General features: G+C 41.1%; 1 protein-coding gene and 1 non-coding gene across 2 annotated transcripts; both read right to left on the reverse strand.

Moving 5' to 3' along the window:
• Window positions 1–823: 823 nt before the first annotated feature.
• On the reverse strand, window positions 824–151,240 carry LOC124720213 (leucine-rich repeat serine/threonine-protein kinase 1). Its single transcript, XM_047245563.1, has 43 exons — window positions 151,138–151,240; window positions 149,775–149,934; window positions 146,265–146,409; window positions 135,555–135,691; window positions 126,266–126,419; window positions 120,285–120,417; window positions 117,555–117,727; window positions 117,277–117,471; window positions 115,486–115,665; window positions 113,694–113,839; window positions 110,716–110,866; window positions 108,635–108,811; window positions 108,365–108,552; window positions 107,410–107,610; window positions 107,017–107,186; window positions 106,616–106,788; window positions 101,776–101,926; window positions 100,740–101,017; window positions 99,288–99,433; window positions 99,034–99,178; window positions 98,811–98,920; window positions 98,585–98,724; window positions 82,197–82,421; window positions 80,054–80,176; window positions 76,689–76,888; window positions 69,363–69,519; window positions 68,982–69,187; window positions 68,716–68,876; window positions 62,875–63,119; window positions 62,591–62,757; window positions 59,747–59,859; window positions 54,410–54,599; window positions 54,110–54,316; window positions 44,755–45,006; window positions 40,353–40,494; window positions 40,119–40,228; window positions 31,649–31,771; window positions 26,632–26,827; window positions 16,143–16,329; window positions 5,735–5,989; window positions 5,400–5,599; window positions 4,795–4,928; window positions 824–4,401 (listed from the first exon to the last, which is right to left on the reverse strand). The coding sequence occupies exons 1-43, from the start codon at window positions 151,238–151,240 to the stop codon at window positions 4,024–4,026; spliced, it is 7,527 nt and encodes a 2,508-aa protein (XP_047101519.1). The 3' UTR covers window positions 824–4,023.
• A 105,272-nt stretch (window positions 151,241–256,512) lies between these two features.
• Window positions 256,513–256,587, reverse strand: Trnas-cga. Its single transcript has one exon. It is a non-coding gene; the product is annotated as a tRNA-Ser (tRNA).
• Between the last annotated feature and the right edge of the window lie 31,771 nt (window positions 256,588–288,358).

Below are 288,358 nucleotides of genomic sequence, written 5' to 3' on the forward strand. Positions count from 1 at the left end.
GGTTGGTTTTTCGTTCAATCACCTACTTTGCCTCTGTGGACACTTTCTAATCATTGAAGTTAACACGCATTTCGAATTTTTAAATGAAACTTCTTTGCAAATGGTGCAATGGTGTCCATATCTTGTGCATTTGATCTCCAAAAAATGATTTCATAGTTAAGGATTGAATTATGGAATTTTCTGATGATGTTTCTGCTTGATTAATACTGTACTGTTATTCCTGCTGTTGTACTATCCTGTATTTGCTTTACCAACCATCCCATCCTATTCTCTACCAAGCTATCAACCTTCCATCCCACAGTTCAGTTCTGCAGTCAGCACATATGGTATGGTTCATTCAATCATTCAGACATCATCATCTATAAATCGCATAACGAAGGAATGTGGATAAAGTTAAGTTATATGTTAATAGGCAAAGCAGCTGCTGCAGGCTACTGCTATAAAATATACTAACAACAAACACTGATAATTATTGGAATTACTTCTGCATTGAAACTTTCTGGCAGATCAAAACTTATGGTGAACCAAGAGTCGAACCTGTGACTTTTCCCCTTCATGGACAAGTGCTCTACAGAATAAACTATCCAAGAATGACTCATGATCCGCTCTCACAGTTTTACTTCCCCCAGTACCTCTCTATGTCTGCATTACTTTATATCTGTAGATTTATATTAGGAGAGGAAGTGTTACTCAGGAAAGGTCACTGCTACTTCAAAAATATTAGTGAAAATTTTTCTTCAATAAAGATTATGTTGACAGGTAAACAACAGTTGGAAACATGAACAATTTATTGCTTACTATAAGCACAAACAATATGTACATCATTATTTACATTAATTAACAACAGTTTACAACAGGTAAAATAATGAGATCACTTTACATCAACAACAAAGGAACCACTTTCTCAAAAATTGCTTCCTCATTTTTTTCTGTAAACAATTCATATAAAATTATTTCCTCTTATCTGATACAGTTTTCTGAAGTATTACAAACAGATGTGCAATCACTATGCCATGAAAATATGTTCCATTCAAACATATATTTGGATGTCAGTGCTGCTTTTAATACTTTACATTTACGGGATTCACTGAGTAACTGAAATGACTAGAAATACAGACTTTAGAAATTCTTCAGTAATTTGCACAACCATATACAGACTTACAAATGTTACAGCAGGATTACTGTCAACAACAACAGTACTGCTTCAAGCTTCTCTTATAAATTAAGTCTATAACATAAATACAAAATGTTCAAATTGTTACAAACACAGTAATCATCGCACCACAAGAATCTAAAAAAAGCTGTGAAGTCAACTTTTCTAGTATATTTCATTGGACTGAAGTTTTGGGCCAACATATTTTTTTTTACAGCTGTATAGGTATCACAGCATTTAAAGAAAATATTAATACTTTTAACACACATAAAAATTGCTACAAATGGACAGTAAAAATCCTCTGCTGAGGTAAACAGCACGTGGTGAGTCTTTAGAAATGCTTGCATTGAAATCTGTTCTGAGGGGGAAGCTTTTCATTTAAATGCTCTCAAAATATTTTCCCCATTCAAGATAAAGGAACCTAGTGTTAAGAAATTATGCATTGGTACTTGATTCAAATACTACTGCTAAGCCTTAATTATAAATGAGCTATCATGAACAAAAAATTGTATGAATACAGTAACAATATAATTAAAGCTCTACAAATAAGAATGTATTTTTGTTGTAAACAGTTTAAATGTCAGTGGCAATAAACTCAAGTAATTCCCTACCAAAAAAAATTCTACAGATGCATCGTAATGAGAGAGAGAGAGAGTGTTATTTTATGGTAGCTACTTTCAAACTGTAGATTTAGGAAGTCAGTAACAAAATAACATTACCTTTCAGAATGTGCTACTGAAACTATTAAGCTGTGATTTCTGAAATCTTATTTCAAAATGTGCTAAATTAACAACTAAAGTGTCACCCATTTTAATGAGTGCAGATTGTTGGGATATTTAATGCACTCTGTGTGCGTCTATTCCTTATCACATTTTGTAGTAATTATGAAACTGCCTGACGAGTGTTAAATGTCTGTTACATATGCCTTCAGTTTTGTATTTACTTCATATGTGCTTCATAAGAAATTTAATTAAAACATACGCAAAAAGATGGCAAACAGTACTTATTATTGAAAATTAGCATATGAAAAAGAGGGGAGCATATGTAATGCAGTAGGCAAGTGAGCTGAGATAATGAGAAAGCCACATTGTTTTTTGTTTGCTTACAGTAGCCATTCAAAATGAGGATTTCAAGCTCATTTTTATAACTGAACATCTTGTCAAATAAGAAATTTGATTCTTAGTAACAAAAAATCTGAAAGCTGCTGATATTTATTGCAAAATTTGTGCCGTAAGTGGACTGAATATGATGAAACAGGTGATGATGACGATGACAATGGAAGTGACTGTCCACTTGTAAGCAACAACAAACTGGTACAAAAAAACTGACAAAAATTTGTGAACAAATTTCACAATTTCCGAAATGTTAAAGCACTTTCCACAGAGTTCTTGAAGTGTTTTACATGAAGTTGTGCTAAATATTTCGGGTACTGCAAGTTCTGTACTTGTTCTGTTCCAGAAATCTTAAGTGAAAGAATTTTATGCACAGAAGATGAAGTTTACAAGATTTTTCTACTAAATTTGCTTTAGCTAAGCCATTATTTTATTTATAGCCTAACAGAAGTTACTTTCCAGGAAGTCCTCACCAAAGTCAGAAGATTCCTGCTTTAAAAAGCATACAACCTGTTTCAAATGTGCAGAGGATGTTGCAGAAGGCATATATAAATTTTAATAACTGATCTCACAACAAAAGTAAAAACCAGAATTATACAACTGTGGGAAATTGTTGCAGACAGATGTTCACGTCATGTACCAATCTGCACTATCCCCACCTTCCTTTTCAATGACCGTATTAATTTTTAATTTACATTTACATTATCTGCTTGTCAGAAAACAGGAAGACTGCAATCATTATGTTTCATCGTAACAGTTCCACCATTCTGGGGCGGTCGAAGGATATAATCAGATGATAAACGGTATATAGAGTATCACAAGTAGTGTACCAAATAGTATGGCTTTGCAGTTTTCTGCAATGTTAAAATATGCTTTGTGTTAAAAGCATGAATGAACTGAATGTTATAAAAGAAATTTAACTGACAGTTTGATGAGATTCCTGCAATTCTGCATTACATTCTGAGAAAAGTTAAAAAAATAATTTTTTAATATTTACACATATGTATACTACTCATTTGTTCAAGCAGAACAGAATAAGATATATAACTTTTTTTTTTAAAAAAAAAGCTTATAAAGTTTCACACTTTTTAAGATATAGTCAGTTTTCATACATTTGTATATGCATGGCAATTTTCAGACAAGTACACTAGAAACAAAGTAAGACTCATATTGTTAAATGCTTGTGTTCCAGAACAAGCTGAAACTGTTGCTGAATTATTTCATAAGTGAAAAATATGCAGTTATGAAAATATATTCAAATACCTGGAGAAGTATTACAATAAGTATACTGAACCCAGAAAATGGTGAGCAGTGAGAAAACTTCCCATTTCTCCTTTCTATGCACTGACAACCAATTAGTTGCGGTACCTGACAAGTATTAATGCTGCAAAGCAGCAGAACTTAAATACAAGGAATCCGCATCTGAATATTTAAACAAACAAAAATAAATGAACTTTTCACACCATTACTACATTTTTTTCCTCAAAACATCGCAAGTATAAGGCAAGCAGTCAAGCGAGGCACTGGCACAATAATATCAACTGAAGATTTCAGTGCACAATCATTTCTTATTAATAAATCCATTTATTTTTACTGATAAGAATAAGAAAAGAAACTCAATGTCTGCGTGTCAATAAATTTCACTATATGATTACTTCAAGATCACTTGATTTTTCACTCTGAGCAGGTGAGGTCGTTAATTTGTGCTATAGTTATGAGGTAATTGAAATATACCCCAAGAAATGACAATAAGAGATTCTAAGCAGCTGCCCAATTTTCTGTTCGCCACAGAATTATATACATATTTTGGTTACGTGCATCGGCGGGTACACTTGTAGGACTCTGTATTGAAGGTGTGACAACAGTATCAGTGTATCGCGAAATTAAGCTGCGGTAACCTTTTCCTACAGAAGCAACCAGTGGATATGAAATTTTTCCAGTATTGCAGTCCTCTGTTGTATTTCTGAAACCAGTAATATCAGCAGAAAGTCTCACTAAAGGTATGATGGCTCTCACTTCTTCCTCATAAGGCCGAAACACGGTAATTGGGCGCATTGTTGACAGTTCTGCGACAACAATACATCCCCATGTTGTACCAATGTACAACTCACTGTTTAATATGGCTAAACTTGTTACCTGTAACAAATAAAGTTCATAACATACATAAACACCTATCCTATGTCTGAAAAAGTTAAGTAACAAAAACAGGATCTTTCTTTCAGAAGTCAAGAGAGGACAAATATTAATATTGAAGCAATAAGCTAACAACAAATGCCTAGAAAAACTCATTATAGCATGTGACAAGAAGGCTAACTATGAAGACAATTGAAAGTAGTGGACAGGAAAATGCAGCCCTGCTTATGAAATGAGACTGGAGGATTCTTCTTCTTCTTCTTCTTCTTCTCCTCCTCCTCCTCCTCCTCCTCCTAATGCTGCTTGATGACTCAATGTGATAACATTTTCTGATCTCTTTCACTATCGTCCTGGGAAGTTCTGATTAATATATTTTGAAATATTAAAATAATTTACCTGACACTTTCCTGGGCTCAGGTGTTCCTCAATACTGATAGATTTCAAACTTTCGGAGCAAGGAACCAGCTTAGAACAGTCCAGTTTATTGACAATGGTGTGAGATGCTGTTTCCCATTGATATACAACACACCCTAAGTTACAGAAGAATACATAAAATTGTTAATTATGGATTTTAAGTTAGTAACTTATATGTGCTGAGATAATACAAAATCATAAAATCATGCCTGTAATCAGATACATAAAAATCTACTCACCAAGTGGTGGCAGGAAAACACATAAAAGAAGGTTATACAACTGCAAGCTTTCTGAGTCCGAAACATTCTCTCTTATCCCATCTGGTATGTCTCCCCTGACCAGCAGTTCTACATAACTTTTCTGAAATTACCCCTTTTCCTAAATCTCTCCAGTCCTTCTCCTTCATCCGTCTTCCTACCCCTTCAACCATTCTGCCAGAAGAAGGAGCCACTGGCTCCGAAGGTTGCAATAGTATAATCTCCTTTTATGTGTGTGTTTTCCTGCTGCTGCTTGGTGAGTAGATTTTTATCTACCCGAATACATTATACTGTCAAAAATTGATTATTTTCATTTTTATATAGTCATACCTGGGTACACGTAAGAGCAAACAACAACTTCTTCATTGTCATAATATATTGGAACATGGGTAGAAATAAGATTTAATACATTAACATTTTCAATCACAGGTTCATAATGGTTTATAATTTTGTGGGCCATTACAATATTGTCTCGGATTGTGTATATTGAAATACTTCCTTGAGATTCTCCACACCACAGTTCACACTCTCTGAAAGAAAACCAGTATGGGACATTACTTTTCATGGTTACAAAATACAGCAAACTGATTCATAATCACAGTAATATTATCAGTTAAAGTGAAAATGTGTCATTATATGTGATTAGTTAGAAAGCTAGTACTTACATGCCATTATCCCTAAAAACAGCAGTAACTGAATGTAATGCTGTGCTGCTTCCCAACTCAGTCATAACAAAGCTTCCTTCTCCCATAGTGGGAGATGTAGGCAACATATCACTGCGAACCAGAAATAGCCTGCCATTGCTAAGTCCAATAGCGACCCTTTGGAGTTCTGGAAGAGGTACCAGGCTGCAGACAGCTGCAGGTTTTGGTGCATCTGGGTCAAGTGCATAACTGAAGAGCTTGCAACAGTCACTCCCCCTAAATTGGTTGTAACAAAATAAATAGAATCAAGACTTGTCTCCTGGAGCTACATGCACAATACAAAAGAACAACATGAAGTGACATTCCATTACTTTAAAACAACATTATTTTTGTACACTTGGGCATGTAGGTGCTGTTTCTTTGTTACAGAATCTCCAGTTTAATTACACTAACATTTCTGAAAAATGTAACATGAATATATATGCAACTGAAATGTACTTTTATCTCACAGGTTTTGAGGGTACTGGTGTGTGGTATCTGTAAGTGGTTGTTCTTTGGAGGGCGACAGTACCCAGTGGCACAGAGAGTTGCAAGTAGAAGCAGTTGTTGAGAGGCTGTGGAAGGTGTAGGCTGCGTGAGCCAAAGGTGGTTGCGTAGCAAAGGATTTATCTCTGTGTTTAATAGTAGTGGCACACAGTTTGAATAATAGTGTGTTTATGTTCGTGCAATGTGATAAAGGAAATAAGTTAAATTTTATCAGTTCTTAATGCAGCTCCATCAGTTAGTACCACACCATGGAATTTCATTACATTTAACAATGAACGAAGTCTCGATATACACAGTCAACTACAACAAAAGGATTGTAACATAATAATCATTAATTAACCCATATAATCTCCCAAGAACAAGGGAGCTTATAAGGTTGTATAAATGATTGACACAAATGAATTACAAAATTGTACATGATCTCTGACTTTGCAAATTAGAGGGTCTGGATATGTCCTAGAGGACTCTTTCTCTCTCTGATTTATATGTGAGCTCACACAGTATGAGCAGTGGCAGTTTGAAGATGGTAAGAAATAAATTGTCAATGAATCATGTACCAGAGATTTTTGATGGGTGACACATCATACAAACACACACTGCCTGGGAAGCAGTGGTACTCATTCATTAAAGATAGTTCAACCATTATTCACCATATGTAGTCAAGGATAGTTTTCCTGAAATATAGGATGTTGAGTTCTTTGAAGGAGGGATAGAATTTTGAGCTCCAAAATTTTGTCAGTGCAGTGATTTTTGTTCAGAATCCCCTTAGTGCATTGAAGTAAAAATTATACAAGGGGTTTTCAATATGCAATGCAACAGCTTTTTCCTAGGCCAATTTACGATGAAAAAATGTTGAATTTGTTCCGGGGACATTGTGGAATATTCCTGCTTCAGCCCCCAAAGTTTCATGAAGTTCTCAGATGTGGCAGCACTATATGTAGCCTTCAAAATGGCATCTATAACAGAGGTGTGTTCCCATCAGAGAGCTATCATTGAGTTTCTTTTGGTGGAAAACCACAGCGTCATAGACCTTTGCAGGTGCCTGAAGAACATCTACAAAGACCTGGCAGTGAACAAAAGCACGGCAAGTCATTGGACGCTGTGACCATCGCAACAAAGTGTGCGAACCTGTCCAATCTCCCACATGGCATCTGGTTGCACGCAACTGTGACTCCATCACAAAAATGCAAACAATCCTGTTCTTCTCCATAACAATGCAAGGACTCTCAAGTCTGTGCACCTGAAAAGAACTCACAAAACTTCACGGGACTGTTCTTCCTCATGCACCCTACAGCCCGGATCTCACACCTTCCAACTTCCATCTTTGTGATACATATTGAAGAGCAAGACACCTCACATAACTAGCAAGGCGCTAACATTGTTCATTTTGCTTCACAGTTCCTCAGTGACTTAGCTTAGCATAGCATTGAATTTTCCATAAACACAAAAGAAGGTACTCTTGGGTTTATCCCACCAGTCAGTTCATTTCATTACAGACAGCACTCTGAATCACTTATCACTGTGAACTGTTCTATATATTCTTCAAAGCAGGATTCATTAGGACCATTCTTTCTACACACTGCACTTGAGACAAATATTATGGCTAGTCCAGTGGTAGCATCATCAAGAATAAAATAATACAAATGATTTTGTGCCTTTTGATAGTCATCACAGAATCTGAAAAATGCAGCAGTGTTACTAAATATTGTGGTAGGAACACTGTAGGAATAAAAATTACATCCAGTGGTCTTAATTTAATCTTAGTCAGGCACAAGAGAGGCAAAAAACAAATTGAGCTCATGCAAAACTGAGCTTGCCCTTTTCTCGCATAATATTATGGAAACCATGGATGTAGGGCAACAGGCAGATTTCATATTTCTACATTTCTGGCAAACATTTGACACAGTGCCCCACTGCAGCCTGTTACCTAAGGTATCAGAATATTGGATAAGTTCTCAGGTATGCAAGTGGCTTTAAGACTTTTTAAGTAATGCAATCCATTACACCATTACACTGTCCTGGGTGGCGAGTGTTAATCAGAGACACAGGTATTGCCAAAAGTGGCCTATGAAAGTGTTCATCATCACAAAAATACAAACATACCTTCTCTTTCCCACAACAATGCAAGGACTCACAGAAGTCTGTGCACCTGAGAGGAGCTGGTCATGTTACCTATTATGGTAGGTGAGTCTGCTGCTAAGCAGCTGGCAAGTGTGCCACTGTCAGACAACACTATTAAATCAAATACTCAATATGACTGATGACATTAATGATCCATTGGTTGAAAACCTCAAATGTAATGGTGATTCCATTATTCAGCTGAATGAAGACACAATAATGCCTATCTAATCTGTTACATGGTGGATGAAACAAGACAATAAATTTCACAAAGATCAAAGATCTTCTTTTTTGCATGAATATAACTCGTGGAACAAATGCAACAGGCCTCTTTGAAATATCACACACTTTTGTGGACCACAATACATAAATTAGGAAAATTGTGTACGTATGAGTACAGATGGAGGTCACAGCATGGGAGGCCGTTATATCAGATTGCAAGCACTCATCAGTAACAAGACTCCTCATGCCATCTGTACACACTGTTTTATTCACGAAGAAGTAGTGATGTCGAAGTGCATGAGCCCTTGACGTTCATCCTACAATCAGTGAATTAACTTCATTAAATGTCAGCCACTTAAGTTGAGATGTTTTCATCAGATGTGTGTCGCCCATTTCCTTAATTTATTAATTGGCTTTCACATAAGAATATTTTGAAAAGCAAGTATGAACTCAGGAATGACTTTTATCTTTGTCTTGTTCAAGAGGAACTCTTGCATACTAAGAAGTTAGTAGAATGGTGACTACATTTTGTTGCTGGTGTACCTTTGAGAAACCACCGAAAATCCATTCATTGACTGTATCTCTTCAAGGTAGTAAGACCAACATTCTGCAACTATCAGACCAATTCACAGCCTTCAGAAAGAAACAAGTATTGTGAAAAGAAAGAAACAAGTATTGTGAAACAGGAAATTGAATGATTAATATACAAAGGATGATTTCATTACAAATCGTCAAAGATGATTGAGCAGGGTAAATATATCAGTTTGAGATAAGGGATCCTGGTCCAGAAATGACAGAGTTGTAAGTTATAAGCAAAAATCAATCTGAGATCTCTAACAATGGAACTCCTCTACTCCAAGCTCTTTGCTTTCCAAATTTTGGGAGTACTTAGTATGGGCTGTAACAGGAAAAATGCCCAGTAATATGGGTAACTTCTTCAGTAGAAGAGATATGTTGCACAGTAGCAAAGATGAACAAATCTCATAGCTTTTAAGGTCCAGTAGAAGAGATGCATTTCACAGCAGCAAAGACGGGCAAGTTCTCACAGCAGTTAAAGGTATGCAGTTAAAAGTCAGACTCTTACAACTTCCACCCCTGTAGTTTCTGAACCAGGATCCTTTACCTCAAACTGATAAGTTTTCTCTCCTCTTCACACAGTTTTAGAAGACAGTGGGAAGAATTGAAGCCTGTGTTTGTGGATAATTTAATTGAACTGTGTGATTACTATCTGAAGCACTTCCCAAAACAAGATTAGCACAACTTGATCAAAGACCCTTTCAGTACAGAACTTCCACCAACACTTAGCATTGGAGAACAAGAGCAATTTATTGATATCTCTTGAGAATCCACTCTGAAATCACTCACTTCCTCATCAATGAATGAGTTTTGGAGCTTGGTGAAGTAGGAGTACCAGCAAACCAGTAACAAGGCCTTTAGAGTTTTTAGATCTTTTGCAATATCTTACTTATGCGAGATAGGTTTCTCATCATTGATAGTCGTAAATGCAAGAAATTGGTTGAAATGAATGTGGAGATGCGAGTAGTAATTCCCAGTCTTGGGCTGACATTTGAAGAACTGATGATGATGAAGCAAGCTCATCCTTACCTTTGATTTAATTGTGAGGATAAGATAGAATAACACTAAAAGTTGATTAAAATGTGTTATGCCAACACTTATAAAGAAATAACTACCTTCATTCATTCATTTTTTTTCAAAACTTAAGTTTATTTACCCCGCACTTCAAGTAAGACATCAAACTGAAAAATGAGCGGTGCATTTTTATGTTCAATTCAAGACAGCTGTCGATCCAAAAAGTTTGAAAAGTATGATATAAATGATTTGACAGATATGGCGAGCAGCAATTTGCAACTGTTTGCTGATGACACACTTGTGTACAGGATAGTCATCATTGAGTGACTTTCTTGCCTTCATCCAATAAAGAATGACTTAGAATTCCTGTTTGATGTATTGAAAAACAGACTGCTCTAAGTGTTAAAGAATGTAAGCTATTGCAGATGAGTAGGAAAATAAATCATGTAAGGTTCGAAAACAGTATTAATGGTTTCCTGCTTGATGCAGTCATGTCGATTAAATACCTAGGCGTAATGTTGCAAATCAACATGAAATGGAATGAGCATATAAGGTTGGTTGTAGGGAAGGCAAATGCTCAACTTCAATTTATTGGGAAAATTGTATGAAAATGTAGCTGATATATAACAGAGACCAAATACAGAACACTTGTGTGACACATTCTTTTGTCCTGCTCAACTGCTTGCTATTCCCACCAGGTCAGATTAAAGGAAGACAGCAAAGCAATTCTGAACTGTGCTGCTAGATTTTTGACCAATAGATCTGATCAATATGCGAATTTACAGAAATGCTTTGTGAAGTCAAATGGGAATCCCTGCAGATAAAACGATGTTCTTCTCACAAAATACTACTAAGAAAGTTTGGAAAACATGTGTGGCTGACTGCAGAAGGATTCTACTGCCACCAACATAATCTTGTGTAACGACTATTAAGATAAGGTGAGAGAAATTAGGGCTCTAACAGAGGCTTAGCAACAGTTTTTCTTCCCTCACTTCATCTGCAAGAGGGACAAGAATGAATAACAGTGGTTCAATGGATCCTCCACCATGCATCGCATGGTGGCCTGTGGAGTATGTGTGTATGTTTGTAGATGCAATCATGAAAATTTATGACCCCTTATCACTAATCACTAGTTTATTGCTTAGGACTACTACTATTTTACAAATGAATTTTACTGAACTTTAATATACAAGAAGGACACTATGAAAGTTTTGAGACGTTTACTTAATCATCATCTTTTAAACCTCGTCCCAATACATCTTTTCAAAGTATGCTGATTTTCCATGCATCACTGCATCTGTTCAAACCAATGCATGGAGGCTTCAATTATGAGGTCCACAGATACACTTGGGTGGCTCCTTTTGGTGATTCAAATTGATGACCACAAATGGTTTCTTTTGCTTTGGAGAACAAGAGGAAAATGCTTGGACCTGGATCAGGGCTATACAATGGATGAACAAGTGTCTATAATTGAGCCTCCTTATGGAGAGCTATTGTTATTTTCCACGAGGTGAGCTAGTGATTTGTCAAGATGCAACACGATCCAGGTCAGAACGAAATTCTGACATTTTGCCTTTATGCATATGAAGAGTTTGACATACAGAATCCAGGACACCAAACTGAAGTTACTCTATTGCCTTCATTCTCAATAAAGGTAGCAACGTGGCTACCTTTTGCATAGAATATGCAGATCAATATTTTTCCCACACTTGTGAAAAGGAAAGTTGCTACTCACCATATAGCAGAGATGCTGCGTCACAGATAGGCACAACAAAAGGACTGTCACAAATATAGCTTTCAGTCAGTAAGGCTTTTGTCAAAATTAGATGACAAACACACACATACACACTCATGCAAACGCAACTCACACACATGACAGCAATCTGAGACGACATTGGGAGCAGCAGCACCAATGCATGAAGGGAGTGGCGACTGGGTGGGTTTAAGGAGAAGGCAGGAGTGGGGAGGGGGAGGAATGGTAGGGTAGGTGTAGCGGACAGAGAAGTGCTGTTGGGGAGCGCGCAGGGACGAGGTGGAAAGAGGGTAGGGCAGCTGTGTGCAGTTGGGAGGTTAGACGGAGGGCAGCAGAGAGGTGGTGAGGTGGGGGTGGGGGATGAGATAGCGGAAAAGGACAGAAGTAAAAAGACTGGGTGAGATGGAAGAATGAGGGTTGTGTAGCGCTGGAATGGGAACAGAGAAGGAGCTGGATGGCAGAGGACAATGACTAATGAAGGTTGAGGCCAGGAGGGTTATGGGAATATAGGGTACATTGCAGAGAAAGTTCCTACCTGCGCAATTCAGAAAAACTGGTGTTGGTGGGAAGGATCCATATGGCATAGGCTATGCAGCAGTCACAGAAATGAAGGACATCATATTTGGCAGCGTGTGCAGCAACAGGGTGGTCCATTTGTTTCTTGGCCACTGTTTGTCGGTGGCCATTCATTTGGACAGACAGCTTGTTGGTTGTCATGCCCACACAGAATGCAGCATTCTGTTGCTGAGCATGCTGTCAAACATGACATCCTTCATTTCAATGACTGTTACACAGCCTGTGTCATATGGATCCTTCCCACCAACACCAGCTTTTCTGAATTGCGCAGGTGGGAACTTTCCCTGCAATATATCCTATGTTCCCATAACCCTCCTGCCCTCAGCCTCAGTCATTGTCCTCTCCCATCCAGCCCCTTCTCTGTTCCCACTCCAGCACTAGACAGCCCTCATCCCTCCATCGCACCCGTCTTTATACTTCTCTGTTTTTCTGCTATCCCCCCTCCCCACCTCTCCGTTGCCCTCCCGACTGCTCATAGCTGCCCTACCCTCTTTCCACCACATCCCTGCGTGCTCCCCACAGCACGCCACTGTTCGCCACCACTACCCTACTGTCCCTCCCCACCCCAGCCTCCTCCTTGCCCCCCCCCCCCCCCTCCCAGTCATCACTCCCATCATGCACTGGTGCTGTTGCTCGCAGTATTGCCTCAGACTGCAGTCATGTGTCTGAGTTGCATTTGCATGAGTGTGTATATGTGTGTTTTTTTGTCTAATTTTGACGAAGGCCTTACTGGTCGAAAGCTATATTTGTGACAGTCTTTTTGTTGTGCCTATCTGTGACTCAGTATCTCTGCTACATGGTGATTAGCAACTTTCCATTTCACAATACTGTTACATACTAATCTGGATTTTCCATTGTTAGGATTTTCCCACACTTCACACACTTTTTCACTTTTAACAGGTCCCAAAAATGTGAGTGCTGTTTTATTTAAGAGTAAAAGTAGAAGTAGTAGAGCCATGTTACATCACCAGTTATAACATTAAACACAGCTATTTATTGCATAGAACTGATTTTTTGTAGGATTTTGTAGCTGAAGTCAGCAAGCACTTTAATTTTTTTGTTCAGGGTGTCTGAAGAGGACACATTCAATGAGTGCAGTTATTTTCAACCTGAAGTTTTTCATGCAGGATCTTATAAACCTTTGCCATTGTTCCTTCAGTAGTGACTGTCATTGGTTGCTATGAAGAATTTGCTGCAATGATACAGTTAAGAATTCAAAATACTCAACATAAATTGCTGAGATTTTTGTCAAATGAACAGAGAGGTACATTTTAGAATAATGAAATATGGACAGTAGCTCCAAAGGTAGGTGTGTGTGTGTGTGTGTGTGTGTGTGTGTGTGTGTGTGTGTGTGTGTGAGAGAGAGAGAGAGAGAGAGAGAGAGAGAGAGAGAGAGAGAGAGAGAGAGAGAGAGAATACTTAATAGGATTTAAATTGATATAACAATAAAACAAGAAGTAATTAGACTTCTTATGTATAAGACTGACTTTATTCTTGTTGAACATAAGTGGCAGTGACATCTTGTGTCATCGGGTGTTCAGCCGGATATCAGCATTGTGCAAGTATGATGGTGATCTCTGCCAGAACACCTGACAACCCAAGCTGGGAGAGCCTGAGAGTTACATAAGTGGAAGTATTTAGATATAGTTTCTATATCTAGAACTTTACTCGAATCAATGTCAATTACTGGTGTAATAACAACGAGAGATTTGTGCCTCTTGTTCATCCAGGTCCCATCTACAAAAACATAGAGATCCAAAGTATTTTCAAGAGATGCACTATCATGGTATCTTCCCCAATATCTATTTCCTTTTGATTAATTTTCACTGATTATTCTACTGATTTCTTCTTTGCAAATTTGGCAATATCACATACAGAACCTGAAACTTCTTTATTTATTTTGTCCAGTCTTACACATGGTGGAGGCATGTTCAGGAAAGTAGACAATAAATTATCTCCTTCCCTACCCTTTCCAAGGCATCTCGGACCATACGATGGCCTAAAATTGGTTTCATACTTAACAGTGTCAGTTGCTTTTCTTCCCCTCCCCCACCGCAATTTTTGACGCTGAATTAGAAAGGTTATGTTCTTTATTTCTAGCTGCGTTCTCTACTTTCTTGGTACACTGATTTCCACAAACCCATATTTCTTATAAACACAATTTTGCTGTCTCTCATTATGTATTTTTGTTCACTTTAACATGGCAGTTTGGAAAATTCATTCACCACATACTAAACTGCATTCATAACATAAATATACTGCTTTTAGCTGAAATGTAGGGTCATGCAGCAAAACTGTCAATTAAAGATATCAGATGAAAAGAGCCTTGACATTAACTCAAATTCTGCAATGGGCACCAGTTACCCAAACATCTGGAAAGAAAGTATGACATCAGGTGCAGAGTTAAACATTTTAATAGTTGTAATGCATTTACAATGCTACTATCATGACAAAATTTATAGACTACACAAATCATACTCTGTAGATTACAAAATGTATTTTTGAAAAATTGATTTTTAGAAGCTAAATCCATCACACACATTCCTAACTCACATTCAATATTGGTTCTGTAATAAAGCATGCAAACTTTTTCTCTCTCACTTCATATGCAGAACTGACAGTGTTTATGTACAGTCATTAATCCATTTAAAGGGACCTACTCATTTACAAAAACTGTTCCAGAAAATTCATATACTACAGATTTAGGTTCGAAATGGGAATATGTTGCTTCACAATACAACAGCCGCTTTACTTCACAGGTCATTAATGTTATGACCATTTACTGAAAAATTAAGTATTTATCATTCTGCTATTGACAGATTCCAATGCAAGTATCTCACAATCGATATTTTTCTTTTCCATGAATCCATAATATTTGTGATTTCTAGAATACCTAGATCACGATCTTCCTTTCAGTTAAATTTTGCGACCAGTATCATTTTATGAAAATCTGTTGATGAAAAACTAAAAAAGTGTGTAAGTTAATTACATACTACTGCATCTAATTTTCAAACACCGTTCTGGGGTTTTAAAGGAGACATGTATTGTATCACTGAGTCTCAAAGCAGATTACATGATATTTCTGCAGCACCTGCTAGGATAAACAATAAAGTGGAGCAGTTTCAAATCCCGTGAATTAATTGTTGCTTTAGCATGCTCCCATTTTCAATAGAGTTGCGATTATCATGTGTGCCATTTTTTCAGGGCAATGCTCTATTACTCATCCTGAAATATGATTGTTGTTGCTTAGACTGATTTATAACAGAATGGCCATTAGTTCCTAGCTGAATCACAATCAGGAGCTTCCAATGCAATGCATGCATAAATAACACACTCTTTAAATGTGATGATGACTGCTTTGTCAGAAAAGTATACTGTGTTTAGAAGATGCCTGCATTTAAATAAGAAGTCCATTACATTGTACACATTTTGAGGTATTAAACGGAGCAACTGACTTGCATATATCTCAACAATTATCAATGAACTATAGTATTTCAAATAACAGATGTTTTGATTTTAGCTTTAGTATTGAAATAAAAACTGCATAGCTCTTTAACATCAAAGTATACAAATTTGGTTAAATACAGCTATGAAACAATTTTTCTTACAGAAACATGTACTCACACATATGCATGTATTTGGCCAATGCTATCACCAAGCCAAACATTGCCATTAACTGTGCATGCTGCTGTTGGCTTTTTAGGCAGAGAAAGGCTGCAGTACTGCAGCCAGCCACGGCTACTAGCCAGCAGTAGATCCACCCTGGCATTGGAGCATGCCAACCACAGTTCAGAACCATTGACAGTTCCTTCTGAAACAAAAAAATCTATGTTCTACTCATGATTTATAAGATGATGGAGGTCAACGGCTGGGATAATTTTGGCACTCGCTTGTAAGAGTGGCTGCAATTAAGAGTTATGGCACTATATATGGGCAGAGAGAGAGAGAGAGAGAGAGAGAGAGAGAGTTAGGAGGAGTGGCAAACTAAGTTAGTTATACTAGTAACTAGAAGCACAATACTCACAAAGGAGCAACTATATAGAAACATTCCTTTCATGGTGACGAGTGCCAACAATTCTAATTAATCATGAGCAAAAAACAAATATAACTAACCACATACGAGATTCGTGAACGAAGAACCGCACTAAATTCTCATCCTAGAACTCTGCAGTATTTGTTTATTAACTTGACCAAGTAGAGGAAGTCTCCATCACACCATCAGAGTCAATTCATTACTAGGGATGTGACATTCACATATATCAAGGCTGTAGGGAAAAGTAATACTGGAGTCTGAGATGTGACAATTGTTGAAGTGTTGACTCTGTGGTGGTTGGCTGAATTGTCATGAAAGTATCAATGTGCTGATGTTCAGGAAAATGGCTCTGGTGAAGGGATGGGACAGGGGAAGCAGATTTAGTTACAGGAACCAAGATTAGGAAGAAACAGAGTGACCTTTTCAAGCATCTGGAAACAAAGATGCTGTTACTTACCAAACGAGAAAGTGCTGGTAGACAGACACAATAAAAAAACACAAACACAAATTTCAAGCTTTCGCAACCCACGGTTGCTTCATCAGGAAAGAGGGAAATACGAAAGGATGTGGGTTTTAAGGGAAAGGGTAAGGAGTCAATCCAATCCCAGGAGCAGAAAGACTTACCTTAGGGGGAAAAAGGGGCAGGTATACACTCGTACACACACATATCCATCCGCACATATACAGACACAAGCACACATATCAATTTTTTAATATATTTTTCCCATGTGGAATGTTTCTTTATAAGCTGCCATATTTTATTTTCTCAGGCTTGTCCGACATTTGGCATTACCCCCAAAGGCCTCAAACTTAAAGTTCCCAACTCTGGCTGTAACCCTTCTTTCCATCAGTCCCTATACCAGTTTCAAACTGAACAATCCATTCCCCTCACCCACCTACTCCTTCACCTACACATCAACTCAGCCAATGAACACACCCGTCAACTCCTATCCTTAATAAAAGTCCTCAATCTTTCCTCTCCCACATCCACACCGGCCGTTCAGAGCATCCTCCTACAGGCCAACCGCAAATTAGAACAGCATGCCACCCTCCACCTCAAAAAACTATCCAATCTCCTGGTTTCCCAGCTCCGGAAAGGCAACTCACTCACCCTTCACAACCTTTCCAGCAAACCTCAACCTCCTCTCATTGCACACAGACTCAGTCTCTCCCATCTACTCAATCTCCCTCTTCCAGCTCCACATCCCTCAAAACCTCAAAATTCCAATCAACACAATCTGGAACCACTACACCCTAATTCAGTAGTTAACCTTTCCTCCAAACCTCTCTCCCATTCCGAAACCTCTGTCTATCCAAAGGCCTCACCTTCAGCCCCACTCCCAGATTCAACCAAACAGCCCTCGTCAAAGATTTACTGTCCTACACTCGTACTCTCTGCTGGAAATATCACTTTGCCACAAAGAAAAATGATCCTAATCCTACTCCTAATGATCCAACTCCCCAAGACACTATCCAAATAGAACTCTGCCTGGAACAGTTCCGTCCTCCGTCACAGCGGGACCCACCTCCTCTTCCTCAAAATCACCCTCTCCAAACCTTCCAGCAATTTCTGACTTCCAGCATTGCCTCTCAATCCTTCTTAAAAAACCTTAATCCTACTACCAACATCACCACTGCTGAAGCCCACGCTATCCGTGATCTGAAGGCTGACCGATCCATCGTCATTCTTCCGGCGGACAAGGGTTCCACGACCGTGGTACTTCATCGTCGGGTGTATGTGGCTGAGGGACTGCGTCAGCTTTCAGACAACACTACATACAAAGTTTGCCCATTCCTGATGTCCAGGGAGAGCTTCAAGAAATCCTCAGAACCTTAGGCCCCCTACAAAACCTTTCACCTGACTCCATCAACCTCCTGACTCCACCGACACCCCGCACCCCTACCGTCTTCCTAAAATTCACAAACCCAATCATCCTGGCCGCCCCATTGTAGCTGGTTACCAAGCCTCCACAGAACATATATTTGCCTATGTAGATCAACACCTTTAACCCATTACATGCAGTCTCCCATCCTTCATCAAAGACACCAACCACTTTCTCAAACGCCTGGAATCCTACCCAATCTGTTACCCCCGGAAACCATCCTTGTAACCATTGATGCCACTTCCTTATACACAAATATTCTGCACGTCCAGGGCCTCACTGCGATGGAGCACTTCCTTTCACGCCGATCACCTGCCACCCTACCTAAAACCTCTTTCCTCATTACCTTAGCCAGCTTCACCCCGACCCACAACTTCTTCACTTTCGAAGGCCAGACATACCAACAATTAAAGGGAACTGCCATGAGTACCAGGATGGCCCCCTCGTATGCCAACCTATTTATGGGTCGCTTAGAGGAAGCCTTCTTGGTTACCCAGGCCTGCCAACCGAAAGTTTGGTACAGATTTATTGATGACATCTTCGTGATCTGGACTCACAGTGAAGAAGAACTCCAGAATTTCCTCTCCAACCTCAACTCCTTTGGTTCCATCAGATTCACCTGGTCCTACTCCAAATCCCATGCCACTTTCCTTGATGTTGACCTCCACCTGTCAAATGGCCAGCTTCACACGTCCGTCCACATCAAACCCACCAACAAGCAACAGTACCTCCATTATGACAGCTGCCACCCATTCCACATCAAACGGTCCCTTCCCTACAGCCTAGGTCTTCGTGGCAAACGAATCTGCTCCAGTCCGGAATCCCTGAACCATTACACCAACAACCTGACAACAGCTTTCGCATCCCGCAACTACCCTCCCGACCTGGTACAGAAGCAAATAACCAGAGCCACTTCCTCATCCTCTCAAACCCAGAACCTCCCACAGAAGAAACACAAAAGTGCCCCACTTTTGACAGGATACTTTCTGGGACTGGATGAGACTCTGAATGTGGCTCTCCAGCAGGTATACGACTTCCTCAAATCCTGCCCTGAAATGAGATCCATCCTTCATGAAATCCTCCCCACTCCACCAAGAGTGTCTTTCCGCCGTCCACCTAACCTTCGTAACCTCTTAGTTCATCCCTATGAAATTCCCAAACCATCTTCCCTACCCTCTGGCTCCTACCCTTGTAACCGCCCCCGGTGTAAAACCTGTCCCATGCACCATCCCACCACCACCTACTCCAGTCCTGTAACCCGGAAGGTGTACACGATCAAAGGCAGAGCCACGGGTGAAAGCACCCATGTGATTTACCAACTGACCTGCCCACACTGTGAAGCTTTCTATGTGGGAATGACCAGCAACAAACTGTCCATTCGCATGAATGGACACAGTCAGACAGTGTTTGTTGGTAATGAGGATCACCCTGTGGCTAAACATGCCTTGGTGCACGGCCAGCACATCTTGGCACAGTGTTACACCGTCCAGGTTATCTGGATACTTCCCACTAACACCAACCTGTCAGAACTCCGGAGATGGGAACTTTCCCTTAAGTATATCCTCTCTTCTCGTTATCCGCCACACATAGACAGACACAAGCAGACATATGTAAAGGCAAAGAGTTTCGGCAGAGATGTCAGTCGAGGTGGAAGTAAGAGGCAAAGATGTTGTTGAATGACAGGTGAGTTATGAGTGGCGGCAACTTGAAATTAGCGGAGGTTGAGGTCTGGTGGGTAACGGTAAGAGAGGATATATTGAAGGGAAAGTTCCCATCTCCGGAGTTCTGATAGGTTGGTGTTAGTGGGAAGTATCCAGATAACCGGACGGTGTAACACTGTGCTAACATGTGCTGGCCGTGCACCAAGGCATGTTTAGCCACAGGGTGATCCTCATTACCAACAAACACTGTCTGCCTGTGTCCATTCATGCGAATGGACAGTTCTCGTTGCTGGTCATTCCCACATAGACAGCTTCACAGTGTGGGCAGGTCAGTTGGTAAGTCACATGGGTGCTTTCACACGTGGCTCTGCCTTTGATCGTGTTCACCTTCTGGGTTACATGACTGGAGTAGGTGGTGGTGGGATGGTGCATGGGACAGGTTTTACACCGGGGCGGTTACAAGGGTAGGAGCCAGAGGGTAGGGAAGGTGGTTTGTGGATTTCATAGCAATTCCTACCTTCAATGAATATCTCCTTCAGTAGCAGTAAAAGTTTGCAAACAGTAAATGGCTATGACTAAATTCCCAACCAGTCCAAGAATCTGGAGTTATTCCTTGTAGTTTCAAACAAGTCTGCTTTCATTGATGAAGCACCAAGATACTAGCAAGTTCCATATTTAGCTTTTTTTGTTTCTTTCCGTAGTTTAATTGCTCCATCCTTTGTGTGTTTGCATAGTTTAATTCTTAAATTCAATGCATATTTTTGTATTTGAGAGGTACAGTATCGCATTTCAGTAATGGTAACATGTACATTTATGCAGTCTGTGGCACAGTAGACTTCTGTTTGTTTGTTTTGGCTGGTCAAGCACTAGCAGATTAGTTAGTCACCTATTTAGGTCTTTGATCTGTTTTCACAGTTCAATTCTTAAATTCTTTGCATGTTTTTGTATGCTTGAACAGATTAATTATTAAATTTATTGTCTATTTTTATATTTGAGAGCTATTACATTGTGTTTTAGTAAAGGTAACATATTCATTTGCAGAGTCCGTAGAACAGTATCATTTGTTTGGTTGTCTTTTTTTGAATGATCAGTAACCACAGCCCAGTCAGCCAGCAAAGAAACTGGCACATTGCACGGCGGACATCAGAAGTTGCTTGTTTAGCACATGGGTTCTGCTGCTGACACTCGTTCCAGCAAACCCGATGTGGGGAATCTGCAATAACTGCAGGGTGAGTGGTGGATTATTAAATGGTTGCGTTGCTCGAGATGGAGAGTCAGTGTGGAAGCTGGTTGTTTGGCCTTCCCCATTCTCTTTGTAAGTGGGCATGTGGCAGAAGTGCTGGCATCATGCCCAGAGGCAATTGAGTCATTTGTCTGGGAGCTGAGTGGACGGTCCCAACCAGAGGCTCTGCTGATTCCGCAATGGCCATGGCTGCAGATTTCTGGACCTGTGTTAAAGGGTGGAGAACTGTGGGACTCGCACTGATAAGTCAGGGGAGCACTACACAAAGGAAGGAGCTAGTGGGCAGCACAGTACTTGTGAACATGGGGCTTTTTTAGGCTAGGCGGTAGTTTGAGACCCTCTGATGAAAGATTGCCAGTTGATAAACAGAGTGTGAAATCATATCACATACAAAGTAGAGACACTTCAACAGACATAATTTTAACAGTAAATTGTCAAAGTACTCGTAACAAAGTACCTGAACTTAACTGATCTCTAGGAAAATTGTTATGATCCAATTATTCTCAGACCGATGAGCTAGCTATTAACTGAAGTAGAAAAAACTGAAACATTTAGCAAGGGATGGAACATATATTAAAATACAGATTAGACACCACAGGAGGGGGACTGTTCATTGCCAATGACAAAAATATTATGTCTGTAGAGGACGAAATGCAGTCTGACTGTGAAGTTATCTGGACACAAATAGCAGGTCTAGGTGAACTCAAGTTAGGTGTCGGATTTTATACTGGCCATATGATTCAACCGTAAGAGTTGCAGAATCATTCAAGGAAAGTATCTGCTCAATAGCACAGAAATATGTAGGTAGTGCAGTATTAGTTGGAGGTGACTTTAATCTACTGACTATAGACTGCGACATCTGTGGATTCACTGAGGCGGTACAGACAGACAGTCTTATGAAGTATTTGTGAATATGTCATCTAAAAACTGCCTTGAACAACTAGTTACACAACCAATGCATAATGGAAATATTTTAGACCTTCTAGCTACAAACAGGCATGCTTTAACGTTAATGAAGTCTTCAAGATGGCTAAGAGAGTATAAGTAGATAAGCAGTTGATAGCATCCCACTTTGACAATGAATGGCCATCATTTAGATCCAATATGACTGACTTACGGGCAAAGTTTAACCTGCTTGTAAATTGTGCTCTGGAGACTATGTACCATGTAAATGGATTAAGAATGGAAGAGACTATTGCACACTCAGTCCAAAAACAAACACAGAAATATCGACTCGGAAAAGTTATTAGAAGTTTGTACATCTGTAAGAAGTTCAACGTTCATAGCTTACAACAACTTCCACCATCATACCTTACTGAAAGATCTTGCTGAGAAACCAGGAAAATTCTGGTCGTATATAAAATCAATAAGCAGGTTGAAGGCTTCTATCCAGTCACTCATCCAGCAGTATGGGATGACAATAGAAGACAGCAAAAGGGAAGTTGAAGTCTTAAATTTCACATTTAAGCAACTATTCACACAGGAGGTTTGCACAAACATATCGCTATTTGAGTGTCGCACACACTTCAGTACGGAGTCGTAGAAATAGGCACCCCTGATGTAGAGAAACAACTGAAAGAGTTGAAAACAAATAACTCGCAAGGTCCAGAACGAATCCCAATTCTGTTTTACAGAGAATACTCTGCGGCATTGTCCACTTACTCAACTTACATTTATTGCGTTAGCTTTCATTTATCACGAATCTCTTAATCAGCGCAATGTCTCAAGTCACTGGAGAAAGTGCAGGCGAGTCCTGCACATAAGGAAGGTATAAGAACAGACCCCCTATAATTACAGAAGAATATCCTCAAAGCCAGTATCCTCCAAAATTCTTGAAGATATTCCAAGTTCAAACATTATAAATTCCATTTATCACATACTTGGGTGCCAACAGAATAACTAAAAAAGGGTTTTACTGTATTACCCAATTAATCCATACTAATATTATACATGTGAAAGAAACTCCGTCTGTTACACTTTCATGACTAATGTGCTGAACAGATTGATTGATTGATTGATTTCTTTATTAATCCATGTAACAATTTACATTGTGTGGATTTCATCAGCAAAATCATATACAATACAATATACCTACAATTATACACATAAAATTAGTATTTACACACATTTTTGAGGTATCTTAAATTAGTTTTATATCCTTGTGTAATTTGTAATTTTCTTATAGTACTGTACAATTTTTGATTACATATCATAATTATTTCCTCATGTATTACAATGCAGGCTACTTTAATTACACTACATGTTTTAATTCAGATAGTCCGTTACTGCGTAATAACTTTTATTTAATAAAAAAAATTTTAGTTTTGTTTTGAACTGTCCGATTGTGTCAATATCTTTTGTTTTTTGAGGTAATTTATTATATAATTTAACAGCATTGTACAACAAGCTCTGCTGAATTTTAACTTTATTTTTCCTCTCTAGATGCAGATTGAATTGGTTTCTAGTTTCATAGCTGTGTACTAATGAATTTTTCATATAGCAGTCAATATTTTTTTTACATACATAACACTTTGAAAAATGTATTCACAGGGGACAGTTAGGATTTCCAGCTTTTGGAAATGTTCAAGGCAGTGAGCCCTACTGCCACTCTTGGTTATTATACGAATTGATCTTTTTTGTAATTTGAAAACTATTTGAATATTTTTACTGTTGACTCCCCAAAATATTATTCCATAGGTAATAACAGAGTGGATATAAGAAAAATATACAGATCTGACACATGTAGTATCACAAACTGCAGTCAGAATTCTCAGAGCATAGCATGCTGTAGCGATTCTGTTACTAAGTATTTTAATATGTTCTTCCCACTTTAACTGACTGTCAACATGCATACCAAGAAATTTTGTGTAGTCTACACATTCTATAGTTTCATTGTTTAACTTAAAGTTGTTAAAGTGTGGTTTTTTGCAGACATAGAAGTTAACAGCATTTGTTTTTTTAAGATTTAGTGTTAGTTTATTATTGGATGCCCACTCTCGTACACTTAGTGTTTGTTCGGCTTTTTCTTTTAGTGCATCTGGTGATTTGTCACTGATTAGAACATTTGAGTCATCTGCAAACAATATTGTTTGTCCATGCTTGATGCTCTGTGGGAAGTCGTTTATGTAAATGAAGAATAGTACTGGGCCAAGGACATTACCCTGTGGGACACCTATATTTACATAATTTGGGTCTGAAGTATACTTTACAATATAGTCTGAGCAACTTGAAATATGTGAGATTTCAGTTATCTGTCTTCTATTTTTTAGATATGACTGGAACCACTTTTCACAAGTCCCCTAATTCCAAGTTCATCTAACTTATTTAACAATATGTTGTGGTCTACTGTATCAAACGCTTTAGTTAGATCAAGAAATATACCTGTTGTGTAGTTCCCTTTATCTAATGCTTCTAGAATGTGTTTTGTGAGGTGTGCTGTTGCTGATTCTGTGCTTTTCCCTGATCGAAATCCAAACTGGTCAACAGACAGTAAGTTGTATTTATTTAAATAATTGATTAGCCTATCTTTCATAATAGTTTCTAATATTTTTGCAAAGCATGATAGTAGAGAAATTGGCCTATAATTTTCAATTATTCCTGCATCACCCTTTTTGAAGAAAGGTAGTAATTTCGCATATTTTAAATAGTCTGGAAAGTAGCCCTGCTTGAAAGACTGATTTATAATATCAACTAAAGGTGGAAGCAGGCTCTTGATACAGTCCTTAATTATAAAAATGGGGACTTCATCCAGACCAGCTGAGTTTTTGTTTTTCAGTTTGCTGACTGCTTTATAGACTTCTTCCTGTGTTGTAGCGAATAACACCATTGAGTGTGATACACCATTATTTGGCTTTTTGACCTGAGGGGCTGTTAGAAAATTTTCCTGTAATTTTATTCCTATGCTACTAAAATAATCATTTATATAGTTTGCCAAATATATTGGGTCCTTTATTAGAGTCCCTTCCTCTTTGATTTTCAAGTTTGACAGATTCATTTTCCTGATACCAGTTTCCTGCTTCACAATCTTCCATACTGCCTTATTTTTGTTTTCAGCGGAGTGCACTATTTTGGAGTTATGAGCTCTCTTTGCTGCAAACAATATTTTCCTATATGTTTTCCTATATCTTTTATAAAAGAGTGAGAAAGCAGGAATTTTGATAAAATTTGATATTGAACTCTGAGGAAGAATATTGGCTACTTTAGAAAGTGTGTAGTACAACATATTTACTGATGTGAAGAATATAATGTGAAATGAGGAACAATAATAACTCTTTGAAAATTCTATTTACTCTTTCAATTTTATCATATTTGAGAAAATGTTTTTGTTTTTCAATATGTTCTACATAATACAATTCAACGTATTGATTGCAATGTTTCTATACTCCTATAAGTGTCTAATCCATACTTTCATACTAACATCAATCACAAGTCTGTCACATTTTTACTGCTGTGTGTCTCGTGTTACTTACAAGTTCTTTGTTGTGTTCAACTTTGCATGAACAGCATGTGATCATGCGGTTAGTGTTGCTATTTCTTGGTTATGAGTTCCTGGGTTCAATTCTAGCTTGGTCCCCCCCCCCCTTTTCCCACAGCCCCTGCTCAAATCTGGATGTGTGTGTTGTCATCATCATTTTATCATCATTGACTTGCAAGTCATCAAAATGGGCACAAATAAAAAGCCCTGCACCAAGATCCCAAACATCCCAACCAGGGTCTCCGGGCCAATAAAGCCATACACACATTCCATTTCATTTTATTGGTATGTGAGTGCAGTCATGGGTAACAGCTAGAATACAATGCGTATACAATCCTCAACATGTTTAATCCATGGCAGTCGAACTCAGAATTCCGACCCAAGATACTGGTGTTGGCAATTGTGTGTGTGAGTTGTGCTTGCATGTGTGTGTGAATTTTGTGTGTGTGTGTTTTTTTACTGATGAAAGCTATGGCCAAAAGCTTTATGTAAGTGTCTTTTATTTGTGCTGTTTGCAACTTGACATATCTTCCTTATGATAAGTAGCAATCAGTCTTTTCCAACGGTGTTGGTATTCCTACCTGGAGTCTCCACTGTTTGATTGTAATTTAAAAATGATTTTTTTTCTTCTCAGCATAGTAGGCCTTAAGTATAAGTCTTAGTTTGTGAGCTACTGAACAATGAAAAGTGAAACAGTTTTCAAATTATAAATTTTTTCTTTAATTATCAAGGTCAGAATCTGACCAATGAATCCTCATGTACCATACAAGAAATGCTAAGATGGATTACAGAAAAATAAAAATCAGTAAAGTCATTTACCTGCAGACTGTGGCATGTTGACAACTGTTGTGGCAACAACTGGAGCAGTGTGATTTAGGGACACAGTATCTCCAAGGTGTGTGAATTCAGGTGCAGATGCTATTGACACAATCTGGCTAGCAGATGGTCTATCTCTTGGAGACTGAGACCAACAAAGCACCATCAGATCAAGTATAAAGCTTGGATAAAGTGTTTCCTGCAATGAAACTCGTATATTAGTTCACAAATTAGTTAAATAAAATATTAGTGTGTTATGATACTGTATCTTTTTAAGGAAAAGAAGTAATTCGCTAATGTGTGCTGGTGTGTGTAGTGGTATAATAAAAACAACATAAGAGTTTATAACAAACTTCATTAAGCTGTGTTGATAATAGCACAGTAACACAGACAGAATCCACTGTTCATCTATTTTAACTTACTTAACAAAACTGTGAACATTCTGTAAAGCTTATTCATTCATCCATTTTGGTGTCCTCCATCCAACGATCGTCGTGTTGGGTCCGATATGGTACTCCCCAATTACACAGAGAACCAGACCTGTATATGTACCGTTATTATGATGAAGTCACAAGTTCCAAACACATTTTAAAGTTGCTGCTAGCTCACCCCTGCCCCTCACCATCCCAAAGAGGAACCCATTTACACGTCCTATCTGTGTCTAGTGTATAACATAGATTAAATGTGACATCATGTTTCAAGGTGTTCACGCATCACATAACCAAGGCAGAACTTGGGAACCAGTCCAGTATTTACAAAAGTGGGTATTCTGTAACTTTTCTGGTATCCAGCCTTTTAACTCCTATTGAAAATGGAAATGAAAATCACCACAAGCTCAGAGATCTGAATTAATGAGACTTATAAAACGAAACTAAAATACCTCCTGTGGTCACACGCTCCTTTCTCTGTCATAACATCACATATTTTAGCTGTCATACTTGGTAAACAAATATAGTGTCTGGAAACTACTAGGTGCAAAGAACATACAGCAAAACAGAAACATTATCTCGAAGTACTAAGAATATTTATCACAACAACATCACTATTATTTCAGAATAAGTTTTAAAGGTTTGGGAGATCTTTGTTTGAGTTGCTGAATACATGTGTTGGAATAAATATTTTAAGTGGTATACAAATCCTTTCCTGTCAAGTTTATATAGACTAAATTTTATACTCGTTTACATCAGGTGACATGTTGCAAATTTTAAGCACAATAATTACATTTCTAACAGTGGTAAAATTACACATAAATAATAATTTTGCTGGGATTCAGAGATAGGGAGGAAAGAATGGAGGCAGAAACGGAGAGGGAGAGGGAGAGAGAGAGAGAGAGAGATATCAGGGGCAGGGTGATGGAAGAGATTCAGATACAGAGGGTGAAAGGAGTGATGGAGCAGAGCAAACTTTTCTTTATCAGTGGGTTCTTAAGTCTATATCTGTTCACACAATAACTACGTAAAGGGTGGAGTAATACATTGGTTATGCTTTAAAAACATGCAGATAGATATACAATTTATGCTGTTAGTTGATGTACATATATTCCACAGCCGACAGGAGAAATAAGCCGTTGGTGTGATGGTATATTTGTAAATGAGACCACTCCATTGCTGTTGTGAGGTAATGTCCGTGCAATCTTGTTGTCGGTGGTGAATGATATGTTTATGCTTTTCATTTGAGGACATTGGCAATCTGATATGAAGTACTACCCACAAATGGGATTTTATGGACATTATTATTATTATTATTATTATTATTATTATTTGTGATGTGAATGCTTTGGCACTATTGAGTGTTTCTGGGGTGTCTATTAAGGAGCTGTTATAGCCATTTGCAAGAGCTGTTTGTTTTATTATTTCAATTTCTTGTTTACATTTACCTTCAGAGAGCTTATTTAGATCCCCAGAATTAAAAACTTCTGTAGTAATTCCTGTGCATGTAGACAACTTCATCATTACGTACAATGTGGGATGTGTGAAAGACTGAGGAGACAAGTTCAATTGTGTATAACAACAAATAGAGTAATGGATGGAATATTTACAGTTGTAGATAAAAAAACATTAGGAACAGTTTCGGGAACTTATGTATGGGGCTTGAGTGTCAGATGATATTTCACGTAAACAATAGCGTATGATTAGCAGCACAGAAAAAACAAAAATATGTCTAATCAATAGAGTTTATGATTTTCACATCTGACTTTATATCATCACAGTAATTCATTAGCATGTCTTATTAGGTGTATAACGGCTATAACATATTGAGAAAAATAAGGAAACCAATCGTAGGACACAGTAATGTTTCAGCTTAGGAGATGAAGAGATTAGATAGGGTTAGATTCAGTTTTCGTTCCATACACCCAAAAAATGAAATGACTCTCATGGGTGTGGAACATGTCGGAAAGTATAACATAAAAACATAAAACTTTTGAATATAATACTTACTACCCTGATCATATGTCAGGAGACTGTCAAAATAGGTGAATATAACACAGTAAACTGGAACAGCTAATATTTACAGAATTAATACACTGTCAAAATGAAACATTGTTATGCACCAGTGATAAATTTATCACATACAAAATACCTAATCTTGACTGTTGTGACCAACTGCTGTCAAAACTGAAATCCAACAGACATTTTTACTTAAGCTGGCCTAACAGTCTCTGTTATGATATTCATCTACAGAGTAGGAGTTGCCTGTCTAAAAGTCTTTCAGACTCTGTTTAAACTGTTCTTTATCTTAAATCAAATTTTAATGGTTGTGGCAATTTACTGAAAATGTGTGTTCCTGAATATCGGACCCCTTTTTGGACCAAAGTAAGTGATTTTAGGTCTTTATGTAGATTGCTCTTATTCCTAATATTGATACTATGTATTAAGTTATTGGTTGGAAATAGAGATATATTACTCGAAACAAATTTCATCAAGGAATAAATATACTGAGAAGCAGTGGTTAGAATACAAAGTTCCTTGTACAGGTTTCTACAAGATGTTCTTGAATTTACACCACAAATGATTCTTATTACACACTTTTGCAAGCTAAAAACTTTTGCTCGGTTTGATGAGTTACCCCAGAATATGATCCCGTATGACATAACAGAATGAAAGTAACAAAAGTATGCGATATTTTTTTAAACTTATATCTCCTTTTTGGCCCCAACTGTCTCTGTCTTCACAATATTCCATACAGTTTTTATTTTGTTGCCTGATGTAGTTATCTTTTTCTCATAATAAAGCTGCTTTGTTTTCTGGATTACTTGCTTTAATATTTTGTAGTATTCTTTGTAACGCATTACAATGCTAACATCACAGCTGTTCCTAGATAATAGATACAGTTACCTTTTTGTCCCACATATCTCTATATTCCTTGTGTAATCCATGGTTTATTTTTTGACTTCTGTGTGATTTGAGTTACCTTTAGGTGAAAAAAATTTTTAAAAGTTAAGGTAACTTTATTAATGAATGCTTCGTATTTTCCATTTGAGTCAGGAGTATTGTAAACATCTATCCAGTTCATGTCTTTGAGCAGTTTCCTGAATTTCTCAAGCTTTGACTTATTTATTACCCTCCTGTACTCCGATTTAAGAGACTTTTTATCCCGACAAATTTCAACATTTAACACAAGATGCTGCATGCCATGATCAGATACCCTATTTACTACTGAATTTGTGATACGACTTTTTTCCCTACATTTGTCTACAAAGATATTATCAACAGCAGTCTCAAAGCATTTACATATCCTAATTGCAAAGTTCATAGAAGGAACTAAATTGAATGAAAGTGTTACTGACTGCAATAATTGTTCACTGACAGAGTTTTTCAATGAATTCACATTAACATCATCAGCAACCACTATTTTCATTAACTTGGTTGGGTTGTTTGGGGGAAGAGACCAAACAGTGAGGTCAAAGGTCTCATAGGGAAGGATGGGGAAGGAAGTCGGCTGTGTCCTTTTAAAGGAACAATTCCAGCATTTGCTTGGAGCAATTTAGGGAAATCACAGAAAACCTAAATCAGGATGGCCGGACGTGGGATTGAACCATCGTCCTTCCGAATGCGAGTCCAGTGTGCTAACAGAACCTCGCTCGGTAACCTCTATTTCCTTATATTTTACTGTGACATGGGACAATAGGGTTGCCAGATTTTTTATGAAGAGGTTAAAATTCCCTGAAGGTGATCTGTATATACCTACTACTATAAAGGACTTATCATGAAATACTACTTCTGTTGCACAAGCTTCTAAGTGCTGCTCTGAGCAAAATTTATTAATATCAATATTATTGAAATCAAAACAGTTTCTGACAAATGGGGCAACTCCTCCTTTCTCCATATTTTCTCTACAGAAGTAAGAAGCTAATTTGGGTCCTGTAACATTTAACATATCTATACCAGCAGCCACATGATGTTCAGAGAGGCAGAATATATCAATTGGTTTTCTCAACTGTAATTCTTCAACACAAATAAGCAAGTCATAAGCTTACTCCTTAGTCCTCGGATATTCTGATGCAATAAGGATACCTTGGTACTTTTATCACTTGTGACAGAGGCCCCCCTTAAATTATTTGCTATTAGCCCAGACAGTTTTTCTTCCCTTTACTGAAAACAGAGTTCATGGGAAAAAAGACACTCTGATCCTTAAGAAAAAAAAAAAAAAAAAAACAGAAACAGAAACACTACAGAAATTATGAGAATGCAGTGAAATGAAGGACAACCTGGAATGTAATGCCAAGAAAATCAGAGTAGACATCTGAAAAATAAAGAATGAAGCATGAGATGTAATTCAAATGACAACAAAACACTTCCAGTACTATGAAGTCAGTGTCTTGAACGTTCTCCACACTTCTGCTTCAATCCTGTCAACTACACGAGTTCTAGAAAGTTTTGGTTTAGAAGGTTCGGTCACATCCACATATTCAACTGCAGAGAAATTCATGCTTACTGAGAAAAGTCTTACTCATTTTTGCACATGTTTTTAACTTGCATAAAATGCAAAGTGATCTTGAAAAACCAAAAATAAACATTACCCTGTAAGTCAGTGGTGGTCTTCCTCCCTCTAGTATGCACTCTTTTACAGATTCATGTCCCTCAAAAGGCTGGTGAAGGGTCAACAGCTCATAAATAAACATTCCAAACGAAAAGCAGTCAACCTGAAGAAAAAAAAGAATATTTTCTTGAAGTTATCTGGAAGATGTTCCTTCAACTGTAAAATAAGAGAGAAAATTACAGCAGTGTAATGGGATAAGAAAATACAACACAAGATAAATGGTTCAGTAAAATCCAAAAATACTGTGCTTGTTGTTCAACACTGAAAGTAACGGGAAGTAATTATAAGAAAAAAACTGTGTAATACCAACACAATGAAAAGGATAGTTGATTTGACAAAGGTCTAGTAGGCCAAAAGCTAACTTACTGATAGCCTTTTTGTTGCACTTTCTGCAACTCAGCATCTCGGCTATGTGGTGAGTAGCAACTATTCTTTTAATTATATTTTATTATGTTCCATCCTGGATTTTCAAATGTTTGATCTTACCTAAATACCTGAATATAAGGTATTTCATATTACTTTCTCTCTTCAAATAACTATTAACTTATCTGAAAGATCAGTACTCTGTTTTTGTTACAACATTACTCCAAATCTCTCGAAAAATGATAGCAAATGTTTCCTTTAAGTGTCTTAGAACTGAGATGAGCAAAATTCTAGTTTTTTTGTTGTTTCCAAGATACAAGAGATGAAATCATGCCCACACCTTATATAACAGGACAATCTTGTGATGTCAGTTATTTGTGGTGGAAAGGCATGTGAAATACAGACCACTGGAGCGATTCCTCGTGCATTTCACTAGTGGGACACTCATATTACTTGCGTAGTCTATATTTCAAAAGTAAAAATAGTAAACTTTGAACTGGTGTGTGTCTTTTACTCTATAGATATTTGTCAGATCAAAGAAATAGCATGAAGGGTACCAGTAGAGCAGATTGAAGGGAGGAGCTGATGCTCAAAAATATGATATTTTGTGTTAGTGTATTGTATGTACTTTTACACTATGTATAGTTTCACTATTGTCCTATATTACTGCAAGTTCTCAGATAGTGCTAAGCAAGAGCACACATTGAGGGAACACATCCTGTACATGTGCAGTGCACAGCGTGTAAGGAGATGTTCATTCCCAATGTATGGTTGCTGTACACTGGGTCTGATTAGACCTGAAACAATGTTCTATGAGGAAGAGGGCACAGAGAGATGACATGGGCATCACCCTTTTCCCTATTTGCTGTTATGAAGAATATGAAGTGATCTGCTACTATTCAGTTCAGTGTCACACTCTCAACATACAAGATTGTGATGTGCTCACGTGAGCCACATACGCGCATTTACTTGAGGGGAGTTGGAAAGCCCTATCCTGACAATGTTAAATTTAGTGAGTTGGCTTCCCTGTATTTCAGGAACCACAGTAGCATTGACATGGAACTTTTACTGGACATTAAACTGTATGTTCTGAGTTTACTGAACTATAATAATTGCATTTCAGCCACTGCTTTAAGAAATACAATTTTTTAATTCCAACAAAAACATTTTTTGGTAAGCGAGTCCATATAAGATTATTGAATGACTCATTAGGATTTTGAGTCTGACCATGCAGACACTTCTTCAGTAATTCAGGATTTGCCAGATCTATGTAAATAGGTTTTCTGATATCCATGACTGCTGCTGGGATGTAATGTTTATGGCTGTATGAACTGTTTGAGTACTGGGCATTAAAGTAAATGGACCATGAACCAGGTCCAGGAGGGCAAAGGTAGTGTACTGGTTTTTCATCAGTTGACAGACTGTGGAAGATGGTAGCCCATACTGCCTGCTTCACTTTCAACAGATCCTCAATATTATTTCTAATGGGCATCCCATAATGCTGCTGTACTCATCAATCATTTTGTCTGTCAGCCTGTGTCTTATGGTTTTATCATCAAAAAGTGCCTTGTCTCTCAAACTTTGTTTCAACTTCCTCAACCTGGTGCCCACTCTCTTCTGGACATGACCAACACATTCCAGTTTTGTGATAATCTTCTCACCATAAGGTTGAGCAGCTACTACACTGTTATATGCTTTTGAGTCTCCATCACCTGAGAACTTAGTGTAACACACTCCCCTTTCATTCACTGATCGACTAAAAATTTCAATAGCTGCAGAGGCCTCCATACCACCACTTGTTCCTTCATAATTTCTGTCACAGATATACACCTCTTCATTTCCTGATCTACACTTTTAACAATGCTTGGTTAAAATCTGGAAATTTATAACCTTTCCAGTATCCACACTGGTCACCGTAGCAACAGAATGCCTATAACTGTAGCCGCTCTTCCGTCAAGTGCCATCAAAAGCTACTGGTATGTCAGTTATACCATCATTTATTCCTCAGCTTTGTTTACAGCACCCTTCATTGACTCACATGCAACAGATTCCACAGCAGCTACAATAAATCCTGCATACTTGTTGATTTTACAAGGTGGGCACGGTGTACGGTGTATTCATCACGGCACACATTGTTTCTGCTGCAGTGTGTCCTTTGCCAATAGCCCTCAATCCGTAAAATCACCTAACATTTACGTCAAAATAATTATCTTTACAGTTATCAAAATTCAAAAATGAATGAGTATATTTACAACTGGCACAATTAATGATAAGTTTCCTGGCTAGCCCATTTCATACCTCACTGTCTTCATGTAAAGTAATTGGCCCTCCACATATTTTGCAACACACACATTCACCTAACACCCTTGTTAGGATGTGTAAATCTATCGGAATATAACCTAGCCTACCAGTTACATCACTTTTGTTTTGAGAAAAGTGTGTATCACGACATTTTATTTTAATCTTCGAAGCACTAATGGGTGTCTCTCTAGATACTGATGAGTTTGCCTGTATTTCATTGTCTGTAACTTCACACACCACATGTTGAACACAATGTTTCCCTTTACTCAAAAATCTATTACTGTGAAACCCACATTTCTTAAAAACGCTTTGTTTTTTGAGAGATTTACCAATGTATTTGTCACTTTTCCTCAGAAAAATGTTAGCACTTTGACATACAATGTGTGTTTATACTATGGAATGATACGATACTGTTTTTTCCAGTGCTACCAATACAAACACATAATTCCTCCAGTCTGGAATCCCTGAACCATTACACCAACAACCTGACAACAGCTTTCGCATTCCCCAACTACCCTTCCGACCTGGTACAGAAGCAAATAACCAGAGCCACTTCCTCATCCCCTCAAACCCAGAATCCCCCACAGAAGAACCACAAAAGTGCCCCACTTGTGACAGGATACTTTCCGGGACTGGACCAGACTCTGAATGTGGCTCTCCAGCAGGGATACGACTTCCTCAAATCCTGCCCTGAAATGAGATCCATCCTTCATGAAATCCTCCCCACTCCACCAAGAGTGTCTTTCCACCGTCCACCTAACCTTCGTAACGTCTTAGTTCATCCCTATGAAATCCCCAAACCACCTTCCCTACCCTCTGGCTCCTATCCTTGTAACCGCCCCCGGTGTAAAACCTGTCCCATGCACCCTCCTACCACCACCTACCCCAGTCCTGTAACCCGGAAGGTGTACACGATCAAAGGCAGAGCCACATGTGAAAGCACCCACGTGATTTACCAACTGACCTGCCTACACTGTGATGTATTCTATGTGGGAATGACCAGCAACAAACTGTCCATTCGCTTCAATGGACACAGTCAGACAGTGTTTGTTGGTAATGAGGATCGCCCTGTGGCTAAACATGCCTTGGTGCACGGCCAGCACATCTTTGCACAGTGTTACACTGTCCAGGTTATCTGGATACTTCCCACCAACACCAACCTATCCAAACTCCGGAGATGGGAACTTGCTCTTCAATATAACCTCTCTTCCCGTTACCCAACAGGCCTCAATCTCCGCTAATTTCAAGTTGCTGCCACTCACACCTCATCTGTCATTCAACATCATCTTTGCCTCTGCACTTCCGCCTCGATTGACATCTCTGCCCAAACTCTTTGTCTTTAAATATGTCTGCTTGTGTCTGTATATGTGTGGATGGACATGTGTGTGTGTGCGCGAGTGTATACCCGTCCTTTTTTCCCCCTCAGGTAAGTCTTTCCGCTCCAGGGATTGGAATGACTCCTTACCCTCTCCCAAATTCTAGCTTTCGCAACCAATGGTTGCTTCGTCAGGAAAGAGGGAAGGAGAGGGAAAGACAAAAGGATGTGGGTTTTAAGGGAGAGGGTAAGGAGTCATTCCAATCCCGGGAGTGGAAAGACTTACCTTAGGGGGAAAAAAGGACGGGTATACACTCGCACACACACACATATCCATCCACACATATACAGACACAAGCAGACATATACAGAGGCAAAGAGTTTGGGCAGAGATGTCAGTCGTGGCGGAAGTGCAGGGCAAAGATGATGTTGAATGACAGGTGAGATATGAGTGGCGGCAACTTGAAATTAGCGGAGATTGAGGCCTGGTGGATAACGGGAAGAGAGGATATATTGAAGAGCAAGTTCCCATCTCCGGAGTTCGGATAGGTTGGTGTTAGTGGGAAGTATCCAGATAACCTGGACGGTGTAACACTGTGCTAAGATGTGCTGGCCGTGCACCAAGGCATGTTTAGCCACAGGGTGATCCTCATTACCAACAAACACTGTCTGACTGTGTCCATTCATGCGAATGGACAGTTTGTTGCTGGTCATTCCCACATAGAATGCGTCACAGTGTAGGCAGGTCAGTTGGTAAATCACATGGGTGCTTTCACATGTGGCTCTGCCTTTGATCGTGTACACCTTCCGGGTTACAGGACTGGAGTAGGTGGTGGTGGGAGGGTGCATGGGACAGGTTTTACACCGGGGGCGGTTACAAGGATAGGAGCCAGAGGGTAGGGAAGGTGGTTTGGGGATTTCATAGGGATGAACTAAGACGTTACGAAGGTTAGGTGGACGGCGGAAAGACACTCTTGGTGGAGTGGGGAGGATTTCATGAAGGATGGATCTCATTTCGGGGCAGGATTTGAGGAAGTCGTATCCCTGCTGGAGAGCCACATTCAGAGTCTCATCCAGTCCCGGAAAGCATCCTATCACAAGTGGGGCACTTTTGGGGTTCTTCTGTGGGAGGTTCTGGGTTTGAGAGGATGAGGAAGTGGCTCTGGTTATTTGCTTCTGTACCAGGTCGGGAGGGTAGTTGCGGGATGCGAAAGCTGTTGTCAGGTTGTTGGTGTAATGGTTCAGGGATTCCGGACTGGAGCAGATTCGTTTGCCACGAAGACCTAGGCTGTAGGGAAGGGACCGTTTGATGTGGAATGGGTGGCAGCTGTCATAATGGAGGTACTGTTGCTTGTTGGTGGGTTTGATGTGGACGGACGTGTGAAGCTGGCCATTTGACAGGTGGAGGTCAACATCAAGGAAAGTGGCATGGGATTTGGAGTAGGACCAGGTGAATCTGATGGAACCAAAGGAGTTGAGGTTGGAGAGGAAATTCTGAAGTTCTTCTTCACTGTGAGTCCAGATCATGAAGATGTCATCAATAAATCTGTACCAAACTTTGGGTTGGCAGGCCTGGGTAACCAAGAAGGCTTCCTCTAAGCGACCCATGAATAGGTTGGCGTACGAGGGGGCCATCCTGGTACCCATGGCTGTTCCCTTTAATTGTTGGTATGTCTGGCCTTCAAAAGTGAAGAAGTTGTGGGTCAGGATGAAGCTGGCTAAGGTAATGAGGAAAGAGGTTTTAGGTAGGGTGGCAGGTGATCGGCGTGAAAGAAGTGCTCCATCGCAGTGAGGCCCTGGACGTGCGGGATATTTGTGTATAAGGAAGTGGCGTCAATGGTTACAAGGATGGTTTCCGGGGGTAACAGATTGGGTAAGGATTCCAGGCATTCGAGAAAGTGGTTGGTGTCTTTGATGAAGGATGGGAGACTGCATGTAATGGGTTGAAGGTGTTGATCTACATAGGCAGATATATGTTCTGTGGAGGCTTGGTAACCAGCTACAATGGGGCGGCCAGGATGATTGGGTTTGTGAATTTTAGGAAGAAGGTAGAAGGTAGGGGTGCGGGGTGTCGGTGGGGTCTGGAGGTTGATGGAGTCAGGTGAAAGGTTTTGTAGGGGGCCTAAGGTTCTGAGGATTCCTTGAAGCTCCGCCTGGACATTAGGAATGGGATTACCTTGGCAAACTTTGTATGTGGTGTTGTCTGAAAGCTGACGCAGTCCCTCAGCCACATACTCCCGACGATGAAGTACCACGGTTGTGGAACCCTTGTCCGCCGGAAGGATGACGATGGATCGGTCAGCCTTCGGATCACGGATACCCTGGGCTTCAGTAGTGGTGATGTTGGGAGTAGGATTAAGGTTTTTTAAGAAGGATTGAGAGGCAAGGCTGGAAGTCAGAAATTGCTGGAAGGTTTGGAGAGGGTGATTTTGAGGAAGAGGAGGTGGGTTCCGCTGTGACTGAGGACGGAACTGTTCCAGGCGGAGTTCAATTTGGATAGTGTCGCACACATATCCATCCGCACACAGACACAAGCAGACATTTGTAAAGATCATATTTTTCCCGCGTGGAATGTTTCCCTATTTTTATATATATATATATATATATATATATATATGAATATAATAGAGGGAAACATTCCACGTGGGAAAAATATATCTAAAAAGAAAGATGATGAAACTTACCAAACAAAAGCGCTGGCAGGTCGATAGACACACAAGCAAACACAAACATACACACAAAATTCAAGCTTTCGCAACAAACTGTTGCCTCATCAGGAAAAAGGGAAGGAGAGGGGAAGACGAAAGGAAGTGGGTTTTTAGGGAGAGGGTAAGGAGTCATTCCAATCCCGGGAGCGGAAAGACTTACCTTAGGGGGAAAAAAGGACAGGTATACACTCGCACACACACACATATCCATCCACACATACACAGACACAAGCAGACATTTGTAAAGCCTTTACAAATGTCTGCTTGTGTCTGTGTATGTGTGGATGGATATGTGTGTGTGTGCGAGTGTATACCTGTCCTTTTTTCCCCCTAAGGTAAGTCTTTCCGCTCCCGGGATTGGAATGACTCCTTACCCTCTCCCTTAAAACCCACTTCCTTTCGTCTTCCCCTCTCCTTCCCTCTTTCCTGATGAGGCAACAGTTTGTTGCGAAAGCTTGAATTTTGTGTGTATGTTTGTGTTTGCTTGTGTGTCTATCGACCTGCCAGCGCTTTTGTTTGGTAAGTTTCATCATCTTTCTTTTTATATATATATAAAAAAACAAAGATGATGTGACTTACCAAACGAAAGAGCTGGCAGGTCGATAGACACACAAACAAACACAAACATACACACAAAATTCGCAACAAACTGTTGCCTCAATTACCAATTTTATTAGATCTTGAAGTAATGCTTATAAAAATTTTAACATTTTCAACCATTGTAGATTATACTTAAAAAATAAAATTGAATACTTCCCATGTGAGTTTATAAGTGATGTACGTATCATTTTATTTGGAAATTTGCAAATTTTATAATGAGATAAAAATCCAAAAATGTGAAAAAAAAAAAATTCTGTTCTAATTCACCTTAAAGAGCAGCTCGAGTGTGCTGTAACTTGAATGGAATAAATGAGGTTTAATTCTCAGCAGTTCATAAAAAGTTGCATTTGAATGTCTAGGAAAGACACATAATCTCAATAATCATACTACCGCATTTCTTTCTGAAGAGGACTGGATTTCATTTTAGTTGGGAAAAATGGATATTTCTATGATTTCAGTTTTTAACTGAATACATATTTGGTTCAATTAAAAGGACTCTCTTTCTAGCTGATGTTCAATATCACAAGTGTCTCCATATATGTCCTGTGTGATTGAACAATGAAAACTCTTTGCACCCACCTACCTGAAGTATCCAATAGTTATACATAAAGACTAAGCTTCAATTATAATTATTCATACTACCTACCTTACATCCCCCTTACCCTCACAGCAGGTGGCATCCTCTCAAACAATTGTCTTAGTGATCTGTGCCCCTTCCCTTCTGTTTACCAAATCCTATATTCTCATTAAGAAAGAAACACATAGTTCTAAAATGTCACCTAATCATCTTAGGGAGTTATTTAATTTTAGGATTACTATTTTGTACTTAATGTAACACCTCAATGATTCTACCACATGGTGAGTTGTTAAATTATTTACATTCCTACATACCTTTCCATTCCATATTAATTTTGTGCTTAAGTGTTTCTATTGGCTTTATTAGGAACGACACCTTCTAAAGTTAAGTACTGAACAACCATTCTGTCCCTTTGTAATTTAACATTATTTATACTCCATAATTTCAATTAAAGAAACTAGGTGATAAATTGAAATGAATCAGAAATATAAATTGCAAAAACGTTAATAGTCACTGCACGCATATGTGGAAAATAGAGGATTAAAATAAATACTACCAAGAACACAAGTGACAAACAAAAATTTACTTTTTCTGTATACTCTTCTTCACCATTATAACGCATAATTTCTGGAGCCATGAACCCTTCTGTTCCACCAAAACCTTTTGTTCCAGAGGGTAATGTCAACCGACTAATTCCTGAAATAGAGAATTTATTGTTGAGAATGTCAGGCTTAACTTCTAGTTCAAAGTGTCAGTGATATTTTTTTCCCCAAACAGTAACTGCATAAATTAATAAGCTAAGCTAAGAGATACAACATACCATAATCAGCTAGTTTTATATGAACACAGTTGTCAGCTTCGTCATGAAATGGTGGTGGCATTTCCCACACTAAAACATTCTCCGACTTCAAATCACGATAAATAATGTGCTGTTGATGGAGGTATTCTATTGCCTTTGCTGCCTGTGAATGAGAACATAATAATATATTTACAATGAATCTGTAATGAATATAAATGAATAACATGTGAAATTACAATGAAATCAGAAATATCAGGACAGGAGGTTTGGAACCATACAACTATTTTTCATATCAACATTTTGAAGGTGCAGCATAGGCTGTAAACAACGGAACACACTGGAAACAAACAAAGAGTATTTTAGTTTTTGAAACACGCAGAAAGAGGGAGAGTCTGAATATTACCACTTAACTGTTTTCTTTTAGGACAATTTCATTTCCCACCTTGACTATTATAAAATCATTATCTGCTTGCACCCCTTCGTCACTACCAAAATAAGTCCTCGAAGGTGACCTTTAAGTTTTAGAACAGATTAAAATCACATGGGGCCAAATTGTGACTGTACGGAGGCTGATCAATGACAGTGAACCAAAGGCATCAGATTGCTGCTGATCTCGCTGCACTAATGTGTAGTCTGGCATTGTCATACTGAAGGAGAGGGTGCTTCATGCGTGGCCAATCAGCCAAGATGGTAAATGGAATTGTCTTTCAATAACATTCAGTTACAGCATACTGTTTCTCACACACTGACACAGTTACATTACACAACACCATATGTCATTTTCAAGTGCTACTCCTGTCATAATAACTTTACACCATCACTCTGTATGAATGTGTACAGATGTGTGACTGTCATTTAAATATTGAACAACTGTTGTAGTTGGCTTGACTGAGAAAAACATTTTGGAATGCTCAAGTCCACTACAACAGTGGTTAAATATTTAAGTGACAGTTACATGTTTGTACACACTCACAAGGGGTGTAAAGTTACGATTGTAAGAGTAGCAGTCGAAAATGATATGTCACTGATATCAGCTAATTGTGCAATATAAATGACTGTGATTTTATAACAGCAAAGTGGAACTGTCTTTTAATAAATTCAAGGCTGTGACGTCTGGCGTGAAAAAACTTATACAGTCTTCCGTACAGGAGTTATTTACCATCTGTAGTAACATGTTATTCACATTTTGATTTTGCAGAGTAAGTGAGATAAGGTTGCAGAGTTAGGTATGGGAAGATAAAGTAGTGCAAACAGTTGAATGTGAGAATTGCCAGTCCCTTACACTACAGGGGTGGGCAGGTTGTTGATGGTTGCAAACACAACATCACTTTCAATGTATTCTATGGGAGTCACTTCATAGATGTTGACCATTCATGGTTTGTGTATACAATTGGATGATTGGGGGTCAACCACTCGGCATCAATTAAGGCATGAAGGTGGTTTACTGAGTCACAAAAACAGGCTGCAATATATTAAAATAACATCAAAATGATGGCTGCAGTTGTTTCATTTTTTTTCCTTACATATATTTGCATGTTTATGTATGGACAGGATTACTTATTTTGACAACGCTTTTTTAATAAGTAAGATGAAACTTGTAATAAAAATTTGAATACTTATTGGTCTAATGACCTACATGGGAAAAGGGTACCTGGAATAGACAACATTCTTTTCTGATTATTAACATCCTGTTATACTTGGTATGCAAGACATCTGAGAAAGTCACAACACGATAAGACTTCACCAAAGAAGGAAGGTGCTGTACAGTGCAAGAAGCACTGAACTATCAGTTTAATAAGACATGCTGCAAATCACTAACACAAGTTTTCTACAAAAGACTGAAACTGTCCTGGGAGAAGATCAGTTCAGGTTCTGGAGGTAGGTAGGAACGCAAGTGGCAATATTGACCCTATCTTACAAGACAGGTTGGAGAAAGACAAACCTACATTGTAGACTTGGAGATATCTTTTGATTGGAATAGATTCTTTGAAATTCTGAAGATAGAAGGGTAAAAATACAAGGAGTAAAAGGTTATCCACAATTTGTGCAGAAACTAGACTGCAGTTACAAGACTCGAAGGCATGAAAGGGAAGCAGCCGGTGGGAAGGGTGAGAGAGAGAGTTGTAGCATACCCCAATTTTGTTAAATGCGTACACTGATTAAATGGGAATAGCAACCAGAAACAAATACTTTGAGGTTTGCTGATTGCGTACTTCTGCCAGGGATGGCAAAGGACATAGAAGATCAGTGAAATGGAATGGGATAGCGCCTTGAAAAGAAGTTATGAGGTGAACATCAATAAAAGTTGAGTAATGTTAATGTAATGTAGTTGAATAAAATTAAGTGATGATGTGGCAATCTGATTATGAAATGAAACACTGAAAGAAGTAAATGAATTTTACTATTTGAGCAATAAAATAACTGATAGTTGCAGAAGTAAAGATGCTACAAAATGCAGACTGGAAATCAAAGGAAAACTGTTTCTGAAAAAGGTGTTAACATCTGATATAACAATGGAAAATCCAGGATGGAAAGTAACAAAATAATGAAAAGGAAAGTAGTTGCTACTCACCATACAGTGGAGATGCTGAGTCACAGATAGGCACAACAAAAAGACTGTCACAAAATAAGCTTTCGGCCAACAATGTCTTTGTCAAAAATAGACACACACACACACACACACACACACACACACACACACACACACACACACACACACACACACACACACAGGTACACGCACAAACACATATGACTGCAGTCTCTGGCAGCTGCGTGTCTGGAATTGCATATGCATGTGTGTGTGCGTGTGTGTGTGTGAGTGTGTGTGTGAGAGTGTGGGTGGGTGGGAGGGGGGTGGGGGTGGGGGGTCTATTTTTGACAAAGGCCTTGTTGGCTGAAAGCTTATTTTGTGACAATCTTTTTGTTGTGTCTATCTGTGACTCAGCATCTCCACTACATGGTGAGTAGTAACTTTCCTTTTCATAATATTGTAACCTCTAATATACGTTTATGTGTAAGGAAGTTTTCTCTGGAAGTATTAGTCTGGAGCGTAACTTAATATAGAAGTGTATAATTCACAACAGAAAGTACAGACAAAAAGAGGATAAAAGTGTTTGAAATATAGTGTTATAGAAGAACGATGCAGATCAAATGAGTGCATAAGATAACTAACAAAAAGGTACCAAACTGAATCAAGGAAAAACAACCATATGGGAAGAACATATTCTAAAGATATTGCTAGAGCAAGCATTGAGTCACACACGAGCAGTGTGAATACTAGAAATATTTCAGCTATCGAACAAAGTCCTTTAGAAGTAGAACTCTCACAGAATCACATAACAACTCACACACACAGTCACTCTCTCTGGGTACTAAGGGTCTTATTTCTAGTATCTTTTTCATTGTAACTGTCTGAAACTCCTCTATGAGATGAGTAGCTATCTGTCCTTTCCATACTGCTGAATCAAAGAAAAATTTATTTATGACACAAATTCCCTGGGATAGGATACTAATATGCATCCTGAGGCATCAAGGAATCACCTGTTTGATAATGGAGGGAACTGAGACTTGCACAAGAAAGTTAGCATGGAGTGCCATGCCAGACTAGCTTTCAGCCAGATGATGATGACGAAAACAACAACAACAACAGACGAGAAATATTTAAATAATAGTAATATACCATTCTATGAAATGAAATATGGCATCTTAAAATCAGAGTGACTAAATCCATACATGTGTGTCACATCCTACAATGTTTCCTCCCAAAAGAAGGGAGATCGGGGTTTAACATCCCTTTGACAATGAGGTTGTTACAGATAGAGCACACACTCAGGTTGGGGATCAATTGGGAAGGAAATTAGCTGTGCCCTTTCCAAGGAACCATCCCAGAATTTCCCTTAAATAATTTAAGAAAACCCAATGTCCAGATGGTGATTTGAATCATTGTCATCCCAATTGTGAATCCAGTGTCTTACCACTGAGTCATCACACTTGGTCTTTTTAATCCTACCAATAATGGAATGATACAAATCATGGCACTTGCAGTCTGTGTATTGCTAAGTCAGGAATCTACTGAAATTAACTTAAAAAGGTTAAAGGTAGGAGAAAGGAAAGTAGTTGAAGTATGTTTTTTCTTATTGGTTAGAGCCAGTGACTCATTGTGAGCACTTTTATTATTGACTGGGAGCTTTGAAAGCAAGAAAAACTGTATGATTTTTACAAAAATTATTCATGGTATGTAAAAAAATACAACTGCTATTCTGGGAACATGGTTATCTGTGAAGTACACAAATTTATTTTAAGTAATTTGTAACTTGTGGAACATCGTCAACAGAAAAAGCAATAAAATCTATACATAAACTTTACATTACACCACTTACTCAAAAATAATCAAAAAGAACATCTAAAGCAATGCAGCTACCTGCAAGATAATGGCCTGTAATGCATAAGCACCAATGCGAGCACCAGAGCGTCTGTAGTGTCTCAAGGTGGCATCCAGTGCTCCTTGGGGTGCAAGATCCAGCACAAGGGCGAGTGGTCGTGGGCAGACACCCACTAGTGGCACTATATTTGGATGCCGCAAATTCAGAAGAATGTTGAGCTCTTGACGTGCTGTACAGTATGCCTTACATGCATACTGTAAAGGATCGCGATCCCATTTTCCTTGGGCTGCCTATATCAACAAATGAAAACACAACTTCTTTAAACTGATTTGAAAGGGAGATAAAATTAATTTCTCACACACAGTACTATTTCATTACCATTTAACACAGTATATTTCTCAAGACAAATGTCAGATTTAACTGCACATGATAATCATACATTGTTAATATGTACATTTTAAAACATTGCAATGTTTAAACTTAGATGTGCACAAGGGAGGAAACTATATATAACAGATAATACACTACTGGCCATTAAAATTGCTACACCACAAAGATGATATGCTACAGACGTGAAATTTAACTGAAAGGAAGAAGATCTGTGATATGCAAATGATTATCTTTTCAGAGCATTCACACAAGGTTGGCACCAGTGGCAACACCTACAACGTGCTGACATGAGGAAAGTTTCCAACTGATTTCTCATACACAAACAGCAGTTGACCGGCATTGCCTGGTGAAACGTTGTTGTGATGCCTCATGTAAGGAGGAGAAATGTGTACCACCACGTTACTGACTTCGATAAAGATTGGATTGCAGCCTATCGCGATTGCAGTTTATCGTATTGCAACATTGCTGCTTGCGTTGGTCGAGATCCAATGACTGTTATCAGAGTATCGAATCGGTGGGTTCAGGAGGGTAATACGGAACGCCGTGCTGGATCCCAATGACCTCGTATCACTAGCAGTCGAGATGACAGGCATCTTATCTGCATGGCTGTAACAGATCGTGCAGCCACGTCTCGATCCCTGAGTCAAGAAAGGGGGATGTTTGCAAGACAACAACCACCTGCACGAACAGTTCGACGACATTTGCCGGAGCATGGACTATCAGCTCGGAGACCATGGCTGTGATTACCTTTGACGCTGCATCACAGACAGGAGCGCCTGCGATGGTGTACTCATCGACGAACCTGGGTGCAAGACTGGCAAAACGTCATTTTTTCAGATGAATCCAGGTTCTGTTTACAGCATCATGATGGTCACATCCGTGTTTGGTGACATCGCGGTGAATGCCCATTGGAAGCGTGTGTTCATCATCGCCATACTGGCGTATCACCCGGCGTGATGGTATCTGGTGCCATTGGTTATATGTCTCGGTCACCTCTTGTTCTCATTGACGGCACTTTGAATAGTGGACATTACATTTCAGATGTGTTATGAACCTTGGCTCTATCCTTCATTCGATCCCTGCGAAACCCTACATTTCAGCAGGATAATGCACGACCGCATGTTGCAGGTCCTGTACGGGCCTTTCTGGATGCAGAAAATATTCGACTGCTGCCCTGGCCAGCACATTCTCCAGATCTCTCACCAACTGGAAACCTCTGCTCAATGGTCGCAGAGCAACTGGCTCGTCACCACACGCCAGTCACTACTCTTGATGAACTGTGATATCGTGTTGAAGCTGCATGGGCAGCCGTACCTGTACACTCCATCCAAGCTCTGTTTGACTCAATGCCCAAGGCATATCAAGGCCTTTATTACAGCCAGAGGTGGTTGTTCTGGGTACTGATTTCTCAGAATCTATGCACCCAAATTGTGTGAAAATGTAATCACATGTCAGTACTAGTATAATATATTTGTCCAATGAATACCTGTTTATCATCTGAGGTTAGGTTAGGTTAGTTACTTGCGTTTATTCCTGCAAAGTAGCAGAAACTGAAATAATCACTGCATCTGTTTCAAAAATTCATTACAACATGTTAAAACCAACAGAACTGCTGTTCTGGGTAAAGGTTATCAATGCAGTGAACACACAAGATATCATACTTTGTAACTAGAATAATATTGACTATTTGAGCTTAATGACCCATCCTGGTAGGTGAGCATGTTACCGCAACTCCTTTAACAATGGGGAGGTATGCCGGCCCTGGATCAAATCTACCCAGATGATTAACAATGAGAGGTCAGTGGGGCAGCCAACCTGGATGTGGTTTTTAGGCAATTTTCCATTTCCCACTAGGCGATTAGTGGGCTGGTACCCATGTTCTGCCTCAGATAGCATACAACAAAAACAATTAGAACAGTTTCTTGCACTTGCATACAGAATTTATTCTGTACATAAACATATTGAGTACCCTCCTTTTGTCTTGGCAGATGAATAGAGACTTATGACCTCAGCTGTTTGGTCTCCTTAACCACTTACTCAGCATCTACAAGCTTAATGCTCAATCACGAATATTTCAAGAGTTGTAACTGAGGAATAAAGTACATAGCAACCCACGCAATTTTAAGGGAGCTGATCTCCTACGTTAAATCATTTAGCTACTGAAAGACGTAGGATATGGTCAAGTATCTCAGAAAAGGCATAAGCAATACTCCAGGATCATGTCAGCTTAGTTAATTAACAGTGTTATGATGGTAATGTCGCATTTCCTCAAAACTGAAAGCTTCATTTGATCTATAATGGAAGTTTTCACAACTGTGGCTGTGACATTTCTGTGATAAATGCAGGCTGCCTTCAGTCACAAAATACTCACATAATACAACAGAATGTTTCAGTTGTTACCTGTACCTGCAAATGGACCCACAGATTTTGAAATTCAGTAAGCAGCAACAGAAAAGTAAGTTTATGTTTGAAGATGGTATTTATTTATCATTAAATGGAGGTCGTTTGTTTGATGTCAATTAGTTATCCAGCACAGTTTCGTATCATGGCCCAAAAGCAGTTGATCAGAGACTATCAATACTGTCTTGGTTTTCAAATCTTACAGCTTTCTCCAACTTCTATCATGTAATAAAAAATGAAATAATCCTGGAAAGGACACTAAATGTATACCTGCACTGACTGTAGCAACTTGTGTGAACTGTTCTTTCAATAACTGCAGAAAATTCAGTGGTGTAAACCATTTCCTGATTAACCCACAGTAATTCATTGAAATGTCAGTTTATACTCTGACCTTACATTTTGTATGAAAATATATTTTGTGAACCATAATGAAGAGTGTGATTTGGTGTATTTCTTTCTTTTGTTTGAAGAAAAAATTAAGGAAGATGAGGTAATTATAAACAGAATAGTAATTGTATTCAATAAAGATGAACAAGGAAATTGGCCATGTATCTTCCAAAGGAAAATCTGTAGTAGGAACCTTAATGTAATCAAGGAAACTGTAGTAGAACCTAAATCTGGATGGCCAGACATGAATTGGTGGTCACTCCTCCCAAATAACAGTCCACTGTTCCAAGCATTGTACTACTTCATTTGGTTCTCCATGTTGTATTCAGAGATGAATAAATTATAAAACAAAAGGAATAATTGTTGTTGCTCCACAAAAACAACATTATTGCTTTCATTTTTTTATATCTTCATGGAAAATGTACATAGCAAGGAAAAAACTTTTGTCAGAACTCTCAAAAAATATGAATCCTCAGAAATCAGCTAGACTTTTCACCTTTCTTGTTCCTATGATTTCAGGTTACTGGGCATCTCTCTGGCTGAGCATATCTATTCCAAATAATGCTGATCACCTTGACTGCTTCAGACAGTCTAACTTTTATTGGCTTCTGTGCATATGAGCAACATTTCAGCATAGTCTGTATGACAATTCCATGAGGTATAATCTCTATGTTAATTATGCTCTCCTGGTGTGCATCCAATGTACCAGGAATAACAGACTTCTATTAATGTAAACATGATGATGATGATGATGATGATGATATGCGGTTTGTGGAGTGATCAACTGTATGGTTATCAGCACCCGTACAAATTACCAATCTCTTCACTGTCCAGTCTCGCCACTTCTCCGAGTGATGAAATGATGAGGACAATGCAAAAACCCAGCCCCAGATGAAGAAAATCTCCAACCCAGCCAGGAATCAAACTCATGGCCCTGTATTAATGTAAACAGAGAAAGATATTGTGTAAGAACTTGAGACCAGTTTTCTGCATTCAATTAGTGCTAGTAGAGATCTGTCTCTATTTGCAATGAAGTTTTCACACCCTGACACTTTCACAGTATGTCACAAAGCACAACAAGAACAAATCAACCACTGATCCCAAACATCAGCACCTGTGGCAGCTGGCATGTGAAATCTTGGACAAAGACAGCAGTCAGTGATCTAGACCACTCCATCAGCCACTTCACTGGAGGCAGAGCATCATCAAAAAATCCTGCACGAAAATGCACTTGACATACAGATCTCATTCTTTGATCAGATACTGAATCTGGTTTGGATGGTTGCAGCTGTGGTTGGGGCTGTGGCTGGTTTGCAGCATGAGTGTTGGCAACACTTCCGGAAATATGTTTGCAAATTTCTGTCTGTCAATTGAGACTGTAGTAGCCTTACCATTAAATAGTATGTCCAGAGTTTGTGCCCCTTTACTCATGACTCAATATGGCCCTGTGTATGAGGGTTGTAGCAATGGTTTGAAAATGTCTGTTCATAACGTGACATACGTGTATTTTTGCAAGTCACCACTGCATGTAGGCAGGTGTCCTTCCACATCTTGGCACTTGACGAGGGCAAATGCATGCAATATGTTACATAAGGCAACAAATGAAGTCTTATTGGTTGTGGTCAGGTAGTCATACAGAACTTGCATCTATAAACTCACCAAGCAGCCGGACTGCTTCATCGTACACTAGCTCTGCTGGTGATGAATTCAAGTCCAGTTTGTACACAGTGCAAAGACCAAGCAAGACCATGGGTAAGGCAGTTGTTCAACTGTCATGAGACATCAGTCCAGCCCTCTAAAGAATAGTGCCAGCATTTGATCACGACATTGCTTCCTGGATGGTTGCTGGTTGCCTGTGATAGTGTGTGGCACAGAATTTACTATGCTGTGTAAATGACTATGATTTGAATTGCCAGCTGTGGTCCATAGTTATGTGCACAAAGCACAATACCAAATTTGACACACAGGCAAAGGCTGGTGTTTCTGCCAATGTGCTGTCAACTGGCATACTTTCTGACCAATGAGTGAAACAGTCAACTGCAGTTAATACATAGCACTGACCATTTGATGGTGGAAGTGGTTCTACAATATTAATGGGTACATGCACAAAGTGTGTTGTCATACCTACAGAATCTCCAACTGGCACATGCAGGAAGACAGAATATCTTGCTCCAGTGATTCTGAAGACACACATGAGCCAACTTGTGACAACCACTTTGGATACCAGGGCACACAAAATGTATTAAAATAGGTGAGTTGATGACCTGATGCTAGGATGGCACAGCTGTGAAGGCTATTGAAAACATGTATGCAGAATGCATTGAGCAGGATAGGATGAGATCTTCTGCTTGAAATGTAGCAATATACACTGATAAGCCAAAACGTCATGACCACTACCCACCGCGACATTGGATGCCACCCAGTACACTTGTGGGCATGTGATGCACTGGCAAAAGTACATAAGTGGAGCAGACCCGGACGGGGATCACCCTAGTGAAGATATGGGCTGCAAATGGGGAAATCCATTGAGACAGGCGACCATGACAAAGGGTATATTATTATTAGACAGAACCCATGAACAAGTATCTCAAAAATGGCAAAGCTGGTTGAACGTTCATGTGCTATTGTCATGAGCGTCTACAGAAAGAGGTAGGAGGACAGTTGAACTACCAATAGATGCTAAATGGTTGGATGTTCATGACTCTTCGCGGAACGTGGGGTAAAGTATGATAGATGGTGATCTGTGGCATCTCTGCCAAAAGACCACAATGCTGGTGCATGCACAAGTGTTCTGGAGCACACCGGTCATCGTAAATTGTTGAACATGGAGCTCCACAGCAGACCGTCCCTGTGTGTTCACATGTTGACCCAATGACATTGTCAGTTATGATTGCAATGGGCATGGGACCATCAGGATTCAACTGTCAATCAGTGGAAATGTGTCAGCACTTCGTGTGAATCACATTTTTCCTACATTAGGTTAATGATTATCTCCACAAACACCATCTATGATGTGAACGGAGGACGAAATGTGTAGCATGCCATGGACACAGGCTGGTGGGAGCAATATTATACTATGGGGAGGCATTTTCCTGCACTTGCATGGGACCTGTGGTAGTAATCGAAGACACGCTGATAACTCAAACCACCTGCATCCCTTCATTCTTGATGTCTTCCCTGATGGCAATGTCATCTTTTAGCAGTACTTTGGAGCCAGAATTGTTGTTTGAGGAGCATTACAATGAACTCACACTGATGTCTCGGGGACCAAATTCACCTGATGTAAATACTATGGAACCCATCTGGGTCGCCATCAGCATGTACACAAATCAGTGGTCTATTATTTACACAAATTACATGACCTGTGCATGCACAGCTAATGCCACATACCTGCACAAACCCACCAACAAACTGTCGGATCCCTGATACGTGGAATCAGTGGTGTATATCTTTCCAAAGGCAGACAAACAAACTATTAAGCAGGTGGTCGTAATATTTTGGGCTAATCAGTGTGGCTTCATATCTGAGCCCAGAACACTGACCAACTGAAGAGTGGACGATGCGTCATTCAACAGTTTTCAAAGTCCCTGATCGGACTCTCGTGTCTTTGTAAGTTGGCCAATAACTATAACATTCGTTCACTGCTAACTTAAGACAAGTAGTTGGTAATCACATTGTCAATATTTGAAATATGGCAGATGTTGGTGCTGAACTGGGCAATGAATTTCAGACGGTTATACTGTCACAGTGAGCACTTGCTCTGTCTGAAGATGTAGACACATAGCTTGTAGTCTGTAAATATTGTGAACTCTTGACTTCCAACTGAGGATGAAAGGACTTGATTGATTAGTAGATAGCAAGAAGCTCATTATCACAAACACTCCATTTCTGTTGCAAAAAGGACAGCTTGTGTGGGAAGAAGGTGAGTGGTTATCAAGCACCATTGACTTGCTGTTGCAATGCTGCACCAATAACAGCCTGGCTAGCTTCCATCCTCAACCCAAAAGATACATCCAATGCGATGTGTGGTAGGAGTGCAGCATTTTCTATGCTTTGGTTTGCAGCCTCAAAAGCTGAGTGCACTGGGTCTGTTCACTGGACAGGTGAACTGCCCTTAGGCTACTTTCTTGAGTAACAGCAATGACCCTGCTGTCAAATTAGATGACCTAAGAAGGTAATCTATGGGTTACCAAAAACACACTTAACAGTATTTAATACTAAGTCGTGCTATTCTAAGTATTTGAAAACTTTAAACAAGTGTTGCTGGTACTCTTCTGCAATGGGTGAAAAGATGAGGATGTCATCTAGGTATCCTGAACAGAATGACAACCCTTGCAACATGGAGTCAATGAATCTTTGTCAAGAAAGCAGCATTGTGTAAACCAAATGTCATGATGAGACTCTCGAACCAGCTAAATGGTACGATTATGACTGTTTTCACATCCTTCATAAGTAGGTGGATGTGAACCCACAGGCTACACATGTGCATGTCTCACAATGGCAATTTACCCTTAATGTGTGGGCTGGCATTGTTGGAGACTGTTGAATTGGGCTGTACATTCTCCCAGACTGCCTTGATCATTGTTTGTATCTCACATTCCCCACAAGAGGTTTTCCCAAACATGCTGAATGACGTTCCCAAGCCTATTCATCATTGTATTTGATTTCAGCGTGATGGCACCTCAGGCATTTCAGCAGACAAGTGAGCACACGTCTGCAGGTAACATTTCCTGGCCACTGGATTGGTCATGGTGGATCAGTCGCATGGCCATCACGATCACCCAATCTGTCTCAAATCAATTTTTTCCTGTGGTAGTATCTGCTGGGCCTTGTGTATGAAAGACCTGTTATCTCACTAGAGGACCCAGTAGGCAGGATTGTTGTGGCAGTAGGTCGTCTTTGCGATACACCAGACATCTTTGAGAGGGTTTGCTGTTGAATGCAGCATCAGTATCATGCATGCCTTGATGCATCTGGACAAAACTTTGCGCATCTCGTGTAATGGGTGTCCATTTGTAGCATGTGACTAAATAACTGCAATGTCGTTTAGTAGCCCCAGATGGCCTCTGTAACATCCTGTTCGTATGTGATTACTGATCCTTGTTGTATGCCCGATGTCATGTCAGTTTGTAAAATATGTTTTTTTGAATCACCCTGTATTTTCTGAAAATTTCATTACAAGGTTCTTACTCGCTTATGACTGCTAACATTGATACTGCCTTTTTTGTGATCTAAAAGCCTGTCTCTATAGACTGCTAGTACCGCACCCCAGATCTCAATATCATATTGAAGATGAGGATTTTTCAACCCGAAATATATTTGCCTTTAGGTAACACAGTTCAGGAAGGCTGAGACGCATTTTAGTCAATACAAATTTCCACTGACTTCCTTACAAATATGATTCATATGTTCTTTACATGACAAACATTCATCTACAATCATACCCATAAATTTGTGCTTATCTATATAGAAGATTGCCATCGGAGGTGTAAATGGAGTAACATTTGTATTTAGATTACAGTTATGCAGGAATTAAATTGTCACTGTTTTCTCTTAATTTAGAACTAGTATATTTGTATTGAGGTAAGTTGACAGAATATTGTGACTCATTGAACTACTGTTGACAGTGGATTGCACATCACTGCCCCAGCTGACAAAGGATGTGCCAACTGCATAGGTTTCAATCTTCCAACTAAATTAAATTATTAGCATGAAAAAGGAACAGACAAGGCCCTAATATACTCCTCTGAGTCTTGCCTCACTGCCGTATGTTTTAAGCTGATTTATTTCTTAGCAACTTTTCATTCCTGTTATAAGTTACCTTAAAACATTGTTTCCTGTCTTTTAATTATTAGGTAAGTAATTTAAAGGATATTTCTCTCCTCTTGGATTCTTTTAATTTATGCAATAAAATGTTATGATTTACAGATTTACTCGTATCCACAAAATAGTCCACTAGAAGTAGTAGTAAGTATTTTACAACTATCTATTATAAGTAACATCTGGTCTCCACTAATCTTAATGTGTTTTCTTTGGTGAACATAATGAAATGAAACATCAGCCACTAAAGCACTAAACTCAGTTGGTAGGGGGGGTGGGTGGGGGGTGGGGGTTGAGGGGGGGGGGGGGGAGAAGAAAAAAAAAATGTTGACAAGAAACTGAAACACTGCACTCTCCAACTCATATATAAACTTCTCTGGGAAAAACGTGCATTACCTTGAAAGCAATTACTGCAGATTGCCTGGCATTTGGACCAGGCTGAACAGGCTGCAACATTTTCATGGCCACATCAATGTAATTGTTGGAACCTCGCACTTTGCATGATCCTCTGAATACAAAGCCAAATGCTCCTCTTCCCAATAAGCGACCTTTCTTGATGTTTCCTGGTCTTATAAGGTATCTTTCTCCTAAGTCTAAAAACACCTTTGGCAAAAAAGAATATCAATTCAATAAGTTGTATATACATTTGATTATGCGCACCATTTCTTCCTATAAACCACTACAAAATTAACTCACTGTGTCTGGTGCTACTTGGGCGAGAGGTATATCACCATGTGTGGGGCACGTCACACTTTTCTTGTCATATGCAGCTAAGATACATTCTTCAACTATCCAACTATACTGTGGTGGTGACTCAACTTCTTCTTGTAAATGTGAACTTTCTTCTCCACAAATTCCCGGGTGACCTTCAACAGATGGCTTGCGGCTGCACAAAATCAATGAAGGTAGATCAATACCAATGCAGCTAGAGATATAAGAGAAACAGAAAGCATTTGTGTAAAGAATAAATTAAAACAGAAACTGTAAATGACCTGCAGTGTCTTATAAAATTTACAAGGCCATTATCATACAATAACTTTGCAAAAGACATGACCACCGAAAGATATGTTGCAAAACCTTGCAGAGAAAAAGTTAACTTTGAAGTGTAATGATGGCACAGAAATAAAACTCATTCACTAGCAACCTGCTATCTTAGACAATGATAACCAGTTTTTTTTTCTCTCTTTTCTCAAATGTAACTATAAAATTATTCTAGCAAACAGTAGCAAAAGAAGTTATTAACATAAAAATGCCATTAAAATACCTTAATGTTGTTATTTTTACATACAGCTGATATAACTTTAAATCCAATCAGGACTTATTTCATTTTAACACAAAGGGATTACATCATAAAATGTACTTTCAGGCAAGAGTCATTGCCACAAGATACAGAAGCCGGACGTAGAAACTCTTCTGTCATTGATTATACGCTGCACTGCAAAACTTGAGGAGGAGATAGGTAAAGTAACACAACATATGAACAACTTGATATGATCAATTAAAGCAGCAGATAACTACTATACTGTGCAACAGATAAGGAGGGTTCACCAATTGCAACCACGCTTATTAAGGACGATAAGGTGTGCAATCTTGCATTCCACAAAGGCATGGTGACTGCGCAGAGACAGTGTCTTTACACAGTGCCCAGTAAGCTGTGTTCTGTAGACACCCACACACTGGCGACACCATTAGCAACAGCAACAAGAGCCTACAAACTGGACCAACGAGGAATGGGGTCACAAGCTCTTCTTGGATGAGAGCAGATTCAGTCTGACTAGTGATTCTGGACATACCCCCATATGGTGAGATGTTGGAACATTGATACACTCTTCTTGGTTGATCTGCTAAGTGGTGGCAGTGCCTTGTTGCAATCTTTCAATGAGTTTCATACTCATCATCTTCAGGCAAAGTGTCAGTAAGCTGTGTTCTGTGTATCTATGTAGCTGCTGGATGCTGACCTCTTCTGTAGTGGGTCAATCAAGTGCCTCCAGAAACCGGTGCCACACCTACGGTGGGCGAATGCAGCACAGTACCACTGATATGTCACCTGCTTCCTGAAACATGTACTGGCCCACCCACAGAAGGTCAGCAGTCCAGCAGCTATACAGGTATGCAGAACACAGCATCCTGACACTTTTCCTGAAGATGATGGGTATGAAACTCATTGAAATGTTGCAACAAGACAACACCACAATTCAGTTGATCACACAAGGCAGTTTTATCATTGCAATATGTGAGAAAGTGTGTAGTCACATATACCAGGAGCACTGTCAAACATGAACATTTTGGAGGTCAAACCAGGAACACTGTCAAACATGAACATTTTGGAGGTCAACATGTTATGGAGTGTGGAGGCAGAATGTTCCATGAACATACTGCCCTCCAAATCTATAAACATGGAACACTCATTGGACAACATTATTCTGATATTGTACTCCTTCTCCATGTGCATCTTTTCAGGGGTGCATTTGGTCCTGACTTAATTTTTACGGATGACAATGTGTGACTGCAATATACAGTGCGGGAGGAGCAGTTCTTGGAATGAGAGGATATTCAGGAAATGAACTGTCCTGCCCACTCCCTTGACTTTAATCCCACTGAGCATGTTTGGGATGCATTGGGGACATGTATTGCAGCACACCTACATGTGCCAATGACCATCCAGTAGTTGCCAAAGATGCTGCTGGAGAAATGAAACACTCTACCACAAAAACCGCTTAACAACCTTGTGACCAACATTTCTGTTTGTCTCACTGCATATCTCTTTTAATTACCTTCTGCACTATGCTGCAGCAATTCTTTTTATGTATGGGCAAAGTTTCATTAAGCTTTGTTAGTTGGCAGTGACACTTTCATCCTTAAGTTTTGCACACCTGCTTATAAAGAGCATTTTGAAATGCTTATTAAAGAGCAACTAAAAAATTTAATCAACACATTATCTCCAAGCTAGTGAGAATGCTTGATTAAAACTAACACATGTTTGGCATTAGAGCAAGGAGAATGGTGGGGCAAGCAATTGGAAAATCACTGCCACCACTCAGATTGTATCTCCTTGTTATGGGACCTCTTCTACCAAGATATTACTTAAACAAGTTTTCTTTGCTTCTCAGCAGCCTGTGACTGATGTGACAAAAATTACATAGTTTTGGATAAATGGCTGCTGGCGAACTGATCAATGAAACAATAGGCCAATCCCACAGGACTAGCTAAACACTGTTTTTCATCTGTTGTAATGAATCTTTAGTAGCCGCACAAAAGTTAATGACTCCCTTTTTGGTTCACCACAAACATCAGCCACAAATTCTCCCAGAAGTTAATTACAAATCTGCCCCTGCCCTCCAAGCGAGAGATCACGTTCACTCACCCCTTTTCCCTCAGGTGCCATCAGAATTGCAAATAAAAAGTGATATAAAAGACAGGTGATCTAAACGACGTGGCAGCATTAGTATACTGGAAATTGTCTTCCAACATTAGTTTCCATCACTCCAACATGTCAGTTATCAAGCTTTTTTAATTGCTCCAGATATTATTACAAGTAATAAGCCTCTACTTACAACTTACCCTTAAGCCTCATTTACACGACACTAGGTTGCAGGCAACTGCACCACTGGCCACTGCACATGCGCGATGCACGTTTGCGCAACTCATCGGTGAAACTAAACACATTTGGCGTGTTCCAACTTTGGCAACACTAGTTGCATGAGTTTTGAGGTTATATGTGTACGTAGAGTGTAGACAAACTTAAATATCGAATGAGGAATGGAGTATAATGCTCGCTTTTTGGATATCTATGCTTTGCATAGGTGTTTGTGAGATTTCAGTGATGTCGATTACAAAAATAAGCAATATATTGCTGCTCCTGAGAGCATCATGTCTGATCAGAACACAGATAGTTTGACAATTTTTTTTAACTTTTTAAGGAATATTGCTGATAGGAGGCAAGGCTACACAAATCAAGAAGCTGCATTCTTTATTCAATATTCATCTATTTGAAAGGTCACAGCAATGCTCTCCATTCACATATGTTTGAATTTTGAAATATTGCCACTGTACAGATTTCAAGAGAGTACTGCTGTTAATGTTAATAATTATTACTGTTAATGTAAATAATTATTGGTGTTAATGAAAAAGTGTCGTCACCAACTTAAACCGCATCATATGGCACGCCAAGTGTTCTCGATTGTAACACCTGACATGTGATATGTCATTTCAGTTCTGGCGGCAGTGCTTCATGCATTACAGTACCTTTATTTCTTATCACATAATGAACTCTATTTAGAAGAAACTTGAACAGTTCTGGTGACATTCTAAGGTAATTAAAAGAACTTCTTGGATCTTGCATTACAAATTATTTCAGAGCTTACATCTTTTCTTCATTCAGTCACGAATCGAAACACGTTTCTTATTTTTTTCTTATGCAGCGATCCCATGCAACAAGTTTTAACTCCATCACAACTCATGCGACGTGCAGCTGCCAAAACTTTCATTTCAGACACGATTAATGAACCTACAAAATGACAAAACTGAAGTGTATACTGGTTTCGCCATGTCTGCAGTCAAATATGAACTCATCTGCATGCAACTCATTCCACATAACGAGTGGTGCAATCCAATGTCATCATGTAAAATAGGCTTTATGTATAACCAAGTAAGACTTATTCTACACATTGTTATTTTAAGCTATGAATCTGCTCAAAGAACAGTATTTACACTGATCAGCCAGAAAATTATGATCACTGACCCACTATCAATATAAACCTGTACAGGCATTAGCAAGGTCACCTGGCAAGGAATGACTGCTAGTTAGACACACACACATGGTGCATGTAGTACCATTGAGCACACTGTCTGTGTGTAGAATAGGGAAGGCTTGTGATCTATTTGAGTCGGATCGAGAACAGATTGTGACTGGCCAGAGGCTCAGCACGAGCATTTTGGAAACTGCACAGCTTCTTTGGTGTTCGAGGAATGCTGTGGTGAGTGTCTTCAACACATGGTGAAACCGAGGTGAAACGATGTCCAGATGTCATGGGAATGGATGGCCACACCTCATTACAGATAAAAGGTCTCATAGGCTGGGCAGACTGGTAAAATAGGACAGGCAGCAAACTGTGGCAGAACTAACATCAGACTTTAGTGATGGGCAGAATACAAGTGTTTCTGAACACACAGTGCACTGAACACTCCTAACGATGCACCTCTACAGCCTCCTGTGCACATGCCAATGTTAACACCACATGACATCGGCAAGTACAACTGGAATGGGCATGTGACCATTGGCAGTGGACATTGACACAGAGGCAGTGCGTTGCATGATCTGATGCATCCCGATACCTTCATCATCACGCTGATGGGAGGGCATGAATCCGTCGTCTTCCAGGAGCGTAGCTTTTTTCTCAATATCTGTACTGTAAGATGGAGACAAGGTGGTGGGGGGGGATCTCCATTATGCTCTGGAAAACATTCACATGGGCGTCCATGGGTCCAGTGTGGCTCATGCAAGACAATGTGACAGTCAAGGAATATTGTACACTTGTTGCAGACCTCGTACACCCCTTCATGACAATCATGTTTCCTGACAGCCGTAGCATTTTTCAGCAGGATAGTGTGTCACGTCATAAGGCCAGGAATGTGATGGAATGTTTACAGAAACACAGGGGCGAGTTCTAATTGATGTGCTGGCCCCCCAACTGAAACTGATCGAATACACCTGGGATATGACTGAACGTGGTGTCAGAGCTCGTCATCTCCCCCCCCCCCCCCCCCCACCCCATATAGAATTTACATGAATTAGGTAACTTGCGTGTGAAAATGTGGTACCAGCTTCCTCCAGCAACCTACCATGACCTCACTGCTTCCATGCCACGATGCGTCACTGCTGTTATTTGTGCCAAAGTTGGACATACTGGCTATCAGGTAGTTGGTCATCATGTTCTGGCTGATCAGTGTATATTTTATCAGCTGCGTTAAAAGGAAAGAGAATATAATTAAAACTTCCTCACAGGATCACTGAAGTAACATCAGAAGTTATACCTGGAGCCAGTGCTATCAGGACCAACACCACTATCAACATCTGACGTGTAACTTTCTTGTGACTTCCGTACTTGTGGTCCATATTGGCGATCCCTCTCAGCCTGATGGAGTGCCTTTTCAACAAATCAAAATCAATATAGAATTCTCTTCATGTATCTGTACTTCACATTATCATTATAATAAGCAACAATTACTGTTTATCACTATTATTTTAATATTACTTTTTTTTTTAAATTTGACTTAATGTACATGATTTCCATACCCACTAGAAAAAAGGAGACACTGTAGTAAGGGTGCCACACACAATAAACAAATGTTAATTGTCACTGCTAAATCCATTATGAATAAAATATTGTGCTTTGCTTGGTTTCATTCATACCAGTGGCTTTTCACTTCTTCATGCATTTCCTTCTACTGTTTCTTCCCTCTTTCTTTATTGCTTTTTTCTCATCTTTCCAACCTCTGCAACTTAGGAACATGATTGCAAAATATTTCTTCATTTACGAACAACCAGTGCCAACGGACTATGCTGCCATCTTCAGGTCTTCAAAAATTTTTGTTATAAAATGTGTTCATTTTGAATTGGACCTCATGCCGAGCTGTCATACATATAAAATGTAGCACATTCTCCTCATGGGTCAGTACCATCCAGGACTGGAGCAACTAAACTACATTTTCCACCAGGGTTTCGACTACCTCTTGTCATGCCCTGAAATGAGAAATGTACTACCCACTACCCTTCCCACCCCTCCCACAGTGGTACACTGCCAACTGAACTTGTACAATATTCTTGGCCATCCCTACCTGCTCCCAGCCCCGTGCCTCATGTGGCTCATAACCCTATAATAGACCTAGATGCAACACCTCTCATCACCACCTACTCCAGTCTGATCACAAACATGACCTATCTCATCAAAGGCTTGGCTGCCTGTGAAACCACTCAAGTGATCTATAAGGTAAGCTGCTACCACTCTGCTGCTTTGTTCAAGGGAATGACAACCAAAGAGGTGTCCACATAAATAGCCACCGACAAACTGTGGGCAAGAAACAGCTGGACCACCAATCGCTGAGCCCACCACCCAACACAACGTTCTTCATTTGAATGACTGCATCACAGTCTGTACCACCTTGATTCTTCCCACCAACACTAGCTTTTCTGAGTTGCACAGGTGGGAACTCTCCCTGCAATATATCCTACTTTTTCGTAACTCTCCTGACCTCAAGACCTCAACCTTCTTTAGTTATTGTCCTTACCCATTTCGCCCTTTTCCTGTAGCCATTCCAGCACTACACAGCCCTCTATTCTACCAACTCACCCACAGTCTCTTTTGTTTCTCTCCTTTTCTATTGCCCCCCTCCCCCAGACTCTCCACCTAAACTCCCAATTGTACCTAGCTGCTCTACCCTCTCCCCCCCTCATACTTGCATGCTCCCACGAACAATACTTAACTGTCCCCTACCCCTACCCCTACTCTGCCATCTTTCTCCCTCCCCGCCCTAGTCTCCTCCTTAGCCCCATCACCCAGTTGCCTCTCCCAATTATGCGCTGCTGCTTGCAGTCTATCTTCAGCTGCCACAGACTGTGATCATGTGTGTGTAAGTTGCATTTGCATGAGTATGTGTGTGTATGTTGTATTTTCAATGAAGACCTTGTTGGTCGAAAGCTAACTTTCCGACAGCCTTTTTGTTGTGTCTATCTGTGACTCAGTATCTCTGCTATATGGTAAGTAGCAATTATCCTTTTCATAATATTGTTACATTCCTTCCTGGATTTTCCATTATTTACGACAAACCTTTATACAGAGTGATTCACAAAGATATGCAAATATTTTAATATGTTATTCTACAGGTAAAACTAAAGGAAAAAGTTCATTAAACATAGGTCCGCAAATGTTTAGTTATGAAGTTACAGTTAATAAAAGATTTTGCCTGAAATTTAGCAACTTCGCTAATACGAAGCCATCACGAAACTGTATGAGGTTAAAGTAAAGCATGATTTCCATTTATTTTGTTGTTATTGATCTGGTGAATCTAATAAAACATGTCCCAGATTTGTATCTGCAGTAGTTTTCCAGAGTATTTATGTGATCTTGGCTTTAGAAACTTTTTAGCACATAAAACAGATCACTCCCTTCTGATTTCTCAACATGAGAAAATTCAATCTAAGAACATTTTCTTTAGCTTCTAATTTTGCCTACAGTCACCTTTGTTACACTTGGGTCCCTTTGGTTCCACATATTGCAAATTCTCTCTGATCATGATTTCTAAAGGAGACGTACTATCTATTACAAACTGTCATTCCAATTCTTCTGGCTCTTCAAAATTCCTGAAGATTTTGTATTTAGTTTGAAATCACAAGACTCAATAGTTATCACAGTTAATTGGTTACATATAGTGTAATGTTTAAGTGGGAATGGAGGTGAAACCATCGATAATATTCTCAGTGTAAACATTTAGCACATTTGTCATCCTGTTTTTTCTTTTTAATCACAAACTTTGGCAACTTCATCATGTCAAAGTAGTTTTCCTATGTCAGTTGATAAAAATTGAAGAATTTTCACAATACAGTAAAAAACTTATCCCTTATTGTACTTTTACTTGCAAAACATCTTGTTCCAATATTTTGAATCATTCATGAAACACCAAGGATGTACCTGCTATATTGGACATTATAATTTATACAGTAATGAGTACCTCCAAAAATATGTACCCAGTTTAACATTTCTCTTTGTTACACAACAATTACCAATGATATAGCTATGTTACATTTTATTGCAATACACAACTAGAATACAGTGAAATTCTTTCTCTATGTCCAAAATGATCAGTATAATTTATTTTTACCTCTGCCAAGCTTCTTGGACCTACTCCTAAGTTATTAGGATCATGACTGTGCCAGCTCTCCATACGCTGCATAGGATCCATGTCTCCCAAAGATGCGAGACACCTCGGACAAGGTACTAGTCTTGTAACCAGGAATTTTCCTTCTGAGGTGTGCACAAACCTGGTTCCTGTCATTCATGACAAGTAACATAATTATTATTAGCTACAAATGATAACTGTGCTATTCACCAATGATAATGATAACACAAAGAGATATCTGATGGAATCAGACATTAGAGTATTACCGAGAGTAGGGTACCAGTCCTCTAGTAAGATATCAATATGATCCACAGCTAATGCTAGGAGTTTTGCAGTGCATTCTGGACTAGGGTCCAGAACAATTGCCTGATAACCTATAGGTTCTCCTTCAGCATATTCATCTGTGATAGGTCTCTTTATAACAATTGTATCTACAGGAAAATATATTTCAAGTATAGAAGAATTTATCAGATCAACATCAGTCCAAGCTTCCTCCTGTTTCAGACGAAACCTACAGAGAAAAGAAAAAAAATTAAAAAGTAATGTAAAATATACTTGTGACTACTGAACAATTCTTAGTAAATATGAACACTGTTAAAAAAGTGCAACAGTTTTAAATTTGATCTGAGCTGTGTGTGTGATATAAACATGGCATCTAGAGGATACCAATGTTAGCAAAAATCAAATACGGCAGACTGATTAAACAATCTACAAAGAAGAAAAATTAAAAAATATTTAAAATGTATTTATTTTATTTACTGCTTGATAATGTCTCTTGCAATGAGAAATTATCAGTGCAACAGGCTTATGTTTAGCAGCAAGAGGTAATGTAGGCATATGTTATAAAACATTTCTCTCTTTCACAAATGTTCATATCACAGAGCACAGAATATCATGAGAATAATTCTTCTAATGTTATCGGTTTAATTTACAAGATCTAGCTGATTGATACTTTGCATCCAGCCTCAAAATATAATGCCAGAAGAGTGAAAACTATTACATTTTGTACCAATTTTGACAATGTTCATTCTTTGGGAGAAGGAAAAAGGTTATGACTTAACTTCCCACCAATCACATGGTTGTTAGAGAGGGAACACATCACACACTTGGATTGGTAAACAATGGGTAAGAAATGGATAATGTCTTATTGAAATGAACCACCACAGCATTTGATGAGGGAAACAAAGAAAATCAAAATCTGGATGGCTGGACAGAGTTCTGAACAGCCATACTCCCAAATATGAATCCAGTGTCTTAACCAGTGTGCCATCTCACTGAGAAATTTTAATTACTGACTACACAAGGTCACCTTTGTAGCAAAATACTATTTCCAAAATAAGTTAGAAGTGCAGAACAGAAAGTTCTGATGAGCTCTTGTGTACAGACACCTCCTTGTCCAGTTGTTAATGGGAACTGAATGGAAATATGTTTTCGAACAAAGTTAAGAAAAACACATCGGAAAATTACTACAAAATATTTTCTTTACCAATGCATAAATGATAGTTTTCTCTCATCCTGTGGATGTATAATTCTGCTAGTTTTGATTTCACATCAGACTATAGAAAATATGTGTTTTTTACTACACAATGACAAAAAAGACAAATTTCTTAGCAAAGCAACAACAAATATAAACTGATAAAATCCCATCAAATAAAACTTGTAAGGTCATGTGCCAACACAGTATTGGCAGCCTTCTAAAACATGAAAATAAGTAACCTTTCTGGCTTGAAAGAAAACATAACGAAGTTTCCTTTTTTTCTACAGTTTCCGATATTAAATAAACTGTCTCAAATGTCTGCCTCCTCACTACTAGTGGTGCTGTTGCACTTCACACCTGTATCATCTTCCATAAAATGAAGGAAGCAACACGTTTGGAGCTTATAGGTGCTCAGTGACAAGGCTATCAGTGCCCTTGTCCATATTAAAAGGAAAAAAGATGGATAAAATGACAGTGAGGAGCAAACCTATAAAATAACTTATGCACTCATTCCCACCTCACTTGCATTAACCCACACAATCACTCTATCTTACAGGCCTTAATACAATGGAGGAGGGTGAAAGCTGCTATACAAGGGATTAAAACAGAAGTAAAACCACAGAAGAGCCAAAAGAAAGGCACAGGGAAATGTGACTGGCTGACCACTTACAAATGACATGGGGAGCCAGTCACCCTCTTAATACATTAAGAACCTTTCCCTAAAATCTAAGGAAACAAGTTAGACATATTACAAAACCTTAAAACTCAAACCACATTTGTTTCGTTCTCACTTAAAATAGAGGGTAGATCTGCCAGCAAATCTGCCACTGGCACTTGGTCTAGTAAAATGTGATGTACAGTGATCTGTATGTCGCAAGCACCACACAATGGAGGGTACTCTCGCCAGAGAAAGAATCCACGAGTTAGAGAACTGTGGCCTATGCAAAGACGAGTAAGGAGAACTTCATCCTGTCTGCACGGCTGGAAGGAGGTGCGCCATGGCCATGTAGTGGGCTTTACTAGACGCAGCTTATTATCAGTCACTTCCAGCCACTCATCTTCCCATCGACGCATAACTGTGTATCTCAACAGCGAGGTAGTAGGATGCAGAGGATAACACACTGACATAACTGATGATTGCTACATGCCTCCTTTTGCTCCCCAGGAGAAAGACAGCTCCTTCCCACTCGATGTAGTTGAAGGAGGGCATCCTGAATATTATGGACTACTTTATTTGCAGAGTACAAGCATTGTAGAGAGTGAACAGCACTCAAAGAATTGGAAGAGACAAAAATTTAACAAAGCATGCCTCATTTGCTTCAGTGCCTGCAAGAACTGCCTTTAAGACAGTAAAGTCTAGAGGCAATCAGGCTTTGAGGACATGATCAGGGAAAACAACAGAGTAACCAACAGAGTCCTCCCATTTCAACCCATCTGTAAAGACAGTTTTAGAGTTGTGGTGCTCAGTTAAAAAATCATTAAATAATGAATTAAAAACATATCCAGGAGTGCAATCTCTCTTGTATTGTACTAAATCTAAAATTATTCTGGGCTTCTGCAGTAATCATGGTGGCAGGCAGTTAAAACCCTGGATTTGGGGTTGTATGTGCTCCGTGCCAAGTGACTCCAGCACATGCTGCACACTGATACCAAACGACCTCGTTGCATTGGACAATCGCAGAAAAGGCATTCCAGAGGTGGATGAGCAACAGTATGGTATGCAGGTGAAGTTGGAGCTGTGATAAACTTAAATGCCTGACGCACTTTGAGAAGCTGCTGCTGGACGGTGAGTGGGAGTTCCCCAACCTCAGCATAGAGACTGGGTATGGGCCTTGTCCTCTATGCACCCCTGGCCAGCCATGGTGGGTAGCATCAATAATCTTCAGTTAGGAAAGCCTCGCTGAACCGTACACTGTGCTCCCACAGTCTAGCTGCAAGAAAGCCCTATAAAACTGGAGCAGATGTGTCCTGTCTGCTACTCAAGACCTGTGGCTAAGGCACTTTAAGATATACAGTGCCTTCTGAGTCCTGGCTTTTAAGTCTCTCAAGTATGGTAACCATTACAATCTGGACTCAAGAGACCTCACTGAGTCTTTAAAAGGTAGAATGATATCCCTCGTATGCAAGTCAGGTAAATTAAAAATATGATGCGAACATTTAAAATGAACACACACACACACACACAAACACACACTTATATGCAAAAACTGAAAACCTCTCTTTGCAGTCCACTCCTCTAACCTCCACACTGTAGGTTGTTAACTGACAGGTCGCTGTTGCAGTACAGGAGGAGGAACAGAAAACAGCAAAATCTAAAGAAAGAAATGCATCCACTTACTTTTCTACAGACCCATCCTATGTACACCATAACTTATTTGGGAGAACTATGAAAAACATGGGGATTTTACCCTCACTAATCCCAAATGCAAGACCAACTACATCAGCACTGTGACACCTCATTTGGTACAACACAACATTAGATTAATGGTATTACAATCCCTATTACAAGCTTCACATGCTTAATTCAGAGGGAAGAAAACATGTACCACTTTCTTTCTGAATTACACAAGTCTTACTTTTCTATGTTCCTCAAGGATATGTTTCATTGTTATTGAAATACCTCTCTTAACAGGACCAACAGATGGTGAAAAAGTTATTTTTAATTCACAATGAATACACCTATGACGGAACTGGAGTGTTAACAACTGTGAGAACTGTGGTCTATGCAAAGACGAGTAAGGAGAACTTCATCCTGTCTGCATGGCTGGAAGGAGGTGCACCATGGCCATGTAGTGGGCTTTACTAGACGCAGCTTATTATCAGTCACTTCCAGCCAAGTTAATGCACAGGTGATTACAAAATTTCTTATGAATCAACATGTCCATTATCTCACAGATACTGTGATGCATTATTTATTATGTTATGGAGAACAGATGGTAAGACACCCATCCACCAATTTCCAAAAATTATGCTTTGTTTCACTGTATAAGTAACTTGCAATAGCTGTTAAATATTTGAAGAAAACAATTTTTGTAGTCATCAGTCATATACATTCAAGTTCATTCTTAACCAGCTTTGGTTTTCACAACCATCAAACCATCATCACTGGAAGAAAAGTAGTACATCAGATAGATAAAAAATTTGTGCTACTCCAAACAACGGTTAGTAGTTTCTTACGCAAACTGTCTATGTGATTTATGACACTAGTTAAATTATGTAACTATGAAAACAATCAATTTTTGCTAGCATAATGCAATCGGATAGATAAAAAATCTACACACTAAATGGTGACAAAACACACACAAGAAAGAAGGTTATAATAAGGCAAGTTTTTGGAGCCAGTGGCTCCTTTTTCAGGGAGAAAGGTTGAAGGGGAAGGAAGAGGGGTCAAGGAAAAGGACTGGAGAGGTCTAGGAAAAGAAGCAAATTTCAGAAAAGTCACCCAGAACCTCAGGTCAGGGGAGACTTATCAGACAGGATGAGAAGGAAGACTGATTGTTGGGGACTGCACTCGAAGATATTTGACAACCTGTGAGCTTAAAGGTGGAAGATAGAGTAATATGCAAGACAGAGATGGCTGCTAAAACGTCATATACTAGTTAATAAGAGTCAAAAGCTATGTGCATTGTACATAACAGAGGTGGGAGTGGGACAACGAAAAATGGACACGTAAGGAAATGACAGATGTAGAAAACTAAAAGGAAGTGAAGAAATTAGTAGTTACTGTGAAGAAATGCTGAGACCAAAGAGACAAACAAGCTTGTGTCTGTGTATATGCGGATGGATATATGTGTGTGTGTGTGTGTGTGTGTGTGTGTGTGTGTGTGTGTGTGTGTGTGTGTGCGCGCGCGAGTGTATACCTGTCCTTTTTTCCCCCCTAAGGTAAGTCTTTCCGCTCCCAGGATTGGAATGACTCCTTACCCTCTCCCTTAAAACCCACATCCTTTCATCTTTCCCTCTCCTTCCCTCTTTCCTGATGAAGCAACCGTTGCTTGCGAAAGCTTGAACTTTGTGTGTATGTTTGTGTTTGTTTGTGTGTCTATCAACCTGCCAGTGCTTTCGTTTGGTAAGTCACATCATCTTTTTTTTAGATATATTTTTCCCACATGGAATGTTTCCCTCTATTATATTCAATTACATTATATAGTTAAATTGTGTGTATTTTAATACCATTTTGAGGTACTGTTGTATTTGGTTTGCTAATGAGTCTTGTATGAATAGAAGGCAGTTTTGATCCTTCTGATGTACTGCTTTCCTTCCTGTGATGATGGTTGTAAAAACTGAAACCAGAAAAGAATGAAGCTGAATGTGTCCTGCTGATGGCTATAAAAATGCTTTTTTCACATATTATGTTTTGGTTTGCTTGCACACAGAAACTGATTTTATTGTATACAATAGGCATTTTTCGTAATTTACTCTTGCCCCAGATTACCCACATAAAGTAGTTTTCATTACACAACAGAAACAAAAAGCATAAAGAAAGAAGAAAAATGAACAGGCTGCAATGAAAAAATTATTACAAAATCTTTGCAAAGTTTTCATTTCAGACATGGTAACAAACCATAGAAACATGCATAAAAGATCTGTTCAAGAACACTATGATTTCCTCATGTCTGAAGAAAAGCTGTACCTCAGTTGCCTGTAGTCTATTGGAGAGTTTCTCATTGAAGGGAGAACTTCCTTCATTCGAAACAGGACTGTATCAGCGTACTGAAGTTCCATTCCAGTTTGCCACAAAATCCATTCAGCTCTGACATCAAGAACATGAGCCAACTTTGCATCTTGAACAACCTAATAAGAATGACAGTGTGATTTTGGAAAGTACAAGTTGATCAAGACAAAAGTAATGTTCAATACACACTGTAGAAACCAGTGGAACTTAGAATGTTAACTCACCTCCTTTGGCATAATGAAAAATGACCTGACAATATCTACAATAGCATCATCTGCTAAAATTCGTGTGATAAGTCTGGACCAAAAACCACTTGGAAAATATGACATCAAGAGCAAACGCCGAATGGAACATTCAGGGTCAGACCGGTGTGTGATTTCACACTGCATTGCTGCTGAGACATCCATTCCTTCTTCTGGTGCAGCTGGTCCTAATATAAACAAATAAAGATTTCAAAATCAACATCCTTAGTACAAAAGATTTGACAAACATTATGGTCTTGCCTTTACTTAAACAAGTGAGAAGAACATAGTTAGTGAGAGATGAACAGCTGTTCCTAGCTTATACACTATCTGCAAGACATTTTTGCTGCTGTATGCAATTACCTGATATCCTAAATGCACCTGGGGAGCTATGCGGTTTTTGCAAGCGAAATTTTTCTGGACTCTGTGTATAGAAAGATGAATTTCCAACAAGTGTAGAAGCACTCGATATAGCCATTTTCTTGGTTCGAACTGCCCACCCACGGGACCGAACTGGAATCTGACACAAAGTTCCAGATTTAATAAAAAAAATAAACAATGATAAATAGACATAAAAATTATTTACAGTTCCAACATATTGTTGTCAGATTAATACAGTGACATTTTCCCATTTCTATTATTTTAATATCAAGCTGTTTCAACATGCAGTGCACATACATTTGTTACATGTGGAAGAGCAAAAACTTAAATGTTAGACACTTTGTATTTCACCATGTGATTTTGACAAATTATTTAATCAAAATACACTAAACTGATTTTGTATTTATGCATCTAAGAAATTTCAAAGAGAAAAAGAATTTTGTCTCACTTCTAGTGCTGCATAGTAGCAACACATTTCTGTGGGTTAATACTAACTAAATTCTTCATGCTACATTTCATTTTTGAAAAGTCCTCTCTTAATAGGACTAACAGACAGTAAAAATTGAATATAAGGCTTCATGGAAGATTAAAACTGTGTGTCAGACTGGCACTTGGACATAGAATCTTTGCCTTTCACGGGCAAATGCTCTACTAATTGAGCTACCCAGGCACAACCCACCCTCACAGCTCTGCTTCTGTTGGTACTTTTCTCCTCAAAATGTTATTGCTTAATTTCATATACAGAAGTCTTACTTGTCACCATTTATCATGAAGTATGGTGAGTAATGACTGTCAGGCTTTTTTGTTCAACATCGTGCATGCAACAAGCACTTTCCTAGATGTATGTTTGTGTTCAAGTAGGAGTTTGATCTGGTATACAAGAAGACTTGTCCTGGTATACAGGGGAATTATTAATAATGAGGTAAAATACCAAGACATTGTCAAAGTGTCCTGTTGTCTAAAATGTTTTTGTAAACATTTGTGTTTATTCTGTCATTGTACAAAACCAGAAGGCCAAGCCGAAGATAAATTTTCACCATACAACTACTCCAAATGTCACAACAGCCACAATACTGTTCACCAGGTATTTGCTGGCTCCAATCACACTCAATTGAATGTTATATTAGGTTTGGTGAATCATTACTCTATTCAACTTTCTTCCATTACTTCATTATAAGTCAAGCAAATAAACCTACCTTGAAGTGCTGTTAAATTTCAAGTATATACTGTCATCACAAACACTGTTGGGAGACACAAAAGGAAGTTAATGTCCACCAGTTCTAAATTTAGCATTGCGTTTTTCATTGTTTTGGTAGTGTTGATATAACGGAGAAATTATGCAATCATCAGTTTGCTTGGTGCATATCAGTATAAGCACAGGACACTGAAACCTGAATGGGACCTTTGATGAATGTCTACTTTTCACATTCTAGCTTTATCTAAGATAGTTAACACTCACTAAGCTTAGCAGCTTCCCCCCATGAACCACGGACCTTGCCGTTGGTGGAGAGGCTTGCGTGCCTCAGCAATACAGATAGCCGTACCGTAGGTGCAACCACAACGGAGGGGTATCTGTTGAGAGGCCAGACAAACGTGTGGTTCCTGAAGAGGGGCAGCAGCCTTTTCAGTAGTTGCAAGGGCAACAGTCTGGATGATTGACTGATCTGGCCTTGTAACAATAACCAAAACGGCCTTGCTGTGCTGGTACTGCGAACGGCTGAAAGCAAGGGGAAACTACAGCCGTAATTTTTCCCGAGGGCATGCAGCTTTACTGTATGATTACATGATGATGGCATCCTCTTGGGTAAAATATTCCGGAGGTAAAATAGTCCCCCATTCGGATCTCCGGGCGGGGACTACTCAAGAGGATGTCGTTATCAGGAGAAAGAAAACTGGCGTTCTACGGATCGGAGCGTGGAATGTCAGATCCCTTAATCGGGCAGGTAGGTTAGAAAATTTAAAAAGGGAAATGGATAGGTTGAAGTTAGATATAGTGGGAATTAGTGAAGTTCGGTGGCAGGAGGAACAAGACTTCTGGTCAGGTGACTACAGGGTTATAAACACAAAATCAAATAGGGGTAATGCAGGAGTAGGTTTAATAATGAATAGGAAAATAGGAATGCGGGTAAGCTACTACAAACAGCATAGTGAACGCATTATTGTGGCCAAGATAGATACGAAGCCCACACCTACTACAGTAGTACAAGTTTATATGCCAACTAGCTCTGCAGATGACGAAGAAATTGAAGAAATGTATGATGAAATAAAAGAAATTATTCAGATTGTGAAGGGAGACGAAAATTTAATAGTCATGGGTGACTGGAATTCGAGTGTAGGAAAAGGGAGAGAAGGAAACATAGTAGGTGAATATGGATTGGGGGACAGAAATGAAAGAGGAAGCCGCCTGGTAGAATTTTGCACAGAGCACAACATAATCATAACTAACACTTGGTTTAAGAATCATGAAAGAAGGTTGTATACATGGAAGAACCCTGGAGATACTAAAAGGTATCAGATAGATTATATAATGGTAAGACAGAGATCTAGGAACCAGGTTTTAAATTGTAAGACATTTCCAGGGGCAGATGTGGACTCTGACCACAATCTATTGGTTATGACCTGTAGATTAAAACTGAAGAAACTGCAAAAAGGTGGGAATTTAAGGAGATGGGACCTGGATAAACTGACTAAACCGGAGATTGTACAGAGATTCAGGGAGAGCATATAGGAGCAAATGACAGGAATGGGGGAAATAAATACAGTAGAAGAAGAATGGGTAGCTTTGAGGGATGAAGTAGTGAAGGCAGCAGAGGATCAAGTAGGTAAAAAGACGAGGGCTAGTAGAAATCCTTGGGTAACAGAAGAAATATTGAATTTAATTGATGAAAGGAGAAAATATAAAAATGCAGTAAGTGAAACAGGCAAAAAGGAATACAAACGTCTCAAAAATGAGATCGACAGGAAGTGCAAAATGGCTAAGCAGGGATGGCTAGAGGACAAATGTAAGGATGTAGAGGCCTATCTCACTAGGGGTAAGATAGATACCGCCTACAGGAAAATTAAAGAGACCTTTGGAGATAAGAGAACGACTTGTATGAATATCAAGAGCTCAGATGGAAACCCAGTTCTAAGCAAAGAAGGGAAAGCAGAAAGGTGGAAGGAGTATATAGAGGGTCTATACAAGGGCGATGTACTTGAGGACAATATTATGGAAATGGAAGAGGATGTAGATGAAGATGAAATGGGAGATATGATACTGCGTGAAGAGTTTGACAGAGCACTGAAAGACCTGAGTCGAAACAAGGCCCCCGGAGTAGACAACATTCCATTGGAACTACTGACGGCCTTGGGAGAGCCAGTCCTGACAAAACTCTACCATCTGGTGAGCAAGATGTATGAAACAGGCGAAATACCCTCAGACTTCAAGAAGAATATAATAATTCCAATCCCAAAGAAAGCAGGTGTTGGCAGATGTGAAAATTACCGAACTATAAGCTTAATAAGTCACAGCTGCAAAATACTAACACGAATTCTTTACAGACGAATGGAAAAACTAGTAGAAGCCAACCTCGGGGAAGATCAGTTTGGATTCCGTAGAAACGCTGGAACACGTGAGGCAATACTGACCTTACGACTTATCTTAGAAGAAAGATTAAGGAAAGGCAAACCTACGTTTCTAGCATTTGTAGACTTAGAGAAAGCTTTTGACAATGTTGACTGGAATACTCTCTTTCAAATTCTACAGGTGGCAGGGGTAAAATACAGGGAGCGAAAGGCTATTTACAATTTGTACAGAAACCAGATGGCAGTTATAAGAGTCGAGGGACATGAAAGGGAAGCAGTGGTTGGGAAGGGAGTAAGACAGGGTTGTAGCCTCTCCCCGATGTTGTTCAATCTGTATATTGAGCAAGCAGTAAAGGAAACAAAAGAAAAATTCGGAGTAGGTATTACAATTCAGGGAGAAGAAATAAAAACTTTGAGGTTCGCCGATGACATTGTAATTCTGTCAGAGACAGCAAAGGACTTGGAAGAGCAGTTGAATGGAATGGACAGTGTCTTGAAAGGAGGATATAAGATGAACATCAACAAAAGCAAAACGAGGATAATGGAATGTAGTCTAATTAAGTCGGGTGATGCTGAGGGAATTAATTTAGGAAATGAGACACTTAAAGTAGTAAAGGAGTTTTGCTATTTGGGGAGCAAAATAACTGATGATGGTCGAAGTAGAGAGGATATAAAATGTAGACTGGCAATGGCAAGGAAAGCGTTTCTGAAGAAGAGAAATTTGTTAACATCCAGTATTGGTTTAAGTGTCAGGAAGTCATTTCTGAAAGTATTCGTATGGAGTGTAGCCATGTATGGAAGTGAAACATGGACGATAAATAGTTTGGACAAGAAGAGAATAGAAGCTTTCAAAATGTGGTGCTAAAGAAGAATGCTGAAGATTAGATGGGATTAGATGAGGAAGTATTGAATATGATTGGGGAGAAGAGAAGTTTGTGGCACAACTTGACCAGAAGAAGGGATCAGTTGGTAGGACATGTTCTGAGGCATCAAGGGATCACCAATTTAGTATTGGAGGGCAGCGTGGAGGGTAAAAATCGTAGAGGGAGACCAAGAAATGAATACACTAAGCAGATTCAGAAGGATGTAGGTTGCAGTAGGTACTGGGAGATGAAAAAGCTTGCACAGGATAGAGTAGCATGGAGAGCTGCATCAAACCAGTCTCAGGACTGAAGACCACAACAACAACAACAACAACAACAACAACAACAAGCTTAGCAGAGACTGTAATATCAGTAATTTCACAGTATTTTTCAAATGTTTTTTGTTTGAGACCTAAATTAATATAAAATTTGCTAATGTTAAAGTTAATTTTATGTCATGCTTACATACCATATTTTTCAAAGGTTTCATATAATTGTTCGCAAGTAACTGGATTACTCTACAAACAATTTACAATTGAAATGGATCAATATACATTGCTAAATATGTGTCTTAACAACACAGAAATATGTATAAAAACAAAATAGCCAAACAACTGAAATGTAACTCCCGAAAAGCTTGAATATGATATTACATGCAAGGAAATTGTGAGCGTTGAACAAATAACATGGATTATAAGAGTTACGCTAGGAATTGAAAGGAAATGCAATACGGTTAAAACTGCTATTCTACAGAACAGCAAAAATGACAGCTGGAGGGTCACGTATAGAAGGTAGCTTCCTTTATATTTTTTGTGTTCTTCACTCATTCAAGTTCTAGTCATACACCCGCCAACACCATGTGGAAGCCTTCAGCAAACTTTATCAATAAACCCTGCTTTCCGACAAATGTATGCACACTGTATTACAAGGCACACACTTGAAACTGACATGATTACTGAAATCAGCACATAGCAAACTGCAATAAAAGTTTTAAAACCAGAAATGGGTAATGACCCTTTATATGTCATTTATTATGACTATGGAGCAATACGTCATGAAAATGTTTGAAAAATGCTGTAGTGAAATATCAGGCACAGCTCCGTTCTTGAGCCTTTCTATATTAATGTATTTTCACAGTATTTTAAGTCATATTGTAGCAAAATACACTTTCAGTATTCATCTGTTAAATTAAAAAGCTATTACAGTTTTGATTATATGAACATTTATGCATTCATCAGTTCTGCACGTTAGTTTTAATCTTGGTACAAAGCAGACAATACAAGTCTTATGCTCCCCACAACTAACACTAACACAACTTTGGTTTATACTGAGGAAGTGCAATCAATCTACAAAGGAGATTCCTTAGCAGTCACTCGTGCAATCAGTTCTAGAATATTGCTCAAGTATGGGGGTCCCATACCAGATAGAATTAACATGAGATATTCAATGTATACACATAAGGGCAGCACAAATGATCGCAGGTTTGTTTAATTCATGGGAGAGCGTCACAGAGATACTGAAGGAAATGACATGGAAGACTCTTGAAGACAAACATGCAAAACTAAGACAAACATACAAAACTATCCTGAGAAAGTCTGTCAATAAAGTTTTAAGAACTGGCTGTAAATGATTATTCTAGGAGTATCTACAGCCCCCTGTGTACTGCTCACATAGGGATTGTGAGGAAGGATTAGACTAATTACTGCATGCACAGAGGTATGCAAGCAATCGTTCTTCACGCGCTCCATGTGTGAATGGAACGGGAAGAAACCTTAATGACTGGTGCAATGGGACGTATGCTCTGCTATGCACCTCATGGTGGTTTGCAGTGTGTAGATGTAGATGACAAACACATCAGCACAGTTACTATACACTTGGCGGCTGTTCTGCATCATACTTATAAATTTTTTTGGAAGAGTAGAGAAAGGATAATATGATAGGAAAGGAAATGTATTGAAGGAGCAGTGTTTACAAGTTTGGGAAAAAAAGAGCAAGAAACATAAAAATACATATAATTTATTATTTTTTAACTGTCCTGCTCTGAAGAACTAAGTGTATCCAAGAACTAAGCAATCAAATTCTCTTAATGATTTTTTCAAAGGTGGCTTTCTACAGACAGTAATTTTCTTGCAAATTTTGTGGGATTGTGTATGTATTTAACTCAGTCTTCCACAATAACATCATCAGTGATTTCCTCATGTAAATTCTGCACACCCATAATCCTGAATGTCAGTAATTTACACACATAGTATGTTATTTCTATTGTTTGGCTCTGTGTGTCTTATAACGTGATCTCTTAACTCGCATGCAAGAACTGAATCATAGCTCTCTTCACCAACATAGAACACTTCTATGAAGTGAAGAACCTCTAAGCAATAGATGTGTGTCTGGTAATTGTTACTTCTTACGATGTGATCTGGATGGCAGCTGTGGCAGAAATGAACTGTAACAACAGTGTGCAGTTAAGAGTCAGAGACCAAGCCAGATAAGCCAAAAGCTGCTTATTGGCAGTTATGAATGAAGAGAAGGCAAAGGATGAGAGAACTCACATGCCCCATTCTGCAGCCAGTTTTGCTGTTCCCTAGTATAGCTAAACACCACAAACAAACAATATAAAATAAGAGTAATTGTTAAATAAAATAATTTCAGATAATAACAAAGGTGCACGATATGATAACATGAAACAATACAAGAGTAACATGCTTGTTAAGCAAGATAAAGAAAAAGAAAACAACATTGTTACATCTTCACACAACAGAAAATTGAGAATTTCAGAACTATACAATGCATGCATGATTTCAGATATACTAATGCAATGCGCATAAAAAAGAACATGCATTTTACAATAAAGAGAGAAAGAGAAGAAGATGATTTGCAGCACCTTTACCCTGACTATCTGAACATGACTGCTTTTTAAACTTTCTTCTGAGGGAAGCAATGATGGGATGAGTAGTGTTCTGTTGTCCCATGTTAGTGCTACTTCAAACTTGTTCAGCAAATTCACAATGTAGCCACGGGTGTCCACAGGTCCAATGTTTGATGACTTAAAGACATGTTTCAGATCATCTAATTTCATCACGCCTGGAAATTTAAATTCAGACATAACATTCACGTGATAACACATGTTTAAATCAGAAACTGAAGCACTGCACATTCTACAAATTTTTGCTCATCATTGTCTAAAATCACAACAATGTTAATGGGCATAAATATTAAAATATCAAACTGTAAAGAGACAGAGGAATGAGCAAAGGTACCCAACCACCATTAACTGAGGCATGGAGTGGTTGACAGGCATGTAAACAGGAATGAGACTGTCATTTAGCTTCTTCAGAGCTAGCAGTTTAATAAAAACAGAAACACATTTAGCATTTTGTGTCTATTAGCCTCTAAGCTCTCAGAAAGCCTTGTAATGATTTCAGTTCTGCCTGTTTACTGCTCAACACCTCAACTATTACCTTTATTCCTTCCATTGTTTATATTACAACCAATCATATTAAATTAAAAAAAATACCCTACCTCACTTACGGACATAGCTTTCATTAATAACCTCTTCTGTAGACAACAAATATCACTCATACTTCAAAATCATATTTCTCAAAGAATCTGGCCCTTAATGCTACATTACACAGCCTTGAGACTACACTGATTTGACGTGAATATCTTAAAGATGTTTCTGTAAAGATTCAAGTAAACATAATAAGACTTCCTATTTCATTTTTTGTGTTAGCTAGTGCACAAAAATTTTAGATTTTTTTCATTCTGCCATTACGGTTAGATGTCCCATTGACATCAACGTACTTAGAGATGGTAGTGTACCTCAGATGGACAAGGGAGATGATGGTAATTGACTATGTGATCAAAAGTATCCGGACACCCCCAAAAACATATGTTTTTCATATTAGGTGCATTGTGCTGCCACTCACTGCCACGCGCTCCATATCAGTGACATCAGTGGTCATTAGACATCATGAGAGAGCAGAATGGGGTGCTCTGCAGAACTCACGGACTTCGAAGGCGGTCAGGTGATTGGGTATCACTTGTGTCATACGACTGTATGCGAGATTTCCACACTCCTAAACATCCCTAGGTCCACTGTTTCCAATGTGATAGCAAAGCGGAAATGTGAAGGGATACGTACAGCACAAAAGCGTACAGGCTGACCTCGTCTCTTGACTGACAGAGACTGCTGACAGTTGAAGAGGTCGTAATGTGTAATAGGCAGGTGTCTATCCAGACCATCACGCAGGAATTCCAAACTGCATCACGATCCACTGCAAGTACTATGAGTTGGATTTCATTGTCGAGCACCTGCTCATAAGGCATGGCTTCGCTTTGTGTAAGGAGCGTAAACTTTGGACGATTGAACAGTGGAAAAACATTGTGTGGAGTGACAAATCACAGTCACAATGTGGTGATCCAATGGCAGGGTGTGGACATGGCAAATGCCTGGTGAACATCATCAGCCAGCGTGTGTAGAGCAAACAGTAAAATTCGGAGGTATGGTGTCATGGTGTGGTCGTGTTTTTCATGGAGAGAGCTTGCACCCCTTGTAGTTTTGCATCGCAGTATCACAGCAGAGGCCTACGTTTTTGTTTCCCACTGTCGAAGAGCAATTCGGGGACAGCGATTGCATCTTTCAACACAATCAAGTACCTGTTTATAATGCACGGCCTGTGGCAGAGTGGTTACACAACAATATAACATCCCTGTAATGGACTGACCTGCACAGAGTTCTTACCTGAGTCCTACAGAACACCTTTGGGATGTTTTGGAATGCTGACTTCGTGCCAGGCCTCACTGACCGACATCGATACCTCTCCTAAGTGCAGCACTCCATAAAGAATGGGCTGCCATTCCTCAAGAAAACTTCCAGCACCTGACTGAACATATGCCTGTGAGACTGGAAGCTGTCATCAAGGCTAAGGGTGGGCCAACACCACACTGAATTCCAGCATTACTGATGGAGGGTGCCACAAACTTGTTAAGTAATTTTCAGCCAGGTGTCCAGATACTTTTGATTACATTGTGTGAAAGGGAATGGCTACTTAGACTTTGAACCTTATTATTCCCCAGGGCAAGGCCATCGTCTGAAAGACATAAAACTATTGTTTTAAAAATTCATAGAATTCACTGGAATCAATTACACATCAATGACGTGTGTAGTTGCAGACAGACACAATTGAAAAGCTTTTGGACACATCTTTCATCAGAAAGAGAGAAAGAAACTCCACACACACACACACACACACACACACACACACAAGCAAGCACACCTTATACACACATGAGCACCATCTTCAACAGCTTGAACCAGAAAGAATTCTCGGCCAAGCTGCTGGATATGGTGATCATTAGTGCAGGATGTGTGCTGCCTGCTTTTGTGTGTGTGTGTGTGTGTGTTTTTTTTCTTTTTCTGTTGAAGGCTGTGACCAAAAGCTAATGTGCAAGTGTCTTTTAATTGTACCTGACTACAACTTCACATCATCTTTATGGTAAGCAGCAATCTATGTTTTCCTTACATTGTTGAGATTCCAAGTTGTTTAAAGTTTTAAATATGTTTTATGTAACGAGTAAACTTCATGCCAAAACATGGCACAGGACAAAACATTATGAGAACATTAGCTTTTGAACCAAGGGTTTTCTCATCTAGACAGAGAGAGGAAATTGGTTCATTCATGAATAAAGCAGCAAATTCATCCTGAGTTCTAAGTCAAGGTAAACACAGATGGCACATACAAAAGCACACAAGTAAGCTCTTCAAGTCACTAGCTTTCAGAACCAAACTAAACATCCTCAATCCAGATTTCTTTGTTATCTGTTATCTGATGGGCTTCTCTTGATCACCAACCCATACTAAATACACATCCAGTCTAGCTTATACAATCTTTTGATTTATTTTCTTCATTTTAGTTCCAGAAAAAGGAACTTATCATTGCTGGTACTTGAGGTTATGTTTACAGATATATAATGGGTTATAAAAGTTTCCTACTGAGAATATATTCTGTCACCTATCATCCCTCACATATGTACTTCACTGTTTCTACACACAAATTTTCAAAACTAGGCACTTCAAAAACAACATAACATGATGGAAAAAGCTATCAATTCACTGTAAAGAATTTCTTTAAATGTATGCTACTGTTTGTTAAATAGTGTAAACTACATAATTGAACAAAATTTCTGCAGGAATGTTGACAGTGTAACAAAGACAGCTGAAGGTATTAAATGATTTTTTCCACTTACCAGTACGAGCAAATGGGTTAATTTCACGAATAGTCACAACATGTGCTAGCATATCACATAACCACTGTGGGTCCAGAAAATATAAATCTTTTAACGTAGCATCATCATAGTGGAGGAGAACACCTGAAAAGACAAATAAACTCCATCAAATTTAGAATTTAAACTTGGAATATTTACCAATCTTGTTACACAATGTCTTTTACAATAAACCTGCTGAATACAACCATACGCCAGTGTTCTTAAAAATGCACACAAGATTAGTTTCCAAGTGCTTAGAGTAAGTGACCTTTGTTGCCTAAACATATTTCACTCAAATAATTTAATTTTACATTTGATCCTAAATTTTTTCATAGTACCCCTTTGTAGCTTCTGTGGAACCGCAAGGTGCTGCGGAACAAAATATGGGAAGACAAATTTTCACACAGAGGGGACACTGAGTCGCAGACAAGACTGTTATGCATTTAAGATTTTGGCCAATAAGCCTTCTTCAACAACCACAACTCACACACACATGACCACAGTCTCTGGCTGCTGAAGTAAGTCTTACTTGTTTGACAGTCTTTTTGTTGTGCCTATCTGCGACTCAGCATCTCCACTACATGGCGAGTAACAATCTATCCTTTTCATAATACTGTCATTATTCCTTTCTGGATTTTCCATTAGAATAACAATAAACTTAGAACAGAAAGACCTCTAAAAGTATTTCTGTACAGCACCTGAGAAAATGGTAAAAAAGAATATTTAAGGCACTCTGCGAACATAAAGGTAAAAAAAATCTGACGGTAAATGGCATCAATTGCATAGCAGGGCAAGCAAAATAATTCCAAAAGGTGTTCTTACATTATTACAAAAATGAATAAAACTAACGAATCTTTTTAATTTTTGAGTGAATTTTTGGCTCTATTCTCCAAAAAACTGAAACATGTGTATATGACAAGCAACAAATAAAGTCATCTGCTGTAAAAATAATAAAGTGGAAGAAAGATTAGGGGAGGGGTCCCTTATCTCAAACTGATACTTTATCTTCCTCGATCATCACAGAATCACGCTGTATCTTTGTATCAGTGGACAAAGACACATCAATGGTAGAAACCACAGACATTGTAGGATTAGTGACCCATCACAAGTGGTGGTAACTATGTCATAGAACACAGGCCACACAAGTCAGCAATCTGGGGAATTAATAAGATGGCAATATAACTGGTCACAAAGCATACACAAGTTAGTTCTCTTCAGCCAGCCACCTCAAGCAGATTGTCACCATGTGCACTAAATCACTGTATTCTCACTGCCACTACTGCTGGACTCGATGACATCACTCCATTCAGCAATGGAATCTGCTGAATTCACTGTCTCACCCTGCTGTATGGGAAAGGGAGTTTGACTCTGTTAGCACTGTTATACTGCATGTGACAGATTTTAAAATAATTTCTCTAGCTAACTGTGCTACTATGACCCATGATATGTGGAACACTCTTCCAACTTGATAATGTTATTATCAAGAGTCAATGAATGCATCCTGTGATAGTTTACAACTTCAGCTGCCATTTCTTCTACTTTATTTACTTTTTGTTGTGGACTTCAAAGTTTCCCAGAAACAAGTACCCAGTGATTTAAGTTGCTTTAATTTTTGATAGTCAGTACATACTGTAATGGCAAAAGTATTTATTTACTGCTGCAGATTACAGGAGTCTACCTTTACATATCTGCTTAACAGACAAATTAAGGTACATTTGAGATTACACTGTGCAGGCATGCCATTGGATTTGAAAATATATCCTCCACTAGATTATAATGTTATGTCATCCAAATATTCAAGCAAATACGTAGCTGCAGAAATGTTTAATTCCGTTCTGAAACACACACAACTGATGAAGTATCCATAGTTGGCTATCTTATTACTCACAGTAAGGACTTTTGTACTTGTCTTTATACACTATTTTGTGTATTTTTAAATGAGGAATGCTGTTACTAAACACTGAGCATTATTGTCTTTTCACTCCACACATAATGAGACACCATCCCTGATAGCTTGCCTGCACAACAACCAGTACATCATTTCTGCAACCAAGCAAACATAAATGCTAAGTTGCGCAGCTAATCTGGCAATTGAAATGAAATGCAAGCAGAATAAAAGGATTACCATTATCATGTAGGAACAGTGTTGCTTGGTGTAGTTCAGCTGCATCACGGAAAGTTCTCTGGTATCGGTACTGCATTTCTGCTGTTACAACAGCACGGTACTGCTCGGCATTAAGGACAGGGTCCACACCAGTCTGTCGTCTCTCAGCTGCCAGATGTGTGACAACATCTTCCAAGGCCAAGTAACTTGCTGGCACACGTTGTTCCAAAAGAAGCTCCTTACTTCCTGTCAACAGAAAAATTGAAATAGAATGCCAAGAATAAATCAACAAAACAGTTTATAAATTGATAAACGGATAGACTGCCTGGAAGCTTCAAATTCTGACAGGGTATTGATATCTGTAACAGTAACTAAACCTCACGTATTTTACATCAAGTACCAGATTTCAAGGGATTATTTTGGTAAGATTGATAATACAGCATTATTGATAGAGTTTTTGTACACAAAATAAAAATACTATATGATAAGTTATTTTATCAATTATGTGTAGCTGCAAGAACACTACCCTAAAAATCAAACAATGTAAAAGAATAGAATGAATGGACACTCAATTGCCCACAGAATAAAGCAGCAACTACAAGAAATTTTCTTGCACAGTCTGCACACTACAGGTTAAAAGTGTACAAGGGTGTATTCTGCAGTTGCATTCACATGTCTCCAAACCAGCCTCCACAAGTCAACAGTAAGTGTCTCTGTTAAGATATACAGAGCTGAATGCTATTTCATTTCGCACCCTGAACAGCATCTCATTCCACTAATTGTCATAACATTTGGTATGAGAATCAATATTAGTACCTGATGCAGAAATTACAATTAAAAAGTGAACAAAGTTGATATTATACTCTTTTGAGTAAAACTGATATAAAATTAAAGTAATATATTTAATTGTAGGTGAAGAATTAAACAATAACATTTTTTGCAGTGAAAGAACAAAATGAACTAATCTAGTATACAATGTATACAGACATGTTCACTAACATAAAAGTTTTGTTTACAGTTTATTTTCAATTTGGTGAACATGACTCACTAATACACTGCAAAATTTTCACCGTGGACTTCAAATATAATTAAACTTACACCTCTGTTTCTTTCCACATTTTAATGTGTGCTATTAAATTATTTTTTCTTCTAATTAATTATCCATATTGCAAGCCTACAAGCAAGTTTACTTAACATTGTTTTTTATTATTCTTCTTCTTCTTTTTCTTCTTCACCACATAAACAGCATTTCACCTCCACTCACTAAATCAGTATATTCATAAAATGTTGCCAGCCACTTTGTGCTATTCCTCTTGTTGAATTTTTATCTAATCTACTTCATAGCCCTCAATAGTTTGTTTTTTGTTTGTAATTCCCTGGTCTAATGACTCTGTACTTACAAAACTTTCCCTTCATTATATTAACTTCAAATTTTGGTGCCTTTCATGTACACACACTTATTTCTCAATATAGTCACCCTGACGATAAACACATTTCTCTCAACGAGAGACCAAGTTTGTTGATACCATCGCTGTGAATGTTTGTTGGTGGATGCACAATCTCACCTCTGTTTGCATTGTTTCACCAGTATCAAAGTGAAGTCCTTGTAGGAGTTCTTCAAGTTTCGTAAGCAGATGGAAATTGGATAGTGTCAAGTCAGGACTGTATGGAGATGATCAATGCCAGTGAACCCAAGGCGTCTGAGTCTGCAAATGTCCCAGTGCTAGTGTGTGGTCTGATATTGTCATGCTGAAGGAGAGGATACTCCATTGTGGAAAAACTCTTTGAATTTGAAACTCAATTACAGCATGCTGTTTCTGATGCACTGATATAGTTACATTACACACTGTCATGTTGCACACTACAGTTTAAAAAGCCTTAAGGGTTATCACATAAAATACTTTGAGGCATTACTTTTCAGCACACCCTCGTATCACACAATTACGTGATTTCGGCGACATGTTATTTTTAAGTGCTACTCCCATCACTGTAACTTTACACCATCACCTTGTGAGAATGTGTACAATTGTGTAACTGTCATTTAAATATTGAACAATCATTGTACATGGGTTGAGTGAGAACAGTCTACATTCCAGTCTACTACAATGATGGCTAAACATTTAAATGACAGTTAAAAATCAAACAATGGAAAATCCGGGATGGGATGTAACAATTTTGTTACATTAACAATATGTGTAAATGACAGTTACATATTTCTATACACTCACAGGGTGATGGTGTACAGATGCAATGATAGGAGTAGCGCATATAAATGGCAAGTTGCCGAAATCAGCTAATTTTGTGATATAACTGACGAGACTGTGTAATAGCCATGGTGGAAAATGCAAGTGTCTTTTAATAAATTTTAATTAATAATTTTATAAATGGCTCAATATAATAAATATGTGGTCAATTATCTCCACCTGCATGTCTATCATTGACTAGCTTTAACATGGTGAGAGCCATCTTAATGTTTTGGTTTGGGATCGACTGAAGAAATATGAATGATAAAATTGTATACATACATATTTCTTTTTAATATGCTATAGACTTCATTTGTTTAAGGAAAGGTAAAGCCTTCTGCCAAGCAAATGTGGCCACATACATTTTATTGCAGGTGCATTTTACCTCCAGACTTTATGTAATGTGCTATGAAATTTATTGTGGCTCACAACAGCTACGTCAGAAGGTGCTATTGTCTTAAAGCATTAAGTAACTACTGCAACCAGCACACTGAATATTGAGGTACAGACTTGGTTCACAATTTCTCTGAAGAACTCTTGATATTCTGAAACTAACTACCACATAACCAAGATTTTCAATTTTTTGGATGTGATCCACTTTTACTCTGAGCCCATCATACAATGGTCAACATAGAAGATTCACAGGCTTTATTACATCTCCATGACAATCTCTCAAACTGTATCAGTGTTATATTTGCCACATAGTTACAGGCTTTCTGAATTTGGAATAATTAGGCAGCACAGTGGAGTAGAAGATTTTCTCTTCGCTCCTTTGGTTCTAACATGCAATAATGATTTTCAACTTGAATTGTCAAAAGACAAAATTTTCAACCTCTTTAGAGGAATAAAAAATTGAACTGGTGTTCCTGCTGGAGGGTCAGCTAACAAAACATTTGAAAATGTCAACAAATGATTGTAAGAAAACAGACTATCATTGAAGTTTGAGGATACTTTAGCATTTCTCGTGGCGTAATTATGATACATTCAAGCTATGAAATACAAAAAGTAAATAGCTTTCAGAATCTGGGACTATAAACGATCATGACTTGAAATGAGAAACCAATACTCTTGATGTAAGTTTGTATGTGTTTGTCAATTTAAGGTACTTCACATCGAAGTTGTCAGTGGCACTGCAAAAATTATTTAAGAGAAATGCGGTTAAAATTTGTAACACTTCAGGATTGTAAAGCTCAAACTCTCTTAAAATCACATTTATGTTCTATCATTTTCATGCACATTCATCAACACATTCATATTATTACTCAAGCAGTAAAACTTGTAAATACAGACATTGCTTAAATACCTACCAAAAATCTGCACAAAATAATAAAATGGAGGCAAAAGTAATGCGACTGGTAACTACTTATAAAAAAAAGCCTCCAAGTGCTATCCAATGTCTGTTAAAATCTCATGCCTAATGTTTCAAAAAGAAGTACAGACATTCCACAAAACCAAAAAAGTCATAAAACATTTCTCTCTTCAACTGTTAAAAAGCTGGTAAATAAGCCTCTAGTCTGAATATAAAGAACAACCTGTTAAACATGGCATATAGCATCGGCAAGCCACAAAAACAAAACACTGGAGGGTATGCTCACCAGAGCAAGAGTTCATGCAGCATCATATTCTGCTACACTTGTAATTGAGTGAAGAAGGCAGCATCTTAGCTGAGGGGCAGGGAGGAGGCATGCTGTGACCAATTAGCTGACTTATTGTCTATCACTTTTGGGTGGACTTCTTCACACTGATGCATGACTAACTTAGCTATGGGATGATAGACTATAGGAGAACAGCATATTGAGACACAGAAATTTCATACAAATTTTCTTCACTAAAACATCTGCTAATTTATCTTGCTGAATTCTCATGTGCCCTGGCACCCAGTAGAAAGACACTTCTTACCTTCAATCTTTGTTGCAGCAGAAGGACATTCATTACATGTTTTCTAGTGAGTATAGATTATGTACACTAAAAGCAATGTAGGTACTTAGAGAAGGTGAGGAATTTCTAACCACAAGAAAGTCTCTTCTGCTACAATGCCCATAAGATAATGTGTAACTATGCATTAGATACTGAAAATTCATTTCGTAAGATAATTTTAAGCACATTTTATGGGTAAACTGCACAGCAGCCCCCCCCCCCCCCATTCCAACCTGTGAAAATAACCTTACAGTTGTGGCACCTATCTGAAATTTAATAAAATGTAGATTTAAAAATATATCCCACAGAACCTACTCTTCAGTAACCTCAATAGATCTAAAATACTTCTGGGCCTCTTCAAAAACCACAGTGGCAGTTGGAACCAATTTTGTGTTGGGACTGGTAATTTTCCCATGAGAAATGTCACTAGTTTATGCTAATGCCCTTGTTTCTGATGGACATTTTATAAAAATTGATGGTGCAGCAGAGTGAACAATGCCCTTGTTTCTTGTGGACATTTTACAAAAATTGATGCCGCAGCAGAGTGAACAAAGAATTGATATGCTGTTAATGTTCTGGAACAGCGAGGAATTTATATGTCTGATGCACTATGAGGACCTTCCGTCATTTGGCAAATAGTAGTTTCGTAGCCTCACTACAGAGCTTGGGTATAGGTCTAGCAGGCAGTGGCAGCCAATCTAATTTCACAGTGGGCAGTGACCATGATCTTGAGACAAGTGGGTCTCGCTGCACCTTACAGTATGTAGTCTGCCCCCTTAGCTGAGTGCTTAGTGCATCTGACTGCCATGTAGTGGACCCAGGTTTGATTCCCACCTATGTCAGAGATTTTCTCCTCAAGGGGAATTGGTGTCATGTCAAAGTCACCCAATGTGGTGTCAATTGAAAAGACTTGTGACTCAGTAGTCAGACTTCCCTTGGTGGGGACTCCTTACCATCAATGCAATATAATCATTTCATTTACACTGCACACCTTTAGTCCAGCTGGGATCAAACAATACTTCTAAAAAAATTAAGCAGTATGATCTGTCTGCTTTATGAGACTTATAGCTGAGACACTTCAATGTGTTCGGTGGTTTTAGGGATCTTGCTTAAGATAAATTGTAGAATGTTTCCTATAAGTTTCTAAATGGGTAAAATGTAAAGGACAATGACCTTATATAGTGTCACACCATAAGCACAATCAAGTCCAAATCCAAAAGCAGTGTCCTCAATGATGCACAATACTTAGCAATGAAAGCATGCGTATTAGGAACCCCTACATAGAGACAGAATACTGAACTACTGTACGGAGAGTGCTGCAGTTTACACAAACATTGAATATTCCAGAATATGCAAACATTACAAACATAAGAAATTTAAAGAAATTTTCTAAATGATAAATACTAAATAACAAATATTTGCTGTCGATTGAGTTAGACCTGGCAACTTGCAGCATGCCAGCCAGTGATGATAGCTGCTATGCCACATTGGATGCAACACAGCTCACGAAATTGTTCCGTCTTTTTTCATTTTTTCACAGGTTTTCATTGGAGCTGACTGTAGCATGCTATGTCCAAATTTTGTCAATGCTCCTCTGTGCAACAGTCTGGAGCAGTCTCATCTTTTGGTAATATTATCACATCCTCTTTCTACGATACCCTTGAAAGTTAGGTCTCGTCAGTGAAGCTTCTTGGTCATGGAGCAGGTCTTCAATTTCCTTGAATGAGAAGCCACATTTGTCAATATGCACTTCAGGACTGTACTATAGCTTCATACTCCTCTGTGCTTTTGTCTTCTTGATGAAGGGTCGTTATCCTCAACTTAGTACATGATGACCGAAAAGTGATGAAGGCTTCAATATGGCTCAAAGTAATGCTTTATTAACATCTCCGACAGAGCCACTTTCCACACAGGTGTAAAAATCACTACCGAGTCTCCTGAGCTGTATCTCAATGGCCACTGCTTGGCGTTATGGCACTCTTGGCCCTTCTTCTGGGTGTCCAGGGACTATAAGAGAGCCGGATGTCTTGCTTCTTCAGTTCTGGTGATGAGATGTGTCATGTAATCATCCTGAGTATTATCCAGTTGAAACAAGAAGATTATCCATTGACTGTGGAGCAGAGAGAATGGTGACAAGCCTATATTGTCTTACTTTGTTATGTTGTAAGTGAATATCATGACAAGCAGTATTGTAACCTCATCTTGCTGTTATACATCTAAAACATATCTACCCAGGTCTTACTAAAGCATTCTGTGAGGCTATTTGTCTGTGAATGGTAGTCATCCTGTGGGTGATGTGGCAACATGAAATTACCTCTAATACTAGTTTGACTGAAAAACTTGACCATGATCAGAAATCATCACATGGGGTATTCCATGGTTCAAAATGATGCCTTCTGCAAGGAACCCTGCAATTTCTGGAGCTTTGACAGTCAGAACAGCTTTGGTGACAGTGTAGCAGGTGAGGTTGTCAATGCAGTCTATTATCTGTTGATTCTCTTTTGCTGACTTCAGGAACCATCAGTTTGGTGCAATGGTGCTGCTGCAGGGAGAATTGATACCATATGCCCTGAAGGTAATTGCAGTAAGTTCTTGCATCACTGGCACTCCTGACAGTGGCTCGTATAGTTTCTAACATGTAGGTAGAGACCTGACCAGTGATACCTGCGTCTGATTCTGTCTTGTGTCTTTGGAATGTCTCCTTGGTCTTTATTTTCCTAATAGGGGTGTGGGAACACGTTGTTGAAACAGTCCAGTAGTTGATTAGTAACTTAGGTATCTTGCTATATGTCATGTTTCTCTTACTTTTTTCTCATGGTCACCATACAATGCCAATGCTGCATGAGTCCTGCTATTCAGCACCCTTGAACAGTGACACAGCTTCTACCCCATGGACTTCAATCTGTTGCAACGAAGATGCTGAAAGATACTTTTCTTACTTCTGAGTGTGTTATTCCCATGGAATAACACACTCACAGAAGTTGAACTCAATGTATTTCCTATAATGTATAACTCTAGCTTCTCTTAATGAGTCAATTATACATGTATTGCATTCTAGCAAGATGTTGTGCGTCCGTCCATCTCGCACAAGACTCAGGAAATAAATAAATAAATAAATCCAATGTTGTGATGATTTCTTTGGCATCATAGAGGTCACATGCACTCCATGCCTTTCCCTCATGGTCCCAAGGAGCAAATGACTCCACCCAGCTGGTAGAAGTGCAAGTCTACAGCCCACATTACCGATAGCACAGTGTTGCTACAGTTCCAATCTGCACAAACCATCAAAATACAACCTTCTGAAAGTGGGTGCTTCATATTTATCAAATACCTTAACCAATGAACACCTTTCTTTGGCCACTGGGTATCAAGGACATGGAACATCTCATTCTAAGAACGACATGTTACACCTCACCTTCACGAAACCCAGGTGACCAGATGTTGGAGAGCTGTGGGAAAAATTGAAAGATGGTTGGCTGTAGATGAGCTGGGATGACAAGCAACCATTTCTGCCCTGTCAGATCATCTCTCTTCCTCAGAAATGTTCAGTTCATTAACTGGGATTCTCCTTTGGTCAGTTCCTACTTCTTCAGTGCTGCTACAGTTTCCTGGATAGCTGGATTTTCCTGTTGTTCAGCAGCTATGGCATTCACTGCAGTGACTGAGATTTCATCCATTCTGCTGTGTTCAACCTAAGGATTCCTCAAAAGGCAGTTGGTGTCCTTGTCTTCAGGTTTGCTTTTGTAGGCAATTGTGACATTGTATATTTAAGCTTGTGTGCCCATCTTCCCAGTTGATCTCACAGATCCTTCAGTATAGTCAGCCAGCATAAAGAATGGTGAACAGTTTGCCAAATAAATATGGTCAGAAATTGTTGATGGCCTGAACAACTAGAAGGCAGTCTGTCTCGGTTGTACAGTAGTTCATCTTGGACTTGTAGAGTACTTTGGAAGCATAAGCTACCCCTTTTCAGCAACTTCTTGAATACATACTGCAACCGCAAAATCCCACAACCTCAAGTGTCATTGTGAAGTTCTGTCTTGACATTTTCAGCATGCAGTAGTTCTTGCAAGAAACAGGCATTGGTACAGAACTCCTTTATGAATTGCTGGTAGTAATCTCTGGTAGTACGGACAAATTCCAAGAAAACCTTTCTCATCAGTAATGTAACAAGGAGGTGACTCTTCAAGTTTTCCCAGTGGATGTGTTGTAAATAGTCTTCACGGGTTTGCCGGCAGATCCAGAGGCAAACCCATGAAGACTATTTACAATGTAACATGGAATCGGAAAATCTGTGAATGCTCTCATTTTCTTTGGACCAGGACAGACTCTAGTGACATTACCTACGTGCCCCAATATTTTTATTTTTTGGGTGATGAGGAAGCTCTTCTTCAGATTCAGGTGGAGGCCTATAGTCTGAAAACATTTCAACATGGTTTTCAAGTGGCGTAGATGTTCTTCAAATGTCTCTTAAAAAAGGCCAGTGTTATCAACAATGCAGAGATGTGTTGTCTATTTAAGGTGTCAAAGAAGGTTGTCCATCGTACATTTGAAGGTGAATGGTGCATTATATATTACTTCAAACGACGTAACTTTGAACTCACAGAGGCCACCAGGAGTTATTAAGGTAGTCTTCTCCTGGTCAGCTTCGTCAACCTCCATTTGTCAGCAGCCTAGCTGCATGATGATAGTTGAGAAATACTTTGATCCTTTCAAGCAGTCTAGGGTCTCAGCAATGAGCAGACATAATTTTTCGCGATTTCATTCAGTTGTTGGTAGTCAATACAGAAATACCAAGAGTCATCCTTATTTTCACAAGGACCACAGTAGAAGGTCAAGCACTCTCTGAAGGTTGAATGAGTCATCTTGCAGCATCTTCATCAGTTCCTCCCAAATTCTCTCTCATTCAGTTGGCAACACCCTATACTTATGATACACAGTGTTGATATATTTTGTTTTGCCATGGTCCATTTGGTCTGTCTTTATTCCACTACAGACCTGAAAGTACTTGAAAATTGGTGCAGAATGGCTACTACTTGTCCATGTTGTTGGCCACTCAGGCCAGAGCCTATCAGGTGTTTGACAGTAGCTTCCTCTATTGCATTGTATGTAGTGATAGTGAAGCATAAGTCTTAGTAAATGACATTAAGCTGCCCTTCCTGGACTGATTTTGCTGTCCCTCTACAAATATCTTTAGGGATGATTTGCAGCTGCTTCTGGCAGTTAGCAGTCAAAAGTCCTCCTTGACCACCTGCAATGCTTGTGATCATCACTGGCATGTAGAATTCTCTTTTGATCCTGAGTAGCTTCTTTAAATCAACAAAAGTTTGAAGGTTTAAATGAGTATCTAGACTGAGAGTGGGAGTTGTCTTGCTGATGACAGTGGGTAACAACATTTTTAATGACAGAAAACAACTGCCTCAGCTATCTTCGTTGTGTGTGCTTGTGAGAAGAGCTTTGTAAATCTGGAGCTTCAATCTTCCAAAATCTATGACTGATTGTGACGCCTGCAAGAAGTCCAATGTCAAAATAACATTACAACTACATTCTGTTAAAATGACAAATTTGAAGGACTGTTTTTGTCACTGATAATTATTCTTGCAATACATGTTCCTGTTGGCTGAACATTTACCATTTGCATCTTTCAGCACAATAGCTTTCATATCACGGATCACAGTATCATTTACCTGGCAATGATAAGTGTTCAAAACTCCAGAAAGAGACGCCCATGAGTCAACTAATGCTTGGACAGGTTGGCCGTTGATGATGATGCCATTAAGATCTCCTGACATCTTGGTAACTGTTGACCATGGAGGATTTGCACCTGTGGTGACCTCACCTCAACAGATAGCTGCCCTGCTTCCTTTTCCTGAAACTGGTGTCTACATGAGCAGATGATACCTTCGTATGAGATGGGGAACAACTACGGCATGTTAGGGAGTGACAGTAGTCCAGTGTACGGTGTTGGAATTAGTCCCACAGGTTGACTACAATCATCTGCAGTTGACTGATGTGAATATAATTGTCGCGATGGTTGACATCTGATAGTGTAATAGTTGCTGAACACTCGTCTTCTTTCTCTGCAGTGGAGTACACTATGTTCAGAGTCTCCACAGTGAAACCATACCAGTGTTTTTTTCTGCCATCTTCCAAATGTCAGTTGTTCTGCGGGACGTCATACTTGGTTCAGGAGTTGGTTGCACTTGCATCGGTTGGATGATGAGCGGTTGTTTGAAGGTTGTGTGAGTTAAGTTGGTCGAGTCCATTCCATCTGACACATTTGACTAGTCGCAGAGATTGGTGCTAAAGAACGATGCATCTCTCTTACCACCTGATGCATGGGGTCAACATTCATGGCTGCTATCTCTTGCTTACTCAGTGTGACAGTTCTGGCTGACATAAACTGCTGCCTGTATCTCTTCTCTTACTATTTCACATCTACCATAGGGATAACATTCAGGAGGTTGTCGAACTTCTTTCATATGACTCTTTAATGTTACTTTTCCTCATTGCAGTGGCACCACTTGATCAATTTCTCAGTTGCTGTAACATCCTTTACATGAGGAGCTTGGTGTATGTTTTCCATAATTCCTTTAATTAGATATGGGATTTTGTCAGCTTTTGTCATATTCAGATTCACAATACAACATAAGGCCAAAACATTCTGCGTCCAGTAAGACTGTGTTGTTTCCCCACTACATTGGTCCCTCCTCATCGACTGTTCTGCTACTAAGCAGACATGTTACTGGTTGCCACCAAATATTATCTTCAGTTCAACCTGGACTTTGTCCCAGCTATAAAGCTCCTCTTCACTGTTCTCGAACCACTGCTAGGTTGTGCCATCCAAGTAAAAGTACACATTTTCCAAACACATCATATCATCCCATCTGTTGTATCTGGTGACGTGGTGAAATACTTTGCGCCATTTTGCTAGGTCCTGACCAGGATCTCCTAAAAATGTTGGATCTTTCGTGCAGTTTACTTATGGCTGTTTTGGAATTCATATGGACCTTGGGAGCAATGTATTATTGACATTCTTGTTCCAGTCTGCGTAATTGATAGCTTCTATATTGCCTAACTGGAGTCACAATGATGCATATGTTTTCAACTACCCAGTATCTCCTCAAAACAATGTCACATCATAACTACAATTAAATCCAATTCTACAGTGGAGTTTCACTTAGTAATAATGAAAGCATGTTTACTACCACACAGTAAAGCAAGACCAAAAAAGGTCAACAGCAAGAAAATTTTGTGAAATTGCAGATTTTTGTACAGTGGTAGAGGGAGGGAGGGGTGTGTGTGTGTGTGTGTGTGTGTGTGTGTGTGTGTGTGTGTGTGTGTGTGTCATGAACAACATACTAAAAATCCTGAATCGTGAGGTGTGGGCATGTGCACGAAGGGTCTTTAAAGGCTGACCCCCCCCCCCCCCCCCTTTTCTTTAAATCCAGAGCTACCAGGAAAATGTACAAAATTAAAACTGCATTAAATTTTCTATAAAAAAGGTCCTATTAATTTTTTTCTCTAGGACTAATAGTTTCTGCTTTGCAGTGGATGGAAAAATCACAGATCATTTTAACTAGTTTTTTAGTGGTATAAAATTGATGTTTATTGTCAAATGAAATGGATTAAGAACAAATATTAAATGTGTGTACCGCATCTAAGTGCAAGAGAACCATATTAAAGGATAAACTGTATTCTGGGGCTGCAACCGGGTGGAGAGGAGGAGGAAGGAGGTTACAAGTGTGAGGGAAAGTAGGTTGCTGGATTGTGGTCACACACCTCTCTCCTTCATAGGTCTCTAAACTGAAGAGCAAATGAGTGATTCCTCATTCTCTCTACCCCACTACACCACAAACAAGCAACTACAGGATATTTCAGAAAGTAAATCTGACCCTTTCACAGCAACCTTTATGAATCACTGGTAATGTAATATGCAGACATGCTCGGGAGTGTTTATTTTCCAGAAAGTATGTTAATACTATGTGGAACATTGGTGTGGATTACTAAGAACACTAATGCAAGAAAAACGTATGGCAATCTATGTTGTAAATCTCTCCACAGTGTTCTACACCGCTACAGTGATTCTTAGTCATTCTGTATAGCAGCTGTAGCATTCTCCTGGGAAAGGCAGCTTCCTCCACCACAAGCACTGCTTGCTTTACAGTTTAGAGACAGACTATACCTCCCCAGTATTTCCTGTCTAGCTCTCTTATATATGTAGACAAAATAATTTCACCAAACTTGTGTTTGTATAGTAGAAGTTATTTTCAGTTTACAAGTGAGTACATCTTTGCAGTTGTTAAGTGAGCTATTATGGAAAATACATTCCTATAAACAAATAGCGGTGATGCTGAGTTGTGATAGGCACAATAAAAAGATCCACACACTCATAGCTTTCGGCCATTAAGCCTTTGTCAACAGTAGACACGCATACACACACACACACACACACACACACACACACACACACACACACACACACACACAAAACCTAGCCACTCGTGGTCGTCGCATCTGCAGTGACGAACAGTCCTTCTCTAAATATACTGAGGGTCTCACTAAAGCCTTCACTGACCGTAATTATCCTCCCATCCTTGTACAAAAACAAATCTCTCGTGCCTTACCCTTCCAGTCTCCCACCGCCTCCCAAAGTTCCACAGTCCAGCCACAGAGGAGCATTCCCCTCGTAACTCAGTACCATCCGGGACTGGAGCAACTGAATTACATTCTCCGTCAGGGTTTCGATTACCTCTCGTCATGCCCTGAAATGAGAAATGTCCTACCCACTATCCTTCCCACCACTCCTACTGTGGTATTCCGCCGTCCACTGAACCTACACAATATACTCGTCCATTCTTACACAACCCCTGCTCCCAATCCCTTACCGCATGGCTCATACTCCTGTAACAGACCTAGATGCAAGACCTGTCCCATACAGCTCCTACCACCACCTACTCCAGTCCAGTCACAAACATCACCTATCCAATCAAAGGCAGGGCTACCTGTGAAACCAGTCATGTGATTTACGCGCTAAGCTGCAACCACTGTGTTGCATTCTATGTAGGCATGACAATCAACAAGCTGTCCATCTGCATGAACGGCCACCGACAAACTGTGCCCAAAAAACAAGTTGACCACCCTGTTGCTGAACATGCTGCCAAACATGATACCCCTCATCTCAATAACTGCTTCACAGCCTGTGCCATATGGATCCTTCCCACCAACATCAGCTTTTCTGAATTGTGCAGGTGGGAACTTTCCATACAATACATTCTATGTTCCCATAACCCTCCTGGCCTCAACCTTTGTTAGTCACTGTCCTCACCCACCCAGCCCCCTCCCTGTTCCCATTCCAGCACTACACAGCCATCATTTCACCACCACACCCAGTCTTTTAATTTATTTTTATTTTTATTCATCTCCTTTCCGCTACTTACCCCCTCCGCACCTTCTCTCCTGCCCTCTGTCTAAACTGCAACACTTCACTGTCCACCACTCCCACCATACTACCTCTCCCCCTCCCCGCCCCAGCCTCCTCCTTACCCCCGTCCAGTCGCCACTCCCACCATGCACTGGTGCTACTGGTCGCAGTGTAGTTTCAGCTCTCTGAGCCTGCAGACGTGTGTGCAAGTTGCGTTTGCGTGTGTGTGTGTGTGTGTGTGTGTGTGTGTGTGTGTGTGTGTATACTGCTGACAAAGGCTTAATGGCCGAAAGCTATAAGTGTGTGAACCTTTTTACTATGCCAATTGCGACTCAGCATCTCCGGTATATGGTGAGTAGCAACTTTCCTTCTCTGGTATTGTTACATTCCATCTTGGATTTTCCATTGTTTGATTCCTATAAACAAAGACTGAGAAGGGCTTGATTTGTACATATGATAATGTAGTGTTGGTGGGAAAGGGATTGAATTGATAAATATGGAATCTTGCTGCTGACTGTCATTGACAGCATACTGTACGGTTGTGTAACCATGATGTAATCACTTGGTGGTGAATTAATGAATGACCAAAAATTCTCTCACCATGAATTTTGTTACTGGTAGATGCATAAATCTCCATAAGTCAGGAATTGCTGGCATTTTTAAAATGGGCTGCAGTGAGTAGAGCCACTTCCCACACTTCCACACTATATCTTGCAAGTCGGGTGTAATTTGCTGTAATGCATGCTTGATGTGTGTTGAAGTATCTGAAGGTCCATAACACTAAGTGATGTACTTCTGTTACAGAGGATGCCAATTTAAGCCACTCGCCACTGGACCTCTTCAGATGTTGGGAGAACTGAGGCCGGGGTGATGCATTTGATACCCCTTGTGCTGTGAAAAGTATTCCAGTCATTGATAGTGAAGGCAATGAAATCAATATTGTCGAATACATTTTACCTGCATGTTACATCTGGAACAGGCTCTTCAGTGTGGCTCCAACTGTTGAGCTGTTTTAGATAATAGCCATTTGACAACTGCAAATAAACACTCACTCAGTTGATAATAACTCCTCTATATAAACACAAGATCAGTGAAATTATTTTGTCTATTGACGTGAGAGAAATGAACAGGAAATGCTGGGGAGGTATACTCTATCTGTGACCTGAAAAGTGGGCAGCAGTCATGGAGGGGGAAGCTGCCTTTCCCGGACGAACACAACAGCTGTTGTACAGGATGACAAAAAACCCAGTTCCCCGCAGTCCTTACGCATTAATTCGTATTTGTGTACCATGTAGTAATCCAAACCACTATGTGGGAAATAAACACCCCCAGGCATGTCTGCACATTACGTCGCCAGTGATTCATAAGGCGGGCTGTGGAAGGGTCAGTATAACTTTGTGAAACACCTTGTAGCTGCTTTTTGTGATATAATGAGGTAGAGAAAATGGGGAACCACATGCTCACTCTTAAGTTTGTAGACTTATGAAGGAGCGAAGTGCATGGCCAAATCTTCATGCTTGTAACTTCCATCCCTCTTTCCTTTCCATCCTGACATACCTCAGAATACAATTTATCCCTTAACATGGTTCTCCTGCACTGTGTGATACAAACATCTAAAATTTGTTCTTAACCCACTTCACTTAATAATAAACATCAATTTTAATCTATTAAAACACTATTTTTAATAATCTGCAATTTTTGCAGCTTTTGAATGCGGAAACTATTAGTCTCAGAAAAATAATGAATAGTATCTTTTTCTAGGAAATGCAGTTCCAAATTTGTATTGGGAAAAACATTTCACTGGAAGCTCCAGATTTCAAGATATTTAAAAACATAAAAAAGTGATCTCTAGAAAACCACACACACCACCGGTCAGGAGTTTTAGTCTGTTGTTCACAACGCTCCCTACCCCCCCCCCCCCCAAATAATGTTCAAAAATTGTAAATATATGATTTTTTTCATTAATTTTCCTTTGTTGTCTGGACTACTATGAACATCAAAGTACCGACAAAACACAACTGAACTCCTGTATAGAGAGTGCTGCTAATTATACAAGTATCAGATATTTGAGAAGATACTAAACAAGAAAAACAGTAATCGCTGGTGATCAGGTTCGAAGCAGCAACCCGCACAATGCCCTATTGCATGCAGCACAGCTCACACAATGTCTCTTTGAGACTTGGTTATTGTTGTTCACTTTTAAAATGCTGGCACTTCTGTGACTTTTTCATTTTGCTTTTACAATCCTCACAGGAAGAAGCTTTTTTTCCCCAGAAATCTGAGGCCACTACTTTTGTTGAATATTTGTGTTGGATGCTAATGTCTGTCTTCATCTATGTACACTTCTGACAGGTAGCATAAAACAATGTGCTAATCCATTGTTTCAACTGATGGGCTGTGTCTGTATGTCATTTTATTTACTAACATACAATCTCAGTCTACTTACTAACATACAATCTCACTCTACTGAATCAAACATCCTTTTTTTACGTATTTGAGAAGAAGAAGAAGAAGAAGAAGAAGAAGAAGAAGAAAGACTGGTTACAAAAATGTGGATTTAATTGCAACTAATTAATTTTAGATTAATATTGCAAATTTTTCTATCCACTGTAAGTCTGCTTTTTATTTTCTAGTTACATCATAAAATTTTATCGCTGATGATAATTGCACCACCACTAGCGAAGACATAATGAGCTGTATGCCTTTATAGAGAATGCATTTTGGTAGAGGTCATGGCTTCCACTCTACCAGAAACTATAAAAGAAGATCCATGCTTTTGTAGTTAACAAACAGAGTTGTATGCCAAATGAAAATGTAGGACTCACCTGGTGACCTTAGACTGAAAACTGTGTCGTAAACCAGATTGCAAAGAAGTCTAATGTTGTGGCGTGTCTTACAGCTGACTTCTATTGTGTCAAGTACTCTTGGAAGACCACACTTTTCAGCATCTACTATGTTGATAAACCTGTTAAAACAAAATGAAAAGTTCAAATACAACTATAAAAAACTGCATTTTAACTAGGACAAGAGAAAATTCTTTTTTACACTTACTTATCCCTTATTATCTGCTGAAGTTCCTCTGATGTTGATGCTGGATACTGTTCTCTCATTAGATCATAGTGTGTACCAATAATTAAGACAGGCGAGTTTGGTGCTCTAGCCTAAAAGCAAGAATAATAATAGTTATTACCTTTAAAACATGAAACTATTTCTTAATACTGGTAATAATTTTTTCAGATGTAATTCTCATTCGCAAACACTTGTAAAGGCTAACCTGTATGTTCACCAGCCACTGTAAAATCTCGTTAATGCCCTTCTGTCCATCAGGGATTCTCCACACAACAAGATACAAACTTCTTTTGGACAGGAAATACTGATGTGTAGCATAATATTCCCTTTGACCTCCAAAGTCCCATGTTCTAAAACAAAAATCAATTAATAAAATATTACAAATTTAAGCAAGGATATATTTTTGCAATGTAAGTCATATATTTTATTTACAACATCCATCACTGTAAAAGACAAAACCTGAAAACAACTGGTCCATAAGATGACTGCCCTCTTATCTTCTTCTCATAAATCCAGTCTCCAATGTCTACACCAACTGTTGACATGTTACATCCTCTTGCAGTTTTCACATTTATATTTTTATTGCCCATCCTTTTCGCCCAGTGCTGAAAAATAAAGGTTGGCAATGATTTCCAAAACTAAAATTGTTATCATTGTTAAGTAGAATATTAAGATTAAGGTATGCTCAGTTGCGGAGAATTACAGAGGAAAGAGAAATGAGCCACTATTGTATCAGATAACATGATGTAGTACGAAAATCAAAGTATGACACCCCTACTTTTCATTACATAACATGCCTCATTTTTGATTTCCCACTTTTCTTAACAGTAGACAATATGTGAATGAAGAGTGGGGAGATAGATTAGATATCACCACACGTGCAGTACGGAATGGAGGAAAGAAAGAATGAGAACGATAACGATAACAACAACAACAACAAAGTGCAGACACTTTTAACATGACAATTATGGCTGAGAGGTTTTAGATCTATGATTATGTAACATATCAGCACACGTTGGGCCTGAAGTGCCTTGTTTATGATATTTCCAACTTCAGCAACCAGTTTTGTGGTCACCATTACCAGAAGCTTGTGTAATCCACTTTACTTTGTTGTGTGCTGTTTTCTTTTCTTATTTTCAAATGAGTAATGGGACTAATCCTGATGCACCTAGGGGTGCGGGTACAGCTCCCACAACACCAGAAAAGACTGATGATCCCTATGACCAGATGTAAGATTCATTTCCACAGAAGCACAATCACAGATGTAGGCTTCCAACCCTGTGAGAGTGAGGTGGTCCTTGATCCCCCTCACCCCTCTACCCTTCCCATGGAAGTTGAAGTTCTCATGCTTGTGGACAGCTATCATGTTAAAGTGTCCTCACAATTATAATACATAGACTGATTAAACAAATCTAGCACATTAAAAATTTCATATGGCACTGATGACAGCAGAACAAGAAACACATGTGCAGATGGGTAAGATAAATATTCTCACTGCAAAGTGTCTAGAAATTGACTTTGTTTTAATACGAACTTTACCACTATGTACAAATTCAATGAGGCAGTGGACATTTGGAAGCCATGCAAATAACAAATCCCCTAATGTCTCAGTGATGTCCTACACTGCCATACAATCAAATCTTTCTCTGAACAGCAAAGATGAATGTTGGGTAAAATAACATGAAGCAAACACAAAAGTCTGGACAGTTGCATTTATGTGATTCTTTCGACTGACCTGTCTCATTTCACTTCACTTGTACAATATTTCATTCACTCTTTACTAAATGTTCATTCCTGGAAAACAATTACTGCCCTCTGTTTGTCACATATTTAGCACCATATCACAACATTCTCACACTAATAACAAAGGATTTTGGGTTTCTACACTGAAGTTTCTAAATTAATATCTACCTCAACAGGCTTCTTTTTGTATGATCCAGTTCCCTCCTGCCGCAACTGCTCCAAAAGAGAAGTTTTTCCAATTCCTTGGACACCAACAATCATTAACTTCATTCGTGCATATGGTCTTGCATCCTCAAGTACTGATTTCAGGTAACCAATTACATCCATTGTTTTATATTTCTTGGAATCAATCATAGATTTAAGTGGTTCCTGAAGACTGCATCCACGTGTATTCAGATTCCATAGTCTGGATAACAGACCCATCTGGGGTGGGAGTTCACAAATATCTGAAAATAAAACAGTATTTACACTAAAAATACAGAAAAAAATCCATCTATGAAATATTAACAATTAAAAAGTAAACATTTAAGAAAATCAGATGAAGACTGGCATTTTCCGAAGTATCTCTTGCTAAATGGGAGCCAACGCAGAAGGTGGCAGAGCTGACACAAAACTGTTGCCAAGTCTGAAGATAATGTTTCACAATAAATCATCAAAAACTAATACGTAATAATAAACTACAGTAACATCCTAGCACTGATAAATATGGTTGCACTGGTGGTAATGAGGGCATTTGCTGCCAGCGTATAAAGAAAATAATAGTAAAAGAAAAAACATACTGAACAGTAAACGAGCATCATGTCCTAGTCCTAATTTCCTTCCACTTAATATATGATCCAGAGTCAACACTTACAATGATAGTTTTTTTTAATTTCTACGGCAATTTCTCCTGTAAAATATTTCCTTTATTTATTAAGTGAATAAATGGAAACAATTGCACTCTAATAAAACCATTTACAAAATGTGGGCTAGAAAACATGAAAATATGTGAAATTATGAAAGACAAATATTTAAATGCCTTAAAAACCTTATCTTTTTGTTTTTTTGAATCTGATTAATGGCAACAAAAATAATATTTTTATGCAAGCTACTTAAGAACTATTGACACACTTTCTGAAAATGTAATAAGACAATATGTAACAGTACCAATATATGATTAAGCTTTTCACTATACCAAATGGTCACAGTTAATGTATATAAATACCTGGATTTCCACTGACGTTTAAAACAGATAAGTTACTCAGTTCATGGATGTTTTGAGGTATTTCACGGAGCTGATTGTTGCTAATATCCAACATACTCAAATTTGGAAACATAAGTCGATTCTTTGAACTGGCAGGAGAATTTAACAGGTCCTGAAAATAGGAAAATGATACAAGTCTTTTTTATTTATTTACAAAATGATAGGAATCTTCTCTCCAGTACAAAAAAAATTGTTTTTTGCTTACTGCTATCAAAGACAGTGGAATTCATAGTGCAAAGAAATGTGTATGAGCAATCGCGTAGTACAACAAGTTTACTACATCTACAATAATGAGAAAAATTATTAGCACAGTACTGAAATGACTTTCTTTAGGACCACACATGAATTTTAACAAATATCCTAGTTAAAGGATCACATTCCCTTATTTGTTATTGAAGTTGAATTTTCACTTTGTCACTAAACCTCAGGAACTTTCTCATAGTGTTATTTGTTTGTGGATTTAACATGTACTGAAATAAGAAACTAAATATTATTTCCAGAAAATTAGATAGGTGTTAGAAAAGGAAGCACTGTCTAGTATGGTAAATGATAGGTTCACCTAAGATGGACAAAATGAATGTTAGGACCATATTGGAGGCACTTGAGAAAAGATGGTGCTGTCATAATGTCTAATGAACAAAATCCTTGGATGTTTGCACTCTCTCTCTCTCTCTCTCTCTCTCTCTCTCTCTCTCTCTCTCTCTTTGAATCTGTTATGCCAGAAAAATACAAAATTTGAGTAACTATAAAACAAGATAAAATTATCACCCTGCTAATGGGCATATCAACCAGGTCTGTCTCTGATCCTAGCAACTGACATCTCTTCACATGGAGTCGTCTTAGTCTTATCACATAACTTTCCAAGTGACCTTCACCAATTGCGTAAAAAACATTATTTCCAACGTAAAAATAACATTCTCAAATGAAAAGGAGGCTGTAGCGTTTACTAATGGTGTACAGGAATTTAAATTTTTTTTTACACCACTATAAATTTCACCCAATTACAAAGCACAAACCTTCCATTCCCTTTCTGGGCCAAAATTCCAACTGTCCATCAAACTGCACACCAGCTCCAATGCTGGGCTTTATATCTACCAAATTTTCAAAATATCAACAATTATGAAAGGATAGATCACTATTCACCATGAAGATGACATGTGGAGTTGCAGGAAGGCACACATGTTACACACTAAGCTTTCAGTTGAAGACACACACACACACACACACACACACACACACACACACACACACACACACACACGAAGATACATCTCATGCACACATGACGACTATCTCTGGCCACTCTGGCCAGACTGCAGACTGCAAACTCTTGTGTTGAAGGAAAGCAGCCATCAGGTGTGGGGCATGAGAAAGGGAAGGACAGCAGAGCACAGGTGGGGGTGGGAAGAGCGCCGTCTGGCAGTGTGTGCAAGGATTAGAAGGCAGCAGAACATGGCTGCCACGGGCAGCTTTGGGAGGCTGTGGGGAGTCAAGGGGTGAGGGGGGGGGGGGGATGGGGAGTGGAAAAGGAAAGGAGTGAAGAATGGGAAAAGACTGGTGAGTGCATTGGGAGAGAGTGGCATGCAGTGAGGGTGAGGGGAGGAGGTGATAGAACAGAGGGAGCAAAAACTGTTGGGTGGAGGGTGTGTGGACAGTAGGTATTGTAGGATGAGTCTGGGATAATTTTGGGAGCAGAGAATGTGCTGTAAGTACAGCTTCTATCTGTGCAGTTCAGAAGAGCTGATGATGGGGGAAAGTATCCAGATGATCCAGGTTGTGAAGAAGCCAATAAAATCAAGCACATTACCATTTATTACTGCTCATCGTAACAATGCTCAAATGCAGAGTTATTCCCTACATTGCCTATGGGACCAGATCCAGGGATCAATAGCAACTAAATTGTTCCCTTTCAAATGGGCTGTGACATCAATCAACTGCCATAAGGCTTCCTCACCATGTTTCAGGATGTAGCAATAGCTAAGAGGCAAGATCCTACTTTTAGAAAAGCACTACCCTATATGCAACAAGCTTGGCCAATCACACTATCAACAGCACAACAGTCAACCCTGTGTCAACATTTTGCAAACAACAACTTCAAGCTTTCAAAAGTGTGCTATTCTTAATTTATGAGAATGAAATATGCAAGGTTGTTATTCCATACTCTTTGTTATACTGCATTCTTAACTTACTTCATCAATTACAAGTATAAAAAATATTTATAAGAAGAATGTTGATTGAACCAAACTGGATGGGGACATTACACACCTAATCCAGCATTGCCAGGTACATAGAACACAACAATCAGTGCCTTCGCAAACATTTTCCACAAGGCTGGAGCCCAAGCAAAGTCCCGATGCTGATTTAGTGGGACATTTCTTGGAAGCCATGTGGCTCACTGGAATAATTCATACTCCTACTTCCTATATGTGCTTAAGTTAACAGCACACTGCCATGACATCCACCACTATGACTTTATTAAATGTCTTTGCCACTGAGGGTACACGCAATGCAAGACTGATAAATGGATTGCAACTTACAGCAGCCACTTTAAAGTGCATCTGCACTTGCAACAACATGAAACATCTAACCATGTCCCTGTATCACCCTGCATACAATAGCACTGCAAAGACAACTGTGCATACTTTTAAAAATTCAGATGCTTAATAATTTTGTGTTACCACATCTGCAAGAAAATTAAATAGTTTTCTAACATCATACAGAGTACTACCCGTCAAGGGCAGCAGGCAAGGCAAGATGATTCACAGTCAGCCTCACTGAATGCTCACCAATTTACTGTTCACACCGATGATGGGAGAGGAGGACAGTGCCACACCATCCGAAGCTGATATGCGAAAGTGAGCACAAACATTTGGGGTCACACCAGGATGAAACCAGAGATCTACTGCGGCTCGTCATGGCCATCAGTTGGTGACGGTTGAAACATCTCAGGATCAACTGTGACAACACCAGGATCAGCAGTGCTTAAGCTATCTGAGCCAGGTGTCATAAGCTCTCACCAGGTAATGCAGCAGCTACCATTCAGTAACTTCTGACTGACTGTTCTCTTCTCCTATTCGATGGCAACACCCATTTAAATGAAACAGCATCTCCACAGCCTTCTCACTCAAGGGATGTCCAAAGCAGAAGACTGTCAACCATTTGCACCCTACCTACACTACCTACATACTCCTTGCACTGGGTAGGTCATTTTAGGAACTAAAGGCCATTTCAAAATAGAGGATCGGGGTTGTGATTAAGGAGCCTCAGTAATACACCGACATGGAAAATGCATCACTGCACTCTGTAACTGCTGTGATGTGGGCCAGGCTCCATGTGCGCCAGCAGGCTAGAGTCTGGCATAGGCCACTTCAGTATTTACTCATGCTGCCTTTCCATACTGACCTCTGTGTGCGTTAGATGAACTGTCTGACTTCTTTTACTGTGTCTGGTTTTCAAACTGAGCTGTAAGAAAGAAATGGAAACTCATTCTCTTTCTTCAAAGTGAAATAGAATAAGCTGTACAGACATATTTGTATCAGACACCAAAACCAGGAAAGGTGGAAGTCAAGTTCACTGTCATCTCTGATGTCTATTTGTTCACTGAAAAGGGAATGAGGGAATCAAAGAAACTATTGTTGTTTGTCAAGGACACAAAATTAGTACAATACAGTTCACTGATGATGCAGCAGTGATAGCCAAAAGTGAACAGGAACTGAATCAGTGCTGAATTTAATGGAACATGTGCCAGCTGAAGGTTAAGATATGCACATAAATCAGGAGGAAGCACTACAGGTGGACATGTTGGAAGGCTAAATGTTACAGCTTGGAAAAAGAATGTACAAGGGATACATACATTTTGATACCTGTGAAGCAGAATTGATAAACATGATAGGCACACGCATGGCACAGAAGAAAGTACAGCGCGAAAAAGTCTTCGACATGAATAAATAGTGGCTCATGTCTAAGAATGTAAATTGTGCCTGGTTTTGAATGTATTAACATGAATTAGTAATCAGTAAGGAAATTTCTGAAACTAACTGCAGTCGGAGGTAACCATCAACAAGTACATGACAAGCATCCAGATATACTCATAATCAGTTCCTTTTGAACTTACGCCACATCAGGTCACAATTCATTTTTTATGTTAAAGCATTTACCATGATATGATTGTGACTCTGTTACAGTGAACTGTATATATTATATTGCAACCTGATTTTATTATTGTATTTTAACAGTAGCAGGAGGTGGGAAATTAGTTTAGTAACATTTTCCTGTTTGTATTTGAAATGCCTCCCCGCCCCCCCCCCCCCCCCCCCCAATTTAGTGACTTGGAAATATGGAAGCAACAGAATAAAAAGTAGCAATTTCTCAGTTGATAACATGGTGTTGTTCTGTTACTACTGGCCAGCAGCTTGGAGTGCCAGTATCACTGCAGCTGTCAAAAGGTTGCATTTTTTCACCCTACAGAATTTCATGATAAAACCATATTCCTTTAATGTGTTTGGATCATGTTCTATGTGGAAATAAGTATCAAGTGCTTCTACAAAGTTCTGGGCTTGGTTCTTCATAACAAGAGCCTGGAATACTGAATTTGTGGTACCTCATTTGGTGTTATCGTACGGAGAAAGAGAATTAAATTTCACTATAATCTAAATATCTGCACAGAGGTTATGTAGTTAAACAACAGCCAATGAAACACTTACCTAGGTAAGTACGAGATTAGGGTTTTAAATCTATTCTAATTTTTTGAATTCTTTCAACATAATGTTATATCAATTCAGTAGTTGCAGAGTGAGCATACCCAATCAGTTTCATCTTCTTCAGATACAGAACTTCCCCCATCATCATCTGTTGATAACTGTATACGGCTAAGGTTGTTGTCAGAGAGTATAAGTGTGCGGAGGTTGTCAAGTCGAAGATGTCGCCTGTGTGTGCAAACATAATTCAAGATGGTACTTCTTAATGATCGTCGACCTGTGGGAACAAAGAAACTTATTACAAACAAGTTAAGAAAGCTTTCAGGTGTTTCTATTTATTAACTTAGCAAGTGACTTCATAATTTCTCGGCAGCACATGAAACATACATACAGCATACTTCCATCAGGCATTGAATGATATATTTATTTGTGAATGTTCCACTGCATGTCATATTAAACAATACTGATTAGAATGACTTGCCTGGCATTAATGGTATTTTTGTACTTCCTTTCATACCAGCATCTACCATAGAGTAACAGGCAGTTACTGAATGCTCACTACCATCAACACCATCAATCTGTGGTAAACTTGGCCAGCAACATATTTGGTTGTGTGACACATCTAACTGCTTCAGTGAACTTGGATACGATGTGATGTGGCTCATACTACGGAGGCTGTGAAGTATTAACAACATTTTGTATGTTCATAGTACAATGTGACAACATTAATGAATAAGAAAAGCAAAGTAGCCATGACAAAACTACAAGAAAAGTGCAAAAATTAAAATGACATTACACCACTCTTGGAATTCTGTTCATTACTCTTTTGTTTCTGTCATGATTTACAGTGACAAATATTTACATCTAGAAATACAAGAGATTTCAGAACAAGCAATACCTATTATAGCTAAGGTTCAGTCTTGTCAAATTTACAGCCAAACAAGGCAGTGCTATTGGTACACCAGTGAATAAATTATGTGCCAAATTTAAAGCTGAGAGCTTTGAGCAATTCTCGTCGTGTTCTTCATCTGTGTGCATGATCTGCTCAGTCACCTCCACACTGCGACTCCATATGTTGTGATGAGAAACATCCAAATGTCTACAACAAACAAAAAGAGGAAATGCATAACCCCATGAACTTCATGTTTTAGTAGTATTACTGACAAAGGAAAGCAGTATGATTAAACCAGCAGAAAAACAGTGATATTTACAAAGTTGTTTCATTTTAATATGTAAGTTACTATATCTAAACATACAATATACATTTTGATTTCATAAACATGTCATCAACATCAAAAAGAATGGCTAAGAAAGAAGGTGAAGGGAAGTAAGACCATAACATATGAAGAGGGAGATAGTCCAGACAGGAGGACGTAATGAATATGAATAATGAATAATGTGTAATGTGCAATGTGCAATGGGTAATGGAAAGAGGGAGTAGTGAGTAGCAGAACCGGGAGAACAAAGATAAAATAATTAATGAGACTGAAATGAACAAAACTAAAAAAGGTAGGAAATGGGATTAAGGACAAGAAAAAACTCTGCAATATTGTAACTATACATAAGATATCATTTACTAAAACACAAGGAAACAAAAATAATCTGCAGTGGCCCATGAGCTATATAAACTTATTCTGATTACTGAAACGAAGTCGTGGTGCAGAAATAGAAAAAAGGGAAACTGTTTACAATTCAAAATATCAATATGGATCTGAAAGTCAAAATGAATTGATTAAAAAGAAACTGCACATTCATTCACAGAAAACTTAGTTTCATTCAAAGACATATTGTATTACAAACATTCAAAGACTAATTGTGTTATATGATTGTCAATATGAGTTCGTGATACTCACTCGACAGTTTTGGTTTTCATGAATGTTGAGTGGAAAGTTTGCGCATCAAGGAGATGATCTTCACTGCTAAGGTTCAAGTCTTCTGAAATTTCTGAGCAACTGGTTGATTCTGAATGGTCGCCATAATCAGCTACACCAGCTGATTTTGTACCATCACTATGCACAGGACTCTGGGCTTCAGTATGCTCCTAAATAATTTTAATACACATTTGTGTAATTTTAAATTTACAGTTTTATCAGAATATTTTCAGTCATTGCATAATTTTTTACCTCTGGTGGAGATATAGGAAGTTCTTTCAGCAGGTTAAATGCAGCATTCAGTTCTTTCAATTTTGGAGCTCTCCACACAGCATATGGTAGCTCTTGCAATTTGTTATTTGAAATATCCAACGTCACAAGAGATGACAATTTGAAAATGTCATCACTAATAACTTCCAGTCGATTATCCTGCATAAGTTAAAAAAAAATAAATAAATAAATAAAATTTTAAAAAAATCTATAAAACGAGACATTTCTTCAATTTTTTAATCGGAATGCATAAATGTACTTAACAGTATGTCACTATTTATTTTCACAGCCTCTCAGCGCTGTACTTCTTACTGTCTTATTATTCAAATTCCACTTTGACCATAATTCATCTTTCACTAGTAAATTAATCAATAATATCTTGCTGTTTCCTTATTAATAAATGTATCAATAGTTGTTACACAAAGCTATTTAAGATTGGTGGTAAGAATTCCTAAATAATACATAACAGTAGCCTAATACAGTAATGTAATTAAAGAAACAGCAGACTGAATCTTATACACCCAGAGACAGAATGTATGTTGTTTCGAAATATCCTGGCACATTAAATCCGTGTAAATTGTTGATGGTGTACAGCTACCAGCCACAAATTGATTTCATGTTACTTTACTCACAAAGTACTGTTACTGTTTTCAAATTTTTACAATTCATCATCAGATGGTTTTTTCAGACAGATCAAATATGTGGGTCAAGCTGAGGCTTCTATCCACCGATATGTCTCTCCTATTTTCAAAACTCCATAAATGCTCTAAGGAGAGTTATACTTTAACAGGAATATTAGTTAATTCTTTTCTTACTTTGCTTTGAAAATCTTTTTGTTCCACTCATTTACAAAACTGTAAAAATGTGATTCCGTGCACCATATTTGATGTACATTTTAAATATTATTTTTCCTTTTGTTAATGAGACAAAGAAATAGGTAAGAATAGAGTTTAACAGCCTCCAATGATGAGGTTGCTGAAGACAGAGCAGAAGCTCAAATCAGTGAATGACATAGAAATAAATCAGTGTTTTACCACTTGTTCACATCGCTAGTTGCAGGCAGAATGGCATGCAGTAATAGGGGGTGGAAGGGTGGCAGGGTTCAGGGGTGGGCGGTAGATGATAGTAGAAGTGAGGTAGGAGCGTGAATGTACCATTAACATATTAAGATTATCTGGAGCAAAGCTTAGTTCATTTGCTCAATGGAGGGGGAAGAAAATTATCGTGTTTTTTTTAAGGAACAGAAGTGATTTAGGAAAGTGGAAAGTAGAAATAAAAATATAAAACAGATAACTTGCAGATCTTACAGGGGCTTCCACAAGGCTCTTGCAATTTTTATGCTCAGATTCCAATACATTTACAGCTTAATGGTACTAGTACTAACCACAAAAATATTAAGCGTGACACACACAACCACAATACAAGATAGAGAAAATATTTCCCTGAACACTTAGCAAAGTTTCACTCTGGAATTACACAAAGGTCTTTAACAAGCTGCTGGCAGATTTAACAACACAGGTTCCAAAGTCTGTACAATATCAGAAGCAAATTAAAATTGCATCTTCATTAGCTAATCATTCTGAAAATTTCTGATTATCGAAAGCCAGTAATTGGACATTTGTAGGGGAAAAGTAAGACTGTTCAATGCAAATTGATAAAATGTTATTCTTTCACAAAGGTCTGTGGAGTCAGTAAATATTCATTTAGCATTAGCACATAAACAGCAGCTGCTTCGTAAGGAATTAGCAGCTTCTTCTGAAACAGGTTTCCTTCTAGTTTTATAAAGTTATTTCTAGCATGTATAAGCACGAATAACATATAATATAAGCATAATTAGTTTGTAACAGTGACTTGTCTTTGTTAAAATATACTTTGAGTTATACCATACCATGAAAGTTTTCCTTTAGTATGGTGCATACTGAACACGACAAAGAATGACTTAAGACTAAAAAGCACTCCATTCAAATACAGGCCTGGCACCTTAACTGCTATACATCACACTCAGTCAATCAGTGTGTTGATAACTAAAGCTAAAGTTCTGTTTATTCTGTATAGTTGGTCACCTGTAAATAGACTTCCTCCAATACCGGTGCAGTATATCCAGTTTTTCTAAACTTATTATTCTTGTTGCCCCCTCCTCGTGTTGGAGAAAGTGAACCCGCTTCATTTGGGGATGGTAGTCTTTCAATTTTGTTCTGAGCAACATTCAAGTACCTGCAATAGGCAAATGTATATATTAATTGGAAAGCATTTCAGAAAAAGGATTTTCTTCCAAATCTGATAACAACACAGACCAGCTTTAAGAAGCAAACAGGATAAAGATTATGGTACATGAGTTAATCTTGAAGTGTTTCAGATCAAAATTACCAAAGGGTATTTTTCAGGAATCCAGTGGAACTGATGCTCCATGTTCATGCACAATATTTTGATGATTGGTCAAGACATCTATATACGGTGAAACAAGTCATATTCTTATGTTTGTTACCTGGACTCCACCTTGACTGTATAGTAATGTTGCTGTCATGAAGTTTTATACACCCACATTGCTGTTGTGAAGTTTTATACAGCTATTTTTAACTCTTGCAATGTTCTTCGATGAAATGCACATCTCTTTGAAGTTTATTGTCTGTGTCTGATAAAATTATCAGCAAGACATCAATAAACCGAGAGCAGAAGTCAATGGCTTGGTTATTTCTAAATATCTTTCATTGCCCATTAGGTTTTCCAAGATCCTTGCTTTCTGTATTCTGTAATTATGCTATCCCAGAAACTCTTGAGACTGCATTAGAAGATTAGTCTTGTTATATTTTATTTTATGATTATACTTCGAACCTTGTGCAGTGGGTGCTTATCTGCAATGCTGTTTGGGTGAATAATGTTGTTGTTATTTCTTATTCTTCCCTTTTAGTTTTCTATGACACAAGGAACGAATTTTGACTATTTGTTACCATGTTCTTCCTATGTATGACTTGTTTGTTATGCCTTAAAATGTAGGATAATAAATGGCATACTGGCTGGATTTGATTTTGCAGTCAAGGCATGCTTCTATGTTTTTTTCAGATGTTTTTCTCTAGGCTTTTCTCTGAAGTTTGCTCCAAACAATCAATACAAGTCCTCTCCCTGCTATGTGACCCCACAGTACAGTCTTATACTAAAAAGACATGGCAGTAGGTTCAAAGTAGCCATACAAAAAAATTGTCATCCTAGTCAGTTAATAGGTGGAAACATGTTTACTTCAAATTCACACATTCTGACATGCAAAATGTTCAATACACTGGCTCATTACAATGTAGATAACTGGCTACCCATCATTACTACTGCTTCACTCAATTCAAAATATACTACTAATGATCTTACAATCAGAAGTATTCCTTCTTTCCAAGGTTAGAAAGCTCATAATGTTGTGGTGTTACAGCTACTTGTACTTTCTGACACTTAATGAAACCGTGTGGCAGACCTAATGTGTTGGCATGAGCCATGATGATGTAGAGGTCAAAAGACCAAAAAACTTCTTCTTCTTCACTAGTTGCATGAAGTCCATAACATTACTCTGTCAGCTGATAATATTATACTTTCTTTCCTTTCCCACAGACCTTCTTTTATTATTTACTCTTTGTTGGAGATACTAATGACAGTTGCACTGTGCTCCATGGAGCTGCTGTATCCTGCATTTGATAGGATTTTCGTAATGGAAACAAATTTAGTTATCTGTAAATAATGGATAGTGTTTCCTGATTCAGACATTCTTCAGTAACATTAATTAACATATGGCAACCTACTTCATGTATTGGCTTATGTTTGAAGCAATTATAATGTTGTCTTTGGCAAAATTGGACCTATTAATATTTTTATTTCCTGGCTTTCATGTAACTCAATGCATTCCATATTTTCAGGATTATTCTATGGATTTTCTACAATTATTTTATAGTTTACAGATTAGGGTAAAGTATGCAACATTTAGAGACAATGTCACTTGATGAATTAACCACAAATTAAACTATGCTTGTGTAACTTCCATTGTGTTAAGTTCTTAAATCATAAACTTTTATTTGTTTACTTAATTATTTGAGTATAATGCCTGCGCAACATGAGCACCTATTCCACTACAAAAACATTTAAGTTCCTTCAGAGTCATATCTAACAATATATGGAAGATGAACAATCTAAGACAAGACAGATTGCTACTTACTGTAAAGAAGACACGTCAAGTTGCAGATAGGCATGATTAAAACACACTCACTTATAGCTTTTGGCCATAGCCTTTGTCAATAAAACACACACACACACACACACACACACACACACACACACACACACACAGAGAGAGAGAGAGAGAGAGAGAGAGAGAGAGAGAGAGAAGTAACACACCTCTCAGGCACACACTTTTCCTGCATTGTTGATATTTCTACCTGGAGTTTCCATAGTTTAATAAATGGAAGATGGTCAGTATTCTTGAACAGAATAACCACAGTTGTCAAGTACTGAATTAGGACTGCAAGTCTAAAACAAAATAATAAGTCGAGTACACACAAAATCAATAACTCATTGCCACTGAGGAAATTTTAGGGGCTTAATTTCTCAAAAACTGATTTCGTTATCTGTTATTTGTAAAATATTAGTATAGCATTAGGTTGCAAAGAACATACTCTAGTATTGTCTGTGGAGCTCGTATAAAGAATACTAGTCATAAGAAAGAAAGTGGAGGAGTAAACTACTGGTTGACAAATCAGCTCACTTTCAAGATAATATTAGGGCCATATGGTTTAATAGACAATGGAACCTTTGAGAAAAAGTCATGGACACTCCCTAAAAACCTAGATTATCTGACAGACAGCTCAGACTCATGTGAGAGATCTTAGAGCAAATCACCAATCTTATACCAAGAAAATATTGAATGCAGTTGTATGTGAAATAAAAGAAAGTCCATACTTTCACCATTCCACATCTCTGAAATACTCATGCTCAATCAAATTTACACAGCACATTGTACATGTGTGGTACTATGGAAATAAAAGTTAAACACACAATTTTCTTAACATACCTGAGACTATGAAGTTGAAAAATGACTAGAGGTAACCAAGTAAGCGAATTTTTTGACAAGTCTATCCTTGTGATTGCATAGAGAACAATATCTTGATTCTTTGGATTTAATTTAAGCTTGGGATTGACATTCAGAGCTGCATCAACCTAGGAAAAAAAAACAACAGGAAAATATTAAAACTGTGCAGATGAAAATAAGCTAAGAATATGAAGGTGAAAATACACTATACGACAAAAAGAGTGAAGCACTCAGAAGGGGAGGCAGAAAACAAATGAACCTTCCTGAGTTGAGAGGACATGTGGTGTTAACTCAGTAATTACAACATAGAGTCTAATTTACAAAGAACTTGGCAATACTCACTTATCAGCACGACACTGCACCCCTCTAGCTTGGATGCATGTTCTGATTCAGTTGGGAAGGGTGTCAAAAGCCATTGCATCCTTTCCTGAAGCAACTGGTCTTTGATATTCTGGACATTGGTACTAGGACAGAGCTGACATCCATGCTGGTGCCACATGTGTTCTGTTGGGAACAGAACTGGAGGTCTTGCTGCTCATGGGAGTACCTCAACATCACATAGACAATTCATAGAAACGCTTGTCATGTGTGGATAAGCCGTGTCCTATAGCAAAGGGCATCACAATACTGTTGCATGAGAAGTGAGACACGAGGATGCACAGTATCAGTGAGATACTGTTGCACCATCAGAGTTCCATCAATCACTACCAGCTGTGGCCTGAAGTCAAGCCCGATGACTCCCCAGAACACACTGCCAGAAGTAACACCACTATGTCCCTCCAAAGCATTAGAATAATGGGACCTCTCCCCTGGCTGTCACCATACCTGCAGATGTCGGTTATCTGGGTAGTGCACAACCATGATTCATTTCTGAACACAATACAATGCCATTCATCAGCACTGCAAGCTTCTTGGTCACAGCACCACTCCAAACACAGCTATTTATCTTGTGGTGTTGATGGCAGCCTACGTGTTGGATGGAATTCCTTGGCCGAGCCATTGCTAGTCTCTGGCTAATGATGCAGGATGATACAGAATGTGACTGAGAGACCGTTACTTATTCTCAGATGGCAGATTAAGATGTGAAGGAGTTACGATGTACCTGGCACACAGTATAGTGATCTTTCCTTGTGGTGGTCCGACTTAATCGATTGGAACCTTGATAATGATTATGCCTACCTTTCCAAAAAAATGTTCATATGTGTGTGAATTCCTAAGGGATCAACCTGCTGAGGTCATCGGTCCCTAGACTTACACACTACTTAAACTAACATTGCTAAGAACAACACACACACACCCATGTCCGAGGGAGGACTCGCTCCTTCGGCAGTCTGTGACATGGCGCCTGAAACCACGCGGCCACTCCAAGTAGCGCCTACCTTTACATTCCCATGCAGTGTGACATCAGGCCACTGTCACATCCCAATGCCTCACAAATCTGGATAATGTAAAGACCCACAATGTGTCCTCTATCAAATTCTGTCAAGTGCTGATAACATTGTCTCACAAGAGTACACAGCATCTTAGTGTCCTTCACAGTGATTACTCAATGTCAGACACCGTTCAGACCTGATAGCAACACCAAACACAAACAAGACTAATGCATTTGATGGTTATTCTATGTAGAACTGCAACTCTTAAACATTCACGTTGCCACCTCTGGTGTGTACATGTACGAAGTTATATTGACATCTGACCATGTCTTCTGAGTGCTTTACTCTTCTTAACAGCAATTTATTTTTAACAATGAATGAAAAGAGAACACACTACTCACCAACCACTGTTTTCGTAGCTGTGCGAGATCACATTGTTGGTTGTGCCAGTTTATCATTACAGCTGTATTTGGAAAAAGTGAGCTGTATGTTAAGCTGCTGAGACCTAAGTGTGACACTGAACCAATTCCTTCTTCTGTCATGGCTGCTTTATTCAGTCTGTATTCAGGATCAGGATATGCCTAATATAAAACGAAAGATTTTAGAAAATGGTTAATTCAATTTCAGAACATTACAGCTTATACATACATATATTTGTTAGCACTATGGCCTCTTTTTAATTCTTCTGTATTAGGATTTAACTCCTCACTGTATATAATGTTCTCTAAGAGTACAGTTAGTACTGTAGGAATTTACAGTATTGTTTGCAAAGACACCACTCATTTGCCTGTTGTAAGTATGAGAAAACCAAGTAAAACTCTGAATCAAAGTGACAAGAATAGGATTTGAATCTAGCTCCTGGTGAATATGATTTTTATTTTTATTGAGTAGGGCAGTCATATAATGCAGTCAGCAGCAGACTATGAGAACCTGCATACATCTGTTTCACGTACTGTAAAGGAGATCTGTAATCAAATGGAAAACACTAGCAAAGCAATGCCAGACAGCAATGACATTAAGGCAACAGGCATTATAAAAGCATGCATGACTTTTAAAAGTAACAAAGAAAAATAAAGTGGACAGTAATTCATTCCACGAAGTCTCTTTTGATGACACCTAGCAACTTATTTTACATGCCATGTATTAATTTAGAGTAAATCTATTCACAGAAGATATATGTTGTGAGAGTACATGAAGTTTAGTGTTGTTTGTATGGCTTTTATAGTGTGGTTTAATAAATTCTTCAGATTTTAAAAGCTTTGCAGCTTGCAGCTTGCTTCCGGGCACAAGTGATTGTTCCAGATTTAACAATGCTCCCATCCCTCCCCTGATACCTCCACACATTTCATTTCACTCTTTGTACCGGTAAAATAAAATCCTAATCTTTCATATTCTCACTTCAGATTAATAACAGCCTCATTGCAGAATGAGATTTTCACTCTGCAGTGGAGTGTGCACTGATACGAAACTTCCTGGCAGATTAAAACTGTGTGCCCGACCGAGACTCGAACTTGGGACATTTGCCTTTAGCAGGCAAGTGCTCCACCTTCTGAGCTACCGAAGCACGACTGACGCCCCGACATCACAGCTTCACTTCTGCCAGTATCGCGTCTCCTACCTTCCAAACTTTACAGAAGCTCTCCTGCGAACCTTGCAGAACTAGCAGACCTGAAAGAAAGGATATTGCGGAGACATGGCTTAGTCACAGCCTGGGGGATGTTTCCAGAATGAGATTTTCACTCTGCAGGTAGGAGACGTGGTACTGGCAGAAGTGAAGCTGTGAGGTCAGGACGTGAGTCGTGCTTGGGTAGCTCAGATGGTAGAGCACTTGTCCACGAAAGGCAGAGGTCCCAAGTTTGAGTCTCAATCCGGCACACAGTTTTATTCTGCCACAAAGTTTCAACAGCCTCATTGCTGAATATAACGATTTCAATAAGCAAATGTGCAATTACCATATAGAAATGTTATGTATTTCTTAAACAAACACAGAAAAATAAAAAGATTAAAACATTGAGCTATATTTATTCAAAGAAAGTATGTCCTAAATCCTGCAATTAGAGATTTTGTGGGAAGCTAATAAACATACACATACAAAGAGTAATACGTCAGCTGATTCACAGGCTTCAACTGCTTGGCTTTCTTTCTATGTCACATTTGAATATACAGCCTGTGAACAGTATTAATTTACCAACCTTTGTTGATAGCAGTTTGGCAGTAAGAATGTCATCACGATTTTGTGTAGCCACACGAAGTGCCTTGCAATCATCATCACGGGCTCCATGCCTTAAAAGAAGATCTGTCATGCCAATATCTCGATTCTTGCATGCCTCAACAAGTGCAGTGGAACTGCTAATAGTACCAACGTCTTCAGTGTCAGGTGAAGATACCTGCAAAAATAGCATCCTAAAGGCACTGAGACACTTAGAAGGCCAGTATCTGTCACAAATACGAATGGTCCCATATACAATACCTGATCTGACATTCGGCATGCCAAATTTGGATCAGCTCCACAAAGTAGTAAGGCACTGGCTACTTCATAATGCTTTCCTCTTACAGCAACATGAAGAGCTGTTTCACTGTTGTTGCTGCAGTATATATTTAATTGTAAAGGACTTAGCATGCAGTCATTTTTGGCAGCTTGACCTGAAATGAATTAGAGTTATTAGTATGTGTTCTAAGCAAAGATTAATAGTGGAACATGATATTCTTATTCCGAACAAGATGGTATCTTACTTTGCTCAAAGCATACAGCACACATGACAGAGAGCCTAAAATTCAGAAAATGGAATATTTTCATGATGATTATTTCATTATCTTGAAAGGATAAGAATTTGTACAGAGAGATTCAAATGTATCAGGACAAAATCAGTTCCAGAATTAAGTATGAACTAATGCAAAAGTCTGAACAAAGAAATTAACCTATGTTGGCACAACAACCACAGTACGTGTAGATTAAAAGATGAAGCTGACTGAAGCTCTACTTCTCTGCTGTGTTTAAGTGAGTGTGTGTTCTTCCACCACCTCTGTTTTACAGTTCTCCAGCTTCATTTCTGTGATGTCCACCATTTCAGTGCTATTTCTTTTTCTCAGACATTATGCCTCCTAATCTTCATCACACTCTCTTTCCTTAAAGTTATAGGAAAGTTATGGTACAATGTAAATATTTTAGGAGTAAAGGAGACCACTCATTGAAAAGTAGAAAGAAAATTTGCTAGCTTTCGGAGTAATACTTTCTTGAGCTAGAGCATACCCACCCCCCCCTCCCCCCGCGCACACGCACACACACCAGCTTGTTTGCCAGCTAGGAGTATGTAAGGGAAGTGTTGAAAGTACATGGGCTTAGCAGGGAGAGGTGTACACTGAAGGTGATGTGTGGGCATGAAATGGTAAAGCGTGTTGGAACTTGGAACACTGGATTTACTGGAGATTGAGGCCAGGATGATTCTGGGAGCAAAGGACATGTTGCAAGGGTAACTCCCGTCAGCATGGTTCAGAGAAGCTGTTGGTGAAGGGAAAAATCCAGATGGCCTGGGTTGGGAAGCAGCGACTGAAATTGAGCGTGTTATGCTAATCTGCATTTTGTGCTGCCAGGTGGTCAATTTTGTTCCTGGCAAAAGTTTGGTGGTAACCATTCGTCCTGATGGACGCCTGGTTGATTAGTCACACCGACATCAAAAGCTGTGCAGTGTTTGCAGCAGAGTTGGTGTATGACATGACTGCTTTCATAGTTGGCCTGGCCTCTGAAGGTGTAGGATAAGGACTGGCGCCAGAAGTGCTAGACTGGTGGATCAGACGGGTCTTAAACCTTGGTCTTCCACAGGGATGACCCTTTGAAGTTGATTCGTGGGGGTGAGGTCAGGGGATTAGGGGTATGTGAGGGGTACCCATAACTGTGCTGTGGATTTGTTTGTATATCTTCCATTCAAATAAAGGGAGAGATAGTGTTGGATAGCAGCAAGGCCAAGGGCATGAGGAATGTTGGTGTACAGGGAGGTGGCATTAACAGTGACAAGTAGGGATCCAAGAGGTAACAGGGTGGAGATGGTGGAATGTCACTAAATGGAGTTGGTCTTTGAAATGGAAGGCTGGTTGGAGGTGTTGATCAACAAGAGCAAAAATTCTTTCAGCGGGATCACAACAATCAGCTGCAATGGGGTGTCCAAGATTTGTGGATTTTGGAGAGCATGTAGAAGGTGAGTGCTCAGGGAGTCATTGGGTTGAGGAGAAAGGTAGACTCAGGGGGAGAGGTTATGGAAAGGGTCTATGCATTTCAATGGGGATGGGAGGTTATGTTGTGACTTCTGGGATGACGATGATGATGATGATGATTGGTTTATGGGACATTCAATTGCACGGTCTTCAGCGCCCGTACAAAGCCCCAATTTTTACACAGTCCATTTTTTCAACAATCCAATCTAATCACTGTATCAAATGATGATAATGAAATGATGAGGACAACACAAGAACCCAGTTCCCGGACAGAGAAAATTCCCAACCCGGTTGGGAATTGAACCCAGGCTTCTGGGATGGGAAAGTGTCAGAGGCCTTCTGCCAGGCAGACACAGTGACTCATCACAACTGTGGAGAAGACATTGTCTGCAGGAAGGATGATTAAATCAGGATACGTTTTAAGGTTGTGTATGGCTGTCCTTTTTTGTGCTGAAAGGCTAATGTTCCTCGGAAGGGACCTGGAGCTTGCTGTACCCCATTAGAGACTGGGGGATCTGCAAAAGTAGCCAAGCCATATACCAACTCTTTTGTAAACACCAGACATTTTTTTTAAGTCAGCATGACTACCAACCGCTGTCCTCCAAGATGAAAGGCCAGTAATGTATATACATGGTGCAACAAAGGCATCTTGTATAATAAAATGGACAGCCTACAGTGGTTTTTAAAATGGTTTTATCATGCAGAAATTACACTCATACATGAAGAAATATGTAGCAGTGTTTGTTTTCATTGTTAAATAATAATGGAGATTAGATTTTACTGGCAACAACAGACAAACATTAACTTATACTCAAGAAGAAGGGTATGTCAGGCAGGAGAAGATGAAGATAAAACTTGGGGAAATGAGTGACAGTGGATTCATTAGAAGTATTATAGGAACTTACATTAACTTTAAATTCATGAAGAGACTAAAATGGCTAAGTTAAGGAGCTCCAGAACTGTGACTGGCACATTTAAATTTAAAAACTACCTTGATTTTCTCCAGCCCGACTGAGATTAAGACGAGCCATGATTGATTGAATTCCATCAGATATACGCCTCCTTGTTGGGCTAACAATCTCTCCACCTCTGCCAGGATCATTCTCATCATCTTTCTGTAATGACTGAAATTAGATAATATTAATATTAATAAATGAGCAATGGCAATTCAAATATTATAGTCAGGACAAGGGGCTGACAATGTCAGCAGTAACATATTAAAAGATCATAATACTATTATAAGGAGATCCACATACAATACAAGAAGTAGCCATAAAATTTAAATTATCACCTCCAAAATATTAAGCTGTGGTCATGAAACTTGGTGATTGTGTCAGTCCTTTTCTACATACTGACTCTTTAATGCAACACATTTTTTTCATGATGGACAGATGGGTTTCTGGAGACAATGACAATTGATGTCTGTATTCTGTCTGTCCAGGAAATGTTCCACTTCAAAAATCACCTTGTATTTGTGGAAATACCTGTGACGCAATGGTTTCTTCGAAAAAAAAAAAAAAAAAAAACAGCATGGGTGACTAAATCCTGTGCATAACAGGCTGTGGTGTTGCCAAGGAGCAAAGACAACCCCCTCGAACAGCTTCCTACAATGCTTCGTCTTGGCAGTATTCCATAACCTCATCAGGAGATTTCAGTACTATACTCCTGTGATAGGTTGACCTTTATGAGTATAATCTGGTGGCATCACTCACAGCAGTCTCAAAAAACACTCAGCACAGCCTTGACCGCTAATGCTTTGCCCCTTACTTTTTTTCAGTGGTGCTGAATCAATATATCTCCATAGTTTCCTTTGCTTCTTCATCACAGGGTCTTAGTGACACACTAGGCATTTGGCCATAGTGATTAGGCAGCTAAATAACTCATCATGATTTCCCTGAAGTAGCTACAAAATTTTCCTAGCAGGCTTTTTGAATGGGTGTAAGCTAATTCAGCATCTCATGGAAGACACTGAAAATGGATCCATGACTGATTTTCACCTTTTGCACTACCAGCTCAATTGTGATATGCTGATCTTTGAACAACAGGGCCTCCACTTCTCTTGCAATTCTCATTCACAGAGATATGGTCAGTCACTTAATTATTCAACACACAAACTTATTTGACTACAGTGGAAGTGCCTTTATCCCCCAAACCACTGTCATAAACAATGGTAAATTTGTTTCCATACACTTTCAATGTTATCAGGAGAAAGAAAACTGGCGTTCTACGGATCGGAGCGTGGAATGTCAGATCCCTTAATCGGGCAGGTAGGTTAGAAAATTTAAAAAGGGAAATGGATAGGTTAAAGTTAGATATAGTGGGAATTAGTGAAGTTCGGTGGCAGGAGGAACAAGACTTTTGGTCAGGTGATTACAGGGTTATAAATACAAAATCAAATAGGGGTAATGCAGGAGTAGGTTTAATAATGAATAAAAAAATAGGAGTGCAGGTAAGCCACTACAAACAGCATAGTGAACGCATTATTGTGGCCAAGATAGACACAAAGCCCATGCCTACTACAGTAGTACAAGTTTATATGCCAACTAGCTCTGCAGATGATGAAGAAATAGATGAAATGTATGACGAGATAAAAGCAGTTATTCAGGTTGTGAAGGGAGACGAAAATTTAATAGTCATGGGTGACTGGAATTCAAGAATAGGAAAAGGGAGAGAAGGAAACATAGTAGGTGAATATGGATTGGGGGAAAGAAATGAAAGAGGAAGCCGCCTTGTAGAATTTTGCACAGAGCATAACTTAATCATAACTAACACTTGGTTCAAGAATCATAAAAGAAGGTTGTATACCTGGAAGAATCCTGGAAATACTAAAAGGTATCAGATAGATTATATAATGGTAAGACAGAGATTTAGCAACCAGGTTTTAAATTGTAAGACATTTCCAGGGGCAGATGTGGATTCTGACCACAATCTATTGGTTATGAACTGCAGATTGAAACTGAAGAAACTGCAAAAAGGTGGGAATTTAAGGAGATGGGACCTGGATAAACTGAGAACCAGAGGTTGTAGAGAGTTTGAGGGAGAGCATAAGGGAACAATTGACAGGAGTGGGGGAAAGAAATACAGTAGAAGAAGAATGGGTAGCTCTGAGGGATGAAGTAGTGAAGGCAGCAGACGATCAAGTAGGTAAAAAGACGAGGGCTAATAGAAATCCTTGGGTAACAGAAGAAATATTGAATTTAACTGATGAAAGGAGAAAATATAAAAATGCAGTAAATGAAGCAGGCAAAAAGGAATACAAACGTCTCAAAAATGAGATCGACAGGAAGTGCAAAATGGCTAAGCAGGGATGGCTAGAGGACAAATGTAAGGATGTAGAGGCTTGTCTCACTAGGGGTAAGATAGATACTGCCTACAGGAAAATTAAAGAGACCTTTGGAGAGAAGAGAACCACTTGTATGAATATCAAGAGCTCAGATGGCAACCCAGTTCTAAGCAAAGAAGGGAAGGCAGAAAGGTGGAAGGAGTATATAGAGGATTTATACAAGGGCGATGTACTTGAGGACAATATTATGGAAATGGAAGAGGATGTAGATGAAGATGAAATGGGAGATAAGATACTGCGTGAAGAGTTTGACAGAGCACTGAAAGACCTGAGTCGAAACAAGGCCCCGGGAATAGACAACATTCCATTAGAACTACTCATGGCCTTGGGAGAGCCAGTCATGACAAAACTCTACCATCTGGTGAGCAAGATGTATGAGACAGGCGAAATACCCTCAGACTTTAAGAAGAATATAATAATTCCAATCCCAAGGAAAGCAGGTGTTGACAGATGTGAAAATTACCGAACTATCAGTTTAATAAGTCACAGCTGCAAAATACTAACGCGAATTCTTTACAGACGAATGGAAAAACTGGTAGAAGCGGACCTCAGGGAAGATCAGTTTGGATTCCGTAGAAATGTTGGAACACGTGAGGCAATACTAACCTTAAGACTTATCTTAGAAGAAAGATTAAGAAAAGGCAAACCTACGTTTCTAGCATGTGTAGACTTAAGAGAAAGCTTTTGACAATGTTAACTGGAATACTCTCTTTCAAATTCTGAAGGTGGCAGGGGTAAAATACAGGGAGCGAAAGGCTATTTACAATTTGTACAGAAACCAGATAAGAGTCGAGGAGCATGAAAGGGAAGCAGTGGTTGGGAAAGGAGTGAGACAGTGTTGTAGCCTGTCCCCGATGTTATTCAATCTGTATATTGAGCAAGCAGTAAAGGAAACAAAAGAAAAGTTCGGAGTAGGTATTAAAATTCATGGAGAAGAAGTAAAAACTTTGAGGTTCGCCGATGACATTGTAATTCTGTCAGAGACAGCAAAGGACTTGGAAGAGCAGTTGAACGGAATGAACAGTGTCTTGAAAGGAGGATATAAGATGAACATCAACAAAAGCAAAACAAGGATAATGGAATGTAGTCAAAGTAAATCCGGTGATGCTGAGGGAATTAGATTAGGAAATGAGACACTTAAAGTAGTAAAGGAGTTTTGCTATTTGGGGAGCAAAATAACTGATGATGGTCGAAGTAGAGAGGATATAAAATGTAGACTGGCAACGGCAAGGAAATCGTTTCTGAAGAAGAGAAATTTATTAACATCGAGTATAGATTTAAGTGTCAGGAAGTCGTTTCTGAAAGTATTTGTATGGAGTGTAGCCATGTATGGAAGTGAAATATGGACGATAACTAGTTTGGACAATAAGAGAATAGAAGCTTTCGAAATGTGGTGCTACAGAAGAATTCTGAAGATAAGGTGGGTAGATCACGTAACTAATGAGGAGGTATTGAATAGGATTGGGGAGAAGAGAAGTTTGTGGCACAACTTGACTAGAAGAAGGGATCGGTTGGTAGGACATATTTTGAGGCATCAAGGGATCACGAATTTAGCATTGGAGGGCAGCGTGGAGGGTAAAAATCGTAGAGGGAGACCAAGAGATGAATACACTAAGCAGATTCAGAAGGATGTAGGTTGCAGTAGGTACTGGGAGATGAAGAAGCTTGCACAGGATAGAGTAGCATGGAGAGCTGCATCAAACCAGTCTCAGAACTGAAGACCACAACAACAACAACACTTTCAACAACACAGCATAGAGTTCTCTTTCAAATTCAGAAAATGATTTATGGACAATACTCCACTTGGAGTATTTTTGTTTTGGCTCCTCTAGCCATATGTTTAATAAGTCGTGTGATGCAAGGATTTCAACATGAACCAGGACTGCAGATATGTACCTGCCAAGAAACATAAAATGAATTATGTGATTTTTTTGAGGTGATCATTATAACTACCCTTTATGCAGCAATTGTGGCACATTAATGGTGCAGCTAATTTTACAAACAGCAAGGAAACTTTCAGTTCCTAAAATCATTCTTCTACTAGGTCATGGCATACACCAAACTTGAATTTCAGTTAAACAGCATTGATGAAATAACAGACTTAAGAGAAAAATGGAGGGGGGGGGGGGGGGGGGGGGGACTGATAGCAGCACAGTGTGGAGGACACAACTGGCTAGGCTGGGTGGAATGGGGATGGGTGCAACAGTCAGATGTTAGTTGAAAGCTACAGCAAACATGCAATAGCAAAGACAGAAAGGCCACAGGCAAAGATGGGAGAGGCCATTGTGGCCTTATGTAGTAAGGACAAGCATGACTGGCAAGTGACGAGGAAAAACCACATTAGCTATGGAAAAGGAGAGAGAAGCAGGACAAATGCTGGCAGTGGGCGAATGTACAAGTGAATTTGTCCCCTTCTGGATTCTGGGGTATAGACTTCTCACACAGGCTGCTCACAGGAAATTATGCCTTTTATTTGGCACAGCAGCAATTTCAGTGTTGTCCTGCATTCAAATAAGAAGTGAATATTTGCAGAATACTGCCAAAACAGACTCTCAAAATCATCCTCTGTTCCTTCCTCATAAACTCCTCACTGAGCTCCAGAAAGGGACCATTAGAACACACTAGTGCATGTATCTCAGTGCCTATTCCCAGCACAAATTAATATGGCTGTAGTATACCTGTTCAGTGTTATCCCCAATTCCCACAAGAAATTCTCCTACTACCAGTACTGCTGAATAGCTTAATCACAACAGTATTTCGCCATTTGTATGTGGCCAAAGATGACCCAGCAAAGGTTTCTGAAACAACATCCAGTTTTACTGTGGGAGAGTGACTGTAGTAAACCTTAAAAAGTATGGTCTTTCTATACAGTAGATGCATTCATCTGTATTTCATCTAAAGACCCAAATGTATCAGATGAAAAGAAAAAAATATGATTTTATGTGCTAGAAGAGTAGAAAAGAATGTGAAAAACCAAGGTAGAGAAGATCTTCATGTCTAGAAGTGATCACCTAAATCTCCATGGGGTCCATCACAGCATAATACACTGTTATTTTGGTCCAGTTCTAGGCTATTAAAAGAGTTGGCTGTACCACAAGCCCTGTCTCTGTACTAGGGAGCTTCCCACATTCATCTCGCTGAATGTTGGCATGTGTTACACTTACCCAAACAACCCAAAAACATAGCAGAAAGGCATGAAAATAATTGTAATAAATCTACCAACATGATAATACGTGAAGTTTTCTAAGCAAACATTGTTATATGTGGCATAAGTTCAATAAGAGATTTTACAATTTATTTCCTGTTTCTTCACTTCAACTGATTATTTTTGTTAATAACAACCAGAAATTGTTCAAATTTTCTGATATCAAAAACAGCAATTTAACAATCTCACATCCTCTTCTATAAATTTCCATGAATACCCATGACTGTCGAGTTAAATGAAGTTCTAAGGAGTAGTTGGCAGAGATAGAGGGAGAACACAATAATAATAAAAGAAGCATGTGACAGTGAAAAATTCAGAACAAAGCAAGTTGATAGAACATGTACAAACACAGTTACAAGCAATATTAGTCTATTAAGTGAATACCTATCTATTTGCGAACAATCCAATTGTAAAGAATACATACCTTTACGCGGTATGCTTTGACTCTAAATTTCAGTAGGAGATCAACCATTTTGTAGTTTCCAAGAAGTGAAGCAACATACAACACATTTTGGCCTGTTACATCACGCATATTAATGTCAAAAGGCATCTCATATTCCCATTCACCAGTGTGATCCCTAAAGGATATAGAAATACGTACATAACTAAGTATGCCAATTTTACTAACCACTAGAATAATGTTTACTTATCACATATAAAACTAACTTACACGTATCTATTGCTCACATGTGAGGTAAATTTAATATTAAAACTATGTTGAGCCTCTTCTATAGGAATCTTTACTTACATCTACATTGCAAGTATTCTTTTATTTCCTAATGTGAGCCTGTTATTCTTAATATGTATACAGAATGGTATTTGTCAGCATATGAGATAAACAGAAACTTACTATGAATTCAATCTGATAGTAACTGGAATCAGTGGCAGCAACTAAAAATACAGTTCATGAGATTTTGTAACTTCATTTTAAGAGTGATGATGCTATTTTTGTGAGGAAAAAGGTCCATCTTCAATGTCAAATGTAGATACATCACCTTGTATTATCTATTAGTTGATGTAGTGATCATGCAACTGATACCATTGTCAGGTACCACTTTGCTCACTTTTTTGAAATTATTACATTCATTGATCTTTCGGCTACTGTTTAGTCTCTGGCATATAGTGGCATATAGTGAAAGCTGCTATGTTTTATCAACAATGCAAACAGCTGCAAAAACTTAGTCAAATTTACACATGTTCAATTACTCCCGCGAAGCATGAAAAGAAATGAACTTCAACAACTTGGGTTGAGAACTACGTGACATCATATGATCTAGACACATTGCAGAATCAGACTTTAATGACATGAAAAAAAAATGCTGAGCATTACGTCATCCCTGAGCAAAATTGAGAATTTGTTTCATATTAATCTTGTTTTTTCTTCATAATACAATTTTAGAAGAACCTATCTGAACAGTAATTACAATGAAATCTTTGCATAACTGTTTTAACTAGTTCCACTTCTGGTCACTGTATGAAATTTCATGAAAGTGAGATCCAAGTAATTTGAAAAAAATGGATACAAATGCATGACCTTAATCACATTGCCAAGATGGTTCTCAGAAAAGTTATGGAAGAAAATGGGTGGTTAAGAAGTGGAAGGCCATAAAATGTAGTTTTCATTATTCTAGTAACTGTATACTGAAAGTAGCTTCTGATAACATGAGCTCATCTTCATCTTACTTCTTTATGGTTTTACAAAGTGAAGCAGCCTCTCCCTTGATGGACTAGGAATTGCAAATCATGGCATTTCATCACACAACATACTTTGAGTTACCAGCAGTGTAGCCAGCGCTCTCTGGCCCAGGGTCAATTGACTGAGCGGCAGTTTCCACCATAGTGTTTGTAGTACACCTTTTTTTCTAGCTAATCAACAACACCTCACAACACTGACAGTGACAATGGTTATACTGGAAGTTCACCTGTTGTGCTAGTGTTGCAATATCAGCTCTCACTGTGTATTTAACTTATGCTGAGGCATTAGCAATATTTGAACACAATTTAATTTGTCCTGATTTTTGCCTTGTCTTTTAAACAAAACACCAAGCTGATACCTCTTTTAGTCACTGCCTCATTGTGTCCTCCCAACTTGGAATTCCCAGTTACTAGCCAGTTCTGCTAGGAATTTTGGTAGGAAATAAAACAAAATATTATACAATCTGAAAACTGTGTCTGCCACAAAACTGTGCCTACAAGACAAACCATGAATAAGATACAAGGAGATGTTAACAATAATGAAAATAACATTGTTTTAGGGAATATTCAATAGTGAAACTATGTTTTACAACAAAAATGATTCATGAAGCATATAACAAATTTTAAAAAAAGCAAAATCCTGTGTTACTGTATCTGACAACAGGAAAAAAAATCATGAAGGGGAAGCTGTCATCTATCAAAAATGGAGTTGACAAACAAGCAATCAAACAATTAGGAAATTTTGATTCTGTCTATATACTGTCACACAGACTCTAGAATTGAGCACCAGTTACAAGAGTAAGTTTACCAACAAGAACTAACACTTCCGACTGAAAGAATGTTTATTATCTACACAAGAAAAGTTCATTTCAAGCTGAATTGCCTGCCTCAGCAGTGAGTCCTCTCATTTATATTTACACAAGAGTTTTCTACTAAATTCCAATATTCCATAAATAAGTTAGTCCCACAATGTTCCAGAAATCACTAATGTTAAATGATGAATAATTGCAGGAGGCAAGCAAAAATTGAAACTGTGATCTGCACATCACCAGCGATTTACTATAATCACCATACCGTGGCGAATGACAAAAAGAACAAAGCGCACAACACATAGCATTACTTCCCCTCCATGCAGAACAGCTCCCTGCTGTTTCAAAGTGTACTACAGCTTGCTAATCATCATTTTCCTCTGTCTTGGACTGCTCACTACTCACTTGAAACACTTTTTTTTTTTTTTTTTACAATATCATTTCTGATGAACTAGATCACTGGAATCATGATCATATCTAATGCACCTGCTGCCTCTTCCTCCCAGCCTTCAGACCTCCACAACCTTCTCTTCTGCTCCCCTCCTACATACATTTGACCACTGCACTTGATACAACCATTTATCCTACTCAAGCTTCAGAGCTGCCTGAATGTAACCACCTGGAACAATTAATCTGCATGTGTATTGTTAACTTTGATGAAGAATTTGTTTGAAAACTTACAAATATGCTTAGTATTGTTTATCTGCCTAACAATGACTCAATGCTGTAACTACGTGGTGAGTTGTCATCTTTAATACTTCCTTTACCCACATACACACATACAAAGAAGTAATGGCTGTAGTAAAATTTGGCTACCATGAACAATGTGCCAAAACAGGAACAGGTGAAAGACAGAGATGTTTATTATCACCACTATAACTCAGTATTACAATGGTGCAGGCATTAACATCCAAAGAGAGAGTATTTACATGTTTGAATTTTGAAAACGAAATACTGGTAGAACGTTATGAATAGCTGAAAGAGATGTTGGTAAATATGGAACAATATAGGAATTCTAATGCTAAGCAAACTAAAAAATAATTATTTGTGAGTAAAATAAAGATACAAGCAAAAATTGTCTTGAATGTAGTGACAATGGAGAATGTATCAAAATTTATTTTCTCACAAAGTAAGATAACATCTGATAGTGGGAGCACAATTGAGTAGAATTAACCAATCAGCAGAAGTGCCAAGAAACAGTCAAATAAAACTATTTATTTAATACAGTAAAAATCTAGAAACAGGAAAAATCAATTGAAAGTATCTGTATGGATTATGCTGTTGTACAAGAGGATATATGGACAGTGGGACCACCACAGGAAAGAAGAACTGAAGCCTTCAAAATGTATGTATCATCAAATCATAAAGATATCTTGTGTTGAAAAGGGAAAGAAATAATGAAGTGCTGCAATGAATTTGAATGAAAGTAGATTTATGAGATATAATAATGAGGAGGCAAAAAACTTGGATAGATCATACTCTAAGGCATAAAAGTATGGCGTAATTAATGTAGGCAGATACAGTGGAGGGATTGAACAGCAAAGGAAGACCCAAGCAGAAATACGTCAAACAAATGAGGAAAGGTAAAAGGTACACAACAGCTATTACCACCTGAAGCAATTGGCTTCGAACAGATAACAATGGAAATGGCTACTGCAAAGCAGTTCATGGGTACACATACACGTAGTACACATTGGGTGTTTTTGCACTGGAGCTCAAGAGAGGATTGATTCCAAAAGTTAGCAAGTCTTCTTTCTCTTTCATGTGTGCCTGCTATTCAGTAAGTGGTCTATTTTACTCATAAATTATTTACTTTCTGCTAAGTTGGAGGAATGAGAAAAACCTGCCATAGTTTCGCAGTCATGTTAGAAAGCTGCACCAAAATCAAAGAGAGCTTCACTGCACATTTAAACACATCAAAAGCCTTGTAGACTGATAGAAAGCTGAATGAAGCCAAACTTAAATGTAAGGAGAGCTACGCGTGAAATGTTCAAAGAATTTTTTTAAAAAAAGTAAAATGGTACCTAGCAATCTGACAAAAAATTCAAAAAAGTTTTTGCCTGATGTTAAATACATGAAGAGGTAAAAACCATTTTCCAGACACTAAGAAACAATAATGGCATAAAAGCAAAGAGTGAGAAAGAGATGCCAGAATATTAAATTCCTTTTTCCAAAACTGTGCGCTGGAGAACAATGTAGCTACTCCTTTCATTCATTGCATGAATGCAAAAAAGATCGGTATCAAAATATTTGACCAGAAGATAGAAAATCTACTAAAATTGCTGAATAGAGGAAGGTGATTGGACCTGATGGCATAATTTTAAGATTCTACATAGAGTATGCAAAAGAATTTGCTCTTCTTGTAACAACGCTGTAATGTAGATCTCAGGAGTGTCAAATAGTTTCCAAATGGAAAAATGCTCAGGCAATCCCATTTCCAAGAAGAGTTGTTGAACAGATATACCCAACTACAGACTTATATCAGTAATGCAGAATTTTGGAAATGTTTTATGCTAGCTTATTATGACCTTTCCTGAGACTAAGAATCTCCTCTGCAGGAACAAATATGGATTACAATTGTGTGAAACCCAATTCATCCTCTTTATCCGTGAGCCTCAGAAGTCACAGACATCAGCAACCACATTGACGCTTTGTTTCTTGTCTCCCAGAACTCATTTTACACAATTCTGCACTATCGCCTAATCCACAAAATAGGAGCATGCATAATGTCAGACCATCTTTGGGATTCAATTAAAAAGTTTGAAGCACATAGAACACAGCGTATCATTTTTAACTGAGAGAAGTATTCAGATGTAAAAGCAACTTTGGGTGTACTGTGAGGGAGTGTTATAAGACCATTTCTGATCACAGCATACATAAATGACCTAGTAGATAACACTGAAATCATCTTGAGGCTGTTTGAAGGTGATGCTGCTGCAGATAGAGAAGTCACTGCATCTGTTGGTCAGTTACCTGCTAGTCAGAGATAATATGCATGTGAAGTAATGCAGGAGTCAATACAGTACTCCCTGTTGCTTGCTAGATTCACTGGAGTAAACTTTGGCATGACAGAAAGTACTGAAAAAAGCACTTTGTTTTTGAGTTGATGTCTGTTATACACACATTTCACTTGCAGAAATACATCAATTTTTACTGATGCTCAGCAATTGCTAAAGACCTATTGTAAACATGTTCTCAATAAAGAATAAAAAAGGAAGTAAAGTAATTCCCGATGTCTGTGTATGTGACTGCATTAAAAACTTATGTCTTCATTTCATAAAAGAAAAAAAGTGTTTGGCGAGTTTGATATTAGGTGTGGTGCATATTCCACGCTATCTGGTGTTTCGGAATAACTAATAATTATTAATCTCTTTCGTAAAATCAAAGCTGCACTTGGGCGAAGAAGTCCCACTTCATATATTAATTTCATTAACTATAATTAATTGCGGCAAAGTAATACTTATTCAACAGACTATCACCAGGTAGTAAATCATGAATGGTTCACTATACCACAATATAGTATAACTATTACAGTGAAATGTAGGAAGGCCAACAGAGGAACAACACTTGATGTAGGGATAAGGCAGTTGGCTCATCAATCATGAACCATTACTAGGTACCACTGATGGGAGAAATAGACAAGATCTAACAAAGAGCAGTGTGTTTCATCACACATTCATTTAGTTAAGTGTGAAAGAAACACAGAGATGCTCGTCCAACTCCAGTGGCAGATGCTACAAGAGAGGTGTAGTTTATCATGGAATGGTTTAATGTTAAAATTCTGAGAGAGTATGTTTCTAGAAGAGTCAAGCACTATATATATTGCTTCCTATCATGTATCTCTTGTGAAAAAGCCACAAACCACAAATGTAAAATTAGACAGATCTGAGCTCACACAGAGGCTTACCAACAACCATTCCTCCCTCGAACTATTTGAGACTGGAATAGGTACAGTAGTTAAAGTGCCAATGGCTTTGCTGCAGTGGCAACACAGTTCCTGTCAGATCACCGAAGTAAGCACTGTCGGGCTGGGCTAGCACTTGGATGGGTGACCATCCTGTCTGCCGAGTGCTGTTGAAAAGCGGGGTGCACTCAGCCCTTGTGAAGCAAACTGAGGAGCTACTTGATTGAGAAGTAGTGGCTCTGGTCCCAGAAACTGACATACGACTGGGAGAGCGGTGTGCTGACCACATGCCCCTACATATCCACATCCGGTGATGCCTGTGGGCCGAGGATGACATGGCAGCTGGTTGGTAACATTGGGCCTTCATGGCCTATTCGGGCAGACTTTAATTTAGTTAGGAGTTAAAGTGGCACACCAATAGCCTTGCACCATACACCATAAGATAACTTGTAAAGTACTGACGTAGTTGCAGATGTATACGATGATCTAACTGTACTTGTAAGTCACTGCAAAAAAACAGTTGTTCCACTATTTATGAGCAAAAACAAGTACTCAATTTGTGACAATATGCAAAGGTACCCTGCACTGGTAATACTGACAAAAAAAAAAGAAGAACCACAGATTTTGAGATGCGATACGATGCAACTTTTGCTGTGGTTGAAGTGATGAAAAACTGTGCCTACTTAGTGTGGGACTAGACTGTGCTTTACCTAGATGTATGCAGTGGTTGACAGTGCGAGATGGCCCACCACTGACTTGTTTTGACCCTTCAAAATACATGGAATCTTGGCTGCTTCATGGGCAGCATTCCATTATTGGCACCAACAGCAAGGAAAGATAGAAAGGAGGTACGACAACGAAAATCTCTTAAAGCTTTGGACAGTTCTGTAAACTTTATGCTAAGAAGCCTTTAAGATTTTTTCCCTTTTTCAGTATCTTATAGTTCAAATTTACATGGGTTCACCTTACTGTAATTTAGTTTTTTGTAACACAGCATAAATTGAGAACACTTAACTTAATTAATGAAACATGTAATAAAAGATTGTTGATGGTGCATATTGGAGTTTTATTTTTTAACAGAACAAATGTTATATTCATACTTTTAAAATATTCAGAAAAGTGTTACAATAACATTTTAAGAAGTCTTAATTTCAAAAATATCCTCTGGAAGATCATAGTACATTTACCTCTTTTTTTTACAAATCAAGCACTGGTGAAAACTATAAAATTATAAAGAGACATCATGGCTAACAGGTACTTACCTCCAGGAGATGAAATTCAATACTGTCAACTGACTCATTTAGAAGCGTAAAGCTGTCCCTAACTTTTGTAACACTAATTTACATATTTCTGACAACAGTACTGAAATTTCAGCTCCTGAAACTAAATACTGGCCAGCCATAATGTCTCTCTGTAATTTTACAGTTTTCTAAGTCAATTTCTTTTCTTATGTATTATTAATGACAACAATCTAAAGTCATTACGACTTTTATCCTCAGAAAACAATGTTTCTTGGTATTTTCATATTGCACATAGTAAACATATCGTTGAGTTCACAAATTATTATTACAGATCACTGTATTTTCCAAACATCACTTTTAAGCCGTTATTTTAACACTGATCAATCTGTTGCGTCCATGAATTATTTATAAAATCCTTTCTGTGTGCAGCATCATGCAGGCCATAGATTAATTTCAGCCTTGTTTTGTATGTACATATACTTGGACACATCCACTTATTTTCTGAGAGTATTTTCATACCTCTCATAGTTTCAGAAAAGGAAACAAACAAAAAGCGTTTGGAATGGGAGAGGTATCAGCTGTACTTTATTACATTGCAGTGTGATTACGACAATGTAGATTTCCACATACCGGTAATTTATGAAAGGCAACAATGCTTTTTTGCTCCAACAACTTTCTTTCTTTATTAATCTGATATAAAATGAATATCTGCATAGCAGTAACAGAAAAAGGGACATATAGTCCTCACATTTTATATCTTTCAGTACAGGTGTAACTGTTCCAGTTGAAGCAATTGATAAATTGCAGATATCCAAAATGTTGTTACAATTTTACTTTCATTTCAAGTGAAATAAATAGCGCCTCACTGGCAGTGTAATAGAAAGGACACAAGGAGGATGAAGGAAGAAGAAGAACATTGAGAAAGACACAACAGAGAATGTAGGAAGGATGAGAGATGGAGTCAACAAAGAGATTGTCTGCGGTGTGGAAAGGAAAATAAAAGGTGGGGAGGGGGTAAGTGAAAAGTATTAAGATTTATGTCTAATGGTGGGTGAAATTAAGACGAAATGGAAAGGGACATGGAGGGTGAAAAGGTAAAGGGAGGGAGGGAAAGGTGTGTTCACTTGACAGTAATGTATAAGAAAAGTGGACACAGAAAAACTAGAGGGAGAAAGCTGTCCCTAACTTTTGTAATACTAATTTACATGTCTGACAGCAGTACTGAAATTTCAGCTCCTGAAACTAAATACTGGCCAGCCATAATGTCTCTCTGTAATTTTATAGTTTTCTAAGTCAATTTCCTTTCTTATGTATTATTAATGACAACAATCTAAAGTCATTACGACTTTTATCCTCAGAAAACAATGTTTCTTGGTATATAAAAATAGTTAATTCTCATATTAGACACAATGATCAGTAGGAAGTGGGAATAAAAAAACAAATAAGAGAGTGAAGATAATAATAAAAGTAATAAACATATGAAAACTAATAAAAATAACTACAATGTCTCAATCAACTAGTGTTCAATGACAGCACACAAAACCTTGTAATGTGAAACCCTAGAGGTCACCAACTATCATCTAAAATGCAATATTAATAATCAACATGTAAAAAGTTGTTTTATGATTACGTATGAAAACTATCCACGAGAGCAAAACTGGTACAACAAAATCTATAATCAATATGACATACATTAAATACATTATCAAGAACAGTCACTGAATTAAAGGATGCTGTTCACTTTTATTTGATGACAGATGACATTTCAACTTTCCACTGGGGGGGGCAGGGGGGGGGGGGATTCGATCTCACACACAGACATGTACCAAATGCTCTTTTCTGTACTGAGTGAGGATTATTGCCAAATGCATACGTAAGTGATACCAAATGAATTAAGAATTAATACTTCACTGTGTCACTGTGCCTACAAAGGCACCCCCGTCACTTTGTTCTCAGCATTATCACATAATTTAACTTAAAATAAAAAGAACATGTCCCCCTGACACACACACACACACACACACACACACACACACACACACACAAAGAAATACAAATAGTCACCTGAATTTTTGCATTATATGTGGGGGATACTGGTATTTAAGTAGAAGTTCCATGACATGTGTATGCCCATTAATGCAGCACGCATGTAGAGGCAGCCATCTTTCCACTGTATATTGTTTGACCAGCTCTGGGAATTTCTGCATCAAAACAATTAGTAACAACACATCAGAAAACAAGTTCATCTTGAAGATAATAAATAAATAACATTGATTGCAGATACTGACAAATAATTTTTTTCTCCTTATAAATACATTCTATCAAAATCACATAACAAAGGAACAAACACCAAAAATTTTATTTGCAATCAGTGAGGCAAAACAAAGTACAATGTATATGTCTGTTGGCATTCATAAGTCATCATGAAATCTACAATTTCTGGACTGTTGAGTTATACCATTCTTCAAACCATCTTCAGCTCAATATTGTGTCCATGTTGTTGGGATAATCTGCATTGACTCATTTGTTCTGGGGACACAGTCAAAAAACAGTGTTGAGTATAGCAAGGCAACCTTTTTTTACTTTCATTTTAACACAGTATAATAGAAACAGATGGTTGCACATTAGGCTCTCAATGGATCCAGAATATACTCTGCTGTTGGTTCATGACTGTAACCTTGCAGTCTATTCTGGGCCTGCTTGAAGTTCTTTATTTCATTCTCCCATAAAAATGTTGACTTTAGCATATTCTTTCAAAGTATTATACTTATTCAGGCTGTTACTTTTGTGGCATATGGTGCCTACCTGAGCAAAAGAACATCGCTTTGCCTTTCTTGGTGATGCCTTCATCAGATTTGTGTCTGAGACATTGTCTATGGATCTGTCCTCATACCCATAAACCATCAACCGTATTTCAAGTGAGCACTCCTGGCTTCCAGACTTAGCTTATGAAATATTTTGAAAGACCTTGAGTTCAGCCCTTAAAAATACCAATTTACATGCTTTTGTCATCCAAATACCTGTCAGTGCTTTCTACAATGAGATGACAAAAGTCATGGGATACCACCTCATATCACGTCATGCCTCCTTTTGCCTTGTGTGATGCAGCAACTCAATGTGGCATGGACGCAACAAGTCATTGCACACCCTCCTGAAGAAACATTCCAGCAACCTGCCTCTATAGCCATCCATAATTGCAAAAGTATTGCTGGTGCAGGTTTTTGTGCACAAACTGACCTCTCAACTACATCCCATAAATGTTGAGTGGGATTTACTTTGGGCAGTCCATGTGGGAAAACCATTTACCTGAATTGCCCAAAATATTCTTCAAACTAACAGCAAACAACTGTGGCCCAGTAACATGACGCATAATCAAGCATAAAAATTCCACCATTGTTCGGAAACATGAAGTTCATAAATGGCTGCAAATGGCTCCAAGTAACAGAGCATAACCATTTCCAGTCAATGATTGGTTCAGTTGGACCGAAAGACCCAGTCTACTCCGTGCAAACACAGCCACCACCAGCTTGCACAGTGCCTAGTACACGACTTGGGTCCATGCCTCCATGGTTCCTGCACCACCTCTTACAAACTGAAACTGGGACTCATCTGACCAGGCCACAATTTTCCAGTTGTCTAAGGTCCAATTGATGTGGTCACAAGCCCATGCAGATGATGCCGTGCTGTTCACAAAGACATTTGCATCAGTCATGTGCTGCCATAGCCAGTTAATCCCAAATTTCATCACACTGTCCTAACGGATATCTTCATCGCATGTCCCACATAGATTTCTGCCGTTATTTCATGCAGTGTTGCTTGTTTGTTAGCACTGACAACTTTATGCAAACACCACTGCTCTCGGTCGTTATGTGAAGGCCATCCGGCCCTGCATTGCCTATGGTGAGATGTGATGCCTGACATTTGGTAATGTCAGCACACTCTTGACAATGTGGATCTCACAATACTGAATTCCTTGACAATTTCCAAAATTGAATGTCCAATGCATCTAGCTCCAACTACCATTCTGCATTCAAAGTCTGTTAATTCCTGTTGTGTGGCTATGATCGTGTTGGAAATCTTTACACCTGTGTACAAATGACAGCTCTGCCACTACTACTGCCATTTCTATATGTGTGTATCACTATTCCATAACTTTTTGTCACCTTGGTGTGCATGTATCCTTTGTCCAGAGATTATCATAGGGTCTTCCTACATCTAATATATGTCACAGTCTGATGCTCTATCTGGATCTACTGAACATTGCATATTACATTACTGGTCATTTTATATGAAATATGATACTCGATACCACTATTTCTCTGAATGGATAAAATGAAAACAAACCCTCACACATAATAGTTGGTCGATAATCAAAAATACTGAATTTTGTTCATTCTTATTCCATTATAATGTACAGAATACTCCTTTTGTTATACAGAATCTGTAACTGTTATAACACACACACACACACACACACACACACACACACACACACACACACACACACACACACTTAACACTAAAAGTGCTTTTGTAAACCACACACTAAAGTACAGGTGGAGATCAACTGTCTGCTCCTCTTTAAACACACACACACACACACACACACACACACACACACAACTTGAGCCTCTCCTGGTGTACAAAATGTTCAAAAAACTTACAAGAATGCAAGCGGGTGACGTCTTTAACAATTGCCGATATTTTAAGGTGCACACCCTGTCATTTTGAAGGCACAAATGCAGCAACAGAGGATTATGAAAGGAAATTTAAAACCTAGTAGGTATGCTAGGCATATGGAGTAAGACAACACATGCTCTGTAAACAATTATTATCGCTGTGAATATAAATTACTAGTGGTAATCAGTATTCACAACCGATAATTTCCTAGAACGTTCCAAAAATTACCAATCATAAATGGTGCGTACTTGCAGGGCACATGAGTAAAACTGGTGACCCACACAGCCAGCCAGTGACCTCAGACTCTGCACCACGGGAGATGACATACACTACAAAGTGCTGATGCCCTTCCTCTCAAAAATGAACTGCTGTTTTGGAGTGGACATTGGCTTCCTAAATCTAAGTCTAGTCGGAGATACTTCTAAAGCTCACGCTAATGGAGCCTTACATTCTGGCTGGATTGTCCTGTCCATATGAGTCGATGCAATGTTCAAATGCAGTTACTTCCTTTGAGGCTTCTTGATCACAAAATACATCTTCACATTCCTTGTATTAGAAAGACTCATTGTAGTTCTTTGCCTCAGGGCTAAGATTTCCTGAAAAAGATATGGATGACATCTCTGCAATTTTTGTCTCCACAGTGGAATCTTATGACCCTTGCCTTCTTAGGCAGTGTCTTACAACTGACATGGAATTTGAAATAGGCCAAAGTAGTGCTTTAATAATTTTTCTGATAGCCTGATCTTCCACACAGGTGAAAAAAAAATTCACATTAGATCTCCTGGGTTGTCGGTTACAGGATGGTGTCTGGTGCTATAATGTTTACAATCCTTATAATGAGCATTCAAGAACCATGGAATGTGTCCTTTGTTGAGTTCTGATGATGAGCTGCTTGACATAATAATTGTCAGGTTGAAACAGAAACAAAGTATCCATTCAACAATGGATTTCAGTGTGTCGACTGTGGCTCAGGAAAAATGGAGTGAAAACAGTAATCTCTTGCTTCGCTGTGTATAAGAATATTACAACAGGCAGTATCATATCCCAGTCTCTCTGACCAATGTCACTGTGCACCGAGAGTATATTTCTCAATGCCTTATTAAAAAGCTCTGTGAGACAATTATCTACAGATGGTACCCAGTTGTCATCTCGTGGATGTGATGCATAGTGCGACTACTGCTTTTGTTTGTATAGGTTCACATCTGCTGTGAATTTCTTTAGCCAATTTCACCCTCTTCAGCATTTCAAGCTACATCCCACTAAAACTTGTTATGCATAATGTATTCCACCCATCAGCATATCCGCATGGGGGTATCAATGTGTGATGGTGTCACTAATAAGAGTATTGCATAATTATTCCAACCAACCAACCAATCACCTATTGTCAGTTAAACAGAGATGACTTATCAGATACTCTGCAATTGGTATGCTGTCACTCTTAATACACAAAAATGTTTTTGTACTTTTCTTAACATTTCTTTCAACACCTGTAGTTTACTAGGACATTTAAAACATTACCCTTCTGGGTCAATTGTCTTACCATCTACCAGAAGTAGGTTTCAGATCATTCGTTCAAAATAGCCTCACAGAATCCCTGTCTTTGGCACCAGTTTTAATTGGATGACTTTCATTTCCCAACCAGCAAATGTAAGTCTCCCCATATTATGACAGCTTGTTCTGGAAACTTATTCATGTTATTCTCCATGATTTCTCTGAAGTGCTCTGCCTGTGTGGCTCCCGAAGCAAACATTTACTAATCATGTGTACCCCACCTTCAATGCTTACTTTTATCATGATTATTTCACATTTGGACTCCGTTATAACATCAATAGACTGTTTCGAGTTCTTTATGGCAAATAATATGCTGCTAACATTAGCGGATAGCCTAGCCTTCTGATATACGAGGGTTGTCCCCAAAGTAAGTTCCGTTTCTATTTCTATCCATGGCAGTGCTGCAATCGCACTTCAGAGCATGCGCGGCAGTTACTCTCATTCAAGAAGACATGTACACCATTTTCAGCTCGCTACTGCCGACGTGTGCTTTGTAGTGCTTCCTTATAATGTCAGCCGGAATTGAAAAACCGCCATGTGTGAAATCAGATCTGTGATTTGTTTTGTAAATGCAAAGAAAGTTAAACCAAAGGAAATTCATTGGCAAATCTGCGAGGTTTACGGACAAAATGCTACGAGTGTTTCAATGGTTAGAAGATGGGTCAGACTGTTCAATGAAGGATGTGATCAAGTGCACAATGAAGAACGTGGACACCTGTCTGTGGTTACTGATGAACTGGTTCACACAACTGAAGAGAAGTTTAAGCACAACTGTAGGTTTACACTTAGTGCCCTTGCTATGGAAGTTCCACAAATCTCATGATCACTAATTCATGAAATTGTTACTGAAAAACTGAAATTTCGAAAAGTTTGTTCACATTGGGTACCCAAAATTCTTACTGAACAACACAAAGAACAACTGACGGGTAGTGCACTTCAGTTTTTGACATGCTACAATCAAGAAGGTGATGGCTTTCTTTCTTGGATAGTCATGGGGGATGAAACTTGGGTATTGTACGACACCCCTGAAACAAAATGGCAACCAATGGACTGGAGGCACACTCCATCCCCAACGAAGGTTAAGCCTAAGCAAATCTTGACACCTCAAAAAGTCATGTGCACCATTTTTTGCAACAGAAAAGGCATTTTGCTGATTTATTTCTTACCACAAGGCCAAACAATCAATGCATATGGTTACTGCGAGACCATTAAGAAATTGCAGTGCGCATACAGAACAAGCGCCGAGGATTACTGTCAAAAGGTGTTGTTCTTTTCCACAATAATGCCCAATCTCACACGGCGAATGTGACCAAACAACTCTTACAGGGATTTCACTGGGACGCATTTGATTATCCTCCATACAGCCCGGATCTCACTCCTAGCGACTTTCATCTCTTCTTACACCTAAAATTTGTCCTTGGTGGTCAACACTTCAACGATGATGACGAGCTGAAGGAACATGTTACCACATGGTTGAATACACAGGCAGCAACCTTCTATGAAGAAGGCACAGAAAAACTTGTGCCACGCTACGACAAGTGCCTAAAACATTTTAGAAGCTATGTAGAAAAGTTGTTTAACAGTTGTATTTTTGTACAATAAATATTTTTGTCTGTACCTGTACACATTTGTTTTATATAACCAAACAGAACTTACTTTGTGGACGTACCTCATATATTTCAATCTACATTTAGAGTTTTGTTGTAATTGATGTCTGGTTTCAGCCAGTTTTCTGTTCCTAACACCATGCGAGCATTATTACTTTAATAAGTGATACTAATCCTGGGATGTTACAATGGACACTCCTACTATTCACTAATGTCATATTCTCTCTTTCTGATATGGAAGGATAAAAGTTGTGCTCTGAGAGTAATGTGACTGATTTCTCTTTGCTTTTTGCAGACTGATCATCACAAACTTTCAGAGGGAGTTCCTCTAACCTAAAAAGAAGCCATGTCCTTACCTCATGTAATCACAATAGTCTTTGAGTCTCAGAACACAATCATCTTCAGTTGGTACTGATAAGCATCCAATATTCACCAAAAACAATGCTCCAGAATCAACTAGTGCCTGGAAAGGTTAGTCATCCGTCGATCATGAAAGATTTTCATCTGTGTCAGAATCACCTTCATAAATGGTCACCTCATTTAGTTTTAATGATTTTCAGGGGCTGGGGATGCAACTGAACTCTCTGTATGGTGACAGGAAGGAAGGAAGATTGAGTTTACCATCCCATTGACATCAAGGTCATTAGAGACAGAGCAAAAGCTTCAATTGTGTCAAGGATAGGGAAGGAAATCAGCGTGCCCTTTCAAAGGAGCCATTTGCTTCATGATTTACAGAAGTCACGGAAAACCTAAATCTTGATGATCAGACGTGGGTCGTCCTCCCGAATGCAAGTCCAATTTGCTAACCACTGTGCCATCTCACGCGCAATATATGGTGAGAGGAAACACCTGTGGTGCATTGGAGAGTGACATTGATCAGTATATGGTGATAGGATTTGAAATGCATGTCAGCTGCAGTCATCAGCAGCTCCCTGGCATCCACAGTGTTGCCCTGTTTGATACCTCGGGGCATAAATTTCATCAAATACTCCCATGCTTTCTTTACGGTAGTGTTCAACAAACCCATTTTCTCTGCATGATCGAACTCGCAAGAGCCAGGTGTATCTGTGTCACTGAGAACCTTGGATGTTAATTGATGGCTATGGCATAAACCCCATGTTTCTGACACCATTTCTCATTTTATTACTTGCTACATTAGCAATGCACGGTCCTGATGGTCTTCCATGACTGATACCTGTACGGCATTTGGGAATCTGTTGAATGTCTTTCACCAGATTCTTTTCTGGTGCATTACCTTGGTGTGCTTGCACCACTTGATACACATCCTATGCAACACAATCTCTTAAGAATAGGACTTGTTTTACTTTTATCATATTCAGGTTTGCTATTTTACACAAAGCCAAAAAACACAGTGTGCAGGAATATGTTGTCTCCGCCTGGCACTACACTCTGTACTCCAGTTGTCCTTTAGCTATGTGGACCTACTGCTAGTTGTCACCAACTATTCTATTAATTTTCACCTGAAATTTGCTCCACTTACTGAGCTTTTCCACTTTGTTCTCCAACCACTGCCGGGTTGTACAGTCTCAATAAACGTAAACACTGACAAGACATGTCTTGTCATCCCATTCTGTTGTATTTACTGAAACGATCAATCCTTTCAGCCATTTAGTTCGATCTTGGCCAGCACCTCATGAAAAAAAATGCTAAAAATCTGATGTGCATTTGACTCGCCAACACTTTTGTATCCAGTGGTACCTTGACAATTTGGACCATAGGAGGAAAGTGCTGTTTTTATTTGGATTCCTGCCCATGAAGGTGACAGCTTTTGCATGGTTGTATTGGGGCCAAGGCAATGTCAGTGTCTGAGATACCTGACATCTCCACCAAACTAGAATCCAGACTCAAGTAACAGTTACAATAACCGAATATTCAATCAGACCCATATCTGCGATATTTCCAAAATGGGGCAAAAACTTTATAATGATGCCTTTCCCCCTCTCCTCTTACTTGAGCATAAGACAGGATGTCAGAAACTTAAAAAAGATCAGTTTTTCAAAAATACATTTATTTTGTAGCATACATCTTACTGAAGAGCTTGTTATATAAAAAGCGCTGGCAGGTCGATAGACACACAAACAAACACAAACATACACACAAAATTCAAGCTTTCGCAACAAACTGTTGCCTCATCAGGAAAGAGGGAAGGAGAGGGGAAGACGAAAGGAAATGGGTTTTAAGGGAGAGGGTAAGGAGTCATTCCAATCCCGGGAGCGGAAAGACTTACCTTAGGGGGAAAAAAGGACAGGTATACACTAGCACACACGCACATATCCATCCACACATACAGACACAAGCAGACATATTGGTCTTTAAATATGTCTGCTTGTGTCTGTATGTGTGGATGGATATGTGCGTGTGTGCTAGTGTATACCTGTCCTTTTTTCCCCCTAAGGTAAGTCTTTCCGCTCCCGGGATTGGAATGACTCCTTACCCTCTCCCTTAAAACCCATTTCCTTTCGTCTTCCCCTCTCCTTCCCTCTTTCCTGATGAGGCAACAGTTTGTTGCGAAAGCTTGAATTTTGTGTGTATGTTTGTGTTTGTTTGTGTGTCTATCGACCTGCCAGCGCTTTTGTTCGGTAAGTCACCTCATCTTTGTTTTTATATATAATTTTTCCCACGTGGAATGTTTCCTTCCATTATATTGTTATATAAAAACATATATCTACGACGAAATGTAAAATGTTATTTGGTCTTAAATGTGCAAAGCAGAGTGCCATGCCTCTTCACACAGCATTCTTCTATCGCACGTCACTGTATTTCGCTCTGTGGAATTCAAACATGTATATTTCATAATGGAAGACATCAAACATATATTCAGGTCAGTGGAAATTAAAGCATCCTGTCATGCCTCTCCTACTCTCAATCAGCCAGTTTGACATCCTATCCCCCTTAAAAAAGAACTCACAATTAAATCTAACTGGGATTATTTGTGAATGGGAGAATAATAACTCTTCAAGATTGGACACTTTATTGCCTATTAGCTAATAACTTTCTCTTTTGCGTGACATAAAATTAAATACATGAAACATAAAACCACTAAAGACAAGTGACAAGCAAGACAGTACACATTTCTTGAATCCTTACGCCCCGGAATTTTTTCCCCTGTAATCTTGCTAGAGCTTTCCACCATGTGCTTTCCTTTCTGCGAAAGGATCTATTACCTCATCAAAGTATGTGAAAGATTTTACTACGTGAAAAATACAAATGTCGTTGACTAATACTAAAAAGCTGTTAACACGAGTAGTACCCCAAGAGTGGTGCGATTTCTCAATTTGATTACGTCTACTTTGTCACTGTCTCCTAGATAAAATGAAATAGGCTCCTCTAATATTGCAGCAATTGCAACATATGAAAAATAAGTGTGACTGTTTTGACACAAACGGTCACTTTTATCTACCTCATTTACATAAATAACATGACAGAATATAATTCACAAATTAGCAATATCAAATGCTTGTTAGGCCTATTAGAAGCAAAAAGTTTTTTCTTAGGATATGGTTTCACATTTCATTCATATGCCCCAGTTTCTCAAGCATGAGATCAAAACTATAGTAGTACAAAAATTTTATATAAATTTGGAATTGTCATATTCTTCCACATAATTTGTGTGATGTCCCAGTTTCTTCTCCCTCCTCATTCTAACAAACTAACGTGTCATAACTCATTCTATTTCTTCCTCCCACTGTCAAAACTTATTCTCCAGTTAAGTTCACTAAACCTGTCAGAATCACCAGTTCAGTTATCCCGCATTTATTTTCCACTTAGTGTTATTAACAACACATTTTCTGCTCTTTTCCAAGAACAGAACTTAAGCGGCTGCTAATTGGAGACCGTTCAACTGGCCCTTAGTAGTGTACCGATCTGGCAAAAATTTTCTGTCAAATTTCATTCTCCTGGGTACACCAAGATGATAATATGTAATCTTTCTTACCTGTTATTCCTGTTAGTTGTTTATTTCCTCTCCGGTATTCTATGGATTTTGCTAATAATTAAAACACGCTTATAATTCGCACACCCAATCAACCACATGAACAAACAGCAACTGGTATTAACCCATTCAGGTTTATTCAGCTCAGGTCTTATAGCCCTGTCCTCTTTTGTCTGCGTGAAAGATTTTATTTCTTGACACAATGGGGATTCCCATGGCACAGACAGCGTGTACACTATACACACATTCAAATATCAACTTATGATTTGTTCAGAAATCAACTTAGAATGTGTTCAAAAACCAACACGGATGTGTTTCAAAATCATATGAATAATTGGTGGATCAGCATGAGCTGGATGCTAGGCACTTTGTGAAACAAGATTTTTTCCTAGATTGCTGTCCAGGCAGGTATTCTGGTTTGCCCCCCCCCTCCCCCCCCCACCCTGTCCCCTCAACAGCAACTAACCCTTCACACTCAAGTACTTTTATTAACTGCACTCAGACATACACACAGAGCTCACATGCCTGTTCCCATTTAAACAAACATAAAATGTTCTGAAACTTCCTGGCAGATTAAAACTGTGTGCCAGACCGAGACTCGAACTCGGGACCTTTGCTCAGTTGGTAGAGCACTTGCCCGCGAAAGGCAAAGGTCCCGAGTTTGAGTCTCGGTCCAGCACACAGTTTTAATCTACCAGGAATTTCATATCAGCGCACACTCCGCTGCAGAGTGAAAATCTCATTCTGATAAAATGTTCTAGTAATTTCCAGCATTTCACAAATAAGTAAAACCTAAGACTCTCCTAAAAATTACAAATCTTAAATGATGATAACTGCAGAAAGTCAAAATCTAACAACTGATCCCACATACTGCAAGCCAGCAATTACAAACACAATACCACAGTGGATGATGTAAAGGAAGTGCACATATGTAATACATTATATAATACACACAGCCAGAAATTTATATCTTGTGTTGCTTACCTTCAGTAGCATTTCAACAATGTCCTTTTTCCCACTATAGCATGCAATATACAATGGTGAGTATTTTGTTACAGGATGCATTCTTCCATCAGCATCATATTCAAGTAGTACCTTTGCAATTTCTTTCCGCCCAGATTCACACGCCCTATAAATTGTAAATGATATTCATAAATGTAAATGATACTCATAAACTACTCTGTCTCAAAAGCAGATCACAAAATATGTTCTCAAGAAAAATTTCAATACTCTTTGCTTTTCAGTGTAATTCCAACGTTAACTACCGGTACTGCAGCAAGACACAAACAGAGACTATGTATGCTGTACGTTGTATGAAGTCATATATACTAGTATATATATATATATATATACACACAGCAGAATGTTGAGTTTTAATTGTTATTAACATATATTAAACTTTACAAATAATGTAAGTCAAGAACCCAATGGCACGTGCCTGTAACACAGTTACTACAGAAAGTAAGTAAACACGAAATACGAAAAGCAGATTTTTAGTTCAGCGTGAATTCTGCCTTTTCAAACTGTACTCGATGATTCAAATGTCAATGTCAGATGATTACAGCCACTTACATAAACTGTAAAAACTATGTTTGTCTACATTCAAATAAAAATTAACTTTTTAATAATAATATGTGAAAATGTCCCAATACTACTACTGATACTCGTAGTAGTAGTAGTAGTAGTAGTAGTAGTAGTAGTAGTAGTAGTAATAATAATAATAATAATAAAAATAATAATAATAAGCAACAGCATATCGAATTCAGTAATAAATGCGAAACTCTAAAATAAAAATTACCATAAAGAGTGCAAGCAAAATATATACACTAATAAACTCTCACAGGGCTGTCTAATAAGACAACAGAAGAGACAAGGACATTGGGTGGAACCTGGGAGACTCTTCATAAGACAGCAATCAAAATTCCACAAAATTACATCAACACTGGATTTTGTATATAAATAACATTTCAGCTAACAGTCATGATTTTCTTTCATTTATGTTTAGCATGACATATTTCAGGAAATGATTCCCAATTTCAAGTGTGTCTTTCTCTGTGTACAATGCCATTTATTTGTGAAGTTACTTCATGAATAAATGGCATAGTACACAGAGAAATACACACTTGGAAATATATACAACCTGACCTATGACATCAAAACATTCCAGAAACAGACTGAACTCTTTAAAGAAATTGCAGAAAAACTGGGGTTGTAAATTTCATTTTAACATGCAGAATATACTATTTGCAATAAACAATGACCATACAGGTAAACAAAGTGAGTCCTATAATATCAGTAGTGCAGTTAAATTACACTCCTGGAAATTGAAATAAGAACACCGTGAATTCATTGGCCCAGGAAGGGGAAACTTTATTGACACATTCCTGGGGTCAGATACATCACATGATCACACTGACAGAACCACAGGCACATAGACACAGGCAACAGAGCATGCACAATGTTGGCACTAGTACAGTGTATATCCACCTTTCGCAGCAATGCAGGCTGCTATTCTCCCATAGAGACGATCGTGGAGATGCTGGATGTAGTCCTGTGGAACGGCTTGCCACGCCATTTCCACCTGGCGCCTCAGTTGGACCAGCGTTCGTGCTGGACGTGCAGACCGCGTGAGATGACGCTTCATCCAGTCCCAAACATGCTCAATGGGGGACAGATCCGGAGATCTTGCTGGCCAGGGTAGTTGACTTACACCTTCTAGAGCACGTTGGGTGGCACGGGATACATGCGGACGTGCATTGTCCTGTTGGAACAGCAAGTTCCCTTGCCGGTCTAGGAATGGTAGAACGATGGGTTCGATGACGGTTTGGATGTACCGTGCACTATTCAGTGTCCCCTCGACGATCACCAGTGGTGTACGGCCAGTGTAGGAGATCGCTCCCCACACCATGATGCCGGGTGTTGGCCCTGTGTGCCTCGGTCGTATGCAGTCCTGATTGTGGCACTCACCTGCACGGCGCCAAACACACATACGACCATCATTGGCACCAAGGCAGAAGCGACTCTCATCGCTGAAGACGACACGTCTCCATTCGTCCCTCCATTCACGCCTGTCGCGACACCACTGGAGGCGGGCTGCACGATGTTGGGGCGTGAGCGGAAGACGGCTTAACGGTGTGCGGGACCGTAGCCCAGCTTCATGGAGACGGTTGCGAATGGTCCTCGCCGATACCCCAGGAGCAACAGTGTCCCTAATTTGCTGGGAAGTGGCGGTGCGGTCCCCTACGGCACTGCGTAGGATCCTACGGTCTTGACGTGCATCCGTGCGTCGCTGCGGTCCGGTCCCAGGTCGACGGGCACGTGCACCTTCCGCCGACCACTGGCGACAACATCGATGTACTGTGGAGACCTCACGCCCCACGTGTTGAGCAATTCGGCGGTACGTCCACCCGGCCTCCCGCATGCCCACTATACGCCCTCGCTCAAAGTCCGTCAACTGCACATACGGTTCACGTCCACGCTGTCGCGGCATGCTACCAATGTTAAAGACTGCGATGGAGCTCCATATGCCACGGCAAACTGTCTGACACTGACGGCGGCGGTGCACAAATGCTGCGCAGCTAGCGCCATTCGACGGCCAACACCGCGGTTCCTGGTGTGTCCGCTGTGCCGTGCGTGTGATCATTGCTTGTACAGCCCTCTCGCAGTGTCCGGAGCAAGTATGGTGGGTCTGACACACCGGTGTCAATGTGTTCTTTTTTCCATTTCCAGGAGTGTATTTAGAAACAAGGAAATGAAATGAAAGCTAATTATGTTACATGGTGGAAAATTGGAAAGAGCATACCATCGGATCAAAAAGTCTACAAGAACTAGAGCATCTTAAAATATATTAAACTGAAACATTATAGTTCTATTATAAAATCATAATGACTCTAGATTCCAGAAACATTAATTTTGAACAGGAAAGCAGAAATCTGAAATGTTGAAAAAAAGAGGATGAAAAGTTATAATAAAAATACTCAGACAAAAAATGCTTAGGCAATCTGGTTAAACTGACAAGCAACCAGCTACACAGTACACAGGCATTTACAATGACAACAGAAGACAAACACAATTTTTTTTTACAGCCATATCAAGAGAATGCAACCACGTAGATTTAAAAAACAAAGAGTTGAATTCATTACACAAGCAGTAAAGCAAAAATGGAAACTATGAAGCAAATTGAGGAAGTATAAAAGAGATCTAAAGTTGGCAGGTATCAGACAAGAAGGTATCCGGAGCAACAAATTTTTTTAAATGTAAATGAGATGTTGTTAACAAGGAAAATCTGAAGAAGAGAAGAAACAATCTCAAGGCAAAAGAATTAAGGAAATATGTACACAAAGGAAGATCCTACAACATTCCTAAGTACTCAGTATACTCCTAAATAGGTTAATTTGCATCGATAGTAATAATAATAACAACAATAACAATAATAATAATAATAATAATAATAATAGCAATAATAAACACTTGTTAGCAGTGTAGAGAACTTACATGAATAGTAGAGTGTTGGATCCATTAGGTGCCATGTTAACTATAAGCTCTGCATCAGATCCCAGTTGTTGTAGTATAGATTTCACAAGAGCTACATCACCATTCAGACATGCTTCACGTAATGTTTGATGAGAATTTTGTCTCTCTGACTCTTTAACATCTGCAACAAGAATAGCACAATAATTTTATAAAATATAATATCAAGAGCTATCTTTTATTACTGCTCATGACATCATTTATCAAAAGTAATACATTAATCAATAGCTGTTTTGAAAAGTAGAAGCAACATTCAACTGTTGCTGCTCTTCTGTCAATTACAGGTGTACAGCGTGACTTAGTAACTGTTTCCAACATGAAATATTATAAAGATGCAAGATCACAACATCAATATAGAATAAATGAACAAATTATTAGAGACCTGAAGCATAAGATTAAAAAGTCTCACATGAATATTCATCATTCAGTTGGTTAGCATAACAGAATTCATATTGGACAGTCCAAATTACGATGCACATTGTGTTTTTGTAAATTGTTAGATAATATTTTATTAGTATGTTAATTGTAGGTTTGGTGACTCCATCAGTACATATCTGACTATAAATCCAAAGTTTCAAAGTGTGATGACTGATCAGTATTACGTAGTTTTCTCCCAGCACTTCCTATGACTTTCATTCTACAAATGCCTAGCGTTTTTGAAAATTCTAAGTAGACCACATTCCTGGAACAGAAGCCTCTATATATCCATAACTATAACATGATGAAAATAACTTGCAATTTATAACACTTAGCTTGCAGGAGGGGTGGTTACACTGTTACTCAGGTAATGTTGAGTTAAAAATCGTGCAATAAATTCAAATTTCAATTATATTTACTAGGAAGTAACTAATAAAATAACAGCTTGTGCTCATATGAAAGTTCAGAATCTTGCAATCAATTCAAATTTCAATTATAAATATAAGAATGTGCATGTGTGCAAGGTGCATTACAATGACACAAGTCAACCACTGAATACCTTTCTAAATATCTGTCCAATTTTCAATTAACAAAATATTTAAAATACTAAACACTAATGTGATCAACAAGCTAATAAACCAAACAAACATTTGTTAGTGTAACATTTGAGGGAATCAATCACAGTAATTTACTTCTATTGGTAAAACACATCATCATTTAAGGCCATCTTTAAATATATGTCAATATGAGAAACAGTCTTTTTTTCCAATTAATCACACCACTTATTAGTATTCCACATACATCTTTCAAAAACACTCCAAACCCAACTAAATATAGACTAGCAGCTAGAGGCCTAAGCAACTGCTTTTGCCAATGTAAATAAAAAACATGGATCTAACATTCAACTTGCCTATACTGATATCATCTACAAAGTAGCTGCAGGCATCATATGCTGGATCAGCCGAGGTATCAGTTCCAGAGCCTGAGCTCCACATCCTGTGTAGCTGCTGCATTGTTCCTTATAACTCAGCTTCCATATTTATCTTAAGTTCCTGCACTATCCACTTTCTTTGTCATATTGACAACTCCATGTTATGTATTCGTTGTTCTTTCCAAGACCAAAAGAACCTAGAGTATAATTTTTTAAAACAATAGTTACAATAGCAGTGGGAAAAATTATATAAATATGTTTTAAAAGATATTAAAATGGAGCCCAGCAAAAAAATTGGGATTTCCATAAAAAGGTATGTGATAACTGATTTCCATTAGCAAAGTTAGCAACAACAGCAAGAGAGAGAATTAGAGATGGAACACAATGTGGAATGATGCTACAGCATTTTCCTTTCAATCATTTCTTTCTGAACTCTACTGACACAAATTACAGCAATCAGAGCAAAAGCTGAACAACAGTTTTGAAAAGGACTATGCAAAGTAAATCACAATTTAAGGTGATGTGTTAATAGTAATTTTGGGAGAAAACCCTCAGGAGAAAATTTTCAAGACAGTTTCCACAGACTAAAACAGATGTCAGAATTTGAAACAAATATTGGTCTGTAACACATCACACATCTGCAACAAATAAAATCATATTCACTCTCTGTGTAGACAAAATACTCCAAAGCCAAGATTTCCAATGAAATTATTTTGAAGTATTCAATTTATACTTGAGCACTTCCATAGTTCAGAGGTTCATGGTCTGACTGCCACAAAGTTTTCTCTGGAATGAGGTCCACTCAGTTTCATGAGAATAAGTGGTGAGCCACTCAAAAAAGGAAGTGACTCCCAGAAATTTTTACAACGGCCATGTGCAAACCCCATGCCTCTTCATCAGCTGCATTCAATGGCATCATAGGAAGGAGAACAAAGCAGCAGTTGAGCACCATTTCTCAATAAATCTGGCCTGGTCCTGCAGTTGGATCTTTTAGTTTCAGCTTCACCTGCACACCACATGAGGTATGGTATCGTACTCCTTTCGCATACAATACAAAGGTTATCTAGTAATATAACAAAAAGTTGGAGACTTGTGGTGTAGTTTAAATATGAAGGGCAGCAAATGTAGGCTATCAATATTTTTCTTGAGTTCCACTGGGAATTTAATGTACACTGTTGTGCAGCTGCATGACCCATGCAGATTGGGTGCATGATACAAAAAATTAAAACCTGTTATGTCTTTTGCAGGCAATGCTTGTACTGACCAAACTATTCAAGCATATCTCTTGACTGAGATGAAAGTACAAGGTTCTCAATACTTCTGTCTTACTTTCCATACTCCTCTTGGGCTTCCCTGCATATCTCGATAGACTAAAAAGCACAAGACAAAGGAGATGAGTGTGTGCAACAAACAACTGTTAATTTTAGTAGTTACTAGCAATAAGCAACCTGTCTCTTTAACTTCATAGTACCTCATAACAACTACCAATTCCATTGTACATACAGTCATCAACATGTCACCAAGACGACAAAATTTCGTACCCTGAATGGCACACCATTATAAACTGAAATGTAGGGTTTCTAAATATTTATTTCTGCATGTAAGTCCTATCTATAAGTACAGACATTTCTAGCACCCACAGATGTACAGGGGAGGAATAATGTGTAATAGGCAAGAAAGAATGTACACAGGAAAGGGCAGGTGCTGCAATCCCCAACCCTCCAGAACATAAACATTTTCGCAAACCGTATGCTCATCCTGCTCCATCAAACAGTCAGACGTATTAATTCAATACCTATCTGAACAAATTCATGGCATGTAATGAACACTTACTGATAGCATGTGTACCTATAGCCATTTGTCACTAAATCTCAAAATTATTTCTTCATTCAATGCAAAACTAACATATGTTCCCCAAATGTATATGCTGTAAGTTGCTTTGGTGCAAAGAAATCAGACAGACAATGTTTAGATCTTGCTGGGGCTATTACTGCATAGCAGTAGATTAGTTAGGTCTATTTCAGGTACTGAATCGCACACTGTTTTGTAATTTTTATGAACAGTGTCAAGAATACATTAGTGTGATTTTATGAAATTTCTACAGCTGTAGTAAACATACTATTGTCATCCCAGACATTTCACAAAAATGTTTACATGCCAACATTTACTACACTGTTCAAAAAGCTATATCTATTGAGAGTAGGGCCCTACTTTACAAATGTTCTGTCTTCTGCAGAGACGAATAAGAGATCCAAGGTTGCTGATTGCATCTAACTCTTTTCACGGGGTACGTTTACTGCAGTGAGTCCCTATTATGCAATCCATGGAATACCAATGAGCGGTAAGTTCAGCCTTTTGTTGGTAATCAGTTTAGCCAGATACTGTCAGGTTCCTCCAAAAATGCTATGGCTATTTGTTTACATAATGCTCAACCATTTCTCCATTCTCTCCTTCCTTCCAAAAATTAGCTCTTCCAGTTCATTGAGAGTTTTTGGTTTGGTGTCATTCATGTCCTCTTTCGTCCATCTCCTAGGGAAGAAGTCGATAGTGATACAGAGATTACGAGAGACTCCTCACTGGTTATGAGAAAATCTCACACTCACCATTCGAAAGTACCATAATGACCCATACAGTATCATGAACAATGGCTGCCTAATGTCACTCGAATTATCCTTTCTTTTTTGCTATTCGATTTTTCCGGATTTATACTGGGCACTCTTCACAATCAAAAGAGCCCAGTTTTTCCATTTGGCATAATGTACCCGTCAATTACCCTGTTGACTTACGTAAACAACATCTCACTTGGCCTACTGATAATGAGTGGAAAACTCCACTGGCAATCAAACCTATGACATCTGCATGCTGATTGTCAGAATTAAGTGGCTTTATTTTTTATGTTCACCTAGCAGCTAGATGACAAAGCGAAGCTAACTAATAAAATTTAACTTTGGCTACTCCTGTGCCAACTTCTATAAACTAATAAACGATAAAAATGAGCTCTCAGTAGGAGTCATTCATCTGAAAAATATAATGAATGCAGTTAAATTCCAAGTTGCTGCTGAAATGCACTATTATGCAACCATGTAAGGTAAGGAAAAGATTTTGTGCACATAAATTACTGTCTTTTGTACACAGACTGCATGAACGAATGGTGGAGCTTAACATAATGTAGATGACGGCGTTATTAGGACTGGAGCAGATGCTAGAAACAGGGAAATGTGGGCAAGGAAATCAACACTGCCCTTTTCAAAGGAATGGCAGAGAACCTAAATCTGGATGGCTGGACGATAATTCAAACTGTTGTGCGTCTGGATGGAGTCTAGAGTCTCACCTCCGCACCACATCGTTCTGTACTCTATTGAACAGAACAACTGTGCATCCACCTTATACACACATCACAAAAATTTTACATTACCTCGGTTCCGAGAGTTCCGGAACCCGTACAGAAAATTGGAATAGAGATCAACATAAACATCATTTCTGCCCTTTTTATTGCTCTTGAAAACCACAAATTGTATGTTGCACCACCATACAGCGAGATCCTCAGAGGTGGTGGTCCAGATTATTGTACACACTGGTACCTCTAATACACAGTAGCACGTACTCTTGCATTGATGCAATTGGCATGTATCCTTCAGAGTGGCTGGTGGGTCACGTCATCCATAAACAGCCCTTTTCATTCTATCCCAGGCATATTCGATAGGGTTCATGCCAGTAGCGCTCATATAATGCCACCCCAAAACAGCAGGGACCTCCACCTTGCTGCACTCACTACACAATGTGTCTAAGGCTTCAGCCTGACCGGGTAGCCTCAAAACACGTCTCTGACAATTGTCTGGTTGAAGGCATACGCAAAATTCATCGGTGAATAGAACGTGATGCCAATCCTGAGCGGTCCATTCAGCATGTTGTTGGGCCCATTTGTACCGTGCTGCACGCTGTCGTGGTTGCAAAGATGGACCTCGCTGTGGAAGTAAGGGGTGAAGTTGCTCATCATGCAGTGTATTGCACACAGTTTGGGTCGTAACACGACGTGCTGCGGCTGCATTATTCAACATGGCGGCGTTGCTGTCAGGGTTCCTCCAAGCCACAATCCGTCGGGAGCAGTCATCCACTGCAGTAGTAGCCCTGGGCGGCCTGAGCGAGGCATGTCATCGACAGTTCCTGTTTCTCAGTATCTTCTCCATGACCGAATAACATCGCTTTGGTTCACTCCGAGACACCTGGAGACACTGCCATTGTTAAGAGCCCTTTGTGGCACAAAGTAACAATGCGGACGCGATCGAAACGCGGTACTGACCGTCTAGGCATGGTTGAACTACAGACAACACGAGCCTTGTACCTCCTTCCAGGTGGAATGACGAACTCATCGGCTGTCGGACCTCCTCCGTCTAATATGCGCTGGTCATGCATGGTTGTTTACATCTTTGTGCGAGTTTAGTGACATCTCTGAGCAGTCAAAGGGACTGTGTCTGTGATACAATATCCACAGTCAACGTCTATCTTCAGGAGTTTTGGGAACCGGGGTGATGCAAAACTTTTTTTGATGTGTGTATATGATAAAATACTCATAGTTAATACTAGTGTAACCCTTTACATATTTCCCACCTCCTCGGCCGCAGCGTTGTTTGTAAGTCACTGCTTGTCATCTGACTACATTATCTTTGGAGTGTTTTTGTTTTTATTTGCCATTCAGTGTTGAAAATGTGTGCTACTGATAACTGCGAACAGTTTACAACTAACTGTATCATCTTGTAAGTAATTTTATTACCACGTGTAATAGCATATTATGAATAACATGTGGGACGTACTACGTATTTTGTAGCATCAGCAAATGTAACGCACACGACTGACTGTATCCAGCGAAAGAAGCACATGTACTCATTAACACTAGTAGAAATTCACTCATTGCAGCTGACGATGAGGATCTAAATCTGTCGTCTGAGTTATCAAAAATTATGTGATTGGCAGACATTTTATTTTTCATATTTACAGTTTACTTAAAAGTTATAATGTTGCTACTTTGATATATTAATTTTTCCTTGAAGTTTACTCACTAGGTCAAGGTTTCCGCTACATGAACTTTTCGTATTTTTCAGTTTTAATGGACAAAAACTAGAACAGAAACATAAAAAACAAGGTAGAGCCCACAATCTTAACAGATGTGACAACCTTAACCATTATTCTATGATCATTGTTAAGGTGGGATGAATATAGTATTAGATTAACAACGGCCTACATACAAACAACATCAGATTACACAACTACTTCCCAAAAGCAGTGTGAAAGTGCATTCTATGTCAAGGGCTCGATATCCTACAACTCAGCTCGTTGTTGTGAAAGCACACGGTACCAGGTATTGTGGATTACAACAAGTGCTGCACTAACTCCCCTGCCTCATTCCAGAAAAATACTAGCAAACATTCCCATTAGTCACCAACGATCATTAATCTTAAATACTAGAAAACAGGTAGCAATAATCAAAACCATTCAAAAACACAATGGAACTTCAGGAAGGCATACTGGGAGACTTGTCTTTCCATACATAATTTGGATCGAACTAAACGACAAACAGCAGAAATTCCAAAAACGGTTCTTGGACACTGTGTCCGAGACATCATGACGAAACGTATCCCGCGGTTTCGTGAAAGAGGACGTCTCTTTCTGGAGCAAAGGCAAGAAGCTTTATCAAGATTCAAGAATATGAATGAAATTGTCATATAGGGATGGCCAATCTTTTTGTCAGTTAAAATGGGGAGAAGGTGAAGACGGAAAACATATATGATAGGAAGGCTAACTTGTACCAATCTGAGTAGAGAAGAAAGATATCTGCTAAGATGCAAACTCATTCTAAAATAAAATCAAATGTAACATTTCGTTCCAGGTGTAAATGGCATATAATGCTAAAAAACTATACGGAGAGTACCATGAATCAAGAACATGGATGAGAAACCAAGGACACACGTAAGTACACAGAAATTTACAGTTCCTTGTTAGGCTCTACTGAAGGACAGATGAACAAGGCCACAAATTCAACTAGATAAAAGACAACCATCTGGACTGGATCGTGCGTTTGCCAAACGTATATAAAATATAGGGCATGGCCGAAATTTTGGCCGTTCTAAAACTTCGTACACCCACAGAACGTGAAGTTACCGCAACAGCACTTTGAAATATCTGGTATAAATGGGTGGAGGAATCTTTACGTCACGGAATATCGAATCACTTTAGTAGTCTTCTTCTTTGTCTTCGATGACACGATGCTGAAGTCAAAATACATCACCATTACTTTTAACATACGTAATATTTTTCTGAAGTTGGTTACGACTGGCAAGTACAGAGCTAAAACATCTAAAGCGCAGCTGACGCTGGGAATAATTAAAAATGAAGTACAAATCCACCAGGGCAAGGATCAACCCAGTTTTCTCTTGAACTGGGGTGATCTGAATCAGGATGGTCGGACCATGTTCTCCCCGAATAAGAATCAAATGTCTTGATCACGGGATGAATGGTAACTGCGGAGAAGTTTTCTTTTTTTATTTCCATGCTTCAATGCTTCTTCATCTCCTTCAACGGTTTTTCTTCTGATCTCGTTATTTTCAACATTTCACCAACCTATCATGACTCTGATCTAACATTGCAAAACACTGCATTATGGAAGCAATCAGGATTTTCGTTTGATGGTAATTTCTCCTCATTAAGTTATCTTTCATGTTAAGAAATGAGACGAAATTACTTGGGGTTCAAACAAAAGAGTAAGATGCTCAAGGAATAAATCACAATTACTACAGATGCAACTTTTGGTTTGCGACAGCTGGTGTCACTTCGAACGTATACCGGTGAAATCAGTACTTTCCGTCGGTGTCAGACTTGGTCGTGCTTCAATTTATTTTTGTTCAAACTGATAACGAAGCGCCAAAGGCGTCTTTTAGTATTCTTGATTTGTTCTAGTAATGTAACAGTATTACACCCCGACGATTTCTGAAAACAGAACCTTTGCCCTTTGCACATGAAAAGCGAAGCTCTCCGGTTTCCGGTCGGGTGACAGCGTTAAAATACTGCAACGTTTCGACGAGCGTCATACTCATCATCTTTTGCCAAAGTAACACACTTCGTCAAAAGCTGATTAGTATGACACTCGTCGAAACATTTTGGTATCTTGACGCTGCCGACCTGCTAGATACCCAAGAGTATGACATCAATAGTTTACGGCCAAGAAAGTCTACAGAACCTTTCAGTCGACAAACTTTTTTTTTAATTTTATTTTATTTTCACCTTCGATAAGACAGTCACCAACCTTTGTCCGTCTTTAGGATTCTTGTATGGACCCGGGAGTGTGGTGATTGACTCAAGCTTGATCTGAGGTCACGATTAGGGGAAAGCCTCCTGTAGACTGGACCTGAACGTTCCATGTTAATGCGTAGAATTGGTCCAAAAAACTGCACTCGCGTCAACTAGCATGCACAAAAAGCTTTCTCATATTCAGTCTCTCGTGCAGAATCTAATAAAGTAATTCACTTGTCCACTGTGATCTTCCAGTAACTATATCATCACCCTCTTCTTTTCAGTATTTTCTTTGTGATGGATTGAACTGGTGGACCGGAGCACGCTTTATCTTCTTCATTTCTGCGACCACGTTTAGGACCAGTTGAACCAGAGGTACGTAATCACAATCACATCGCGGAGTCTGGATAAATTTAACCCAATTCGATTTTGGTCTATCCAGCTGTTGAGTCTTTCGAATGAAAAAGTTTACTAGCAACATGTTAATAGCTACTGTTATCCCCAATGCCAAACGTTGCCGCTTCAGATGGCTGCCATCAAACAATTTTACGTTACATCCGATTGAAACTTTCAACGAAAGCGTTAAAAGTGCCACAGTTTAATAAAGTTTAACGCGATGAACTTTACTTGCTTACCAGTCCAACCAAACGAGGTGGTGTCGTGGCAAGACAATAGATCCACACTCGGGGGGTTCTGGCCTTATCCCATGTCTTTACCGGGTCAGCATGTTAATCTTGATTTGGCACTGTTAGTGGTAGATGGTGCCCATCCACCCTGCTCCCCCTTGGGGGTCAGGATTTGTATACATCTTCATCTAGGCTGACCGGCACACCAACCATCATCTTTTATCCACCAGGTGGATTCGATTCGGGGCTAACACGCCTCCCCTTATCCCAGATGAGGCTGTCCTGGAGGGTTAGGTTATTTGTGATCTCCCTAAATCGCTTAAGGCAACTGGCGGAATGGTTTCTTTGAAAAGCACGCATCTGATAGCCTTTTGCCAAGCCGCCTCTAATGATCATGCCGTCGATGAGATCTTAAATTGTAATCTGCCCCCCTCCCCCCTCTTCATCAATATTACAGGGACACTACTTCGTGGCAGTTTTAGGTAGGGAGTGTTTTTAATTACGGCTGCATAAGATACCGATAGAGGTCTGGCCTGGAATACAACTACCAACCGCAGCAAACAATTGCGCTTAACCACTACCAGATCCTTTGTGCGTTGCAATTTGCTTTGGGTTGTGGACTCCTTGTCTTTTTTTTTTCCTTTTTCTTATTTTGAAATAAGTGAAGAGACTCCTCCTGGTGCATAAAGGGATTCGAATGAGATTCTCATCACAACAAAATGAATCAGCGATTCTTATGACCTTTATGTCAGTTCTGCTTTCGTGGAAGCACAGAATGCGGCGTAGGATGGCAGCCCTTCGAGAGTGAGGCGGGGCTTATTCCCCGCATAGCTTCTCTCCATTCGGGCAGTCTTCCTCTAAGTTCTCGTTTGTTTATGGTTGTGGCCGACTGACACGATATACATTCCGCATACGACCTTGCTTTTCTTAGGCCAGTAAGAGAGTGACATAAAATCTGTTTAAGCAACCAAGGTAACATTCGCTTGAGTTGCTGTAGTTATATCACAGATATACTTAATTTGGATGACTACGGCCCGATTAAAATCACTTGATAGTTGACACGTGTTGGAGTTGGTTTCCTCCAATCAGAGCACTGAACGTCACGCCCGAACCGTTCGTCGTTGCCAAACTGACACAAGAAATGGTCATTTCACTTCCAATTCCTTGTCCGATTTTCTTGCCTGGTGTATTTGGATCCCGAATGCTGGGTTGGTTCTTTTATTTCTTATTTCGTATTTCATCCTACATGATAAGCACACCAAAAGCAATCACACACACACACACACACACACACACACACACACACACACACACAATGCTAACGAAATATAATGTTTCTTACACAGCACTAACCAGATACTTCCACACAAGATGCGGTTCAGCGTCCCCCGCACAGAGATCGGCTTACATTAGATAGATAAACTTCGCACGACATTGCGTGAAGCCGAATTTTTGAAGATTGCAATTCATCGTTCCGAGTGCTTCAGCAGAGTTATATTTATAACAATCAAATCCAGTGCAATAGCGTAGCGCAGTACTTAGCGTATAGAGCTTGATGTGTGGTAGGACTTAAGTTTGAATCTCGTCAAAAGCTTGTAATTGCTAAATCTAATGATCATTCAATTAATGTGTTTAAATGCATTTTTTATTTCCAATACTCTGCCGCGCCATTTTCATCATCTTACTGACTCTTACTTGCTCTTATTTTACTTCCCATCATTTATTTATTTATTTCGTTTGGAGTCTGCCTGTGCCGCATATAATCTGCAACCTAGTGCCAACAAGGACTGCTCATCGGTTGGTAATGCGGCAGCTCGTGTAGCCAGAGTGAGGATGGTTTCAGGTAAGAAATGACAGCGAGAAAGTACAGTTTGCTTTTAAGGCTGAAACTGAAATCTCTCTGTCTTGAGTTTAGGTTAATATTAACTGCTGTGAATAAAGCGATTCGTCAGATCGCTGACAGCCGTTTTCTAGGAGACATTGCAAGTCAGGAGGTCGTTAGGTCACGACATGAGTTCCTATTCGCGGCTACGAGACGTGTCGTGCGCTGCAGATCAGTTACTGTCACTTCAAATCAGCTGCCCACAGAGCATCTTGCATTCGCCGGCCTCTTCTAACATTGCTCCGCGTTACACATTAACAGCATTTTTGAAGTGACCCGCGGTGTTTGTGTGTTACATACAGGGTGTTACAAAAGGGTACGGCCAAACTTTCAGGAAACATTCCTCACACGCAAATAAAGAAAAGATGTTATGTGGACATGTGTCCGGAAACGCTTAATTTCCATGTTAGAGCTCATTTTGGTTTCGTCAGTAAGTACTGTACTTCCTCGATTCACCGCCAGTTGGTCCAATTGAAGGAAGGTAATGTTGATTTCGGTGCTTGTGTTGACATGCGACTCAGTGCTCTACAGTACTAGCATCAAGCACATCAGTACATAGCATCAACAGGTTAGTGTTCATCACGAACGTGGTTTTGCAGTCAGTGCAATGTTTACAAATGCGGAGTTGGCAGATGCCCATTTGATGTATGGATTAGCACGGGCAATAGCCGTGGCGCGGTACGTTTGTATCGAGACAGATTTCCAGAACGAAGGTGTGCCGACAGGAAGACGTTCGAAGCAATTGATCGGCGTCTCAGGGAGCAAGGAACATTCCAGCCTATGACTCGCGACTGGGGAAGACCTAGAACGACGAGGACACCTGCAATGGACGAGGCAATTCCTCGTGCAGCTGACGACAACCCTAATGTCAGCGTCAGAGAAGTTGCTGCTGTACAAGGTAACGTTGACCATGTCACTGTATGGAGAGTGCTACGGGAGAACCAGTTGTTTGCGTACCATGTACAGCGTGTTCAGGCACTATCAGCAGCTGACTGGCCTCCACGGGTACACTTCTGCGAATGGTTCATCCAACAATGTGTCAGTCCTCATTTCAGGGCAAATGTTCTCTTTACGGACGAGGCTTCATTCCAACGTGATCAAATTGTAAATTTTCACAATCAACATGTGTGGGCTGACGAGAATCCGCACGCAATTGTGCAATCACGTCATCAACACAGATTTTCTGTGAACGTTTGGGCAGGCATTGTTGGTGATGTCTTGATTGGGCCCCATGTTCTTCAACCTACGCTCAATGGAGCACGTTATCATGATTTCATACGCGATACTCTACCTATGCTGCTAGAACATGTGCCTTTACAAGTACGACACAACATGTGGTTCATGCACTATGGGCTCCTGCACATTTCAGTCGAAGTGTTCGTACGCTTCTCAACAACAGATTCGGTGACCGATGGATTGCTATAGGCGGACGAATTCCATGGCCTCCACGCTCTCCTGGCCTTAACCCTCTTGAGTTTCGTTTATGGGGGCATTTGAAAGGTCTTGTCTACACAGCCCCGGTATCAAATGTAGAGACTATTCGTGCTCGTATTGTGGACGGCTGTGATACAATACGCCATTCTCCACGGCTGCATCAGCGCATCAGGGATTCCATGCGACGGAGGGTGGATGCATGTATCCTCGCTAACGGAGGACATTTCCTGTAACAAAGTGTTTGAAGTCGCGCTGGTACGTTCTGTTGCTGTGGGTTTCCATTCCATGATTACTGTGATTTGAAGAGAAGTAATAAAATGAGGTAAAAGTAAAAAGTAAAGCGTTTCCGGACACATGTCCACATAACATATTTTCTTTCTTTGTGTATAAGGAATGTTTCCTGAAAGTTTGGCCGTACCTTTTTGTAAAACCCTGTATATCTGACGACACCTAACAGTCCAGGTCTAAAAGAGGTTCACCTTCGCGACTGAAGCGCTCTCTGAATATAAAGTCGAGTCTGTTGTGAACGCTGTTGCCTGCACCCAGGAGCAGCACGTGCTGCGCGTGGGAGGGAGAGGAGGCGCCATTCCGCGTGCAGGAAGCGGCCCAATTACCTCCGATAGAGGAAGAGACTGCTGCGTCCGCTGCGTTACTAGCCCGCTTTCTGAAGCCAATTGCTTTCAAATGGCGCCGGTGAAAACAAAACGCTGTATGCTAAACAGCCAGGCGGCGATGGTGCACCAGTTGTAAGCTACGGACGTTACACGCCGCAGACCATTTGTGCAGATAAAGGGACTCTCAGACATTGTAAAGTTATTTGCATACAAAGCTTCACAGACTTCTTGAACGTATAGAGAGAGTTACGAGAATTGACTGTTGTGTTCTCAATCATTAACTTCATCTGTATGTATATCTATCTCCACATTCTGAGAAACACTTAAGTGTATGACGCAGAGCACATCCCACTGTACCAGTTATTAGGACTTTCTCTCGCTCTAATCACATATGCAGGGCTGGTAGAGTGATTGCTGCAAATAATCTAATCTTGTCTTCACGATCCATGTATTATATTCCTAGATTGATCACTTCAAGTTTGTTCTAGAAACGTTGTAAGTAGATTTTCACGGGATAATTTGAGTCTATCTTCAAGCGTCAGCCAGTTCATTTCTTTCAGCATCTTCGTGACACTCTTCTATGGGTCGAACAAACCTCTAACCATTCGTGCTGCCATTCTCTGTAAACGTTCAGTATCCCCTGTTAGTCCTATTTGGTACGGATTCCACATACTTGAACGATATTCTAGGACTGGTCGCGCGGTTGTACGAAATCTTCCCTCATTTTCCTTACTATTCTACCAATGAACCACAGATTGTCATCTGCTTTACCAGCGACTGAGAATATGTGGTCGTTCCATTTCGTATCCCTAACTGACTGTTACACCCAGTTATACATGAGTTCACTGATTCCAACCCTGACTCAGTGCTATTTTAGTCATAAAATATTAATTTTTTTCGTGAAGTGCACAGTTTTACATTTCTGAATATGTAAAGAAAGTTGACAATCTTTGCACCACTATGAAACCTTATCCAGCTCTGGCTGAATATTTGTGCAGCTTCATTCAGGCTGTAGGACTACTTCATTACAGATAACTGCGTCATCTGCGAAAAGTGAAAGGTTACCGTCAATATTGTCCGCAGGATCATTAACTTGTAACGTGAACAGCAAGGGTCCCAACACACTTCTCTGGGGCACACCCGCAGTTACTTCTGTATGTGTCAATGACTCTTTGTACAAAGTAACGTGATGCATCACCGATCAAAGAATCTTCAGTCCAATCTCACATTTCGCTTAACACCCCATACGATCGTACTTTTGATAATAAGCGTAGATAAGGTACTGAGTCAAATGCTTTTCGGAAATCGAGAAATACTGCATCTACCTGACTGCTTGGCTCCATGGCTTTCTGGATGTCATATGAAAAAGTTGGCTTTTAAGCGATCGGCGTTTTCAGAATCCATGATGGTTGGCATGGATGAGATCATTCTGGTCGAGACACCTCACCACATTTGAACTCAGAATATGTGCTACGATTCTACAAGAAATTGACGTCAAAGATATTGGACAGTAGTTTTGTGGATCATTTCTGCTACCCTTCTTGTAGACGGGTGTCACTTTTTTTTTTTTTTTTTTCTGAGCACGGTTTCTTGTTCGAGGGACCTACCCCGTATATTATGAGTGAACAACGTGTCAAGTCAGCTGCAAATACAGTATACAGGGTGTCCCATTTATCTTGACCACCCTAAATAACTGTTTGTCCAGATGCAAATTACAAAATGTTTCAAGCACATGTTCTTTAGCCGTGAGGGGGACCTCAATCAGCAGGATTTCCTTCGTTGTAGCTTTGTTTTTTACAAAGATACGAACAGTGGTATGACTTTTTTAAATGGAGCCATGTATTTTTATTCGGTAATTCATTTCCTCTCCTAAAAAACTATTAAAAATGTATCACAGTGCACCATTCACTGATACACAACGTTATTATTTACATAACAGAACACTGACTTTGAGCCCGGGATCACAAACTCGTGCACTTGTTGGAGTTGTCAGAAAACAAATGAAAACCAAATAAAACTATAACACAAAATTGAGTTTGACTCTCCTGTACTACTGCCCACGAGTAGAATATTCAAAGGTGCTCAAAGTGGTGACCCTGGACACCGATACACTGGTGCACTCGTTGAATGAAATAATTATTTACTGCTTCCAGTGTTGCCTGCTGAAGAGAATTACAAGCAAGCACGATACTTCCTGAATGTCCTTTGGAGTTGTTGGAACATCGCGATTGACAACGTCTTTAATGCATCCCCAAAGAAAGAAGTCCAGAGGATTTAAATCAGGACACCTAGCAGGGCAAGTAACTGTTCCTCCTCGACCAATCCATCTGGCAGGATACCTTCGGTTCAGAACACGACGTGCACGCAAGGCATTTTGTGCTGGGCATCCATCGTGTTGATACCACATAAGCATTCTGGTTCTTAGCGGCACTTCATCCAGAAGAGGCGGAAGAATTCGTCTGGGGAAGATGGCAAATGCCGTGCCGCTTAAACTACCATTGATGAAATAAGGGCCAATAATTGTAGTACCACTCCATACGTTAACCCTCCATTGACGCTGATGTTCCACCTGTCTAAGCCATCGTGGGTTGTCGCGGGACCAATAATGCTTGTTCCTTATATTTACCTGTCCTTTGTTTGAAAGAAGTAACATTCAGCGGTAAATAGAACATTGGAGAAGTAGTACCGGTTGGCGAGGATTTGCTGCTGTGCCCACTGACAGAACTGTACACTACTCTGAGAATCATTCCCGTGCATTTCTTGATGTAGGTGTACATGGTAAGGGAGGAACCGGTGACGTGTAAGAATACGATGTACACTGGTTTTAGGAATGCCAATCTCGTGCTCAAGCTGTCGTGTGCTCATATGTGGATTCATAGCAACGAAAGCGAGAACAGTAACTTCAGCAGCTTTGCCTGTACGAGTGTTACGACGATTGCGTTGTCGTGGGTTGAAACTTCCCGTTTCATGAAGCGTCGCAGCAAGTTGAGAAAACATCCGTCGGGAAGGTGAGTTCTTGTCAGGATATCGCTCACTGTACAGTTCCGCGCCTGCGTAGCATTTCGCCTACCTTCAACAACAGCAATAAAAGAAACGCTATGTCGATGCAGTTTGTAGGAAGGGCAGCTTTTACTGTATGCCTACTCTACACAACAGTATTTAAAAGGACTAAACTACTGTACTAAATGCACCCGTACATAAGAAAACAGTATTGCAATTACTGTTCTGCTAACTTACATTACCCATAGCTGAGTAGCATTTCTACCTTCTCTTCGTTGGTGTAGATTCTACTCACACAACTCTTCAAACTGTCAATGGTTGACGGAATGACGGGTGTGCATTCTCCCTATGTTTACATTTGTCCTCTGTCAACGTCAGCACGTGGATGTGTTCCATTACCCCGAGTACCTGCACTAAGCGCTGGTAGCGTCAACGCCAATGTTGTGTTATGTAATTAATAACGTTGTGTTTCAGTTAGGAGAGGAAATGAATTACCGAATAAAAATACAGGGTTCCATTTAAAAAAGTCAACCGCTGTTCATATCTTTGTAAAAAAAAAACAAAGCTATAACAAAGGCAATCATGTTGACTGATGTTCCCCTGACGGCTGAAGAACACGTGCTTGAAACATTTTCTAATTTGCATCTGGACAAGCAGTTATTTAGGGTGGTCAAGATGAATCGGACACCCTGTATAATCTGACAGGGATTCCATCGGACTCTGTAGCTTTGTTCAGTTTTCGTGATTTCAGCTGTTTCTCGACGTCACTAACGCATATACCTATTTCACTTACCTTTTCAGGGCTACATAAATTAACTTTGGACAATACTGCTGTGTTTATGTTCGTAAAGGGACGTTTGAAAACGGAGTTAAGCGTTTCAGTTCCTGTCTCGTCTGGGTGTGACTGGACACTAACTTTGGTACCATTACCAGCCTTTACGTATGATCAGAATATGTTTAGGTTTGAAACAAACGGTGGTGCTAATTACGCTCTGGTATCGAAACAACCGGCTTTTATAGTTCAGTATTGGCGTATACGTTTCGTCTTTTTCACCTTCACTGCGTATGAGACTCTTTAGTACGATATTCGTACCGGCGGTTTCCAAATGAATGTCAGCGGTTTAAGGCATAGTAGCACTTATTGCATTCAACTTATAAATAATGCATCGCTTGAAAGAGCAACTGGAACAGTTCTGTTTGTCAGCAAATCCCCACGAAAAGGTACAATTTCAACGAGATTCCCCTAAATTTAATCTTTTCTGTGCCATATCCCGGCGGAAAATTTAGAGGCCTTGCCTTTCCGATGAAGCAACGGTGGGCGACCGGTTAAAAGACTCGACGTTGTACACGCCCGCTGGCTAGGCCGCAAGGGGCCGGACGACAGCGCTTGTTCCGCTTGGCCTCCACGTTCACCCGATCTGACGCCATGCTTTTGGAGGTTCACAAAGGATCGTGTGTATGTGCCTCCGCTACCGGCTGAGCTACACGACTTCAGAGACTATACGGAACCAGTTGTTGCAACAATTACTTCAGACGCACTGATCAAGATTTGGGAAGAACTCGCCTATCAACTCGATATGTAATCTCTGACCAATGGTGCTCACTTGTAACACCTTCATCTGATTTATTGTTTACAATTTTAAGTTGAATATAATAAATGCTGAATAGCCTTAAAATCTCTATATCCATTTCGAAACACTCGATATATGTATTGTTCTCATGTTTGACATAGATTTGTCTCTAAGAACTGATAAAGGAAGGAAGATTGGAGTTCAACGTTCCGTCGACAAAGAAATTATTACAGGCTAGGCACAAGTTCGTGTTGGAGAAAGAAATCGTCTCTCTCCTTTTCAAGGGGACCGATTCTGGCATATGCTTCAAGCGAAATAGAGGAATCGTGGGAAAACCTGCGTGTGGATGACCGGACGGGGATTTGAACCACCTTCCGGAATTGAACCACTATCCCTCAAATACGAGACCATTGTTTTAGCACAGTGTCACCTAGCTTAGGGGAATTGCTAAAACGGTTCGCGTTTCACCTTCAACAGTTTGTTACAGTTTTAGGAGACGATCCAAAATTTTTGTTACTGTAATTCAACACCGGCTTCTAATTTGTGATTATTACAGATTGATGTGCAAATATCCGATCTATAACGGCATGCTGCGTAGCCACTACGGGCATTATACTATACGAATTCATAAAAAAATTGGCAATGTTAGTAGTGGGTGGCCGGATGCTCTTCCTGACGCGACCGCTCTCCCCGAGACGGAATTTGTATTCCCTGTGTGTCTGCCTGGTGAACCAAAACATTATGATCACATGCGTAATAGCTTGTTTGTCCGTCTTTGGAACGAAACGCATCACTGACTCTGCGTGTCAGAGATCAGAAAGTTTATTGGAAGGTTTATGGAGATATGTGGCATTAAATGTCTACGCACAGGTCGCGTACATTTACATCTACATGGATACTCTGCAAATCACATTTAAGTGCCTGGCAGATGGTTCATCGAACCATCTTCACAATTCTCTATTATTCCAATCCGTATAGCACGTGTAAAGAATGGACACCTATATCTTTCCGTACGAGCTCTGATTTCCCTTATTTTATCGTGGTGATCGTTCCTCAATATGTAGGTCGGTGTCAACAAAATATTTTCGCATTCGGAGGAGAAAGTTGGTGATTGAATTTCTTGATAAGATTCCGTCGCAACGAAAACCGCCTTTTTTTTAATGATTTCAGCCCAAATCCAGTATCATTTCTGTGACACTCTCTCCCATATTTTGCGATAATACAAAACGTGCTGCCTTTCTTTGAACTTTTTCGACGTACTCCGTGAGTCCTGTCTGGTAAGGATCTCACACTGCGCAGCAGTATTCTAAAAGAGGACGGACAAGCGTAGCGTAGGCAGTTTCCTTAGTAGGTCTGTTACATTTTCTAAGTGTCCTGCCAATAAAACTCAGTATTTGGTAAGCCTTACCCACAACATTTTCTATGTGTTCTTTCCAATTTACGTTGTTCGTAATTGTAATACCTAGGTATTTAGTTCAATTTAAGGCTTTTATTTTAGACTGATTTAGCGTGTAACCGAAGATTAACGAGATCCTGGTAGCACTCATGCAGATGACCTCACACTTTTAGTTATTTGGGGTCAACTACCACTTTTCGCACCATTCAGATATTTTTTTCTAAATCGTTTTGCAGTTTGTTTTGATCTTCTGATGACTTTATTAGTCGATAAACGACAGCTTCATCTGCAAACAACCGAAGACGGCTGCTCAGATTGTCTCCGAAATCGTTTATATAGATAAGGAACAAAATGGTTCAAATGGCTCTGAGCACTATGGGACTTAACATCTGTGGTCATCAGTCCCCTAGAACTTAGAACTAATTAAACCTAACTAACCTAAGGACATCACACACATCCATGCCCGAGGCAGGATTCGAACCTGCGACCGTAGCGGTCACGCGGTTCCAGGCTGAAGCGCCTAGAACCGCACGGCCACACCGGCCGGCAGATAAGGAACAGCAAAGGGCTTATAACACTACCTTGCGGAACTCCAGAAATCACTTCTGTTTTACTCGATGACTTTCCGTCAATTACTATGAACTGTACGTTAACTGTACGTAAACTTCACGTAAATAACGAAGCGCGATTTGCATGTGCGGTGATGGCGCCCGATAGCGACCCAGAGGGTTCCATAGGATTTACATCAGGCGAACTTGGTCGCCGAAATATCAACGTGAGTTCACGATAATGATCCTCAAACAACTGTACCACAGTTCTGGCTCCGAGACATGGAAAATTATACTGCTGAAAGATGACACCGCCCTCGGTGAAGACATCAATCTTTAAGGGCTGCAAATGGTTTGCAGCTGTCCGCGTGTATTCGATTACTACCACAGGTTCCATGCAAGAGAAGGAGAATGCCTCTCATAGCATAATACTGTTACCACCAGTCTTCATCCGTGGCGCGCTGCACGTTTCGAGCTACCGTTCATCTCGATGATGGCGTTTGTGAAGATTACCAGCGACCTAGTGTGGCAAAAATGTGATTCTCCGGAAGAGCCGACACGTTTCTACTGATCGACCGTCGTATCCCGATGGTATCGTGCACACTGCAATCGTAGTTAGCGATAACGTTGGGTCAATATGTGAACACGAAGGGGTGGCCTGCTGCAGAGCTCCACGTTCAACGATGTACAATATACGGTGTGCTCCGAAACAACTGCGCGCGCACAAGCTCTCTTTCGGCAGAGATGCTACAGATCACCATCTATCGTATTTTGCAGAGCAGACAAGCCTCCGAACCCCAAGTTCTGTGACGAGTCGTGGACGTCCAACCATTTAGCGCCTATTGGTGATTTGACTGTCCTACCTCTTTACATGGATGCTCACGACATTAGCACGTGAGCATTCAACCAGCTTCGCCATTCACGAGATACTCGTTGACAGGCCCTACGTAATAATAATCTGCCCTTCGTCAAAGTCACTTATCTGAATGGATTTCCCCATTTGCAGCCCGTATCTTCGCTAGGGTGATCCCCTGCCCATGTCTGGTCCGCTTACATACTTTTGTTACCGAGTCACGTGTCCGCAGGCCATCATGCGGGATCCAACGTCACGACGGGCAATAGTCACAAGTATGTATGCAAGTGTCAGGAAGTTTTTCGAATTGTTTGGATAGCATGTAACTGAGTTGGAACGTGGTTACAGGCATGGTATCTATCTAATTGGATGTGGGAAACCGTCTAAAAGCCACATCCAGGTTGGCTGGGCCACCGGCCCTCGTCGTTAATCAGCCGGGCAAATTCGATCCGAGGTAGGCGCGCCCCGCCGTGTCCGGAAGCAGGCGTTCCAGCAGGTCTGGTTATCCAGGCGAATACTCTCAAATAAGGAGCTAATGGTATTACTTACGCCTTATAGTAACAACTTAAGCTCATAGAAACTGTTCAAAATTGTGCCCTAAATGCATGCACTATAACGTAATCCACGGACAAAAAAGAAATCTAAGTTCGTAATCTTAGGGCCACATTGCTTACACTCATTGCCTGCGATATGGGTAATGTTGCTGCTTCACTAGTATTCACCACACTGTATTTTTCAAAAAGTGCATTTCACGTGGGTTTCTTAATGATGAACCTTCTAGAACATGGTCCGAATTCATCTCCTCAAATGTTACTATACGAAGAAACGGTTTGTCGGGATTGTGAACAGATATATCTGGCGTGAAGGATCCAATTTCTTGTAAATCTATACCCGCTGCGATAAATTTCTGTCAATTAGTATGGCTCCTGTTGAGACACTTTTCTCTGTCCGTTCAAGTTTCCGGTTATTACATCCCACCGCAGCATGCATTAAATATGTTAGCAACTTCCTGTTCCGAATGACGCTTCATCTCCGACTACAGTCGTGAACTATAAACAGTGGTAAACTCGACCGCGGGTAAATTACGAACGTCTGTATACTGTTTTTCAAGGTAGCGCCCCTAACGTCGACGGAGCAGGCAATTGTTAGTTATGAAACAAGCAGTTTACAAACATCTGCCCCACACACTGATACACAGTGGTCTCAGGCGCTGCAGTCATGGACTGTGCGGCTGATCCCGACGGAGGTTCGAGTCCTCCCTCGGGCATGGGTGTGTGTGTTCGTCCTTAGGATACTTTAGGTTAAGTAGTGTGTAAGCTTAGGGACTGATGACCTTAGCAGTTAAGTCCCATAAGATTTCACACACATGTGAACATGTGAACCCCGTGTCGAGCTGAAACGGCAAACTAGTGCTGAGTTAAGGGAAAGCTGAAAGGCACAAGGAATATGTAGAAGGGTTATAAAAGGAAAATGAATTTCAAGGCAACATTATAGAAACCAAACAGGAAGTAGATGATGATGAAATGGGAGATACAATACTGCAAGAAAAAAATGACAGAGTACTGGAAGACCTGTGTCGAAATACGTGGAGTAGACGAGATTCCCTCAGAACTATTGAGATCCTTACAAAACTATTCCACCTGATGTGCTGGATATATGAGGCTTGTGAAATATCCCAAGTTTTCAAGAAGAATGTAATAATTAGCAATTTCAAACAAGGCAAGTTCTGACAACTGTGGATATTATAGAACTATCAGTTTGATAAGTCATGGTTGCAACATACTGGCACGGATTATTTACAGAAGAATGGAAAAACTGACAAGAGACCAACGTCGGGGAAAATTAGCACGGCTTCCGGAGAAATGGTGGAACACGCGAGGCAATAATGACGCAACTACTTATCTTAGAAAATAGTCTAAAGAAAGGCAAACTGACATTTGCAGCTTTTGCACATTTAGAGAAATGTTTTGGCAGTGTTGGGTATTACAAAGGCAGTAGGTGTAAAATAGAGAAAGCGCAAGTTTATTCACAGTTTGTACAAAAAGCAGACTGCAGTTATAAGGGTGTAAGGACATGAAAGGAAAGCAGTAGTTGAAAAGTGAGTACGACAGGGTTTCTGAAGAAGAAAAATTTGTTAACATTGAATATGAATATAAGTGTAAGGTGGTCTTTTCTGAAGGTATTTGTATGAAATGTAGTCATGTATGGAAACGAAACATGGACGATAAACAGTATAGACAAGAAGAGAATAGAGGCTTTTGAAATGTGGTGCTGGCGGAAGAATGCTGGAGATTAGATGGGTTCAAAAATGGTTCAAATGGCTCTGAGCACTATGGGACTTAACATCTGAGGTCATCAGTCCCCTAGAACTTAGAACTACTTAAACCTAACTAACCTAAGGACATCACACACATCCATGCCCGAGGCAGGATTCGTACTTGCGACCGTAGCAGTTGCGCGGTTCCAGATTGAAGCGCCTAGAACCGCTCGGCCACCACGGACACCTGGGTGAAAATGACTTACAAGTTTGTGACGCCCTCAATCGGTAATGCTGGAATTCAGTATGGTGTTGGACCACCCTTAACCTTGATGACAGCTTTTACTCTTGCGGGCTTACGTTCAATCAGGTGCTGCAAGGTTTCTTGGGGAATGGCAGCCCATTATTCACAGAGTGCTGCACTTAGGAGAGGTATCGATGGCGTTCGGTGAGGCCTGGCACGAAGTCAGCGTTCCAAAACATAGGATTCAGATCAGGACTCTGTGCAGGCCAGTCTATTACATAAGTGGTGTTGTCGTGTAACCATTCCGCCAAAGGCCGTGCATTATGAACAGGTGCTCGATCGTGTTGAAAGATGCAATCGCCATCCCCGAATTGCTCAACAGTGGGAAGCAAGGAGGTTCTTAAAACATCAATGTAGGCCTGTGCTGTGATAGTGCACGCACAACAACAAGGAGTGCAAGCTGCTCCGTAACAAACACCACCACACCATAACACCACCGCCTCCGAATTTTACTCTTGGCACTACACACTCTGGCAGGTGACGGTCACCGGACTTTCGTCATACCCACACCCAGCCATCGGATCGCCACACTGTGTACCGTGATTTGTCACTCCACACAAAGTTTTTCAACTGTTCAATAGTCCAATGATTACGCTCCTTACACCAAGCGAGGCGTCGTTTGGCATTTACCGGCATGATGTGTGGCTTTTATGCAGCCGCTGGACCTTGAAATCCACGTTTTCTCACCTCCCGCCTGTCATAGTACTTGCATTGTATCTTGATGCAGCCTGGAGGGAGAGAGAGACCAACCTTAATGGGGTCGCGAAAGTGGAAACGTTTGTATTTTATCGAAAACGATGAACTATGTGACAAATCCGGCATTGCCCTGGTATTCATTTTGCCAATTTTGTACTAGAAAGTATAGTTTCTGTACTCTGGGCGCAGCTGCTTCGCGAGTCTACAATGCGATTTAGTAAACGTCTCTAGTGCAACACCTCTTCACAGCTCAATTGACAGCTATTGCTTTCGCTTACAGCCGTTAGCGCTTCGCAATTGAAACCTGTCAAAAGCGCTGCCAAGTGTCAGAGATTTCCTTCAGTTGACTCGACTGTTGGAGTGTCTTAGTAGTAAAGAATAAATGTGTTAAAACTTCACGCAAAATGCGGCATTATTTTTTCACCCGTATCGGTGTTTATTACGTCATATTTCTTGAACTGGAAGTGGGACCATGATATAATTTTGTACGTGCATTTAGCGATATATGTGGATACTGTCTGCGAAATGTATTGCGAATAGAGGTAGTAGCAGAGAAGTAATAAATTTAAACGTCATTCATTGTAGGGCAGTTTTGATGCATCTCAGTGTTTATGACATCATATCTCCTGAACTCGGATAGATCGTTCTTACCCCCACAGCGATTGTCGCCTGACAGTAAGGGGACATGTGTACCAGGTGTGGTTGAAATCGGTCCAGTGGTTTAAGAGGAGATGTGGAACGCACGCACGCACATTTTTATAGAATGTATCGTTATTATTGAGGTTGACCAGATTCTGGCAGCCTGCCATCATCATCTACAGTCTAATTAGCTACGCATGGAGCCGGCGCCCCAGCATCTCCGCTCCTTTATTACTAGTCGAAGCTCGTGAGTGAGCTAGAAATGAAGACTGATGAAGAAGATATTCATGGGCTCCTTGGCAGCAAGGCTGAAGAACTTTCCACCGAGAAACTGATTAAAGTGGCAGAAGAGGGGAAAGTAGTTGACGTAAGGGATGAAGTCACGCCACCGCCGCAAAGAAAGTTCACAGTTCGGAAAGTGGCAGTATGAAAGCTAACAGGTAAACACTTGTGGAACAAAATGTGATTAATAGGTGAGAGAAAGTGTCCCTAAATACTTTAAAACTTTGCTGTTCAAGCCTGGCTGTTGTGAGTGGTTCTTGCGAACAGTTAGTCTAGTAATTAGCTAGAGAACCCATTTATTAATGAGAGACTGGAACGAGTAGGAAAAATGTAAAGCTTCAACTTCGATTTAGAGAGAGGGTTTTTTCATGCAACTTCTTGTCAACAGGTGATTCCGTAGAAACAGAACACTACGTTTTGACATCAGCCTTGACTTCCACTAATGAAACGATCATTTATCTGTGGGAATCAAAGTAAATAACTTCAAATACAAAATTCAAATAAAGCTGTCGGGAGCCTGACTTTGCAAGGGACAAGGTCAGCACTTTAATCCAACGTTGTCTCAATCGGTGAATGACACTAAAGAACAAATGCAGTTAACAAACGAGCTTTAAAGGAAAAAGCAGCATCACAATAAATACCAACGTACACGTCGTCAAACTTCAGCGTTTGACGATTGACAGCTGACTTTCAGTCATTGGCGCAATACGAGTATTTGTAGCTGTTAGTGTACAAATGTGGTGAAAGCTACATCGTCTGATACGTGTCGTCAACTCAACATTTGAAAACTAGCCAACAGGCAGCACCAAACGAATAAAATATGGTGCTGGTAGACTTGTATTCTCGAAAGCTGAAGAGAACGTTTCATATGATTTGATAACAGGCGTTTGCATAACAGCTACTACACATTACTAAGGAGAGTCGAAGTTATCTCGGTCGACTATGAAGTCCGTTAAACTATTGACATCTATCACTTAGGTTTAGCCTCTCTATGTTGTACTTCGTTCCTCTCTTGGAGCCGATCCACAGATGGCTGGAGCCATAATTATATAACACACTGTGATATTTTAATCGTCTCGGAAAGATAGCGAAGCATACTGATTTTAGAATCACTATCTAGTACAATTAAATAAAAACAACATAAAATGCCGAATAAAATTCAGTACGCTGGTAGTCAGATGAGACTTTGAACCGTAGGCCTGTAGTACAGAACGCTGGAATATTATCTTCCTGCAATGGGCATCGTACAGCAATGAGGTTGCGAACGCAGATTACTTTCCACTGCTTGCATTAGTAATGACCACTCGGTAGGCACATAAACTATCTATCACGGTAGATGATTATGTACAAGAGATGGTCCTTGAAGTTCTTTATTTTTAAGGTAAGATTCTGAGGCACACTACACACAGCGCTGCAATGTTTGGGCTTCCGCTCACTAATCATTAAATACAAGAGTACCAAATATGGCAACGCAGAAATTTAATTCTACGTGACTATCTCTCGACCTTGAACCGTGTCCTTAATTTAATCAAAATCTATCAACTCAACAGCAATGGGCGAGCGCTTTACTACCGATGTGTTCTTGCGCTCAGCAGAAACGCGAAGACAGGAGAGCTTATGCATAACGTTACAGGAACGTATTCGTACGTGTGTCGACTCAAAACGGTCATGCATCGCTGGCGACAGCCATTAACTGAACGTACTGGTAAGTACACAAAACAGCAGTATAATTCTCTTTATTTTGTGTCAGGCCTCACAAACATCTTCCTCAGTGCTACCGAGTCGAATGATTTTGATGAGACTTGTCACAGGGTTCAGAAACAGCGCGCCACGCCAAATAATTCCTTACTAATGCGAGCAGTCACTATTTTTTAAAATCAAACTTCGTATACTCACGGTGACTCTACCAATGGATTAGCTTCTTTGGTCGAGTCACTCGGGAAGTAAATTTGAATAACATAAGAGATTATCTGTCAATGAAGTCATTAGATATGGTACAACATGCCACTTTAAACAGAAATGGAGATGGCTGATGGCTCACTGATGGACCCTCCTAACATTCACCTGGGACGGTGACAAGCAATTGTGAAAAATCCAAACAAGACTGATGCAGCTCCACAGAAGCGGTAATTACTGATCGTTCGTCGAATCTGTCGGAACCATTCTGACAGGAAAAAGCGAAGCACAGGCCACTCACTGCTGTGACCTTCGCTCGGAACTTATGAGCATCTCGGCCTTCCGAGCACGGCTTTATCGTTCGACTAAGAGTTTCAGTCGATCAGTCGCTCTCTGCCCTTACTTTCCCAAGCTATTAGAAGCCCTCTGGTAGCAGATATGCGAGTAAAGACGCCCCGAAGAATGAGTCTGTCAGAGATTGGAAAATTTGGAAGCAGATACTCGTAGACTGATGCATTTGAGGCGATCTATGAGACATCGTGCTTACAGACCCAGGAATCTGCGTGAGTCCGGATCCAGTGCCCAGTTTTAACCAACTGAGAAATATTCATTTCATCGCACACGGAAGCTGGGGACCGAATATTTCAGTGTTGATCTCGTGTAACAGTTTTCAGCGCAGATTGTACTTACTGCTGCAAATGCTGAATGGATTTAAACGCCACGGAACAGCACAAGCATTTGTTTCTTCTTACGCCATGTCCATGGCTCTCAGCGAATAACATTGTAACCGATCATGACAAAAAAGAAGCCCGCCCATCGATATGGAATCCAAGTATCATCGTCCTGAGGTTGCATGCCACTAAACAAATAGTTCCGTAACAATTGCTTTTAGTACCCATATTATGGTAAAACATTTCATTCAATAGATGACGAGAAAAAAGATGCAATACTCGGTACAGTCCGTTAGGTAGGCAGACGTCCATATAACTACACAATTGGGTGCAAGAAAGCGGAATACCTGCGGTGGAAGCGGTTGTAAGAGTGCCGATGCAAAAAAGGGGCGCTGAATCGTGAAAGCTTCGCCGCTTTCCGGGTCAGCGATCCACCGTCTTATACCTTTACGCAGTGCTCCCAATCCGGATGACCCGTTACCGTTCATGGAAGTAAAAGTTTCATTTTCATATCTGCTTTTTGTGTGACTGGAGGTATTGTACGCTCTGGTATACATTATGCCAGTCGCTGCTATCATATTTGTTGCTTAAAACTATTGCTCAAGCTTTTACCTGCACCACCGCAACAAATCATCGTCTCCCCTTGCTCTTCGGTTACAACAGTAAACGAATCTTCAGAGAATGAAGTTATTTTTCTTGATTATCAATCGCAATTTTCCACTTCCGTGTCTACAACTTCTGCAAAACGAAACTGTGTTGGCCATTATGAACGAAGTAACAAATCAGTGAAGTCTGTTACAACTACCAAGTTTCCCTACTTTTCCTGCCGAATAATCATTACATACATCATTCATAAAGTTAAATCATTCATAAAGTAAGGAAGTCTGTTACAACTACCAAGTTTCCCTATTTTTCCCTGCCGAATAATCATTACATACATCATTCATAAAGTGATACCATAATCATTAAGCCGTATAGTAGAGGAAATGCTTTCACGAAATAAAAAAGCTGTATTATACTCCTTGCTTCTAGTTGTTCGTAGTATCAACACAGTAAGGTCACCATAGTTATGTTACAAGGCTGAATTTGTCATCATTCAGAATGTTGTCCCCGCACTACTGACAAGGCTGCTGCCCTTCTTCAGGAACCACATGCTAATTGGCATTTCCAAAGATAACCCTCCGGTCTGGTTGCATCTACGAGGCGGATATTGTATTGTTGAAGCACATAAGCCACCGCTTCCGCGACAAGATCCACGTTTCGTCAAGACGACGACGACGAAGGCAAATCATTCCTTACGTTCCCTTGGAAAAAGGACGCTGCGGGACGTTATACATATTCCTGTTTGTTTTGTATTCTACGGTATCTATGATTACAATATTTATCTTGGCAAATCCCTTCATCTATGTAAACCTGCTACATCGTCAGTATCTGAAAACCTCGTATTTCAATTTTTGCCTCGCTTGCTCGTCACTCTCCTTTCTCTCCCATCTACATATTTCTTGATGGTGTTGTATCTATAGCAATGACATAACAGAGAGGAGGGGGAGTTTGCATTTCAAGAGGTGTAATCTCGCGTTTCAGTAACTGTAAAGTGTAGATTTGCGCAGTCTATAGCATAGTTGTCATTTCTTTTGAACGGCCAGCTACACAGCTCAGTGAGTCGTCAGCCTCCGTTGGTCACACATCAGGAACGTAGCTGTTAGGCGTGTTATGGAGCCCCTTAGGGAAATGGCGTCCATGGCCCGAAAGAAATGCAATGTGCGCTCGGTATATCTCAGGGAGTGGGGGGGGGGGAGGTGGAGGGGGGGCAGAGGAGAGGAGGGGGGGCAGAGGAGAGGGGGGGGGGGTGCTCATCCGAGATTTGGAGGAGGTCCTGCCTGCGGCTAGTGTGCAGGGGCAAGTCGACTGCAAGTTTGGTTTACGTCAGTACCAATGACGTCTGTTGTTTGGGTTCCTCACTTCATATAGGCGGCTGGCGGACGTGGTGAAGACTGCTGGCATCGTTCGCAGGATGCAAACAGAGCTCGCAATGTGCAGCATTGATCCCACAGTTGATCGACGTCCTTTGGTTTGGAGCTGAGTGAAGGGTCTCAACCAAAGGATTCGTCGCCTCTGTGGTGGAAAAGAAGCTATCCAAAAATCAGTACGGATTTAGAAGGTTGAACGAAATTCAGTTTGCCCTTTTCTCCCACGACAGACTGCGAACCATGGATGAAGGACAACAGGCAGATTCCATATTCCTATAATTCCGGGAAGGGTCTGATACGGTGTCCTACTGCAGGCTTAAGGGTCCCCAGATATGTGAATGGCTGGAAGACTTCCTAGGTAATAGCACCCAGTACGTTGTCCTCGTAGGTGAGTGTTTGTAAGCAACAAAAGTGTCGTCACCAGGGAAGTATGTACACATAAATGATCTGGCGACCAAAGTGATAAGCAATTTACGGCTGTTTGCTGACGATACTGTAGTGTACAGAAAGCTGTCGTCGTTGAGTGGCTGTAGCAGAATACAAAACTACTTAGACAAAAATTTCTACTTGGCGTGATGAATGGTAGCTTTCTCTAGAAATAGAAAAATGTAAGTTCATGCGGATGAGGAAGAAAAACAATCCTGTAATGTTCGAATATAGCTTTAGCAGTGTCTTGCTTCACACAGTTACATAGTTTAAATATCTGGGCGTACCACTGCGGAGCAAAATGAAATGGAACGACCACCTAAGGACGGTAGAACGGAAGGGGAATGGTGGACTTCAGTTTATGGGGAGAGTTTTAGGAAAGTGTGGTTCATCTGTAAAGGAGACCACACAATGAACACTTGCGCGGCCCATTCTTGAGCACTGCTCGGGTGTTTGGGATCCCTACCAGGTAGGATTAAAGAAAAACGTCGGAACAATTCAGAGGCGGACTGCTAGATTTGTTACTCGTAGATTTCATCAACACGCGAGGATTACAGAGATGCTTCGTGAACCGAAATGAGAATCCCTGGAGGGAGGACGACCTTCTTTTCGCGAAACGCTATTGAGATAATTTGCAGAACCGGTATTTGAAACTGACTGCAGAGCTATTGTACTGAAGCCAACGTGAATTTCACATTGGGAGCTCGAGGATATGAGGAGTCGGGACTCGTTTGAGACATATAGGCATGCGTTTTTCCTCGCTCTGTTTGCGAGCGGAACAGGAAAGGAAATGACGAGCAGTGGTGCAAGGTACCCTATGCCATGCACCATGCGGTGGCTTGTGGAGTATGTATGTAGACGTCGATGAAGGAGATAGAGCACGGTAACACATTTTAATCTTGACCCATAAAATATGAAGAGTTACTTTCTATTACTTGTAGCGAATGATAACAGAGAAACGGAAATAATGAAAGGAGGCACGCCGGTTCTTTTAGCAGAACTGACTTAAACCTGATTCGCTTGTGACTTGACGAGCTGCGGACGTTGTGTGTGACGAAATGAAATACGAATGATTCACTGATACGCTCTTTACGAACTTGAAATATTCTGCATGGAAAGTAAGTTTAACACAGTGAACATAGGGGGAGGAAAAGCTACTGAGAAATGAAACTTGCCGCAGTAAGCGCGTACACCGAGTTGAGGTTTTGCGTACAACTACGCTTCTCACACAGGACTATTCAGTGCGGAGAAAGGGGTGTGGAGGGAATCAAGAAGCTGGAGCCACAAGTTCTCTTGCGGAGTTAGCTAGTCGCTTGATTGCCACTACCAGGGAAATGGAGTAGCGGCCTACAAAGTCAAGGGCGGATGCTTTCACTAACACACGAGTCTGACGGTGTTGCTTGCCCGCTGTTCTCTTTCACTGACGAGTGAATGGTCGTTCATTTCACAAAGAGATAGGAGAACGTACATTAAGAGCAACTTAGTTACATGTAATACTTCAGCTTCTCCTCCTCCTCAACTTTTTCTCGATTCGTCCACGAGGTCGGTATTGCTATGCTGCTGGAAATTTGCTATGGAACAGAGACAGTGTTGAACACGAATAGTCACAAGTGGACGAGATGGTACACAGTACACGTGGAATAGAGGTGGAGTGGTATATAAACAACGAAAAATTGTACAGACTTCACCACAAGGGAAACCAGGATAAAAGACGTAAACAACGTTCTGACACAGGCCAGACGTCCACCGTAAAGTTCGATATCGAGCTCTGAGTAAGGTGTATGCCCTCCGCGGGCACTAACGCACATTTTGCACGTGTTATTCATGATGGCTACCAATATGTTGAGGAATCCTTGGGGGATATTGCCCCACTACTCTCTCAAGGCGGTTTCCAGTTCCTGCGCGGTTCGGGAAAGGGGGTGGGGGGGGGGGGTGGGGGGGATTCGTTGAGGAACACGTCTGACAAGAGAATCCCAGGAATTCTCTATAGGGTTTAGGTCCGAGGAGTAAGCAGGCCACCTCATACATTCGACATCTAACTTCCCAGTGCGTCCAGCACCTCGGGGGTCCTGTATGGGTGGGCAATGTCGTCCACAAACAATAAGTCGGGACCTACCTGCAATACTGCTGTGCTGCAACGGAAACTCGCGCAAAGATACGCAGCAGTGTTTGGCCACTGTGCACAATGTCTCTCCACTGCATAACGCCTAGGCCATACCGATTACGTTCATGATCATTCTGTGGTGTGTAACGTGTTCCCATCTCTTCCACTCCACTTGGTGGCCAGAATCACTTGCCAGAGTAAAAGAGAGGGATTCGTCGGAGAACATCACTCTGGGCCACTGTTACAGACCTCAACCAACATGCTCCCTCCACCAGCGAACCCTTTCTCGATAGTTGCGTGCTTGAAGTGGGATGCGTTTAACAGACTTCCGAGCAAACAAACCTGTGCATGCCGGGAAATGGTTCTCGCAGACACACGTGTACCGGTAGCGTAAGGTCTGCAGCCATCTGCCTTCGAGTGAAATGTTTGTTCCTTTTCGCCACCAGGCCTGCTGATCGATTCTCGTGCACTGTGGTGATCCGTCTATTAATCCGGCACATTTCCACCTCCAGCGGCCTCTTTTAATCGCGAGATGACACCTTTCGACACACTCATTGCTGCGGCCACAGCGGTGATACTTAAGACTGGCTTCAAGGTATCCAACTGCTCGTTCACGATCTTAAGCACCCATATGATGTCTTGCAGACATTTTGCCATGCCACACATAACGTCGCCCTAATCGATTCCACAACAGCCTTTGTCAAACAACGCATTGCATGAACTGTCGAATGCATACAGACCGTTCTTGCACAGTCTTCGCTGCAGTTAACACGTCGTCTCCTCTACATTTCCTTTTACTACAATTGATCGGGTGTTCTGTAGTAATTGGCGGTTGTTCCGCAGAAATTGGCGGTTGTTCCGCAGAAAAATGGTTCAAATGGCTCTGAGCACTATGGGACTTAACATCTGAGGTCATCAGTCCCCTAGAACTTAGAACTACTTAAACATCCATGCCCGAGGCAGGATTCGAACCTGCGGTTGTAGCGGTCGCGCGGTTCCAGACCGAAGCGCCTATAACCGCTCGGTCACACCGGCCGGCCAATGTTCCGAAGAAATTGGCGGTTATTCCGCAGAAATCAGTAGTTGTGTCAGTTGTTCCTAGCAGTCGTGAAGCAGTGTATATGGACAGAGGCAGTATTCGTGGCTGGTGATAGGCGGATGGCCTCCCTGATGCCACTACTCCAGCCCCTCGACCCCCACCGCGAGACAGATGTTGCGTACATCATTTGTCTGTATCTTGAGTAAATCTGTGTTTAAGTGTGAGAACGTTGTTTAAAACGTTTGCGATGCGTGTACCTGCGGCAGGACGTGGGTACTAGCCCGTTAATCACCCAGTTGGATGTGAGAAACAGCCTAATAACCACGTTCAGCCTGGCCGGCTTACCAGCCCTCGTCGTTAACCCGCGAGCCCGATTCGATCCTGGGCAGATTCACGTCCCCGTATTGCAGAAGCTGCGCGGTGAAGCGCTCGGTGGTCCGAGCGGGTCGCTGGTTGTTCGTACTATCTTACTGAAATTCCTTCTTCGCTTTACGTATTTTATAAAAAATACTTATAAAAGACTTTTTAAATTAATGTTAAGAGAAAAGCTATATAGCTGTAGCTTAAAAAAAAGTTTATGGAGGAAATAGAAAGGAGGAAAACACAGGTTTAACGTCTCGCCATCGACGAGGCCATTAGAGATGAAGCACAAGCTGTGGGGAAGGATGGGGAAGGAAACAAGGAAAACCTAAGCTCGGGTGGCTGGACGGGAAACTGAGCCACCGTCCTCACGAGTGGAAGTCTAGTGTCTTACCACTGCGCCACCTCACTCCATGTTTTTCTTTTTCGTAAACAACACATGTTCAACAGCAGAGATATTGAAATCTGCCTACTCAGATGAAAATAATTTTATTTTTATATGAGTATCAAACGACTGTTAGTTATTACATTTCCCTACATTTCAACGAAATTGTCCCCAAAATACACAACACGCAAAGTATGTAAATGGATACGCGTAAAGATTAAAATCTCTATCAGTTTAAGTAATAACGCGTGTCCCAGGAGGGGAAATGAAAGGAACAGTCATTCATAGCAAAAAAGTCCGGCAAACATGGGCTCTAAAAGTGTACATCTTCGCTACTTTCGAACACACCTCTTCTGCTGAACAAGAGCTCATAGCTTTTAAGGTATCCACTTTGGAACTCATATTTACTAGACTTTTCTGTTTCGAAGTATCGTTCCTATCATGTCCTCAAATACTGACCGTTCCTCCTGGAGATCCATGCAATCACTCTTCTTTTCACGCAGTCTTCAACTACTCCCGTTACCCGAAAATTAATCCAAAACGTTGAATCCGCTGAAAGTTTCTTCGTCATAACAAAGTGTAGTTATCACTGTAATTGGGCTTAAATGTATTTCCTGATGGAGCCTCACACCCCTTAGTATGTTATGTTAACGTATGTAATTTTCACAGAATTCTTCTCACGTACAGAAGTCGAACCTAACGTGTGTCAACATTAATTGCAAAGTTGGACTCGAGACACTTGTGTACAGCGTCGTACAGTTGTTTTGTAGCAGAAGGCGAGCTTGTCACCGTTGCCGCAAACTGTAGTTCACATTAATATTCAGAGAGTAGGCCTTCACATACGAGGAATTCTATAAAACATCACGTTAGCATAACATAATAAAGTGCAAATAAAAGTATAACAGTCTTTGAAGATAGACTTAGGCCTCAAACGGTTATTGTGAGATAAATAAATGAAACGTCATTTACTGTTGCTTCTTTTTCATCGTTTTTTAGGGTTCTCTGACTCAGTCTGTTAAAACGGGACTCTTACAGAATAGCTTTGTTGTCCGTCAATCTGTCTGTCCGTCTGTGAAGAATCCTTTTTTCTCAGGAACGGGCAAACATATCAAGTCATATGTTAGGGTCAATGGTCCCTTGGAGGACAAAAATATTAAGCTTCTAAGTCACTTCAATCAAAAGATAAGGCCATATATGTCACATATTTTGATATTCACAAACTCACTCGTCAAAACCTGTAGGATATTCCTCGTTGACCTACAATCATGAAATTCGCCAAGAAGCACGGTTTCACAGTACAAGTAAAACAAAAAAACTGAAACTTGTTAGATTGTAATATCATATAGAAAATATCTTTTTTCCATTTGAACATACACTGCAATTTTAAAATATCTTGTCTCTATACACATATAAACTGAAGTCGCCTGTTCACTTCTTTTTGTATGTCCGGGGTAGTCTGAGATTTTGAGACGGTCTTGCTTGTACGGAACACTCAGTGTGCGAGTGGTTCTCGCACTTCGCCAATTTTTCATCATCACATCTCATATTCGTACATTCTGAATTGGTATACTAGCCACACATTATGAACAGAAACGCAAAGAAATCAGAGTGTAAGGTAGTGGCATTCACATCATTCCGCGCGTCTTCCTGGAGCTATTGCGATATATGTTTCGGCTTAATGGGTATTCGAGGCCAGAACCGAGAAAATAGCACTGCTACAACGAAAGTGTAATATCGCCGTGTACCACGATCTGACTGCCGAGAATGGCGTGCAGACCGTCAGTCATTTATTCAGATAACGGATTCGTATAGTGTACCTCCCGCTTTCCGTATCAGTTCGCGGCGTAAAGCGTCCCCCTACCGCAGTTTCTTTAAGCAATTACACCCACATTATTATTAATTGTGTAATCGCGATGGGCAACATGGGGCACTGAACTTAAAATTAGGTAAAAGCACTGGTGGAGTCTTCGTTTCCAAGAGGATATTGGATCTTCCAAGATGATAACGCGCAGAATCACACGGCTGGTACCGTCATCGTAGCAGTGTTCACTAACCCACGCTTTGTTGCGGCTCTTGACTCGGACTGTGAGCTATCTGGCAGTGGAAGAACGTTTCAACTGCAGTATCTGGCTAGCACGGGGAGCAGAATCTATCGGCAATGTGTGTGATCGCCGGACTATGCACCACTGTCCTCGCTTATGTCACAAAACTCTCCGCAACGTGCAACGAGGGGCATGCGGAAATGTTGATTGCGATGTGTCTGTTAGATGAGGGGACGCAGAACTCGGCTGCTCTCTCGATTTTATGTACTGCGTACTGTGTTTCACCCACCTCTGTCATAAGAAACATAAACAGGATACCACTATAGGGACGCACCGAGTGGGTCTGCCAGCACACATACGTCACCTCGCATACGCAACCGCAACCTATTGAAACTGCATCCGGTTTGTTGCTAGGTCGCTTCGGGGGAGGGGACAAAACAGCGAGGTCAACGGTCCCATCGAATTAGGGAAGGAAGTCGGCCGTGCCCTTTCACAGGAACCATCCTGACATTTACCTGAAGCAATTTAATGGGAGGGGGAGGGGATCCTAAATCCGGGTGGCCGGACGCGGGTTTGAAGCACAGTCCTCCCAAATGCGAAAATTTTATCTGGTTTCAAGGTTTTAATTAGAGGTTGATCGACACTGGGTACAATTAGAAGTAAACGGCTGGGAAAGTCCAACACTGATTAGTTGTGCATGAGGATAAAATAACACGCATTTTATGAAAAGAGCCTGATAATTATTTCCATTGCTAGGCATAAAGTGAGGATTGCTTCTCAGGTACCTTTACCTTTTCCTGAAACAAAACTGTAATACTACCAGTGCCTTTTCAGATTTTGTGCACTATTTCTCTATATATTACTCAGATCGCGTATAATTTTCGCATTTTTATTACCTTCCCTATCTTCTGCTACATACAAGCGAGAGTTCAAGCGGTCAGGAAAATGTTTCGCTTAGTTAGAGCAATTTCTCACTTATCCGTTTTCTCTACTTGTAGAAATGTTTGTCAATCTATCAGCTACGTCTTGTATAGGAACCAGGTTCAAGAATTTAGAAATTTTGTAATAACTGAACTTCATACCTACAAGAAATATTATGAGGAATGATACACATTCTATTAAAATATTCTGAGTTATGGACCTCGTCATGTTATAAAATAAACGATTCCCCAAAGTGAACGCCCAGGGACTTACATTACACATTTACTGACAGAAATGTTTTCTTTTTCCGTTTTGGTATTCTGGAGGAAGGAAGGAGGGTGGGGGGGAGGGGAAGCGAGTGTATTCGTATACTTCTTCTTCTGCCCAGCAAGGTTGTGTAAAAATCCAGTTCCGAAACTTACGTAAGAGCTGAATGGCACTTTCTTGACGTTTGTCAACGGGGCCCATATAACATTGTCGGAAGACGGTCTTGGATAATTTGTTATAATTGTAAGATACGTTGCCAATGGTAGTAGTAGTTTCGCTGGCCATTTTGTTAATATTACGTTTCCTGTGGATATCTTCACTTACAAACTTATTTCATCAAGTCACTTCCTTGATCCGTCGTTACAATCTTATTTCTGAAATTTCTAGTCTTCTCTTATCCTGCAGCCTTTATCTTCATGTCTCTCTAATATAGAACAGAACAGGTTCACATATATACTAGGTATTCTGCCTACAAGAGTGTTCCTCGTATGTTTCTCAACATGGCTTTTAATGCATCCATTCGGCTTCTTTTGCTTCTGGACACTGTCTTCTAAGTCAGTATAATGTTTGTTGCGAACTAGATCTTCAAATGAATGTACCCGTTGTATTTTAATCGTCAGTAACCACTGTGTTAGCCATGTGTGAAGATTTTCTTGCATATCAATTGTTTTCGATACGCTGGTAGATATTTTCATGTTAGGCGTCCGTAATGTTTGATTCAAGTGCGCTAGATTTCTTTGTAAGACGTCTTCTGAATCCATTTCAATTCATTCCATTGTGAGTTGTCTTCTAAATCCAAATAATTAAACATCCGATTTCTCCAAATACACAAATTTATAGCAATATACGTATCTATACATTGGGTGCCTCTTCTAAGAGTCGTCGGCGCAATTTCTCTGGTGTTTCTTCAGCTATTTGCAATTTCGTTTTTGCAATGTGTAGATGGAATTCGCTAAAATAAATAGCGGTCATCGTGTGTTCCATCGACGGCTATTATCAACGGAAAACTTCGGTTTGTTTCTCTTCATAAACAAAATGCTGTTCAAATTGGAATTTTGAATGACCACAGGGTGGAGTGGTCACAAATAAATTTAGTGCGATATTCGGTTGAACGACGTGTAACAACAGGGGCAGCGAAACACGAGAATAGCCAGTACAGTACTCCAGCAGCAACCAATAACATGCAGTAGCAGCTGCAGTCGCTGCTGGAATAATGTTCATTACTACTTCGTGTTTCCTGTCCCTGTTAACACATGTCGTTAAGCCCAATAGCGTGTGAGACTTATTTGGGGCCGTTACGTCTAATGAACACTTAAAATTCCACTTAGCAAACTGTTTGTGACGAGAAACATACCAACGTTTTCCGTTGACACTAGGCGTGTATGGGCATGTGATGAACTGATGTACTGTATTCGTTTTTTACACGCTGCAAAAACACAGTTGCAAATAAATACCTAAACACCAAAGATACTTCGCCTAAAAATCGTAGGAGACGTATATATAAAATTCCGAATACAATTAATAAAGGCAAACTAGGTGTTTCAACGCATTGCTTGAAAGTGTGTCTTGCTTATTGAGGCGGTACGTTGGTTAGTCTTTCTTAGAGAGGGTTTCCATGAACCGTGGACCTTGCCGAGGCAGGGTGTATTGCATGCCCTTATGAAAGAGATAGCCGTGCCTTAGGTGCAACCACAACGGAGGGGTACCTGTAACATTAGCCAACACGGCCTTGATTTGCTGGTGCTGCGGACGGCTGAAAGCAAGGGTAAACTATAACCGTCATTTTTTCTCCTAGGATATACAGCTCTACTGTATGGTTGAATGGTGATGGCATCATCTTGGGTAAAATATTTCCTAGGTAAAGCAGTCCCCTCATACGGAATTCCGGGCGCGGACTATTCACGAGAATTACGTCATAAGGAATAACAAAACTGGCTATCTACGGGTCGCAACGTGGAATGTTGAATCCGTTAATCGTGTAATAGGCAAGAGAAATCAAAAAGAGAAAGTGATAGTTTGAAGTTAGATATAGTGGGAATTAGAGAAATGCGGAAGCAGGAAATACACGACTTTTGATCGGATCAGTACATGGTTATCAACACAAAATCAGATAGGGATAACACAGCTGTAGGGCAAATAGTAAATAAGAAAATATGAATGCGATTAAGCCACCACCCGTCAAAGTAGCACAAGTTGATATGCTTTCTAACTCTGCAGATGACGAAGATATCGGAATAATGTACAATGATATTTTAATTGTGATGGGGGACCGGAATTCGAAATTAGAAAAAGGAAAAGAAGGTAAAGTAGTATGCGAATATGGACTGGGGAAAAGCAATGAAAGAGGAAGCCGCCACGTAGAATGTTGTACATAGCAAATGTAATCACCATTAACACTTGTTTAATGAGCACGAAAGAAGGTTGTATACGTGGAAGACACCTGGGGACACCGGAAGGTTTCTGACTGATTATAAAATGGTAAGCAACAGATGTTGAAAAAAGATTTTTTTCTGGAAGACATTTCCAGAAACAGATGTGGCTTCTGACCCTAACTTACTGGTGATGCATTGATTAAGACTGACAAAACTGCAGGAAGGTAGGAAATTAAGGAGATGGGACCCGAATAATTTGAGAGAACAGGGGGTTGTTGAGAGTTTCAGAGGGAGCATTAGGCATTGTTGGACGGAAGCGGGGGAAATAAGACAGTAGAAGAGGTAAAATAGTGAAGGCAGCAGAGGGCCACATTGGTGAAAAGATAAAGCTCAGTGGATATCCCTGGGTAACACAGGAGATAGTGAATTTAACTGATGTTAGGAAAAAAACGTGAAAATGCAGTAAATGAAGGACGCTACAGGAAATACAGGCGTTTTAAAAATGACATAGACGGATAATGCAAAATGGTTAGGCCGAAACGATTGGAGGGCAAAATCAAGGCAGTGGAAGCATGTGTACCTAGGGGAAATGTAAATACCGCCTACAGGAAAATTAAAGAGGCCTGTGGGGAAAAGAGAAGCAGCTGTACGAATATCAACGGCTCAGATAGCAAATCAGTATCAAGCAAAGCTGAAACGTGGAAGTAATAAAGGAAAACAGACTTGAAAACAATATCACAGAAACAGAAGGCTTAGAAGGAAGGACGGTTAAGGTTTAAAGTCCCATAGACATCGAAGTTATTAGAGAGGGAGCACGCGCTCGGAATGTTTCAAGGACAGGGAAGGAAATCGGTGTTGCCCTTTCAAAGGAACCATTCCAGCATTTGCCTGGAGCGACTTAGGGAAACCAAAGAAAATCTAAATCCGGATGGCAGGACGCGGATTTGAACCATCGTCCTTCCGAAACTAGATCAGAATTACACAAAACATTGAAAGACTTAAGTGTAAACAAGGCTGCAGGAGCAGACGACATCCCCTGAGAATTATTGAGATCTTTGAAGAGCCAGCCAAGATTAAATTATTCTACCTGGTGTGCAAGATACATGAGGCAGCTGAAATACCCTCAGATCTCAGGAAGAGTGTATGAGGGGCGACCACAAAGTCTCCGTTCGAGGCCATGCCGTCCAGAACCGATACGTCAATAAGGCAAAATCGCCGTGAGCATTGAGCCTAGTCTTACTAGGCCCCGGCCGCGCTATAACATGGACGTGTGGAAATCGCATAGGGAGTGATCAGGGCTGCACGGAGGATGCTCAAGTGTTTTCCAGTTGAACTGGCGTAACTTCTGCTTTACGCTATTTGCGACAGGTGGATGTGCGTTACCACAGACCAGCAGCATCCCTTGGTGTAGCATTCCACAACGGTGCTTTTCGACAGACATGCTTCCCCACACACATTTTTCTATTTTCCGATAAATGTTACCGGTGTTTGTCCCTCGGCAACCATGAAAAGGTCAACAACACATTGGTCCTGTTTGGACGCATTTGGTAATAACGTCGCCATAGTCCGTGTTTCCACATTTACCGCGCGCACGTCGAAAAGACACGAATGCCACACTAATCCCTTCCCTATATGTCGTTGCTTATATACCCGTAATCAGAGTCGTTTACGTTGCATATACGTTGCACCAACGCCCTCAGACGGAAACTTTTTGATCAGCCTCTTACAACAATTCCAAAGAAGTCAGATGCTGACCATCAGTTTCATAAGCCAGTTTGCAAAAAACTGACAAAAATTATTTACTGAAGTATGGAGAAACTCGAAGAAGCCGACCCCGGAGAAGACAGTTACGGTGCCAGAGAAATGCAGGACACGAATGGCAATACTGACCCTGCGACTTATCTCAGAAGATAGGTTGACAAAAGGTGAACCTACTTTTATAGCATCTGTAGATTTAGAGAAAGCTTTTGCCGATATTTGCTGGACTCCTTGACATTTTGCAGCGAACTGTTATTTACAATTTGTGAGACCAGAATACAGTTATATGGCACGCCATAGCTCAGACGGGAGTGAGACATGATTGTAGCCTGTCGTCGAAGTTATTCACGCTTTACAATGCGCAAGCTGTGAAGAAATGAAAGACAAATTTGGAAAAGGAATTAAAGTTCAGGAAAAATAAGAAAAAATTTTAATGTTTGCCGATGATACGGTAATCGTGTCGGAGACGACAAAGAATTTGGAAGTGCAGTACAGTTTCTTGAAAAGAGATTACAGAATGAACATCGTCAAAAGTAAAACTAGGGTAATGAAATGTGGTTGAATTAAATTAACCGATACTGAGAGAACATGATTAGGAAATAAGATACTAATAGTAGTAGACGAGTATTACTATTTGGGCATCAAAATAACTGATGATGGCCGAAGAAGATAGGATCTAAAATGCAGACTGGCAATAGCGAGAAAAACATTTCTGAAAATGAGGAATCTGTTAACATCTAATATAAATTTAAGTGTTAGAAAGCTTTTTTTTGGAGGTATTTGTCTCTAGTCTTGTACGAAAGTGACAGTTCAGGCAAGAAGAGACTAGAAGCTTCTGAAATCTGGTGCTATTGAAGATCAGATTGGTAGATCGAATAAATAAAACATGAGGAGATGCTAATTCGAACTGTAGAAAAATATTTATGGCACAACTTGGCTAAAAGTAGGAATCGGCTGAGGGAACAAAACCTGAGGTGTAAAGGGATTGTTAATTTGGTAATGGAAGATGGTGTGGGGACAGAGGGAAACCAAGGCTTGAATACAGTAAGCAAGCTGCAAAGGATGTAGGTTACGGAAGTTACGCAGAGACGAAGGGGCTTGCACAGGATAGAGTAGCGTGGACACCTGAACCAAACCAGTCTTCGGATTGAAGACGGCCTGATCACGAAAACGATTCTCAGTTGTAGAGGCTTTATCAGGCGCAAATAAAGGGACTGGCAACTAATTTTACTTATAGAGGTTTTTCATTCATTCAGCTTCGACAGTACGTCTTACTAGTTTTAGAAACACAAAAGATATATGACCGATTCAACCTGACCAGTTATTAGTTTCACCCTTTAAAGAGCACAGTGGTAGCTTTGGGGCGCTGTAGATGGTGTTAAGCTGATACCAGGCAGTCGTATTATGACCATCAGCCATTAGCGGAAGTCATGGCAGTGAAGTCACGTCTACGTGAGATGGGTCGACGAGGAGATGTGACCAAATAGCAGAAAGGAGCTACCGTGTTTAGATGTGCCCTCGAGTACGCTGTGAACGAAGTAGCCGGATTTGTTGGTGTATCGATGCAAACTGCCGACATGTTCGCAAGGAATGGCGTACCACTCGCAGTCATGCAACAGGGATTAGAAACAACTGTCACGCCTCCCCAATGACAATCGGCTTCTAACCCGGCAGGAATTGCTGCTATCATTGAATGCACTCCATCTCAACAAATTTCCGCGCAGACACTGCGAATAATACCACATGCAATATACAAAATTTGGAGTGGGTACCTCGAAACTTGCCATTTCTCACAACGGCACATAACGCTACACGTCTTCAGTGGGCCAAAACAAACAGAAACTGGGCAGCAGCTGATTGGGGAGGTTTGATGTAGTCCAACGAGTCGCAATTTTTACTCTTTTTCAAATGATGCAAAGCATCGAGTCCACCGATGGTCCACTGACGTTTAACGCAGAAGGAGAGGAGGGTGTAGGTCAGACTGGAGGTGGATCAGTAATGTTCTGGGGGTGTTTTTCGTAGCTCGACTGGGACCCTCTCTTCCAGGTTACCGTGAACGTGAACCAGTGCGTTTTTTCTGGTATTCTCGGTGGGCAGGTGTTGCCCTTTCTTTTACATCTTGAATACCACCACATGCAATATACAACATTTGGAGTGGGTACCTCGCAACTGGCCATTTCTCACAACGGCATATAAAGCTACAAGTCTTCAGTGGCCAAAACAAACAGAAACTGGGCAGTAGCTGATTGGAGAGGTTTGATGCCGACGCTGCCATCTTTCAAGTTAACGTTAGTCGTGTTTACATGGCTCCATGCATACGTTCCTGTTTTGACAAACACTCTGGCACCCTATCGCACTTCGACAGGCCCGCTAAATCACCCGTCTTAATTCCATATAAAATGCCTAGGATAATTTGTAACGGCGGATGAAACGTAGCAGTCAACATCCCGCAGTCTGGTACGTCCACCATGGGATCTAATCACTAATGAGTGGCTTCCACTGTACACAGGGTGGAGAAAAATATGGAAACACCAAAAACACAACGCATTACTATGCCTAACATGGTATAAGAAAGGTTTTGGCATTCAAAACGACTTCAAGTTGCCTCGAAATGGATAAACACAAATTCTGCATGGTTTTCAAGCAAGTCTTACAGCATTCTTCCTACAAAATAGTGGTAACGATGATGGAGATGCACAGTGATCACGTACTCTTCTCTCCAAAGTCTAAAGGCTCAATAATATTGAGATATGGTGACTGGGGTGGCAAGAACAGATGCTACAATTTGTCCTTGTGCTCACGAAACGCCGTGAGCCTTGTGATCAGCGGCCCTGTCGTCTCGAAACCACCATGAGAAAAATTTACTGTACCTCGGAATGGACCTGATGAGCCAAAATAGTCACATAATCCTTGACAATAATGAGACCGTGCTGAGTAACTATGGGGCCCATGGAATACCATGATACGACTGCCCAATCATCAACGAATCCTAGCAATGTTTCACTCTTAACAGCAAGTAGCAGAAGTTGGAAACAGTGTGAAACAAGACTCATCCGACCAAATTACTTTTTTCCGTTGCTCCACAGTGAAGTTCTTATGGTTTCGCCTAAACCACGCTTTCCTGTTAAGGGGCATTTGCATCACTGAGGGGTAGGTTTGGAATTCCAATTCCCATTGTAGTTCCCTGCTTATCGAGCTCCCTTCATGTTGTTTTGGTGCTGACAGGGTTCAAGAGTCGATATTTAGTTCTGCGATGACTTCTGCAGCTATCGACATCTTATTTTTCGTCACAAACCTCTTCAACGACCGTCTGTCACCATCACTCAACACACTTTCGTCTGCGTTCTCAGTTAGCAGACGATGTTTTTACACTTTCCATGTATGCTATATAAATCTTCAACGCAATACCTCTTGAAACAGCAAACACTTCGGCTACCTTGTTTACGGAAGCACCTCCCCCGCCCCCCTCCAACCCCATACGAGCACTAACAATTTGCCAACGTTCGAAGGCACTTAGCTCCGAGATAATGCACTGCAACTACACAAACATTGTTGTGATCATGATTGACCCTTGCAACATATTGCACGGATAGCGTTCGTGGTCAAATACTGTACACCTGCGCAACATGCAGGCTTGACTAGCATCTGCATTTATGCTGAAGCACACATTTCTTGCGGCGTTTCTGTACTTTTGTACTGCCCCTGTATATGGCATAGCTGAGGAAACTGATGGACTATTAATCACCCGGAATTGAGCCATTTATCAAGAATAGGGGTGTGTTGGAGAGGGGAGGGGGGGCAGTTTTTTGTTCAGTGTGCTTAAGTGAACTCATGATCATCCACGCATCAGCAGGTTAGTGAATAAATGGGATTTTTTTTTTTTTTGGAAGAGATGAAAAATCTTAGCTGCAAAACGGGCTTCATTATATCATATTTTGGCAATAATATGTTTCGCGTAGTTTAAGGCATCTTCACATTGTGCCTACAACGAATTATAAAGACTTTTCTTAAAAAATAGTACTATCTCGATTTAGTAAAATTTTGGACTACCAAGGAAAATATTAAAACAAACTTACTGGCATGACAGGTGTAAACACGTAGGTAAACACACAACAGAAAATTTATTAAAAATAATTTACATAATATATTGTTGTGTACATAGGAAGCTACGTTTAAGATACACTACTGGCCATTACAATTGCTACACCAAGATGAAATGCAGATGATAAACGGGTATTCATTGGACAAATATATTATACTACAACTGACATGTGATAACATTTTCACGCAATTTGGGTGCATAGATCCTGAGAAATCAGTACCCAGAACAACCACCTCTGGCCGTAATAACGGGCTTGATACGCCTGGGCATTGAGTCAAACAGAGCTTGGATGGCGTGTAGAGGTACAGCTGTCCATGCAGCTTCAACACGATACCACAGTTCATCAAGAGAAGCGAGTGGCGTATTGTGACGAGCCACTTGCTCGGCCACCATTGACCAGACGTTTTCAGTTGGTGAGAGATCTGGAAATTGTGCTGGCCAGGACAGCAGTCGAACATTTTCTGTATCCAGAAAGGCCCGTACAGGACCTGCAACATGCGGTCGTGCATTATCCTGCTGAAATGTAGGGTTTCCCAGGGATCGAATGAAGGATAGAGCCACGGGTCGTAAGACATCTGAAGTGTAACGTCCACTGTTCAAAGTGCCGTCAATGCGAACAAGAGGTGACCGAGACGTGTAACCAATGGCATCCCATCCTATCACGCCCGGTGATACGCCAGTATGGCGATGACGATTAGACGCTTCCAATGTGCCTTCACCGCGATGTCGCCAAACACGGATGCGACCATCATGATGCTGTAAATAGAACCTGGATACATCCGAAAAAATGACGTTTTGCCATTCGTGCACCCAGGTTCGTCGTTGAGTACACCATCGCAGGCGCTCCTGTCTGTGATGCAGCGTCAAGGGTAACCGCAGCAATGGTCTCCAAGCTGGTAGTCCGTGCTGCTGCAAACGTCGTCGAACTGTTCGTCCGTTACAGCCATGCGGATAAGATGCCTGTCATCTCGACTGTTAGTGATACGAGGCCGTTGGGATCCAACACGGCGTTCCGTATTACCCCCCTGAACCCATCGATTCCATATCCTGCTCACAGTCATTGGATCTCTACCAACGCGAGCAGCAATGTCGCGATAGGATAAACCGCAATCGCGATAGGCTACAATCCGACCTTTATCAAAGTCGGAAACGTGATGGTACGCATTTCTCCTTCTTACACGAGGCATCCCAACAACGTTTCACCAGGCAACGCCGGTCAACTGCTGTTTGTGTATGAGGTAGCCAAAACAACATTCAAGGCAAGTAATCAGCTTATGCCTCTAAGCTGCGAACTGAGAAACAAGGAGGCAGGAGATACCTTGTCGAGTATATGGCGCAGTAAAAAAGAATCCAAAAAGCGGGACCAGGCATTCGGCAATGCGTCACAAAACGTAAACACGTGAGAAATGCAGTCGCGCATTTTGTGGTCGCAAATGATACTGGCTACTGGGCTAAAAGAGCTGTACAGCTAGTGTGCGCCCCTCGCAGCAGATAGCACCATGGGAAGAGAATTAGGTCAGAGTTATTTTAACAGCAAATGAGTTAAAGAAGCGGGCAGTGGAAAACTGATAAAATTCCTTTGCAGCCAAGACTGTTTATCCCTTACTGTTTATCCCTTGAAAACATTTATCTCTGGTTGCTGTAACATCCGGCCACGAATTGAAAAAAGTTGTACAAAATGTGTGGTGCTGTAGCGCGCGGTGGCTGGCAGTCTGGCGGCGGCTTCGTTCCTCACAGAGAGTGCCGCGGCATTCCCAGGAGGTCGCTGGCGCTGCCCGGCCGTCCTCTCAGGGCCAGCCACAGCCACCTGTCCCCTCTGCCGGTCTTCGGACCTTCCGCCGGCGGGGCGCTCGCTTACGTGCGCGGTGGCGGCTATCCGATCTCTGTCCAGCGACGCCCTTAAACCCCGCATTACACTGCGGTTTCAAAAAATTTACGTAACGGCCGATGCGCTGTCCGGTGACCTTCCGGCAGCATTCAGGCTGCTTATATAAAGCACGTCACGCGGCTGCGGAACCAGGCGGTAAAAGCCATATAGTTGCTTGCGCCCAGTCAACCGCAACATACGTCAAACAGGTTGCAAATAACTACAATTAGCAGAAAAATGGCAAAACTGATCTCAAGTTGATTCCGTATTTCTAGATTTCCGGAAAGCTTTTGACACCGTTCATCACAAGCGACTTCTAATCAAGCTGCGGGCCTACGGGGTATCGTCTCAGTTGTGCGGCTGGATTCGTGATTTCCTGTCAGGAAGGTCGCAGTTCGTAGTAATAGACGACAAATCACCGAGTGAAACTGAAGTGATATCAGGTGTTCCCCAGGGAAGCGTCCTGGGACCCCTGCTGTTCCTGATCTATATAAATGACCTGGGTGACAATCTGAGCAGTTCTCTTAGGTTGTTCGCAGATGATGCTGTAATTTACCGTCTAGTAAGGTCATCCGAAGACCAGTATCAGTTGCAAAGCGATTTAGAAAAGATTTCTATATGGTGTGGCAGGTGACAGTTGACGCTAAATAACGAAAAGTGTGAGGTGATCCACATGAGTTCCAAAAGAAATCCGTTGGAATTCGACTACTCGATAAATAGTACAATTCTCAAGGCTGTCAATTCAACTAAGTACCTGGGTGTTAAAATTACGAACAACTTCAGTTGGAAAGACCACATAGATAATATTGTGGGGAAGGCGAGCCAAAGGTTGCGTTTCATTGGCAGGACACTTAGAAGATACAACAAGTCCACTAAAGAGACAGCTTACACTACACTCGTTCGTCCCTCTGTTAGAATATTGCTGCGCGGTGTGTGATCCTTACCAGGTGGGATTGACGGAGGACATCGAAAGGGTGCAAAAAAAGGGCAGCTCGTTTTGTATTATCACGTAATAGGGGAGAGAGTGTGGCAGATATGATACGCGAGTTGGGATGGAAGTCATTAAAGCAAAGACGTTTTTCGTCGCCGCGGGACCTATTTGCGAAATTTCAGTCACCAACTTTCTCTTCCGAATGCGAAAATATTTTGTTGAGCCCAACCTACATAGGTAGGAATGATCATCAAAATACAATAAGAGAAATCAGAGCTCGAACAGAAAGGTTTAGGTGTTCGTTTTTCCCGCGCGCTGTTCGGGAAGTGGAATGGTAGAGAGATAGTATGATTGTGGTTCGATGAACCCTCTGCCAAGCACTTAAATGTGAATTGCAGAGTAATCATGTAGTGTACTGTCTGGAGCCGCCATCTGTTTCAACAACGCAGCTAGCTGTATCACAGTACATCAGCACACACAGTTACAGTTTCCATTCACAGCAGCTATAAAGGGCGAGTCCGTGATGATGTTACAAAGTTAAATGGATGTAGGAGGAGGATAAATGGATCAATTTGAAGTAAGCGACCCTAGTCCGGACCGGAAACGACCGAGTCAAAAAGTATAAGCGGAAATCTGCTCAAAACTGAGGGCAAACTCCTGAACCCTGATCGTGACGTACAGAATTCCCACCGAATACTCCCAAATACCCTCAGATAACTTCCCCCGTTGACGCGCTACTAACGGCGTGCGTAATGTGAGAGACCAAAGATCCTAAGTCTACGGTACAGTAATAAAGAATTCAATTTTCCTACACAAGTTTCACAAGCTGCTACATTTATACAACAGTTGTTCAAAATGGTGTCCCCCAGCGTCAAACCGAGCGGGGTAGCGCAGTGGTTAGCCACTGGGTTCGTATTCGGGAGGACGGCGGTTCAAACCCGCGTCCGGCCATCCTGGTTTAGGTATTCCGTGAATTCTCTGAATCGCTAAAGGCAAAGGCCGGGATGGTTCCTGCGAAAAGGCAAGGCCGCTTTCTTTCTCCGTCCTTACCTAATCCAAGGTTATGCTCCATCTCTAATGACCTCGTCGTCGACAGAAAGTTAAGCACTAATGATCTTGTTTTTCTCCTCCTCCTCCTCCTCCTCCCCCTATCCCGACCGCCATCATCAATGCACGCATGGCACCGTCGCACAAAGTTTTTCCTACTTGTTTTTAATATCCCCGGTGTCGTCTGAACAGTGTCGCAGGCAACGAGCATTCTTGCCAGAGATCCTCTTCACTCTCGACAGGCGTCGTCTCGTGCACAAGACTTTTCGTGTGGTCCCACAAGAAGAAATCAAGTGGGATGAGATCAAGTGAACGTACTGGCCATGAAACAGCACTTCCTCTGCGTATCCAATTTTCAGGGAATGTCTGATCCAGGTGTTGACGAACCCTCAGTTCAAAGTGAGGTGTCGCTCCATCAAACTGGAACCATACTCCTTGATGAGTAACAATTGGGATATGTTACAGGAGCCTGGGTAGCAACAACAGTACCGGTAAATGTATTCCACTGTCAAAGATATAAGAACGATTTTCGCTTATAACTTTCGACTCTGTCATTACCCTTCTCCATCATCTCTGAAAGTTTATAACTGCATCACGGAATCAGCCTGTGTGTTTTCTCTAATGTATCACTCTTTTTGTAACGCACGGTGCACAAGATACAAAACTGTGCCTTGAAACCAGAGGAAATTTATGCAATTTATACAGAATATCCCCGCTTCCACAACAGAGTTCACTGGCAAGTTGTGGTGTTTTGATGATCAGCCCTAAGTTTGGTTCGATACAGCTCTCCCCACTCGTTACGGGCCGGCTATTCTCTTCGTTTCAGTATAGCTGTTGCTTCCAACAATATCGACGATCTGCCTGATGTACTCATACCTATGCCTGTGTCTGAGATTCTTTCCTTCTGCCATCACTTCAAATCTCGTTATAGCACACACTCATGGCGTAACACACGCCCAACCATCCCCTTTTTTGATTAAGTACGTTATCAGATTTTTTTTCGTTGACTCATTGCACGACGTCTTTGTTGCTTACTCGATCAACCCACCTCATCTTGAACAGCTGCCTGGGACACTACGTTTTTAAAACTTATAACCATTTCATTTATATTTCCCCCACTGTCCATGTTTCATATCCACACACAACCTGTGTTCAAAATGTACCTTTTCCCGATCTCAAGCTTTACGCTTTTCGACGTCACTAGCTGTTTATTTTTCTAAAAAGCACTTTTGCCTTATGCAATCTTTGCAACATTGTCTTTCTTCAATTTTCCTTTCTGTTATCTATCCTACTTCCCCAGAGAGCACGATTCCTCTAAAATTTACTAGAGTTTAACATTTAGCCATCCAGTATCTCTATCTGCTGCACACAACATTACAATAAGTTTTTAAATGATTATTTGCATATTATAGTCATCAGGTAATGAGGTTTCATTTTATTAAGGGCCTGTCTCCGTTGTTAGACGGCACGAATCCTTGCGGTGGAAAAAAAAAAAAAGAAAATTATCGCCAGTATCTAGCCACCAAAGGGGTCTGAGGGGTCACTTTGAAATTTCCAAGCACTAGGCTTTACATTAAGTCCGGGGCAAATACCCAGAACTCAACTCACTGTCTTATAGAATAAGATCGTTGAAACCTGATGATCGTAAGCCCTATGTCGGATGTGGACGATAGTTTCATATGCAACCTTGTGCCTTAAGAGGAGTTTCACCCTCCCCATTTTCGATCATCGTCGTACAAACATGACACTACAGCCTACGCTTATTATTAATAATCAGAAACACTAACGGAGTTACACATTTGACACGTCAGACATGCACGCTGCGTAAAAGGATCCAGACGAATCAGTGGGAGCAAGAAGATGCTTCAAACATCAATGTAGGCCTGTGCTGTGATAGTTCCACGCACAACAACAAGGAATTCAAGCCCCCTCCATGAAAAACACGACCACACCATAACACCAGCGCATCCGAATTTTACTGTTGGCACTACACACTCTGGCAGATGACGTTCAATGGGCGTTCTCCATACACACACCCTACGATCGGATCTCCACATTATGTACCGTGGTTCGACACTTCACACAACTTTTTCTACTGTTCAGTAGTCCAATGTTTATGCCCCTTACACCAAGCGAGGCGTCGTTTGGCATTTACCGGCGTGATGTGTGGCTTATCTGCAATCGCTCGACAGTAAAATCCAAGTTTTTTCACCTCCCGCCTAACCGCCATAGTACTTGCAGTGGATCCTGATGCGGTTTGGAATTCCTGTGTGATGGTCTGGATAGATATCTGCCTATTACACATTACGACCCTCTTCAAATGTCGGCGCTCTCTGTCAGTCAACAGACGAGGTCGGCCTGTCGCTTTTGTGCTTTACGTGTCTCTTCACCTATCCACTTCAGTTTCACATCGGAAACGGTGGACCTAGGGATGTATAGAAGTGTGGAAATCTCGCGTACAGACGTATGACACAACTGACACCCAATCTCACCTGACCAATTTCGAAGTCCGTGAGTTCCGCGGTGCGCCCCATTCTGCTGTCTCACGATGTCTAATGACTATTGAGATCGCTGATATGGAGTATCTGGCTGTAAGTGGTAGCACAATGCACCTAATATGAAAAAGTATGATTTTGGGGCGTTAGTTACACTCTCATGACGTGACCCCATGGAATTACGGTAGCGCTGCTATCGATGGGCCGGCTCGACTTCTCTGTGCATACTGACAATAGGCGCATTTTAGCGGTCATTAAATGTTTCCCATGTTGATAGAGAGCTGTTATCTTAAAATGTAAAACTTTCACTATGTTCTTGTAATTGACTAGTATTAATGATTGAAACGTCTGGGTCGTATGGTATTAAATTTCTGCAGCCATCACTCGGAAGTACGAGCAATTCACTCCATTTTGTCCTATTCAGAGTATAAACTTACGTGCTGTGGAGGAGACAAGGTGTTGAGCAATACCGTCTGGGTTGCTTTGAATGAGCGACTTCGCATCTCCATGGAAATGGAAATGAGCGTTTGGCGTCATTGGCCGGGAGGCCCCTTACGGGGCAGGTCCGGCCGCCTTGGTGCAGGTCTTATTACATTGGACGCCACACTAGGCGACCTGCGTGCCGGATGGGGATGAAATGATGATGAAGACAACACAACATCCAGTACCTGAGCGGAGAAAATCCCCGACCATGCCGGGAATGGAACCAGGCCCCTTAGGACGGCAGTCTGTCGCGCTGACCATTCAGCTATCGGGGCGGACCGCGTCTCCATGAATGAGCGTTTGACCCAATGATGGGAACTGTATCCGCGCCTACTCTCGCAACAACTGTCTGAGTTACGTACCACACAAACACGATAGCTGAGTTAATGCCACGAGTAATAATTAATTGGCTAATAATTTGAGAGATAAGTAATGGAATAATTGAAACTTCCTGGCAGATTAAAACTGTGTGCCCGACCGAGACTCGAACTCGGGACCTTTGCCTTTCGCGGGCAAGTGCTCTACCATCTGAGCTACCAAAGCACGACTCACGCCCGGTCCTCACAGCTTTACTTCTGCCAGTGTCTCGTCTCCTACCTTCCAAACTTTACAGAAGCTCTCCTGAATGGAATAATTAATAACAAAATTAGCAATTATTAATGAGAAAACTAATTATATAACACTCGTTCTGGTATTAGTTAACTGAAAAATTAATTTGCAGCAATAAATTGCATAACAATTAATTGAATAATTCGGTAAAGCACATGGACAGCTGGAACAATAGATATTACAGTGAATGGCTTTGTAAACACAAGACAATGGCCAGTGAACAGGAATGTTTTAAAAGATCGTCATTTTGTAGCTGTGATGCAGTTTGAAACAAATGATTAAGGATAAGCAACTGTCAATGAGCTAATTCTGCAACTACACAGGCATTGGTCTAAAGCTGTTGTCTCAGCATCTGTAAGTCAAGACAGGCCAGACTCTATTCTACCTGGCATAGCAACACTGGCACCGAAAGGTTCCTTGGATGAAATCTCTCCCACACTACACAAATTGGCTCCAGTAAGAAGCTTTAATAAAGGTCAGAAAACCAATATCACTACCAGTGCTTACAGAGACTGGAAGGAGCAGAAAACAAGGAAGGGTAAATAGGAAACAACAAGTAGGCCTAATAGACGTCTACAAAACCATACATACACCCAAGACGTCAGCAGGAGCTCAGCTCTCGTTTCCTTTAGAAGTTTCAGAGAAGACTAGGACTAGGTTTCGGAAGGAGGCTTGGTTTTGTGGCAATGACAAAGAAGATGATATGAGTCAGTGTTTCGTATGTAAAGAGTGGGTTCATGAAAACGTGCTAGCGTAAGAAAGGGGACAAAAATGTTCTATCCGTGAGACAAAAGTCAAAAAGTGTACACAATCAAAGTCTTGTTTGTCTAGTCTTAGACCTATATAGGCTCCTATGAACAAAATTTAGGTAACTGTTTTCATTACGTATTTGCTATTTTGATAATCAGCCAAATGGGCTTTTCTTTTTACCTCGACAGTGATATTTCTGCTTTTAGCTTCCTTGGTTCGAATACATGTTGTTCTGTTCCAAATGTCAACAAAAAACGCCTACCAACAAAAATATGACATGTATTGACATTTATTTAGACGTGAATAGTATTTAACAGCTATTACACTAAAGCACATTCGTGGAAACTGCCTGGCCCGATGAAGGAAACCAGTCACCTTGACTGGACCAATGACACGTTTTGTTTTTCAAGTATTTCATTAACAGTGAATATTCATGACTTCTGTGGCTACTACAGTGAAATGCAAAAGATAATGTACGATAATTTTCATTGCCACAGGGTATGCAACTGCGATGCATTTTCCTGCGATGAATTTTTTGAATAAGTGACACTAGCGGTGTATCCAATGTATAATGTTCTCTTTCAGACAGTTGAAAATTGCCTAAGACCGAAATCGCACAACCGTACATGAAATAAAGAGAATGGCGGTTGAGGACATCAAGAAATCATTCAAAAGATACTTTTCGAGTTTCAATGAAAATAAAATATTTATTACAGTATACAAGTACTTTAACACACATTTTCTTTAGGTAGCCCATAGATTTTCCCTACGGGGTCACAAATGCCTCGACCTTCTGGTTGCAGCATCGTGTCCATCTTGAAAAGTAATGAAAGCCAGTGTCCTATCATGTACTTGCATAACAGTTTGTGGAATAAACTTTGTCCCTGACAGCTCTTGTTACATAGCTTTTTAATCACCCCCTTCTTTTACGTGACCTTTCGTTAAAATAGTATCAGTGTGAAGGGCAAGAGCTCCCTTAGGAGCACGCAAGTCTACTTATATAACGGAAGTATTAGTCTTCCAGAACCTTGGCGCTCTACAGGGTCTCAATGCCAGATCATTAAAGCAGACAGGACTTGGCACGAACCGTATTCAGAAGAAAAAGAAGAGGGGTGGTGGTGAACGAGAAAACATCACCTAAAACTCGTTTCTCCGGTTATGTCCACTGTTTGCCACTCGTCAGGCATGCGGGGCCACTGTTTATATAACGCCACACCCGCGTACACCAGCAAAGGCTCGGCTGCACTGTATTCAGTGAAAGAAACAGCCATGGTGGAACAGGTAGTTTCCACCAAATCGTCTCTAGCAATCGCTAAGCCGAGCACAGTACTTGTCAAAAGATCAAAGCAAGGCGTCAACACAGGCACCGAACACGCCATTACGGAAAATATACTGATTTTTTACTATTTTCTAATCTATCATTTGCCTATGTCTTTACAGTGAGCGTATGTGAAATGTTTAATTCATTCTTCTCTCTCTCTCTCTCTCTCTCTCTCTCTCTCTCTCTCTCTCTCTCTCTCTCTTCAGTGCTTGAGCTTCACGACGAAATTCAAGTGTTAATTTGCCAGCACAATGAAGATGGTAAAGCAATTAACAGCAAGTATGCGTCTAGTTACTGGAGAAGGTGAAATCAGTAATTTTTTCGCTCCCTGAAATAAATCTACAGGAAACGGCACAGAACGTTCGTGCTCATTTTAAGCGTATTTTCTATCGCGATTTAGAAGCTCATTTGGTTAACTGTATTAGGCGTAACAAAACTTTGGTACGAAACACTTGTTTTGTTTGTTTTTGTAAACAGTTTTGCATACTGTCCATTTGTAGGTGACACATTTTAGATCGATTTGAAACTTTGGTTTTAAGTTGCTAATTTATACCACAAATGGAAATGTTTATGAAGTCACATGATGATGTACTTAGGGTAAGTACCCTACTACTTGCCTAAGTACAAGAACACAGGTATTTGAAAGCTCATTTGCATAAAATGTACAATTAATTGTTTAAACCAAACGTAGAATCATAATTTTGTGCCATTTGCATCTAGTCACTGGAACACAGGATCAGACACCAGAAATTGTTAACAGTGTTTCACTATTTAATAAGGGAGTGTCAAATATTAAAAAGTCTCTACTGGCAGATCACCGATGAGACAAGAAAGATCCTTTACAAATGACGGAAACTTCAGAAACGAATTTTCGCGAAGGAGTCTAGGAATATCTACCGTAGAGAGCGCGACATTAAAACTGTACTACACATTTCGCAGCGAGCCATATAATCAATCATCTCCTTCGTTTGAATCGCGAAAAGGATGAAACGTACTTTACAGAGATTTGTTCAGTACAGATATACACTCATTAGCCAGAACATTATGACCAACTACCTAATAGCCGGCAAGGATAACACAAGGGGACGCGTCGTGGGATGGAAGCAACGAGGCCTTGGTAGGTTTCTGAAGAGAGTTGGCACCACTTCTGCACACACAAGTCGCCTAATTTCCGGAAATTCCGGGGAGGGGGCGATGAGCTCTGACGCCACGTTCAGTCACATCCCAGAGATGTTTGATCGGGTTCAGATCTGGCGAGTTGGGAGGGGGGTGGGGCAGCACATTAATTGAAACTCGCCACTGTATTCCTCGAATCATTCCATCACACCATGGCCTTGTGACATGGTGCATTATCTTGCTGAAAAATGCCACTGCTGTTGGGAAACATGATCGTCATGAAGTCGTGTAAGTTGTCTGCAACCACTGTATGATACTGCTTGCACGCCATAGTGCCTTGCACGAGCTCCACTGGACTCACAGATGCCTACGTGAATGTTCCCGAGACCATAATGGAGCAGTCACCAGCTTGTCTCCGTTTTGCAGTACAGGTGTCAAGGAGCTGTTCCCCTTGAAGACGACGGATTCGCGCCCTCCCGTTGGCATGATGTCGAAGGTATCGGGATTCATCAACCAAGCAACGCTCTGCGACAGCCTTAACATCCAATGCCGATGTCCGTGTCCATTTCAGTCGTAGTTGCCGATTTTGTAGTGTTAACACAGGCACATGCATGGGTCGTCGGCTGCAGAGGCCCATCGTTAGGAGTGTTCGGTGCATTGTGTGATCAGATACACTTGTACTCTGCCCAGCATTAATATCTGATGTTGGTTTTGCCACATTTCGTCGCATGTCCTGTTTTACCAGTCTGCCCATCCTACGACGTCCGACATCTGTAATGAGAGGTGGCCGCGCAGCGGTACGAAGTCCGGGCGTGGTTTCACATTGGTTTCGCCACTTGCTGAAGACCTTCACTACAACACACCCGGAACACTTGAAAAGTTGCGCAGTTTCCGAAATGCTCGGGCCGAGCCTTCGGGTCATCACAATGTGCTCTCGGTCAAACTCAGATAGAGCGCGCGCTTTCCCCATTTTACACACGGACAGCACGCTCTGTGATAGTACATGCACCGTGCGTGTGTCTGAACATGTCACTCCTCGCCAGGTGACGCCTGGAGGGTTTATATCAACAGTAGGTCCGTGGTCATAATGTTCTGGCTGATCAGCGTAGAAGTAGAAATTGGCCTAAGGTCTTTTCATGGCCTCGATCGTTTCCGCATTCATACACATTACACAGAAACCGATACACTGACGGTTTTGGTGGGGAAAATAGCGAGACAAGTTAAGCTGTAGTAGTCTCCCAGTTAACAGAAGTCAATAAACTATGTTGCAGCAGTGGTACATGACCGGCTTCAGTGAATCTATGCCGTTGACGATGGGCTGCATGCCTGACAATTAAATATTTTACTCGCATCTCCTAGTGTACAACAATAGATCATATTAACAAATTTCATTAGTATTTGCATACTTTTAATTTGCGGATCACTATCAGCCGTCCCCCTGATTATAACAGCGGATTCTTATAGATCCTGAACAGACGTTATTGCTCTTAATAAAATTTCCTCGCTTTGTTAGACAAACACATTTATTAATTTGATCTTCGTAGAATCATCAGCTGAAAAACTATGGAATGTAATTCTATGAGTTGTTGTTGTTGTGGTCTGAGAGTGGTTTGATGCAGCTCTCCATGCCACTCCATCCTGTGCAAGCTTCTCCATCTCCCAGTACCTACTGCAACCTACATCCTTCTGAATCTGCTTAGTGTATTCATCTCTTGGTCTCCCTCTACGATTTTTACCCTCCCCGCTGCTCTCCAATACTAAATTGGTGATCCCTTGATGCCTCAGAACATGTCCTACCAACCGATCCCTTCTTCTAGTCTAGTTGTGCCACAAACTTCTCTTCTCCCCAATCCTATTCAATACCTCCTCATTAGTTACATGATCTACCCATCTAATCTTCAGCATTCTTCTGTAGCACCACATTTCGAAAGCTTCTATTTTCTCCTTGTCTAAACTATTTATCGTCCATGTTTTACTTCCATACATAGCTACGCTCCATACAAATACTTTCAGAAAAGACTTCCTGACACTTAAATCTATACTCGATGTTAACAAATTTCTCTTCTTCAGAAACGCTTTCCTTGCCATTGCCAGTCTACATTTTATATCCTCTCTACTTCGACCATCATCAGTTATTTTGCTCCCCAAATAGCAAAACTCCTTTACTACTTTAAGTGTCTCATTTCCTAATCTAATTCCCTCAGCATCGCCCGACTTCATTCAACTACATTCCACTGAGTACGTGGTGCAAATGCCGAAAATTATCCTGTCTCTCCAAAAGCTCTCTCTCTATTACTGGCCTTCACTGGAATCGTCGGAAGTTACAGCTGCCAACTGGGAGAGGTCGGCAGGTGGCGGAATGGGTAGAGTAGTTGACCTCAAGGTCCCGATCTCAGGGCCGCTAGAAACAAGAGCAATGGTCAAATCTCGGCCAGAGTGAGGTCTGTTATGTGTCTCAGGCTCTGACGTGCTATCGATGTGCCAAAAACGAGTAGCTCTATCTCTGAAATAAGAATCTGAAATTAATGTGTAAACCTGAAATTAAATTTCGAGTTCAACCGCACGCGCCTGGTGATCATGACATCTGACAACGGCTCCTTTACAGTTCCACCTTAGTGACGGAGATTTCCGACGCGGAAGTGACACATAGCGTAGTAAGCACATTCAAATTCTCCACTTTTATTCGGTATAGGCTTACGGGAGAAGTTGCATCCATGCTTCTCGTCGGAAAATGTATATCAGCAAAGAGTTGCACGTCGCTGGTAATCTTACAATATGAAAGTACTTAGATATCGATCTTACATAAACAATGATAATATTTTATTTGCGTCTGGCCCTGAGGAAAAAAAGAATGCAACAGACCAACAATGACCAAATGTTAACGTATTTAATACGCCGCAAAACGTGTCTAAACCAAATTACGGTAATTCGTCGTCTAAGCAGTGAAAGTTGCAAGATTTCAGTTGAGAAATCTATAGGTAGTGTAGGTGTCATAAAAGCTACTCCTCCTTCGCGAAATTACGGCAAGAATGGAAATGGTTAATGGACATCAATTAAGATTAATGGGCATTAGTTAACGGCTTAGATTTATTGGACATCAGTTAACGGCTTAAGTTTAATCCCTATAACTATCCGAATTGTAAAGCCTGTTACTGCGTGTCAGAGCACCAGTCAAAGGCTTCTTCAGAGTTCGATCCCTGTACTAGCTTTTCTTCTGATGTGTCGCTTTCACCTCTGGCAGTGTTTCTTGTATGTGGTAACTACCGAACTGCACACTGGTTCGTAACCCATATCAAATTGCACGTTAACAAACAGGTGGCTTGGCACGTCCGTTTACACGACGCTGAAAGACAAGCGCCGTGCCAGTTAAAGAACGATGGCTTTCAAACGAATATTCGGAATGAGGATTCGCACTCGATCTGTCGTCGACTACTAGGAAAATTAAGACTGAGCCCTGGCTCAGTTCCCTAGCATTAGCAATGAAATCGGCAGTCGCCTTGTCCCAGCACTCACCAGTAGTTATTTCGGGAACCACAAAAAAGTTTAATCTCGAAGCTCGGATGAATTTTCCGGTTGACGGCGATTTTCATCATTCTCCAAATCTTTTTACGAAGTACAACTTCGCTATGGAATTTTTATAATAGTTAGACCCCTATAACTACAAGAACATGTAGATGCTGTACCGTAATTCGTGACTAATAACGTTATAATTCTTATACATTAAGAAAAGATCTTAATTTATGGCTGACTGATGATTCTTCTTTCTACTGAAAATTTTTTGCCCTGGATACATTTCATGTGCCGTTTTTTTCTTATGAGACACTGTGGGTAGTACGTATTTTTTCGCTCCTCGTTCTTCGTTCCTCTTTATCGAAGGCGTTATTCCAGTTAGCAGATTGCTTTCACTTTACTGTTTTCACGAGCGCAGGCAGTCGATGCGCTGTGCATTACGTAAGAGGTGGAACAAGTACTACGGGACAAGACGAAAGCCACGCTTGCTTCTGGCTGTATGGTTGGTGCACCCTACACCTGGGACAGCCGTGACGAACGGGAACACGAGTCAGTATATAGCGCGGCCCATTTGTGTGTCCTGTAGTCAGGTATTCAAATGCTAGGCAGCATTGGAAACGGCGGCACAAACCCCACACTATCTTGTGAAAAAACTACATAATATTGTTTCCAGGGCTGACTGAAAACACGCTCCGATGCGATATATCACTGTTGATATAATTACCGTACGTTGAGACTAATTTTTTGCTATAGGTGGTAGAAAATTTCCATACACGATGAGATTCAATTGCTGATAATTTAATTCTCTTCGTCATTTCTGGAACTGGAATGCAAACATTGTTATGGCGACTAGCCTTCTCTCTATCTATCTCTCTCAAATTTCCGATTTCTCACTCACTTTGGCAGTTGTTCGCTTCGCTCTTCATCATGAACGCCCTAAGAAAACATTTCAAAATGCGTATAAAACTGCTGATTCAGTCACTGTCTCGTTACTTCGAACTTCGTAAAGTTAATCATAAATGCCTTACAATCACGTTTTGCGGATGGGTTGAAAACGAATCACAGTCCGAATCTAATATGAGGCGAGCGTTTAATCTTAAGTCAAACCTGTAAACACTCGTGACCATCTGTACAAATAGCACAACTAAATGATAATGGCGCATATTTTCAACCAAAACAGTAACTTGTGTGTAGCACGTGTCCAGAACTGCAACAGGAGGGAGGAAGGAAGGTCATCGTTTAATGTTCCGCCGGAGACAAGACGAAGCACAAATTCATATAGTGGAAGGGTGTTTTCAAAGGAATTAGCTCGGCATTCGTCTTATCGGATTCAGAGAAACCACGGAAAACTTGCCGAATGCGAGTCCAATGTCTTAAAAATTGTGCCACCTCGCTCGGTTCCAAAATTACAGTCACGTCGCAACGTTGCTGGCATCGTAAAAGAAACTAATGTAATTCTGAGTGGCCTATTCTTGTGTGTGTGTGAAATCTTATGGGACTTAACTGCTAAGGTCATTAGTCCCTAAGCTTACACACTACTTAACCTAAATTATCCTAAGGACAAACACACCCACCCATGCCCGGGGGAGGACTCGAACCTCCGCCGGGATCAGATGCACAGTACATGACTGCAGCGCCGCAGACCGCTCGGCTAATCCCGCGCGGCTGACCTATTCTATAAAGAAGACTGGCCACAAGGAAAATTTGCCTTTTCAAGCACAGGAATTGTACCTCTTGGTTACGCTGCACTTCGTCCTTGAAACAAAGTCGTATGTCAGCCTGTCAACTAATAATGCTGTGGACTGTGGCGTGTAGGTACAGCAGAGGTGCGTTCATGGACTGGAGTCTGCAGGGCATGCTGTGCTGTGGAATACACGTTGTATGACAATGAAAACTAAGCAAAAAACTATACAAATATGATGTATGGAACACCAAAGGCAGTGAACTTGGCATCAGCGAAACCACATTAAGATTATAGGTCGGTTGGAGGGCGATATGCGTGAAGGGATGGGGAAGCACAGTACATGCAGGGTCTCTCAGAGTCTGATTATTTCTTGGGGGCAGTCAAGACTGGTATCCAGGCCGAAGTCGTGTGCAGAGGGGCGCGGCCCCGAATCCTTCTGCGGTCAGAAAAATGGTACCGAATCCTCGGAAGCCCGCAAGGGTCTGAAAAACGGGAGGACCGAATCCTCCCGTTTGAAGCGGGTAGCAGTTCTCAACGTTATGAATACTCCAAGCAGGCAAAGGAAAGCATATGAAGTTACAGTAGAACATGTAAAAAATTTTCGTGTGTATTGTATGTTTAAAAGTTTTATCCTTTATCTTATTTAGATATTTATGTTTAGAAACTGGAATCATTTATAGCCTTGATCTCATCATAATCAATTTATTAAAATAGCAAATCATGATTTCGCAACACATATTCTATCTCAGTGTACATTTTACGAATTATGGTTACATTTCCAGCAAATCTATACACCTTTCCAATGCAGGTATCTCTGCCATGAAATCGTTAACAAAAATGTCACCAACCATATCAGGAGCCATGGGCAAACCAAATATGTACGACATAAACCTTCCAATTTCATTTTATGCGTAGTAGTCATGTGCGAGCCGCAATGTTTGTATTTTTAGCCACCAGCTCTGTGTTAAATGAAATTTGCATCCTTGACTGCGAATATCAGGCCAGACCTCACTTCCAGCTTTCATTATGTTCTCTTCAAAGTCAGAAAACATTGTTGATGGCGAAAAGTTCAAACCTATATCACTACACTTTTCAACAACGCTTTGAAATGCATACTGAGAAGACCAATGGAATGTAATGGCTATTAACTAACCCAAATATTGTGAACAGCTGACAAAAAAACTTTGGACAGCACTTGAACGTAACATCAACATATATAGATTCACACTGCGTTATTGTTTTAAGGTTTGCAGAGTCACAAAATCTAATCACTTTTTTCTCTGTGTTATTTTCTAATAATCACTTTGTCCCGTCTGTGGTTTCCACATTCAGCGCGTTGATAACATCATGAACATCTGCAGCATTCGTGGGGCAGTGTTGGCAGAATTTTGCGCCTAGCTCTGTAAATAGATTTACGAAAATTGTTGACATCTCTCGTAGTTATATCTTGCGTATCTTCTCCTTTTAACTTCTGGTAAATTCTTTTTGACGGTCTCTCACAAATATCTTCTATGGCTTTTCTCTTTAGGCCAGAAATGATTTCTTGCCTCTGAATTTTGTTATGGGGCATTTCTTCATGATTGTGCTCTTCTTGACACTCCTCAATAAAATAGTTTTAAGAAAACTTCTGCAGCCATTAATGTTGAACGTCCATCGCGCTAGACCATCTTTCAGCCGCTTTTGAAAACCGAAGGTGTTACCTTTCAAAACCAACATTTTCCTTCCCTGAAACTGCAAACTGCGAAGTGCGAAGTGGCCGCAGGTAGCTGTGGTCATCATCGCAGACTATGCTCTGCCGCATTGTGTCCGTGTGGGAGGATTCGGTCCTATTACCTCCTGGTTTCGGGAGGATTCGGGGCTGCGCCCGTCTAAAGACGCCGCGGACAGCGGTGGGATATCAACCCAACCGTCGAAAGCCATACGGTCCGACAACCAGGACTGACGATCTGGTGTACTATATCTTCTCACAGCATGGCCCGTTGGTTGTCATCTGCGGCACCCTTACACCATAGACAATATTCTACGCGCCGTTTTGTTGTCCACGACACGCCATCCCGCGCCTACACTTCAGCAAGATAGTTTTCTTTTAATAGGCGAGAGTTTCTACTGTTTTCTTCGAGCTTGCCAAACCCTATCTTGGCCAGCAGGGTCGCCGGATCTCTCCACAGTCGAGAACGTTTGGAGCATTAAGGGCTGGGTCCTCCAACCGTCTCGGGATTTTGACGATCTAACGAGCCAATCGGACAATATTTAGCACTATATCCCTCAGGAGGGCGTCCAACAACACTATCAATCAAGGCCAAGGCGAATAACTGCTTGCATAAGGACCAGAGATGGACCAAAGCGTTACTGACTTGTTCCATCGGTGAAGCTCGTTTCCTTGAATAAATCATCCCATTTTTCTAAAACTATAGTCATTTATTTTTCGGTACATGTTGATCACATCTACCGATTTTAGTCCCATTTGGATAATTGCTTCGTGGTGCGCTTTTTTTAAATGTATTTATGGCTCAAAATGGTTCAAATGGCTCTGAGCACTATGGGTCTTAACATCTGAGGTCATCAGTCCCCTAGAACTTAGAACTACTTAAACCTAACTAACCTAAGGACAACACACACATCCATGCCCGTGGCAGGATTCGAACCTGCGACCGTAGTGGTCGCGCGGTTCCAGACTGAAGCGCCTAGAACTGCTAGGCCAGTCCGGCCGGCTATGTATTTATACACTCGATTGTTACGAAATATTTCCTCAGGAGTTGTGGAGAAAGGTACCGCATAATATCTAATAAGCTTTGTGAAGTCTCTAGTATTCCACAGTTTGCGAATGGTGTGGTGCATATGAAGATTTGTCGTGTAGGTATCTTTGGTGAATGTTCGTGCAATCTAGCGTTGCAGGAATGTTATGGATGTGTACGAAAATGAACTGAAGATTCGGGGTGGGACAGTGTCAGCAAAATCGTACCCTCGAGAAGTATGCACACAGACCGTTGAATTTAACCTACGCATCAAGAACAGATGACCCTCAACAGCGCAATTCTTAATCTCTTAATAGGCGAAGATATTTAGATTTTAAATCATCGATGCCGAATGAGCTACACGCCAGCACCTTTCCTCCTCTAGCTATGAAACAGAGTTTCTTATCGCTCATTCTGGGAAAACTTTCCCGTACAAATTCTTAACCGTGACGCGAGAAACCAAGTAGGAAGTAAAACATTGAAGAATTTACAAGTTGTACAATTTTATGATCGAAACACAAAAGCGTCCGAACTTTGTAATTACGACCAACACTGGTAAGTCCTTACGCATCTACGCGGCATAATGCGTAGAATGTGTGTTGCGAATTCTAAGCTCTTCCCGGTTGATACGCTCTTCGAATAATTTACGGTAAAATAATTATCAACATGAATTGTGTTGGATGTTGGCAGTCTTAATACTTTCCACACTTGGGTGCTGCCTGATTACAAGCGGGCGCCGAGTATTCCACGCATCGACCGCCGAACAGGTTCCGAAGTTCCTGGTATGCCGCGTATCGTCTGACATGCAGCCGCAGATCGGCTGCAAGAACGGAGACGAAAGCTTCCTACTCGGCTCAACCCCAAACCAATGCAATGATAATAGTGAGCTGTTGAGCGTACACTAGTGTAAGTATTAATGTACAACTAATATGCAGACCAAGTGTGCGTAATTGGTTCCCAAGCACCCAGGATTCAAACGAAGGACGATACGGCTGTCATTGTCGAAAACGTAAACAGTTTTAAGTCATTCAGTCTAGACGTATAGGTTGCGAATTAAAGCAGTTCCGTAATTACCTGTCACGATCATTCGAGCCCGGATGCTAAATTACAATCTCCACGCAGCAAATCTTTCTGCTCCGACACTAATCTGTAGGCCTGTCTTGAAAGTGCTATACACGAGCGCGATTTGTTCAAAACTTCGCTACACTGGGAAAAGTATAAGGCATGTGGAGTCGAAAGGAAAAGGGTTATAGACAAATTTTTCTTTTACTTATCGCCATTTGAGCAATAAGGCATTACAGTCAGCCCAGTGTACGTAAAAGTCACAGTTTGTTCTAAACCTATACGGTCAAAATTATACTATGAACAGCAGATGATCCTAGTGTGGATATTTAGCAATAATGAAACGTATGAATACGTCAGTCATAACGAGAACTTTGATAAGCAACGCATATGAGGCACGCGTTTATAAACTGGCTATGTTTTATAAAACAAGTTACTCACGCAACGACGTTGATGCCACATGATGAGTTTGCTGTGAAGTTTCCCACAGGTTACAGTTCATAAATGGTAGTCGAAGATGGAGCATTATTTGCAGGGATGTATTTAACGCACGATGCAATAGGACGTGGAAGGCTGAATAAATGTAAAGAGAAAACTTCAACAGTCGCCATCCCAATTGGAAGACATTAACCGCCCGCCGAAAGTGGAAAATTACAGGAAACTGTACATTTAAAGTCAAATTTCTCTACAAAGAGTTGTAGAATTTGAGGAAAATGAGTTTGATCGTGTGGAATAAGAACAACAACCACATGCCAAATTTTCTGTTAAATGCGCGCTACGAAGAATATAATGTGCAAAGCACCGATAGAGCGGTAATTATATCCAAATCAAAGACCAAGTGTGCAAGCAATTAGGCCAAATTATTTTGGACACACAGTTTGGTTCTGACAACCGATTATCTTGCGCGGGGCATTATTTTTATTGTTCATGGTTGACGTCTCTTCCCAGCCGTTTTTGTGTATTCAGTTGCCGCAGTAACCACGTCTTTAATCACCGCGGCAAGCTCATGTCAGATCAACAGTAATAGTTCTCAGTCGACTTGTAGGGTGGACGCAACATTAACTAACAATGTCTTATATATTCCCAAGTCGTTGGAAAATTGCACGCTAACAGGTGTTCATTCGAAAGGTGCTACGACACTCACTGGCAGACCTGAATCCCCCTTCCCCCCAAATATAACGTACCGTCGCCCGTATGCATAACACGGCACAGATGATTAGGTTTTTAACAATAAAAATACAATGTAGGCAAATGTGTACTAACGGTGTCTGCACCCCTTGAATTGCATGTTTTTGTTGTTCTTGCCTATTCGTTATCTTTGATCGTAGTCAATCAACTAATAGTATACGATAGCCAATGAGAATCGTTCAATGACTTATAATCCTGGTTGTCACAAATATTTGGTGTGTTTTTCGGAATATGTCGCGATATTCGAAGTGATGGGTAGTTCAGCTAAATTTAAGTTGCTGTGAGTGACACAAAATAGCAGCTATCTTCATTTAAGAAGCATAGGAAGTTACGAACGAACAATGGGATTTGTTATCCACGTCCGAGTCATGATACATCGCGTTCACTTTGCAACATTCATTACGGGAAGCTTCAACAAACAGCAATATACAACGGAAAAACCAAGGACATCTTATTTGCACTTTTGCCAAACTGTATGAAATGTTTTAATATAATTGCAATATTTGTTTACACTCGTGATTAGTGCATTTTTTTGGGGGGGTGGGGTGGGGGGGGGGGGGGCTCGTTATTCAAAATGGTTCAAATGGCTCTGAGCACTATGGGACTCAACTGCTGTGGTTATCAGTCCCCTAGAACTTAGAACTACTTAAACCTAACTAACCTAAGGACATCACACACATCCATGCCCGAGGCAGGATTCGAACCTGCGACCGTAGCAGTCGCACGGTTCCGGACTGTGCGCCTAGAACCGCGAAACCACCGCGGCCGGCCGCTCGTTATTCCCATGAATCACCAACCACTAAGTCTATGTTGGACATTGTACCTCTTATTGTCCGCGAGAGGATGTTTCAACAGCCGGCCGCGGTGGCCGTGCGGTTCTAGGCACTCCAGTCCGGAGCCGCGCTGCTGCTACGGTCGTAGGTTCGAATCCTGCCTCGGGCATGGGTGTGTGTGTGATGTCCTTAGGTTAGTTAGGTTTAAGTAGTTCTAGGTTCTAGGGGACTGATGACCACAGCAGTTGAGTCCCATAGTGCTCAGAGCCATTTGAACCATTTGATGTTTCAACATGAGATACACCACTCCACTTGGACATTATTGTCCATCAGGACATGAACAACTGATTCCTTCGTCATTAGACTAGGAGGTCGTGTCCCATGGTCAAAGCGAAATCGGGATCCTGCTCCTACGAATTTTTTTCGTGTGGATTTACATGAATTTTTTTACCTCAATAAAACTGTACCACAATTTGACATTCAATTAACGTACAATCGATTTCAAGGCAGGCTTGAAATCGATTTACATTATATTTGAACATCAAAATAAATTGTGGTACAGCTGTATAAAAGTATGCATGCTCCACCACAATGGAATCCGAGGAAAGACGTAATGAAGAATTTGTTAGCACGGTTTTAGCTGTTTATACGGTATATACAGGGTGACACAGAACAACGAGAATGTTTGAAATTAGTAGTGGCAGCCATGGGCAAGAGGCAGCACTGCGAGTTCGTTACAGTTAGCGAGTAAACAGTCCACCATTTCAGTAATCATGAATCAGTGGAACGAACAACAGCGTGCGTTAGTCATAAAAAATGTTTTATAAAAACAATGATAGTTTGGTAGCGGCGCAGAGGGAGTTTCCGTCGAAACACGCGATTAAATGTTGGATTAATAACTTTGAAGAGATTGGATCTGCCCTTAAGAAGAAACCAACAAGACGACCAAGAAGCGTGCGTTCTCCAGCGAACATTGATGTCTTAACGGAGCCCACGGCGTTCAATTCGTAAGCAAGCAGCAGTGGTTGGAATGGCCCGGGAGAGTGTTCGCAAAATTCTACATCTTGATTTAAAATTTCATCCGTACAAACTACAGATGGTGCAACAACTGAAGGACAGCGATTATCGGTTACGATTAGGATTGTGTCAACAAATGATAACAAAAATAAATAATGACGATGAATTTCTAAACAAGTTGTGGATAAACTGCCTATTGGCTTCTGTCTCGGTTCTTCGGCAGCACGAGTGGCTGGCATTGTCAAAGCTTCACCCCCCCCCCCCCCCCCCCCATTGCCGGTGGTAATGATTTTACTCACGTTTCGCCAACACGAGTGGCTGACACTGTCAAAGCTTCACCCTCCATTGCCGGTGGTGAACTGGCAATGGAGGGTGAAGCTCTGACAATGCCAGCCTTTCGTGCTGGCGAAACGTCAGTAAAATCATTAGATGAACGTCGGCCGAAGAACCCGAGACAGAAGCCAATAGGCAGTTTGTCAACAAGTGGCCACGAAAGCCTTAACAAAGTTGTGGATGTCAGATGAGGTACATTTTCATCTTACAGATTATGTGAATAAACAGAACTACCGTTACTGGGCAAACACAAATCTTAATGACGTTCATTAGCACCCTTTACACGCTAGTAAAGTGACAGTATGGTGTGGTGTTTCGTCACATGTGGTTACCGGACCGTATTTTTTCGCAAATGAACAGGGAAACACAATAACTGTCAATGCCGATCGTTACGTGGAGATGTTACGAACTTTCGTTACACTTGCATTGAACAACTGTCCAAATTTTCAAGAAGTCTGGTTTCAACAGGACTGAGCGACATCACACAATGAACGGCAATCAATGGCATATGTGCGAGGATTATTTGGCAACCGTGTTATCTCACGATTCGGTAACATTCCCAGGCCCCCTAGGTCGCCAGATTTATCCGTTTGTGATTTTTTTTCTTGTGGGGCTACCTCAAGAGAAATGTCTAAAGGACTCGACCAAGAATCATGTATGAGTTAAAATAGAGAATTCGGGATGCAATTCGCAGTATCCCAGCTGAGAAGTTGCAGCGGACAATGAGGAATCTCAACATCATATTTCACGAATATATTCGTACAAGACGACGCCATCTAAAGGACGTAATTTTCAAAAAATCAATCTTTCGTAAATGGTAAAGTGGTAAGGTTACCATTACTATGAATTCACTTTCTTTCCTTCATCACTTCTAGTTTTATGGATTGTGGAAATGTTCCCGTTTTTCAGTGTCACCCTTTATTATTGGAATTTGGGAGAGTAGGGGGAATTTTTTTATGCATCGTTATAATGCATACACTGAGGTTGGCGATAGTCACCTTGATCAGTTCCAATGAGCTTGTCACTATAATTTGTAAACTGTCTACATCAATATGAAACTAAATTACATTTCAAAAAAGTATGTCTTTATGTCAAAGAAATCAGTTTAGGAGGCTCTGCCGTCCCATATACACTCCTGGAAATGGAAAAAAGAACACATTGACACCGGTGTGTCAGACCCACCATACTTGCTCCGGACACTGCGAGAGGGCTGTCTGTACAAGCAATGATCACACGCACGGCACAGCGGACACACCAGGAACCGCGGTGTTGGCCGTCGAATGGCGCTAGCTGCGCAGCATTTGTGCACCGCCGCCGTCAGTGTCAGCCAGTTTGCTGTGGCATACGGAGCTCCATCGCAGTCTTTAACACTGGTAGCATGCCGCGACAGCGTGGACGTGAACCGTATGTGCAGTTGACGGACTTTGAGCGAGGGCGTATAGTGGGCATGCGGGAGGCCGGGTGGACGTACCGCCGAATTGCTCAACACGTGGGGCGTGAGGTCTCCACAGTACATCGATGTTGTCGCCAGTGGTCGGCGGAAGGTGCACGTGCCCGTCGACCTGGGACCGGACCGCAGCGACGCACGGATGCACGCCAAGACCGTAGGATCCTACGCAGTGCCGTAGGGGACCGTACCGCCACTTCCCAGCAAATTAGGGACACTGTTGCTCCTGGGGTATCGGCGAGGACCATTCGCAACCGTCTCCATGAAGCTGGGCAACGGTCCCGCACACCGTTAGGCCGTCTTCCGCTCACGGCCCAACATCGTGCAGCCCGCCTCCAGTGGTGTCGCGACAGGCGTGAATGGAGGGACGAATGGAGACGTGTCGTCTTCAGCGATGAGAGTCGCTTCTGCCTTGGTGCCAATGATGGTCGTATGCGTGTTTGGCGCCGTGCAGGTGAGCGCCACAATCAGGACTGCATACGACCGAGGCACACAGGGCCAACACCCGGCATCATGGTGTGGGGAGCGATCTCCTACACTGGCCGTACACCACTGGTGATCGTCGAGGGGACACTGAATAGTGCACGGTACATCCAAACCGTCATCGAACCCATCGTTCTACCGTTCCTAGACCGGCAAGGGAACTTGCTGTTCCAACAGGACAATGCACGTCCGCATATATCCCGTGCCACCCAACGTGCCCTAGAAGGTGTAAGTCAACTACCCTGGCCAGCAAGATCTCCGGATCTGTCCCCCATTGAGCATGTTTGGGACTGGATGAAGCGTCGTCTCACGCGGTCTGTACGTCCAGCACGAACGCTGGTCCAACTGAGGCGCCAGGTGGAAATGGCATGGCAAGCCGTTCCACAGGACTACATCCAGCATCTCTACGATCGTCTCCATGGGAGAATAGCAGCCTGCATTGCTGCGAAAGGATGATATACACTGTACTAGTGCCGACATTGTGCATGCTCTGTTGCCTGTGTCTATGTGCCTGTGGTTCTGTCAGTGTGATCATGTGATGTATCTGACCCCAGGAATGTGTCAATAAAGTTTCCCCTTCCTGGGACAATGAATTCACGGTGTTCTTCTTTCAATTTCCAGGAGTGTAGTTTTGACCCCCACGGTTTGTAACATCCTGTATTTCCGGATCGACGACATTAAGTCCATAGTCGTTGTCTGCACCAATTGATACTGACATGTCATACCTCGATATGAGCTCGATAACTGCTGAAAGTTAGAATTATAACTTGAAAGGCTCTACCTGAATGTGCAAAGCATCCATGCTCTCGTCTTCTCTTATTTATGCGATTCAAAACATTTTCTCAAGTACGCAGCGGACTGCAAACAGAAAAGTGAAACCGCGAGTTGACCAACGAAAACAATAGAAAGTAACGTGGCCGCACTTGAGGCGGCGCCTGGGCCGCGAGCCTGCGACCGTGCTGGTTAAACGCATTACGCACATGCACGGGTTCAGCCTACTGTCGGCGGCGTGAGCGTGTTCAACGAGTATACACCGTTCACGCGATGGCAACGGCCGCTCCTGCTGTTCGATGAGCCACTCAAAACATCTGCAAAAGTACACAAGTACCGAGGTAGATCGACTTGGCTTCCACTCTACACAATGCAATTATTATTAGTAAACAAAGAATATGGGCCTCATTCCGTTTTTTGCAGCTGTTGTAGAGTCTTACTTGGACCAGACGCGTTTCGCTTTATTTAAAACATCTTCGGTTGTCAGTTGTCACTTTTTTGGTTCCTGTATTATTTACATATGTTCTTTTACACACGAGTAATTTACATGCTTATATATACAGAAGAATGCGTGGAAATACAGTATCAGTCAAAACACTGACCACTGAAGATGCAGTCGTAAAAGATGGAATAACTCCAATATTATTTGCAAAACTCCGACTGCGGAGTGGGGACCACAAAAACAAATGGCTATATATGAACAGCAAACTATTAAGAGCCGATCAAGGACATTGTTCTGTTCTTCGTGGGACGAACCATTTACTACAAAAAGAGTCGTAGAGAAGCAACAACTTCATTCGCCTTTAAATGTATTTGAGGCGATCAACAGAAAATTATTTTTTTTTGACTGATTTATAATGGAATTTCATGGTCTTACATATAACACAGTTTCTCAATTTTAACTTCAAATAGATGTTAGTAAAGATGATTTTTGCATCTAGCCGCTATGCGCAAACCAGAGCGAATCGAGAGATTGAGTATACTGTCGGAAATTTTTAAGCCGTACTTGATGAAACTGAAGTTTTTGACAAGCACTCGTTTGATCCTCATACGCTGATCTAATCGTTTCTATTGCACAATGAATGCTTTCTTTTAAATTATACATCTCGAAGTACTACACCGCAGGAAAAAATGAAAACGTCGGAAAAAAGTTCAAATGTGTGTGAAATCTTATGGGACTTAAACTGCTAAGGTCATCAGTGCCTAAGCTTACACACTACTTCACCTAAATTATCCTAAGGACAAACACATACACCCATGCCCGAGGGAGGAATCGAACCTCCGCCGGGACCAGCCACACAGCCCATGGCTGCAGCGACCTAGACCGCTCGGCTAATCCCGCGCGGCAAAACGTCGAAAACATGTCAACTTATTTACCTTTATGTTTACGAAGTTGGCAATTATTCCTTGGAACAAATAACCTACTCATTCCTAAGGTACATTATTATATGGCAATGAAACGATGTGGATCAGGCGTTGCCCTGTCTAAAGTGGTACATCTGCATGGCAGATGAAAATGAAATAGCTACGTCTTCTGTAACAATATAAATAACAAAACATGAAACTTCCTGACAGATTAAAACTGTGTGCCGGACCGAGACTCGAACTCTGGACCCCTAGGCTGTGGCTAAGCCATGTCTCCGCAATATCCTTTCTTCCAGGAGTGCTAGTTCTGCAAGGTTCGCAGAAGAGCTTCTGTGAGGTTTTTTAAGGTAGCAGACGAGGTACTGGCAGAATTGAAGCTGTGAGGACGGGTCGTGAGTCATGCTTGGGTAGCTCAGTTGGTAGAGCACTTGCCCGCGAGTCGGTCATAGTGGCCGAGCGGTTCTAGGTGCTACAGTCTGGAACCACGCAAGTTCAAATTCAGATGGCTCTGAGCACTAGGGGACTTAACTTCTGAGGTCATCAGTCCCCAAGAACTTGGAACTACTTAAACCTAACTAACCTAAGGACATCACACACACCCATTCCCGAGGCAGGATTCGAACCTGCGACCATAGCGGTTGCGTGGTTCCAGACTGTAGCACTTAGAACCGCTCGGCCACTATGACCGGCTCGCGGGCAAGTGCTCTACCAACTGAGCTACCCAAGCACGACTCACGACCCGTCCTCACAGCTTCAATTCTGCCAGTACCTCGTCTGCTACCTTCCAAAACCTCACAGAAGCTCTTCTGCGAACCTTGCAGAACTAGCACTCCTGGAAGAAAGGATATTGCGGAGACATGGCTTAGCCAAAGCCTAGGGGATGTTTCCAGAATGAGATTTTCACTCTGTAGCGGAGTGTGCTCTGATATGAAACTTCCTGACAGATTAATAAATCTAATAACAAAGCATATTAGGAAGCAAATTACAAAAAAAGGGACGTGAATAAATAAAGTTCCTTATGACAAAATACGAGCTGTTTCTTTAAGGCCACAATACCCTGTGTGGCGCGCCGTAGTCACAAAAGAAAACGTACAATCACGTGTTCTCACCATACATACGGCTTCAGCGACTACAATGCGGCCAATCGAATGTTCGTCGACGCGAACAACGTAAAACCATGCTTCTCGCAAGATCGTTGCATAAGTCACAAGGCTACACAAGTAATCCATTCTGACAAATCCCTGCATTTAGCTGTTACCTGACAGTGCCTATGGCGTTTATCTGGTAAGTTGCCTACAATTTTCTCCGACTTCAAGCCGTGTTACTTTTGAATAGGTACTCGAGTTTTTAAGGATCTGCACACATTTGACTGACTGCCGGAATATTCTAGCACTGGAGTTTCTGTTCAGATGTGACACGACTTGGAACAGGTACAAAATTTATACAAAACTCTTTATTTTTGAACATAAGAGACGCGACGTAAGTGAAAATATGCTCTAAGAAAGAAAAACGACGCAGCACGGAGTTCTGTAAGTTGATGACAAACACATGTATACAGGTATCAACGGAAATTTCAAAACTGAACTTTAGCGGCCAATGGATGAATGTACGGCGCTGCAGCGCAGTTTCACCGTGCAGCTGGAAGGAGAGTAAACACGGGACACGTCGGTACCAGGGTACATAAAGTCTTTGAGACTTTCACTCCGGGCACTCAGTTAAACAGCAACTATATTCCGCAGACAGACACGTCAACCATACACGTAGATCTCTGCATTTGAGAGAGGACGTGTAGTTGGGCTCAAATAAGCCGGTTGAAGTAATCGGCGAATCGCTCGACATATGAATAGAGGCAATACCACTACTCGATAGCAATTAACAATTCAGGGAGAAAGCGCTCATGATGGAAAACTCAAATAGCGGTTGTCGCAAGCTGTATGTGTAATTTGCTAAAATCCTGGTGAATTTTTGTCGTTACGTTGGAACAGAATTTGAGCATTTCTCCCATCGACTGAATGTCCAACGACCAATAAATTTCCCACCTTCGCTACTATGTTCCGTTCTCTTCCTTTCAGCTCTCAGTAACCGCATGTATGTTGACGACCCTAATTTCCAAAAAGTCAATGCTGGTGCGATGTATAACGTGTCTATTAATTGTTCATCAGCAACGTCCCAATATGACATTTTTTACATGGAGCAAGTACGCTACTGTAGAAAACTGCAATGGCGTGGAATGGTATCGCTGTTACCTCAACATTTCATGACTACTACACGTTCAACTGTCAGTAATTTAATCTTTTTGTTGATACTTTAATTTTTACATACGTCACTAGCTCGTAGTTCATTATCGTACGCATCTAACACTTGAGCGACTGCACCAGACTCTGCACCAGACACAGCGCACGTTATATAACTTCCATTCAGACTGGAAAAATCTGAACGAGTCCTTTCTAAAGGACTTCTTCCCACATTCCAAACTACTGCCCTAACCCCTTATATAATAAAACTGGATGTTTGTTGGCACTGTACTTGCGACTCTCAAACTACAATTTTCTCTCTGACCTCTCGTCCTTCATAATATTTCTCTGGCACGTGATCAGATTTTTTACGAAACTCTGTTTATGGCGTCATTAAACGTGATCTATATTTTCATTTGTTGTTCTATCTATCCTACAACCTGACCTATTAGTCCGCCAAGATGTTGGAACTGCTTCCTCAGACGAAGGATAGGCCAAAGGAATTCCATCTCCTTATAGCAGCAGTTTTTATTATGTTTGTCGTAGGCGTACGCAGCCTCAAAATTAGTCGAGGTTATTCCCACATTTGCTTGGCAATTAATACTTGCTCATCAACGATACCTGAAACTCATTTAATTCTTCATCTAATAGTTAACAGTTAACAGCAGTTACAACAGAATACCGATTTGCGGGTAACTAACCAGATTTACTATTTCATTTTTCGTGCATTTCGATGGTCGTCTAAATCGTCGTCTGACGCTTGAAGATGTGTGAGATCACTTGTGTCCACCTTGTCTGATCTCTAACCAGAAAATTGCGCTCGTAAGCCATTTCGAAAGGCCTAAAAATCACAACAGTTATAGTATTACATCGTCCAAGTATCACTTGTGTTAAACTTCGACGACAGGTGTTAAAGACAGGCAAAGTAATCTTATACTGCACTTTGGCAGTTTTCAACGTAATACCTATTGCAGACATAACGTCAACCAATAAATGAAGAACCGTAGTTTATTAAGTGAATACTGGTCCTATTTCAAATCGTTATTGGTGATATCTTCTACAATATTCTGAAGTACCAATGTTCCCCCTACGGGCAATATACTAAGTGTATTCACGCAATCCTATGCGTGGTTTTAAATTAATAATCTTAGAAAATTGGCACAGAAACAATTCATAAAACTTTTTGTCCATAAGAACCAGTTTCACACAACAAATGCGATATGACACCCGCTAAATCTAAAACTCACAGCAAGGCCTCAAAATATGTGATTCACGATAAATGCAATGAGCATTATCGGGTTCGGACCCTCTTCACACTTTCATCACTTGAGCGACTACACTAAACTTTTCAGGTTTCTCGACTTCCATAATTGTCGTCCTTCACCGATTTGATGAATTCATTTGTAAAAAGAGTTAAATTAAACAAAATTGAACTGAATAGCCATATAAAACAAACGATAATTGATTTTGCGGCAATTACTGAACCCACGAAAAACTGAATGGGACGTAAATAAAGAGTGTACATAAAGTCCGGGAACACTTTCAGTTATTTATTGCACAAGAACCAAACACTGTACTGTACAGATATCATACATATGTCATTTTGAAGAGAAACCTTGAAAGTTTTATTTTTTATTTTTTTTCCCCTTGTATACCACCACAGCGGATTTTGGTCATTTGCCGAGAGTCAGCGCTAGTCGCAAAAATGACGAGTTCAGGTGCGGTGCAAGGTTTGTGTGTGTTGGGAGTTCGACAGAAACAAGTATGCTACAGCTGTTCAACGGATGTTCAGAACCAAGTACGGTAAGAAGCCACCAAGAAGGAAGGCCATATACCACTGGCACAACAAATTCGTTACGACGGGTTGCTTATGCCCGGCAAAGGGAAGCGGACGTCCCAGTGTGAGTGAAAATGTGGAGCGCGTACGAGACACATTCAAAAGCAGTCCAAAGAAATCGGTGCGCCGTGCATCCCGTGAACTCGAAATGGCTCCAATGACAGTGTGGAAAGTCCTGCGACAGAAGCTGTCTATGAAACCATTCAAATTGGAGCTAGTGGAGAAGCTCAATGACGACTACAAATACAAGCGTATTGAGTTTTGTCGCAGCTGCAACAATTGAATGAGCAAGGGGATGGCGTTGTTGATCGCTTAATTTTTAGCGACGAAGCCACTTGTCACACTAATAGGAAAGTGAACAGGCATAATCGTCGAATCTGGGGTACAAAGCATCCATACGAATGCACTGAATTTGAGCGTGATTCCCCAAAGCTAAATTTTTTTGTGCCTTGTCACGTCGAAAATTGTACGGGCCATTGTTCTTCGCCCAGAGCACTGTCACTGGATACTCATACCTGGACATATTGCAGCAATGGCTGATGCCTCAAATGCAATCGGACTCTCCATTCATCTTTCAGCAGGATGGGGCTCCACCCCATTTTCATAGTGAAGTTCGTGGAGCTGCCGCATCGATGGTTCTGAGCTCTATGGGACTTAACATCTGAGGTCATCAGTCGCCACATCGATGGATCGGCCGTGGTACAGAAGGTTATAGTTTCATGAAATGGCCTTCCCAGTCACCAGATCTCACTCCGTGTGAATTTTTTCTATGGGGACACATTAAAGATCTGGTGTATGTACCGCCTCTACCACGCGATGTAGCAGCGCTCTGGGAGAGAATACGGGGAAGCGACTGCCACAGTCGACGATGCCAGGCTGGGAAGGGTATGGCAAGAATTCGATTACCGTATTGACGTCTGCCGAGTCACTCATGGTCCACATATCGAATGATTGTAAAAAAAAAAAAAAAAAAAAAAAAAAAAAAAAAAAAAAAAAAACTTTCCGGGTTTCTCTTCAAAATACAATATGTATGACATCTGTACAATGTTTAGTTCTTGTGCAATAAATAATTGAAAGTGTGCCCAGACTTTACGTACACCCTGTATATGACAGGCGACATAGCAATGTATAGCGGAGTCCAACAGATGTATATATAAATCACATTAATCATGGAATGAAAACACACAGCAAGAGAACGTACCAGCGTGACTTCAAACACTTTGTTACAGGAAATGTTCAAAATGTCCTCCGTTAGCGAGGATACATGCATCCAACCTCCGTCGCATGGAATCCCTGATGCGCTGATGCAGCCCTGGAGAATGGCGTATTGTATTATCACAGCCGTCCAAAATACGAGCACGAAGAGTCTCTACATTTGGTACCGGGGTTGCGTAGACAAGAGCTTTCAAATGCCCCCCTAAATGAAAGTCAAGAGGGTTGAGGTCAGGAGAGCGTGGAGGCCATGGAATTGGTCCGCCTCTACCAATCCATCGGTCACCGAATCTGTTGTTGAGAAGCGTACGAACACTTCGACTGAAATGTGCAGGAGCTCATAGTGCATGAACCACATGTTGTGTCGTACTTGTAAAGGCACATGTTCTAGCAGCACAGGTAGAGTATCCCGTATGAAATCATGATAACGTGCTCCATTGAGCGTAGGTTGAAGAACATGGGGCCCAATCAAGACATCACCAACAATGCCTGCCCAAACGTTCACAGAAAATCTGTGTTGATGACGTGATTACACAATTGCGTGCGGATTCTCGTCAGCCCACACATGTTGATTGTCAAAATTTACAATTTGATCACGTTGGAATGAAGCCTCATCCGTAAAGAGAACATTTGCACTGAAATGAGGATTGACACATTGTTGGATGAACCATTCGCAGAAGTGTACCCGTGGAGGCCAATCAGCTGCTGATAGTGCCTGCACACGCTACATGGTACGGAAACAACTGGTTCTCCCGTAGCACTCTACATACAGTGACGTGGTCAACGTTACCTTGTACAGCAGCAACTTCTCTGACGCTGACATTAGGGTTATCATCACCTGCACGAAGAATTGCCTCGTCCATTGCAGGTGTCCTCGTCGTTCAAGGTCTTCCCCAGTCGCGGGTCATAGGCTGGAATGTTCCGTGCTCCCTAAGACGTCGATCAACTGCATCGAACGTCTTCCTGTCGGGACACCTTCGTTCTGGAAATCTGTCTCGATACAAACGTACCGCGCCACGGCTATTGCCCCGTGCTAATCCATACATCAAATGGGCATCTGCCAACTCCGCATTTGTAAACATTGCACTGACTGCAAAACCACGTTCGTGACGAACACTAGCCTGTTGATGCTACGTACTGATGTGCTTGATGCTAGTACTGTAGAGCACTGAGTCGCATGTCAACACAAGCACCGAAGTCAACATTACCTTCCTTCAATTGGACCAACTGGCGGTGAATCGAGGAAGTACAGTACATACTGACGAAACCAAAATGAGCTCTAACATGGAAATTAAGCGTTTCCGGACACATGTGCACATAACATCCTTTCTTTATTTGTGTGTGAGGAATGTTTCCTGAAAGTTTGGCCGTACGTTTATGTAACACCCTGTATATAGCATGTTTATATACAGAGTTTTCCAGTGAAGGACTCCCTGACCTCGAAATTAAATATCTCGAAAATTAAGATCAATAGGTGAAGGCAGCAAACAATGTTTATTGTGAAAGTTGTGTAAGAAATGGCGCAGTAATGGCAATACGTAGTGCCTCGTGCCTACTATAATAAGTTTAAAATTAGTTGCGACTTTTGACGTTCGGCTGACCGAAGAGGGACGTGACGCCGTTGCCCGGGTAACACCAATGACGAGCCGGCTTTCCCTACCACACCCCCAGCGGTTCGACTGGTACAGCGCCCCTGTTGCCATTGCATGAATAAACAGTACCACGTGGTGTCATGCATTAGATGCATCAACGTTCGTCAGCTCTCATTATAAAGTCGAAATTTTCTGACGTTGAAGTGTTCTGTAGTCGGCAGATATTGTGAACAAGTGTTTTGTGTTGGCGTTCCACTAATAAGAAAAAGCAGTACATCTGAATACGAGATTTGCAATAAAAGTGTGTCTAAGAACAAGTTCAATGGCTGGGAAGATAACTTTCTGTTGCAAAACATTCCTCAGAATTCGACAATAGTAATGGACAAAACGCCATACCACACTATTGTTATGCGTACAGTCCCAACAATGCAGTAGAGGAAGGTGGATTTTGCTCTGAGTGCATAGAAATGTTCCATGAGATAAAGTTGAACCTAGCATGTAAAGGCGAAGTTAATGGAACTTGTATTGCTATACAAGCCAAAAACTGTACGCTAGCAGGTCGACGAACTAGATAACGGTAAAGGCAATAGTTTAATCAGGCGACCTGCGTGCCATGCTCATTTAAATCCGACAGAGTATATGGGCCTAGGTGAAAAGTAATGAGGCAAAAAGCAACAAGAAGTTTACGCTCACTGCGGCTGAAATGCTGGCAGAAGGAAACACTGCCAATGTCACACGATACGACTGGTCTCGGTCAATCAGCCATACCAAGAAAGTAGTCGAGGAGACATTGGTTCATGAAGGACTGTGATGACTTTTGGGAAATACGTAACTTCTCATGTTGCCATGTTAAAATCTGCTTCCTTTGTCGAAACACAGCAGAGTTCAGAAATATTCATCTCTCTAACATTCTAATGCAGTTGAAATTGCGACAGTCCTGAAGTAATGTATTATTAAACTAACAACTCAGTGCAAGTTAGGTCATTAGTTTATGAACAGCCCATTCTCAGAATGAAAATAAACTTTTAACTTCTTCACTTATATTGTCACAAAACGCACACCAGTTCTCGTTTCATCAGCTATCTATGGCCCTTAATAATCACATTATTTCACTGAAATAATCTGTAGTCGCTTGAATATCGCGGTATATAAGGAAATGTCGCACACTAATCATGCGGCAAAACACTCTTGACTTTGCACGCTGCCATTTGCCAAAACCTTATTTCGATGTCTCAAGCCATTTACGAGATACGAGGAATTTATGAATATTTCATTCTAGTTTGTTCACTGACGTACGAGTTCGTGACGGAGACACTTTCTATAAATTCCATTTTATGGAAATCGGAAATAGACAGAAGTATCCTTTCTTTCAAGTTTAAATAATAATTTAATATATTATCTACAGTTAATAGGCAACAACATGTGATATAACGCGAATCAAACACAAATTCATAGTGATACCTATTTTGCACTACAAACTACGAATTTCTTGCAGCAGTTTACCTACTATCGAAATATCACACGAATTATGACCATTAACAAAACGATGGGCGGTTCACCGTGAAGCTGACGAATTAAACAATAAAGTGTGTGAGAATGAGAGTTTAGTACCGAATAGCTCCTTTTACATCTTTTGAGAAAGCTCGCAGATCGGCTGGATTGCTGTTCACGCAGTCAAACGAGCCTGACAGGTTCCGCTCCGAGTGGATGTGGCTTTACATTGTGGTCACCTGTTGACACGCCCAACATACGCTGGCAACTATGCTTCCCTCCACTCCCTCCGCACTGAACTGTCAGAAGTCGCAACTTATTTTAAACGCTCTATAATAGTGCGCCGCAGCTCGGAGCGATCAGTTCCACTGTTGAAACGTGATAGGAAGCTAGCAATTTTCCGGTACTGGCCCACAGGTTAGAACACAGTGCTACGGCAACAAGGCACTGTTTTCATACACAATTTAATGATCCCAAAGGACCCGATGCGAAAACCACTCGCAACCTCTTCGCCAAATTCCAACGGACTGATGACCTCAGATGTTAAGTCCCATAGTGCTCAGATCCATCTGAACCATTTTTTGCAATGTACTATCTTTATTCTTTCTGGCGGGAAATACGTTCAACTGACGAGATGCTGGTGTTCGACAGACAGGAGTTTAAAAAGTGTATTACCTGTGAGCATACAGTATCTATCATAGTTTGACGTCAGAGTTCGCTACAGATGCCTATCAAAAACCACCCTGCAGCCCACGTAACCTAAGCCAATACATGATACCGTAACTGATGGAAAAAATGCGTCACAGCCCTAATTACACTTTGAAACTGTCGTGAAAAAACCAGCACTCATAATGAAAGGGTCATGATGTAGCACATGTACTGAGGAAAATCGTCCATCTAAAAGACTGCAAAGGGGACGGTAGTTGAACGTACGTTCTACTCAATGTACAATCACAAACTGCCGAAAATCTACGCCCTCTTACCTCCCACCCCTCATGCCTCCCCCTCCCTCGCTCCATCCACCTACTGGGAGAACACAGGCTTTTTCAAACGGTCAGTTTCTCCATCAAACACCTCACGGCACGTGTTGGTCACTGTCTGCACACGGCTTTCCGCCCTCTGCTGTTTTTCTGCCACCCCTCTGCAGCCGCAGCCCTCCCACCATCTGGCCGCCTTAAGGCGACTATCCTACGTCAACACAATAGCATGTATAGTCAACTAAACAATACGATATAAAAGGAAAGCCGCCTCAAGTGCAACTTATACATCTAAAATATAGCGAAAGAACCCCCACCTTTCGCCCCCATAGAGCGCATTCGCCCCCAGAAGCCCGCTGTTCTGCGATGGAGAACAATTATATTTAACGTCAACGCAACTGTTTCTTGCAATCTGTTAAATGTAGTTCTCACAAAGACTGGACCCCTCTGGAACAATAACGAAATTCCGAAGAACGCTCCAGATGGCTTTTTCAAAAGCGACCACAGCCTCGCACCGCAGTGTCTTCAGTACAATGTGGGGCACTGCCGGGTGGTCAGCTATACATACGATCGAGAGCAACGCCGACATCCCTCAGAACAAAACCGTGATAAATGATGGCTATCCCAACCATGGCTTGTTTGTCTAAAGGGGAAGCCACGACCTCTTACGGAAGTCGACCACCATGCCCTTCCGAGCACTGGGCACTTTTATTTAACATCAATGCGACTACTATGATAAAGCAACTATTAAAAAAGAAAAACACGATTGCGACGATAACAAAAATAGGCACAGACCATTTTCTTTTAGTTTTACGAGCGAAATCGGTATAGTTTTTACGTTCAACTGCACGATACAATTTGCATCTCATTATTTTGCGATGTTCAGTGAAGTCCTCCGCCGCCGATCATAGAAGATCACGTGTATATTGCAAACAAATCAGACACGTGAAATAACATTAGGGAATACAATCTTTCACGCTATTAGCTCACATGTCGGAAAAAACAGTCATTTTACGTTCGACAACAATAAGCTATAATTCAAGAGGACGTAGCTGTTTTTTACACTATGGCAGGTCGTGTTTTACCATTGCGATGCTACAGGCGTTTATGAAACAAATTGTAAGAGTCTGTCTTGTAACTGAACCTCCTATAAGTCTCTTCGGTTACATCGAAAACAATTACCATCTGCATTCTTACGTTTCACATTTTTGATGCATAACTCACTTCTTTCGACATGACTGTAAAGTTTCTGTCATACAGCAGCAGATTCTTGTGTTCTAGTTTTGTATGCAATTTGATCATCACAACTTGTTTCACGCAATCTACTCACATATCGGGAAAAAACCACTATCACTTCTGGATTCCACAATGAGCTATAATTCAAGTGGTGTCTACTTTATAATTAGATGTTATGAAGTCTGAAAGAACACCTATTATTTTAAACACATAACCGGGATGATAAAAAAAGCAGCGGAGTCCACGTGAATAGAGACAGCCCTTTTCTATTAGTTTTACGAGCAAAATCGGTGTAATTTTGAGAGAACTATCTGCTTCAAAACTTTAACCAGTTATAGCACTCCTTGTAATAGTACCTCCTGTAAGACTATATCGCGTCTCCCAATACATCGAGAAACAATTACCGTCTGCATATTGTCAGTCAGCATATTACATATACCGTATCACTGGAGCTGGAGGCCAGCGCTCGAATTCCTTTGCACAGATCTGCACAAAATTTTGTCGTTTGTACTGGAGGAAGACTACATCCAGCAAAACTATTAATCATATGAGAGGGCTCCTGTATTGTTCCCTCATAAGCAATGTAAAAATATTTCATTCCTCTTACGGCTATCGCAGTCTTCCGCATCAAATCCATACCTTCCCTTACGATAGGACATAAGTAATTTTCTTTGTACATGTCGGAACATCCACATACTTTATAAGCCTGCTGCTCAAGGCTAATCTGTCAGGAATCCACTATAACAACAACAACAACAACAACAACAACTACTACTACTACTACTACTACTACTAAGTATAATACTTCACCAATAACTGAATGCTGGCGATACGAAACAATACTGAGCGAAAATCATCGATGGGTGGACACGTCTCATAAGTTTTTTTCCTTGCGCTCGGTTCCACTGTGTCTTAGAAAAAGGGGTGTAATCGTCTTACAAGCCGCCAGATGTTAAAAACACGATCGCAACGGCCGTGTTACTGTCACATGTTGTCTTGGTTCTACAGGTGCTCATTAAGTATCGCTAACGATATCCATGTTAAAAACTATACAAGCCATATAAATCGAGGTATGGTATTACATCTAAATGAAGTGGTTTTTCCACACAAATACCTCGACGTTGAATATAGACGGTGATCGCCGGAATGTGTATTAACAGAATGACAGTGCTGTTACACGCCGCCGACAGTGTAAACTCGTAATAAAATCACCGAATAAAGTGATTCCGCTAAGGAACGCTGTATGAAGCCGGTATTTTGCAACCCTCTCATGCCGCCGCTAGATATTTCTCCAGTATTTCTAACGCATTCTGTCTCGATGCCGCGTCAGAGGCTCTGCGATATATCCACTCAGTTATAGGCGATGATTGATTGAGAATGATCACATGCAGTAGACGGTGTGTTGATTGAGGTCTAAGGAAATGTACACTGGCTCTTCAGATCTCTGGTGTTACACTTTCCGGTAGAAACGCTGGCTGCGATTCGGAATCAAGTCTTTCCATTCAACCACGAACATGCGTTGGGTCCTACCAAGAAGTCTTTTAGTGATTACAGCCACTAGTAAATCATATTTGTGGCACTCTCACACCTCGGAACAAGTCACCTTTTTCGAACCTGTCTGCTACAGTAAAATTCCATCGTGGTTTTAGATAGTACTTACGCATCTTGAGACTGCTCCTCAGACTCTACCCCACCACCCATGCAGCTTTGCACATGTGATCGCCCAATTTAAGTCAGAACTGAGCAGAAGTCGGAGAGAGCTGCATCTACCACATTCGGCAACCCGTGTAGAAACAGAGTGAGATGAGTTAATGCTATAGGACCATGTTTTGACCACTCGATGGAACTGAGAACATGTTGTCGTAGCTCAGCCAACCCTCCTTCAATTTTCTGTGCAGGTTCCGGAACGCTGGGAACTGCGGGGACGAAAAACTTTTTTTGATGTGTGTTTCTGAAACGTTGTTAGCAAACAGAAAAGTTGTATTCATGTCTTAGCTAGTTATTATTAGAATACTACTGCAGAATCTGAATTTGTGATAACAATAAACAAGGCTCAAGGTCGGGGAGGGGCGAACAGGAGGCGACATAGGCGTAGGAACAAATGGGCATAGAAATGAGGAGATGGGCAGAGAAAGGAGACAGGAGGAAATGGAAAAAGGGGAGGGAGAAGAAGCTGGAGATGGAAAGATGGGAGGGAGAAGAAGCTGGAGATGGAAAGATGGGAGGGAGAAGAAGCTGGACATAAAACGTGGGCAGGAGGTGATGGATAGAGAGAGGGGGAAAGTAAGGGGACAGGAAGCGCGCGCGAGAGAGAGAGAGAGAGAGAGAGAGAGAGAGAGGGTGGGAGGGAGAGAGGGAGAGAGGGTGGGAGGGAGAGAGAGAGAGAGGGGGGGGGGAGGAGAAGACGGACAGCAAGAGGGGAGAGGTGGTGATGGACAAGAACGGGGGGAGAAGGAAATTATGACTTATATCTGACTCTCATACATATTAGAAATGCGTGCTTTCTCCTTGGTTTCTTTTCCATTTAACCAGACTGAGCTACAGCAACTCGTGACCGGGAAAAGCTAGTAAAAGGTAAGAGGCTATAATTAAAGAGTAGAGAAACTATCCATTTCCAGGAATTATGTTTTTATTTCACAACTTTGCTCTTCCTTGCTTTTGGTGAAGCAAATTAATTGATTTCGTCACTGAAATAAAGTAGCTCTTAAGTTCACTTGTGTGGCCATAATCTCCTGAGTTGTCGAGTTGTCTTAAAATTATTAATCATATTTTACGTTCGTCTATGCAACGTTAAGAAAGCGCGTGTTTTTGCAGCAGGCGCGGTTTGTTTTATTGATATAAAACGTCATCAGTCGTCTGTAATGAAACATATTTATAATTTGGCTTGCTTTCTAGCTCTAACACAGTTCTACCGAACTGTACCACAGAGAAATAGCAGCACGCTCTCTAATGTTGAACATGAGGGAGCTGTGGAAGCGGCAACTGTGTGAATGATCCACAATGTTACTACATAAACAGTGCTAGCTATAGACGTTTGTTGGGGAATAATTGTCTCTTTATGATGGTACTTGGACGTGAGGACACTGTAAAAATGAAACAGTGGTAAAAGCGAATATTTACAGCAGCGACCCGAGGGAAAGGCCTCATTTTTTTGGATCAGTTTTTACGCCCCCTCTGTACTCGCACCCTTGCCGGGGGCCTGCCTCACCAGACCCTCGGTACAGTCCTCCCCTTCTAGTGGTTGCATGATGATGAAGTCCCATACCCCTTCAAAGAGCGTAGGGGACGATGCGGGAGACCCACAACGCTGTGGTTGCATGCTCCCACCTGGTACCGTACTCTTGTCTCCTTTAGGGTTGGTTGGTTGTTTTGGGGAAAGAGACCAGACAGCGTGGTCATCGGTCTCATCGGATTAGGGAAGGATGGGGAGGGAAGTCGGCCGTGCCCTTTCAGGGGAACCATCCCGGCATTTGCCTGGAGTGATTTAGGGAAATCACGGAAAACCTAAATCAGGATGGCCGGACGCGGGATTGAACCGTCGTCCTCCCGAATGCGAGTCCGGTGTCTAACCACTGCGCCACCTCGCTCGGTCCCCTTTAGGGCAGCCGGCGACCGCATACCACTAAAAGTGTGGCGAGAGGATAGGCCCCAGCCAAGGACGCAGGTACAGTGGTTGTGAAAAAAACACAGTTTAAGACTTAACCGGCAGAGATATATTAGTTCTCATAACTCTGCCTACAAGAAGCAGCCTTGCTCTCTGCCCGCGACTGTAAAGCCACGCTGCTGCCATAGTGGCATATCTAAAGCGACATTTCATCCAAGTAACATTATGAGGAAGCGACTACCACCCAACAGAAATCTATCGCTAACATGCTTCGTGTAGCAACTGTGCGCTCGGTTCACCCAGCTTCCGCCTACACAGCTCGCTCGTGTTCTATGACGGTGTTCATGCTGCCACTTCCCTGTGGCATTATAGCATCTCAAAGGTCGGCGAGCGGACGCTCAAGTTCAAAAAAATGGCTCTGAGCACTATGGGACTTAACATCTGAGGTCATCAGTCTCCTAGAACTTAGAACTACTTAAACCTAACTAACCTAAGGACATCACACACACCCATGCCCGAGGCAGGATTCGAACCTGCGACCGTAGCAGCAGCGCGATTCCGGACTGAAGCGCCTAGAACCGCACGGCCACAACGGCCGGCTGACGCTCAAGTAAATACACTGTTTGACCGCAAGCTTCTGATTTTTGTCGTTTTCTGTCGACTGAGGACTGGAGAGACTGGCGATGGAGGAACCGAAGAAAAAATATGGAAGGGGTACGTAATTTACTTGGCCTACCAACCAGTGCTTTGCTGCTCCAATTGGTACGATCTACTGTGTAAATAAAACAGACTCGAGAAAAAGTCTTCTGTGGCTGATTAATGATATTAAGGGAGCTGTTAGCCCATTTGCTCATGGAGGTGTACTGAGTTCATCTAAGCTAGATGGAACCTTGCGGAAACAAACATTTGCTCTGCCACAGTGCAGCGGCGGCAACTGGAGGCGTAACACGAATGGAAATAGGCCATACTTATGTATTGTTCTTGTTATAGCGCGAAAGAAATTCTGACAACGTCAAAGCATTGAAGGTGTTGTGTTTCCTTGCTAAGCCATAAGTTCTAAGTTTAAACCATGTAGTTTTTGTATGAAATGTTACTCTAGACTAGGTTTCGCGGTGCTTAATCTTCATCTTATCTCCATTCAAAACTACAAAATTTGCCAAATCTGCAAAGAATAAAGTGTAGAAAGGAAGTTTTATGGCGGTGGTTGGCGGGGAAGAGGGAAGGCGAAGGGGGAGGAGGGGAGGGTAGTATTCGCAGTTCTGCCAGAGGCGCAGGATCCCCACGGTATATCTTGAGGGAGCAGACGGCACAAGGGATGATTTGAGAGTTCCTCCAGCCTACCGTTAATACAGAGCCCACGTTACGATTTCCACAAAGTATAATTCATATCCCTGTTACCATTTTCTCAAATGAATTCGTATCCATACGCGATCGGTTAAAAGCTCCGCCTTCGCATATCTTGGCAGAGTTCAACAGCACTACGCTTGCTCCGTATCAGGGCTGCGCGACAGTATAGCTATTGACGGGGAATCAGCGAACAGCCTTAACATTTTTCATTTATTCTAAATAAGAACGCTAAGATCTGTGGTAGCTAAGGAGACAGAAAACTGGTTGGGCCCCGCTATCGTACTTAAGAGGAACAAACCCAAATCAAATTGCGAACGTAAAGATTAAATCCATCAAGGTTTTCGTATTTTACTGTTCTAACCCGACCACTGGCTGATTCTGCGTAATGAGTGCGTACTGCTTTTGCTACGATAGGCCCTATAGGGGGTAGCTGAAGTAAGTGCTACTGATGTAAAATACATGTTCAGCTGTGGCAAGGATGTAAAATACATGTTCAGCTGTGGCAAGGAAGACTAGGATTCCACGACCCGCCGACAATGTACTCATTTAAGACGGAGTAAAAGCTCGATTTGGGGAAGGAAATTGTTCGCGTCTTCCTCAAAGGCACCAAACTTGCGTTTTCCTTTAAATATTTACGCAACCGACAGAAACATTAAATCTCTACGGCTGGGCGGCAATGTGAAACGCCGCCCCTCCCGAATGAGAACTCGGCGCCTTTACCATTGAGCTAGATGGCTCGATTCAACTTAAATAAAAGGTGCCTGTGTGGGCATACAGTCATAATGAGGCCATCAAATTTGAACGGTAGTAACAAAACTGTACAATGCCACAGTTCTACCTTAATTCTGGGTCCAAGTTTCTTCTGAACTCTTACCGTAAACAACAAAAGTTATGAATAAGCCATACATATGAGAATTATAAAGATGTAAGTATGTATGTTCCATATCTCCTCCTGTTAACTTCTGGACCGATTTCAACCAAACTTGGTACATACAGAGTGAATTTTTCCACCGTGTACAAACTCTAGGGATTCATCGATGAGAGGAACCGAACAAAAAGGTATAATGCACGGTTTCCATTCTAGAGGCCATTTATTCAGTCATGCTTTGTTACAGAAACTGCGGTGTAATACGCGCTGTGTCATGCAGGCACAGTTACACTATGCATGGTTTCCTCCTAGAGGGTGGGTCTGCTCCACATACGTCACGCCTAGCGCCTTCCCCTGCCATTGTCACTGGTAAAGTTGTACCCGATTCACTTCTCTTACTGACTCACCTTGTAGTGGATCTGATTCAGCGATGTACACAATGGTTCCGTATACGAATCGAGAGCTTGTCGACATGGTGTTTACTTACGAAAAGGCAAATGGCAATGGGCGGCGAGCAGTAATGTTGTACCAGGAGACCAATCCCCCCCGACAACAACCACTGCATTCAAAGTTTGCAACAGTGTTTCGCCGTTTGTCTGAGGCAGGGTCGTTTCAGGAAGCAGGAAATCACGAAGGACGTACCCGAAATGTTCGGACACTAGACTTGGAGGAAAATGTGATTAACACTGTGGAAGGTGACCGCCGTGTCACTGCCAGGCAGTTAGCTCGCCAGTACAGGGTAAGCCAGACGACCATGTGGAACATTCTCAGTGACAAGCGTGTGTGGGGCTTACTAGCAACAGACTTTCCACATCGGGAGCAATTTTGTCACTGGTTTCTTCACCAGGCAACCACGATTCCGGGATATGTGTCATCCATCCTATTCACAGATGAGGCCACTTTTACGTGGAGTGGTATCTTCAACTTTCATAACGGTCATTTGTGGGATAGTATGCTGAACCCCCATGGTATAGTGACAGCGAATCATCAGCATCGGTGTAGCCGGAATGCGTGGGCCGGGATAATTGGCGACTGTATTTTGGGATCAGTCTTCCTTCCATGCCGCCTAACGGGTCGGAACTATCTGCATTTCTTACAGGTCACTTTGCCTCACCAGCTGGAAGATGTGCCATTGATGATTCGAAGGGTGATGTAGCTGCTACATCACAGTGCTCCAGCCCACCTCGCCGTTAACGACCAGACGCATCTCAATGGTGTCTTCTTTGGTCGATGGATCGGACGAAGGGGTCCAGTTGCGTAGCTTGCTCGTTCACTGGATCTCAACCCGTGCGGTTTCTGGTTAAGGGGCCATCTCAGAAGTATCGTGTATGCAGAACCCATTCTAGATGTTGTGACACTGGAGCAGCGTATTCATGCTGCCTTCGACACTTTTCGGATGAAGCTTGCCGGATGTGAACGTGTGATACGCAACATGATACGACGCCTACACGCATGCGTTGAGGCACACTGAAACTTTTTTCAACACATACTGTAATTTTGGAAGCGTGGGACGGCGCGTATTAGACCGCAATCTCTGTAACAATGTATGATTGAATAAATGGTCTCCCGAATGGAAACCACGCATTTCCGGACATAAGTTCATTAGTCTTTTTTTGTTCCGTATCCTGTCATCGATCAATCCCTTGAGTTTGGATACGTTGGAAAAAATCACCCCGTGTATCCCTTGCCGTTAGATAACAATCATTTGGGGGGGAGGGGGGGAAACCACCTGCCTATCATAGCTCAGAAAATGTGACGTCATAAACAATGAGATGCGTGAAAAACTGCCGCATCATGCATAACGTTTAAATTTATTACTTCTGTGCTACTAACACTATTAGCAATAACTTTGGCAGACAGTATCCACCTGTTGTTGTTGTTGTGGTCTTCAGTCCTGAGACTGGTTTGAGGCAGCTCTCCATGCTACTCTATCCTGTGCAAGCTTCTTCATCTCCCAGTACCTACTGCAACCTACATCCTTCTGAATCTGCTTAGTGTAGTCATCTCTTGGTCTGCCTCTACGATTTTTACCCTCCACGCTGCCCTCCAATGCTAAATTTGTGATCCCTTGATGCCTCAAAACACGTCCTACCAACCGATCCCTTCTTCTAGTCAAGTTGTGCCACAAACTTCTCTTCTCCCCAATCCTATTCAATACCTCCTCATTAGTTATGTGATCTACCCACCTTATCTTCAGCATTCTTCTGTAGCATCACATTTCGAAAGCTTCTATTCTCTTTTTGTCCGTACTAGTTATCGTCCATGTTTCACTTCCATACATGGCTACACTCCATACAAATACTTTCAGAAACGACTTCCTGACACTTAAATCTATACTCGATGTTCACAAATTTCTCTTCTTCAGAAACGCTTTCCTTGCCATTGCCAGTCTACATTTTATATCCTCTCTACTTCGACCATCATCAGTTATTTTACTCCCTAAATAGCAAAACTCCTTTACTACTTTAAGTGTCTCATTTCCTAATCTAATTCCCTCAGCATCATCCGATTTAATTTGACTACATTCCATTATCCCCGTTTTGCTTTTGTTGATGTTCATCTTATATCTTCCTTTCAAGACACTGTCCATTCCGTTCAACTGCTCTTCCAAGTCCTTTGCTGTCTCTGGCAGAATTACAATGTCATCGGCGAACCTCAAAGTTTTTACTTCTTCTCCATGAATTTTAATACCTACTCCGAATTTTTCTTTTGTTTCCTTTACTGCTTGCTCAATATACAGATTGAATAACATCGGGGAGAGGCTACAACCCTGTCTCACTCCTTTCCCAACCACTGCTTCCCTTTCATGCCCCACGACTCGTATAACTGCCATCTGGTTTCTGTACAAATTGTAAATAGCCTTTCGCTCCCTGTATTTTACCCCTGCCACCTTTAGAATGTGAAAGAGAGTATTCCAGTCAACATTGTCAAAAGCTTTCTCTTAAGTCTACACATGCTAGAAACGTAGGTTTGCCTTTTCTTAATCTTTCTTCTAAGATAAGTCGTAAGGTTAGTATTGCCTCACGTGTTCCAACATTTCTACGGAATCCAAGCTGATCTTCCCCGAGGTCCGCTTCTACCAGTTTTTCCATTCGTCTGTAAAGAATTCGCGTTAGTATTTTGCAGCTGTGACTTATTAAACTGATAATTCGGTAATTTTCACATCTGTCAACACCTGCTTTCTTTGGGATTGGAATTATTATATTCTTCTTGAAGTCTGAGGGTATTTCACCTGTCTCATACATCTTGTTCACCAGATGGTAAGAGTTTTGTCAGGACTGGCTCTCCCAAGGCCGTCAGTAGTTCTAATGGAATGTTGTCTACTCCCGGGGCCTTGTTTCGACTCAGGTCTTTCAGTGCTCTGTCAAACTCTTCACGCAGTATCGTATCTCCCATTTCATCTTCATCTACATCCTCTTCCATTTCCATAATATTGTCCTCAAGTACATCGCCTCTGTATAAACCCTCTATATACTCCTTCCACCTTTCTGCCTTCTATTCAGCTAAATTCCCCCCGAAAATTATATTATGGTACCACTCACAGTTCAGGAGATATGACGTCATAAACACTGAGATGCGTGAAAAAATGTCGATGGAAATGTTATTAGAAATATTATTTATAATCAAGTTCTGAAATAAACAAACATTACAGACAATTTGTATTTTGCATGCTATGTTTCTTAATTTGGACAGTGTACTTATAGATTTGTGTATTACTCATATTTCTTTGTACGACTGGGTAGTTTCACAGTGTTTTCACGCACACATACAAATGATTTCTTTTCGCTATTACACTGCAAAACACAGTTCATTTTTTGTTTCTAATAGAAAATTGGCAAACTGAATATGCTGATAATGCTGAGTTCGTCAACTAGTTATTTAAATAAAAATGGAGTTTTTACAAATCAGGTATTTAAATCGAACTAGTAAGTATAGAGTAAATCTTCCTAGTGTCACACAAATTCCTAACACCATACAGATAGACTTGAAAATTTGTGATTCTGAATGTTTGGTAGTCATGGCAATACTTCTACGGTTTAAAACGAAAAACGTGGACGCCTGTAACAGATAATTCATCAATTAGTAAGTAGTGTGACCGTGACGAAATGAAATAATCATGCATCAATTATGAAATGCATGCGCTCCATAGATGTCAAAAAATCGTAATCTCAAGTTGTCAAGACTACTTGCACAGGGTTAGGAATCTGTATGGGACGAGGAAAAGTTATTTTATACTTTTTAGTACGATGATGGTATATTAAAAACTAATTTTTATTTAAATAATTATTTTTTTATCTTTTAGTCTTGTGTGTGTGGAAATTTTCATCGACTTCAAACAGTTTGATAAGATTATAGCAGCGCGGCATTAGCCGAGCGGTCTTCGACGCTGCAGTCATGGACTGTGCGGCTGGTCCCGGCGGAGGTTCGAGTCCTCACTCGGGCATGGGTGTGTGTGTTTGTCCTTAGGATAATTTAGGTTAAGTAGTGTGTAAGCTTAGGGACTGATGACCTTAGCAGTTAAGTCCCATAAGATTTCACACACATTTGACCTTTTTTTTTGATAAGATTATAACAGACATGTGGCAAATTTCAGGTTTATTTCAATCTCTCTTCACCTGACTCAACCAATATATTGCTTCCTCCTCAGTACATCTCGCGAAAAGTTAAAAAAAAAGAGAAGAAGAAGAATCGAACTCACATCGAGGCTTACCAGCATGGTTCTTCTCGCGAACCATTCACAGGAAAGGAGGAGAAACGACAGATTTACACAAAGTACGCTGTTAATATTGCATTGTCATCCAGATCTGAGTTGCGTTTAATATTTCAAGTTTCTAGCTCATCGGGATGTTAGTCTAAAATCAAATGCAAAAAAGCGACATAATCAAAGCATGGTCAAAGGTATCTAGAATTATGATTTCATGTCTTGCATTTTTGTTGAAAAGCTAAGAAAAGATCGTAAAATAAATAAGATGGTCGTTTTCTTAGCTCCCTCTCTTACACAAAATAATTCCAGTGGTTGAACGGATTTACCTAAGAAACTGAACCACAATATTTCACTGAATGGGAGAATTTCAGGCTCTGGATTGAACAGAGCGATAACAAAACCAGAGAAAGTGGGCCTTCGTAGAATGTTGAGTGACGAGTAACACCCACAACGGTGAGGATGGAGGGTTTGGGAGGGGAGTAGATGGTCTCAGTGTAGGAGTGCCACATCTGACTTACGGAAAGAGTCGCAGACCAGGAGCTTCCCACCATTTAGCCTGTCTCCAACAGATGTGTCTAGAGTCTACTGTAGCGACTGTGCTGTTACGGACCATCTTTGAAATGGAACGAAAACAAAATTATGGGGGGGGGGGGGGAGGGGAGGGGAGGGGGGAATGTCGATAGTACAGTTTTGCGCTTCTCTATATGGCAATCGCACCAACAAACTAAACAGAGATTCGAACAGCGCTCCTGCCGATTGCATGTCATCTAGCGTCTCAAACAGTCGTCCGGAGAAAAGAAAACATAAAAAGTTTACGATCGCGAGTGATATGAATGACCGTGGTATTTAGTGACGATAGTAATACTTCCTCGACAACGCTATTCAAGGAGATCCAGACATATCAATGTCGGTAACTTGGCTGAAGGTCTGACAGCTGGAAGGGCACCCTGAACGATGCACGCAAATGTGAATATCTAGAGCGCCGTGAGGTCAAGTACTGCGGAAGTGGTGACCAAGCAAGCTTTCTTTGCTTTTAACGAGAAAGAAGAGGTACCAATCCGAAATTCTTTTATTCAGAACCAGTCTACGATATTAAGCTAAACAAGACGAGACGGAGAATTTGTAATATCGGAAAATGAAATATACGTGAGAAAATATTGGCCTCCGCGAGGAAACCATACAGACCGCAATGTACATAAGCAATTAAAGTGATTACACTGATGAGCAAAAACATTATGACCCCCTGCATAATAGCTTGCTTCTCCGTCTTAGGCAAGAAATACATCACTGATGTTGCGAATCATGGATCCAACAGTTTGTTCCAGGTTTGTGGAGTATGTGGCACAGATACATACGCACAGGTCATGTAATTCGCGTAAATAACGGGACGCTGATTTGCATACGCGATCATGGCGCCCGATAGCGATCAAGGAGGGTTCCATAGGATTTACATCGGGCGAATTTGATCGCCGGGAGATCAACGTGAGTTCAATATACCAGGTGTACCGGTAAGAAATGAGCGTTAAGATACAAATGTGTCGATAGGGTACATTTGTTGTGAACGAGCCTTTTTTTTGTTTGGTTGGTATGACATCTGTCAAAGATATTTAGTATACATCAAGTCATGGAACAAACAACATCATATGTTTTCATCGTGTTAACAATGTCGAATTTTTTACCAGAAAGTGATGATTTGCGGAAAGCGTTAATTTTTTGTTTTCATTTGAAAAAAAGTGCTGCAGAGTCGAGGCTTATGGTGATCAGAAGCAACATGCAAAAGATAGTTTCAACGGTTCAGAAATAATGATTTTGATGAAAGAAATGAAGAACGTGGAATACCACCAAAAAAGTTCGAAGACGCCGAATTGCAAGCAATATTGGATGAAGATGATACTTTGAGTCAGAAGCAAATGGCAGCAATACTAAATGTTGCACAACAAACAAGTTCTGACCGTTTGAAAGCTATGGGAAAGACCCAAAAGTGTGGGAAATGGGTGCCACATGAATTGAATGGAAGACAGATGGAAAACCGAAAAACCATTTGCCAAATTTTGCTTCAAAGACATAAAAGAAAATCAATTTTGCATCGAATTTTTACTGGCGATGAAAAATGGATTTATTTTAAGAATCCTAAACGGGAAAAATCATGGGTTAATCCGGGACAACCATCAACATCGACTGCAAAACCAGATCGATTAGGCAAGAGGAGAATGCTCTGTGCTTGGTGGGATCAGAAAGGTGTGGTGTATCATGAGCTTCTAAAACCCGGTGAAACTGTGAACACTAATCGCTAAAGACAACAAATGATCAATTTGGACTATTCATTGACCGAAAAAAGACCAGAATGGGCCAGAAGACATGGCAAAGTAATTTTTTTACACGACAATGCACCTGCACACAAAGCAAAACTGGTTCAGGATACAATCAAAACACTTGGCTGGGAGCTGCTACCCCACCCGCTGTATTCACCAGACTTGGCACCTTCCGACTACCATTTGTTTTCATCAATGGGACACGCATTGGCTGAGGAACACTTCGATTTCTACGAAGAAGTCGAAAATTGGGTGTCTGATTGGTTTGCTTCAAAAGACGAACATTTCTATTGGCGTGGTGTCTACAAATTGCCAGAAAGGTGGTCAAAATGTATAGAAAGCAATGGTCAGTACTTTGAATAAAATGTTTTTACTTTTGAATTCAAAATTAGTGTTTCATTTTCACAAAAAAAACGCTCATTTCAAACCGGTACACCTGGTAATGCTCCTCAAAACAATTTATCACTTTTCTCGCACCGAGACATAGACAATTACACTGCTGAAAGATGACGTTGCCGTCGCGGAAGACAGCAACCACGAGGGGATGCAGACTGTTCGCAGCTGCTGTCAGTGTGTGTTCGATTACTGCCACAGATTTCATGCAAGCGCAGAAGAATCCCTGCCACGGCATTAATACTGCTCCTACCAGCCTACGTCCGAGGCGCGCTGTACGTTTCGACCCGTCGTTCACCTCGATGACGCCGCTTGAGGAGGCGACCATCGACCTAGAATAGCAAAAATATGATTCACCCGTTTCCGTTGATCGGCGGTCGAATCCCGATTGGTTCCGTTTCTACTGCAATCGTCGTTGGGTCAACATGTGAACACGTAGAGATGGGTCTGCTGCTGACCTCCATGTTCAACAATGTACGATGAATGGTGTGCTCCGAAACACTTCTGCGTGCGCGCGCAAGCATTGTGCTCTTTAATCAGAGATGCCACAGATCATCATCTATCGTACTTTACAGAGCAGGCAAGCCACCGAACCCCAAGTTCTGTGACTAGACGTGGACGTCCAACCATTTAGTGTCTAATGGTAGTTCCATTGTGCTAATTCTTTTCGTAGATGTTCACGACACTATAACGTGAAATTCGAACAGCTTCGCTGTTTTCGAGATACTCGTTCACAGGTTCTGCGTGATAATGGAAATGAGCGTACGGCATTTTGGGCCGGGAGTCCCCCATTCGGGGAAGTCCTGGAGCCGAGGGCAAGAACTTACTGCATGCGACGCCACATTGGGCGACTTGCGCGTCGGAGATGGGGATGAAATGATGATGAGGAGAACGCAATACCCAGGCTCTGAGCGGAGAAAACCTTCTGCCCCAGCAGGGAATCGAACCCAGGCCCCTTGCCGTGGCATTCCGCTGCGCTGACCACTCAGCTAACGGGGGCGGATTGCGAAATAATAATATGCCCTTTGTCAAAGTCGCTTATCTCAATAACAACAATCAAAGCAGTGGAAACATGCTGATTCTCCGCCACCAAAGAAAGCAATGACAATTCCTTCGGCGGGAAAGGTCATGGCATCAGTGTTCTGGTATGCGAAGGGAATCCTGTTTGTTGATTATCTCCCCACTGGGCAAATAATTACTGGAGAATACTATGCTAACCTCCTGGAGAAATTGCAACAAAAGATAGGCGAAAAAAAGGTCAGGTTTAGCAAGGAAGAAAGTCATCTTCCATCAAGACAATGCGAGCCCGCACACATGTGCCATCGCCATGGCAAAATTACACGATTTAAGGTATGAATTGCTGCCACACCCGCCTTATTCACCTGATACGGAATATAACGCAAGACGAAGCGTAGAGATCAGGGCTTTCGCGGCTCTACCTCCTCTTCGATTGTAGCCAAACTACATGCGATGCAAATTTCTTGTCCTTCACGAATCGAACCCGCTACCTCAGATTAGAGTGCCACTGGACAAACAACATCGACTGCGGAGGAGCGTAAGTTTCTTTGCTAAATGGTTAATTCTCTCTTCTCTTCGTCTACAACGATATTGTGATTTCTCTTCTTAATGGAACAGTCTATCGATAGTGGATCGAGAAAAACATTACAGTTATATCACTAAGCAATGTTAGGAAAATAATATTAATCTAAAAGAGCCTTCGACAGAATGCAGTTCTGCGAACATTTGGGAAAAAAGTGTGGGTGGGCAAAATACACGATGCCGGCACACTCAGGTTTCACGTTTTTCTTATTTCCTTCAGTTTTTTACTGTTTTATGTACTAATTAAACTTCTTTTGGAAATGTTTCAATGGAGGTATCTCTACAACTCTCTCTAAGGATAATCGAATACCATTCAAAAGGCACATAAACCCATTTGAGGAAAGTTCGATGCCTCGGAGCGTTTACAGACTATCGGGGCCGTGGACGTTTCTTAGCCCCCTCGCACATTTTCGAGGTAAGAAATCTATTCAAAAGTACCAGACATGGTTTTTATCTTAACTGGGATATTTATAATATTATCGCTGTAAATGTCACTTGTGGAACTCTCAGCGACAGCCGCTGCTTAAATAACGTGATCCGTGTTAGGACAAGGAACGAAGTTGGGCTCGCTGCAACTACCAACACATTAGGTATACTCTTCGGATTTTGCATAGATAGCCTTCAATATGTTTATGTCTTTATATGAGGAAGTCGGTTTTAGTGGGTACCTACCTTCGTACGTAACATGGGAACAAAGGCCCGCCCGATATTTGGAGTTGCGACAAAAATTGATCAATACATTTAATTATGACAGTCGAAATCCATACTTAGGTTCCTAAATGGCGACGAAAGTGTAAACAACAAGGAATGTTGGCAAAAGAGTACTATATGCTCTCTGTGTTGCGAGGAGAAACATCGTCACACAGTCGAGTAAATATATGTTCCCAAGATTTATTATGGTTTCCAGTTTAAAGACTGGTTTGATGTGGCTCACCACGCTGCTCAATCCTGTGCAAGCCTCTTCATCCCCGAATAACTGCACTATATTTCGAAGGCTTCTATTTTCTTCTTGCCTGAACTGTTTACTGTCCACGTTTCCCTTCCGTCCATGGCTACACTCCAGACAAATATCTTGAAAAGGACTTCCTAAAGTTTAAATGTATTTTAGATGTTACCAATTCCCTCTTTTCGCAGAAATGATTTTCGCGTTATAACCAGTTTTCATTTCAAATCCTCTCTACTTCTGGCATCGTCAGTTACAGCAAATAGCAAAATTCATCTATTGTTTCTATAGTCTAGCTAATTCCCTCAGCATCTCTTGATTTCATTCGAGTACATTTCATTACCTTGGTTTTGCTTTAGCTGATGTTCATCTTATATCTTCCTTTTTAGACACTGTCCACTCTGTACTCTGCTCTCTCTGCGAAATTACAAAGTCATCGGCAAACTTTTCTCCTCTCTGAAGTTTGATTCGCCCTCAAAATTTCCCTCTCGTTTCATTTACTGCTTGCTCAATGTACAGATTGAACAACAAAAGGGAAAGAAAAAAGTTTAAGGTTTAACGTCAAGACGACGACGACGACGTCATTATGGAGCACAAGCTCAGATTGGTGAAGGGTTGGGAGAGAAACTGATCACGCTCTTTCAAAGAAACTAATCCAGCATTTCTTTTACACCATTTTGAGAACCACAAAAACTTCAACGTGGATGGTCGTCCAAAGGTTTGAACGCAGTCCTCCACAAAGCGACTCTACCGTCATCACTGAGCCACACAGCTCAGAAACTTCACGAAAGAATTCAGCGGAAGCGCTCAAGCGTGAGCCAGCCTAAGTGGGATTTCACCAAACAACGTGGCTCTTCAGAGAATAAGCAGGATACAGGTTTGCATTGAGAAGTCTCGCAACCTGTAGCATCCCGAGGGTCTCATTCTTTACAGCTACTACTGTGCTATATGGTAATATCGCGATCTTCGTCTAAAATAAACTAAAACTTGGGTTTAAAATATTCATCTTATGATTGAAGCTCACTCTTTTGTTCTTGTTTCTTTTCAGATACGTTACCACGGAAATTTGGTTCTGCCTTGAGCAAAGATGACGAATTTGGGTTTTCTCATGGACGAAACGTATTTCTGTAATTATTTGTGTGTTTAAAAGTTTGAATTTGGATACAAATTTTTTTATCCTACTCAGTTTTAAAATTATTCTGCGTGCCATTATTTATCAGATTGGAACTTTATGGCAAAATTAGGAAATATGTGGCCTTATGGGACCAGACTGCTGAGATCATCGGTCCCTAAATTTACACACTATTTAATCTAACTTAAACTAACTTACGTTAAGGACAACACACACACAATCATGTCCGAGGGAGGACTCGAACCTCCTACGGGGGGAGCCGCGCGGACCGTGACAAGACGCCTTACACCACGCGGCGAACTTTATGGCAATTTTAGTTTCGGACCTGTAGACTGCTGAGTTGCTTCATTGTTCGGCTGGAAGATCGCCTGCCCCCGCTTCTCTGTGCCACGAACATGCATTCTCAATAGGGAGTCGAATAATTGCACTGTGGTGTGGTGATAACAATGTTCTCCAAGTGTTATAGCTTCTGTCGGAATAATGCAGCCTGCCAGCATAAAATCTCGCCAGTCTTATGCTGTCATCGTGCACAGGTCCCAGCGTCCTAGGTAGTTTGGTCGCGCAGACATATAAATCACCCTTCCAGCCCATGGGAGTCTGTAGAAAGACTGTATGAAAAATTGCAAAATACGGAGATCTCTGCGCACCAAATCTTAAAATAATGGCAAAATAAGTAAAATACCGGCGATAATATAGCCGGCTAAGCATGGTGACTGTCTTGAGGTTCGGTGAAGAATACGAGAGACCTGACTTTTTTGTTATCAAAGGAGAGAAACCTACTATAGCTACGGTCCGTGACATCCACGACGCCAGACTGCCGATCACCTAATTCACTCTTGATATTCGGGAAATTGGCGGATGCCTTGTATCACCTTCGCTTCCTCTCGTCCATCTCGTTGCGGGTAGATAATTTTTAACTAGATTACATACAGGGAGCACTTTCGTTTCAGTCATTGTCGTCTATTATGGGGCGCACCATTTTGATCCACTTTCCAACCCGGTGTCAATCTAACATCTTATGTTTTTACGCGCGTTTGTCATTTGAGCTATCCGAGGTTTGTTTTAGCAGATACAGCACAGACTGTAGAACGCTTTCTACTCTTTTCTCGAGGTAGCAACATGGCGGAGGTGATTTAATTTTCGATCGCGGACACCGGTTATCCTAGGAACTCTTAACTGAAGGAGGGTCGTTGCAACTATTCATCTCATCTTTTCACTATGTCTGTTGCTTTTTAACTAGCATTCTGGGTTCTCTATCATTATTCATCATATTTTTACGCATATGCTAATGCCGTCTGACTCCACTGTGTGAACTTCAAGAACAACGGATTGCTTTCCCTAGAAATTCGCCCATTTTAAGCCACGACTCGGGCTTTATGGCCGTAGCCAGTTTGCTTCCTGAAGTTTCCACACACACACACACACACACACACACACACACACACACACACACACAATTTTTTGCACTGGTGATATTCGCAGATGACGATGACGTAACGGCAGGTGCTGGCTGCCTACGGCACACTCAGGCATATTTGCATCTTAAGCCAGGAATGTAGGTTAATCAGTACGCAAAGGCATTATCAGCTGGTCCCCTTTATGAGAGATATGTTTGTCTTCTCACTAATTCTGCTGCAAAATATTTGTTTGTCACGACAAATAGATTAACACTTTGCTCCACATACAATGTAACTAAGTACTGGAAGCTATTTTTTACCTAGGTAGTCGTGCATGCAGTACGTAGTCTTTTAAAAAAGATCAGACACACTCATTCTACTCCATTTTGTAGCTAAAAGTGGTAAGTCGCAATAATTTGCAGTTAACTGTGAAGTACGGTCTCACAAAACACCCCGCAGTATGGAAAGAATGTGATTTATTCCCGCAGAGAGACTGAAAAATGGATGCTATGTCTTTAGCAGATGTTTGGTGTCAACCAAACATTCATATCAAGCATGGTCCGAAATACTTTTCATATCAAAACCCAAGCACGTTACTCTAGGCAGCTGCTAAACAATATGAGCTATTCAAAACAGTAAGAGAAACACTGCAAATTAGTTAAGCTGAGCGTTGCGTCGTGGTAAAACAGGTTTGCAGCAGTAAAATTATCAATGACTATCTGGTTGCTATCAGTGCCTCATCACCTAAAAGGATATATTTCTGAGGATTCATAGCATGTAACAACTCCAAGACGGTAGGTAATGACCGACACACACACACACACACACACACACACACACACACACACACACACACACCGCTTGAAACAAATAATTACTAAAATCGGTAAAAATTTTACATATATTAATTTCCAAATTCTGCAGCTAATTTTCGGAGACTGCAGTATCGTGAAAACTAACAATCTTGAAAATTGCAGCAAGAAACTGTTAAAAAAAAGTGATCTTCCTTTCGATCAGGATACATTTCAGTTGCGCTCTTGACGGTTAGCCCACGTGGCTTGATTTGTGTTGTGTCGAAAATATTCCAGCTTAGAAAAACTGCTCATGCACAGACTAACCATACGCGCTGCCAACAACAAATATGACACGGGTCGTGAGTCTGCAGGTGGAACTGGCGAGAGAAGGCAAGATATAAGGGGAAAGATGATCCACTAAGAAAAAATTACAGAAAGACTGACTTCCCCGAACGTCGGTTAAAACGGCAGAACAATACCTCATCCTCACCTCCCACGGCACTTACACAGCCATAGTCTGAAGATCTGTGCGCACAAACTTAGATCTAAGTGAAATATTGACAGGTGAGTGCACGCTTCGATATTGTACCATATTACCGATCCGGCCCGACTGGTGTGGCGCAGCGTACACTGAAGAGCCAAAGAAACTGGTACACCAGCCTAATATCGTGTAGGGCCCTCACGAGCACGCTGAAGTGCCGCAACACGTTTTGGCATGGACTCGACTGATGTCTGATGTAGTGCTGGAGGGAACTGATACCATGAATCCTGCAGGCCTGTCCATAAATCCGTAAGAGTACGAGGGTGTGGAGATTTCTTCGGAACAGCGCGTTGCAAGGCATCCCAGATATGCTCAATAATGTTCATTTCTGGGGAGTTTCGTAGCCAGCGGGAGTGTTTAAACTCAGATTACTGTTCCTGGGGCCATTCTTGAGCAATTCTGGACGTTTAGGCTGTCGCATTGTCCTGTTGGAATTGCCCAATTCCGTCGGAACGCACGATGGATATGAATGCATGCTTACGTACATGCCACCTGTCAGAGTCGTATCTAGACGTATCAGGGGTCCCATATTACTGCAACTGCATACGCCCCACACCATTACAGAGAGTCCACTAGCTGGAACAGTCCCCTGGTGATTTACCGGATCCATGGATTCATGATGTTGTCTCCATACCCGTACACGACCATCCGCTCAATACAATTTCAAATGACACTCGTCCGACCAGGCTACATATTTCCAGTTATCAATTCAAGCAGTTGTCAAGGGTACACGAGTAGGCCTTCGCTCCGAAAGCCCATATCGATGATGTTTCGTTGAGTAGTTTGCACGCTGACACTTGCTGATGGCCCAGCAGTGAAATCTGCAGCAATTTGCCGTTGCACTTCTGTCACGTTGAACGATTCTCTTCAGTCGTCGTTGGTGCCGTTCTTGCAGGATCTTTTTCCTGTCGCAGTGACGTCGGAGATTTGATGTTTTACCGGATTCCTGATATTCACGGTACGCACATGAAATGATCGTACGGGAAAATCCCCACTTCGTCCCTACATCGCTACCTCGGAGATACTGTGAGCCAACGCCCGTGCGCCGACAATAACACCACGTTAAACTCACTTAAATCTTGATAACCCGCAATTGTAGCATCAGTAACCGATCTAACAACTGCGCCAGACACTTGTTGTCTTATATAGGCGTTTCCGAGCGCAGTGCCATGCTCCGCCTGTTAACATCTCTCTGTATTTGAATACGCATGCTTCTACCAGTTTCTTTGGCGCTTCAATGTATTTTGCTTGAAGTCCAATGCGCAGAGTTAAGAATAAAATTCAAAGCAGCGCACCACAGGATAGTTATCTGGAGGCATGAATGTTGTGTGTTCCATATTGAACGGGCGTTTAGACTGACATCTCATGGAAATGATGGGAAGACATTGTAATGCAAGTAATATGTTTACAACCAATGTAAATATTATATGCGAATCGTGTCTGTGAGTGTGTGTGATTAAGAGATTCAATATGTATCGGAAGCTGCTTGAAGTGACACAAATAAAAGAAAAAATACAAAAAAATACTCATGATGTACATCTTTAACTCGTGGTTCAGCATTCATATTATGAATCATATTCTTTGTCGTGGACTCTTTATGGCAGACTACTTCGTCCTGTTACGCAAAGAATCGTGTCCACATCTAGGTTTGATACAAAGAAGGCAGAAAGCTGAAGTTGAGTCATCTGCTGCGCTGCTGAAAGACCGTACCGTATGCAAACGAACCAAAGATGCTGAAGAACTTTTTTGGAAATCGTTTTACTTGTAGCATAAAACACCACACAAAGGGTGGTTATCATTAAACTTTCGCTACCTAATCCAGTGCTGCCGGAAAACTGTTTACCTTGTGGGTACCAAACTTTATAGGAATCATGTCCAGACTGTGCGCTGCACGATCTGCGTTGGTAGTGTTAGTGTCATCAACGCCGTTAGCCGCCGGTGATGGTACGGCGACGTTAAGTTGAACCACAAGATTAAATGTGAAATTACAGTTGCAGACCGTCAGCACGGGTCGTGACTACGTGAGCTGTTTTATACAACGGCCATAGCGCTGCTGCTCTTCGCGAGAATCGGCGCTTTAAAGGAATATAGCGAGTCCTCTTTCCGCACCGGATTGAAAAACATGATTCGGGAATTCGAATTAACTGGCGATTTGGATATTACTTCTGGGAGAGGCCGACGGTCAACTACGCCATAAACTGTTGAAGTTACTGTTGCCATGGCCTGAGAACGCTGGACGCAAGGTGAGATCTTCAAGCAGTGCACAACTTATGCCACAACAGCTGAATATTCCACCGTCCACAGTTCGAAAAGTGCAACGAACAATTGCGAAATGGCGTCCGTACAAACTTCCAGACTGACGTGAATGCAGCTGGTCTCACACGGAGCAACATTTGTAACCTGGAACGCATACATGATTCGCAATTAACAAATGTTACTCTCTCATGTGGAAATTAAAATGTGTTTCTTTCAATGGTTTGTTTGTTATTTCTTTTCCACATGTCCTTACAAATGTTTCCACTAACTTTCACTGTCCTACGATCCTGTGGCCGAGCGGTTCTACGCGCTTAAGTCCGGAACCGCGCTGCTGCTGCTGCGGTCGCAGGTTCGAATCCTGCCTCGGGCATGGATGTGTGTGATGTCCTTAGGTTAGTTAGGTTTAAGTAGTTCTAAGTGTAGGGGACTGATGACCTCAGGAGTTAAGTCCCATAGAGCTTAGAGCCATTTGAAACATTTTTGTCCTACCATCACTCGTTTATCATAGTGGGCCTCTAAAATAGCGAAATTTTAATTACAAACCACCCTGTATCTTGGAACTGCATGTTTGTTCTCAAACGACTGCAGGAAACTATTGGTTACAAATATTTGATTATTTCAAATTTCAAGTCTCACTTCACAACGTGATGAGGAGGTGGTTATCGTTTCGTTATTGGTTATATTTGTAACGATACTTAAATGTTGAATAACTCATTGCCCGTTGTTCGAAGAATTTGCAGTGAATTAAGAGTGCGAATTGCGATTGCTATCCTGTCGGAAAAGCAGATTGGCCGAAATTGTCGTCATATTTCGACATACGCATCAATGAGAGGTGAATGCTAGTTGAAAATGCACAGCGAAAAAAAAGTGATCCACCTAAGATTCGATCCGGCAACCATTCGGCTTCCAGCCCCATACGCTAACGCTGGACCACCACACCAAATGCAAATTAGATTCAGCTTGCCGCTTTCTCGATACACTACACTGCTGCTGCCTCGAGTTATGGCGGCTGCTGGCTACGTTACGATAGCATGGTTTTTACAACTTATCTTTAATTCATTATAATTCAGACAATATGTGCGAAATATTTATAAATTACATATAAAAACCTTAATCATGAATCAGTATATCTATTAGTCAAAACCGGATCACAATGCCTGCAGCAGTTCCTGAGATTAGCCTCCATATACAGATGGACTCGAGCAAATGCCTTCGATGTATATACTGTATAGAAGAGAAGCTGTGAAAGTTTGTAACTTTAATAGTTCGCATGACACAGATGTGTGTCAAATTTTTGGACAAGTGCATTGCATATCACATTTTACCACAATAATAAAAATAATAAAACAGCGTCCGTAGATAATACGAGGGAGAGATATTTGACCGACAAAGTTGTGCGACATAAACGAAAGTTGGTAGGCGTGTTTCTACATCTGAAAGACGATGTCTATTCAAATTTCCCGCCACTCGCATACGAGTGGCGCTAGTAATGCCACTATGAGGATGCAAATCAGATCTGCTTTAAATACACGCCGTAAAGGTCGTGAGAGTAACATTTGAGGTTGGGCGTGGTGGGTTAATGCCACTCAAGAATGTCTTTACAGCGACAAAGACGCCATTGTCAACCCCTCACTGAGTTTGAACTGCGTCTGCGATATTGCAGAAAGACTTGGCAGGTATGTAGCCGCTGCACATGATTGCTGGCAGCAGTGGTCGCGAGAATGTCTGGTCGTAAGAAGACTGGGCTCCGGACGGTCACGTAGCGCTACCGAGAGGGAAGACCATCGTGTTCGATGTATGGCTCTGGTGCATCGACTGCATCTGCCAGCAATTTGTCCAGCAGTTGGCACCACGATAAGACAACAAACTGTAACAAACTTCCTGGCAGATTAAAATTGTGTGCCGGGCCAAGACTCGAACTCGGGACCTTTGCCTTTCGCGGGCAAGTGCTCTACCACCTGAGCTACCCAAGCACGACTCACGCCCCGTCCTCACAGCTTTACTTCTGCCAGTACCTCGTCTCCTTCCAAACTTTACAGAAGCTCTCCTGCGAACCTTGCAGAACTAGCACTCCTGAAAGAAAGGATATTGCGGAGACATGGCTTAGCCACACAGCCTGGGGGATGTTTCCAGAATGAGATTTTCACTCTGCAGCGGAGTGCGCGCTGATACGAAACTTCCTGGGAGATTAAAACTGTGTGCCGGACCGAGACTCGAACTCGGGACCTCTGCCTTTCGCGGGCAAGTGCTCTACCAACTGAGCTACCCGAGCACGACTCACGCCCTGCCCTCACAGCTTTACTTCTGCCAGTACCTCGTCTCCTACCTTCCAAATTTGCCCGCGAAAGGCAAAGGTCCCGAGTTCGAGTCTCGGCCCAGCACACAGTTTTAATCTGCCAGGAAGTTTCATATCAGCGCACACTCCGCTGCAGAATGAAAATCTCATTCTGGAAACTGTAACAAATCTGTTACTTCAAGGACGACTCCGGGCAAGACGCCCTGTAGGATGCACTCCATTGACCCCAAAAACCACCGTCATATGCGAGTTCATAATGTCAAGCGAGAGCTCATTGTAGGGCAGGGTGGAGGTTTCTTGTGTTTCCTGATGAGAACCGGTTCTGCCTCGGTGCCAGTGATGGCCGTGCTTTGGTTAGGATGCCAGTTGAGGGCCTGCAACCAACACGTCTGAGTGCCAGACACACTGGACCTATACCTGGAGTTAGGGTCTAGGGTGTGATTACGTATTACATCAGGAGAACACTCGTCTTTATCTAACGCGCACTGACTGCAAATCTAGTGATTCGACCTGTTGTCCTGCCATTCATGAACAGCTTTCCAGAGGGTATTTCCCAACAGGATAACACTCGCCTACACACCACTGATGTAACCTACCATGCTCTACAGCGTATCGAAATGTTGCCCTGACCTGCTCGATCACCGGATCTGTCTCCAATTGAGCAAATATGGGATGTTATCAGACGACAACTCCATCGTCATCCATAAACAGCATTTCGCGTCCTCGTATCGACCGACGTGCAACAGCTGTGGAACTCCATCTCACAAACTGACATCCGGCACCAGCACAACGCAATGTATGCGCGTTTGCATGCTTGCATTCAACATTCTTGCTGTCAACCGGTTATTAATGTACCAGCGTTTGACATTTGCAGTGGCTTTTCTCACACTTTTTAACCTGTGAATCTGCAATGTTACCCATTAAGTGCCATGATCTCAATTTGGGGATTTGTCTTTGTAACGGAAATTTTATTATTCTAATAATGCTGGCGGAGAATGCTACCGTTTGCCATTCTTATCCAGACCTTTGTCGAGCGCTTGCGTTGAACTTTCGTCAGTTGTTGTTAAACTAGTGAGTTGTTAAGTTCTGTGAAGAAGCTGGTACACACATGCACATTTTCAAAACCGCGTAAGTTATATTACTGTGTAAATCACTTCCAATATCTGTGTACAAGCATGCTCTGTAATGATTTGAGAAGATGTTTAGCGATCATTTATTTCAAAGACCTATTTCACTCCTGCATGACACCTGTCTGACCTTCGATCTCCATTTGGGGCTCATGGCAGTTTCCAGGTAAAACTTTACTTTCCTTGTATTTGCACCTCATGCACAATGAATCGCTATGAAGCACTTTCTATGAGGTAAATTGAAGAAACTGTAAATTACCCGAACTTCATGGCTTCTTTTGGTGGTGATGCTGATGTGAATGAGACCACTGACATTATCGAGCTCCTTCCAGATCGTGTAGATGAGATGTCTGACTGTAAAGATATCGACGAAAATATAGCTGAAAATACTGTTCCATCTGACGTGTCAGGTTCCTTGGAAATTCATGCCAATGGAGAAAAGGAAAATGAGGAACATGCAGGCCACCGAAAGAAGAAAGTGAAAGCTATCATCACTTCTAATTGGACAACAGAAGATGCGACTTACTCTAAAACCTATCGTGATACAGCAGAAATTGAACAGCGAAAATCCAATTTGCTAGCAGCACTAAAAGCAAAATCTGCTGTTGAGTGGTTTGAAGAATTTTTTGATGAACTATTATTGAACTCGATTGTCAGTGAAAGTGTCCGATATGCTACACAGAACAATAATCACAGCTATGAGTTATCCAATGGACGCATAAAAAAGTTCATAGGTATACTAGTCTTCACTGTATATCATGCTCTTCCACAGGAAAGGCTATATTGGAATGAAGATTAGGACTTTGGTATAAGGTGTGTACGGCAGTGTATGAGTCGCAACAGATACCTGGAAATAAAGCGTCACCTTCATTTCAATGATAACACACGTCTGAACAGAATCCTACCTGACGCAAGGGTTAAACTTTTTAAAATTCAAGCGTTGATGGACTTGCTGAATAATAATTTCATAAAATTTCAAGTTTTTTCCGATAGCCTGAGCATTGATGAGAAAATGGTATGATATTATGGACACCATTACCTAAAACAGTTCATTGAAACTAGTAGATTCGGATTCTAACGGGGGTGGGGGGGGGGGGTGGGGGGTCACTTGCTGTTGTCACAGCAGTTTCTGTTACCATATGTCAGTCTGTGAAGGAAAATCGAAGGATACAAGTGATGTTTCAATTCCGGGACTTGGCGGATCAGTTGTGTTGAATATGACTTATTTTCTGCATTCCTGAACTTCACAAAATATATTTTGATAACTTTTTCATGGGCTTCCGTTTGATGAAAGAGCTCTCAGAAATGAGATTAAGGGAAACTGGCACTGCCCATATGAACCGAATGAATAATTGTCCAATAGAATCTGAGAACAACATGAAGAAGAAACGAAGAGGAGCGTATGACTATAGATTTGAAAAGAATACGGAGATAACGGCAGTAATGTGGAAGGATAACAACTGTGTAAAGCTCTTGTCAAACTATGAGACAGTGCATCCAGTAAGCCAAGGAAAGAGATGGGGCAAAGCTGAGAACAAAGAAGTGCAAGTTCCACAGCTAAGGATGATGTCGGAATATAACAATCATATGGGAGGTGTGGACATACTGGACTGGAATGTGCAGAAATATCGTGTGAGAATTCGAAGTAAGAAATGGTACTTCCCACTGTTCATCACTGCATTAGATGTAGCGTTGGTCAAAGCGCACGTCATCTACTGCCTCTCGAATGAAAATATTCCACTGCTTCAGTTCCAGATGCTGGTGGCAGTGGTGTTCAATCATCTGCTGCTTCTGATCCGAAAAGGGCAAGACGTCCATCATATCCAAAATCATCTCGTTCACGTGTTCCAATTGAACTCAGGACTTCTGGAATCGGACAAGTGATTGAACGCACAACACTGGGGAAACAAAGAAATTGTGCAATTTGCAAGAAAAATGTGAGGAAACAGTGTTGTATGTGCAATGTGGGACTTCATATTGATTGCTATGTTGTCTGGCCCAAAAGTAAAAGAAAATGTAAAAAGAGAGTGGCATGTGCGTTGATACCCATTTGGGGATAGATTAAAATCAATCATCTATTTCAAGGTTGATGCATTTTTTTATTTTATATTCCTTTTCCTCATGTCTATGTCAATCAGGCAACACAAAAATACATGTAGATCGAAGAAAAATTTGGTACTTAACGGATTAATCACTTGAATATGTCACATAGACAAATGTATTCTCGAAATATCACTACTCCGCATTAATTATTTTTTTGGTTTGCAATTTTTTCCGTCAGTAAACAGTGGTGATATTTCAATTCAAAGTCTCAAAATGGCGTTTCAACTTAAAATAGCAGTAATCTGTAGTAATAGTAATCGACCGTGCAGCAGGCTTGCTTTATACGTTGCCGTGACTGTCAGAGAGATATGGAATGATTATCTTGTACTGCTGAAAAGGCGATTTAAGCTGAATTATTGTCGGAGGAATCGCACTTGCATCCTAACTCTGAGAAAACTTTTATCCCACAAACAGAAAAAGACGGAGTTAATCCGCGATCTCTTCTCTTAAATACTGAAAAGCGTTAATTCCACACAAGACGCGGGTCTATGTCTTAAGCAGCTACTGTGGCTGCAGATATTAACGAACCCTAGCGGGCATACACTAGCAGTAAAAGTAAGTTTAGAACATTACATGTAGCACATTAAAAATAATGGTGAAGGCAAAGTTAGATTGGCGGGGTGGGGGAATCCTGGGTCCTGTTTCAGAGGGATTAATAGTTCAATTTCTTTGCATTGAGTGCACACTCAGAAACACATATTCCATCAGCCACATCTTGAAACCTCAGATGTCACAGACTCCAAACAGGTTTGTCGCTACTTAACTGGTTATCCTTTCGGCCACTGCTTTTCAACCCTGGCTTTCATGAAACTTGACCTCCTGCGAACAAGGTAATGCAGCATGCAGTACGCTCTAGGGAACTTTTATCTCTCTCCTGTCCAGAAGTTTACCTCGATAAACCATTAATAGCACTTCACTGTCCTGCATTTTCATATGGTACCAGCTCCAACACGCTTCCTATAAACAAGACGGGTCATGTATCGGACAACCTGTACATTTATGGCGTAGGTGAATTTCCGCCCTAATGACCGCGCTGTCGACGGGAATCTCCACATCTGAGTTTCCTTCTAACATAGGAAAATCAAAATATGCAGTACAAGAGCTGTTAACTGTCGCAAAGCCTTAAACAAAACGCACCCTCCATATTAACGACAGTGACATGATTCACTCCCGGAAAATAATCGTAATGACAGGTACGTAACGGGTGTCATATAGATTGAATTCAGTTGACTGAGGTGCAAAGTGGCAATGAAAACTGGATGAGCAAGACTTCTGAATGCGAATACGTGACAAGCCAGTCGGATGAGACGAACATGCTAGTAATACACGGTCCAGTCACAATAATGTGACCCCCTCCTATGTTCGACGTCAAAGTGCAACAACCACAGACACACAGCAGGTGGCGCCACTAGCAATGGAAGGTATATAAGGCGTTTCGAGGAGGAGGGCGGGGCAAGGAAGACTCTAGTTCAAACGGCTCTGAGCACTATTGGACATAACATTTGAGGTCATCAGTCCCCTAGAACTTAGAACTACTTAAACCTAACTAGCCTAAGGACATCACACACATCCATGTCCGAGGCAGGATTCGAACCTGCGACCGTAGCGGTCGCGCGGTTCCAGACTGAAGCGCCTAGAACCGCTCGGCCACACCGGCCGGCAGGAAGGCTCTGCTTAATGGGGAAACTAAGAGATTTACCTGACGTCCAAACGGTCATGATCATTGGCTTTCAGGCATTTCCAAAACAGGTAAGTATGTAAACTGTTCGCGTGCCGCCTTAGTTAACGTATACCGTGGCGAAGCATCTGTGGTGCACCACGGGCCACAGATGACAGGGGTGAACAACAGCTGCGGAGATGCGCAAGGGCTAACAGACATGCAACTGTTGAGTAACTGACCGCCTAGATGAACCAAGGGGTTACCAACAGTGTCCCCTCAACGACCGTTCAGCGATCGTTGGTTCGTATGGGCCTCTGCAGCAGGCGCCTGGCTCATGCACCCGTGGTGGCAGTTTTCATCGGCGACGAAGGCTGGAATTTGCAAACCAATCCGCAACTGGACTTCCACTGAACGGCGACAGTTGGCTTTTTCAGATGAATCACGTTTTATGCGCCATCGCCGTTGGCGAGTACGGCGTGAAACGTCTGAAAGCAATGGCTCCAGGCCAGGGGAGGGAGAGCTATGGACTGGGAAATATTTTCGTGGTATGCCTGGGTGATCTCGTCATTCAGAAAGGCACCATGGATTAACACAAGTATGCATCTATCCTTGGGAACCATGTCCACCCATGCTTTTCTAGAAAGCAGTGCCGTCTATCAGCAGGACAACGCAACGTATCACACATTTCGTAGTGAACGTGTGTGGTTCAAAGAGCATCGGGATGAGTCTGCCCTACTCCCCTGACCACCCAAACTCCCGGATTTAAATCAAATCAAGAAACTGTGGGACCACTTCGATCGGGCAGTTCGTGCCATGGACCATCGACCGATATACCTAGCACAGCTGACCACGGTACTGGAGCCGACATGGCTCCGCATCACTGTCGGTACCTTCAAGAATTTCACTGACTCTCTTCCTGCACGCCTCGCAGCGGTCCGCGCTACAAAACGTTGTTATTCAGGCTTTTGCTGGTGGTCACATTAATGTGGCGGGACAGTGCTCTGCGAAACAGTGAACTGAGATTATGAAAATGAAGATGAGTACTGGAGGTTCTAGTTGTGAAATAAAACCCCGTTTTTAGGAACTTTTTTAGTTGCAGACTTCTCAAATAATCTCATACTGGCCACCGTTCAAATCTTTCAGTAGAATAGACCAGTAAAGGGTATCAGGAGTGGAGAAGTGGAATTAAAACGCTGCAAATCATATTGTGCGATGTTGGAAGTGTGAACAACATGGGAAAACTGGAAAATCCAAAGAGTGAGATTCAGTGCTAGAACGTTAAGTTAGTGAAGACTAGTGTCATGCAAGAAAAAATTAAAAATAATTCTGATAATTGCCATCAAAAACAACAGCGTTAACGAATAATGAAGTGCTGTTGTGAAGAAAACGGGAGGTAAACAGCGGGAGTCACTATGAAGCGAATGTTGACAGCCATTGTTTAGTTTTATAGGAAACGTGGAAAACTTTTGGTGCAAGCGAGTTTTTATAAAATTTGTGGAATGGGCTGAGAATCTGATAGTCTTGTAGGCTGGAAACTGTAACAGTGGAGAAAATAGACAGTTAACGAAGACTATACATCACGATAACCAACGAGACTTAGGATTACGCAAATATGGCAAAGCGAGGGAACCACAACAAGCAGACTGGTAAAAGCGAAAAATCAGTTTTTCAACAAAAGACCTCTACATGTTTACAAATACTGATGCAGATTTGAGTAAGGAATTTCTGAAACTGTACATTTGGTAAACTGCGCTTAATGGAAACGAAATGTGGACAGTGCGAAAACTGGGAAAGAGACACTGATAGCATGCAGGATGCAGTCCGAGAGCAGAATGTAAGTACACTACTGGATTAAGTTTTTAGGTGCTTTGGGGACGTACAGGACACAAATTTTAGTATACAGAGATAACACGACGCCATACTGGGTCCCTCATGATTATGATGATGATGGTGGTGGTGGTGGTAAATCCAATCTGGCAACGTCTTTCACACGTAGATATAGCCACCATGATTCTATGCATGCACTTAACCGGGATTCCTCACTTATGTGTACAGTGTTGTACATCGACACACATTCTCCGCACGCATCTATCTGCTGTCGCGAAGGGAAATAGCAACAATGATCCCCGTGCTGCTCCAGACGTTGTCGCGTGCCCGTATGGGATATTTGTCTCGCTGTAACAAAAACCACTTCCTATTCAAGGTACGTGACCAGGCTGTACGATCTTGCACGGCCGAGCGAACACTATGTTCATCCTCTCGGGCGTTAGTCGCACATAGTGCGCTGAAACCCACCATGTCGTTAAGTATAGCCCTCCTGAATCCATAGATCTCATCCGTATCTGCATGGCAGTCGTAGGGTTCCGACCAAGGCGAGCACCAATACCGCAGAACGATAAACTACAGTTTCGGCGGACCGCGGTGCAGCCGCGACACGTGCTGGCACACGTTTCTCCTTCTTATACGAGACAACACGATCTTCTCACAAACATCCAACATTCTGACACGATTTCTGGACGATAAACCCGCTGCATAATCTTCCCTTGTGCAAGAATGATGATGGCTTTACTCTTACCTACATCATGCGGTTGCGGCGAAAGGCTTATCATTAGCGTATTGAAGCGTGTCAATTTGAGACTTCGAAAGTGGAAATGTTAAAGTTCTAAATGCCACTTTTTCACAAAAGGTGTTTTCAGTGCTTTTGCGTTCTCGATACTTTGTTGCATGTCCACAGACTTGATTCAGGTGCCATATCACGGAGAAGGTCTTACATACATGCGTTACTAGACAACGCATCGTCTTTGGGCCAAGCTGTGATTCCCTCTGAGGGCCCAAACATTTTTTTTCACTACAATCTACAACTGCCTGATTATTAATGGCACTTGAAACAAATATTTTCTTCCACCTGTTTAAACGTGTATTTCTGAGACCGTAGCTGTGACCAAAACACAAGTTAACTCTTACAAAGAAGAAAACAGCAACCAGCCACTATTACTAATGCTATTTACTTACACAAATAGTGCCATTACCGGTTTCGAATCGACAGGTTCATTTTCAGACGGCTGTTCACGTTTATATTATATTCGCTGTTGCTTACATTAGTTGCCGAACAAAAAACAGCCAAGAACTAATAGAAACAGTAATAAATGTAATACAAACGTCAACAGCCGCTGAAGACGAAGCTGTCGGCCCGAAACGGGTATCGGCGCTGTCTGTATAAGTAAATAGCATTATTAACAATGGCTGGCTGCTGTTTTCTTCTTTGCTTGCGTCATCTTACAAAATATTTCTAACTGCACTTGCAACTAGTTAGTTTCCAGGTACAGTACTTACTGTTAGAACGTTCTCAATCACGTATTTATTTTCCAATTTGTCTCTTTTTTTGCGGTGAGCAGCATAATTCTGTATATCAGTTACCTACTCAATTTTTTGGATACAGGTTAGTTGTGTACAAAGAGAGGTACAGTGTGTTATCATTCCTCAGACAAATATGAGATCTATCACTTAGAACAGTTTCCACTTCCACTCTTACTTGTTGCATGTTGTCTTCACAGAGTTGCAATTTTAATGGGCGCTGTGTATATTAATTAAATTTACAAAGTACGAAATGAAAGGGGATTACATAAAGTAGATGAAAAAGGAAGTATATGTAACTCTGAGACAATGAACGTGGTGATTACTGAGGCATGTGCTATCACATCTAAAAAATAGCTAACTTGGCGCTGGAAGTAAGAGGAGAAAGACTGCAGGGGTAGACATGGCTGGGATTGTTACAACTAATTACAGAGGACGTTCGGGGGAGATGAAGATGGAGGAGGAAGAGGAGGAGGAGGAGGAGGAGGAGGAGGAGGAGGAGAATCGGGGCTAAAATACTATCGACGATGAGGTCATTAGAGATGGAGCACATGCTCGGATTTTGGAAGGAAGCGGAAGAAAGTTGGCCGTGTCCATTTCACAAGAACCACTGCGCAATTGTGCTTCAACCTATTGAGGGAAGGCACAGAAACCTAAATTTGGATGGCCAGAGGCGATATGAACCCGGGTCGCCAGACAGCGAACGCAGTGACTTAACGACTGCACCACCTCCCTCAGTACCGAGCACTGGCGGCAAAAAACTCACGGATTCCACTTCAGCCGGTGGACCGCTTCGGGCTACACTCAGCAACGTAGTTACTCAGCGGCAATACCGAGAAATCTTCGTTAGCCTATCTATAATCAGCAGGATAATGAGACAACACTCAGCAGACACGCGATGGGTGTTGGACTCTAGCGGGAGGAAAGGGTTTAATGTCCCGCACACAGCGATGCCACGGGCCGCCCGTCTGAGGAGGGAGGGGAGGAGATTTCGACAGCGGTCTTCCACTGGGAGCGTTCCCACGACAATATTAAATCAGGGCGGCCGAGACGCACGAGTACTGAATACTAATTCGTTAGAATACAGGAAATAACGTCTATGTAAAGAACACACAATAGAAATCAATTCCAGAGTTTACTGTACGTTTTATATTAAAAAGCATGCCTAAATGAAAAATATATACAATTAAGTCCGACAGGAATTTGCGTTATTCTGACAATGTACTCACGACAGAGAGATCATTACACACTATTCTGAGGAGAAAAGGGAAAGATATCGGCAGTGGTCTTCTTCAAAAAAAACATTTCGAAAGTCACACGTGGTTTATGGAACCAACGAAAGAAAGCCTCCGTTGCCGAGATCGTGAACGCATGCCGGTAGTACCGAGTGCCAAGTCAAAGTTACCCCAGAGGATTTCTTGCGATGAAAGACGTTTTTATCGACATAATTTTGGCGGCATGGTTAGTGATAGTGGAGGTATATAGGTCCTCGTCACCATAAACGTCATGGATTATGTCACAAATACTACCTCAATGTGTGCGTGTACAGCACGATGATTTATGTCGGCACGAACCGATCTGGGTTGGTCGGACTACCCTGCCTATGTTTGTGGAACTCCTCTGAGGAGGAAAATGGTTACATGTGGAACAGGCAAAGTTTCTAACCTAACCTAACCTAACCATCAGTGGTCACAGACAGAAAGAGAGAGTGGTACACCTAACATGTCTCAAATGGCCCGATACCTGCAGTGTTAATGTAGCCGCTGGATTAATGGAAAGTTTGCGAGAGGTACTTTCATTCATCAATATTATAGGCTCATTATTTTGGTCGAACATTAACTTATGGAGCGCCAGTATCACATTGCTCATGCTTGTGTTTAAAGCCTTGACTTTTTAGGATTGTGCAGCATTTTGAATTAAGAGACTGAATTGTTGCTTCATTCTATAGTGCTAAAGAGATCCATGAAGCAGGGGTTGTCACTAATTACAGAAGTATCTAAAGTTCATTTGCGCGCCTGGTTGTTTATACATCACACTGGTAAAGACTGCTTGCGGGGGACTGTGGTGTTACGTGGCTGCAGCTGAAACTATTTGTCTTCTAAAAATTACTGTTATTTTTTGCCCCAGACACTAAACTGTTTCAGGTGTTTGAGCTGACATTGTCTGACGAATTGAGCACATCGTTAGACAAGGTGTGTGATGGAGCAGCGATCGTGACACGACCAGACATTACTAAAAGGGAAAGCAATGTTCCACTTTTAATTGTATCAAAACTAATGTTAATGAACATTAAGATCATTTGGTTACCATTGCTACCGCTGAGTCTTCTGTAAGTCCTAAATGAATTTGTATATTCACTTTATTCTTGTAAGTTGAATGATTTGGTAGTTGATTTGATTATGCTTATTCTGGCTCATGAGTAAGTGTGGAAGGGAAACAGTTGATTATTGGTTTAAGTAAGATTAAGGTAACTGAAATTTCTGAGAAAAGCAATAATTGAAATACTGCCATAAAAGGTTCAATTTTAAGATACTAAATCGCAGGTTTTATTATCGGTGTTGGTATGATTGTAATATGCGTTTTTAAATATTGGTTTCCTTAAAGGAGGTAATGTCATTGCAAGTGTTTACGCTGTATTGGATAACAGTGTTAATTACTGTTGTTGGGTTACCAGTGACCAAGTATTTTGCGACTTGGTACTTTTAAAAGAAATATAATCTTGTCCCTACTCAATCTATCGCTCCACCCTTTTTCTGTTGTTGCCCAGTTACCTGCAACAACATCCAGAGTCCGGAAACCCCCATACTGTGCTTGAAGGAGCGTACCTTAACCACTGCTACTCATTCCGTTTACTGCTCCACTCGCAACCGGAGCAAAGGAGAAACGACTATATACTATCGTATGTGTTCGGATTTGTCTTATCTTGCCTTCGAAGTCCTTACGGGAGATGTACGCTGGTGGCAGTAAAGCATTCTGTAGTCCGTCGCAAATGCCCGTTCTCTAAACTTGCTCAATACTGTTTCGCGAAAAGAACGACCTCTTTTCTCCAGGAATTCCCATTTGGAGTTCACGGACCACTTCCATAATACTCATTTCGATCGAACACAACTGTAACAAATCTAGCAGCACGCCTCTGAATCGCTTTGATGTCTTCCTTTAATCCGACGTGGTGAGAATCCAGAACACTCGAGCAGAAGAAAACGCGGCCTCCTCCTTACGCATATAATCGACATGACTATATCATGCAGCACATCATAAACACCATATTGTAATATTATAGGATTGTTTTTTCTACTGATCGGCATTAAATTACATTTTTCTACTTGTAGAACAAGCTGCCATTTATAAACATCAAACAGAAATTCTATCTATGTCATCCTGTGTCCTTCTACAGTCACTAAACGATGACACTTTCCTGTAAACTACAGTGTCATCAGCAAACAGCGGCAGAGTGCTGCTCGGCCTGTACGTCACGTCATTTATGTATGAGGTTCATTCAAATGAAATCTGGTCAATGTGTCTACCTTTGCCTTACTCGTAAGGTGGCACCACGTAATTGCCGGTAAGATGTCGTCATCTGTTGGTGGAGAGACTGACGCGTGCGCACCGTTTGATGTTGCTTAGCGCCACTGTGGCTTCACGACGAAGAGAAGCTGGTCACCCAAGTTATCGTCCACTACCGAACATCTATAGAGACCAAGAGAGGTGCTATCACACTTCCGTGTGGCAGTCCGACAATATCTTTGTCTCTGATGAACATTCGCCGTCCAGATCAATCTACTGGGCTCTATTATTTAAAGCCTTCGAGCCATTCAGATGTCTGACAACCTATGCCGCATTCTTGGACCTTCATTAAGGGCCTGCACTGTGTCAAAAGCTTTCCGGAAATCTACGAAGATGGAATGTGCCTGTTGGCCTTCATCCATGGTTCGCACGCTACATTGTACAAGCACTCATCACAACCATACATATACATATAGCTGCATCTGTACTCTTCAAGTCAGCGCAGGGTGAGTAGGAGGGATCAAAGGATACCCAGCCTCGTTTTCCCACCACCCTGTTTCATTATCGATGACATGACGAAAGGAAGATTGTCAGTACCCCTCCCAGTGAGGCCAAATTCCCCTAATTTTAGCATCGTGACCATTTCACGAGATCTGAATTGGAGGAAGTAGTATGTTATGAGAATGTAGTTTTTGGATGAACGTTTCTCGGTTTGCTTCCCGCGCCATATTTGTTTGCACACTCGAGCTTTCGACTGCTTACGCTGTCGTCGTCGCTAGGAGTTTACTGTCGTACTAATAGGCCATGTGGTACTTTTGGCCACCTACACGCGAAGCAACAACACGAGTTATTAGTACGACAGTAAGCTACTAGCGACGACGACACAGGAAGTCGCTGACAGCTCGAGACGCAAACAAATTTGACGCGGGAATAAAATCGAGAAACAGTTACCGGAGCTGCAGACTAACCTTACATTTACCAAATGTACGCAAAACAAAAATCACCAAACTGCATTTAACACAAGAATATAAAACTGTACAATGACCTACTGAAAGATACTAAAGAGTTAACTAAAATACAAAATTTTATAATGTCCTTAAAATCTCATAAAGACAGTTAAAGCAAAGTTCTTATGTAATTCATGATACACGGATTGAGGCAACACAGAGTACGGAATGGTAAAAAAAATTAACATTTAATAATAATCAGCAACTGACATTTCACAGTAAACTGCAAAAGTTTTACGAGTATTATTATAAAATTTTATGCCCGGGATCTGTGAAGCTAACTCTGCCCTCTTTCCATTTTCTTGAGCTCAACATTTCACTAATTGTGGTGAGGTGCTGTCTCAGCTTTCTCAATAGGGCCGTTGGGACAAAACGAAGAATTCAATGGCAAGGCACAAGTATCGTCGAGGTCCTGATGTCAGACGGGGTTTTATGGGCGAAGTCATGTTGACTATGGATCAGAAAATATAGAGGAGTACGGTGCAGGCAGCAGACGACCCCTACATGTTCCCAAGCTCTCTCGGTGTGTGTGTGTGTGTGTGTGTGTGTGTGTGTGTGTGTGTGTTTTTGTAACAAGTTTCTAATGACGTCATCTCCATGTACACGATTCCGTTGTCTCGCGGTCTTGGACATAACAGCGCAATTCCTTGTCTACTACCCATACATAAAAGCCAGTCACAAAATTTTGCCTTCTTCATATTTTCGACAGAAAATGAGCGTCATAAATGGCAATTAGGCAACACTGTAACCACATGTACAGCAAGTATCTTCATTTAGAACATATCGGAATCTGGACTCCCATGTAGCAGATAGTGTGAAAAAATACGTTTAAAATCATGTGATTGTGTGGCACACACAGTTGAAAAGAACATACCTAGGAGGAATATGATTTTAATAGTGGCGAGCAAGAGAAGCAGGGTTAGAGCAAGAAGAAACACATGAGTGGAGTTGGAGTTTTTATCGGGGATGTCATGTTGACAACGGATCAGAAACTATAGAAAAGTGTGGTGAGGACAGCGTGTTCCCATGATGACCCAACCAACCATATAGTAAATTACGATCGCGAAGACGCAGGCTGGTGGCGTATGCTGTTGGGGCATGTTGGCGTGGAGTTACCTGTGGAAGCAATTAAAGCCACTTTGCCGGCTGCGGTCTTACTGAACACTGAAGAGCAACTGCATCCGTTCATGACCGCTGCCTTCCGTGACGGCTATTGCATCTTTCAGCGGGTAAATGTCGGAATCGTATTAAAGTGGTTTGGGAGCATGGCGGTGAACTCATTTTGACGTCTTGGCCGTCAAATTCGTCTGATCTGAACACAACGGAATACCTCTGGCACGCCACTGGGCGCCAGCTCCGTGGCTAGGAACCACCGAGGAACATCTGATGCCACACACATCCGCAAACTTACAAACGACTTGTCGCATCATGCCACGCAGAATCGCGGCTGTATTGCGTTCGAAAGGTGGACCAACCCGCTATTGAATGTAAATGTCGTGTGACTAGGGCCTCCCGTCGGGTAGACCGTTCGCCGGGTGCAAGTCTTTCGATTTGACGCCACTTCGGCGACTTGCGCGTCGATGGGGATGAAATGATGATGATAAGGACAACACAACACCCATTCCCTGAGGGGAGAAAATCTCCGACCCAGCCGGGAATCGAACCCGGACCCTTAGGATTGACATTCTGTCGCGCTGGCCACTCAGCTATCGGGGTCGGACAACCCGCTATTAACACGTGGTCACAATGGTTGCTTCATTTGAGTACGTTGTTTATTAGGCGACGATATGGGATTGTATCGAAGGCTTTCTGGAAATCAAGAAACCAGCATCGAGCTGATCTGAGCTATCTATCGCCTTTTCGATTTCACTAACTGATCAAGCAGAGCTCCACACCATGTTGATCCTGACAAAGGCGTCGTCCAGTCTCCAAAAAAGTCTTCATATCCTAACAAAATGTATCTTCCATAATTCCAAAAGAAACTGATCACAATGAGATAGGTTCACAGTTCTGGGCACCGGCGCTTTTCTTTTTCCAATCGCGTGGTACGCTTCGCTGTTCGAGCGACCTACGATTAACTGATGCTAAAAGAGGGGTCAGTTTTTCCGCATGGTCGAAATACAACCTAACAGACACCTCGGTAGGTCCTATGGCCTTTCCTGTTTACAGGGTGAAGACAAATTTGAAAATGAAACTTCGCAGCGCGATTCCTCACATACTGGGAATACAAAAATCTCTCTCACAAAATTTCGTCCTGCTCGTATTTTGGGCAGTACATGGACGTTAAAGACTGGCAATCTGGTAACACTTTAATCACATGTAGAGTTAACCACCTCTGTCCGCAGACAACATAGCGCTGTGCGGTTGGTGCAGTGGATAGTGTTTTGAGTTGGCATGCAGGAGGTCTAGGGTTCGATTCTGGATCGAGACATATTTATTTTTATTTGCTAAAAGTAGTCCGCGTGATACGGTATCTGGCCTCTTAATCGTCATACAGCGATCACAGTGGGTCTTCTACAAATATTTGCAGTTACGTTGGTTTTCACTGGCCAGCTTTTAAAGAAGCTAGACAACTAGATTCCAAATCTTTTTTCTGCGTACCTTTCCCCCATACTACCACCGAAATTATTTTCAAAGCACGTTGCTAGCTCTACAGTTGACGTAAGGCCCTAACACACTGTAATGGACCTGAACGTGGTAAGAATAATGGTTGGTATTAATCGATGGGACAATTGGGGGAGGGTACACACACAACAAGTTTGAAATCTAGAAGATGCGATGATGCGAAGCAATTGGCGTCCACAACATATAAAAGATTTCTTTAAAATCGAACCAGTAAAAACGATTGTATTCCCATTTCTGTGTTCGTAATGCATAACTGCAAGTGTTTCGTAGAAGATCCACCGCAATCGCTGTGTGACGATCAAGGCGCCAGATACCGTACCAAGAAGACTACTTTTAGCAAATAAAAACAAATAATCCACGGCGCAGAATCGAACCCTCAACCTCCTGCATGCTAACCCAGAACACTACCTACTGCACCAACTCCACAGCAATACTACTGTATCTTGATAGAGATAGTTACCGTACACCTGATTACATTGTCGCCAGATTCCCGATCTTTAACGTCCATTTACTGTCCGAACTATGCGCACGACAAAATTTTGTGGGGAAACATTTTTGCATTGCCAGTTATGTGAGGAATCGCGCTATGCGTGTGCGAATTTTTCTTCATCCTGTAGAGTGACTTGCTTATAGCTGTGCGTCCACGCCCGTACCACACAGCATCTGGCCTTGTGCTTAATGTTTATGGCGTCTTATTTCCTGAACTGAGTGTCGTACAATGATATAATTTTGTAGGTACATTCAGCGGCATATATGGGTACTGTATGCAAAATGTGTTGCAAATGGGCCAGCCGGTGTGGCCGAGCGGTTCTAGGCGCTTCAGTCCGGAACCGCGCTGTTGCTACGGTCGCAGGTTCGAATCCTGCCTCGGGCATCGATGTGTGTGATGTCCTTAGGTTAGTTAGGTTTAAGTAGTTCTAAGTTCTAGGGGACTGATGACCTCCGGTGTTAAGTCCCATAGTGCTCAGAGCCATTTGAACCATTTTGTTACAAATGGAGTTAGTACCAACGAAGTAATAAATTTAAAGTTAATGCACAATGTGGCAGCTTTTCACGCATCTCATTGTTTATGACGTCATATCTCCTAACTATACCTCGTACTATCAAATAATTTTGGACTTATATTCAGTGGCATATGTGCATATTGCCTACAAAATGTATCGTTAATACTGTTAGTAATAAAGAAGTAATAAATTATAAAGTCATCCCTCATGCGGCAGTTTTATTGCACGAGCAATGGAAAAGCAGTAAGCGATAAATGTGTTTCCTTACATTATTTTGTAGGGGTTATAAGAGAGAAAAAATTAGTAAGGGTTTGAAATTATACACACACACATCCATTTTTATAATAAGTAAGGATTTACGCTGTTTTTCAAACCTGCTCTCGCTTATTTCTACAACCCTCGATTATTTCTACAACTGTCGCCTTCGCATCCGTGCGGAAATCGAACCTAGGAAATACATTGTAACCTCCTTCGGTAAGTCAGACTTTGGTCTACGATACTTGTCACTTTATTGACCATTCGAAGACAATAAAAAACCTCTTCTGGCACTGTGGGATTCTCGCACCACCATCGATATCAACATTGTGACACTGAATTTTATTCAGTCAAACCTTACACATGGACAACGTTGTCACAAAAGTGGCGCTGTTGTTCCCGTTACGTACGGTCTGTAGTGTACGTATACATATTAAGTAAAAAGTCTCTCCGCAGTGCCGTATGATTGTTAGCCGCGCGTGCCGTATGACTGCTCGTCTGCCTGGGTTACTTCCCTTCAAGTAGACTCTCCCAACATTCCACTGTTTCGTTTATCTCAGCCAGCGTCAGTAAAAATGAATATTCAATAAGTTAATAACTTGTATTTCACTGAGTTTCATTTCGGTATATTCACTGCGGCATACGGCACGCTCACGCGAGGCTAACAATCATACGGCACTGCGGAGAGACTTTTTGAACACCCCGTATTTGTCTCCACGGAGAGGTTTGTTCGTCAGCGGTCCAGCAATGGCGAGGAGCCTCGTTGCCAGGGACAGGCGGCAAGCTAGAGGCAGGCAGCTGACTCGGGCGCCGTCGCGGCCTCCGCAGCAGGTTCCGGCCACTGCGAGGGCGACAGGTCCGCCCGCCCCTTACGGCGCCTCACCCGCTACATCCATCACGCTTCCGCTAATTACTCGCCCCTAGATCTTGCACTAATACGGCTGTGTTAGGTATCTAAGAAGGGGAGAAACAACCTAAATGGGGTCTTTTTAGACAAGCAAGTAACTACCTCGCACTAAGGTAGAGCGCACGGAATAAGAGACCAGACTTGTGACCGAATTCCTAGTTCCGCTTCCTAGTAAACACAATACGGAATGCTGTCCTTGACGGAGACAAAATCTGAAGCGTAAAACTAGCTTGGCGTGTATATCAATGGAGTGTTACAGGAGAATTACTTTGCACGACCTGTTATGCAAGATATGAAACAAGTGAACTACCCTCAGACTTCGAGAACAACGTAATACTTCCAACTACAAGGAAGGCAAGTGCCGACAGATGTAAACATTAAAAAGTCATGGTTACAAAAAACTGCAAACACCGACAGACACTCCTAAATATCATGAGGTAATTTGAAATATCGTCAGATTCAATCAGATTAGTAAATACCTGTATTGACGGAACTTTATATCATACGCAGATACCTGTAGGAGAAACTTAAAATTTTAAGGTGATCACTGGACTCAGGCAAGGGGACGCTATTTCACCTACTTTCTTTAAGTTTGTCCTAAGATCTAAAAAGAATTTAAGAACACTAGTCCACAAGGAGTCCAAATACAAGAGTTGAACATTATTGCAAAGCCCACTAAGATGATGTAGTATTAAGAAGTAGTTCCACAATACAATTAATAAGAATGACGCAAAATTATTACAAAATCACTCAGAGAACAAGATTACGTGTCAATGAAGAAAAGACAGAATATCTGGTCATAAGTAAGAAATTCCAAAGTGATGCAACATTGGCTGTACAGCGATTCACTTAAAAGTCAGTTGACCGCGTCCAGTACTTAGGGAGTCTCTTTACTTAAAAAAAAAAAACCGGACATAGAAATAGATTTAAGTCTATCAACAGCGAAAACAAATTTTATTTTTATCAAAATCTTAAAGAAACGATCAACTTAACAAAAAATCCGTTTGTATCCATCGACTATTAACTACTATCAAATGGCTCTGAGCATTATGGGACTTAACATCTGTGGTCATCAGTCCCCTAGAACTTAGAACTACTTAAACCTAACTAAGCTAAGGACATCACACACTTCCATGCCCGAGGCAGGATTCGAACCTGCGACCGTAGCAGTCGCGCGGTTCCGGACTGAGCGCCTAGAACCGCGAGACCACCGCGGCCGACTATGCTACTATCATCATACGGATGTGAAGCATTAAAATTCAGAACGAAAGATTAAGAAAAACTGTTAATAGTCGAAAGAAAAATTCTAAGGAAAGCTTTTGGATCGGTATATGATTAAAGTAACAAGGAATGGAGGATTAGAAAAAAAAACGAAGAATTAAAAGAGCTGTACAAACATCCTGAGAGATGAAACGCTAAAGAAGATAAGGTTGAACTGGGTAGGCCTTGTAGCAATAACAGACTACCTGAAATACCATACGCCAGGACAGTAGGTGGAACGAGAGGAACAGGAAGACCCAGAATTAAGTGGTGAGATAACATCTGGGAGGACAGATAGGATCAACATCAACACGGAATGGACAAGCGGTGCACTCGACGGAGAGAAATGTAAGAGGTTCGTAGAGCAAACATATGGTCGATAAGGCCCATGTTACACGTAAAAAAAAAAAAAAAAAATAAAATAAAATAAAATAAAATAAAAGCTTTTTTTTTCTTTTTTACAGGCGGATGGAAAAACTGGTAAACTCGGGGAAAATCAGTTTGGGTTCCGCACAAACGGCGGAAAAAGTGGGCCAGGATGGACTCACTTATCTTAAAAGACAGACTGAAGAAAGACAGAATTAGTTTTAGCGTTCACAGATTTCAAGAAAGTTTCTGACAGGGTTGACTGAAATTGCAATTCTGTAGGTAGCAGGTATAAAATACAGGGCGCGAAAGATTTATCCACAATTCGTGCAGATTACAGAATGCGTTAATAAAGAGTCGAAGTACATGAAAGGGAAGCAATGGTTGAGAAGGGAATAATGCAGAGTTGTAGCCTATTTTCGACGTAATTCGATCTGTATACTGAGCAAGCAGTAATAGAAACCAAGAAGAAATTTAGGTAGGCCATTAAAATTCAGGGAGAAGAAATATCTGTAAAAACTTTTATAGAGATGGCACAGGTCTTGCAAGGGTAGTTGAATGGTGAAAAAAGGATGCAACTTGAACAACAACAAAAGTGAAACAAGAGTAACAGAATGTAGTCCAACTAAATCAGGCGATTCTGAGGGAATTAGATTAGGAAATGGGACACTAAAAAGTAATAGATGACTTGGGCAACAGAAGTAATTTTAATCGGAAACAGGTCGCATTAATTATGCAGAGATGATGAGACTTGCACAGGGCAGGCTAGCCTGGACTGAAACAACAACAACAATACAGTCATTAGCCTCCATGCTTTCCTCATACGAGAATGAAGCTTCTGTACGTCCCTCTAAGAAACTCAGTTTCTAAATTTCACAACTGTGGTCAGTCTAGCCCTTTGCTGAGCTCGGAAGAAGGTTTATGGGATTTTAAGAATAATCCTTTGTGTAATCAGCAATGTCTTTGTTCTACGGCGCCTCCCTTTCTTATCTCTCAGCATGTCTAAGGCATTTTTAATGTGAGCAAGCAAACTTGTAACTAAGTGTGAAGTCTTCTTTGGATCTTCGTAGTGACCCCCTTCTGTCCTCAGCAGCGTGAAGCCGCGAAAGCGCGTAGCAGCTGTGCTCTGCATAGTCCGGGCCTTAACGACACACGCGATCCGTCAGTGCCTTGTGTTAAATTCCAAACCCCTCAGCAGCCCCCCATGGATGGAGGCCATGTACCAGTGTCGATGGTGTCTCTTTTGTCCTGTGGACACTTTCACCTCAGAGGTTCCCTTGGTGGTATTTGAGAAAAGTGGCCAGGTGCCTGCACCCTGTTTCACAACCTCCCAGTCTTACCATTGTGTTCAACAAACCAGAACCAACATTAGACTCTGCACATTCTGACCAGTTACCCACAGTAAAATCAATTACACTAAAGACGACTGTCGCATTTCATATAGGAAAGCTGGTAATGCGTGAAGAAAATAAAAACATTTCCAGTTAGTCACCTGAACCTTGGATCTTGCGGTTTCCACACAATAAAGGTATGTGTATTTTCTGTCCTTATCAAAACGCTGATCTGCAATCTAATCTAATGATCTAAAAGATTATGAACACAGCCCACGGCGAGATTGAACGCCGCGTGAAGTGGGTATATGACGCGGTAAGGAATAGAGACGAACAGGGAATCATTCTAGCTTAGATACTGGTCGCAAATGGAGACTGACATAAGCTATTTTGATACAAGGCAGACTGTTATGGCCCGGTGCCGGGAAAAAGAGCTCTAGAAAATGACGAAGCTATCATCTGTTAGCTACTATTGTCACGAGCATCTATGGAAAGCGGCTGAATGACGGTAAAATCATACGTAGGCAACAAGGTATGGACGTTACTACCTCATCACAGACCCCGGAGGCCGCCGCTTACCCGCTCTATTAATTAGGATAGAAGGCGAGCTGCAACAGATCTGAGGACAGAGCTCAGTGCTGGTGCAGGCAGAAGCGTTTCGGAACAGACCGTTCAGAGCACATTGTTGAACGTGGGTCTCCGCAGTAGATGACCTGTAATTCAATTACGACTGCAGTGGGCATGGGATCATCGATATTGGCCTGTAGATACGTGGAAATATGTCGCCTGCTCGGAGGAATAACGTTTCTTTAGCAGCTGGTCGATGGTCGTATTTAGATACGCCCTCGTACAGGTAAACAGCTGCTCGAAAAACACACCGCGCCACAGACTCGGGCCGTTAGGGGCTTTACTACGCTATGACGGACAGTCACCGGACTTCCACAGGAGATGTGGTAGTGACTGAAGACACCATGGCGGCCGTGGACTATGTGAACATTATTTCGGACCACTTGCATTCCTTCTGCTTGATGTCTTCGCCGACAACGATGGAATCTTCCAGTAGAATAACAGTCCTTTTCAAAAGACTGGAATCGAGCTGCAGTGGTTTGAGGTGCATAACAGTGAACGCACGTTGATGCCTTGGCCACCAAATTCGCCTGATCTGACCCTGGTGGAATATCTAAGGGCGTCAGCTTCGGGGCCACCAACCACCGGCCCGGAATTTACAGCAATTGTGCGGTCTGTGCGTTGACATCTGGGGCGACATGCGTACGAAAACTTACTAAAGACGTGTTGATTCCGTGTCACGCAGAAATCGCTGCTGTATTGCGTTCCAAAAAGTGGATCAGCGTCCATAATGTTTTGGCTCATCCGTGATGTCAGTGACCCCTAGTTTTTTTGTACTGTTACTTGCTGTTTTCTTTTGACTTGGGAGGGATCGAATTGAAAGAAATGAGTCCTGCATGTCACAGTCTTCCCTACCATGAAGTTAGAAAACCCTCACCTGATGATCTTCTGACGATGATGGCGTCGGGTTCCTCGACACATACTGCAAGCATTTCGATTGCTGGTTGAAAGTAATTAGTTAATGAAGAGAACAGGGCGAGACTACATCCCAGTAACTGGGAGCTAAAAGAAAAGCAGATATATTCTCGTAGCTTACACAATGAAATGAGAGGCAGTCTCGATAGAAACTGACGGTAACTAGCTAGTTCAAGCTAGTTCACAGCTTCGGGCTGTACAGGCTATCTGCAGGCTTGCTGTGGGCCAAGCCACAAGTACATGGGAAGATACAAAATACGAACAAAGATTGTGATAACTACCTCAGTTCCTACAGAGGGTTTTGATGCAACTTAACGAAGATGAATTCCAGGATTCGAATCACAAGTTATGGTAAAGAGCCACGAGTGGAAACGCGTTGTGAGCACACGGACAGGGGCAACACTACAAAGAATTAACATTGATAAAAACGTGAGGCTGATGCCGATCTCTCGCAGTTATAACCGAATATTTAAATCTTAAACACGGTCGGCTTTGCAATGAGCATTCTACCGCGAATGGCTTGATTAAAACTGAGGATAATGCCGCCTGGCTGCTTTCATGACACTGGACACGAACACATGAAGCATAAAATGGCAGATACTGTCGCACGACCGCTGGTCACGAAATAAAGCCTACAATACATTGCCACGAAGTGACGACTCTCAGAAGTTTCGTAAACTCGGTTCCTCGCGCACTGTATGCTTCCTCCAAGAGGAAAAGGTCCCTGTTGTCAACATGAGAGTCGGCGGGAAAGCCGACGGTCGCTTAGACGTTCAGCCGAGTGGCTGTTCGGACCGCCCACGCACAGGCTGGCGCTACGAGGGCGGCGCCAAGCCTCTGGCCGTCGCAGGGGCCGGTGTCCCTCTGCGCAACCGTCGCCTTGGCGGGGATGTTTGAAACCATCGGCCACTAGACCTTGTAGAGTACTAAGCCACTCTGAAGAATTTGTAAAATAACTGGTAGGTGAACCCAGAAATTTCCCCGCGCCCAGCGTTTGATAGTCTTGTACTCAGAGAAGCTATACGTGATTACAGAGCACAATCAAGCTAATTAAATCATCATCTTTTAATAAAGGACTGTGTAGCCCCATGCCTACAACCACTGAACTCGTAATTGTATAAGAAACGCAAATCTGTGTAGGAAAAGCAGTTTTAATTTTATTTTACCCTCTCTCTTTGTATAGGGATTGGGCTGACCGCTATAGATACTTCCGTGCTGTAAACGTCTCTGAATAGTCTCGCTTGTGGTTTCTTTGCACTATATCCGACAAGACCGTGCAAGTAACTAAACTGATTCAGTCGATAAAACGTATTCCCAGTCTCGTCGCACAGCACAGTTTGAGACCACTATGTAGTATTTCTGCACTGTTCGGCGACACATTCGTAATTCACTCGCAAGGATTGAAAGATTAAGTTTTAATGTCACACTGACGACTAGTTCGTAGACTGAGGACCAGCTCGGAATGGCTAAGTAAATCGGTCGTGTGCTTTAGATAGAAATCACCCCTGCATTTCCCTCAATGGATTTAGGCAAAAAAAGGGAAAACTGATGCCCGGATGAGCATTTGAACAGCCGTTCTACCGAATGTGATTCCAGGACTTAAGCGCTCCGTCATCTCTTTCGCCATTTTCACTAGGAGCCCGTGGATTCTTCATCTACGTCTACACTCAGCAAGTCATCTTGCGGTGTGTGACGGAGGACACTTTGCGCACCACTGTCCTTCCCTCCTTTCCTGTCCCAGTAGCGAATGTTTCGCGGGAAGAGCGACTGTCGGTAAGCCTACGCGTGGGCTCGACACACTAATTTTTCTTCATGGTCTTTTCGAGAGATATGCTTGGGGTTAAGCAATATAATTGTTCACTCATCTGGGAAGGTATGCTCTCGGAACTTAAGCAGTAAACCACACCGTGATGCAGAACGTCTCTCCGACTGACACTGGAGTTGATTGATCATCTCTGTGACCCGCTCGTGCTTACTACATGAACCTTTAGCGCAATGAGCTGCTCTTCTTTGTATCTTCTCTATCCCCTCTATCAACGCTACCCGGTGCAGAGCCCAGATTGACGACCAATATTCAAGTATTAATCGATGGAAGGTTTTATAAGCTATCTCCTTTGTTGAGGGACTAGATTTCCTGAGGATTCTTCCAATGAACCTCAATGTGGTGTCCGCCTTAGTCGTGATAATTTTATGCGGTCGTTCCATTTCAGATCTCTCCGTAAGTATACTCTATATATTTTATGGAAGTAACTGGGCGTGCTATCTATCTTTCTGCCTACTGACACGCAATCCTTTACATTTGTTTATGTTGTGGGTCCATTGTTACTCCTTGCAACACGTGTCGCTACAGTTTTCTAGCGTTGTGACTTCCCTGTATACATCACCATACGCGGAAAGCCTCATGGAACTTCAAATGTCCAGGAAATGAAAATTCCTTTTGTATCACGATAACATTACTTTATTCCTTCATAACAAAGTAACACCGTATCTCGGCACTGTTCAAGACGGAGACAAGTCTGCCAAAGCGTAGTGACTAACATAACTATGGCAATTGGTTAGAGAATTGGTCGCAACAGCATTTTATGTGCGGTTTACGTTAAAAATGCATCGCAGTTTCCGCGGACCGCCCAACAAATCTCTCTTCCCATAGCACCAATTCCGATTACTTCGTAGTATTATCCCTTGGTATTTCAAAGGCATGACAAACTACAGACGTTTTACCCTGTTCTTTTAATCGAATTCTATCCTGCACTGTTACACTGTGATGAACGTTAACTTGGATTTACTCATATTTAAGTAGAATTCATACTATGTACGCCACGTGGAAATACTGTGGAAATCTTTCTGCACTTCCTTACAATCGTACAGCAACAGTTCTTCCGCACAGACAACAGAGCGTGAGCGAACGAGAGTGCCACTGATCCTGTCTGATAAACCAATGGCACTGATCTATCTGATGAACCATTTATATATTGAGAACATAACCAGCCGTATTATATGCACCCTTGAGGCCCACGACATCCCTGTCGTTTCTGTTGAACATCAGCCATCCAGTGTAACTTATGTGATTCTTTCACACGAATGCTCTATTTGGAAGATACGTTGTGTGTGGGGAAAAAAAAGCTATGTTTTACAAGATATTGTTCTTTCCCCCCAAGAACGTCATGATGCTGGAGGCTAGGAAATTCTCCGAGCAAAGATTGACGTTAGTGATACTGGTTTGCAGTCCTGCGCATCCTTTCTCTCACTCTCTTTATACGCGCAAGAAAATCGCGCACTTTTGCAGCCGCCAGGGACGGATCGCTTTTTCGATACACATAAGCCACGAAAGGGGGCCAATTCCTCAGCGTACACTATGTGAGAGGGAACAGATATACCACCAACGCTTGGTGCCATGTTCGTTCAGTAAGTCTCAATCCTATAACAGATCGGAGTCTCAGGGGACGTTCAGTGCAAACAAAGAGAGGCGCGGACGATTTTTGGCTTATTTGATTGACGAGTGCGTGTGTATGTAGTGCGCGCGCGCTGCTTCAAGTCTGTGCCATACTGTTCGTGCATCGTAGTGCCTGGCGAGTGGTAGAAAGCCAGTTTCTCGGCATCGCATTACCGGATATTCTCAGTGAGTGAGAGATGTGGAGATCGTGCTCGGTACGGCAACAGTCAAAAACCCTATGTAGTATGGGTGAAGAGCAACATGCAGATTCTATTATCCTAGGTTTCCGAAAAGCATTTGACACGGTGCCCCACTGTAGATTGTTAACGAAGGTTCGAGCATACAGAATAGGTTCTCAAATATGAGTGGTTCGAGAGCTTCTTAAGTAATAGGACCCAGTACGTTGTCGTCGACTGCGAGTGTTCATCAGAGACATTGTTAGAACCATGAGTACCCCAGAGAAGTGTGCCAGGACCGTTATTATTTTCTATGTACCTAAAAATCTGACGGACAGAGTGGGCAGCAATCTGCTGTTTGCTGATGATGCTGTGGTGTACGGTAAGGTGTCGAAGATGAGTGTCTGTAGGAGGCTACAAGATGACTTAGATAAAATTTATAGTTGGTGTGATGAATGGCAGCTAGCTCTAAATATAGAAAAATATAAGCTAATGCAAATGAGTACGAAAAACGAACCGGTAATGTTCGAATACAGCATCAGTAGTGTCCTACTTGACAAAGTCCCGTCGTTTAAATATACAGGCGTAACGTTGCAAAGCGACACGAAATGGAACGAGCATGTAAGAATTGTAGTGGGGAAGGCGAATGGGTTACTTTTGTTAGTAATCAGCTTATGATCTCTTTTCAAGACACAATCCATTCCGTTCAACTCATCTTCCAAGACCTAGCAGTCTCTGACCGAATTACAGTGTCATCGGCAAACATCAAAACTTTACATCCCTTGCCAAATTTCTTCTCGGTTTCCTCTATTGCTTCTCGCGGTTCTAGGCGCTCAGTCCGGAACCGCGCGACTGCTACGGTCGCAGGTTCGAATCCTGCCTCGGGCATGGATGTTTGTGATGTCCTTAGGTTAGTTAGGTTTAAGTAGTTCTAAGTTCTAGGGGACTGATGACCACAGATGTTTAGTCCCATAGTGCTCAGAGCCATTTGAACCATTTTTTTCCTCTATTGCTTGGTCAGTCGACAGATCGAATAACGCTGATTACGCTCTGTAACCCTGGGTCGCTCCCTTCTCAACTACTGCTCGTCTTTCGTCTTTTACAACTACAGTCCGGTTTCCGTACAAGTTGTACACAACCTTTCGCTCCCCGTACTTTAGCCCCGTTACATTCAGAGATTCAAAGAGTGTATTCCGTCCAACACTAACAAAAGCTTTTTGTAAGTCTTGACATGCTGCAAAAGTAGGTTTGCCTTTCTTCAGGCATTCTTCTGCGAAAAAAATCGCAAGGACAGTGTGGCCTCGCGTGTTTCTGCATTTCTCCACAACCCAAACTGATCTTCTACGAGCTCGGATACTACCAGTTTTTCCGTTCTTCTTCTTCAAATATTACTGGAAGGGATAGCTCGATAACGGAGAGCACAACAAGGGGTCAACTCCGTCTCACACGAGGCTGTGCTCCTAGTGGAGTGACTTGGCAGAGGCCACAATGGAAGGGTGGCGTGATGGGCTCGGCGCGTGTGTCGGGGGAGGTCTTTACGCACGGGCCGACGACACGGCCAATCGATACGAGAGCGCGGCCCGACGCCGAAGACCACATGGCGAGCAGGCGGCGTCCGGCGTGCGTTTCTTAAGCGGCGTCTGCCGGCAGGACCGCATCGCGGCGGCGCGGCTCACGGGGTCGACCCACGTGAGCATTATGCAACTGCCGCTCCTCGCGAATTCCACACCCTAGAAACTCTACCTCGCTACATCAATCGGCTGCGATCACCTGCAACCGGAGGCATCAATTCCGAGATAAAACGACGTAGCGAGAAGAGGCTTTTTCTGGGCCGGCCCAAACGGCTAAGGGTTGTTGTGGATTGCGAGCCCAAGAGCTGACAACAGAGACAATAATTCTTCGACACGCAGCGCGCCATATTTGCAGGAGATCGCATCCAAAGATGTTCGATTAACATCGATGTATGACGTTTAAACACGGATGAAACGGTACAGTATCGAAACTCAAGTATTTAAAACGCGGATCTTAAAGATAAAAATATCGACCATCATGCTGGCAAAAAGACCAGGCTACTTGTTACCAGTCAGCATTTTCTTCACTGCGTAACAACACAAGCCCAACACATTTACCACTTGTCAGTTGTGGTCATGGGAAGGTAAAGTGGAACTAAAACCATTGGCTAGTGTTGTAGCTGTGTGTGGACTAAGCTTTGTATTGTTCACTCACTTCGTGATTTCGCGATGTCAAGTAGTGTGAGCAGCTTGTGTAAACTGAGAAACCAAATTTGATTTGTGAATTGAACGTTATAAAATAGCACAAAAAAGACTAACGTGCAAACTGTAATAGAAATGCAAGTAAAATCATTGTTTAGCCTTCTACATCTTAAACGCGATCTATTAGAAGTATGAAATTATTTAAAAAACTGCACTTAAATATTTTAACTATATAGCCACATCATCACTTTCCAGACTGTTCTCAAGAGCAGGATATGCTCCTTCTCAAAATAGCAGGACTGAAGGATAAATATCTTTCGAAAATGTCTTTTTTTTAGTCTGTAGACACAATTTGTTAGTTATGTAATCTTAATCATTGCTGTATTTAAGGTTGATAAATATAATATTAGATGTATCTGTACGTTGCTTTATATGCCATTCTTCAAATTCAGCATTTCCGTATTTAACATCGATGTTCTAGAGTCTATTGTTACTGGCCATCGATATTACGACGTCTACCATTAAATATAAATCAGCATCGACAATTTGCCAACAACGCACATCCCTAATTGCAACACACTTCCGACATTTCCGAGAACCGTATCCACCCGACTCTTAAGACACTGACACTTTTTCAGTCATTTGTAGAACGTAATCGCGACTCACCATTTTTAGTTTTCAGGAAAGCGGCCATGTCACCAGGGCAGATGAACTCGTTTTTGTATGTAAATGTATCAACAAAGCACAATCTGCAATTTGTATATTTACTGTAACGACCGGTATCGGCTGAATAGTTCGTATTCGTGTACGGAATATGGATGGTATGATAGCATCACCGGCATCCGTTGATGCACGTCTTGTAGAGAGGATCGCCGGCATCAGTTGTAGTTTTGACGAAGCGTATCAGCCGATGCCGATAATAGTTGTCACCTACAGAGCACTCCACATTTTACATAAGAAGAGCCCTGTTCGGCCGAGACAGACAGTGCTTTGTACACAAATTTTCCCAGAGTGAAGATGTCGAGCTGTGAATGTTATTGTGCTTTTTATGTTGTCAATTTTCACGAGCATTTACACAATCTTTCACTTTTGTCAACTATCTGTTTAGTAACGACGATATTCTTCGTTTTACCAATGTCACATCGGTCACTACAAAGGGCAAAATCCCATGGATAAAACGACTGTTCTGAGACACAACAAATAATCTACGCCACCCCTACCTCTTGAAGTAGAGGACATGTCTACTTCACAATCGGAGAATTCGCGAAGAGACAACAAAGTTGGTGCAGTTGGTCTCAATCGTTCTGTAATTTCATAACTGAACCGATTTCGCTGAAGCAGCACGATGTCTGTACTATTCACATGGTCTATGCGAGTCATAGTAATAAAAATAATCGCTACACTTACAAGGGTACGGATAAACAAACGAAAATGAACAAGTATGGAACGTAAGTTTATGAAGTGTAACGCAACTTTAGATGCTATCACTATTTACAGAAGGGCAACGAGGAAATAAACGAGCAAACGCAAAGTGCTCTGGGCAGTAAACTTTACAACTACCGTAATTTTTTTAATGCAACGACATTGAAAGTCCACCTGCCTGCAATGAACAAGTTTCCATTCTAGCCATTTCCAAATACTGTTTTAAACAAAACACTGTTTACATACCATTGCACCATCTTGAAAATAAGTTAATATTACCAGTCCTATAAGGGCACAACATACGTGAGGATTACACCGTATTGTACCTATTTTTGCCATACTTATTTGCTTATTTGAAGGATAAAGAAAGTGGATATTACGAAAAGCGAACGAGTTTCATTACAGTGAGAAAATGAAAATCGTGAATCCTATATGCAATCCTTTACAATCGAGAAGCACCCAAAAATGTGCAAGGAAATTAGTGAACCTACAAAAAAGACACTAAATCCAACATATGCCACGAATGATGCAAGAGCAATAAAAACAGAACAGGAAATTAGTGGCCAGAAAGCGAGTCCATGTCTTAAGCCACCACGATCGAGCATGAAACCGTAAACATTGTAAGTGGAGAGATTCTGATGAGGTGATGTATTACAAGAAGAGACAAAAAGATCAGCCATCGATAAAGGTTACGCGCAAAAGAATCCTCTATTAGTGCGAAAAGCAGCCGTAAACAGTCAACAGAAAAGATGGGCTAGAGACGAGGAGATAAAACGATACGGAAGAAAAAAATAAAAATCACGTATAAGATAGATGGGAGAAGGCATCTGACTGGCTTTCGGTAAGATTCTTGGAGGGAACGAGTAGCACATTGTTTTCCTAGGTATCTGCTACCCACGCGATTAAGTGAAAACAAGGCATTCACAAGGCGATCCAAATTGTTGATGCGACCGAGAGAACGGGAAGCGAGCGATAGCGGCTTATGCTGTAGCATCACCACAGGGTCCTGGTCGGCTTCTAACCGTGTGGCTACCGCAGACTGGCACGGCAGATGTGGTTGGCGAGGGTCGGGCTGCAGCAACGGTCGACGCGCATCCCTGGTGAGCAATGCGATATAGGAACACTACTGCACAGATAATATATATATTATGCTGTGCGGGGAGGCACGCGAGGACGGAACTGTGAGCACGACGACTTAGCGCACGCTCGCTCAGATGTTGCCGGGCTGAGCGTCGGCTGAGCACTGGCGGCTAGCCGGCGGCGCTCTCGCACGTGCGTTCGCCGACGGTCGAACCACGCTGGTCGACTTCTCGCGCAATCGACCCGTCGCTGTTGCCGCCACAGCCGGGTGGACGTCGTGGAAGGCGGAGGCTGCCACTGCTGCTCCATTGCCTAATGCGTGCGACGGAGACCAGTCCGTGCGCTAGAGGCTCGACAACCAAATTCAGATGTAGCCACCGGCACAGCAGTGGGTGGCCGTCACACAAAAAGTGGACCGATCCTCCTCTTTTTCCGCATCAAAGTAAACGCTAAAGCAAATGCGTAGACAGTGCATCAAAACGAGACAGTTTGTATAGCAATCCTCAAATCTTGGCTGAAAGATTTTGAGCAGTGCCTCAAATATAGGGTTGTGAAATGGAGCGCTCATACAGCTTGTCATAGCCACAACAGGCGGCAGACTTCAGTTCATTGGCAGAATACTCGGGGAAAAAAATGTTCAAATGTGTGTGAAATCTTATGGGACTTAACTGCTAAGGTCATCAGTCCCTAAGATTACACACTACTTAACCTAAATTATCCTAAGGACAAACACAAACACCCATGCCCGTGGGAGGACTCGAACCACATTCACACTTGTGAGCGATAATTGGCAAGTGTGTCCTATTCTGCGTAATATCGTATCACCCCCATAACGTTCCGCTAGTTCCTGTTTTTCCAGTATTCCTCCACCGCCACTTATCAGTTAAGGCGAAAGCCAGCATGGTTCTGTTCCAATAGCAGCGCCAATAACCACCTCTATCCTTCCTCAACCTTGGCTTGCGCTCAGTCTGTAATGACCTTGTCGACGACGGGACCTTAAACAATAATCTTCCTTTCTTCCTCTACGTCTTCATTCCTGTAACACAAACGCGCCAGCTTATATCCTGCACATTGTAGACCAGGTTTCTCACACGGCTATTACGTGACACCTGTTTTCATAACATACTTCACCCCATTGATTAAGTCACAACTGTGTGGCAAAAGATTCGTACTTTACCAGTATCATTAGTCTGCTTCCCTGTTCCAATCGCCGATGGTGCGCTGACGGTCGATCTACCTAAATAAAATCGCGAGTAATCACACAACTAACCTATGAACCTTCTCTACCTGCTTTGTTAATTCTATTCAGTGTGGATCCCAGGGAGTCGGGCAGTATTCGAAATTTGGATTTGACGAAATTCCTACTTACATTCCTACGC

The sequence above is a fragment of the Schistocerca piceifrons genome, chromosome 1 (genome assembly GCF_021461385.2).
Source record: "Schistocerca piceifrons isolate TAMUIC-IGC-003096 chromosome 1, iqSchPice1.1, whole genome shotgun sequence".
Taxonomy (NCBI): domain Eukaryota; kingdom Metazoa; phylum Arthropoda; class Insecta; order Orthoptera; family Acrididae; genus Schistocerca; species Schistocerca piceifrons.

What these genes read in the sequence shown, in the direction of transcription:
- LOC124720213 (XM_047245563.1), bottom strand. Translation starts at nt 151,240, where the DNA reads ATGCAGCAGCTACACAGGATGTGGAGCTCAGGCTCTGGAACTGATACC. An exon ending in GGACTGGTACCCTACTCTCG is followed by an intron (nt 62,758 to 62,874) that starts GTAATACTCTAA and finishes CATGAATGACAG; the next exon opens with GAACCAGGTTTGTGCACACC. An exon ending in GTCCAAGAAGCTTGGCAGAG is followed by an intron (nt 59,860 to 62,590) that starts GTAAAAATAAAT and finishes TTTGTTGAAAAG; the next exon opens with GCACTCCATCAGGCTGAGAG.